The following is a 226,191-nucleotide window of genomic DNA, read 5'->3' on the forward strand; positions in this document are numbered from 1 at the left end:
GTGCCTCGCTGTTCGCTGTCTGTACTGCGGCTAACTGGGATACGCCTCATACTTTCCCTAGGTTATATCGCCATAATGTGATAGATCCTTCTTGAGGTTGCACGCTCACACCGCTAACCTTGGGTTATGCGGTTCTGATGTGTCCCTCGAATGCTTCTTCCATTCTGTCTCCCTCGCGACTGCTCTGGTATACTTTCTCATAAGTATGTTTTTGGTCATCTTCGAATTGAAAGGGAATGTTAGGTTACTTACCATAACCCTGGTTCCCTGAAAGAGAAGACGACCAACAAACCTTGTGAGGTCGCATCGGTCGCTCTCACGGTTTCATTGCAAAAAGAGAAATGGCTTCTGTGGGTTGACTATTTTGATCCCTTGGTAGGCCGGACTGAGGACGTCACCCCAGGAAGGGGCCTATCAGCAGCTCTGATATAAAGAGCTCAGTAATACCTACCAATAGGCAGGCATATCCCATAAGTATGTTGTTGGTCGTCTTCTCTTTCAGGGAACCAGGGTTATGGTAAGTAACCTAACGTTCTACTGAACTTGGTAATGTATGTAAGTGTTGTTTTAAGTATGTACATTGTTGCCAGTAAAGTCTGGTTGGCTTCACTTGTATTATGTCTAGTAAGATGCATGCTAGAAGACTAATGTCAAAAATGCCAAAATCTTCAAAAGGTTTCTGGTGGCATGTTTATAAAAATTTTAAAGTGTTGGCCATGAAGCATTTGAAGTTTTGGATGGACTGCATGAGTAGCATACGTAGATACATTTTCTTGTAAACTGAATACGATTTTTTTCTTTCAAATAAATCTACCAGCATCCAACAGTGTATTTATTGTATGGTACCCACATGTTGCTAAATATTGATTTACTTGGCTGGACATTAAACAGATTTGAACAAATACTTTAATACGAATATATACTGCAGCAAAAATCTGCTAATATCTTCTATTGTAAACATTTGTTTATTCCTACAAACATATATATTTTTCGTAATTGTGCAATAAAAAATAAAGCTGTATAGATATGGAAGATTACAATTCAATTGGTAAGGGCTGTTTACACCTAGCTCTCATAGGACGGGCCCAAATCTCCCTAACTGATTTACCGCTGTTATTACTGCCACATTTTAATCAGTGCTTTTTATCATTTTTGTTTTTGAAGTTATGGTTGTATCTATTTTTTGCTAATATGAACAAAAAGTACAATAAATAAGAATCTAGCATTAGAGTTTTGGATAAGATGCTGTATGCAACACTAATCAGGTACACACTGGAACAGCATGTGTAATTTATGCATCGCTACTAAAGTCAGAATTGTTTTTTACAGCTTCTAGGAAATTAATGTGCCCCAAAATCTGTTGGTGCAGTGTACGCCACACATACAGCATATTGATATTTTTTCATAAGGTTTTCCCATTTGTCCTGTTCTTTCCCTGAGTAATTTTAACTCAAATCAAGCAGCATTGTCTGCCACTGTGGGATATAATGTAGGACATCAACAGACCAGTTTAAGACACACAACTTAGCCTAAGGCCTGTTATCTTACAAATAACCAGTGGTTTAGGCTTCCAGTTATATTATTTAGACAACCCTGTTGTTATCCTTCATGGAGATCATCTAGTGTAATGTTAATACTTAGGGCACACTGGCAAAACATTTGTTATGGGTTTGAGAGATTGACGATAGTCCCTTTCTGCCATCTGAAGAACAAGAGTTTAAAAACAGCTCATTGTGGTTGTACATAACTGTTACGTGTACATTATAGTGAGACATAAGAAGACATATTTGAACAATAAACTGTGTTTTCATAATTTTATGTCATAGGCCAATAAAAATATTTGGAAGCATGTGTTTCTTATTTGGTACGATATTAAATATCTTGGCACTCCAGCATTTAAAGGCTTTAATCCAAAGAAAGGTTTATGTGAAATGCTAATTTTCTTTTCTTAACATAGCATTTAAAGTGTTTTGTTTAAATTTACAATCTAGGCATAACTGTATTTGCAGACAAGACAATCTTTATTGAACAGAAATCACATTAAGCAGATGTCTGCTTTATATATATATTAAAAAAAAAAAAAAACAACATCTCACTGACATACTTTCTCCCTTTGGAAAATTAATAGGAGGCTGGTCCAGTGGTTAAAGAAAAGGGCTTGTAACTAGAAGGTTCCCAGTTCAAATCATGGCTCAGCCACTCACTTATTGTATGACCCTGAGCAATTCACTTAACCTCCTTGTGCTCTGTCTTTTGGGTGAGACGTTGTTGTAAGTGACTCTGCATCTGATGCATAGTTCACACAACCTAGTCTCTGTAAGTCGCCTTGGATAAAGGCGTCTGCTAAATAAACAAATTATAAGAAGAAACACATGGAATGCTAGTGGAAGCAGCACTGTATTGGAAATTGTGTCATTGACAAAAGTCAAGCAGCCTCAGCTCTGATTTGTATTACCCTTTTATAAAGGTACTACAGACATACTGTATAAATGATCTAATTTATTAAATACGACCACTTTGGAATGTCTTGGACTTCAGCTGAAGTTATACCTCTTCAGTATTTCTGGGGCTCATTAAGTCTGTGTCATTAATCAAAGATGCCATCCACGGATTACTTTTAGCTCTCTAATTGCTATTTGTTTTTCCTTAGTGAGTACAATGCAATGCAGGTGCTGAAGTCCATGAGTGAGATAAACAGATCAGTGATGGATGCAGGCTAATGACATTAGCAGCAAGATCTGTTCGCCATATTGGCTCAAGTGCTTGTAAAAAGAAACCGTTTGCTAGCAAGACTATTCTTTCCGCTTCGTTAACATTGAGAAATGTTCATTAAACATACAAAATTAAGCATTAGAATACAACATGCAGCAATTGATCCCATCTGGCCCTGCTTATTAAAAATATAGAACTGGGGCATGTTTGATACAGTTTACATTTTACAATTTACTGCTTGTAGTACATATTTTTCTTAGCTCAGGGACGTAATTTTAGGAATATAATGTGTACCTACAGAAGGTACAGCTCATTTATGAAAGTTGTGCTTTAAGTTTCCCGGTATTAAGTGTAGTATAATTAGGGCTTCTGATTTTCGGTTTTAACCGATAAAACCCGATAAAACACCCCCGATACAAAAAAAACTGAAATCGGTGGATAGCCAATAAACACTGGAAAACACCAGAAAAACTGTGGAAATGGTTCACGTAGACTTTACCCTTTTCCCATTAAAAAATAACACCTACTACAAAAAAATAATAATAAATAAATTTCCAAGTGCTGCTGGGCAATGTCCTGCCTTCCTGAAGTATCTATCATTGATTTGTTCTGAATACTTTAAACCCGCCCCAACTACTGAGTGACAGCACATCCCTGCATTTCTATTGGAGACTCCACTTGCAAGATTTAAAATGAGATTACAATCAGGAATGGAGGCTTGTTAGTGGGATTTTAAACTGTATTACAGTTAAGATACAGAGGATTTAAAACAGAATTGTAGATGCCTACACACAAAAAACACAGAACAATATGCCCGTAACCATAGGAATGTCGTTGTGGAAGAGAGCAAAGGAAAGAAGATACAACTTAAGTGTGCAAGTACTGTCGAGAATATAATGCCCTTTGACCAGTATCAAGATTTAGGGTTGGATATTCAAAAGAGATATGATTTTTTCCCCTCAATTCTGCCTTGATAAAAGCTGAGCCTGTGGAGGAATATTGTGAATAATTATGTAAGTCTACAAGTGTGAAATTCAAAAATACATTTTCTACAAATCACAATGTTGGGGAAAATTGTTTTGACTTCATTTAACTAATTTGCAAACAAGTTAAAATACTATTCAAATACTGTTTACTCCTATCAAGAGGGAGTTTAACTGAAGTTTAGTTACTGTATGTATGTAGGCTATAGTTGCTAAGTAACAGTGTATAGTTGTTAAAACATTTCACATAGTTATGTTTTGTTTTTTACTTTTTGTCAGCTATTATTATAAACTCTTCTTCAGTAAAGTTGTCCTCTATGATTTTGAACAGTCTGAGCCATTCTGTATGCAAATACACCTCCATCAGTTGGGTAGAGTCAGAATTGAGATTCATTTAAATGTATTAATTTCCACAGCCTTGTGATATTAGCAATTTCCCCACATCTCTTTTCAAGTTCTTGTGAATCTATGCAAGATATTTGCAATGCAAGCAGAGTTGCATGAAAGTTGTACACATTTGCAAACACTTTGAATATTTGACTCTTAGTCCTCATTACAATTTTACCAACCTTGTGATATTCATATATTTTAATTTTCTGAAAAAATGAAAACTTCTGTAAATGATATCAAGGTATTTATTAAATATGATCTGTCAAGGTTTATGAAATCGTGTGGCATTGCCTCAACAAGAGGTAGACCTTGGTGGTGACTACAAAATACCCAAAATGATGCTCTACTGTAAGTTACTGGGCAAAACGATCTGCATATTTGTACTGTAACATTTTTGAAAAACCAAATAAAAATGGTGTATTAATCCATTGCACTGAAAATAAAAATATATTGTAGAGGAACCATAGTTTTTTTTTTTGTTTTTTTTTTACTTTTATTGGGGTCAACAGTGTCTGCTTCTGTATAAGCATAGAGCACCCGTCATATGGCTAGATATGATTTTCCTGATTTCATGATAACAGTATAGCAGACTGTCTGGACATTAGATTTATTTTTACTAAAACTATATATTTTTTTAGGTGAGCATTAAACATCTGAAGTTAGTGGTCTGTACTTTTTATGCTACAGTCAAGACATTGGCAGTTGTCACTGGTAAATCTTTTATTGCATGATGGTATAATGCAAGCAGAGCCGCTTTGTTTATTAAAGTAAATCTTGCAGGATTGAAAGCATAAAAACAGGATTTACTCATGTTTTAATTGGCCCTGGTATATAGATTCACACTTGATAAAAGTATGCTTCTACAGTATATTGACATATGAAAAGGTTCAGAAACACATTGGTTTTAAAAGTAGTGTTTATGTTTGCATTTTATAGTTATTTTTTTGCAAAAAGTATGTTAAAATCTGGCCCCTCTGTCATGCACTTGCTTATGGCATGAAGATGCACTATGTCATGCAGATGTGCTGAACTCAACAAGAAAAGACCTGGACACTATGTTGTATCCCCACCTGTGCCTATTCGCCAGCTTTTTATATTGTTTTTACTTATTTTTTTTGCCAAAAACATATTTATGAAATATGATCCAAAAGCTACTGTCTACCAGACAACAAACTTTTATAACACAGAATAGTTTCTTTCAGAATGCCGTTTCAATAAATGTAGAAGTATATACATGCTCAGCACTCCCGGTATACAATCTCTGCTGCATTACATTGTTAGATTGTTAGATTAACAGTTTGTTAAAGTTCAGTTCTAAGTGTGCATGACAAGACAGTAGCATACAAGCTATTGTGATCGTTTTGGTAACATTCTACTGGTACAGTAGCAGTCATTTTTGCTTTGTAATATGTTATGTGAATGTCCATCCTAAATCCTGGAGAAAAATACAACTTTGAACCATTCTTTCTTTAGCAAAGGAAGCCATATGCCAATGTTATGATTACAATATTTGCCTGGCATTTAAGCAGACATATACTTTAATGTCTGCAAAAAAATAATAAAAATAATAATAATAATAATAATAATAATAATAATAATAATAATAATAATAATAATAATAATAATAATAATAATAATAATAATAATAATAATACAATAAAAAGTAAAACAACAGTACACTCATATGTGCTGAACAAAATATTCCACTACCCATGTCTGCTGGTCTTGGCACCAACAGCAAATCCAAATGAGAATATCAGCATATATTCTGTGTGCTTTTGAAGGCATGGATTCCCATAACAACTTTCTTGTTGAAAGGCATCAAAAGAGGAGGAGTGGGTGATAAGTACTGTACCACACAACTGTCTAACCAGTTTTCAAGCCGTTTTAGCTCAAGAATCAAAGGAATTGATTAAGCTGACTCACCACAAAACAGGGTGGTCCCTCCCAGGCAGGTTTAGGCATGCTTAGAGACAAAGTGGAGATGCTCCCGTTGCCTCTGCTTGTGCTATCATGGCTGTGTGGATACATCTATATGACTTAATTCTCCAGTGCAGTGTATACTGTACAATAAATTAAATACAGTGCTCCCTCTTTAAATGCAATCATTTATAGATAATGGTTGTAAAGTGGAAGTGTTATGATTTCCGCAAATTGCGAGTTGCATTCTCATTATAAAATATAATGTCACTGACTGTAACATTATTATTATTATTATTATTATTTATTTCTTAGCAGACGCCCTTATCCAGGGCGACTTACAATTGTTACAAGATATCACTTTTTTTTTTTTTACATACAATTACCTATTTATACAGTTGAGTTTTTTACTGGTGCAATCTAGGTAAAGTACCTTGCTCAAGGGTACAACAGCAGTGTCCCCCACTGGGGATTGAACCCACAACCCTCCGGTCCAGAGTCCAGAGCCCTAAACACTATTCCACACTGCAGAAAGAAAAAAAAGTACTAAGCTGGGTTTGGCTGTTCAAGGAAGTGATATGGCCACTGTCAGACCCTACCTCTTAGACAAAGCTGGAGTTAGCTAGGGGTAGGCATCTGGTGTGAGGCCCCTGAGCTAGTCTAATCACTGATCTGCACAGCGTCTTCTGTTTTAAGCAATGATATCAAATTTAAAATGTTCAAAAGCTAACCCTCAGGATGAGCTTATCGTTTTCTTTTTATTCAGAATGCCTGATTAAGGGGTCCCCGAATGGCTCCCCTCGTAAAAGCACTGCCACACGGCGTGCAGGGTGAGTCGTACAACCAGAGATCTCAAGTTCGAATCCTGGTTGTGCGATGCAGCCGGTCCTCGCTGGGGATTCCGTGGGGGCGCCGCATTGGCTTTGGCGCTCCCGGGGTTGGGGAGGTGGGATCCAGCTTAGACTGTTTCTCTTCATCGTTCTGCAGCGACCCCTGCAGGCCAGGTGCCGAGTGAGCTTGGGGGTGGAGATTTTCTGGGCTGGTCTTTGTCCTTCCGAGGCCGGTAGCTTGCAGACATCCACTCTCAAGATCCTGGGTGTAAAAAGACGCCGATTGGCCTATGGGATCGGAGGATGCCCACTGAGCCTTGGGTCCCTGAGCTGTGTGGGGAATCGCCAAGGTGAAGGAGAAATAATAACAATAATAATAATAATTGGACATTCCAAATTGGGAGAAAATCAGGGGTAAAATAATTGGATATTGTAAATTTAATAAAAAATAAATAAATAAATAAATAAAAAAATAATGTCTGGTTAATTCAAGACAAATGTCCCTGTTCTTTACAGCCCTGTCTCTGGGAACTTTGGAATCAACTGAACTTTCTACCTTGAAATGTGTTCATCAAGAAAAAAAATAAAATAATTAAAAGTTGATAGAATATTCAACAGAACTATAACTTAAGCACTTTGAAACAGTATACTGTACACAGTGATTCTCATTCTGTTGGTAAATGCATTCGTGTTTACATTTAAAACAGTCATACAAGATGGTAATAGGTGCAGTCTAAAGCTTACCAAAATGGTCAGCAGCAGTCTAAAGCTTACAAAAGATGATGATAACAATGATTGGACAGTGCTGGTGTTACTCAGCTTTCAAACCCTAATTCACACTGAGTGCAGTAAGGGCAGGGCCTCCAGTAGATAACATGAATGCTGCAGTTCAGAGAGATTTTAGATATGAAAAACCAGCAGATATGATGTTCATCATGATGTGATCTTTCAGACCTTTTTGCTTCCCTAAAACCACTTTAAAAGAAGCTCTATCCTTTTATGTCTAGACAACAGAAATAATTTTGTTATTTGTCATGAGATCCCAGAGCCTAAAAATGTTTTACCCAACATACGTTTTCATTTTCTGCATAATTCATCATTGCTGACATGTGGTTATGCTTAATTGTAGGATTGAGTTGTTTTGTTGTTGCTATTCTATATACATTCTTAGTCCAGCTGTGTTTGGTGTTATAAACAATCTTTAGTGGATTTGATAGAAAGACAATTTGAAGCTGTTTACCTTCTCACATTAACATCTGCAGTCATATAATGCCATTTCCTTCATCTTTTTATTGTATATTATTATATTTCAAATAAAAGGTAATTTTTGGTCTGTACACCTTAAAGGAGTCAAACTGCACTTCATCAATTAACATGTTACCAACAGTGGATTATAAACTACTTAATTGCAAATTGCTTAAAAAAGTTTAATAGACGTCACTTAAAATCAGAAGGGGCAAGGGCTTTTAATTGATTTAATTATATATGTTCTTGTGGCAGCGTGCCCCACCCCTGTGCGTATCTTTGTGCTGCATGTTGTCTGTTATATGTGGTTATAGTGGTGCACGGGATATAAATGGGTCTGTGTAGCACGAGTGATTTCAATATATATAGTTGTATTTAGGCACAGGGGTTGCACAATCACTTCACGTGCAGATAAAGTATGTAATAGTATGTGAGCACAGGGATGTGCTGGGATTCAAGTGAATAATTAATTAGTAATTGAATCCCGGCACAACTGTAAGCACGAGTCACTCACTCGGGGTTGGGTGTTCGGTGAGTGGAAAACGAGAGAGAGAAAGAGAGATTAAAATCATATAAACAATAACAATTGCTATCCGTGTTGACATAGATCAGCACGATACGTGTTGTTTGTTTAGTGTTTGTCCACTGTCTATTTTGTCTGTCTATTTATTTTGGTCGAAGTGACGTTTGTTTTGTGTATAAGTGTTTAGTTTTGTTCAAACCTTTTATTTTATGTGTGTTAATAAAACATTGAGCGCCTCAGCATCTCGCCCGCAGTTGCTGTGTGTTTTGGCTTCATTTCCTTGCCTGACATCATCCCTACAGCCAGCCTTTTCATAGTTCTTCAGTCAGACTTTCTAACTTTATTTGTTTATTTATTTATTTATTGATCATGTTTCCAAAATGATCGATACAGCATTATAAACCAGTTGTCAAACGAAAGACTTGCATGAGTTCTGTTTAAGAATTATTTTTTTGTGTGCTTTGTCTGCGCTGGCTGAAGTAGACTTTGACACAGGTGTTCCATCGCAGGGCAGTCTGGAAAAAAACATAAACTAGTTCTATTCTTGGAAATATATTTTACACACTTCCTCCAGACACAGCAGGGAGAAGCAATTTCTAGTTTGACTCTTACAAAGGTCATGTATCTTTACAAAAGTTGAGGTTGAATACTACACATGAAGCAATCCCACATAAAAAGAAAAGTGTTGTGTGGAAACTAATATCACAATCTAGGTCCTATGAGAAACAGCCTCATGTCCTCTGATGTAACGGAGCTGGAAACACAATGAATTAGTTTATATGTGAGTTTATATATAGTATGTAATCCTGTTAGATACTGTACTGCAGCATTAGTGGAAAAATAATGAAACCTTGTGCTTTAGTATATATATTTATTAGATACTGTAAACTGAAATCACTGTTCATGTTGTGTTCAGAAAAAAGGTAAAATAAGCTTGGTTTCAAATCTACACAAAATGTATCCAAAATCATTGGTAGAACCTACAAACATTATGGGGTAGGTGTCCTAAAGTGTTGCGCCTGGCGCAATAGTCGCAAACCAGTTGCAAATGAGCCAGAAGTTTTGGGTGAAATGTACTAAACAAGTGTAATGCTATTAGCGACTTTTTAGGGAATGCTTTGTGGCAGCAGTTTCTGTTTGCAGTTCAAGCGTAGATGAATATGTAATTATGGGCATTCCTGCATAAATTTGCAAAAAGGGGCAGAGAGGAGGCAATTGTGACACTTACAATTGCATCACTTTGTTAATAACTTTTGAAAGCATGTTTTAAACAGTCGCAATTGTTGCTGGCATTTCCCAGTCCGCTTTTTCTTGTGCGTTTCCAGCTGTGCTCAATGCATTTTTGAGGCAAACAGCCAAATAGCTATTTTTTCCCTAAAAGCAGGGTGTACTTACAAGTCTTGAAAAGCCTTGTCAATACCTTTTAGAATTTTGAATGCTTGAATCAGATCAGTTCAAGACTGAATAGATTCAATTCTTTTAGCCTGTCTGCATACGACATGCCTTTTAAACCCGGAATAATTCTGGTCGCTCTTCTTTGCACTCTTTCTAGAGCAGCAATATCCTTTTCGTAACAAGGTGACCAGAACTGAACACAATATTCTAGATGAGGTCTTACTAATGCATTATAAAGTTTTAACATTACTTCCCTTGATTTAAATTCAACACTTTTCACAATATATCCGAGCATCTTGTTGGCCTTTTTATAGCTTCCCCACATTGTCTAGATGAAGACATTTCTGAGTCAACATAAACTCCTAGATCTTTTTCATAGATTCCTTCTTCAATTTCAGTATCTCCCATATGATATTTATAATGCACATTTTTATTGCCTGCGTGCAGTACCTTACACTTTTCTCTATTAAATGTCATTTGCCGTGTGTCTGCCCAGTTCTGAATGCTGTCTAGATCATTTTGGATGACCTTTGCTGTTGCAACAGTGTTTGTCACTCCTCCTATTTTGTGTTATCTGCAAATTTAACAAATTTGCTTACTATACCAGAATCTAAATCATTAATGTAGATAAGGAATAGCAAAGGACCTAATACTGATCCCTGTGGTACACCACTGGTTACCACGCTCCATTTTGAGGTTTCTCCTCAAATCAGTACTTTCTGTTTTCTACATGTTAACCACTCCCTATTCCATGTGCATGCATTTCCTTGAATCCCTACTGCATTCAGTTTGAGGATTAATCTTTTATGCGGGACTTTGTCAAAAGTTTTCTGGAAATCTAAATAAACCATGTCATATGCTTTGCAATTATCCATTGTCGATGTTGCATCCTCAAAAAAATCAAGCAGGTTAGTTAGACATGATCTCCCTTTCCTAAAACCATGCTGACATATGTCTCCCAGGATACTGTTACCATATAGGTAATTTTCCATTTTGGATCTTATTAGTGTCCGTAAATTTATATATAATAGAAGTCAGGCTTATTGGTCTGTAGTTACCTGGTTCGGTTTTGTCTCCCTTTTTGTGGATCGGTATTACGTTTGCAATTCTCCAGTCTGTTGGTACAACCCCTGTGTCAAGAGACTGTTGCATGATCTTGGTTAGCGGTTTGTACAGATTTATATTTTTGTTCCTAGTGTAATGTGTAGCCTACCCAAAACCTACCCAAAACACATTAGTGTTATTTCAGTGCAATGATTTACAAATGTATTTGTGTGTGATTTTATTGTATTTTTTTAAACCTGTCACCTAATGTCAGTTAAACATATCTGGTTTAGTGAGGATATAAAACAGTATTAAAATAGGTAAAATGAAGACGGAACAGAATGTATTGTACAAATGACATTTACATTTAACAAAAAACAATGTTATTTTGATTCTTGTTATCCTCAAGGCACCCTCTGCTGCAGCAAACCACAACTCAACCCCCAATATTTATTTGAACAATATTGCACGACTCTCGCAATGTATAATGCTAGAGATCTCGCTAAGAAGACTCAATAAATATTTAAATTAGTATATTGCGGCTCTTTTCATTAACATATTTTCTCTTAGTACATACGACAAAATGTATACTTTGCTAAGTGTCGCAATGAAAATGAAAATTATGGTATGTTTGCGCTGCAACTGGCCCATCTTAGTACACCTACCCCTATATGTAATAGTCTTCATAAAAGTTTGCTTTGACCACTAACAAATGCTCAAAACATAATTCATAGTAGGTGTTCTCCTAGGATACATCTCTTAAACAATTCAACGATCTTGGCTTAGAGCGCAGGATTTGTTTTGTGCTACTCATATAGTATCTTAAATCTCCTTGACAGCCTTCAACTTTCAGTCTTTACATCTCCCAAACTACATGCTGTGATGCTTAAAGTATGAACCAATTGTTTAGTAATAGCTCTAACAGAAATCATATCTATTAAACTGGAAAGTACATTGTTTTATATTTAGATTGGGGTGGATTATGTGTTTTAAAAATGTGTCTGAAACAACCTAGCTCTAGAGCAACCTCTGTAGACAGTTAATATTCTTAAAACAATAACTGCGTCCTATTATAATGTGCAAAACCGTTTTCAATATCGCTGTCTGAAAACGATGGTGGATTTACACGTTACAACAAGCCAAACACAGACCACATTCCAGACTGTTCAAAGTTCATAAATCGTGCTTGTTCAACATGAGCGAATGACTCAATACTGGGAATCTCTGCTTAGAAAGATGGTATTTATTAAGCATGCAACAAAATAAGTTTGAAAATCACACAAAACAGTTACACAATTAATATCACATTAAAAGCTTTACAATGAGAACTACAGTTTTAAACAACAATTTACCAAAGAAATATTAGTACATACTGACACTACAACCAGGGATCGCACAATACCTGGATAGATATTTAAGAGTATTGTTATCTAGCCTGGACAGCTGTCAAGTTTCAGATTTCTGTTACCATGTGTTTCTCTGAGTGTCAGGGTCCTTGACCTCGATGAATAACTACTGAGAGCTGAAGGCTCCAGGTGCAGTCTTGTAGTTTCCTTGTTTCTTTGAATCCGGAGATCAAGAGGGGCAAGGAGATCAGAAGGGCAAAGAGCTAATGTTTACAGTTGGCTTTTATACTTTTCAAACAAAGATTGTTTGAATTTTTTTGCCGCATTCTACTATTGGCTAGTTTGTGCCTGAATGGGTTTACAACCTTGATTGATAGCCCCCCCTCCCCCCCTTCCTCTTGTCTGATTAGTTCATTATCATAATCTGGAAAGGGGAAACTTTTAAAACATGCATAACTTTTGCTAAATCATTCTGATTTTATTCTGAATTCCTGTTATTTTTACCGTAAGAAATTACATTTCTTTAGACACCAAATATGCCGGGTTTCAAGTCTGAAATCTCAAGTTCAACAACTCAGCTTTTCTAGACTTGGGGGCTGATGACTTCCAAGTACCAGATGTTCTCTGTTGAGTTAATGTTGTAGAAATTGTTTTTTATTAACCTCTCTTTCCACTGACTGTGCAGCACTTCTGGCCACAATCCCTGTGGTTTATAATAATTGTTTACTTTTTAATCTTATTACCAATAAGGATATTTCATATCCCCAATATATTTGAATCATAGAGACTAATGTAATTGATCTAGTTAAGTACAAAATCTTATGGAAAAAATCTCCTCCAGTTATCTCCTGAGAGACAACAGCAGGAAAGGGCTCTTCCTGCTGTATTTTCCATGAGTTAGGACATGGGGTGCACTGATTCTATAACAATTAACTTAAACCAAACTGTATGTCTGCCAGCCTTTTATGTTCTTAGATTTCTCCAGTTTCAAGACTAATCTCTCCATATAGAACTAGTGTGTGTGTCTAATATATATATATATATATATATATATATATATATATATATATATATATATATATATAATGTTAAGTAAACCCTACTTGTTACAGGGAATGTTACATTTTAATTAAAAAGAGAAAAATACCCATCCCCCTTTTATACTCCACTTACAAACAAGTATACGCCATGGGAACTATAGTTGTATTGTGATGTAATGAGAAGATGAAAAATTAGCACATTAAGAAGGATTCTTTGAGACGACTATAATCTTTTAAGAAAGCATTTATAAGGGAAGAAAACCAGGTGTTAGAAATGAGCCATTGTTGTCTGAGGAACTGAGCACAGATTGTACACCAAGGTTGAAGAGAGTAATTGGGAACACATGAAACATTTTACCACCTGAAGCCTATTATATACAGTCTATTATATACATTATATACAAGCCTATTATATACATTTCAATACTGTAGAAATGATAAGTTGTCGCAATAGAGATGTAAACAGTGACATTTTTTTAAAAATCCTATGAGGATTTTAATTATCCATCTAAAGAGTACAGGAAAATACATTCTAGAACATGTCTCAACAGAGGTTTAGGCTAAAAGCCATTTTCACTGAAGCATATCATGCTTTCTCTGAAAGCATTTGGGTAGAAAAAAGACAGCTATCTTTCAACAGCTGGGGAAACTCCAATTTGAACTCTATTAGGAATACTTAATACAGTGTTCTAAACTCTGTATTGTTCATGATTGCAACATTGCTTAAATCACTGCAAGAGTGATTTATGATTGTGTATGGTAAATCATAGAACATTTCCAAATCAGAAATACAGCTGTTTAAAGCTCACCATGCCTCCTTTGCTTTAACCACAATTGTAATTAACTTTTGCAAAAAAAGAGAAAAGGGAAAAATAATGACCCAGTTAGACCTTGATCATCAGTCATTGCACTAGTAGCTGAGCTTGTCTTGTGAGTAAATTCCTTTGTTCTACCCTGGCCATCACCAAGGAGAAAATGAAAGTCTGGACAAGAACATCCCTATGCCAAAGCACTACTTCATTTCAAAGAGAACTAGATGTCAGGGTAAACCTATTAGACTATGCAAGCCTAAACACGAATTGTAGGATATGCTTACAGCAAAGAAACAACACATTTTAAACAAAAATATAATGATAATTAAAGGTTGTATCCATTATTAATTGTCTAAACTCATCTGTAAAGGTGTTGTATCATTAACAATACAGTACTATAAAATGTTGACTACATTAGAAGTCAGACTGTCACTTTCTATGTACATGTACTTTAAAGACAGCTACAGTAGTAAAATGCATTAAACAGTAAGATCAAGGAGTGTCAGGCTAGGGTGCATCAAGAGAGCATATCTGTAACTTGAATCAACGCAACATTTATTTTAAAACCATTATACCTTAAAAAACATTTTAAGGTATAATGTGCTGACAAATGAGATTAAAGTTTAAGGGTCAAATCTTAAATATATCCACATATGATTCATCCAGTAATACAGCACATAGTGTTGTTGCATTCGTTATATAAGTCTAACACAGTGTCTTATTTATGCATGGCACAGTTAGGGGTTATATTCATGTGTACATGATTAGAGGAAAGTGAAGTGCAATGAGCCACAATAAATTAAGAGCCACAAGTTACTGCCTTGTTTAGAATGCCTTAGAATGATACCTACTTAATCCAGCTTGCAGCTACTGTCAGGTAGAGCTCTTTTAGGCAATCACAATAGTAACTCAATCAGTACTGTAGCCAATACCACCAAAGCAAGTCTTGCTGCAGACTATATATTATATAGTCTGTTAAAAAAAAATCTGACTTTGGATCTAAGGAGACATGCATATGACTCATTTATTTTCCAGACTGAACTGCATAGTTATCAAATGTGCTTTAGTTCATTCTGTGAAGACTTTGTAACCTGTAGTTTAGGCTATAATAGCAGTAATCAGAATTTCCTATGAAATACAATACCAGTATTAAACTAAACTAACACAATAGGGATTTCAATATTCTGAGGGAACTTAAGCAATTTTGTCCCCTTTCTCCCCTTAAATCATATAAGCATTTTAGGAAAAACTCTAAAGTATTGGTACATCTAGTTAAAAAAACACTTTTACAATATTTACAAGACATACATTTTCCAAACACTGGTTATTTATTACTATTTGCTGTTCTTAATAGTAGTATGGCCTTTAACTGTGCATTTAATCTTTTCAATACTGATTCACGGGGCGTGAGCTGGGGTGAAGGATAAGGCAGAAGAAGCAGCAAGGAGCAGTTAGGAGGACAGAAAGTGGTCAATGACTGAGGGCGACGATGCCGACACATCCCAGGGGCAGAGGACCCAGCAACCGAAACGGGATAGAAAAGATGGTCGCTGACTGAGGGCGACAATGCCGACACATCCCAGGGGCAGAGGACCCAGCAACCGAAAACACATATGAGAGACAAAGCATAGAGGTTAGTATAGGACTCAGCACGAGTGACCACATCCTGAAAGAGAGGCAGAATAGAACAGAACCTCAAGTGAGGTAAGATAAGCGCAGGAGCTGCGTCAGAACAGAGTTTGGCCGGGGGTCCGCTCTGACTCACATGGTGAGAACCTCCCTGAAGGTAAGGGAGGCGGATGCCTAGCTCTGAGGTCGGGGAAGTGAGATTCACTTGCCCCCCAAAGGATGGACCCCCGGCACCTCACAAAAACTCCTGCACCGTGAGACAAACAAATGACAGCACATGCCAACGCATAACATAAACAAAAGACCAGAACGACAAACAGGACAAACAGAGGGAGATTAGTAATCTGTTAGTAGGATGTGACTATGTGTATACCTGCCCCATCTCTGGCTTCATCTAACTCACCTTAATACTCTAAGTCCAATATCCACCGCATTCAGCAGATCTCTGCTCTCTGCAGCAGACCACCACACTCTACCAATGGCTGTCCACCGTTCACTATTACAGATCACTGCTTCAGCAGATCTCTGCACTGTTCAGCAGATCCCGTCCTCTTCTGTTAATTGCTCCTCACTACAGCAGATCTCTGCTTCTTCTTCAGATCTACTCACTATTATAGCATGCAAAGATGCTTTAGTTTACAGTCTAAATCTGTACCTGCACTACTCCAGATCTTCCAACGCTTCCCATTTCCTTCAATACGCAGATCGTGGAAGCATTCCGCAGTCAAGGCTAATGCTAATCCCCATCTAATCAAAAACAAATAAATAAATAAATAAATAAATATGAGGTGCTTGACTTTCTCAGCAATCTATTCATATGTCAACACATCCTCTCAAATAAAACGAAACATTAGACAGAAAAGGTGCAGGTGATCAGGGCTTAAATAGAAAATAGATGCTAATTAACAGGAGATTAGAAGATTAGAGGCCCCCAGCTCCACGCCCCCTGAACCACGCAGGCTAACATTTAAATACAGGTTGATTAATGATATGCTGTGGCATTTATTGGTTGGCCAGACATCACTGTGGAATCCTGGGTTACCCTTGAAAAAGAATGTCCTAGTATCTAAGATGCAATGTTGACTGATACTGTAAATCATTCTTACCTTTATAGAAGCAGTGTTAATGTAATGGTAAAATATTATCAATATAATTTAAAGAAAATACTGCTATTTAAAGCTCTTTTCAAACCTTATTAGTTATCTTAACTAGTATTAATGCAATTTTAATTTAATCTGAGGGCAGCAGTGTGGAGTAGTGGTTAGGGCTCTGGACTGGAGGGACGTGGGTTCAATCCCAGGTGGGGGACACTGAAGCTGTACCCTTGAGCAAGGTACTTTACCTAGATTGCTCCAGTAAAAACCCAACTGTATAAATGGGTAATTGTATGTAAAAATAATGTGTAAAAAAATAATGTAATTGTATGTAAAAAATAATGTGATATCTTGTAACAATTGTAAGTTGCCCTGGATAAAGGTGTCTGCTAAGAAATAAATAATAATAATAAAAAATAATAATAATAATGATTGTATGCAGCTAATTATCTTAATAATGGATGCTTCTGATGCCCACATCCTGCTTCCAGTTTACTGACAACCCTCTTATTATACTTGTGAGATCTGGCTGTATTTCATTACAGGGTTGTCTGTGTGGAGATGTACTCTAAGTATCCGTAGTAGTAGTTTAATAGTACTTATATCGGTTGTGGGACTCGGGAGAATGCTGGATAATGTAGTTTTTTGTTTCCATTCTACAACATAGATGAGCAATTAGGATTAATTGCACAAAAGTAGAGGTAACTCATTGGGAAATGCCTTCCCAATGAAAGATCAGTCTCCTTTCCTTTTAAACAAATTGAGTTTTAGTATTCCAAGTCATCACTTTCCCTTCTGTGAAAAGACAGACAAAATAAGCTACACCATATTTCTGTTTAATGACGATAGCTGTTACATTTGTACAGCTCAGCTGGCTCCTACTCTCATATTTATACACGGGCCAGAGCCTTTTTTTCAAAGTATAAACATGTCTGGACTCATGTTTATGCAGGACTCAGTTACTTTCAACCCCCTTCTCACTAAACATTGGCCATCAGGCAGCAATAGAACAGATTTTTCAAACCCACGGTTGTTACATTACGTGGTACATTCATTCGGTCATAGAGAGTAGAATTACTTTAACCATATACTAGCTTTATTTTATTGATTAAATGTTATCTGTGGAAAATTTAAGATTAGTCAAAAAATGTTGTTCACAAAATGTCTGAAAGTATTACCTCACAACTGGCAATATATAGACACAAATAAATTAAGTTAAACGTTAGAGATTTCTTACATACCTTTCTGAACTCCTCTTAAACATTTTTGAAAGCTTTATCGTACGTCATTAATATTTTTCATTTACCTAGTAGGCTTAGAAGCCTGCATTGCATTAAAGGAAGCTTTAAATGTTGTAGGCTACAATTGTAACTATGAAATAAGCCTTGAGATGCAGGAAATTCAGATTGGGTGGTCCTTGTTTTGAGGGGCACCTGGCCAGAAATAAAATCTGTGGTAGTGTACATAAAAAAAAGATAACACAGGATCACATACATCTAGTAAGATATACACCAGTGTATTTTAATTCTGTTTTGCACAATGAGCAAAAATGGAAATATAACAGCAGGGCTACCTGTATATAATTGCATTACGTATACTTGGCCTCTTTCATTGTTCAGAGACTGGGTTGAGCCACAGCTGGATTCTTATTGGAGTATTTTAACACACTGGTGAATCCTTTTTGGATGTTTTAATAAAATCCAGGGGTGGATCAAATCAACCCATTTGGTTTTACAGTATAAAAGGTCACCTTATAATAAGGTAGCACAGTATGTATGGTATGAAGTAAAAAAAAAAAAACACAATGTATTAACATGAAAATATGAGAAATATACAATATAAATGTTTATGTCAAACACTGATTATTTAACTCCAATTAGCAAACAAAAAAAGAAGTTTGACTAATATTTTGGATATGCTGTACAATATACCAAATTTAAATGCATAGCAACACATACAAATTACACTAATAAATCTTTCACATATAAGTCTGATTTATTAAACTTGTCAAACATGTCTTTGCCTAATAGGAAATGTATGCAAACAAGGTCCTTATTAATAACAACGTAGAGCAAGCTAAGGATATGTGCTGGGGATCTGGGATTGGGATTGGGAAGTGCCACGCAAGCAGTGCTCAAAGCAGCTGGTCAATAAAAAAATTATTGTGGCATTTCAAAACAATATATAAGGGACACAAAGTGTACTCATTTCTACTCTCCTGTGATTTGCAAATTTTGGGTTAAAGACAAGATATTTGAATGGTGGGCATTTGTTATGTTCAGAGAATGTGAGCAGAGCAGTGACATAATTCCGCTCACTACTCATAATATACTTCGCTCTTCCATTCCTTCTGCTCCACTGCTTGTGATTCGTGCGTCAGACAACATAGGCACACTCTGCTCCACTCACATTGTATTCAATATATATAAATGACAGTGCATCATTTTAGTTTGCCTATGTTATGTTTATTTGTTTACAATACATTTTGTTTTTCTTGATGATAATGATAAAGTGGAAAGCATTGCAAATGAGGAAGCAGAAGTTTCTTCAGCTTGCGAAAATACCCAAACAGACAAAACTAATGCATACAGCTGGCACCTATTACAAGGTGTGTCTGTTCCTGCTGCCTCTCCTCTTGCAGTTAGCCAGTCCCCAAATGTTTCTGCTACTCAATCTGTTGTCCCTGAACAAGTAATTCAGTCTTTTAAAGATACTGCTGGTTTGCTGGCAGCCAATAAATTTGGTAAGTATCCTGGGAGACAGTCAGCATGGTTTTAGGAAAGGGAAATCGTGTCTAACTAACCTGCTTGATTTTTTTGAGGATGCAACATCAACAATGGATAGTTGCAAAGCATATGACATGGTTTATTTAGATTTCCAGAAAGCTTTTGACAAAGTCCTGTATAAAAGATTAATTCTCAAACTGAATGCAGTAGGGATTCAAGGAGATGCATGCACATGTAGAAAACAGAAAGTACTGATTTGAGGAGAAACCTCAAAAAGTAGCGAGGTAACCAGTGGAGTACCACAGGGATCAGAATTAGGTCCTCTGCTATTCCTAATCTACATTAATGACTTAGATTCTGGTATAGTAAGCAAACTTTTTAAATGTGCAGACAACACAAAATTAGGAAGAGTGGCAAACACTGTTGCAGCAGCAAAGGTCATTCAAAATGACCTAGACAGCATTCAGAACTGGGCAGACACATGGCAAATTACATTTAATCGAGAAAAGTGTAAGGTACTGCATGCAGGCAATAAAAATGTGCATTATAAATAGCATATGGGAGATAGTGAAATTGAAGAAGGGAACTATGAAAAAGACCTAGGAGTTTATGTTGACTCATGTTGAAATGTCTTCATCAAGACAATGTGGGGAAGCTATAAAAAAGGCCAACAAGATGCTTGGATATATTGTGAAAAGTGTTGAATTTAAATCAAGGGAAGTAATGTTAAAACTTTACAATGCATTAGTAAGACCTCATCTAGAATATTGTGTCCAGTTCTGGTCACCTCGTTACAAAAAGGAGTGCAAAGAAGAGCAACCAGAATTATCCCGGATTTAAAAGGCATGTCGTATGCAGACAAGCTAAAAGAATTGAATCTATTTAGTCTTGTACAAAGAAGACTACACTACATTAGCTTCCAGAAACAATGGAAAGATCTCCATTTTGGTGAGATACAAAAAACACTGTTCAGAAGCCTTTATATTAATTGAACACCTCCTGACCAAGTGAATACACTCGACTAAAATTAGGAGAAAAAAATAAAATTTGGATGATGAGAATCACACGTGGCAATTAAAAAAGGGGCGTGTATGTATGTAAATTAAGCATTCGAGATATCTATTCAGGCGCATTCTCCTAGTGGAATTTAAAACGGGAACTGGAGAATCCTTAGAATGATGTTGAATACACAAATTTGCCTTCTTGAGAATAGCAAATAGGAGAATATGTTTGAAAATCGCATAATTTCTCCTCGAATATCCCTCTCGAATGTTTGAGAATAGAGCCCATTGTGGTCAGTGAATATTGTTAAAAGTTGATATTACTAGAGCCCTTTTAAATGAAGTTTTATTTACAAATGATACAGTACCAACTGTCCAAGAAAACTGTACATGTATTCCGTAGGGACGGAAAAAGTCTGAGTCATACAGATGTTAACTTTTCCAACCCCTTGGTCAACAGACCCTTACATGGAGGAGTTTCCAATTAAAGGGGAGGTTTTAGGCAGGAAATCCATGAAGTCTGTGTATAAATCATATGATTTAATCATTAAACAAGCCTTGGGAAATGGATTGTTTGGGAAATTGGCTCATAAGTGAATATTCCAGAAGCAATGTTTCATTTTAATTTACCAAAAATATAAATTCAATGTTTACATTCTTCTTTTATATGTTACAAACTATATATATTGTATAGATACAAATTGTGTGTATATATATATTGTAATGATTCTTGCGTCTATTTTTGTAGAATGACTGGTGGAACAACGAATCCCTTTCTGGGCTGGGTTCACGCCAAAATAATAAACTCTTCTCTTCACTTTTCTTCACAAATGTCCTTTCACTCTCACTCACTCTGCTGTCTTCTTTTCTCTCAGACACTCTTGTTCTATTTCTCTTCCACTCCACAGACACACTCCTGGGTTCTTACTGCTTCACAGTTAAGGACCTCACTTTCAGCCTCTCTCTGTCCCTCAGTCTCACAGCAACCACTCGTCGAAGTCTGTGAGTGTTCTCCTCCTCGAGGCTTGTCACCCCGTCACCCCCCCCCCCCCCCACACTTATAGCCTAAGGGGCCGCCCCACATACACACACACACCATATGCATGCTAACGGCGTGCCCTGTACCCTTACAATACACATAACACTAAACAAGACATGACAAACAAACAAGACAAACATATTAGTAATGAATATACAACAGTGTTCTGTCATGTTTTAATGAAAAGGTCTTTTTATGGAATTCTGGATATTCTGGTGTCACATTTGAGATAGAGCTGAGCCATACTCAGAATGGCAAAATTGACATCATGTGAATGAATTAGAAGTGCATGGTGCCCAATGTGTAAGACACTGATTCAGTTGCCAAAACATAACAAAATACAGTTTCAATTTAACAGTTTAACAAGTGACTGCAAGCTACACTGATGTTATAATTTAAACAATGCAACAATTGTAATACCTCTTGTTTTAGTTAATTACACTGTATGATTTTTTTTGTAAAACAGTTTTGGAAAAGACACAATAAATACGTGTCAGTTTCTCTTTAAAAAAAAAATGAAAAACAGATTTACTTACTGAAGCCACTTTCATGCTTGGAGGACAACTTATTGATTTAACTAGGGGAGCACACTGATCTTTATATATTGCAATAATGGCTTTAACATTTGCATGTCATTTTGGGAGAATTATAAGGTCTGGGTTATTCATTACACATTTGTTAGTATGATGTTAAACAATATTGTCAAGATATGAAAAAAGAAAGGAAAAAAAGGGAACCACTATTGGAATAGATAATCAGTGGCTTAACAAATTATTTCAATTTCAGCTTTACTCCCGAAAGTTTTAAGGAATGCCTGCTTTGTACTTAAATTAAATCAATTTAATGGTGTCAGTTTTTTCAACATTTACAATTTGCAGAAGTGCGCATTTAAATAGAATCTATACTCAAATCTGTACTGCATGTGCCATAAACCAGTTTGTCAGATGCAAGTTTAAAACCTTTAGGCTTATGATATATTTTCTTCCCCCTCCTCATTCAACTCCTACACCATTTTGTTTGGATTCCGTTATCGTCAGCATTTCATCATCCAAGACTACTATCTCGAAGGTGTTAACAATACTACTGGTCTCGCCCCCAGGTGACGTGCTGTTTTACCTGATCCATTTTCTTTCTTTAACATGCATCCAAATCACGATGACATCAAGCAACTCATTCTACCACTCAACACAACCGTTTCTTCAGTCACTGATCACCTGGATGCATTTGAAAATTGGATAACTTGCCTTGAACTATCATTCCCCCCGTCCTTGTCCCCCTGCACCAGCCACATGCATCACTTCTGCCATTCATGTTGCACCCACCCTATGGCCAAGCTGCCAGTCTTCACCCTGCTACTGCTTCCAGATCTGCCTCCTCCTCTACTGGCACTCTTTCCACTGCTATGGCGCAACATTATTGAAGGTTCCCCATTTCAGACACTAGTTCGTTCATTCATTTGTTCAACTGCCTGTTCCCCAGTTCAGCGATCTGTTATTCAATTAAATTCATCCCTGCACAATCTCCTCACTTCCACCCAAGACTACATGACTGCTGCCCTTGTTACTTCCACCCTCTCCTCTGCGACCGGCTAGTCTGCTTTCAACATGACCCCCCTTCAACCGGTACTGCATTCTGCATTATTTGTCCATGAAAACAAAATCTATTCCTTCTGTATAGGTGCAGCAACCTCAGCAGCCAAAGTCAGTGTCAACCAGCCCCTCATAAAAGGTGCAGTTTTATATTCGTTCCTCTCTCTGTGATATTTCTTTTGCCCAACAGAGTTTTGCCAGTAAGCCCGGAGTGGGGCCCATCCCTCTGCCAGGACCAGCAGAGATTTCCTCCCACAAGGGGATTTATTCTTTCCACTGAGCAGTGAGATTAGTCTTTAGTTCCCCATCAGAGTAATGTAAATATGTAACCTCTATTGGCCATGAGCCATAGGAAGACCCTGTCCTCTTTTCTAAGTCACAAATACTATAAGACAACATAAATAATAATCACGCAGTTAGGGGAATGTGGGGAATGACAGTGGGTTGAAAATACAGGCCTCTTTTTCATGTAAGAAAATGGACTTTAACTTTTCAGTTTTTCTCTGAAATTGGGGGTGGTGGTCTAAAATAAAAAGTGAGACACAGATTTAGGTAGCTCACACCAGTGCCTCTGGGGTAAAAGGGAATACAGACGAATGAAGCATAATGGAACCTGCAGTGGGCGTTCCTAGAAGCATTTATTTCTGATTAACATGATACAGGCCTGCAATTAGGGATTTCAAAGTTTGTATTTTAAGTGCAGCAAGAACATTTCTATGAACTTTTTGGCATGTTAAGCATCTATTAGTCATAATGAACAGTAGGTAGGATGTTTGTACATGTGTTCTGTACCAGATTCTGATTCATTTTATTAAACAGTTAACTTTCTGCTTAGTGTATGCTTCTTTCGTGTGCTAGGATACATATATTTTGTGGACTGGGAGGTACAATGTTGCCCCACCCATGGAAAAAAAAATTTTTTGCCAAAAAACCAAAGTTAATTACTTTGAAAAGAAATGTCACATACTGTGCTAGCAGACATAAAAAGTACAAACCCAGCCACCCCCCTTCCAATGGTGTAATATAGTAATATTTTATTAACACTTAATATCTGCTTAATAGATTATGTAAAGCGTAATACAGTTATAAATCAAGTAAGTTATAAACTGCAGTATAAATCTTTATTTATAGTATTTATTTATTTAGAAATACCTAAATAATCATATTTTAATATCTGGTTAAAAATTGGTCTGTGTAATTAAAATGTACATTTTTCAAGGTGTTTATATTAATATTAGTTAGCTTTAATATAATAGTATTTAGCATTTGACCACAAAACCTTCTTGGATTTTTTTTTTTTTTTTTGTCTACTGAGCTAGTAAAACTCTATTGGTTCTTGCCAGCTGTATGATCTGAAGCTAATCATTTCAAATCCTTATATAAGATCAAGCTCCAGACATCCCAAATGCCAAGATGAATGTCACTGAGCATCAGATAATTTGCTGTGTGTGTGTTCTATTGGACATCTGTCAGTCAGAATGCAGCCTCTCTTTGGCAAGCTTAAAAAAGTATTGTTCCTTTTACATCCAGCTTCAAAGATTAATGACTAGCTTCTCTGCAGTGTAATGTTGTTTTAAACTCTAGATAAACCTTCCCAATCATGGTTAATGTACATAATAGTAATATTTAAAAAAAGTCTTGTGAAGTTCATTATGGGAAAAAAGGGTGTTGCTAACAATAACTGTGTGAAATTAAGCACATGAAAAGAGTCTGAATTAGTTAATTAATATAGAACAAATTGCACAGCAGTGGGTTGGTGTAATTTTAAGACTTGCTAGCATGTCTGTAGCATAAACCAGTCCCTTTGTTTCAGTCTATTTCCAAATGTAATGCACATTGTAAGTATTTTTATCTGGCACCATTCATCTCTGGCTCTGTGCCACCATTATTTTATTTTGTCCCCTCTTTTTCCAAATCATCAAAACACAATTAGTGCTTTCAGATAGGCTTTTATTGTCTTTCATATGAAACACTAGATTCTCTTTTAACCAACTTTTACTGAAGGCTCAGTATTCAGAACACACAGCGACTGCATTGATCAAAAGATAGCAGAGGCTTCAGCTGAATTCTTGCTATCATAAAAAAAATTCACCCGACATCAGCCCTCCGTTCATGAGACAATTTCTAGTAGTTTACATAAAAATATAGTACAGAATAATCTAGATTAAAACTGAATTCAAAGAAGAAAAAAGCCCTAAAATGATTTGAAACTACATCCATTTAAAACTGTATTTCAGTACCCAATCTAGTAAGATCCCAACTCTCCAGTGAACTGACCAGTGCTATTTATAGATAACTGAGTCCTATCCATTAGACAGCTGAAGAAAACCAGACTTCATTCTATTCCCTGAGTAAACCCATGAAGTACAGGGATGTCCCTCCCACTTTTCTTCTGGGCAGAGGCAATCATATATACCTGAACAAACTCAAAATACGTTATGTGCCCTAAATATAATGCTATCATTAGTTACTGAGTGCATTGCATTGGCCTGCCACTCCACAGGTTGGGAGACAGAAACTGGCAAGAACTGTTTCAACATACCATGCTACATAGGCCCCTACAGGCCAGGTGCCCTGAGTGATAATTTCACTTTAACTGGGACTGTGCTGGTCTAATTACATCAGCACACCTAGTACAATTGCCTTTCTCATATATGAATAGTGAAAACAATCCACCATATTATTTTATTTTTTATACAATGAAAATACTTTTTTTTTTCTTTCAGTGGCACCAAAGTTTTGCCTGTTACTAAAATGAAAAAAAAAAAAAAATCCTTATGGAATCCTGTTTGTTTTAGTATGTTTAGTCTGGTATTTTTTTCACTAAATATACACCCCCTTTAAAAGGCATAATTTCACATCTTGGGTGCAACAGTTCCATCCAAATGTTGAGGTTTTTAATATATCTGAGCAATAGATTCCTAGTCACCCAGAACTGTACAGTGGCTTCACAAAAGAAAATCAATGTCACTCTCAGATGCAGTTTTAGTGGTATTAAAGCATGTGTGGGGACAGCGTCTTACAGAACAAAAACAGTTAACGGTTATGTTTCAGCTGATGTGAATAGAGGATTTCATTAAATGCCCAAGCATAATTTGAGAATGCTATAGCACTCCTTCTTTGTTTTGGAGCAGCCGAGATAATGCATTTATGAAATTGCCTTAGTAAGGCTTAAACTTAGGGTTTTTGTGTAGTTAAATAAATAAACCAACAACCTTTGAGAATATGATACTAGTCATATCCTCAAGTCACCATGATTGATAAAAACACAATGACATTTTGCTGCATAGATTACAACCTAAAGTAGCTAAAAGGGTGGTCTGATAGAATTTCTGAATAACCAGCAGGAAGAACCAGTGCTTTAAATTGAAAACATATGCAGGCGATTGCATTTACTCCAGTTTTTATTTCAAATGTAAGCTTTATTGCTTGTGAAAACTGACATTTTATAGATAAACAAACAGCCATTTCACACACTGCACTCCAGCATTATTAGAAAATGGTAACTGAGTACAGTAAAACTGAACTCTAAAATTAAATGCTGGGTGGGAGGGAAGACACATAGGAAGTCAGTGGCTAAACAGGGATTTCAACAGAACCACATCAACTGAAGTACACTAAGGAAACTAAACATGAACAAACAGGAAACATTTACAACAAGGAACACAAAGGAAACATTGTCTTTCTTTTTTATTCAGATTGTGTGTGTAATTAAAGTTTTGTCGAATTCTCACATAATGGTTTGTTATTCAAAAGCTTCATGACATATTCATGGGACTTTATAAAGCATTGCAATGAGAGTGAGAGGTGAAAATGTTTATATATTTTTAAATTTTTAAAGCACACTTCACAGAATGAAAGATCTGTGTAATGTTTCTGTGTTGCTGCTTTCGGTTAAGAAATCCAGAATAAGTCACAGATGGTTTGTATCAAAGGAAAGGTCACTGAATTTACTTAAAAAATGCAATGGGCAGGTTTGAGAAGGCCTGACAAACCAAATAAGGAATGCTTTCATCTCGCTGCATGACTGCAGAAGTGTCACAGCTGAATTGGAAACATTTGTTTGCTGCAGTCTGGAACCATATAAGACAAACTGGATACATTCCCTATTCTGTATATGCTGTTGGTAGTATTGTATTGTCCAGCAGCAGAAAATCACGTTTTATCTGGTAAAATAAAAGAAGACATTTGGACCCCTACCATAACCAGCTGTAGAAAACCTGGTTTAACATTAAGAGGTTTCTAATTAAGAGTTTCCATTCATATGGTTGAATTAGTCCTGTTGTTTGTGCTGAGAGAGGCTGCATCTTGTGCCCAGATGTCAAAATGTTTAGTTTCAGGCAATATATTAGCATAGTTAATAAAAGCTGAAGTATTCTATCGATGTAAACTATTACCTCACCCAGCCTTAGGTCTGATTACATGTTTAATATACCTCAATTTAGAACATTTTGAATGACACAGGGCTGTCATTTTTTGAAATAGTAAAACCTGGGCTAATGGTGAGTGATTGAAGTTTCTTTTTTATTATTATTTTTTTTTATTTTTATTTGAACACATTTGTATTACATTTTTTCAGAGAATACAAAAAAGTAACATGGTTAAATACAACAAGAAATCAGGTGGGGGGGGGGGGTCTAAAAAAACATAATTGCGATTAGTGTGCATGTTCATTATTTCCGTATTTACTATTGCAACTGTATTCATTATCGAGCGAAATAGTGAGCATATTATGGCACATTAAATGGCTCACATTATAAATAATAGAGTGGTTAAATAAAACACTGGACCAGACAAGGTATTATAAGTTAAAATAACCTCCTCCACTAGAATTTCTAACTCCTCTGCATGCAGTTTTAGTTTGTGTTGCCTCTGCTAGTCCCCTGCGGAGAGCTGTGTCTGTTGATCGCTCATTTTCGGTCAATGTAAGCCACCTCCGCCTTTCACAATAAGCCACTGACCAAAAGATGCGCCTGGACTGCTGGGGCTTTTTATATCACGATGGTCACAGGTAAGTCTTGGACATTATCGTGCACATTACATTATCGCTTTTAATATTATAAGGCCCTTAGTATCAAATAGGAACAGAAAAGGAAGGGAATATAAAAACCTACAAATGATAAAACCACTGGATCAAGCATGCTTTAGATACTAAAAAAAAAAGTATTATTCAATGAGAAGTCCAATACTGCCCTCTATCCTTTAATTATTGACATCACATCAAATTATCATTTAGTTTAAGTATCCATCTATTAAACATCTATAAAGGTATTATTAAAGATGTTTTGCAATTATTGAAAAGGGAAAACAGGTAACTACAATTAAATGTCATGATAAATCACTAGTCTAAAGCATTAAAGCACTTACAATGTTATGTATATCCCTTAGTAAAATGTGCCTATAATTCTACAGTATATTGCTATGTTATTATCATTAATAACTCTCTGTATTGATTATGGCATCTGTTATAACACATAGATGTGTTATTTACTGTTTACAATGGATCCTTACAACTAAATACTGTATTAACATAATTTGATAGCAATTAATAAATGTACACTTATAGTGCACCAAGAAAAGTGGAGGGACCTTAACACTGCATAATGTTCTTTGTAATTGCTTGATGTCTCACCTGGCTACACTGAAAACATCTCTTTTACCCTTTCCATTCATCAGCAGCCTTTTTCATGGGATATAGTCAGTTTAAACAAATATATAAACTTTAAAAATGCTGGAGTTTTTTGTTTTTTTTTAGCACAAATAGACAAAGACGCAATTGAAATAATGTAAAACTGTGTGACACAATGCTGACATGAGAAGATCAAGAACTGTAGATAACAACTGAGCATGCCAGAATTTACTTGCCGAGGGCTAGATAATAAATATGCCACTGAAGGGTGTTGATAATAAACACATGTTTAGGCTTGAAAAGAGTCATTTTTCACTCAAAGGGTAAATTGTTAAAGTGTGATTATTCTTAACTATTGTCTTTAAGCAACCTATTTTAATTATCTTGGTTGAACTAAATAGTATAGACTTTAAACTCTTAAATCTACTGTAACATGGACCTTTTAATCACTGTATTGTCTTTTTTTATTGCATAAAGGGATGTTATATAGAGAGTTGACCCCAATCAACCCTGGTTGGAAAAACAAGACAATATAAAATAAGATAGCCTGTAGACAATTTTCAGTGGGTGACAATTAGGGCAGTAGGAAACTGTTACATTACTAAGGGAGCAGCATATCTCCTATCACCTTACATTATAAATCTATTATTGATTGTGTTGCAACCCCCTCTTAAGGGAAAGAACAAATGACAAATTCATTTGTAGGAAGAAGGAATCGTTTGGGCAGCACTTACCAACATTAGCTTGGAAACCTTAATGCAAAGAAATTGTATATATCTATAAGTACTATGTAATATGTTTGCAGCAGCTACTAAGAATTTTGTAAAACAGGTTGGGGACACAGGGAGGCTGATTTCAGTCCCCAGCCTGAGCGAAGCTGACAGGTATCAACCGCTGAGTCTGGTCACAAAGAAAAAGAAGTCCCATTTTTGGAAGAAAACTAAATACGCCTCCACTCCTTTCTCTCTGAAGGATATACTTGTAGGAGAGAAGGAGATCTCAGCAGGTAATCAGTTTATTAATGTCTAGTACATCAGTTCTGACAATAAGTGTAGTTAAAAAAATGTCATAAGTGATCGATTTTTTTTATTGCCATTTAGCAATAAAACTCACAGCCTTTGTTTGTATGAAGCCAAAGGAAAGCTATTATGAAACATTGTTTTTAAATGAATCCTCAAAACTGCAGCAGTTTTTACAAGGGTGAAAGATAGATAGATACAAAAGGGCATCCCAGCTAAAAAACCATATCAAGACAACCATAAAACACTGGTATTTTGGTAAACATTCACATGCATGAAATCGGATATAGGCTTGAATATTTTTTGAATTATTATTATTATTATTATTATTATTTCCAAACAGGTGTTTCCTCGTACCAGTTACTAAACTATGAAGACAAATCTGACGTCTCCTTGAATGGTAGATTGGGAAACCACATTATCAATGATGTAGGCTTCAACATTGCTGGATCTGACACTGTAGCTGTTAAAGCCTCATTTGGAATAGTAACGAAGCATGAGGTAGAAGTTCCAACATTGCTTAGAGAGCTCAGTTCAAGGTAAACAGTATCTGTCTCCTTTCAATCTTTACAATCTTATTATTTATTTTTTGTTGGCTTTATTGTATGCTAAATCTTTTGAACACCATGTATTCTTATATGTTGTAATGAAAAGAGTGTAAGGTTATTTTTTTTTTTTTTACAGACTTGGCTAGTTTAGTGAAATTCAAATATCTGGCTCAACATTATAAATATCATACACAACCCCCCAACTTTCCATATGTTTCCTACAAAACATGTTTGACTTACAAAGCTCATCAAAAATGAAAGCCCTTAGTTTCCTCTCATAGGTATATTGGTTATATAATAAGAGATTGTATAATATCCTCAGACAGCAGTATACGTGTGTGTACTGTATGTGCTTGTGTGTGGCGCTCTCTGCTGGCTCAGGCAGTGTAGTCCACTTCTTTGGCTGTATTTGAAACCTTTTCTTGCCACCTATACAATGCTTTATATAGAGATGAACTTCCATATCAACGTGATATTATTTTAATAATTGTATTGATGTATATCCTTTAAATAATATAATATAATATAATATCTACTCTTTTTACATTGTGTAAAATGATACCCGCAGGGGCTGAAATCTCTGGCAACAAGAGACAGTGGTATACTGTATGTCACATTTTACATTTTTCATATACAATCAACACTCACATATCCAAAAAATTTTGACTTCAATGACAGTTAAAAGAGTGTGACGCATATCTGATTATTTGATTTTTGTCCGTTCCAACCCTTGTCGGTCTTTCAGGAAACACAAAAAAGATACAATGTCAAAAATACATAGCTGAAAGGACAGTGTTTTAAAATAAGTAGGCTTCCATTTAGATGTACTGTAGTTGGTTTTGTTGGCACAGTACTATATTTTCAACTGAAGTATTTTAATTCAGAACGATAGGATTCTGAAAATATCACTTGCCAAAAGAGACGACTGTGGACATGTGGGCTGTAATATAGTGCGTACTTTTAGATGCAGTATGTATTGTAGCAGTATGTAAAATTTCCCATTAATGACCCAAAAGAAAAATGAAATTTAAATGTTACCCATGCACAGAACTGAGTAAAACGGAAAAGACAATACAATTTTACAAAAGATTTTAAAAAAAAAACTCAGTTTCCAGAATTAAAACAGTATCCAAAGTCAGTATTCAAAATTGCAGAATATAGTGCTCGATAATGCCCTAATGTCACAGTAATGTCACAGATCACTTGCAAATGAAAATACACAAAAGCAACTAAAGATCACAGATTAAAAAAAAAAAGCATCACAGTATCTAAAACTGTTGATTGGCTGTTTTACATTACAGTAGCTGGTCTAGGTCACTTTGTTTTTGCTGTATTTTTGTCGGGTGAAACTGGAGGAAGACTGGTTTGCGCATGTGAGAAAAATAAATAAAATGCGGGCTGTGGTGGATAATCAAATAAATTGTAACACTGAAGAGATGGGCTTTGTATCAGAAAACTAGTGACAGAGTTGGAAATCGTGTGTGACGGGTAAGTACATTAATTTATTACAAATATAATGAGGATTGATTTTATTCTCAATACAAGGACGGTAAAACGTGACTGACGTGTATCTGAGTGCTGACTGTATCCTCAAAACAGCTTATCTAATTGTAATGAAACTTGGTAAAACATTGCTTAGTTACTGACATAAATCTGCTGTTAATCTTTGGCTTGTTTTACAGAAAAGTAGACCTTGATCACTGTCTAATTCGCCAGTCAAAGGAGAGTGGACGAGCAGTGCTGTGTGTCGTTATGGAAAGTATCCGAACAACACGTCAGTGTTCCCTCACTGTACACGCAGGCATGCAGAGGAAAACCATGAGGGTAATCACACATCTACTGTAATAATCAGAGCTATGAAAGCTACTTCCATTCTGCCAAGTTACAGATTGCAGACTTTCTAACCCAAATGACTCCAACAGATGTGTCTCGTTTCTTTTACTTTTGTCCACTTGGGATAGTGATAAATTTAAGATAAATATCCAACTTTTTAATGTTCACAATAAATGTACAATAAGAATTAAAATGACAGTATGTTAACACAGTTTAAAAAGTCACTTGGCCACATTGTGCTGCTGATGTGAAAATGAATCAAGAGTTATCCCCTTTGTGTAAAAATGAATCAAGAGTTATCCCCTTTGTGTAAAAATGAATCAAGAGTTATCCCCTTTGTGTAAAACTTTTGACAATGGCATTTCTTTACACACAGCTCCAGCCCTCATTTTTTTGTGTTGTTTGTTTTATTTGATTTCAGTTTCAGATTGATGACGTTCGGAATCACAAGGGTCGTGACAAAGCCATTGTTATTCCAGCTCACACAACAATTGCATTTAGTATATTTGAAGTTTTTGTGCGACTGGATGGTCGCTTTGGTAGGTAACTGTTCTGTTGTCACTTAAATGTACAAAGAGTACGAGTACTGTGAAGGATTTATGTTTTTATGTAATCTACTTTAAAAAAAAAGACCTCAAAGAAATTTTGGGTAAAGCATCTCATTATATACACAGTTTATATAATAGTAATGGATGAATCCATAAACAGTAGCATTTATAGTTTTTTTTTTGTTACTGGGGTGAAGAGATGTGCGTCACCTCAGAGTCCGCAGGTGGATTTGAAAAAGAACAAATCAGACAGCAGTTAGGAGGGTTCCTGGGACGATTTTCAGTGGGCAGACTGAGAAGATTTTTGTCTGGAATTATTTACGGAAACCCTTTCAGAGCAGGTTTGTTTGATTTATTCAGTTATGTAAACAGAGACGCCTAACATATAAATACATTTTGCGTTCAACAATAAATTAAAAGTCACTCACCTACCGTACATATTAGAAAATTCTGATTTTAATATTCTTGGTATGCAAGTGGCCCAATTGAATTGTCCCAGCATTGGAAATATTTGTTGCTGTCACTGCATAGATCATAAACATTTGTCGTAATCAAGATTATGCCATAAAATTAAATATTGTAGTATCCTTATAAAAAATGTGTAATGCTTTCATGAAATTATGACACACGTAGTGGTGCAGTAAAAATGTAGAGAATATTACTTTGAAGTCAAGCTTTTATTCAAATTCATATTTCTATTATCTGTTTCTATTCAGATGACAGAACATTTGATGAAATTACAAATTCTGACATATATATGGAGGACCTAGTTGCAGACTATTATGAAAAGGCAACAAGCATGACTGATGTTTCCACCAGCTACCTTAGAGAAGGCTCTCACACACGGATTAACCTGCTTAATAACAATATACCCAAAGGACCTTGTGCCCTCTGTGGGATGGGACATTTAAGAAGAGAAACTGTGTATGGATGCCTTGAGTGTTCTTTCAATGGACATAAATATGTAAGGCTTCATGTTGTGCCTTGTTTTGACCTCTGGCATAAAAGACTAAGGTAAAACAAATGCATATGTGCCTAACTAACAAGCTTACAGTGTGGTGCCACATTATTCAGAAACAAGATTAGCACAGTCATTGAAAAAAAGGTTCAACGCACTTGTATGCAGATTAGATGTGTTTATACAATAACTGCAGTTTCTAAATATTTATCTTAACGTGTTGGTCAATCAGTCTATATTTAGTGGGACCAATTCACAAAGCTGTAAGGACCATTTGAAGGGCTTTTATTTAATTAAGGACTGTTCTTTAAAAGCCCATTATTATTAATTAAATCTATTTTGCAAGTCACTAAACATTGATTAACTGTTTTAAAGAAGGTAAGACATGTATTCTCAATCATTTAAAAAAACTGTTTAACTTAAGAAATGGTTTATAAACATTGAAAAAAAATGAATAGGCTCCACTATAAAACACAAGGTAGGTTTTACTGTATGTACCATGACACGGTTTTACTAAATTGTACTACTTATTTTGCAATGCTTTTTTTAAAACTGAACACTATTAAGCTAAATAGACTGTCATCAAAAACAGGTAACGTGATAATAACTTGAGAATGATTAATAATTCAGTTGAAGAATTAAAAATGAAGGAGAGTATCAGGTTGAAGCTACATGAAGAATTAGCAGTCTATGGTTTCACATGCTTGTGAGCAGTGTGGGTTATGTAAGAAAGGACTGTAATTTGATTACTATGTGCACTAATTCAGTTTCATAAAAATATAAATGGGAGCAATATTTTTTATTTGCTAGTGGTTTGGTGCTAGAATAATGTTTTTATGTTTTATGACTTTCTGTAAGATATTAAATGTAAGACAATCTGTATTGTCTCTGTGTCCTTTTTAAATAATATTAAACCCAATAAGGACCACATTAGAAATGACTGAATTAATAATACAATTGTTTTAAATACATAAATATGGAGTTGGACTGCAACATACAACTAGAACATTTCTGTTCAAATTGTAAATGGAGTTTAAGACTATTTTTAGCCTATGAATAAAAGTAGGTCCACATAACAGAGGTACCAAGACTCACCCATGTGCCACTACAAAACAAGTAAAAAAAATGAACACACACATGTGCAAAGTCTGTGTGCAAAATGGTGTCTACATGCAAAGGAGATGCTTACAATTGTAGTGTGTATGCAGTCCTTTAAATGGGTCAAGTTAATCAAAATGTGGAAATTACTTATATTGTACCTATAAATAATCCCAATCTAGGCACTAAATAGCTGCTGGAACATTAGTGCCTAAACTAAACAAATAAGCAGCCAATAGAGATCTTGTATATGCTTGCTCGGTTGTTCAGTCTACATTGATCCAGCATAACAAATGTAATATAAAGCTTGTACATTAACATTAGGTTTCCCGTCAACAATGGCAACCACTCTGTAAAAAAGCTTTTCTTTCTAAATGATGCAAGCAAATTCCAGTCAGCTATTTCCAAGTGGTATTTATTTGACAATATACTGTCTGGCACAGATAATGACCCTATACTTGACCATATCAAATACTTTCTTACCACATATTATATATATATATATATATATATATATATATATATATATATATATATATATATATATATATATATATTACTTTTAAAACAAGTACAGGCAGATTAGTTGAAATCAGTGTAGCTGAAATTAATAAAATTGAAACCAATAAGCGGAATACTAAAAAAGTAACCGCTTGGGCTGTTCAGCACAAACAAAAAACAATATGGACTGGAAAACTGCATCTAAGAATGAATTAAACACATTTTTAAGAAGTTTCTTTGATGAAGTGAGAACATCAGCTGGCACACAGTATTCAGTTAGCAGCTACACAAGCTTGCGAGCTGGCCTGAATCATTTTTTTTATTTTAATTTGAGTATTTTAATTGATTGTCAGAACCTATATTCAACAGATATAATTATAACAACTTATCAGGGAAATACATATGTCTGTACTTCAGGAAAAATGAACTTATTACCAAGTTGTTTATTGTTTTTCACTGTTTCAGCCAATCTCTTTTCCCCCCTATTTTCAGGACAAGCCACCAGGTGGGTTTGCAAGAGAGTGGGTGATCAAAAAAGACAAATGAAGTAGCTGTTTCACAAAAAAGGGAATTTTGAATTCTGTTGAAGAAATACACATTAGCGTAGAACAGTTTGTGTGGAAAAAGAAACCCAAAACATTCTTTAATAAAAGTTTGTTATTAGGGTCAACAAAAAAAATGTAACGTAAACAATATTATTTTAAATTAGTGAAAAAAGAAAGCAGAATTACCTCACCCCACTGGCAGGTATTTTTGTGTAGAAATGTATTTGTTTTTCATGTATCTTTTTTTGTTTATTAGAAGAAACGAGTACAAGGATGGAAATAAAGTTTATCTGCCTAGGGGGCAAGATATGATGATAATAGTTTTAGTTTTGCCCCAGATGAAGTAGGTGCAGTTTACAGGAAAGGCATCTTGAAGAATGGCTGGAGGTTATAAGACAATAGTGTTGTTGTTGAATAATCACTTTAAATCTCTAGCAGCACAAAACAAGACCAGTTACCACCACCCATCTCCCCTAAAATACCTTTCCCTAGTTTTCCAAATCCTAGTGAAGGAGGCACAGTCACTTTTCTTTTTTTTCTCCAGGACACATGTCCATCATTCCTATGTCCAGTCCTTTTATTACTTGGCACAACACCAAGTCTCATGGGCTGCGAGAGAGAGAGAGAGAGAGAGAGAGAGAGAGAGAGAGAGAGGAGAGAGAGAGAGTAAATACAAATGTAACATAATTTAAATCAGAATCGATGTGTCTGTTCAAAGAAAGTAGTCTATGACGTAGTCAAAGAAGGTAAGGCTAGGCCAGCCCTGATGTATTAAATACAAAGTTACAGTGTTGAAAGATGGAAGACTTCAATCACGAATGTATTGGATTCGACCCATTTATAGAACACATTAAACAGAGCAAAAAGGTAACATGTTATGCACTGTGGAGACAATGTACCGATAACGGATGCAACATCAATTCTGCTACAGACAGTACTTTAAAACAGTACCGTTCTAAACTGTGTTTAAAATAGCGTCAAACTCAGTCACAGTTCATGTACAGGCTACGTTATTATCGTCACAATTTACTCACACCCAACGTTATAGTAACAATAACTAACCATCTCTTTACCTGCAGTAAATCTAGAAACCCATCATAATGCGCATTCAGCATACCCCCTGTTTGTTCTTCTTCATGCATTCTTCTGGCATGTGCACAACTTCAATTTTGATTTCTTCTTGTGCAACTGAAAAATCTACAAAAAAGCTGTATGCCTGCAAATACAAAAGAAACATGGCAATAAACACCATTGTGCCCGATCACTGTGTACTTTTTCACAAATTCACGTGAACGTATGGCAGTGTTTGAAAGACTGGTGACTCTGCCAGCCACGCCCACGCCTCTTCCAATTACACGTAAAGACGAATGTGAAAATCTTCTGCTGGAAGTGAGCAATCCGAGTCATGTTAGAACTTCAGAATAAAGATGTTGTATAGTTTACAGCGTTCACTGAAATATGTTATGAGCGTGCGAGAAAGAAAGAAAGAAAAAACACTTCAGAATAGGCTGTGAATGTAGTAATAGCTTGCGAAATGTGCTTGACTGCACACTCTGACTACCTCAGATATAAAGATACACGGCTTCAGTCAAACCGACATTTTTCAAATATGGTCTCATATTCACGTTCGCATTGTTTTTTTTCTGTGGATACTAAAACATGTCACCACAGAGCAGTTTAACTTGGCACAAGGTGGATGCAACACGATTTCACACTACCACACCACCACAAAGGGTGATCACTGATGTAGCAGATACTTTCTTTTTGCAAGTGTTAAATAGATACTACCATCGTCGATATCATATATTTCCATATATGAAGGAAGCTTCAATTGTATTATTATTATTATTATTTTGTGTGTGTTTGTTTTTGTCCCTCAAAGCAGTAGCCCAAGGCGAGACAGCTGAATTTAAAGGCAATGTATGTTTAACACTGTCTCTTTAAACAGAAGGACCCATCCTTCTTTTTTGATTGGTCAGTTTGCTGTCAATCACAAAGTTTCCCCGTTAGGTTTAATCCAGGAAGTAAACTGAATGTCAGGGTCAATCTGAAAAAACAGGAACCTGACGATGGAGTCTTATCTGAGTGTGTTCATTATATAGTTCAGCAACATACGAAATAAGAAAATGAGTGATACGATACTCCTATACGTTATTATAAACATCTTGCCTTTATCCAAAATGCCTGATCCATCTGGCTAGAGATTTATTGATTGCGATCTAAAAATTCTAAGCCTCTGAGGAAGAGGGGTCAAACCTGTTTTGCAAACAGCATTTTTATGAATTATGGAAGGAGTATTGTACAAGTGGACAAACTACATTACCGGTAAATATTATTATTATTATTATTATTATTATTATTATTATTATTATTATTATTATTATTATTATATGAACGTGCATTATTTAATACATTAAATATTTTCCAACAACGAGTAACATAAAAAAAAAAATAGCATTCAACTAATATAATTCACTTGTATTGACAAGATTGTTGAAACCTTGGCCACATTTGGCCAAATTTTTGTTATTTTAGTACTCGTCGTGAATATTCATATATTTTTTAATACTATATTTTTGAATACCCCTGTTTTAGGAGTGTGCAGTGTGTATAAGACACCAAAATTAATATTTTAATAAGGATTAATAATTTCTCAGTTGTGAGGTTTGCAGTGCAAAGATACTTTTTGTAAATTGATTTTGATGACTGACTTGAGCTGTTGTTTACATGATGAGCTTTTGATCTCTTTCCAGGTTGGCAGCCACGCTGGTTTGTGCTGGATAATGGAATACTTTCGTATTATGATTCTGAAGATGATGTTTGCAAAGGCAGTAAAGGGAGTATCAAGATGTCTGTGTGTGAAATTAAAGGTGCAGTACTTTTTGTACAGTATGTGTTCGCTTGTCACTTCAGTATGATCAGGTGGGAAACGTTTAGATAACAATCACTATTTCGATGCTGCAGAACAGGGTCTTTCCATGCCAGATTGACCAAAAATCAAAGTTCTTGTAGAATGCCATTCCATTCCTGCCAGGGGTGTTGGCACATGTAGGCAATGTTTAATTTTACACTCCAGCTCATCCAACACATGTTCCATTAAACCTCGACCACACCTGAGCGATTAGTTGCGCAACCCAATTGCTGCCGAAATTGCGCAACTCAGTTGTGAGCAATTGCTTTGTCCACATTTGAGCAATTACTTGTGCAACAAGGTTCCCACGTCTACAACGAGGAAGAGCTGGCTGTTATTATTTTTTCAACTGTTGTTATTTTAAATGCCATATTCCCTAAAGAAAAAACAACGTATGCTTCTTTATGACAGGATATGCAAGTTGTGCAGTCAGCATTATAAGAACCAATCAGAGTTCGCGAATTGCCACGTGATCGCCTATGTCTACAGAAGTCACTCAGGAGATTGCTTGGAAAGTAGAGCCCAGGTCTACTTTAAGCAACTGTTTGCGCAACTGCTTGCAACTATTTGCAGGGACGTCCACATATAAGCGACTTGGTTGCAAGCAACTAAGTTGCGCAACTGATCGCTCAGGAGTGGACCCAGCATTAGATTGTGATTTGAAGACAATGCGGTCAATGGCACGGTCCTTGAAACTCTTACAAGCAATATTGGTACAGTGAATATTCACATTGTAATTTTAAACCATACCTCATGGTTTAAACAAAAATGTATGACTTAGGAGGTGATTTGCAGATAAGCATGGAAAATGTCAGTATAGCTTTCACTGCTACTCTTGTATCTTACATGGATAACAAAAATTAGCTTTTCACGTTATGATATGCCTAATGGTTTAAACAAAGTTCATTTAAATTGTAAACAAAGCAAGAAATGTAGGCCTTTTCAGTGGTTACATAACATTTCTTAGAAGTCTTGGCTGATCCACTGGTCTAATTGAATTGGAATTGCTGAATCTTTTTTTTTTTTTTTTTGACAAAAGTCCACAAATTCTGTTGTATTGACATTGTTGTGCATAAGCTGGTGCTGTGTGCTGGCAAAGCAGAACAAGAGTAAATGTGCAAAAAAGGAGGATGTTTGTTTACTTGTACAGTAGATGTAACACACATGGAAAAAAGCACAACAGATTTGCCTTAAAGGCCAGCCATACACCAGTTCATGAAACACTTCCAGAATGGTAAGGTAAGTTTCAATATTTAGTTTACATGCTGTAGCTTATTGTGCAGTTGAAATAACACATCAAATGAAAATACAAATGCACTTTTCTTTGGTGTCTTTAAATTAGTTCACCCAGCAGACAATTCCAGAATGGAGCTGATTATTCCTGGGGAACAGCACTTCTACGTGAAAGCGGTCAATGCTGCTGAAAGACAGAGGTGGCTTGTGGCCCTAGGAAGTTCAAAAGCATGTTTGACTGACACCAGAACAAAAAAAGAAAAAGGTTTGTGTAAGACTGGTTTTATAGTTTAGAAATTAAACAAACCCTACTGATGTAAGGCTATATATAGGAATTCTCAGTTTGTACCTGCTACCAATTAAAAGCCACGCTGCATCGTGGAACATTGTTTTAGTGGAAACAGTTGTGTCTTGTCCAGGTTTCTGTGATTTAGACCACAGGTACAACACCTTGCACGCATCTTCGGGCTGGGTCCATCATGGCTCACTTGCGACTAATGGTGTGGGACAGCCATGGTGTTGAGAGACAAACTGGTTGCAGGGACACCCAATATCCTTCTGTTTTCACATGATTGTTTCTGAATAGTTGCAGAGGTCTAGTCAGTGGATCACATCAATGTACATACATTGCAGACTAGGGAACTGTAATTTTCCTGCATTCTCTAGCTTGTTGGCTAGACAGTGTCTAATGCAGTCTGAAGTCAGTACTGTGGCTCTAATGCTGAGCTAAAAGTTTAGTATAATAATTTCATTCCTCTCAGTTGCTATATCAATATGGTGTTGTTCATGCCGCAAAAACTATCCATCCATCCATCTATCTATCTATCTATCTATCTATATATCTATCTATCTATCTACACTATGTGTGTGTGTACTGTATGTATTCTTCACTAACTAGCCATTCATTTGTATGTTTTTTTTTTGTCTTTTAAGAAATTAAGGAAACCACTGAGTCTCTGAAAACGAAGATGTCTGAACTGCGATTATACTGTGATTTGTTGATGCAGCAGGTCCACACGATACAGGAATCGGTAAATCAGGAGGCAAACCACACATCGCCCAGCACTGAGGTTTGGTACAGTCTTAATATAATACTTGTATTTAACTACTGTATTTCAGTAGTTTAGTGCCCACAAATATAGAACAACATAAACCATGAAGCACTATATGGTTGTTTTCAGAGATCTTAAGTTTTCATTAATTGTTTTAAGAAGCATGCAGGGTTCTATACAATTCAGTGCAAAATATATATTATATTAATTTTACGTGAACAACAAAAGAAAACATATGGTTGTGTAGATTAGTGAGGCTGGGGTTTATAGGGGTAAATAAAACCAATCTTCAAATGAAGACATTTAGCCATTTTTATTGAGTCAAGCTATGTAATGTATACCCAGGGCTCAGAAGCCCATTAAAAAATATACCTTGTGAAAGTATTATTAGTCGGATGTTATGTGTTACTTTGATCAGGGTTCTTTGACCCAAATGTTGACAAAGATACAGTTGCACCTTTAAATGTCTGATGCTGCACATGTATTGTAAAAAGCTGATTGTATGGAGTAGACAATACATTATGAAGGTGATACTGTACCTGTACCTAGATGTATTGCTATGCTCCCTTATCTTGTGAAGTGTCCCATTTGTATTTGTACTGTTGCAGGCCTATTTATTAGTTTTAACCTGAAAATAAATTAATGGAGTTTCCAGAAGGTAGCACAGTTTAGCCATATTCACCAGTGCAAGTAGCATTTTTTTTTTTTTTGGATTCAGTATATATAAAATCCTTGTTCTGATTTGAATTATGTAATTAAGAGACTAACAGCATTCTAGAAAAGCCTTTTCAATATCAAATGTTACTTATTTAATTAATCAAAACAACCTTTAATTAACCAAATTAAGGCTTTGTGAGAAGGATATTATTTATCTATATCTAGGGCTTCTGTTTTTCTGTGTTTATTAATTTCATTTTTCTGTGTTTATTTTTTAGCTATTTTTGAGTTTTATGTACATACCCTGAAATGTTTTTTTTTCCCAGGGCTTTTGTTTTTTATATACTGTAAGAGATTATTGTTTTCAGTTACTGGGTGTTTTTTACTGGCACAATATGGAAAGCAACTTGACAGTACTTGCACACTAGTAACCTCTTTCATTTGCTGTCTTCCACAACAAAATCCTTATGGTCATGCATATTCTTCTGAGGGATTTTGTGCGTTTAGGCATTTTTTTAAAATTTCGCCACAATTTGTAATTCTGTTTTAAATTCCACAAGCTTGTACAATCCTCCCTATCTAACTTTAATATAGCATTAAATCCAGCAAGCAAGAATAATGCTCTGTATTTAATTGTAATCTTGTTTTAAATCTCACAAGCATGTACGATCCTTCCTGTCTGCAGAGTCTCCAATAGAAATATAGGAATTTGCTGCCACTCAGTAGTTGGGGTGGGTTTAAAGCATTGAGAACGAATCAATGCTAGATACAAGTCAGGAAGGAGGGACATTACATAACTAACTGCACTGAGAAAGGGGTGAAGTCAATGTGATTTGAGTAACCATTTCCAGTGTTTTTTGGATAGACATTGATTTCATTTTGTATCAGGGGGTCTTGTATCATTATTTATCAGTTAAAACCGAAAATCAAAAGCCCTATCTATATCAGATGAGATTTTAGTTTCTAAATCATTTTTCTTCCATCTTTTGTACTTTTCTGTAGAACATGAATGAAGCCTCCTCTCTACTGAGTGCCACCTGCAATACTTTTATTACAACACTTGAAGAGTGCATGATGATAGCAAATGCCAAGTTCAAGCCAGAAATGTTCAAGTTATCTCATCCTGATTCTGTTGTCTCTCCAGTTTCACCATCCCCTGTACAAATGGTTCAGGTACAGCACAAATCTTTTTATTTTTATATATATATAAACAAGCTTACAGTAGGATTGGAATTCTGTATTTGTGCACATTTATCTTTTTGTCTTTAAAAAACATTTACATTGCTTATTTCTTTTCTTTTCTAGATGAAACGCTCTGTGAGCCATCCTGGTAGCTACAGTTTTGAAAGGTATATTATAAATGATACATTTTCAGGGACCGGAAAGTTCTGCCTCATTCAACAGTGGCCACTTTTATTCCAGCTAAGGGTTACAGTGAAAGTTATAGAGAAATGCCATACCTAATATTATCTTAGAAATGAATTAATTACCGTGTAAATATATATTTTTTTAAATGATTAATCTTTTACTTGAGAAACAAAAAATGTAGTAGTGTATTAATTAGTTGCTTCAGTTGTTTTCTGTGATCTCTTTCTTCTTTTGTAAGTAGGACAAGCCACTCACCAAAGGAATCAATATCTTCACTTCAGCGATTATCGCAGAGACGAACCAGGACTTATTCTGACACGGAATCACACAGTGATAGCTGCACTGAAGATGCGGACAGTATGTTAACCTTACCTTCAGAATGGGTTTTATTGTCATTTGTAACAGTACATATTGCTGTGGATGTGGAGGGCTTTCTTCTTCTGTGTTATAGTGATAACCAGGGATCCTAGTTTTTTTGCAATAAAAAACCCCTGAAATTCAACCTTGACCTCTGTACACCAATAGCAGGTTTACGGAACAAGTATAAATGTAAATTTAAAGCAAAATTGCCTGTGTTGATGATTTATATATGATAAGTTTATTGATTTGGTAATCAAACACATAAAAGCCTTTAGGATCCCTGGTGATACATTGATAGAATGTACAGTAACTCATGTTAGAGGGTACGCTGTTGGTGTTCTAGAGTGGACATGTATTCTCCTTGATCAAGCATCAACCTTCTTTAGAATGTCTGATAGGGCTACATTTACTGTTTAACATTAGAACCGCCGTGGTTATACTCATACCTAAAACCGCCGCCGGCAGTCATTATGACGGTTACATTTTAAACAACATCAATGTTAAAATGAAAGACAAACTTTTGGAATACAACTCAGTTTTATTCAAGCATATCATATCAAACATCTGCACAGCCAAAACGCTGTATTTAAATGAACAATTAAACATAAAAGGGGTTATTTTCAAACTTGCCACATATAAGGCACTTCTTCAAAAAATGAAAAACTATAATAAAATAAATATTTCAAAAGAAACTAGTGTGTAAACAGGTATACTGTATGTACATACACAACTAAAAACTAAAGTAATTTTTAATTTTAAACGAAAGTAACATATGTTTTCTCTTGCATGTGTGTCACTCAGTGCAGCACTGAATCCAGGTTGAGCTGCTGCTGCCTGCTGCTTTGCAGTTTTCTGCCGAAGCGCTGTGGCTAGCTTCAAGATGAAACCTCTCCTACTGATATTTTACCGGTGCATTACTTGTACAAAATGAAGGAATTGATGGTTGCCATGTCCAGTAGAGATAACAACAGGCTTGTTATAAAAATAAAATAGAATATTGTAGGATATATTCAAAATAAGAACATGTATTGTAAAAGGCAGTCAAAATGACTGCTTTCTAGGTGGGTGGGATTATAACTTCCTTGTTTTCGTGATCCTGCCTTTCAAATGCCGTCAGGGTATTTGATACACGTATTTTAGAAAAGTCATAAACGGACAACCGCATAACTTTCAGACACGCAGAGTAATTTAAATTTGAAAATCTCAAAACCGTCAAAATGACTGCTGTGGCGGTTCTAATTCCAGTTAATCAAATACTGTTTTTTTTTTTTTTTTTTTTTTAAGGTGCTTTCACTGAAGTTCACAAGCTGGTCTTCAGTTCTAGTTCCCTTCCATAGATACAGTTTATGGAATCTAAGCTAGATCAGCCAAAGTGTTTTGATAAGCAACAGCCAGTGCAATGTAGTAATCTGCCACTGTGCAAACAAACGTCCTTTAGTTTTGCTGGCACTAGATGGTGCTTTCTCTTACTGATATATAAACACGTTTGCTGATCTAGCCTACATTACATGTCTATGGCAGACAACTGGAACGGGAGAACAGCTGAACTTGTAGTCGGAGCACCTTAACAAACACAGTATTTGAGTAATTGCAAGAAGAACGATTCAAATATTTATTTAAGTTTACTCTTTAAGAGAAAAATCAACTGTCGGTGTGTCTAAATAAGCTGTTGAGGGTAATGTTAAATACAAATTTACAAATGCCTTTTTCCCATTTTTTAAAGGGACTGCACAGTGTTCAAATAACTTTGTCAATGGAGATTTTGCACCAACGACTATCCCAGAGGAAACCAGCACTGCTCCAAGGAAAATATCAGTCACTCCTGTTCCAATGCTATCATCCTGAAACTAATGGGAACCTTTCATGAACTTTTTACTCACAAACTGCTATGCAATCTCAGCTGGCATTGCAGTACTTGCATAATGGGAAGTACTGTATTATTTCACTTCGAAGAATTTCTTTGCACTTTAAAAGAGTAATGTAAAAGCGTAAACTTGCAGACTAATTGGTTTTGAGTTTTTTAGAAAATCACCCAATTAACATGAGGGAACGTAAATGTGAATTTCTACAATGGTATTATGTGTTCAGTCAAGAGGACACACGTGCAGATCCTGTGTTTTGGAAAATAACATTGATAAAAAGGTTTGATAAATGTGCCAAGGACCAATAAATAATAACACGGTAAGGTTATTTTATTTGGTTGTTAGTTTTTATTTATTTATTGTGAGGAGAGTGCTCTAAATATTATAATGACCTTTGCAAGTGAGGCCTTAAAGCATTCTTATTTAGAAAAGTTTTTTTTTTTTTTTTTTTTTTTTTTTTTAAGTTCCAGTGCAATAATGTTGTTACTGTGTTAATCGCCATAATTCACAAAATTACATTTTAAAATTCTAATGTGTCACTACTGTCAACCAGCTGGAAAGGACAGGATGTTTTGTTAATACCATACACTGCTGTGTTTTCGTATTGGAATGTAGCATGGTGCACTAGTTTGGTAATGTATTGTCATACACATCTAAAGGAAGGATGTTTCCAGTGTTAAGAAAATAAATACATATAAAACATTGTAATACTGTACATTAGATTTCAATTTTCATCATTCATTAAAACTTTTATTTAACAGGGTTGTACAGTATTTTCTCTACATTTCTGCCTGGATATCCCATACTAAAGCAGACACATAAACAATAGAACAGAAATTTCAACAACGCTGGTTACTGTACGTTGTGCAGCAACTCAACAACAAATGGACTCCCTCTTTTATTTTGCCTTAATTCAAGTGTAACAGAACAAAAGGAATCAAACTCAAGCTTAGATGCAAAAAGGTGCTAAATTAGCTTTTTTTTACTTTTAATTGCACAAATTCAGAAAGAAAAAATAAACTTTACCATGTAAAAGTCTGTCAAATGAGAAGCCCTGTTAGCTATTACTTTTCTTTTTTATAGTACTAGGAACATGTTTACAGTATTTCAATTATTTCACATTAGTTACATGTATACTGAACATCTAACCTTTTTTTTTTTTAAAAGCAGAGTGTACTTTATAAGCCATTCAGTTTTCCCAGGACTGATAAACTTGTGAATCTGTATGCAATTAAGTCATGCTTAAAATGTGTTTTGATAATGATTATTTTAGCTGAATATGTTGATGAAGTACTTCTTGAGTGTTTGTATATAAACAGTATACATTTTTGTTTTTATCTACCAAAGTTTATAGATAATATATTTAAACATACAGTAAGAGTAATGCTCAGCTTTCATTTGGATGACTTGTAGAAAAAGAAAACTAAGGCCCAGTTACATTGAATTGGTATTTGTTGGTTGAAACAGTTGGTGCCAATCAATTGGGTTAGTAATGACAAGTACATTGTAGTTAAGGTTGTATATAAAAATACACTGACTTTCATACTTGTATGAATAATTATGTTGAAATGCTTTATTTAAGGTATTATTTCCTTTTTGCTCCAAGGTTAAAGAAGGCTAATCAGTATATTTTGTCAGCAACTTCTGTGAAAGCAAAACCATGTTACTTTTTTTAACCAAATAAAAAAAAAAAGCCAAGGATTCAGACCCACCAATTATTTTGATGGAAACACAATCTTAGAGATCTTACAGTAGATGGACTATCTGGTCAGGTTTTATAAGAAATGTATACGTTTTTGCTTCTGACTCTGGTAACAGTTAACTTGTTAGAAGCTCAGACACTTATTCCCAGTTGTGAAATAAAAAGTAATAAAAAAAAGAACAACAGAGATCAGAATTGATTTTTATTATTATAGTTATTATTGTTATTATTATTTAAAATTGTAATACATTAGTACATTTTATTTCAGCAGTAACATAGTCAATCAGGGAATGCAAAATAATACCTTACAATTTCAAATTTTAATATGCAAGTGCTTGATAGGATGCTGGCATGCATATTATGTTTAAGGAAAATGCCAAATGCTGTTAAATTGTATATTTATTACACATTAGACTTATGTAGCCTTTTTAGATAAATATTTTGGTGAGTTTCTGCAAATGTCATGGCAAAAAATACATAAGAACAGGTAAAAGAGAATGCCTAGAATATCACCTTTATTAACCATTATTATTAAAATTATAAATTATAGTTTAAGCAATACATTTTGCTTGTTTTCGTCCTAAACTAAAACCTTCTCATGACTGGCTGTAGTGTTAACTTTGCATATAATGTAGCGTTATGTATGTGGAGTGCTAACAGGAAAAATGTAGGTAGGGTAAGTACTGTATAAATTGAATTTGAAACAATTACCTGCGAAATTTGTTTTAAGTCAAATGTAGTCTTTATAAAATAATTATTAAATCAATATTTAAATATTAAGAAATCAACTGAAAGCTGCTCTGGGATTTCACAATACTAGCTACAGCGTATGTTAAAGCAATTTGTAGAGTAAAATGTCCTTATTCTACTTGCATTAGAGTAATTGGAGGTTCTGCAGAATAAGGAGTGACTTATCAGCATTTTAAACTGAAGGAGATTTAAAAGCCTTCCACTTATTGATGAAAATCGATGCCCCTTTTTAACTTAAATTACAAATGCTATTTATTACCACTCAGACCTTTTAAAGTAGCAAATTGAAAATCTTCCAAAGAGTTAGCAAATTAAATTGGTAGCTTTGGTTTAAGTATCATGCTGAACCTTTATTTAAAAATGCACAAAAAGCAAGATCTGTTTTTTAAATCATGGAAGCCAGATACAGAAAATGTGCATGTAAGATGTGAGGCCTATAATGGACAAATAACCATGTTAAGAAATATAATACACTACATTTATTGATTAGTTTGCGATACACAATACACAACAAGCTAATTTGTTTGCATGAGGCAAATTGTGACTTAAGATTTTTATACCTAATGAAGTGGTTATCTGCAACATATAAAACATGCTAACATCCATCAATTGTGTATTTTTCATTACCGATTTCCGATGCTTGGTATATCCATAATAATACAATCATGGTAACAATACTTTCATATAACATGTCTTGGTTTTCTGTCAGTCCTTAAAAAACCGGCAATCTGTTGAATCAATATAACAATATCTGTCACACTTCAAGTTCCCATAGGATCTGTAAAAAAGCATATATTGCTTTAGCAGGACAAGACGGCCTAAGGATTGTAAAATGACAACTTACACAGAAGAATGGAGATAGTTTAGTACTCCGTGTTTTCAACTAAACTGTGACTAGGTGTTTTATGTGTCACTACAATAACAAGATAAAAATAAAATTTAAAAAATCATATGCCATTGGTATCATTAATACAAAACTACACATGAATAGTGAAATAGCTATGATGGACAAAGGCTAAGGGCTGCCCTAAGGGTTGAAGATTTGTTTTGCAGACAATGGAATACTTCAACCTTCTATTTAATTAAACCATCTGTTCTATACGCACAAAGCTGCACTAAGACTGGGGCATTATGGCTTTTTTTTTTGACTGGAAGAAAACCATGCATTAGCAGAAACATTTAGAATATGAAATGACTATCTACCATTGCATATATCACTGGAACGTAAATATTAGTATCAAAGAAATACATCTAGTGATTCTTGTGCAATTGTGTATGGAACTTAAAAAGTTTACATACCCTGGCAAGTAAGATGCACATGTTTGCTGGCCAAAATCACGAAGGTCGCATTGTTCTACCCCTATGTGCCTGTGGCCATCCCCACAAAAAGCCTTCTGACAGTCTGAAAAGGAACCCAAAAGCAAGCAATTTTAAACAATATCAATGACATTTTTTGTTCAGGTTTGTTTTAATAACAGCGAATATTAAGCAAATATATTTACTTTCAATGTTTATAATTGTCAATAAATTCATCTTCCAGTATTCTGTGATGATAAATTAATTAGTATGTTAACATATTTCTTTGGAAAAGGTTCTTTTGGATTTAGATCCATACATTTGCTTTTGTGATTGGATTCCTATGGTAATTGGCATACATGGGGTAGTAATTAAAGCTCCAGGGGGTTGCTCCAAAAATGAAGTCTCTTGAATAACAAAGCATTTTAACATCCATCCAACTGGTGCACATGCCTAAAACACACTTCAATGAAAAGGACATATTTTATACACTAAACAGAGTTAAATGGCAGAAAAAGTATAAACAGATTTTGCTGCCGACAAACCAAGACAGGAAGTTCAGATTTTCTTATAAAATGTCACTCACTGATGCAGTTGTCAGATACTTCCTGATTCCCATCATCACACTGTTCTCCATTTTCTGATTGAAGTATACCATCACCACAATACCTCAATGAATCTGTCTTAGCAGACTTCAACAGAAAATAAAACAATAATTACTATGTATTTCATTGAAAATCAGAAACATCACTTTAAAAATAAGTATAGCCTAATTTCCATCACAAGTTTCCATCTAAAATACAATAAGGAATCTTAATTTGCTATGGTGGACAGCAGAACAGTTGGAAACACAATTTTAAAAAGCTTAGACAGTTCTGTTGCATTGTGCTACTAAACACATATTTACATACCTGCACCACTATCCATCCTGTGTTATTATAGATATAGAGAATGCGAGTATCCCTTCTCAAAACCATCACATTTTCAGTTTTCAGCTGAGACAGCTCCTCCTCATTGTTTACAATAAAAATCTAAGATTGTTAGAAAAATACAAGCTGATAACTTAATTATAAAATTCACACACATCCTAAAAAAACATATTTTTGAAGGTGGTCTTTCCGTGTCAGGACATAAATCATAAATCTTTTAAGTTTTTGATTAGAAATGTATTTCTCCAAACATATTGTGACAAGCCAGGGGTCTGACAATAGATGGTAGCACTTGGCACTCCTATTAAAGTCTATACTCTGTGGTTCTAGTGTGGATTAGCATTATGGTAAAGGACCAAAGTTAAAGTAATAATAATACATCTTTCAATGTGATGTTAATTTTGATTATCATTATTTTTGGCCAAAATATATTTTATACCTTAAAAAAGTCTTTAATATTACAAAAAGTTTGCAGAAGCAATACTCACTGCTGGAATTTCAGTAAAATGTGATTGTTGTAAATTTGTTTTTAGATGTTCACAATGACATTTCGCTGTTGGACCAAGAATGCCTTTGTCCCCTTTTGGTCCAGGGACTATATGAACTACAAAATTGAAAATGGGAGGGGGAAGAGAGAAAGCATTAATACTATCTATATATATACACACACATACACATACACATTTTTTTGTCACAAGATATACTGGCAATGGCAAAATATTGAATTAAACTAAGATGACTTACATCTGGTGTTAATCAAGGTCTGTGAAACTAGACAGGAAGCATTAATTGCTCCACAAACAAAAGAGAATGCAGTTGTAAAATACATGCAAGTTACTTGGTCCTGGAAGTCCCGGTGGTCCTGTTATTCCTCGTACACCCGGAGCTCCCACTGTTCCAGAATTTCCTGTGGGTCCAGTGTCACCTTTGATTGCCTAGATTTGTATGGATTTTGTGCAGAAAAAAAAAAAAAAACATTATTAATATGTATTTTTGTGTGAATTAGTGGCTTAGTGGCCTTGTTTTCTTTTTTGGATCTTGAAAATAGTCTTCTTGGAAGAAAATCATTTACCATTCTTCTAACCAAGTACAAATAGCAAACCCACCCAGAGCATCCAGTTAGGTGCATAACTGAAATGACTACTTGAAACATCAGAAATATATTACACCACTTTAGTACAGATAACATAAAAAGACCTCTATGATTATTAAGTCCTGATACATTATGCGCACAGGTAGGGTATTTTAAGTAACTTACTGGTAATCCTCTCTTTCCAGGTATTCCTCTTGGGCCTTCTTGTCCTGCTAAACCATCTGCTCCTATGGGACCTCTATCACCCTAGAGTCAATGCAGAAAATGTCATTTTAAAACAATTGCATGAACATACTTCTGAATCAAGTAACAAACAAGTTAAAACCTGAGGACTTAAACCCTCTGTAAAAAAACAAAACAAAACAAAAAAACTACTTAATAGTCTGTTCTTGTTATATCAATTGAATATTTTTGATTTCCTGTTGTGTTTATGAACTTTTTTTGGTTTTTAGAAATATCCAATACCAACTAGTATTGGTTGCCATTAGTGTCCTGAACTATAAAGTAATACAATTCAATATGTTTTATCCAATATACAGTACTTGCTACCAATATACTTTCCCATCAAACAATTACCCAATAAATACAACAAAAATCTGCAAAACTTCTGAAAATAAAATAACATACCACATACAATATACCGGTAAACATCTTAAGTTTATCATTTAGTTTGTACATTCCTAGACTGAAGTATCTTGTATAATTGGATCTATAAAAGTACTAGGAAAAATAATTTTAATTAAAAGAAAATGTGGAATTAGAATTTTAGGAAGGTGATTTTAAAATGAGGGTAAAGAAAATATCAAGGTTTTGTCTTTGGATGATATTTAATGTACACATGTATTTTATTTTTTTACCTTCCAACCAACAGGTCCTGGAAATCCTATGGAACCCTATAATTTAACAAAATGTCTTATTATGTAGCACTGTATTTCTGAATAAATGTTTAAAAATATCAATTACTGCACAAGGGTTAATTTACCTTTTCACCGTGGGGTCCTTGGTTACCCATTTCTCCTTGTTCACCCTTTAAAATTGGTATTATTCAGTTACTTTTCTTAGTCATGGAATAGAGAGAACCAGTAAGCAATGCAATGCAATACAATGAAATAATAAAATTAGGTTCAAAACTTACATTACTGCCCTTAAGTCCGCGTTGACCCTGCTGTATAAAACATATATGTCCAGCTGTCATTTTTGGACTACTATATTACAAATGTACTGTACATTAAAGTAATAGCTAATCAGACCTACCTTCAGTCCAGGCTGTCCTCTTGTCCCTGGTAAACCCACCCATCCTCTTTCACCCTTATCACCCTTTATAGATAAAAAAAAGTCAATTTGTTTACTTAAATGATAATAAAGTTATGTTAACACATATAGTAGTCAAAGTTTATGAGGGAGTTTATTCTTCATAAAAATTCTTAAACCACATAGCACATCAAAATTTCATATGGGGATATCAAGGTCCACTGCTAGATAATTAAAAGACGTGTTGGTATTTATTAAATGCATTACATAAATATTAAATAGTAATGACCTTTTCTCCTTGAGGCCCCAGTGGACCAGGTAGTCCTGGGAGACCAGGTAAACCCATAGGACCAGGAAGACCCTGCAGAGGAAATGATTGCCACACTACTACCAAAATGAGTAAAATCAGAGGTATGCTGAAAGAATATGAAATGCATCCTACCGTGCTGCCTCTTATTCCCCTGTTTCCCTGGAAACCAAGCAAGAACATATTTATATTATTACATTACCCTGGTTTTATATTTCACATATCGTACCGGTAATAAATTGTAGATTGAAAAGTATTGATACCTTTTCACCTTTCGGTACAGGAATTTCATGAGATACTGGATCGACCTGGAAAGATAAGTGCACCTAAAATGTAATATTTAATATCATACCCATAAACTCCAATGTACAAATAACTACAACTAAATATTCCAGTCTGGCTCTGGTAATGTATTTAATAGAGAACAATACACAAAATATCATACTTTCGAAGTACTATATTTATTCCAAACATAGAAAACTACTAATACAATAGAGTACAAGCCCTCCCAAATGAAGATATACCTGACAAAGACGGGTAGGTTCTTTCCCCAAGGGGGACCCATATCAACATGGGATCGATAACTGTGCAGGGCCCATTAAAGAAAGAAATATCTAGATAGCTAATATCAGTGTTTACTGCAGCAGAGTTCAAATCTCCTTCTCCATAGTCAAATGAGTAGCCATGGTGCAATTTTAATCTTTACAGGATTAGGATGGTTACACACTACATAGAGAGTGGAATTGCCTATTCTGGGCAGAATAAAAAAAATATGTGTTGGTCGTAGTATATATACACACATAAGAAATGTATGAATATAAAAGCCAATTTAAAAGTGTTGTAATGTTACTGTGGGGCCAGCTGTAGCAATTGTTTCTTCACATCCAAGAAGATGAGGATACATTGGCAAGGAGGGCAGGCTCAGCAGAGTCTCTTGATGTTGTTCTTCAATGGGTTTCTGTAGGAAAACACAAACAAGTACCTAAACAGCTTACCACAAATGTTTAGGGGATATTCCCTATGCTGGCATGAACTGAAGGCTAAACTTAATAAATACCTATCTATTCAGAGAATCTGGTAGTAGCCAACACGCTCTGCCAATTGCTTTACAAATGAATTTAATTAATTGCTGCTAAGCAGTAGCCTAAGGTATTATAGATTTTAGAATATTAGGTTAAAATATGTATTTCTTACTCTAACTAATAAAAAGTACTCAATACATTAAGAATATGGCAAACAACTATATAAAAATAAAACAAAGCTACACAAATCATTACCATCATTATCCACGCCAGTTTCACGGGAGGAAAAGGTGGTGGGGGAGGTGGGAGAGCCCCTGTGCTGCAGTAAGGCATTTCAGTTACATTACCTACATCAAAAGGAGATGCTATATACAAAATAATCAGCATATAATTAGGATTAATGTGAACTCTTAATGCAGATAGATTTGAAATCAGGTTTGTCAGCTTTTTATTATTATTATTATTATTATTATTATTATTATTATTATTATTATTATTATTATTATTATTATTATTATTATTAATAAAATACAGAAACTAATAGCAACTCTAAAATATATGGTAGTGTATTACATTCATTGTGGTACTGAACCAGCACTGGTATTTTACATGATTATCTACTGCAGGCAGCCTTTCTAACCTATTTTTAGATCCAGGTCCAACTATTTAAAAAATAAATGTATTGTCAAACATTAACTAAAGAATTTGTCTAAGATTAATGTAGCTTAATGCAAGTTAGCACCCTTCAGATCTATACTATAAACATTACATACTAAAATATTTTTATAAAATGTTGCAAACACTGTACTATAACATTTCAGGGAATAAAATACATTAACAAGAACCCTATACTGTACATTGTTCCGTTGTATTTGTTAAATCTCTATGCAAGAGAACATTTACATCCACAAAGACACAAACTAAATATATTGCAAATCACTGTAGATATAAAAACATACCATACCCGATGTCAGGGAAAAGGCATCTGAAAGTTTGATTTGAGTCAGGACATAGCCCAGGAACAGCTGAGACATTACTGTTAAAAATCCTGGCGACATGTTCTTACAGACAAATGAGTGGAATTTTCCCAGTCCAAAACACAGTGCAGGTCTGAATGGAAACAATCAACGAAACCAGTTAGTTGTTATGCAGTATTCTACTTGTAACTTCTTTCAGCATTTCAATAATTATTGAAAAAATGTTTTTATTTCGCTCTCATTTATAGACATACCTGTTGTAGCTTGTAGCTTCTTTGACGATGCTCTTATACTGGAACTCAGAACTGCAAGCTTGCAGGGAAGGAAGTATCCACTCATCATCATATTAGAGTGTGCAACTCAAGCATTTTGTAGCAAAATACAGCATGTGCCAAAAACAGCTTTTCTTGTGTTATTCTCTGTAGACAATTTAAACTGTTATTGTTAATCTCTGGCAGCTGTGCCGACCAAAAATGGTTAATGATTCTCATCTCCAACTAACATTTATCAAGGCATCCTCAGGAGTCAGATTCTCTCTGCATCACCATAAATAATAATCCTCGTCATTTGCAGTCTGAAAATATGTTGATGTTCTATCAATTTAAATGTCATTTCTGTACACTGTGATGTATGGAAGATCAAAGTAATATTAAGTTCTACAGCTACATGTTTGGATTCAGTTGCATTGGTTAGGGTGCACTCCAAAGAGGGAACAGGAACACAATAGTCACTTTCTTTTTTAAATAAGCATAATCCCTTCTTAAGTAAGGTGATACCCTTCAATTAGCCGCTGAAGCCAACAAGAGAGGGCAGTGGAGGATTTTAAGAATCTCTTTTGATGACGAAAAATCTTTTTGATGAGTTGCGATCTCCTTGTACCAGTTCAGATTTTAATAAAATATAAATACTGTATTGTATCCGAAGAAAATATAGTACAGGTGTCTTGACAATATCGAAACATCCATCAGATTGCATCTATGCCAAAATCAAATGTTGACTTTGGGGGATAACAACATTTATGTGTATTAGAATTTCAAGGTCAATATGTTGTAAACAGGGCAGACTGTGAAGGCCTTATTCCCAGTGTTGAGGAAGAAAGGACTGAATTGTTTAATTGAACCAACTAAACTTCCAGATAGGTCCTAAAGTAGTTCCTTATTCCATTATATCTTTTTAAACCTTAAATTATTTACCCACCACTACTCAAAAGTCGTTTGTGGCTCTTTTAATACTTTTGGAGGTTTGGGGTCTTATTCCCAGTGGGTCCTTAATCAATTTGTTGATCTGGTCCTCTATGATAAATTAAAATAATTAAAAGATGTTACAAGACCAGGGACTGTCGAATGACAATAATTAAAGGTGGCATAGATTGTACAGGTAATTGTGAGCAATTTTTCTGAAAACTAAATCCGATTTTTTGAAAAATGGCACTCATTCTTTGGTTGCATCGAACAGTTAATTAATTCAGATATGTTTTTTTGTAAACTGTATTTACATCAGTTTTGACATCTGAATTACAGGAAAAAAAACTAGCAAAACTCTTGTGTGCATGTCACAGTGAATGATTATCACATCTAATTAAAAATCCCTGAGTCGGGAGCTTGAAAGAATTTGAAAATCTGCCACCGCCACCATCTGTTAATATCTCATAACCCTTTTTCAGCTCAGGTTTTATACAATAAATAAGAACTGTTGTGTCAGTTATTTTATAAGGTTGAGGCCACAACAATGTTAAAGCCTCAAAATAAAACATTGTAGGTACAGTATAGGAGGCTGTGTGGTCCAGTGGTTAAAGAAAATGGCTTGTAACCAGGAGGTCCCTGATTCAAATCCCACCTCAGCCACTGACTCATTGTGTGACCCTGAGCAAGTCACTTAACCTCCTTGTGCCCTGTCTTTCAGGTGAGATGCTATTGTAAGTGACTCTGCAGCTGATGCATAGTTCACACACCCTAGTCTCTGTAAGTCTCCTTGGATAAAGGCATCTGCTAAATAAACAAATAATAATAACAGTAGTGACTTCATCTTTGTGTGCTTATATAAACCATGCAAATGTGTTGGTAACCTAATATGGCTGCCATATTAAGGTCATGTGATATTTTAAGTTTCTACTGTATTGAGACAGTTATTGTCTTAAATCTTGGTACAGAGCTGTTGTTTTTGCATTTCTTAGTTCTATTACCAGTCCAGTAAAATGTAACATTTTTACTGCCACATTATTTTAACCTCCAGCCATGTCAATGATACAGACCCCTTGAATTCAGTCTTTACAGCTGATGCACTGCTAGGCGCAAAGTGATTTGCGGGCGCAAAACCCCCATAATGTTGCCTTAAATCGTGTTTAGCCGTAAGGACTCTCAGCTCCTCAGAAAACAGTTATTTTATTTTCCGTGCACCAAGAGGACTTTGCTGTCATTCATCTGACATATTTTTTTTTGGTGCTCCACAAATGTCATACAGCGTCTACTGCTCTCTGTACTCCTAATTCTGCAAGTGCGGCCACTAAATAAACCGATGTGCTCATTCACACCACATTATCATAATTGCAGATCATTATTTGTGCGTATTGAGTAATTTGCATTGCTCTTAAGCTTACCTCTACTACTCAGTTTTTTTTTCTGTAAGATACATTATGACAAAATCTAATAAGCAACAGCAGCACAACAAGTCAAACATGCCATTTGTATAATTTATTAATTAGCAGTAACTTTTGCAGTAAGTGTGTGGTAGAGATACAATGTCTTTTATTGTACTGTACATATAGCAATCTGTCTCTACAGGCTGAGATATGGTACATACATAACCCATGCTGTAAAGTATTAAAATATTTGAGGGATCACAACTATCTGTTATAACAGATAAGGTTCCCATATTTGGTTCCAGGAAAGTTCTAGTCATCTATGGCAGAAACTTATTCTGAAAAACTCATTACTGTTCACAATTTTTTTCCATCCTTACAACAAAACAAATAGAATAGCTACATGCTGAAATGAACCAACCAATGTATCTAGAGCAAACCATTTGAATTATATATGTATATGTTTTGTTATTAATGAATTACAATATTAGGGTTTGTTCTGTTTGGCATATGGGTATCCAGTTGGTCATGTTTTGTTATAGCTTAAGCGGTAGGAAAGACCATTGTTCTTGCCTACCGCTCTCTTCACCACACTGCCCCCTCCTACCTCCTACCACCCCCTCTTGCCCTCTCCACTCCTCCTCTACTGGTCAACAGGTCATGTCTTCCCTCCACTCTCCATCCTGCTGTGCCCACTCCATCTCTTCTCTAGCCACTCTGGTGAAACCAGCTACTGGAGAACTTCAGGACTGCTCTGTCTCTCACTGCCTTCCACCACCACCTCAAGATCCACCTGTTAAACTGTACTTGTAGATCTCTTGATCCACCCCTCCTACTATGCACTGGACTTGCCTGACCTAACACCATGTTACTGGATCCTCAGCTGATGCACTATTGCATTACTAATATGTCATTGTAGATGTAACTTGTTGTAATCCTAACTTGTTGCACATTGTATTTTAGTAACATTATTGCACTTATTGTAAACTATACTGTACTTAAATATTAATCTTGCATTGTAACCCTGTATTTCCCTGTGACACCTGTAAGTCGCCTTGGATCAAGGTGCCTGCCAAATGAATAATAATATATATAAGAAGAAGAAGAAGAAGAAGAAGAAGAAGAAGAAGAAGAAGAAGAAGAAGAAGAAGAAAGGAGTCATTTTGATGTGCAGAAAACATGCTTTATTTCAATCAAAAACATAATAAATCTCAAGGAGGTTCTAAATAAATGCTATATAAATTAAATTAAAACAAATCAAAGTCCAAGGCGTATCTTTAACATATTTTTCTTTAAACACAGCAGATGTTTTATAACTGTGGTTCTCTTGTTTCTTGGTTGCTCTTAAAATAGACCATGCTAAAATAAAATTGTATCACACAAACACACACACACTACACTTCTGTGAACCTCCAAGAGGTGGCACTGCTTCTGCAAAGAAGCACTTGAACAGCTTTCAGGTTTGAGGGTATGGCCAGGTGATGTTACTTTAAAGCAAATCCAAGCGGTCCCATGCCAGAAACAGTGCACATACATTTTACTTAGTGTACAAAGTGCAGGCCGCTTGCACTTTGCACAATAGAGCAATAATGATAATGTCTCTTTAAAACAGTAGTATGACGTAGTCAGTTTGACTACAAGGCGTTTTGGTGCTGCTTACAGGAGGGTACATGTAAACAGCACTTAAGGTCTTATAGTCATGTTCAATGTATATAATATTATTGCACTTATAGAGATGTAGTGCATGACATCATTTCTTCGGATAAGGTATTCTTCAACAGGGAGCCTCTCTACCTGTTGAGGTATTCTTAGACTTCAACATTACGTTGAGGCACAAAGTTTCATTCCAGGTTTTCCAGGGTAGTCGTTTCGTCCGAAACTTTCTCCTGTCAACCAGTAAGTTTCATTGGTTGCAGTTTAAAATGTCACAAATAATAAGGTATAAAGCTTCCATAACCGGTAGTTTCGGCTATATACATTATATACATGTCAAATTATTCAATATGGCACGTTCTATAACAAATTTAGACATTGTCTAGTTTGGCATAAATTAGTGTCAAGTTAGGTATAAAAATAGTTCATATTTACAATGTTAAGTCAATATTAATTAAATAATAAATAGGTAAGGCACTTAAATAGGGTGACAATAGACATGTTCTCATTTTTACAATGATCGAATGCTAATATTCACAGTTGCACTGTCGGAACCAAGCTCATTTGACAGTTTTAGAATGTACTGCCCAGCGTCGTTTTCCTTGACGTTTGTGATGATGAGTGTGGTAAGATCTTCCGTAGTTTCAATGTGGAATCTGCCACTCTTGTCTTTGCTTGAAAGGGTCTTGCCACCACGGGACCATTCAATATCTGGAACTGGTTCCCCAGAGAAAGCACAGGCCACTGTAAGAACCTTTCCTTTCTCTATGCTGATGTCTTCCGGGAGAGCTTCAATTCTTGGTGCCGCTCCTGTTTTGAAAAAAAAAATGATATGGGAAAGAAACCTCAACGTGAATACAAAATTCTAAACAAGCTCTTGATTTTGAAAAATACCACACGTTCATACTGTACCAGCCATTTCATTTCTCACCTTTAACACCATGTTTAATCATTCTGCTAGTAGACCCTTGTATTTGTGACAGACTTGACATTCCCATGGTACTGCTGGAACTCATTGCTACAACGGACTCTTTCATGGAGGACATGCTACTTGCAGACATGCTTGCAAATTTAACTTCACTCATGCTGGAACTGCTGAAGGAGGACTCCTGCATAGAGGCAGCCATCTGGACTGACTTGGAAGAGAAATGTTCTTGCATGCTTGCAGCAGCACTTTTCTCCAAAAGTAATTGTTTGATAGGTTCTTCAACCAGGGCTGTGAGAACATAGCAAACACAGGAACATGACAGTGACATTACAGTAGATGGTGAAGCAGTCTGATTGTATAGAACTCCAAGCATTAAACACAAAACTATTTTATATAACACATTATCCAAAAATTATCATTATTGAATTTATATATATATATTAATTAATGCATTTAATGTAATATTAGCATTTTGTGTCTAAATTCCAGTCCACTTATTTGTCATTCCATACATACTGTATGTTCTTAAGTAGCAGGTGTGTGTAAAAAAGCAAAGCTACAGGATAACAGTAGATATTTTAGCCCCAGGCTTGCCTATTCTTGTCTCCTATATAGCAGTGTTTTACTTGTGTAGCCCTGCAGCATTGAGAATAGGAATGTCAAGCCAATTCCAATGGGATGGATGACAAATTAGCAAGTGGGCATAAAAAAGCACCTTAGTATTCACAAATGTATGTTCCAAGACTATTGTGTAAATTACCCTATTTTACATTTAAATGTGAGACTAAATATCTAATGCATATCTGGGTCTTTATAAATAAATGTTTGGAATCTGTATTTTTTTACTTTGGTAATCTCATAAATGTATGTAGAATATACCATATCAAAGTTATTAATGGGGTGTCAATAAGGATGAAAATGCTACCACTTCATCAGTTAAAATAAATTACAAGTGCTATAGCCAAATAAACAATCCTTCATATTATACTGTCCACATATTAGTACAATGACGATAATGTTAATGCTCTTGGCCTTAAGTGCTTTGGTTTGTTTTATACTGATGTGAGCACAAGTTTCTTTTAAAAGAACATTTGAAACTTGAATAACATTGCAGTAAACACAATTAAATATCAAATGCAGTGTAACACAATAAAAATAACAGTAACTTACCAAGTACATTTAAGGATGCTGTGGCAGAGCACTGTCCATACATATTTTTGGCTTTGACCGTGTACTTTCCACTGTCTGCAACTGCTGCATTATGAATTTCCAATGTAAACACATTTTTAGAACGGCTCAATTTCATATTGGAGGACATAGATATCTAAAACGAAAATAAATATGTTTGTGTTAGCTTGAAATTATGTGTTTACATTTAAAATCTGCCAAACCAGTGCAGGAATACTTACTGTCATGTTGTCTTTAAGCCACTCTACTTCAGGAGAAGGCTCTCCAGTAACTTCACATGTAATGATCACATTTTGTCCCACGTTGACATTCTGGGACTTTGGTTGCACAATAAAAGAAGGTGCATCTGAACGTTTCTGAGTGACTGTTATATCAAAATGACACTTGACAAGTCCATGTTCTGTTTTAGCCTCACAAGTAAGACTTCCTCCTTCTTTGTGGCTAACCTTCTTGATAGTTAAAGTCTGATCATCCCCAGACACACCGTATCTGTATTGCTCTGAGTTAGTTAACTCAACTCCATTTAGGACCCATTTTATATTGGATGCTCCTGAAATGTTGGCTTTCAGTATAACCTTTTGACCCTCAGACACGGTCATCTGGGAGCGAGACACCTTTGTTTCTGTGTAAGCTGTTTTGACTTCTTCATAAACAATTTCCTTTTTAACAATTTGTTCTGTAACTTCCATTTTTTCATGAGAAACTGCCACTGATTTGGATTTGGTGGCAACTTTGAGTGATTCCGTAGTTGCCTCTGAAGCTGAAAAACAGAAAGTAATAAAGTGTATTACCACTTTTGCTTCAATTTAACTAATAATAATAATAATATTAATAACAACTACAATTATGACTACTGTTACAAATACTGAAACTATGACTACAACAACAACGACTATTACAACAACCACAACCACAACGACTACGACTACTACTACTACTACTACTACTACTACTAATAATAATAATAATAATAGTCATAATCATAATAATAATAATAATCATAATAATAATAATAATAATAATAATATAGGCCTAACAGACAACAAAAATAACAAATCAATATAACATGCCACATACCTTGGATTGTCACTTTACAACTTGTGGATACAGATCCTGCAGAATTGGTGGCAGTGCATTTGTACACTCCACTGTCAGATACCTCTGATTTTGAGATTTTCAGGTGTACTGATCCTTGCTCTTCAAAAAGTTCATACTTCCCACCTTGAGAAAGAGTCTAAAAAAGGGACATGGAAAAATGTTTTAAAAATAAACCTTTCCAACAATCACAACCAATATTTGTTATGAACGCAATCAGATTAATAAAATAGTTCTAAAATCTCACCTTTCCATCCTTGAACCACAGAATAGTTGGTTTAGGTTCCCCTGTAACTCTCACTGTCAGCTTCACAGTTGCATCAGCAGATACTGCCACGTCACTGAGACCAGTTGTGAAAACTGGTTTTGATTTAGTTGTCAGAACTTCTGTTTTCTTAGTTGTTGCTTTTGTCTCCATAAATGATGTCACTTTAGCATAAATACTTTTGAAAACTTGACCAACAAATGAGAAAGATGTTCTGGTGACACCTGCTTCTCCAATAATTTCACAAGCATATTCTCCCTGATCAGCCCCAGTAACACCACGGATGCTGAGATTGTAAGTGCCATCAGCAGAATAATTAAACTGGTGGTGACTGCTCTCCATTAGTTTCTTGCCATCCTTGTACCATACTACTTCTTTTACATTCAAGACTGAGCTTTCAGCTACACATGTCATCTTTACTTTATCCTCAGATGCTTCAGCCTTCAGTTGCTGGACGATCTTGGGAGGAGTTGTTGCTGGCAATTCAACTCTCTCTGCGGAAGGTGTCCTGACAGTTGGTGGAGATTTAACTCTTCGAGGAGTAGTAACTGGTTCAGGTGATTTCACTCTTTTGGGAGACTTGATTGCTTCTGGAGATTTTACACGGGCTTCTGGAGATTTTACACGGGGCTCTGGAGACTTAACTGTGGGTGGTGATGTGATCACTTTCTCTTTAGCTAAAGCTCTGCGAATGACTAGAACAAACTGGGCTTCTTGTTTTCCTTCAGAGTTTTCTACCACCACGGTGTAGTTGCCTTCATCAGATGATTCAACAGACAAAATTTCAAAGGTAGACTTGTACTGTGTTGTTGTCACCTGGTGGCGACTGGAAGATACAATAGTTTTTTTAGCATGCATCCAAGTCACACTGGGGGCTGGCTCTCCATCAATGTCACAAGCAAATCTGGCAGATTCTCCTTCTGAGACTGTAACAGACTGGGGTAGAGTAAGGATTCTGGGTGGAAGGGTTGTCTTTACTTTTTCCTGAACAGCTTTTTCTTCTACCATTTTGACTTCTGAAGTTTTAGCTTTCTTTTCATCAGAAGCATACTTTTCATACATAACAGATTCTTTTGCTTCAGTCACTTTTGTTTTGGTCTCTTTCACCTCTGTGGTTGTCTCAGAAGATGAAGTTCTCTTCATTGAGGATACATGGTAAAGATCTGTCTTTGTCATTTCTGGAACACGTGGTTCAGGAGGTTCCTCATCCTTGCGACGAGATAAATAGGTGGAATATTCCCCCTCTGATACATCTAATGTTGCATAATCAGAAGCTTCTCCCTTGTAATTTGAACACACAACACGATATGTTCCACTGTCTTCTTTCTGGCAGTTCAGAACCTCTAGAGTCAAAACCCCGCTAGTGTTGGTGAAGCGTATCTTGTTGCTTTCTTCAATCTCTTGGCCATTATGGTACCATTTAACTTCAGCTGTTGGTTTGGCCTGAGCATTTAATGTAAATCTGGTGTTCTGGCCACATGGCACACGGTGAGAACGCATTCTGAGAGTAATGCGAGGGGCATGGTCAAGGCTGAAAGGCTGTTGACTCACAACTTCGTATTTCCTTTCACTTTTCAAAGCTGCTTTTCTTGACTCATATCTGGAGAAGATGTCGAATCTTGCAGTTCTCTCAAACCTGGAGACAGATCTTTCACTAGATACAGGACTGGGAGAACGTGGACGTGTTCTTTCAGGAGTGGGTGATCTTCTTTCTGGTGTTTCTACTTGAGATACAGGAGCTGGACGTGGACGGGGCCTTATCAATTCAGATACAGGGCGCATCAATTCAATGTATGTGGGTGAAAGTGACCGCCTTCTCCTTAGTAAACGTGAAACAGATGTGGACTCTGTGCTTACCTTTTCAGTCACTTTCAAGCCTTCTGCTTTAACTTCCAGAACGTCCCTCTCCCTTCTAGAGACCCTTGTTTTTTCTTCATGTTCCATGTGTTTCATTTCACTTTTGTACATGGCAAGTCTTTGAGTTGTAGCAACAGGACGGAGTAGTTCTTCATCTTCCTTGTCTTCAAATACTCTCTGCTTTTGTCTTGGAGGTCTGTATGTAGCCGTATCATATCGCTGACGGAGATCAGAATAGCTTGGGCCAGCTTCATGCTTGGATGGTATGCGATATGTTGTGTATTTGTGGACCCCTTCTTCTTCCTCATCGGTATCCAAGGTCACAGGGGCCCTTGCTGATGGATGGCGGAGAGCAGACAACTCAAAGCGTACAGGACTGCGGCTTGGTGGTGATGCAGAAAAGCCTAATTCCAGTTCCTCTTCCAGGCGCAATCTTTCTTCTTCAGTTCTTTTCATTGACAAGTAATCATCAACTGGAAGCAGGAGCTCTTCATCTGAAAGATCTCCAAGAGACCTTCTTCTTGGTCTATAATAAGCTTCATACTCAGGAGATGGTGTGCGGTGACGAGATGGTCTTACAGTTTCTAGGTCATCTTTTGATTCCGTAGGGATGCGCCACTTAGGCTTGTATTGGTCAGTGAATCGTGGCAGAGGCATAACATAGAATTGCTCCCATCTAGAAAGCCTGATACGTTTTGGTCGTTTCTGAACAATCTTCTCTAATGGTTCTGGCATTTCATATTGGTCACGTAGTTTCTTGTACCATCTCATGTCTGATAAGGGTACAAAGTGTTTAATCTGTTTATCTTCTTCAAGAGCTGTTGGTGCATGCACACGAGGCTCCGGAATATCATATGGCATACGCATCCTCTTTTCTTCTGTTCTCTTTTTCTTTTCTTCTTTTGAGACTTCAAACTCACCCTGTACATTCTTGGTGCTCACAGCTGGCTTATATAGAATTGCTGCTTCTCTCAAAGCCTGTTGTGCTACAGGTGTTAGTGGCACAGCCTCAACACCAGAAAGGAGTTCAGCCAATCTTAATGTCTTGTCAATTTGCTTCTGAACATGTACTTCTCTTTCTTCTTTGCTTTTGTATTCTCGTTTGGTATAGGTCACACGTTCAACCTTCAGCGTTGACTGGCAGCTTGCAGATCCTGCTGAATTGGTAGCAATGACTCTGTAAGTACCAGAATCTTCAGGAAGAGAATCTCGAATGTGTAAGACATAGTAATCTAGACCTTCATGAATAACCTCAATTTGAGGACCAAATGCCAAGGGAACGCCATCCTTCTCCCATTTTAAAGAAGGAGCAGGTGTTCCAGACACTCTTAATTCAAAGCGAACACTCTGGCCTTCTTTGCATTCTAAATTTGCTAGCAAACGTTTAAACATTGGTCTCATTGTGTTATCAGCTGGGACAGGGTGAGGTGTTACAGTCAGTCTAGCCTTACAGCTGTCTTCCCCAAATTTGTTACGAGCCACAACAGTGTAATCTGTATCATCCTCTGGTTGTACATTGTGAATGATAAGCTGATAAAGACCCTTATCAGTTGTAAAGGTATATTTCTTATCATCTTCACCAGGCTTGATCTTCTGACCAGACTTCAGCCAAGTTACATGAGGCTCTGGGTGTACTGTTATGGTTACTCCAAATCGTACATCATCACCAACATATGCAGAGCTGTTGTATAATGGCAGAGTAAACTCTGGTGGTCTCTCTAGCAGTCTAGAAGTATCCACCCTGCGTTTCACTTTCTTCACAGTGCGTCCCTTGAAGTATTCATGGTATTCTCTCACACCCTCAACAAACAGCTCTGCATATGAGCTAGCTTCTCCATAGTCATTAAAAACTTTGCATCTGTAGGTGCCATCATCTGATCTGTGTATGTCTTTAACATATATGATGGCTACTCCATCCTGGTAGCTTATCTCGTACTTGTCACTGCTTTCCAGCTGTCTTACACCACAGTACCATGTTACTTCAGTTGACTCATCATAGTTCTCAATCCTGCACACATATTTGGCATGTCCTCCCTCTTCAGAAGTTGCATGCATAATCTGGCTTGAAACTGGGCCAATTTCAATGGGTGCAACCTTTACTTTAGCTACTGTTACACCTCTCTGACTTCTGATTGCACCACCAGAAGCGATGCGGGCTGCAGAGACAACAACATTCCATTCCTTTTTAACTAAGCTCTGATAGTACCTTCTATGTCTCAGAGTCTTGATGGATTTGGTACTAATCTTCTCTGTCTTCTGTTTCAACCAGGGATGTTCAAGGGCCTCAGCAGCTGTCATACGATTTTTCCGCTCTTTAACAAATAAGCGGTCAATAAAGTCGAGTGCTTCAAGATTCACATCGTTAAAGGCTTCATCATCGAAACTGTACTCAGCATTATTGATACTTTCAATCATCTGTTGGTTAGTTTCAGCGGCAAATGGATTAAGGCCACTCAGAAGCACATAAACCAGAGAACCTACTGACCACATATCAGTGACTGTGCTGACCATATCATGTAGATGGATCTCAGGTGCGCAATATTCAGGTGCAGTGAACTGAATTCTCAGGTTTTCTCCAGGTTTCAAATATTTAGCCTGGCCAACATCAATTATCTTTACTGACCGGCTCTTTCTTGTGGTGTAAACAATATTTTCGGGCCTAATGTCAAAGTGACCATAACTTTTGCTATGCAAGAACTCAAGTGCTTCACAGACTTGCCGGGTATAATTTATAATTTCTTTTTCACTGAGCTCAAAGTTTAGAGTACTAAGGCGCTCAAATATGTCTACTCCTGAAATGAACTCAAAGATCATAACTAATTCTTCAAGGCTGTCAAAAGACTCGTGCAGATACAGGAAATTCTTGTGGCGAACAATATTAAGTGTTGCAATTTCCTTCTTAATCAAAGCCTGATCAGCACCCTTTACTTTGACAAATTTGGCCATGTGGGTCTTCTTTGAACTGATTTCAACACAACGATGAACAATGCCAAACTGTCCACGTCCCAGTTCCTCAGCAATCATGTAGTTCTTATGCAGTTCTTTTGTGGCGGAGTGATGTGCTTTGCCTGAAGAGATTTCTCTGGTTTCATCAACTTCTTCATCATAGTTAAGCATTCTTGTCTTATCTTCCTTTGTGACAACAGGTTCAGTTGGATCAGATGGCTGGCTCTGACCAAACTTGTTTTCAGCAATTACACGGAACTGGTAGCTTGTCTTGCCAAAAAGATTGATGACAGTGTAGCGAGTTTCGCGTGCCTGGGCAACACGGAGCCATCTCTCTGCAGTGGTGGCACACTTCTCAATAATGTAGTTGGTGACTTTGCTTCCACCATCATTAGCTGGGGCACACCAAGTCAGGCAGACTGAATCCCTTGATATATCACTAGCCGTAATGCCTTTTGGTGGATCAGGTACATCAGCAACATCCAATTCAACTGTCTGCTGATCAATGCCAAACCTGTTCTTGGCACATACGATGTAGAAACCAGCATCTTTCCTAGCTACTCCATTAGGGAATACCAGGGATGTAAATGATCTTGTCACAATAACTTGGTAGTACCCATTATTGTCAATAAGATCTTGTCCCTTCTGCCATGTAATTACTGGGTCAGGTCTTCCACTGAAAGGAATCTTAATGCTAACCACTTCACCACGGAGAGCGTGGACTGCTCCCATGCCTTCCAGATGTTTAGGCAAGTGAATCTTTGCAGGAACTGCAAAAAAAGAATGCAAAGAAAAACATATTATACAGTAGATTATACTAAAAATAATAAGAGTAATGAGCATACTTCTTTTTAAATGAATATATACAAGCCAGAAAAAGTAGTCTACTTACCTTCAACATCCAAGGATACAGTGGCTGAAATGGATCCTCCTTGGTTAGTGGCTCTGACCTGGTACACAGTAGAGTCATCTGCAGTAACTGCAGTAATAACAAGTTGGTAATAACCTCCCTTGAACTCTTGGATTTTGATCTTTGTACCATCAGGCAAAATCTCTTTGCCCTGCTTGAACCATTTGACAACAGGTTTAGGAAATCCAGTGATCTTGCAAACGAAAGTGGCATTGCTCTTGTATTTCACATTAAGGTTTCTCAGCTCGTCTTTGAACTGTGGTGCACGGATTACTACATCTGATTTGGGAATTACAGGTTCAGATACTTCACTCCAATCACTCTCACCACCAAGGTTTTCACATTTTACACGGAATTCATATTCTAATCCTTCAATAAGGCCTTTGACGGTATATACGGTTTCATGGATTTCATCAGTTGTCACAGCAATCCATTTGTTCTGTTTCTTTTCACGTTTCTCAAGATAGTAGCTTCTGATTTTGGCACCACCATCACTGACAGGGGGCTTCCAAGACACAACACATGAGTCTTTTGTTACACCGGTTGATATAGGTTGGGCTGGGACTCCAGGTTTTTCTATGAAATAAGATTATAACAAACAATTATAGTTGACCATTTTTAATCTCTGTGTATATAAATATACATGTTTTTTTATTCTCTTGGAAAAATACTTACCAAATGGACTCTTAATGATGACAATAGAAGGAATTTCCAATATTTCACTGGTACCATACTGGTTCTGAGCAGAAACACGGAAGTAATATCCAGCATTTTCTGAAAGGTTCACAATTCTACAAGATGTGCCAGAGATAGACGATGAAACCAGATGCCACTCTTCACCTTCCTTTGCTTCACGCTTCTCCACAATGTAGTTGGTAATTGTTGCTCCACCATCATCTGCTGGTGGTTTCCAGCTGATTACTACAGAGTTCTTCAGCAGTGCATCAACAACAATTGGTCCTTCTGGAATAGCTGGTTTATCTGAAAAAACAAACAAACAGTAATACATGTAATGTCTATAAATACAATTTACAGAGGAATATCTGTAAATCTCTCTTTTTTTAATCTATGTATGCAAAAATAATTACCTTGTATTTCAACACGAAGCACAGTGTCAACTGATCCTAAGATGTTGCTGAGCTGCACTTTGTATCTTCCAGCATGAGTCTTACGCTGTACATTTCTGATGACAAGGTGAGTATAGTTCTCAGTATTTTCAATAGTAACATTTTCAGACTCTTTTAGAGGTTTCTTGCCATGGAACCATAAGATAGATGGTACTGGGCGTCCGATATACACAACATGGAGGCGAAGGCTTGTTCCAGTACCAACACAATATGTGTCCTTCAGCGGGAATCCAGAATGGAACTGTGGGGGGGCCTGTAGGAACAGTTTTCCACTGGTTTCAGTTTCACCAGCATCATTGATAGCTCTGCAAGTGTACAAGCCTTCATCTTCCTGTTCTTCTGTTGACACAGTCAGTGAATGATTGCGTCCATCAGAACTCATCTTGTATTTGCGACTCTGTACCAGTTCTTTGCCATATCTAAACCACTTAATTTCAGGAAGAGGTCTGCCAATAATCTGGCATGTAAGTTGGGCTGGGTCGCCCAGTTTAGTTGTGACCTCTTGCATTTCTTGTCTGATACTGGGAGCTTCTCCAACTGTAAAAATAACAAGATAAATATTGTATTCAAAGAGAAACATCAGAATATAAAACTGTCTAAAAATTAAATAAAATTAATGTAAAAATTACACCTACTGGATAATTTAGTCTTAATAGCCACTGCGGTTCTGCGTGGCCTGCTGATACCAGTCTCGTTCTCAGCAAGAATTCTGAATTCATATTCTGTAGCCTCTTGGAGACCACCCATGGTAAACTGTCTGTCCTTCTGCCTCTCCTTGTTGCATTTCTTCCAAGCACTGTCTCCTGACTGGCGATATTCTATCCAGTATCCAATTATCTCCTTGCCACCATCACACTCTGGACGCACCCAATGTATTGTGATGCTGTCCTTCGTAACGGAAATGATGTCAATTTCTCCTGGTTGACTTGGTTTATCTAAAATAAATAAATAGAGAAGATAATTAACTTTCAGTTCCAAAATATGGAATCAGGCTCAATAGCTTGCATTTATGTAAAAAAAAAAAAAAAACTTACCAAATGGATCCTTGCATACAGTTGGATCAGATGATGGACCTGGCTCACTCAGACCAATATCATTTTGGGCAATGACGCGGAACTTATATTCTGCATCAGGTACAAGTCCTGTCACAGTATACATGGTGGTAGTGATGTGAGTCTTGTTGTGCCTAACCCATTTATCCATAGAAATCTCTTTACGGTCAATGTAATAGCCAGTGACACGGGAACCACCATCATCCTTAGGCCTGGACCATGACAGACTGACGGAGCTCTTAGTAACATCCAAGATTTCTGGTGGGTTGCTTGGAGGCTCTGGTGGACCTGTTATAAACAAGAAGCAAGTTAAATGTAATTAACCACTTTAAACACTAAAGTATGATTTAAACAGTTTAATTTACCATTACAGGAAATACTTACAGAGAGGTGTTTTTGGTATGACTGATTCCTCTGACTTCAAGGATGTGCTTATGCCAAATTGGTTTTCAGCAGTGGCCTTGAAGTGGTATTCTACGTTCTCCTTCAGGCCCTTGACAACAAGAGAAGTCTCCTTCACTCTTGAGTCAACAGTGTACCATGCTGCCTTGGGAACTTCACGTCTCTCTATGATGTATCCAAGAATATCAGAACCACCATCATCAGCAGGAGCTCTCCAGCTTACTCTTACAGAACGAGCCTGGATGTCATCAAATTCAAGTGGACCTTCAGGTGGATCAGGGCGTCCAATTACTTTAACCTTGATGTATACTACTTTCTTGCCACACTTGTTCTCCAGAACAAGGTCATAGGTACCAGAATCTTCTCTGACAGCATCCTTGATAACAAGCTCAGTACATGTTTCGGAAGTTGCAATCATAGCTCTATTGGTGGCATCACGGCCTTCCTTGGTCCACTTACAAACTGGATAAGGCTTGCCCTTAATAGGCACAGACAGCCTGATGACTCCACCTTGCCTGACAACAAGGCCTTCTTGATATATGGGATCCAGGTCAAAATCAGGATATTCTGAAAGGCACAAATACAGTTTCAATAAATCATATAATGGTTTTGCTAAATAATTAATAATAAAACAGATTAAACGTAAATATATAACAGATTTATATTTCAATGTTATGATCCCTTACCAAGCATTTCTGTAACTTTCACTGTTCCTGGCACATCAGCAGGTTCACCTGGTCCACCAGCATTGCATGCAATTAGACGGAACCGGTATTCAGCTCCCTGTGGCAAATGAGTCAGAGTGTATTCACAGATCTTGGTTGGAGTTGTGTTGCATTTCTTCCAGTCATACTGATCAACCTTTTGCATTTCAATCAGGTATCCAGAGACCTTTGAGCCTCCTTCCTCATCTGGTGGGTTCCAGGCCAAAGAGACTGATGTTCTTGTTGTATCAGTCACTCTTGGGTTCTGTGGTTTGCCAGGTGGCTCTGTGTTCAGCAAAAATAAAATAATACATTTATATATTTTCAACAATATTGAATGTAAAGCAATAAATCAGTTCTGTATCTACCTATATTTTAATATTTAAGAAAACAAAATCATACCAATTGGATCCATTGCAACTGCAGGATTAGATGATCGGCTGGGTTTACCAGTGCCTCGTGCATTGATGGCTGTCACTCTGTGTTCATATTCCAGGCCTTCAATCAGACCAGTAGATCTGTACCTTGTCATTGTCACAGCAACTTTGTTAGCACGCACCCATCTTTCGGCCCTGACTTCTTTACGTTCAATGATGTATCCAGTTACCTGGGAACCACCATCTTCCTCAGGTGGGTACCAGCTAACTGTCATGCCATCACGAGAAATATCAAATACCTCTGGTTTTCCAGGTGGGCCAGGTATACCTATTGGAAGACAGGATAATATTAAATTAAGATAGGGAAATATAGGGACTGACATTTAACTCAATAAACCTTAACAAACCAAATAGAAAACAAGAATGTATGCATTAAAGATGGAAATAACTTACTAATAATGCTCTTGCATTCCACAATCTCAGACTGCAAGAACGATCCGATTCCAAAGCGATTAGCAGCAGCAACACGGAAGCAGTATTCAGTGCCCTCGGTCAACCTGGTGTACTTGAATGTGGTTCTGGTCACAGATTCGGACACTGGCAGCCATCCTGGACGATGGGCATCACGCTGTTCAACAACATATCCACTGATTGTTGCGCCACCATCCTTCTCGGGTGGGTCCCAACTGATTGTCACAGATGTTGCATCTAATTCATCAATCCTGATAGGTCCAGTAGGTTCTCCTGGTTTGTCTATATTGTTAAGAAAACAAAGATCTCATAAGTATTTTACATGTGTACATTAGTTCACTTTGTTCAATAAGGTTTATCTAGTCCCACAATTTTAAGACCAGTACCTTACAACTTATGAGGATATATGGTGCTCCTTTGGTTATTCCTTATAGACTATGCAGTAATACAGTAATAAAATAACATTTTGTGGTTAGAAATTCTTACCAAGAATGATAACTTTGATGGTCTCCATGGTACATCCTGTGACATTTTTCACTTCAAGCATGTAGTCACCAGTGTCATCAATAGTGGTCTCACGCACAGTCAACTTAGTTAATTTACCAGTAGTCTCAATCTTGACACGGTCAATTTCTTTCATCCTAGAACCAGCAAAGTACCAAATAACAGCCGGAGGTGGGCGACCAGAAATTGGGATGCTAAGTTCAATAGGTCTGCCAGCTGGAACATTAACAGTCTTCTGAGGAATACCAGCCAGATCAATTTTGGGCATCACTACAAATAAATAAAAACAACAAAGTTTCTTTAATTATTACATACTCATTATCTCTTAAGCAATTTAAAATGTAAGAATGTAGCATTTTTAATACCTCTTTGTTCTTGCACAGTAACAGCTGTCACAATCTCTCTTGGTTCACTGACACCCTTGCTGTTTGTGGCTCTGACTCTGAACAGGTACTGTTCAAACTCATTAAGTGAAATGATGGTATGGTCCATGACTGATGGTTTAACATTGGCAACCTTCATCCACCTGTCTGTACCAGCCTTACAAGCTTCAATCACATAGCCGGTCAGTCTGCTGCCGCCATCATGAAGAGGTTTCTCCCAGGCCAATGTGACAGTAGATTTGGTCACATCCATCACCTCAAGTTTTTGTGGAATCATAGGAACTTCTGATACCAGAACTGCATCAGCTGTCTCACATGCCTCACCAACACCATAGATGTTTTCAGGCAATACTCTGAAGTAGTACATGGTTCCTTCTGTCAGTCCAGTTATTCTGTACAGCGTCTTGCCACACTTAGTTGTAATTGTCTTGAATGCTCTCATGGAAGCCTCACGTTTCTCAATGATATAGTTGTTGACAGGTGCTCCACCATCAACAGATGGAACATCCCATGTAATAATCACTGAATCTTTAGTAATGTCTTTAATCTTCACTGCTTCAGGTGGGCCAGGTGTATCTAAATAAATTAAAAGTATTTTGTTAAGTATCTTGCCTTTAACTTAATTGAAATGATTGCTTTTTAAATTAACTGTGCATAACAATAATAACTTACCATATACTTTGACAATAATTGTGGCTGCTTTCTTGCCAGATGCATTCTCAGCCTCAATTGTGTATTTACCGGCATCATAACGGTTTACTTTTTCAATTATGAGACGAGTGTAACTGTCAGTTGTGTCAATAAATCCACGACTGGCAAGGTCCACGCCTGGTTTGCTCCAGTTGATTATTGGGGCAGGTCTTCCGGTCACAGAGATCATCAGCCGTAGAGAACTACCAGCTCTCAAAGTGACAGTCTTCTTCAGGTCATCAGCAAGCTCAAGATCTGGTATTTCTGGAGGGAAGGAATGTTTTTTTTTATATTTCAAACTTAAGCACTTATTAAACAATACAATACAATTAGCTTAGTATCAAACCTGTAACTTACCAATTCTTTCTACTGGTTCAATTTCAGCGGATGATTCACTGAATTCACCAATTCCATTAACATTGACTGCTGCCACTCTAAACCAATACTTCTTGGCAGTTGTGAGATTAGTGACAGTGTACTCTGTATTCCTCACTGTGATTTTATCATGAGGTCTGTACCATTCGTCTGTTCCTTCTTCTTTTATTTCAAGAACATACCCAAGAACATCAACACCACCATCATACATAGGTCTTGTCCATGAAAGGCTTATGCTGTGTTTGGTTGTATCAGCAACTCTTGGAATTGAGGGAGCACCTGGAGTGTCTGTAAAAAAAAAAGAAAAATAATAACACACACAAAACTAATAAATAATTTATCCTAAATAAATTGATAAACTCTTGGATTGAAGTTATCAGAAACAAGTGACTTACATGTTGGATCCCTACAGGAGGCATATAGAGATGATTCACTTGGTTCACTATCACCAGCAGCATTAACAGCAGTTGCACGGAACTGGTAGTCACAACCTTCCAAAAGGCCAGTGATTTTAAGTCTTGTGTCATAGACTGTATAATCTTTGTTAACTCTTGTCCAGCGCACACTCTTCTTTTCACGCTTGTCTACAAGGTAGTTGCTTATTTCACTTCCGCCATCTGTTTCTGGCTTTAACCACTCAATGATAACGTGATCCTTTCCAGTGCTCACTATTTCGGGTGCTCCAGGGGCTGATGGTTTAGCTGGTAAACAAAAAAAAAATGTTAATAATGTGTCTAATATTTCAGACTTATAAATTACAAATGTTTTATGGCACATATATGACACTCACTGAATGAATTTCTAGCAATGATGGGTTCAGACTCAAGTGGCACACCAGATCCATACTTGTTGACACCTCTAACACGGAAGATATATTCGTTGTTCTTTATGAGTCTTGTAACAACACAAGACAGGGTCTTGCACTCAGCCTCTACTATAGCCCAATTCAGCCTGCTAGTCTCACGCCTTTCAATAATGTAGTGGGTAATTGTTGATCCTCCATCCTCAGATGGTATTTTCCAGGATACAGTGCATTTCTCTTCTGTTACTCTGCTTATGGTGATCTTATCATCACAAGGTCCAGGTGTATCTGAAGTGAAAGGTTTGTTTTAGGTAACATCAACAACTTAATGAAATGGTAAATTCTACATTTATAACAGATGTAATTGTTATATATGTGTTTCTAACACTCACCAAGAACTTTGACACAAACAGAGACCGTTTTTATTCCACTGGCGTTCTTCACTGTAAGTGTGTACTTTCCACTGTCATATCTGTCACAGAACTTGATAATAGCAATGGCACGCTTATTGGTGTACTGCACAGAAATCTTCTCACAGAGTTCCAGTTCCTTTTCTCCCTTAGACCAGAAGACTTTGGGATCAGGTTTGCCTCCAACAGCAGCATCAAGCACAAGATCTGATCCAGCTCGGATGGTGACAACTTCTCCAAGAAGTTTGCTGTCAAGCTCAGCCTTAGGAGGTGCTAAAGTTTTTTTAAACAAAATAAAAAGACAAGTTAGAAACAAAGTTTAAAAATAAAACCGTATGTAAAAATATAATTTTATTAAATATATGGTGGAAGTATCTTACTGTATTCAGCTTTGCAGGTGACCGGTCCTGTGGATTCTGATGGAATACTTAGAACTCCAGCTCCATTCTTTGCTATTACACGGAATTCATAAACTTCTCCTTCACCAAGAGCTGTCACAGTGAAGCAAGTATCTGTAACTGTGGTATAGTTACATTTTAGCCAGCGTCCCTCTCCAGTTTCACTGTATGGCTTGCGTTCCACAATGTACCCCACAATCTTGCTTCCACCATCAGAGAATGGCACAGTCCATTTAAGCGATACTGTGGATCTTGAGAGATCCGTGACCTCTACTTTCCCTGGTGGATCTTTTGACAGAAACAGATTTAAAACATATTTTAGTTAAAACTTAGGGAGGATTACATTTTATTTAAAAAAATACATTGAATGAATACTTACCAACTGGATTCTGAGCCATTATAGGTCTGGAAGCCTCACTGGCTTTACTCAAGCCAGCAGCATTCATTGCATATATTCTGAATTGGTACTCCAAGCCTTCTACAAGTGTGCTTGCTCTATAATGGCACTCAAAGCATGGTATGTTATTGTCCTTCACCCAGAGAATGGTATTCCGTTCCTTCCTCTCAATCCAGTAGCCTGTGACCTTGCTACCACCATCATGGTATGGCTCCTCCCAACGCATGGCCATAGCATTAGCACTGACAGAGTACACTTCAGGTCTTGTTGGTGGACTTGGCGGAACTATGGGATTTAAAAATGGATGATTATTTTTCATAAATGTTAAACATTTCATAAAAGTATATTTTTTATAAAGACCTTTTTTTTTTTACACTTACTGAATGGGTGCTCAGCCACAATTGGTGATGATTCAATAGGCTTGCTTACACCAAATCTGTTTTCAGAACACACTCGGAATGTGTACTCCATATACTTGGTGAGATGGGTGACTTTGATTTGTGTACGTTTAACGCTGGAATTAACAAGCTGCCAAGCTGTTGTACCAGATTCACGTTTTTCTACAATATAGTTGGTGATTTCTGTCCCACCATCATCTTCAGGTTCTTGCCATGTTAATACACAGGATTCTGATGTGATTGATGATATTTCAACAGGACCAGTGGCTGGGCCTGGTCTTCCAATAACATTGACAGTAACAGTGAATGTTCTGACACCTGCAACATTTTCAAGTATAAGATAATATTTTCCAGAGTCTCCTCTCATGCTTTCTTTGACAACCATTGTTGTTCTTTCTTTGGTTGTCTTGATGCTGACTCTGTCAGTTTCTTTCAGTTTCATCTCCTCTAGTTTCCATGTTACCTTGGGAACTGGACGTCCACTAATAGGAATATCAATTGTGAATGAGCTTCCAGCTTTGCAGGTAATAAGTTGGTTGGTGACTCCACTGAGATCTGCTGTAGGCTCAATCTGTGGTTCCTTAATGATGACAGATGAGAAGGAATCTCTTGGCTCACTGAAGCCAGCATCATTTCTAGCCTTGACTCGGAATTCATATTCAGTATTTTCTACCAAGCCTTCAACTATCAGAGTCAGAGACTTAGTCTGACCACCAACAACCCATTTATCTGAGCCCTTTTGTTTAATTTCAACAATATATCCTGTGATGCGACTGCCACCATCATGTTCAGGTTTCAGCCAGGCCAAAGTAGCAGTGGACTTGGAGGTGTCAATGACATCCAGTCTCTTAGGTGGAGCAGGTTCCTCAGTAGCAATAAGTGGGTCTGGCATTTCGCATGCCTCACCTGGGCCATACTCATTTTCTGCTATTACTCGGAAGAAATACGGTACACCTTCTGAAAGGTCTCCAACTCTGAGGATTTGGCGAGAACATTTACCACTGACCTCTTGCCAACTACGACGACTAGCCTCTCGTTTTTCCACAATGTAATGGTGAATGCGTGCTCCTCCATCATTAGCTGGGGCATCCCACATCAGAGTCACAGATCCCCTTGTCACATCCTTAAAGGTGATTGGTCCTGGTGGTCCAGGAGTATCCTGTACCTTTACAGTGAATGTAATGGATTTGCTACCACTGTTGTTTTCTAAAGTAAGGGTGTATTTCCCAGCATCATATCTGTTGCAATTCTCTATTGTAAGGGTACTATATGTTTCTGTTGTGTGAACATCAACCCGCAGACTAAGATCTGAATCTGCCTTGGTCCAAGTAGCCAAAGGAACAGGTCTGCCTTGGAATGCAATATGCAGACAAATAGTGCCACCTGATCTAACAATATGTGTCTGTTTAAAATTGGCATCAATGTCAATTTCAGGAGATGTGAGTCTGTCCACAGCTTTTACTGCATTAGGAATTACACAGGATTCACCTTTGCCTGCACCATTAATAGCAGCTACACGGAATTTATATTCTTCGCCAGGTTCTAATTCGCTTACAGTGAACTTAGTATTGATGCAAGTTTCAACGTTGACTTTGTGCCATTCTTCAAGGCTAGCCTTACACATCTCAATCACATATCCAATAATCGCCATTCCTCCATCAAAGACAGGCGTGGTCCATTCCAAGGATACTGATGTCTTTGTGGTATCACTGACTTTAACAACAGTAGGGGCACTTGGTGGACTGGTTGGCTCTCTACATTTTATTAATCTAGATGTACTGCTTGATGGTCCAACTCCAGCTTCATTTTCAGCCATGACACGGAATTCATACTCATTTCCTTCTGTCAGACCAGTTACTCTTAATCTAGTCTCAGTGATGGGCCTCTTGCTTGAAACTTTCACCCATCGCAAGCTCTTCTTTTCACGTCTTTCAAGGATGTAGTGTTTAATTTCATTTCCACCATCAGTTCTTGGTCTTGTCCAAGTGAGTGTAATACTGTCTCCTGTGACATGGGTGGAATCTGGGGTGCCAGGAGCATCTGGGACAGCTGATGAGACATATGTAATTAGTTTATTATGTATACCAAAATATATGTATTAAAACAATAAAGCATAACTAAAATGTCTAACTTACTGTATTGAATCTGTGCAATTATAGGCTCTGATTCCAGTGGTCTGCCAACACCAAACTTGTTAATTGGTGACACTCGGAACTGGTACTCATTGCCTTTAATCAGCTTGGTAGCAGTAAATGTGCAAGCTTCACATTTGTCATCAACAAGTGCCCATGAGATTCTGGTGGTTTCGCGTTTTTCAATCACATATTGGGTAACAGAAGCACAACCATCATTTTCAGGAGGATCCCACCACAGTGTGGCCTTTTCTCCAGTGATGTTGGTGAACCGCATTGGTCCACCAGGTGGTCCAGGAGTATCTGAAAAATATTATTAAAATATGTTATATTAATAATGTATTATTTAATATAATAAAAAAATGTAAAAAAAGAGTAAACCATAAATACCTTGTACTCTAACAGTAATGTCTTCTTTCTTGACTCCAGAAGCATTCTTAGCTTCAACACTATACACGCCACGGTGTTCTCGACCAGCATCTCTGATAAAGATACTGCTTGAACCAAGCACAGTGGTAATATCAATCATCATCTTCTTGTCAATTTCGTTTCCATCCTTGTACCAGGTCACCTGAGGTACTGGACGGCCGTAAATGAGAGCTTTAAGTCTAATCTTTTCTCCAGCCTTCACTGTAAGACCTTCAAAGTGTTGTGCTCCAAATTCAATTGTTGGCGGAACTGAAAAATAACACAATAACAAAAATGTAATTTCTATGAAGACACTTTTTTTCTTTTTTTTTAAATGATTCACATCACAGGTAATGCTTACCATTTTCATCTCTGGTCATGATGTAACCAGATGACTGAGAGGGTGGACTAACAGTTCCAACAGCATTTCTGGCAATTACTCGGAATTCAAATCGGTCACCGGAGGCAAGACCTGTGACTGTGTACTGGCATTCAGAAATATCAATAAAGTTGCATCTCAGCCAGCGTGCTTTTCCTTGACGTCTTTCTACACTGTAAGCAACAATCCTGCTTCCTCCATCACGTAGTGGTGGTTCCCACTTGAGTGTGACAGTCTCTCTGGTGACATCAATGTAGTCAGGAGTACCAGGTGGATCTAAAAACAGATACATACATATTAAATGTGCATATTGCAACACATGACAATTACAGAATGATTCAAACAACAAAAAAGTGCAATATGAAAAAAAAAATCTTACCAACTGGAGAAACAGCCACTTGGTATTTGCTTGTCTCACTAGAAGGACTTAGACCAGCATTGTTCTCAGCAAAGACCCGGTACTGGTATTCCAGTCCTTCAATAAGACCTGTAATTCTATATTCTCTTCCAGATATTGGTGTTTTATTTACTTTCTGCCACAGAATACTATTTCTTTCCTTCTTCTCAACATGGAATCCTGTAACTTCAGAACCTCCATCATACACTGGGGCATCCCATTGAATTGACATGCCATCACAAGTGACATTGTATACAAAAGGCTTTCCTGGTGGACCTGGTGGTCGGTACTGGTGTTTGGCAAATACATCTGGTGAAAGTAGGGCCTCACTTACTCCATATCTGTTTTCTGCACGTACTCTGAATTGATACTCTGTTCCTTTGATTAAGTTGGGAATCTTAAATGTTGTTCTGGACACACTAGAGCAAACCATCTTCCATGCTGTCTGTGACGTTTCTCGCTTTTCTACACTATAGCAGGTGATTTCTCCACCTCCATCCTCATCAGGAGTATCCCATGAAATAATAATACTTTCTGCTCTAATTTCATCAAATCGGATGGGTCCCTTTGGCTTAGATGGTGGACCAAGGGTTATAACAGTGACACTAAATGATTTTCTGCTGACAGCATTATCAAGGACTAAGGTGTATTTTCCACCGTTATCTTTTCTAACATTCTTAATGTTCAAAGAAACCTTGTTTTCAGTTCTCTTAAAGCGCACTTGTTCACTTTCTTTGAGAGGCAGGTTGTCTTTTAGCCACTGCACAGTTGGTCTTGGTTTACCCTTGTAAGGCAGTTCAATATGGACATTATGACCAATGCGTACACTGATTTGTCCTCCTGGGATATCTGATAGGTCAGCTTCAGGTTGAATGATGTGGTCCTTTACTGTAATTGGTCCAATCTGGGCATAATCACTCTGTCCCTTTTCATTCTTGGAAGACACTCGGAATTCCATTACTGAAAGTTCTTTAAGTTTAGTTGCTTCAAACTCACAGGTCTTGCTGACACCAGCAGGTGACCATTCCTGTTCATCTTTAAGTTTCTTTTCAATTACATACTCTGTGATGATACTTCCACCATCATAATCAGGCTTGTTCCACTGTAATATGACTGAAGTCTTAGTAGAGTCCTTCATTGAAAGATCCTTTATGGGACCAGGTATCTCAGTAGCTTTAACTGGTTCTGCTGTCTCACATGGCTCGCCTAATCCATTTTCATTTTCAGCCAATACACGGAAGAAGAAAGAGGTCTTCTCAGAGAGGCCAGTAATTTTGAATGTGGTTTGAGAGCATTTAGTTGTCACACCAGAATATGCTCTCTTGGTAGCATCTCTCTTTTCAATAACATAGTTGCTAATTTGAGCACCGCCATTGACAAGAGGAGGTTCCCATACAAGAGTAACATTGCCACGAGTAACATGTTTGACCTGCAATTTTTGGCAGGCACCTGGTGTGTCAAGCACTTTAACATTGACAAATGATGATTTAGGTTCACCAACACCATTTTCAATGATAAGAACATATTTTCCACTATCATTACGAGTAACCTGTGGGATTGTAAGCATTGTGGATGACTCAGTATTGTGGATATTGTATCTTGGATCAATGCCAATGTTCTTCTCTCCCTTTCTCCAAGTGACATTTGGTGCAGGTCGTCCCTTAAATGGAATCATGATCTCCACATCTTCACCTGCTTTAGCTGTGAACTGAGTTCTGACTGCAATATCAAGATCAATCTCTGGTTCCTCTGTAAAAATGAAATGAGAAGAATGGATTACATTTTGTCATTGTACATACAAAAAGTATGTGTAAATAATTGAATCACCTATATTGTAAATACGTACCAAGGATATCCTTAGCTTGAACAGGTTCTGTCATTTCAATTGGATCTCCACTTCCAGCACAGTTGACAGCAGACACAGAGAAGTAGTAGTTCACCCCAGGTTTCAGGTGAGATACAACATACTCTGTAGTTCTCACTTCACCCTTTGAACTGACCACAGTCCAATCTTCTTCTTCACCCTCTCTCTTTTTAACTACATAGCTGGAAACCTCACTGCCTCCATCATACACAGGCTTAACCCATGCAAGAGTTATAGATGATTTAGTTGTGTCAACAACTTTAAGCTTGGTTGGTTCACCTGGTGGGTCTGAAAGGAGAAAAATTATACCATGTTAAAAAATACATATTAGAATAACAGAATATAATGTTAAAAAAACTGTTATACATTATTCATACCAATTGGATTAGCAGCTTTGTAGAAATCAGATACATCAGAGAATGGGCCTTCTCCAGCTGCATTGAGAGCACTGACACGGTACTGGTATTCGTTTCCTTCTGTCAAGGCTGATACTTTCTGTCTAGTGTCACGGATAGGTTCTTTCAGGACCTTGAACCATCGCAAGCTCTTCTTCTCACGTTTTTCCAGGATATATCCAGATATGTCACTGCCACCATCTACAGTAGGCCTGTTCCAGGTCACAGTCATTGTTGACTTGGTAATCATCGTAACTTCAGGCATGCTAGGTTGTCCGGGAGTTACTAAAGTAAAGAGAAACAAAGCAAAATAGTAAAACAATAGTAAAACAAACACACACACACACACACATATATATATATATATATATATATATATTTATAAATCTTACCAAATGCATTCTTAGCAACAACAGGCTCAGATTCCAATGCATCTCCAACGCCATATTTGTTTACACCTCTAACTCTGAAGATGTATTCATTGCCTCTGATAAGCTTCTGCACAGAGACAAGACACTGTTCCTGTTTGTCTGATATGAGTGTCCAGACCACTCTGCTCGTCTCACGTTTTTCCACTATATAATGTGTTACCGAAGCACCAGCTTCATCAGCTGGAGGATCCCAAATGAAAGTTATTTTCTCTGCAGTGACTCTCTTGAACTGAACAGGTCCACCTGGAGGTCCGGGTTTATCTGATTAAAAATAAAATAAAACAAAACACAAGATATAATTTTCCTAACAATTGATTTTATACAGGAGCTAAATGTTTGCTTCATGTTGGTTAATTATGCTCAATTGAGTTTATTTTCCAGCAGAAAATAGAATAAAATAAAATAGTTATTCTTCACAAAACATACCTAGAATTTGTACTCTGATGGTTGCTGATGTAGAACCCATTGCATTCTTAAGTCTGAGTTCATAGCTTCCACTATTGGTACGTGCAGCGTCCTTAATAATAACACAAGCGTAATCTGTTGTATTTTCAATTGATACTTGAGCGCTTGTCTCCACCTCTTTGCCATTTTTGTACCATTCAACTGTTGGCAAAGGTTTGCCAGAAATTCCAACTTTAATCCTGACAGCTGAACCAGCCTTGAATTTCACAGTATCTACATATTCTGGAGGCAAGTCAATTTCAGGAGCACCTAAAACAAACAAATACAAATATAAATATATTATTCAAATAAATATTTTCAAAGAAAACTAATAATTAATACAATTAATTTCAAAGAAATAAAACTCACCATAAGTGTCTACACATGTGGCTGGACCAGCAATTAATGATGGATTGCTTACAGAGCCTATGGCATTCTTTGCAAAAACTCTGAATTCATATTTTTCATCCTGTGTCAAGCCTGAGACAGTGAATTGCGTTTCCATGACATTGGTGAAGCTACCCTTTGTCCACCTTCCATTGGGCATGTCTCGCTTCTCAACTATGTACCCAGTGATCTTGCTTCCACCGTCATAAGCAGGTTTCTGCCATGCAAGGCTGATTGAGTTCTTTGTGATATCAGTCACACGCACATTTCCTGGTGGTTCTGAAACACAAAATTATTTGTTTTTCAAAAAACCCATTTGTGAATTACAGTAATAAGGCAAACAATAAGAAAAACAGAAAACAAATAAATACTTACCACAAGCATCAATTGCAAGTACTGGGTCAGAAGTATGGCTAACCTTGCCAATACCAGCAGCATTCTCTGCCATTACTCTGAACTCATAGATAAGTCCACCACTAACATTGCTGACTTTGAAGTGGGTTGTACGGATAACTGTCTTGTTAGCTTTCTGCCACAGAATGCTGTTTCTGTCTTTCATCTGTAAATGGTATCCAAATACAGCGTTTCCTCCATCAGAGACGGGTTCATGCCAGCAAACAGTGATGTTCTCTCTTGTGACCATTGTTACCCATGGTGTAGATGGTGGTCCCGGAATTGCTAAAATGAAACAACAGTAAAAAAAAAAATATTTGCAAAAATAATATACTGATTTCATGCACCAATGACAGATAATATTTTTTGATTTGTTTTAGAAAAATGTGTTTTGGTAAGAATATTATTACTTGGACCCTATTTGGTAGAAAGCACAAAAGTAAAAGAAACTTAGTTTCAGAAGCTTAGTTTCAGGAAGAAGCGATTACATTACTGTTTTGAGTAGCTTCTACAAGTTTTATACCGGTAAAAGTATCTTATTACTTTCTGGAAATGTGCCTTTGCATTTGCTTCTAAATAGTGTACCTGTGTAAAATAAAAAGAAGTTGCACAAATAATTAACTTACTGTATGGAAGTTTGACAGTAACGCATTGAGAATCAATATGATCACTGATGCCAAATCGGTTCTCAGCCTTGATACGGAACTGGTACTCTTCTCCTGTTGTCAGCTTCATAATCTTGATCATGTTTCTAGCAACTGCGGCAGATACTTCTGACCAAGCAGCAGTGCTTGTTTCACGTTTAAGTACAATATAGTTAGTAACTTGACTTCCACCATCATAAACAGGTGGTTGCCAACTTAACGTTACACTGTCCTCTGTGACGTCACTTATAGCAACAGGACCAACTGGAGGTCCGGGTCTATCTAGGACTACAATATTAACAAAGGTCTTAGTTGTTCCACTTGAGTTGGCGGCAGTAATGTCATATCTTCCAGCATCAGCAGCAACGCTCTCTTTGAGGTTAATGATGAGGCTATCTGCAGTTGTCTCTGTGTTAAATCTCATTGTTGACTTCACTGAAACATTGTCCCTGGAGAGTGATATCTTTGGTAGAGGTTTGCCAGAAAGTGGAATTTCAAATTTAAGGTTTGATCCTACTCTGACATAGACTGTATTGTGAGGGAAGTTCTTCAGATCAAATTCAGGAGATTCTGGAATTAGACAAATAAACACAAACAAATGTGTGTGAGTGCATGAATAAAGCAAACACGTGCAGTCTCAAACATAGTCAAAATGAATAAAATGTTACTTAAAAATATCTGCTACAAGTTAAACCTTTGATTTTGGGAAACATAACAATAGTCACTGAAATTATGATGGCAAGATGTTAATCTTATGCAGTGTAGGGTTATTTTTTTTTAATAATGTAGCACTAAAACAATTTTTTTAAATGTATGTGATAACTTACCAAGTTGATCTTTTACTGTAACAGGGAAAAGCATTTCTTTGGGCTCACTGAGACCAGCCTGGTTTTCAGCACAGACTCTGAAGAAATATTCAACATTCTCCTTAAGGCCACGAACAACATGGTGGGTCATTTTTACAACTGCACACTTAACCCATTTCTGTTGGCCTTTCTCAAGGGCATCTATCAGGTAACTAGTGATTCTGCTGCCCCCATCATGTTCTGGCTTACTCCAAGAAAGTGAAACACTCTCCTTAGTAACATCAGTAACTCCAAGCCTCTCAGGTGGACTTGGTTTTTCTGAAAGGAATAATGAACACTTATTAGAAATCAGTGTCTGAAACAATTTTCTTTAAAAAGTGATTTATATGTAACAACACACATTGAAAATGAATATTTACCTGTGATCTTAACACCTTCCTTGCTCTCAGAAGATAATCCAATTCCAAACTCATTCTCTCCAGAAACTCTGAAGTAGTAAATAGCTCCCTCCTGGAGATCCGGTACTTTGTAGGTCAATCGGTGGCAGTTGTTTGTGACAGATACCCATGCCTTCTTGCTGGCTTCACGTTTTTCCACATGATAGTTCTTGACAGGAGCACCACCTTCATTTTCTGGAACATCCCATGATATGACTGCAGATTCCTTAGTGATGTCTTTAACTGCTATGTGAGCAGGTGGACCAGGAGAATCCAGGACCTTGACAACTAGTGTCAAAGTACAAGTTCCAGTAATATTTTGTAGAGTTATGCAGTACTTTCCAGAATCATTTCTGTTTGCTTTCTCTAGAGTTAATGATGTGCAACTGTCAGTTGTGTCAATACATGCTCTTACTCTTAAATCTACATCTTCCTTGTTCCATATTACATTAGGCACTGGTTTTCCTTTATAAGGTACAGTGAGTGTAAATGAGCTGCCAGCTTTGACAATTAAAGTCTTGCGCATTTCATTGTCAACATCAAAGGCAGGTTCTTCTTCTCTCTCTTTTGCAACCTGGGGTTCAGAGGCTGTACTTGGATCACTAAGTCCAACTTTGTTGACTGATCTTACTGCAAAGACATATTCAGCTCCAGAAGTGAGTCCAACAATAGTAAACTCTGTGCCTCTAAGGTTTTGAACAGCTGTTGTCCATTCCTCATCTTCAGTTTTCTTGTACTCAACATTATATCCAGTGACAGGGGCTCCACCATCAAACAATGGTTTTGTCCAGCCAATAGAAATAGTGGTCTTTGTGGAATCTACTATCTTAGGTTTGGATGGTGGTGATGGCAGGAAAACTGGGTCTTCTGCTTTAGTCAGTGGAGATGCTTCACTTGGGGCACTTAAACCGGCAGCATTCTCTGCATGTACACGGTATTCATATTCACATCCTTCACGGAGGTTAGATGCTTTAACTCTAAGATCATACACAGGTTTTTTGTTCACACGTACCCATCGCAGACCAGACTTTTCACGTCTTTCAATTATATAGCCAGAGATTTCACTACCACCATCACTAACTGGTCGAGCCCAGCAGATTGTCATAGCTTCACTGGTAACACTGGTGATCTCCACATTTGTGGGTGCACTTGCAACTGTAAATGGATCTAAAGCTTTAACAGCATCACTCTCTAGTGGTTCGCCAACTCCATATTTGTTCACACCCATAATTCTGAAAACGTATTCATTGCCTTTAAGTAGTTTAGTAACTTTGCAAGATGTTGTTTTCACATCTCCTTCCACCACGGTCCAGGCAAGACGGCTTGTTTCACGTTTCTCTACCACATAATGATCAATTTCAGCACCTCCATTTTCTTGTGGTGGCCCCCAAGACAGATGGCATTTCTCAGCTGTAAGTCCTGATACCTGTACTGGTCCAGCTGATGGGCCAGGTCTGTCGAGCACCTTGCAGTTTACAGCCATTGATCTTGTTCCTGCCACATTCTGCAAAGTCAGGACATACTGCCCAGAGTCTCGTCTGATACAGTCTTTGATAGTGATTGCAGTACTTTTGTCTGTTGAGGCAATTTCAACTCTAGCCTTTATTTCTATCTCCTTGCCATCCTTTGACCATGAAATTACTGGCAGAGGACGACCAGCAACATCAGCATTAATCTTTAAAATTTCTCCAGCCTTCACTACCACCACATCTCTGAATTTGACATCCATCATAATTCGAGGGGGATCAACATCATCCTTAACAGTGACTGGGCCAGTGCATTCAGATGGCTCACTGAACAATCCTGCTGCATTCTTTGCAATAACATGGAAATCATACCGTTGATCTTCTGTAAGACCTGTTATATCAAAGTAGTTTTCTTGGATGTTGGTGAAATTGCACTTCAGCCAGCGACCATCTGGCAGTTCCCTGCGTTCAATAATATAACCTGTGACTTTGGCTCCACCATCATATTCTGGATTAGCCCAAGACAGTGATACAGAAGTTCTAGTAATGTTAGTAATTTCAGGTTGACCAGGAGGATCACATGGATCTCTTGCAGCAACAGGTTCACATGCTTTGCCACATTTACCAATTCCAGAAATATTTTCTGCATATATACGGTATTCATACAGCAGGCCTTCTTCAATACCTGTTACTTTCATTTGAGTGTCAGTAATAAGACCTCTATTTATCTTGGTCCAAAGAATACTACTTCTTTCTTTGCTTTCAATGTGATATCCAAGTATTTGACTGCCTCCATCGTTAACTGGTTCATTCCATTCAACAACCATGAAAGATTTAGTAGCATGTGAAACACGGGGTGTTCCAGGAGGACCAGGTGGTTTAAACGGATATTGTGCAACAATTGCAGAGGAGTCTCTGTAATGGCTCTTTCCATAGCGGTTTTCAGCATAAACACGGAACTGATATTCAGAACCTGTTGTCAGTCGTGAAACTTTAATTGATGTTCTGGCAACTGTGGCAGACACAATTTGCCATTGTGTTGTTGTAGTATCCCTCTTTTCAACAATGTAGTTGTTAATTTGGCAACCACCATCATACTCTGGTGGGTCCCATGAAATTGATATACTGTCAGAACTAACATCATCCAGACGGATTGGACCAGGTGGACCAGGTTTGTCAAGTACAATAATTCCAATTTCAGCTGAATTCGTACCAGCAGTGTTAGCCACACTAACCTCATACTTTCCAACATCTTCTTTTGTTGCTTCCTTGATTACAATGACAGTTGATGTTTTGGATGTCTGAATATTTACTCTTGTTGTCTGTTTCAGGGGTAGACCATCTTTCTTCCATGACACAGTAGGCAGGGGTCTACCTCTGAATGGTACATCAATCTTAAGGTCATCTCCTGCTTTCACACTGAAAGTGCTGAAAAGAAGTTCCAAACTAGGTTCGATCTGAATGTCCTTTGCAACCACAGGTACCCCCAGTTGTTTTGGGTCACTCTTTCCTTTCTCATTCACAGCAATAATTCTAAAGGAGTATTCTTCACCCATGGTAAGGCCTGATACGGTTGCCTCCAGTGCCTTCACTTGAGAACACATGGTCCACTTTTCACTACCTTTAGTTTGCATTTCAACAACATAACTTGAAATTTTGCTGCCACCATCATGATCTGGCTTCTCCCAGGAGATGGTTACACTGTTGCGTGTTACATCTACAAGAGTTACTTTGCCAGGAGGTAAAGGAGCTTCTGACACTTTAATAGGATCTGTTGTTTGTGCTGGTAGGCCAACACCATGTTCATTTACAGCCAATACACGGAAATAGTAAATACCTCCTTCTTGGAGTTGATCGACTTTGAATGTATTCTTGATGCAGTTGTTAGTAACAGTAGTATATGCCTTTCTTGTAGATTCACGCTTTTCAACAATGTAGTTAGTAATCTTTGCCCCACCATCAATTAGAGGGGGCTCCCATGTCAGTGTAACTGAATCTTTCTTTATTTCCTTAATGTTGAAATTTACAGGAGTACTTGGAGAATCAAGCACCCTGACGTTGACAAAGGCTGATTTAGTGCCACTGTTGTTCTCCAGTGTCAAAATATATTTGCCACTGTCAAATCTGTTGACATTGTCAATGACAAGCATGGTGTAGGAACCTGTGACTTCAATTTGTGCACGTTCAGTTAGAGTCCCTTCTGCCTTTTGCCATTTAACTTCAGGTTCGGGTCTACCTCTAATGGCAACAAACAAGCGCAAAGTGCCGCTAGCACGTACAGATACCATCTTTCTAAGATCTGCATCCAGTTCAATCTCGGGTGGCTCAACCTTTTCAGCTGCAACTACAGATCCAGCAATGTCAGCAGGTTCACCAACTCCTTCTATGTTAATAGCACAGATGCGGAAATTGTATTCAGTGTTTTCTTTAAGTTTTGTGACAGAAAAGTGTGTTGCTTGTACACCAGTTGGAGGGGTGCATGTGATCCATTCATCAGTGCTGGCTTCTTTCATCTCTACAAGGTATCCCCTTGTTTCCGCACCACCATCATAGATAGGTTTGCTCCAAGAAAGGGACACAGTTGTGCTAGAGGTATCTGTTACTTTTGGATTGCTTGGTGGGCCTGGAGGATATGTGGCATCACACGCTCTGTAGAATACTGATGGATCACTTGGTTCTCCTATACCAGCAGCATTTTCAGCAGCAACACGGAATTCATAAAAGTGTCCTTCAGTGAGACCAGTTGCTCTAAATCGCAGATCACTCAACCTCTTTCTATTGCATTTTGTCCATCTAATGCCATCTTTGTCACGTTTCTCAAGAACATAACCATCAATTTCAGCTCCCCCATTGTCATCAGGACGGGCCCATGTTACAACCATGGAATCTTTTGTGATGGCAGTAACTTCAGGAACTGATGGTTTTCCTGGTGGCTTGAATGGATTACGTGCTAGAACAGGTTCAGATTCTAATGGCTCACCAATGCCATATTTGTTAACTGCCATGACTCTGAAAATATATTCATTGCCAGTCAGAAGTTTGGTCACTTTGTGGCTGATTGCTTGAATATTAGAGACAACCTGTGTCCAGGATAGTCTACTGGTTTCTCTCTTCTCAATATTATAGTGAGATATGTTAGCACCACCATCTTGTGAGGGCGGGCTCCAAGACAAGTAGCATTTCTCAGCAGTGACACCTGTAACTCTCAATGGACCATCAGGAGGACCAGGTCTGTCAAGAACTTTGACTGTTATTGGTATTACTTTTGTACCACCAACATTGCTGAGGTTGAGTACATAGTGTCCTCCGTCTATTCTAATGCAGTCCTTTACTGTAAGAGATGTTCTTTGGATAGTTGTTTTAGTTTCCATTCTTGCAGTAACTTTGTCAATTTCTTTTCCATCTTTTAACCATGTGATGTCAGGCACTGGTTTGCCATGGATGTCAGCGTCAAGGGTGAATGTGTCACCTGCATTAACAACAATTACATCTTTATATTTTGGATCCATTGAAACTCTTGGGGATTCAATTTCATCTCTAGCTGTAATTGGTCCAGTGCTTTCAGAGGGTTCACTGAAAATACCAGCTGCATTCCTTGCAATAACTCTAAATTCATATCTTTGGTCTTCAACTAAGCCTGTGATGGTAAATTCAGTCTCAATTACATTTGTGAAACTTGCTTTCATCCACCGACCTTCTGGCAACTCTTTCTTTTCTACAAAATATCCAGTGACTTTACTGCCACCGTCATACTGAGGCTTTGTCCATTGAAGAGTCACATAGTTTCTGGTGATAACAATAGCTTCAGGGCAGCCAGGTGGATCACATGGATCACGGGCTACAAAGCATTCTGAAACTTTGCTGCATTTACCAATGCCTACAATGTTTTCAGCATATACTCTATATTCATATTCGATGCCTTCTTCGAGGTTGTTTGTCTTGAAGCGAGTGTCTTGAAGAAGAGTCTTGTTCAGCTTAGTCCACAGAATACTGTTTCTTTCTTTGCGCTCCAGATGGTAACCTATAACTGCACTGCCACCATCATTGACTGGCTCATGCCACTCAATAACCATGTAATCTTTTGTAAGTGATGTAACAAACGGAGTGCCAGGTGGTCCGGGTTGCTTGTAAGGATACTGCACAACAACTGATGGAGAATCCAAAGAGGAACTCTTTCCATATCTGTTTTCAGCATATATCCTAAATTGGTATTCTGAACCTGTCTTAAGTTTAGTTACTTTGATAGTTGTCCTTGCTATTGTTGCTGATACAATCTGCCATGCAGTTGTGGTTGTGTCTCGTTTTTCAACAATGTAATTGTTTATCTGACAGCCTCCAGTATATTGGGGGGGATCCCATGATAAAATAACATAGTTTGAACTTACTTCATCAATTCGTACTGGGCCTACAGCAGGACCAGGCTTATCAAGAATAATAATTGTAACTTCTTCTGTGGCTGTGCCTGCACTGTTGGTAGCTGTGACAGTATACTTGCCAAGGTCATCTCTGTGGCTCTCTTTAATTTTAAGGACAGTTGATGTTGGTGTAGTTTCAACATTTACTCTTGTTGTTTGTTTAAGTGCTTGTCCATCCTTTGTCCAAGCAATCTTGGGTCTTGGACGCCCAATTACGGGTATTTCTACCTTAAGATCTTCTCCGGACTGAACACTGTATGTATTGAACATAAGTTTGAAACTGGGTTCAATTGTCAGGTCCTTAGCTATGACTGGAACAGCCAGTGGTCTTGGGTCACTCTTTCCTTTCTCATTGTAAGCAATCACACGGAAGAGATACTCTTGACCAGAACTTAGGCCAGAAACAACACCATCACATGTTTTGGTTTGGGTCGCTACTCCCCACTTGTCAGACCCTTTAGGCTGCATTTCTATCAAGTATCCCAAAATCCTGCTACCTCCATCGTGGTCTGGTTTTTCCCATGCAAGAGAGGCACTTGTCTGAGTGATATCAGTAAGTGTAACTTTTCCTGGTGACAATGGTGGCTCAGATGCCTTTACTGAATCAGCAGTTTCAGCAGGTAGTCCAACACCAAATTCATTCTCTGCCATAACTCTAAAGTAATAAATAGATCCTTCAATTATATTTTCAATTTTAAAGCTAGTTTTGGTACATTTTGAAGTAACATTGGAATAAGCCTTTCTTGTTGATTCACGCTTATCAATCACATAGTTCTTGATCTTTGCTCCTCCATCAATCAAAGGTGGCTCCCATACTAGAGTAACTGCATCTTTCTTTACATCTTTCACTACAAGGTTCTGAGGTGCTCCAGGGGTATCTAGTACTTTGACAGAAACAAATGCAGACTTAGCACCACTGCTATTTTCCAATTTAAGTGTGTATTTGCCAGCATCATTTCTATCACAACTGTCTATTGAAAGCTGGGTATAGTTAATACCCTTTTCTATTTGTGTTTTCTCTGACAGATCACCTTCATCCTTGGACCAATTGATCTCAGGAGCTGGTCTTCCTTTGAAAGGTATAAGGATCTTCACAGTACTTCCAGAACGTACAACTATACCCTTTCTTAACTCTGCATCCAGATGGATTTCAGGTTCTTCAAGTTTATCTTCGGGTTTAATTGTTTCAGGTATTTCTGCAGGCTCACCAACACCTAACTTATTGACAGCACATACTTGAATCTTATACTCCTGATGTTCAACAAGTTTTGTGATTTCAAAACGATTGACAAGCAGGCCAGCTGGTGGTGTGCACATGGTCCATTCTTCTTCATCAGCTTTGCAGATTTCAACAATATATCCCTGGATGTCACTGCCACCATCATAAATTGGTTTGCCCCATGCAAGTGTAATAGAGTTCTTGGTGATATCCACAATGTGTGCATTTGTTGGTGCGCCTGGTTTGTATATTGGATCACAAGCTTTAAAGTAAGTGGAAGGCTGACTTGGTACACCAACTCCAGCAGCATTTTCTGCTGATAGTCTGAATTCATACTCATGGTCTTCTGTGAGTCCTGTCACTCTAAAGCGCAAGTCCGTAAGCCTGCGCTTGTTGCATTTTGTCCATCTGATTCCAGCCCTGTCTCTCTTCTCTACAATATATCCTATAATTTCACTGCCACCATCACTATCTGGTCTAGTCCAACACACGGTCATAGAGTCCCTTGCAATATTGGCTATTTCTAAACCCTTTGGTGCTCCAGGAGGTACGAATGGGTTCTTCATCATAACTGGTGCAGATTCTAAAGGTTCACCTACACCAAATTTGTTAACTGCCATAATACGGAAGATATATTCATTACCTTCCAGGAGTTTTGTTACCTTCAACATAGTAGCCACTGCATCTGAAGCCACAACAGTCCAAGCAAGACGACTAGTTTCTCTCTTCTCAATAATGTAGTGTGAGATGTCACTGCCACCATCATGCTGTGGAGGTGCCCATGACAGAGAGCATTTTTCAGCAGTCACACCAGTAATGTTAATAACTCCGTCAGGTGGTCCTGGCCTGTCCAACACTTTCACATGAATAGGAACAGATTTTGTGCCAGCTACATTGGTTAGCTGCAAATTGTATTGTCCACCATCAATTCTAATAGCATCTTTAATGATAATCAATGCTTTGAAGTCTGAGTTTTTAATTTCACATCTTGCTGTATCTTCAAGTTCCTTATCTCCCTTGAACCACTGGATTTCAGGTAATGGTTTTCCATGTACATCAGCTTCAAGCTTGAATGTATCTCCAGCATTGACAACAATTGCTGCACTGTATTTTGGATCCATTGAGTATCGTGGAGGCTCAACCTCATCCTTGGCAGTTATTGGACCGGTGTTCTCTGATGACTTGCTCATAGTTCCTGCAGCATTTTTAGCAAAAACTCTGAAGTCATACTTAGAATCTTCAGTAAGACCTGTAACAGTGAATTGGGTCTCCATAACATTGGTAAAGCTGGCTTTCATCCATCGACCTTCTGGAAGGTCACGTTTCTCAACAAAATAGCCAGTTATGACACTGCCACCATCATACTCTGGCTTTGTCCATTGAAGAGTGACTGAATTCCTTGTAACAATTATGGCTTCTGGGCAACCAGGTGGATCACATGGGTCACGTGCCACATAACATTCAGATACCTTGCTAGATTTGCCAATGCCAACAATATTTTCTGCATAGACTCTGAATTCATATTCAATGCCTTCTTCCAGAGGACTGGTCTTAACCCGTGTATCTTGAATAATAGTTTTATTTATCTTTGTCCAGAGGATACTGTTTCTTTCTTTTCGTTCTAAATGGTAACCAACAATACTGCTGCCTCCATCATTAATTGGTTCATGCCATTGCACAATCATGCTGTCTTTTGTGGCTGCTGTAACGAATGGTGTACCAGGTGGACCAGGCTCCTTGTATGGATACTGGGCAACCACAGATTCAGAATCTAAAGCAAAGCTTTGTCCATATCTGTTTTCAGCAAAGATTCTAAACTGATACTCTGCTCCAGTCTTGAGTCTCAAAACTTTGAGTGTTGTCCTTGCAACTGTTGCTGAAACGATTTCCCAATTTGTGGTAGTTGTATCTCTCTTTTGAACAATATAGTTTGAAATCTGGCAGCCACCAGTGTATTTTGGTGGTTCCCATGAAAGTGTGATACTTTCAGCACTAACTTCATCAAATTTAACAGGGCCAGTTGGTGGCCCAGGTTTGTCAAGTGTTATCACTTCAATTGATGCAACTTTTTGTCCAACAACATTAGACACAGTGATGCCATATATACCACCGTCATCCCTGGTGGTTTCTTTAATATTAAGTACTGTATGGTGTGCTGTATCAGTAACATTAACTCTTGTGGTCTGCTTAAGGGTTTGACCATCCTTTGTCCAAGAAATTGTTGGTTTTGGTCGCCCAGCAATAGGAATTTCTACTTTCAGGTCCTGACCAACTTGTACACTATAATTGCTGAATAAAGGTTTTACATCTGGCTCGATAACTAAATCTTTAGCAACCACTGGAACTGCAAGAGATCTTGGGTCACTCTTGCCTTTCTCATTCACAGCTATAACCCTGAACATATATTCCTCTCCTTGAGCTAAGCTGGAAATAACAGTTTCGAGTGTTTTAACATGTGCACAAGGAGACCATGTCTCTTTGCCCTTGGCCTGCATTTCCACAACATATTGAATGATTCTGCTGCCACCGTCATGTTCAGGTTTCTCCCAGGCAAGAGAGACAGTGTTTCGTGAGACATCAACAACAGTTATTTTGCCTGGAGGCTGTGGCACCTCAGATATTTTCAGTGGGTCAACAGTTTCTGCAGGTAAACCAATACCATGTTCATTTTCAGCAGATACTCTAAAATAATAATTACATCCTTCCTGGAGTTGGTCAATCTTCCATGAGGTTTTGTGGCAGTTGGTCACAACTGCAGAATACGCTTTTCTTGTGCTTTCACGTTTTTCTATGATATAGTTCTTTATCTTAGCCCCACCATCCAACAGAGGTGGCTCCCATGTTAAAGTTACTGATTCTTTGGTAATCTCTTTAACTTTCATGTTGACTGGTGCACTTGGTGTATCAAGTACTCTAACACTGATGAAAGCAGACTTTGTTCCACTTATATTTTCTACTGACAAAGTATATTTACCACTGTCAAATCTGTTCACATTGTCAATTACAAGGGAGGTGTAGCTACTTGTGCTATCAATCTGAGCTGTTTCCCTGATTTCACCATCAGCTTTTCCCCATTTTACTTCTGGAGCAGGTCGTCCTTTGATAGGAATAAACAATCTCAAGGAACCTCCAGCTCTAACACTGACAATCTTTCTGAGTTCAGGGTCAAGATCAAGGTCTGGTGCTTCCAGTTTTTCTTCCACAAGGACAGCTCCAGAAATATCTGCATGTTCTCCAACACCTGCCTTGTTTACAGCACAGACTCTGAACTTGTACTCCTTCTTCTCCTGTAGCTTGTCAGCTTCAATCCATGTTTTATTAACACCTGTGGGTGGAGTGCACATTGTCCATTCATCAGAGGTTGCTTCACATTTCTCTATAATGTATCCCTGAATTTCACAGCCACCATCATAAATTGGTTTGCTCCATGAAAGGAATACGGATGACCTGGTGATATCAGTCACTTTAGGATTATTAGGTGGTCCTGGTTTGAAAATAGGATCACATGCCTTATAGAAAACTGAGGAAGAACTTGGCACACCAACTCCAGCAGCATTTTCAGCTGAGACCCTGAATTCATAATTGTGATTTTCAAGAAGTCCAGTTACTCTAAAGCGCAGTTCATTACATACACGTTTATTGCATCTTGTCCATCTGATGCCTTCTTTGTCTCGTTTTTCTACAACATAACCTGAAATCTCGCTGCCTCCATTATTTGCAGGTCTTTCCCATACAACTACCATTGAGTCCTTTGTAATTGTTGTAACTTCAACAGATTTAGGTGCATCTGGAACCACAAATGGGTTTTTAGCTATCACTGCATCAGATTCAAGTGGTTCTCCAACTCCATATTTGTTTACAGCCATGACACGGAAAATATATTCATTTCCTTCCAGAAGTTTTGTAACTTTTAGACCAAGAGTCTGTACTTTAGACTCAACCACTGTCCACACTAATCTGCTTGTTTCCCTTCTTTCAACAATGTAGTGGGATATATCACTGCCTCCATCCTGCGTTGGTGGTTTCCATGAAATTGAACATTTCTCACATGTTACTCCAGAAATTCCAACAGGTCCTTCTGGTGGGCCAGGCCTATCCAACACTTTGACATTGACTGCAACTGATCTTTCACCTGCAACATTCTTTAATAAGAGTGTGTACTGGCCTCCATCAACACGTATAGCTTCCTTGACACTAAGGGTTGTGGCAAAATCTGTGCTTTTGATTTCCAGACGAGCTGTATTTTTTTGTTCTTGGTCTCCTTTTAGCCATTGGATGGTGGGGATTGGTTTTCCATGAACATCTGCATCAATCTTGAAATTGTCCCCAGCATTCACAACTATAGTTTCTCTGTATTTAGGATCCATGCTTATACGAGGTGGATCCACTTCATCTCTAGCAGTGATGGGTCCAGTGCTTTCAGATGGCTCACTAAAAACACTTGCTGCATTTCTTGCTATTACTTGGAACTCATACCTTTGTTCTTCAACTAAGCCAGTCACTACAAACTGTGTTTCAACAACATTGGTAAAGCTGGCCTTCATCCAGCGACCATCAGGTAACTCTTTCTTTTCAACAATGTACCCAGTGATTTTGCTGCCACCATCATATTCAGGCTTTGTCCAATGTAGTGTAACAGAGTTTCTGGTGACTATTACTGCTTCTGGGCGACCTGGTGGATCACAAGGATCTCTTGCAACATAACATTCAGATAGTTTGCTTGATTTCCCAGTGCCCACAATATTTTCAGCATATACTCTGTATTCATATTCGATTCCCTCTTCAAGGTTACTGGTCTTAAACCTGGTGTCCAGTATCAGTGTCTTGTTAAGCTTAACCCAAAGAATACTGTTTCTTTCCTTGCGTTCCAAGTGGTAACCAATAATCCTGCTGCCACCATCAATAACAGGTTCATTCCACTGCACCACCATGCTATCCTTTGTAATTGCAGTTACAAAAGGTGTACCAGGAGGACCAGGGAGTTTGAATGGATATTGAGCTACCAAGGATTCTGAAATGAGGAAAGCGCTCTTGCCATATCTGTTCTCGGCTGCAATTCTGAACTGGTACTCACAGCCAGTCTTCAATCGGCTTGCTTTAATAGTTGTCCTGGCAACAGTAGCGGATACAATCTGCCAAACAGTTGTAGAAGTATCTCTCTTTTCCACAATGTAGTTGTTGATAGTGCAGCCACCACTATATTCTGGGGGTTGCCATGTAAGAGTAATACTGTCAGCAGTGACTTCATCTATTTTAACAGGGCCAGTTGGTGGGCCAGGTTTATCTAGTACAACAATGCTTATGTTTTCTGTTGCTTCACCAGCAGTATTTGCAAGTGTGACTTTATACTGGCCAACATCATCTCTGCAGGCTTCTTTAATAACTAGTTGTGTACGATTTTCTGTGATTTCTGCATTCACTCTTGTGGTTTGTTTCAGAGCAAGATTATCCTTATGCCAGGTAACATTTGCTTTAGGTCGAGCAACAAATGGTACATCTACCTTGAGGTCATCACCTGCCAGAACACTGAATGTGGTGAACAAGAGCTTGAATGCTGGAACTATGACCAGGTCCTTTGCAACTACAGGAACACCAAGCTGGCGAGGATCACTTACACCTTTATCATTCTTTGCTGATACACGGAACACATACTCTTCACCTTGTGTCAGTCCTGGTACAACAACTTCAGTGACTTTTACTGTTGAACATGTCGTCCATTTTTCACTGCCTTTGCTCTGCATTTCTACAATGTATCCAATGATTCTGCTACCCCCATCATGTTCTGGCTTCTCCCATGAGAGACTAACACTGTTCTTGGTGACATCTTGGAGAGTGACTTTTCCTGGAGGAAGTGGTCTTTCAGATACTTTAACTGAGTCTGAAGTCTCAACAGGAAGACCAATTCCATATTCATTTTCAGCAAGAATTCTGAAATAGTAATTGCATCCTTCTTGCAACTGGTCTATTTTCCAGCTTGTCTTGTGGCAGTTGGCCATAACTGTGGAGTATGCTTTTCTTGTTGATTCACGCTTTTCCACAATATAGTTCTTAATCTTAGAACCGCCATCAATGAGAGGGGGGTCCCAAGTGAGTGAAACAGACACTTTTGTAATTTCCTTTATCTTGAGGTTTTGTGGCGCTCCAGGAGAATCCAGAACTCTAACATTCACAAAGGCTGTCTTGCTGCCTGAGCTGTTTTCAACAGTTAGCATATATTTACCACTATCAAACCTATTGACATTTTCAATTACCAGTAAACTGTATGATGATGTATTCTCAATCAATGCTCTGTCAAGAGGTTCCCCACTCTCTCTTGCCCATTTAACCTCTGGGGCCGGTCTTCCTTTAATTGGCACAAAAAGTCTTAATGTACAACAGGCTCTGATACTGACAACTTTGCGAAGCTCAGCATCTAGGTCAATTTCAGGAACAAGCATTCTATCCTCAGCTTTTGGTGATCCAGGAACAAGAGCAGACTCTCCAATGCCTTCAGAATTCATAGCAGAAATATGGATTTTATATTCTTGATTTTCCATCAGGTTTGTGATTGTGAAGGATGTCGCTTTAAGTCCATCTTGTGGAGTTACAATTGTCCATTCATCCTCTTCAGGTAGACATGTTTCAACCATATATCCTGTTATCTCAGAGCCACCATCATATACTGGTTTGTTCCAGGCAATTGTGATTGATGATTTGCTGGTGTCTAACACTCGAGGATTACCCGGAGGACCAGGTTTAAATATTGTGTCAGATGCTTTGTAGAAAGTACTAGCTTGGCTTGGTGCACTTAAACCAGCAGCATTTTCAGCTGAAATTCTAAATTCATATTCATGTCCTTCAGTTAGGCCAGAAACCTTGTATCTCAAGTCTGTGACAATTCTTTTGTTGCATTTAACCCAACGCAGACCGGCCTTATCTCTTCTTTCTATGACATAATTAGTAATTTCACTTCCTCCGTTTGATTCTGGATGTCCCCAGCAAACAACCATTGAATCTTTGGTGATGGCAGTAACTTCGGGTGTTTGAGGTGGATCTGGAGCTACATATGGGTTAGTTGCAATAGTAGGCTCAGACTCTAGTGGCTCCCCAACTCCATATTTGTTAACAGCCATCACTCTGAAAATATATTCATTTCCTTTAAGCAGCTTTGTCACCTTAAATCTGTTCACCTGCAGATCAGTTGCTACATTTGTCCATGCAAGTCTACTTGTTTCACGTTTTTCAATCACGTAATGGTCAATCTTTGCGCCTCCATCATCAGTTGGTGGCAACCAACATATCACACATTTCTCTGATGTGACATCCGAAACTGCTAATGGTCCATCAGGTGGACCTGGTCTATCAAGAACTTTAACGTTAAACACATGTTTTGCAAAACCACCAGGGTTACTGGCTGTTAGAGTGAATGCACCTCCATCTCTTCTTGTAGAGTCTTTGTGAATTAAAACAGTAGAAAAGTCTGATGTTCTAATTTCAAGTTTAGCAGTATCTTCAAGTTCCTTTCCTTCTTTAGTCCAAACCATTGTTGGTAATGGCTGACCTGCAACATCAGCTTCAAGTTTGAACATTTCTCCTGCCTTTAACAGTATAATATCTTTATACTTGGCATCAACCATGATTCTTGGTTCTTCAATGTCGTCTCTGCATGTTATGCTATCAGATGGTTCAGAGGGTTTACTGACAGAACCAGCAGCATTTCTAGCAAATACACGGAATTCATATGAAGCATCTTCAGTTAGCCCACTGACAGTGAAAGTTCTCTCCAGAATGTTGCTGAAGTTGGCCTTGAGCCAACGACCATTTGGAAGATCTTTCTTTTCAACTGTATATCCAGTTATCTTAAATCCTCCATCATACTCAGGTTTGGTCCACTGGAGTGTGACAGCATGTCTAGTTATATTGATTGGTAGTGGCTTGCCAGGTGGATCTACAGGATCAAGAGCAAATACTGGTTCAGATGGCTTGCTAGGTTTACCTTTGCCAGCCATGTTTTCAGCTGCAACACGGAATTCATATGCAATTCCATCAGTAAGTCCAGCTGATTTGAAAATATTTCCTACAACTAAAGCTTTGCTGACTGTCTGCCACAAGATGCTGTTCCTCTCTTTTCTTTCAACGTGGTATCCGAAAAGTGTACTTCCTCCATCACTAATTGGTTCATTCCAGCTAATTGTCATTGAATCTTTAGTGACTGTGATGACTTGTGGAGTACCTGGAGGTCCAGGCCTCTTAAATGGGTATGCAGCAACTACAGTCTCTGAGGTAATTGCTGGGCCAATACCATATCTGTTTTGGGCCTTGACACGGAACTGATACTCAACTCCAGTTGTAAGATGAGAAACTTTAAAGGTTGTACGTATAACTGTTGCAGCTAACTCTACCCATGATGTGCCAGAGGTTTCACGCATTTCTACAATGTAATTGCTAATTGGTACCCCTCCGTCATTATCTGGAGAATCCCACGATATTATAATGAAATCTGATGAAATTTCATCAAGTTTAATGGGCCCTTTAGGAGGTCCAGGAATATCATGTATCTGGACAGTAATAGTATCACTGACTTCCCCAAGTATGTTCTTTCCTATCAGCGTGAATTGTGCACTATCATTTCTTGTGCATTCATTAATATTCAGGATGGTTGAGGTTGCGGTATTTTCAACATTCATTCTCTGTGTTTGTTTGAAGTCTTGGTTGCCTTTCTTCCAGGTAACTGTTGGTTTTGGACGGCCCAAAACAGGTATCTCAACTTTGACATTATCTCCCGCTTTGGCAATAACTAATTTCTGGTAGATGCCACGCAGGTCAAATTCAGGAAGTGTTGTTTGTTCCTTAATAAGGACTGGCCTGCTTTCTCTGGGGTCACTTCTTCCAGCACTGTTGACTGCCATAATACGGAAGGTATATTCATCATTTTCATTTAGGTTTTTCACTACATAGTCCAGAGCCTTTACAGTAGCGACATGCAGCCACTGTTCTGCACCTTTCTTTTGAGCTTCAATTACATATCCAGTCACCTTGCTACCACCATCATGTACTGGTTTGGGCCATGCAAGACTAGCAGAAGTCTTGGTCACATCCATGATATTAAGACTTTCTGGAGAAGATGGAGCCTCAGATGCCCTAATTGGTTCTGGTGTTTCAGCTGGTTCACCAATGCCAAATTCATTTTCAGCCAACACTCTAAAATAGTATTCACATCCCTCTCCTAAGTTAGGAATTCTAAGGGAACACTTCTGGCACTTTGTTGTAATGGTTGAATATGCCTTTCGTGTTGATTCACGTTTTTCAACAATATAGTTGGTAACTCGTGATCCTCCATCAATTAGGGGTATATCCCACTGCATTGTGATACAGTCTTTAGTAACCTCTCTGGCCTTAAGATTGATTGGAGGTCCAGGTGAGTCCAAAACTTTAACGTTTACAAAACCACTCTTTTTGCCTGCTGCATTTTCAAGGACCATTGTGTATTTCCCAGCATCATGCCTAGTGCAGTCAGGAATAACCAACATAGTGTAAGATTCTGTGTTATCAATGCTTGCACGGCCTTTAAGCATAACATCTCCTTTCATCCAAGTGATTTCAGGTGTTGGACGGCCTTTAATTGGCACAAAAATGCGAATTGAACATCCAGCCCTGACAACAAGTGTTCTTCTAAGTTCAGCATCAAGTTCAAAATCAGGTACCTCCTCTCGTTCCCTTATTTCAATAACTTCTTCGATTTGAGCAGGTTCTCCAACCCCTTCAGCATTCACAGCACTAACTCTAAAGTGATACTTTCCTCCTGGCTGCAGGTTTGCAACAACAAATTCAGTAATCCTGAGAGCAGTGCCTGTTGTGTCTTTAACCCAGTCTTCATCGCCTTCTTTTTTATGCTCAACTATGTATCCGATGATATCCAGACCACCATCATAGTGAGGTTTGCCCCAATGCAGTGTTGCAGTGGTTTTGGTAGTATCAGTAACTCTTGGGTTAGAAGGTGGTCCAGGTACATCTACAATGATAACAGAATAAGGAATAAGTATGTACATATTAAAACTAAAATCTAAATCAATATATGTACATTAATGTAAACAGTTAAAATACTAAAAAAAAATTATGAACTGGTTTTAATTCAGACAACAGATATGGAATCCCCTGTCTGGCATGACTATAGAATAGTGCTGATAGTATGTTGTCCAGAACCCTTTCTCAAATAGCATATTTGACCACCTAAGAAAAATATAAACAAAAACAAAACAAAGCAATGTACTCACATGCCACATCCTTAGTCATTACGTGCTGTGATGCATCACTGGGTTCTCCAAGGCCTGCTTTATTTTCTGCTGTCACTCTGAATTCATACTCCACTCCCTCAGAAAGGCCTGACACTTTGTAGCGAAGATCTGAGATGGTTTTCTTTGTTGCTCTAACCCATCTCAATCCTTTCCTTTCCTTTCTTTCAACATAATATCCTGTGATGTCACTTCCACCATCGTCAGCTGGTCTCTTCCAGGAAATGGTAACTGTATTCTTAGAAACGTTATCAATTTCTGGTTTCCCAGGAGGTCCTGGGGGTCCTGGTTTAAAAAAAAAAAAGAAATTGTATTTAGAGTTTATATATTAAAACCCAATCATCAAAAAAAAAATCTTTAAATATAAAATGCTATTCAACATACCAAATCTATCCACCATTTTAACTGCATCAGACTGCACTGCGTCACCAACACCATACTGGTTCACAGCCGAGACACGGAAGATGTATTCATTGCCCTGGATAAGCTTTCTAGCAACAAATCGACAATCCATGATGTTTTCAGCAAGCAGTGTCCAGAGAAGACGGCTAGTTTCCCTCTTTTCTAGAACATAGGACTTGATTGCAGATCCTCCATCTTCACGAGGTGGTGTCCATGTTAGAGTAACCTTTTCAGAAGAGACATTGCTAGCTTCAATGGGTCCAGGGGGCCCAGGAACATCTAAAACTTTCACTTTCACATGCTCGTCTTTTGTGCCAAATGGATTACTCGCACTGATGGTATATTCTCCAGAATCCTTTCTTGTAGCGTACTTGACAGACAAAGTTGATGAAGTTGGAGTTGTTTCAATTGCAACAATGTCAGAAGGCTTAAAGTCCTTTCCACCTTTAGACCAAACTGATGTTGGAGGAGGCTTTCCAAGGATGCTAGTAGCAGTTATAACAATTGTGTCTCCTGCTCTGACTGTGAGTCCTTCCTTTACGGTTGCATCAATAACAATAGTTGGTGCCTCTGAAAAGAAAAAAAGAGAAACATTTTTAACACAAATCCTTAACAAAATGCACTGAAAAATGAAAAATTATGACAGAAGTAAATCAAATGTAAAAACTCAAATACCGTATTCATCTTTGCATACGATTGTGTCTGTTTGCTCAGAAGGAGGACTTATGGCACCAGCTGCATTCTTAGCTCTGATTCTGAATTCATATTTGCAGCCCTCAGTCAAATCTGTAACAGTATATGCACATTCTTGTACATTAACGTGGTTAGCTTTCATCCAGGCTTTGGAAGGCAGATCCCGCTTCTCAATAATATAACCTGTCAGTTTGTGTCCGCCATCATATTTGGGTTCTGTCCATATAAGAGTTACAGTGCTTCTTGTAACACTGATCACATCAGGTTTACCAGGAGGATCTATAAAAAAAAGAATGTTTGATTAAATGGAGGATTTTTATTTAATATAAAATGTACAGACAACTTAGACTAGACATCAGGGAGGCATGAAGATATTATACTTACCGATTGGATCAAGGGCTATTACTGGCTGAGATGGTAAGCTTGGCTTGCCCACACCTGCCATATTAATGGCCATAACTCGGAATTCATACTCGAGACCTTCAGTTAAACCACACACTCTGTAGTCCTTCATCCTCAATGGTGTCTTGCTCGCTCGTTTCCACAAAAGACTATTTCTTTCTTTGTATTCAACATGATAGCCTGAGAATTAAACATAAACAAATAGTATTGCTTTGTCCAGTCTAAATTAAAATAAAATAATAATAATAATTCAGAGTAACTCAGTTACCTGTTATTGGGGAGCCTCCCGTTTTTCTTGGGTCTGACCAAGCCAAAGATGCAGATTCATGTCTTACAGCAACAATTTCTGGGGGAGGTGGGGCATCAGGAACATCTAAGGGGGGGAATTCCAAATAAGATATATTTTAGAAAAAGCTCTAGCACAAAATAATATACATTATTTGGCATATAAAAAACACACACTTACTAAATGGATGCTGGGCCACAATAGTATCAGATTTGAGGCCTTCACTAACTCCATATTTGTTTTCCGCACTGACTCTGAAGAGATATTCATTTCCTTCATGGAGTCTTGTAACTCTGTAGGTAGTTTTCTGTACAGCAGATGCACATGTGACCCACTTGTTGGTTGTTGAATCCCTCTTCTCAAGGATATAATTGGAAATTTCTGAACCACCATCATCCTTTGGAGGGCCCCATTTTAAGGTCATTGCATCAGCTGTGACTTCATCAAACTTGATAGGGCCTGTTGGTATTCCGGGTTTCCCAACAACCTTCATAAAGATAGTAGATTCCTTTGTGCCTGCAGTGTTCTTCAAGGTAATTGTGTATTTTGCTGCATCATTTTTTTGACAGTCACGGACCAGAAGGGTGGTATTAACGGCAGAATATTCCACAGAGACTCGGCCAGTGTCAGTCAACACCAGATCTTCACCTTTCTTCCATGTAACAGATGGGACAGGCTTGCCACTGATCGGGATCTTAAGACGGAAGCTGCTTCCTTCTTTTGCAATGTAGCACAAATCTGGGAGGTCTCGTAAGTCAGCACTTGGAGGAACTGCAAAGACAGTAATGCAATTAATTTAAATGTATGATATTACAATTATCCGATTAAATTATCCAACCATTTTACTTTATATGAATGCAACAATAAAAAAAGTGTTAATCCAGTTGATTCTTACTAATATGATCTTTGGCGACAACATTAAGCTCTTGTGGTGAGCTGTATCCAGCATCATTCAGAGCTCTCACTCTGAATGAGTATTCATTTCCTTCTTCCAAATCTTTCAAGTTGTGCTGCATATTCTTGGACTTCATAATCTCTTTCCACTTGTCATCACCAATTGAAACTTCTAGAACATATGCAATAATGCGGCTTCCACCATCACTCATAGGTTTCTTCCAGGCCAATGTGCATGAATTCTTGGTAACAAGTAAAGTTTTGAAGTCTATTACTGGTCCAGGTTGTTCTGAAAAAAATTATATATATATATAACCAATCATAACTAACACATACACATATTTTGTAATAGGGTATATACTTTTATTCTCAGTCTGCCCAGTAACAGAAAGATGTGCTGTTTTAACCTACCTGAAGCTTTGACAGCATCATGGGTTTCACATGGCTCGCCAATGCCGTATTCATTTTCAGCCAAGACTCTGAAGAAATAGTATTTACTTTCTTCCAAGTTGTTGATTCTGAAGGATGTTTTTGGACAGTCTGTTGAAACTGTGGACCATGCCTTTCTCTCAGCATCACGCTTTTCTACAATATAGCTCTTTACTGGGCTGCCACCATCAATAAGAGGAGGATCCCAAGAGATAGCTGCATAGTCTTTTGATGTTTCTTTGACAATAATGTTAAGTGGAGGTCCAGGTGTATCTAAATAAAGTTAAATAGTAAAAACAAAAGAAAAAAATACACAATGGTAAAATCTAAATACACAAAATGTATGTTTTACAACTTGTAGAGAAGATACTTACCAAGAACTTTCACAACAACTGTGTATGTCTTCATGCCGCTACTATTCTCCAGTGTCAATATGTATTTGCCAGCATCATATCTGTTTACATTTTCACAGTACACTAAGGTGTCATATTCAGTTGTCTTGATTTCTAGTCCTTGTCTGTCTCTTATGTTCATGTTCATCTTAGCCCAAGTAACCTTTGGAGCAGGTCGACCCCTTACTGGCACATATAACCTCATTGTTACTCCAGCACGCAACACAAGGACTTTCCTAAGATCAGCATCCAGATCAGCTTCAGGAGCAACTGAAAAAAAAAGTTAATTAAAACTGTGTACTTTACAACATCAACAAAACACTTCTGACAAAATAGAATTTTACATAGTGCTTTTAAGAATACATACTTAGGATGTCCTTTGCGAAATGCTTATCAGGAACTTCACTTGGCTCACTGTAACCAATCTTGTTTACTGCAGTCACACGGAACTGGTATTCTGTATTGTCAGCAAGTCCAGTAACAGTGTAACGTGTTTCGTGAAGGTTCTTTGGTACATTGCAGCGTATCCAGTCTTGAGAATCTGCTCTTTTAATCTCAACCAGGTAGCCTAAAATAGGGCTGCCGCCATCGTATGCTGGTTTACTCCATGTAAGGCTAACTGTGCTGTTAGTTGTATCAAGCACCTTTGGGAAAGCTGGTGGGCCTGGAGGATCTACATGACAAAGATACAAAATGTATTAAAAAAAAAAAAAGACAAATGTACTGCTTTTGGAAAGATTAACTTTAATGTTGTTCCAGTTCAAAATGTGTTAAACTTTTTCTAAATGGAATTAAAATACATGAATACTTCAATACTATAGTTCAGAGTTGTTTCTTACTGGTTTGATAAGTGTTTTATTCTATTGGAGAACAAAACAAATAAAACTGTAGAGCAAACTTTAACTAGAGCAAAACCTTAGTAAAATAACCGTTGTGTTAAGTTAGCAAACCTATAGACCAGTATACTTACATTGAGGATCAAAAGCAGTGGCTCCCCTAGATACATCACTAGGTTTCCCTAGTCCAGCCTTGTTCATTGCAATGACTCTGTACTCATATTCGGCACCTTCCTGAAGTCCTGTTGCTTTGACTGTTCTTTCAATCACTGGCTTTCTGTTAACTTTACCCCAGTTAACAGCCTTTGTTTCACGCTTCTCCAGAATATATCCAAGGATAGTTGATCCACCATCATTTGCAGGTGTTTTCCAGCTGACAGTCATATGATCTTTTGTGATATTAGTAATAACTGGAGGCTCACAAGGGCCAGGAACATCTGAGAGAAAACAAATTAGACATATTTTAATATTCTAATAGTTAAATGTATAAAATTATTTTTAATGTAAAATAAAATTAAAGCAATGCTATCTTACCATATGGGTTCTTAGCAAACACAGCATTGGTCAAGATTGGGTCACCAACACCATACTTGTTTTCAGCACTGATACGGAACTGGTATTCATGTCCCTCAATAAGTTTCTCAACAGAACTGCTCGTAATCTGAACATTGGCTGTGACTTGAGCCCAGTTAGGTCTACTTGTCTCACGTTTATCAACAATGTAGTTAGTAATTTCAGAGCCGCCATCCGCAAGTGGTGGTTCCCAAGAAAGGTTGACACGATCTGAGTAGACATTGCTTATTCTGACAGAAGCTGGAGGACCAGGTTTGTCTAAAAGAAGAATATATACACAATTAATTTTCCTTTTAACATTTTTTTTTACTGTATAGATAAAACTAAAGTTATGGGTATTGTTTCACTATTCACTTACCAAGTACTTTCAGTTTCATGTTGGCTGATTTAGAACCACTTGCATTTTCAGCCAAAATGGTATATTCTCCAGACTCTTTCCTCAGTACGCTAAACAGTTCCAAGTGGCAAAGGTTTCTATTTGTGGTGATTTTAATGCCTTCAGCAGCTGTCACAACTTCCCCATCCTTTTTCCAAGTGATCTTTGGCATGGGCTTTCCGAAGACATTAGCCTCAAGGCAAACATTGGTTCCAGCCTTTACAGTAATCATAGTCTTCATAGAAACACCCAATTCAACCCTTGGTGGAACTGAAAATGGAGGGAAGAAAATACATAAACAATCATGATTTTTACAACTACATGCAGGAGTTTATTGTTTTAAAAAACAGAGGTACACTTACCATTTTCTGCCTGGATAGTAATTGGGTCAGACAGTTCGGATGGTCGGCTGATATTTATAGTGGTCTTGGCTATAATTCTGAACTGATATTGAGCTCCTTCTTCCAGTCCAGAAGCAGTATATTCTTCACGAGGTACATTTTGACTGCTTGTATTGCAACGTATCCATTTATCACCAGGGAGTTTGCATGCTTCAACATAATATCCAATGATTCTACTACCACCATCATGCTTTGGTCGGGTCCAGACAAGGGCTACTGTACTCTTAGTTACATCAAGGATTTCAGGTTTGCCTGGTGGATCTGCAACAAAACAATGAAGACATGTTTGGTTTTATTTCGATTTAACACCATATCTAACATGTATCAAGTGGAATATACAAAAGTAGTACAAACAAGCACATACCAACTGGTGTTCTTGCAGTGACAAACTCGGTTGGTTTGCTTGGTTTACTGGAACCAGCTCGGTTAAGGGCAGATATTCTGAAGGTATACTCAAGGCCTTCAATAAGACCAGCACATGGATATTCAACATTACGAACAACTGTGTCATTGGCCTTAACCCAGAGAAGGCTGTTTCTTTCTTTACGCTCAATGTAGTAACCAGTAATTGGGCTGCCACCATCACTTTCTGGTCTGTCCCAGGCCACGAAGATGCAGTCTTTATTGACCTTGTTGATGCGGGCATTTTTTGGTTCACTGGGTACCTCTGTAAGGAATACAAAAATCAATTAGTGTAAGGATGGGCCTTTATTTTTTTTCAAAGAGAACCAAGAATAAATATGTATTAAGAACTTACCAAATGGGAATTTTGCGATCATTCTATCAGATTGAATGGGATCTGAAATGCCAAATCGGTTTTCAGAACGAACACGGAAGATGTACTCCTTATTAGGGGTGAGTTTTCCAATTCTGCAGCTTGTCTTTGTAACAGATGAAACTACAGTGACCCAGTCACCTCTGCTTACATCACACTTCTCAATCACATAGTTAGTAATGTTGCTTCCACCATTTTCACGTGGTATGTGCCAAGACAGAGAGCATGCATCGGCATCAATGTCACTGATTGTAAATGGTGGCTCTGGAGGGCCAGGGATATCTGTAATGCAAAGCAATTATAGCACATTATTATTATGGTTATTGTTACAATTATCATTATTTATTTTTTTTATTACAAAAACAAAAAACATACCCATAATCACTACTCTGAGGATTTGAGAAACAGTGCCAGAGCTGTTTTCGGCTGAAAGACTGTAGTAACCGCTATCCTGCCTTGTGACATCCTTGATAATGAGTACGCAAGTATTCTGAGCCTTATGCACTGCCAGACGACTAGATGGGACCACATCATCATCTCCCTTCTTCCACTTGCAGAGTGGGGCAGGCTTTCCAGCTACATGAGCTTCAACTCTGAGTTTCTGTCCAGCTTTGGTGGAAACATGCTCAGGCATAATAATCTTAGGTGCCACTGAAAAAAGAACATATAAATATAAGTAAAGCAGAAAAAGAGTGAGAGAGGAATGGACATGGACAGAGAAAGAGAGAGAGAGACTTACTGAGTTGTTCCTTGATTTCAAACATTCCTTCTACTTCTCGTGGCAGACTGCTACCAACAGGGTTTCTTGCTGCCACTCTGAATTTATATTTTTTGCCTTCTTTCAGTCCAACAACAACAATGCTCAGATCTTTCACAACAGAGTATGGTGTCCAGCGTTCATCTGGTTGACCATCTTCTATGTAGTCAATTATATACCCGTCAATTTTAGCACCTCCATCCCGCAGTGGGCGCTCCCAGGCCACAGTTGCACTGTTCTTTGTAATATCCATGACATCAACTTTCTTTGGTGGGTCAGGTTCACCTTTAGTAGTAAACAAGTATATATTAGGAAATTGCAAATATTCTGTAATGGATATAATAATATTTTTAATTTTAGATTTAAGGCAAATAAAATAAACTTACTGATAGGATTTGTTGCAAGGATAGCACTTCCTGTGTCTTTAGGAACACCTGAGCCATACTCATTGACAGCTGTGACTCTGAAATAGTATTCATTGCCTGGCACTAGATTTGCCACACTAAAGCTGGTCTTCTTCAGGTCGGCAATAACAGTGGCCCAAGTCTTCCTGTCAGCCTCACGCTTTTCAAGGATATAGTGTGTCACTGAACTTCCACCATCGTTTTCAGGAGGTGACCAAGACAGTTTGCAAGACATCTTTGTAATATCAGCAACACCCAAATCTGCTACAGGTCCAGGAGTGTCTGTTGAATAAGCAATACACTCAGTTAAGTATAGAAGATTTTAGGACACTGTAGACATAAAATAATAAACCAAAAGTATAGGGCTGTCAATTAATCACACTCCTCTGTCTTGTCCCTTATAGCATACTGTAATTAATTTCCTGCAGCACCATTTTAATACACTCAGGTGCATGCCAGGATTGAATCAGTGTAGTCATCGTTTGAATATAAAATTAGTTACGGAACTGCATTATGTAGCAAAGCAATCAAACTGAAGGACTTGTGAATGGGAAGTGTATTTTTAAAAATCTTTGACAGTTCATTGGCTAGAAAGAGGGTTACTTGTATCTACTGTCAAAGTGAGTTCCAGCATCACAGAAGTGCATCTAGTCTGCTGTACCATCTGTGTGCTAAACATGCTTTCACTTCTCAAAATACACTTTCTAGTAGTTCTTCTGCAACAACAAAGGAAACCCATGAATCAAGCTAAGTACGATACTATACAAGTGCTTTTGCAAAGTCGATATAGCTACCGACTGCAGACCCGTTAACATTGTAGCTTTGTTTTATTTAAAAAAACATATTTATTTTAACCAATATTATTTACAATTATGGAGGATACAACCGTCACTCAGTGGATGTTTTGTTTGACTTAGGCAATTTCACGTTATTAATAAAAGAGAATTTTTAATTATTATTTATTTGAACGGCGATGAAAAACATCAGTTTATGAGTAAAGGAAATTGATAATTTTAAATGCAGTAAGGTGAGTAATAAACTGATTCCTTTGTGATTTAGCAGTTGGTTCAAACTATTTAACAACAAATGCTGGATTGTAAATACATATAAAACCATAAAGAGGGACCAACAAATAGGATCCAGAATCCAGAAATAGGAAAACAGGGTTAGGCTGGGTTGATTTGTGGATAATAATAATAATAATAATAATAATAATAATAATAATAATAATAATAATAATAATAATAATATAAACTTAAATGAGATAGATGCAGTAATTGTATCAATTAAATATGCGATTAAAACCAAGATTAATATAGATATTTTTTTTAAATCTCAAGATTAATCGTGATTAAATTTTTTAATCGCTTGACAGCCCTAATATATATATATATATATAAAAATAAATAAATCATACATACCAAGAACTTTAACATTAACAAAGACCGCTTTCTCTCCAGCTGGGCTAGTCAGCGTCAGGGAATATTTTCCTGAATCCTCACGTGTACTTTCAGGGATAACGAGGAAAGTCATTGTGTCAATCAGATCCACGTGACCCTTTCTGACAACATTGTCAATACCCATCCTCCTCCAGGACACTTTTGGTGCAGGCCTTCCTCTAATTGTGGCAAACAGTCTGATAGGACATCCAGCTCTAACAGTAAGAACCTTTCTGAGACTTGCATCCAAGTCAATTTCAGGTGCCTCTGTAAAATATAAATATATGTTTTAATGTTACAGGAAATTAATTTTAAACAGTTGAAAACTGTAGCAATTGAAAGGAAAACTTAATTTACCAAGTATCTCTCTTGGTGACACTGCTTCTTTCAAGTCTGCAGGACGGCCTAAGCCAACCTGATTCATTGCAGAAACTCGGAATTCATACTCCTGTTTCTCATCAAGGCTGGTGACAGTAAATTCAGTCAGGACAAGTTGTGCAGCTACGTTGCACCTCTTCCAACCCTCATCTGGTTTATCACTTGGTCCCTTCGGTCTCATTTCAACCACATATCCAATAATAGGAGCACCACCATCATATATTGGTTTAACCCATCCAAGTGTGACGGAAGTCTTTGTGCTGTCAACCACCTTCAACCCAGTGGGAGGACCAGGAGGTTCTGAAAAGAAAAGAAACAAATTAGCAAATACCTTTTAGGAAACATTATCTGTTTAGTTTTGAAATGTATCAAAATAGATACGTACCTATTGGGTCTTTTGCAGCCACAGATCTTGAAGGTATGCTTGGTTCTCCTAAGCCAACTTCATTTTCAGCTTTCACACGGAACTGATATTCATGACCTGGGATCAAATTAGTAACTTTCATACGTCTCTCTGGAATTGGACTTTTGGTAACTGGCACCCATCTAATTGCTCGTTTCTCCTTTCTTTCTAGAATGTATCCTGTAATGGATTTGCCACCATCATTTTCAGGTGGAGTCCATATGACTGTCATTTCGTCCTTGCTAATCTTTGTGACCTCTGGAGGATCTGGCTGGCCAGGCTTATTAAATTGTGTCTTGGCAACAATTGGCTTGCTCTCCATTGGTGGACCAGTGCCCATTTTGTTTTCAGCCCGCACCCTGAAGATATATTCATTACCTTCCACAAGATGAGTGACATGAGCGTAGTTTGTCATAACAGAAGCTGAATAAGTAGACCATACCATTCTCTTGCTCTCACATTTTTCCAAAATGTAGTTCTGAATTTCACAGCCACCATCATCCTCAGGAGGATCCCACATAACATTACATCTGTCACTTGAAATTCCAGTGATCTTCAAATCTCTGATGGGTCCTGGTTTATCAAGGACATTTACAGTGGCATAAGCTGTGAAGCTGCCAGCAGGGTTCGTTGCAGTTATTACATATTTCCCACTGTCACTTCGTCTGGATTTGGTCATAAGAAATTTAGAATATTCAGAAGCAGTTTCAATTTGAAGTCTAGGATTTTTGCTTATGTCAGCAACATCCTTGTCCTTTACCCATGTGACTTCAGGTTGAGGTTTTCCTCTGAGAGCAGCTTCAATTCGTATGGAATCACCTGCCTTCACAACCAATAGACCAGTCAGCTTCAGGTCTAGAACCGGTTTCTGTAACTCTTGTTTAACTACGATTTCACCTGTCCTAACCCAGTTGCTTTCTCCTCCCTCATTCTTTGTCTGCACTCTAAACTGGTAAGTTTGATTTTCAATACATCTATCAACCATGAAATGTGTCTCCTTGATGCTTCCTTTGTGAACTCTTTCCCATTCTTCAGCATCTTTGGGCTTCCTTTCTACATGGTAGGACAGGTTGGGACTACCACCATCATAATCAGGTTTTCTCCATTTAAGAAGAACAAATGTTTTTCCAGTATCAGCAATATGTAGATTTTCTGGTTCACCTGGTTTCTCAACAGGATCAATAGCCAGAATCGGTGTCTTGGTCTCAGTGGTTGGGCCAGTACCAACCTTGTTTTCAGCGCACACCCGGAAGAAATATTGATGGTGTTCCAAAAGTGGGGCTTTGATCAGGCGTCTGGTAACATCTGAAGAGATCATTGACCATCCTCTTTGGCTAGGTTCACGGCATTCCACAATATAGTTTGTAATCTCTGTGCCTCCATGATCTTCTGGATTTTCCCATGACACTACACAAGACTCTCTGGTTACATACGATGTCTTCAAATTCTGACATGGTCCAGGCCTGTCAAGAACATTTACTACAACAGCTGCTTGGGCCTGACCACTGCTGTTTTTAGCGACAATTGAATATTTACCATGGTCTGCTCTGGTAGCTTCCTTTAATATTAACTCAACCAAAGGATATTCATTATTCATTTCAGTGCGCTTGTCACTTGTCAAAACTTTGGCATCCTTAGACCAAGTAATATCTGGATCTGGTCTGCCCTTTACACGAGCTGTAACTGCAATCGTCTGTCCCACCCTGAAAGTCATTGAGTCACGGCAAGTGACATCAAGGTTGATCTCTGGAGGTTGGAGGATGTCCTTTGCAATAACAGATTCTGGAAGTTCTCTTGGTTCTCCTTCTCCATAAACATTAGCAGCTCTAACACGGAATCTATATTCTGTGCCTTCAATGAGTCCTGGTACCCTAAATGCACACTGCTTTATCAGGTCATCTTTGTTAATTCTATCCCACTGAACACTGGTTGATTTCTGGCACTCAATAATATATCCCAAGACAGGACTTCCTCCATCTCTATTAGGCTTTGTCCAAACCAAATCTGCTGATTGTTTGCTCCAGTCTTTAAGTTTAGGATTGATTGGAGGCCCAGGTGGTGTAATAGGACGAGATGCTCTAACTGGGTCAGAGACTGGAGAAGGTCTACCAATACCAGCCATGTTTTCAGCAAAGATTCTAAATTCATATGTATTGCCCTCAAAAAGTCCCTGAGCTCTGTATCTGAGATCCAGAACTGGTGTCTTGTTTACACGTATCCATTTTCCAGATATTTCTCTGCGTTCCACAATATAGCCACTGATTGGGCTACCGCCATCTGATTTTGGCATGGTCCAACTTACTGTTACAGCATTTTCTGTAATGTCAGAAGCCACTGGCTTACCAGGCGGTGCTGGAGGATCAAACATATGTTTGGCAACAGTTGGTTGAGACTCAAGTGGTTCACCAATACCAATCTTGTTCTCAGCACGGACACGCATAATATATTCACAGCCCTTCTGAAGACGCGGGATCTTAACTTTTGTACTTGTACTTCCAGAACTCACTACTCCCCATGTTTCCTTCTTGGATTCTCTCTTTTCAACAATGTAATTCATTACTGGACTTCCACCATCATCCTTTGGGGGGCGCCAGTTTATAACCATGTGCTCAGGTGTTATCTCAAGGATGTTAATGGGGCCAACTGGAGGACTGGGAACATCAAGGACAGTTAGATGCAAGGCAACTGTCTTACTGCCAGCAGGGTTAGCCACTGTGAGCAAATATTCACCAGTGTCTTTTCTTGTGCAATCTTTAATGTTAAGAACTGTTGAAAAGTTATCAGTATCAATTGAGTAATTGCCTTCAGTTTTGATTTCACTGCCATCCACAACCCACTTAGCAGTAGGAACAGGGATGCCTCTTATTATTGCAGGAAGTTTGATTTTGCTTCCAGCCTTTACAATAAGCCCTTCAATGAGTTTCACATCAACTTCAATAGTTGGAGGCACTGCAAATAAAAACAGAAAATATATTAAGAATAATTAATATTAATTCTTAAACTTTGGGAAATTACTAAAATGTTATAGACACACTGCAAAGTAAAAACAAAATCTACAATTTCTTACCAAGTTTTTCTTGGCACAGGACTGGCACTGTTGTGTCAGGACGGCTAAGACCAACAGCATTCTCTGCTTTCACACGGAATCTATATGTTTTTCCTTCTTCGAGTCCAGTAACGAGACATTCAGGAATGCTGACAGTCTTAAATGTAATCCAGTCTGTTGCGCCTTCTTCTTGGTACTCAACTAAAAATCCAGTGATATCACTGCCTCCAGTGCGATCAGGCCAATTCCACAGAAGAGAGACTTCAGTTTTATCAGCATCTACATGATGCAAGTTCTTTGGCGGACCAGGAGGGACTTGAAAAATAGAAAAGGGTAAATTGTATTTAGTATTAAAAAAATAGACATTACCAAGTATTTAAATGAGCAATTCTGGTAAGTAAACTGAAAATAATACTCACATAATGGATTAATAGCCTTAATGGGCTTGGAAGTTTCAACAAATTCACTTCTTCCAAACTGGTTTTCAGCTGCAACACGGAAGAGATACTGATTGCCTTCCATCAAGTATTTAGCCATTATACTGTGCTTCTTAGATGAGGAACACATTGGTATCCATTTGGCAGCTGCTACGTCTCGTTTCTCCACTACATAGTTAGAAATAACAGCTCCACCATTGTCCTCTGGCTCCTTCCAGGTAAGATAGCATGAATCAAATCTAATTTCAGAGACGGTTAGGTTCCTTGGCGGACCAGGTTTATCTGAAGGGATGAAAAACAAAACAGAAATTGAAAAATGCAACCTACATTTCAGAATAAACGACTATTCCTTAATACCATATTTTTTTTCAAATAACACACCTAATACTATCACATTGACTGCAACAGTCTTTGATCCAGCTTCATTTTCCACTGTCAGAGAAAATGATCCTCCATCAGGACGAACACAGTTGCGGATTTCAAGTTTGCTTCCCACAGGTGTCACCTCAATATCAGCTTTGTTGGGAACTTCTTTGTCATTTTTCTTCCATGTAACCTTGGGGAAAGGCACTCCCTTGATTCCAGCACTAAGTGTAATGGTGGTTCCTACCCTGGCAAGGTGTTCACGGGCCATGTTAGCATCAAGCAACAGCTCAGGACTTTCTAAAAAACAAAATACATATATATATACATTTAAAAAATGGTTTTACAAAAGCTGCTCATACATTAAATAAGTTAATTATCAGCACCACAGATGACATATTATAGTTACCAAGTCTATCCTTTGCTTGAACTGGTTCACGGACATAAGCCGGGTCAGATTCACCAGCTGCATTTACAGTCATAATCCTGAATCTGTAAATCTCGCCATCGGTGAGGTCTGTCACTTTAAATTTCGTGTCAGTACATGAATCAGGAGTGTGATTTGCCTTCTTCCACTCCTCTTCTCCGGGCTTTTGATACTCAATCAGATAGCCAAAGATCTTGCCCTTGCCATCATGGCGGGGGGGGTGCCAGGAAAGATCTACTGAATTCTTAGTTTTGTCTACAGCTTCTGGGTTGACAGGTGGGCCTGGTTTCACTGTAATCAAACAAACATTTTATTAAACAAAACCACGTTCAGAATTGGATATTAATATGAAACTAAAGTAATTGTTAATCTTTTATAACATACCAATTGGATCTTTAGCAAAGACGGGTTTGGATGGAGGACTTGGATCACCAATACCAACTTCATTCTCTGCCATAACTCGGAATTCATATTCACAGCCCTCCAGGAGGTCAGGCACTCTATACTGTGTATCTGGATAAATAAGTTCCCTTGAAGCACGAGCCCAACGAGTAGACATAGTCTCTTTCTTTTCAAGATGATAGTTGATAATGGGCTTTCCACCATCACGTGGTCTGTTCCATGACACCAGTGCAGAATCTTTGTTTACTTCTTTAACAACTGGCTGTTCAGGTGCCTCAGGAACTCCTGTTAGAAAAAAGAAAATCAGTATTTAAATGCATAGATGTAGGAGTTTATAAGTACTATATATATATAAAAATTACTGCTACATACTGAAGAGATCCTTAGCCTTCATTTCCTCAGAGTGCAGTGGGTCACTGATGCCATATGCATTTTCAGCACAGATCCTCATGATATATTCTCTTCCTTCTATTAGTTTAGGCACTTTACATGTTGTCTTTGTAGATGAAGAAGTGACAGGCATCCAAAGATCCCTGTTTGTATCTCTCTTCTCAATAATATAGTTAGTAATTTCACCGCCACCATTATCAAGTGGAGGATTCCATGAAATAACCATATGATCTCTATGAACTTCTTCAAAGGTGACAGGACCCTCTGGAGGCTGAGGACGATCTTTATTAAAAAGAAAAAGAAAAAAAAGGAATGTTACTGTCTTTAATTTCTATAACAATATATTTTAAAATATATTAGATGTAACTATCACTGACACTATTATCTGCTCTGTTATTGAATCGTATTTTGTCATATACTTGTACTTGCTAGAACTGAAGTGATTGTATTTTATCTTGCTCTTAATTTTATTAATACTTATACTGTGATTCTTGAAATGTATTTTTATTTACGACTGTAAGTCGCCCTGGATAAGGGCGTCTGCTAAGAAATAAATAACATATATATATATATATATATATATATATATATATATATATATATATATAAATGAATATTACTTTAAACTCACCAACAACAATTACATTGCAAATGCCTTTACGTGACCCAGTACTGTTTTCTACAAGTACACAGTATCGGCCACTGTGTTCCCGTTTACACTTCATTATACCAAGACACAGTGTAGTAGGAGTGGTCTTTATCTTTATGTGGTCATCTTCTTTAACCTCAGTGTCATCCTTTGACCAAATAACCTTTGGTGCTGGCTTTCCAGTGTAGCGCCCGGGAAGGCTGAAGGATTCACCAACACGTATTATGAACTTGTCACGGAAGTCAAGCTCTATAGTTGGTGGTGCTGAAAAATAAACATAAAATAAGTAAATACTGTTATCATGCTTTTTGACTAACACTCAAAAAAAAAATACTTGATGAATTTAATTCTTACCAAGTTGATCCTTGCATGTGATTGGTTTGGTGCAGAACGAAGGCTTGCCTTGACCAATGATGTTTACAGCACTTACACGATATTCAAATGTGTCACCTTCTTTCAGTCCTTCAACGGTGTATTTCCTGTCCATCAGCTTTTCCTTTGTGACTCTGTTGAATTTGTCTTTGCCAATAAGACGGCTCTCAAGAACATACATGGTAATGTCAGACCCACCATTATACTTTGGTGGCCTCCAGGTGAGGCTAACTGAGTCCTTGGTGACAGCTGTAACGTCAAGATCTTCAGGTCGCTCAGGTACAGCTAGAAAGAACAATTATACATTTTAATGTCTATGGATAATCATCAGTGTTACATTTCTATAATTATTCTTTTTTTGGTATCACTTATTTTAGGACAAAATAAAATTACATATGTTGATAAAATGCTTTCTTTTTAAACCTTTTTTTAATATTTTTACAAGATATAAGTTTAAATACTACACAATGTTTAAATAGAGCTTTAGCCACTTCCTGAGATTTTTTAGTAATCATACTTACAAATAGGTTGCTTGATCAGAAGTTCCTCTTGTGTCTCAACAAATGGTCCCATACCAATCATATTCTCAGCTGCAATTCTGAAGAAATATGTTTTTCCTTCAATCAGGCCCTGGACAACTGCATTTTGCCTGGTAACTGTGTATGACACTGCTGTCCAGCCTTTGCGATCTGCTTCCCGCTTCTCAATAATATAGTTGGAAACTGCAGATCCACCGTCATCCTCAGGAGAATACCAAGTTAAATTGCATGAGTCACTGGTAAGGTTCTCACTTCGGAAGGGTTTGCCAACTGGGCCAGGAACATCTATAATTTAAATGAAAATAATGTGTTTTATCTTTTCTTTTTTTTATACAGAAAACACTAAACATAAGAATAATTCCCTGTTCTTACCTAATACATCAACAAAAATGGTCTTCTTTCTTTCACCTCCTTCATTCTTGGCAGATAGAATGTATATGCCTTGGTCTTTTCTCTTGCATCTCTTAATTACAAGAGCAGAGCTGATTGATGTGGTTTCAACAGCAGCTTCTTCTGGCAAAGCACCATCCTCTCTGCTCCATGTGATCTGGGGAGCTGGCTTCCCTGATACATAGGCAAGTATGCGGATTACACCACCAGCATGAACAACAATCCTCTCCTTTACACTGGCATCCAAGTCCACCTCAGGAATAACTAAAAAACATAAGACAAACATACATTTATGACATTCGACACAAACATGGGAAAATGTTGGGGGTAAATAATTGCACATTTTCATGTCACATACTTGTTCTGTCTTTAACTTCAATTACATCCGAAACATCTCCTGGCTCTCCAACTCCCGCTGCATTTACTGCTCGTACTCTAAACCTGTACAGAGATTTTTCTTTGAGCCCTGGTACTACAAACTTGGTTCCTCTAACTTCTTTATCTTTGGCCTAAAATGGAAAACAAAACAATAACAATTATTTACATGTATGATAAGTTCATATTTGATCTATTATTATTTGTTTATTTAGCAGATGCCTTTATCCAAGGCGACTTACAGAGACTAGGGTGTGTAAACTATGCATCAGCTGCAGAGTCACTTACAATTACCCGAAAGACGGAGCACAAGAAGGTTAAGTGACTTGCTCAGGCTCATACAATGAGTCAGTGGCTGAGGTGGGATTTGAACCGGGGACCTCCCTTTGTTACAAGTCCTTTTCTTTAACCACTGGACCACACAGCCTCTAGTATTATAATTTCAAGAGAGCAGGGATAATGTTTGACACTTACTTTTTCCCATTCTTCCTTTCCTTCCTCTTTATATTCAACAAAGTATCCAATAATCTTAGATCCACCATCCTTTTGTGGTGGGACCCACTGCAATTCTACCGTTGACCTTGTATAATCAATCACTTTGGGAACTGGAGGTCCAGGTGGAGCTAAACAAAAAAAAAAAAGTATATTTATTTTAAAATGTGATGTTAAATACTATGACAATACCAATGTATCAAAGTAAAACCAAAGAAAAAAACAACAACTTACAAATAGGATCTCTGGCAAAGACTGGATCTGAGGGCAAACTTGCAGGACCAGTACCAGCAGCATTAATTGGTGTGACTCGGAATTGATATTCTGATCCTTCAATTAGACCAGTTACAACATGAGATACACCAAGAGGCATAATCCTAATAGGGTCACGGTTGACTCTGTTCCATCTCTTTCCCGTGGTCTCCTTGCGTTCCAGCCAATAGCCAGTAACTGGGGAGCCACCATCATATTCTGGTTCTTCCCAGCTTACAGTCATGGAGTCTAGGGTCACACTGCTAACAGTTGGTTTCTCACATTGACCAGGAACAGCTGTGTAGAACAAAGACATTCTCAGTTAGGTATATTGCAAACATGTACAATCAGTAACAACAATATTTCATATCACTATTAAATGGAAAATATTGTATGTGTTCTGTATATACTTACTGAAGAGATTTCTGGCTTTTTCAGGTTCACTGTCAAGAGGATCCCCAATGCCATATTTGTTTTGGGCCATGATGCGGAACACATAATCATGATCTTCCAACAGCTTTGGTACAGTGTATAAGCACTCTGTAGCTTCATTTGTAACATGCATCCAGGTTTTTCTATTTGCCTCACGTTTCTCAATCACATAGTTTTTAATCTTTGAACCACCATCATCTTTTGGAGGGAGCCAGGCCAGAGTCATCTTCTCAGCAGTAATTTCTTCAAACTTAATGGGTCCAACTGGTGGACCAGGGCGCCCTAATAGAAGATAATAAGAAGCAATGTGTAAGAGATTTGCAGAGAATGTTGCTAAAATAAATAAATAAATAAATAACACATAATAAAATAAGTGTAATTCATTAGAAATATATAATAATTACCAAGCACATTAAGTCTCATTTCTTTTAAGGCAGACCCAAGGTTATTGGTAGCTGTTATTGTATACAGAGCAGTATCCTTCCTGTTGGACTGATGGATTAGCAATGTGCAGCTTTCTTCGCTCAATATTTTGTTGACATGCTCATCATACTGCACTTCAGTCTTGTCGTCAGCCTTGTGGGGTGGCGCTTTGTGCCAGGTTATTGTTGGGAATGGACATCCCTTAATTTTGGCAACGATTTTAATATCTGTTCCTTGCTCAGCTTCCATAAATTCTTTAAGATCAATTTCTGGTGCACCTAAATTGAAAAGTAAAAATACAGTAATCAATTATGCTTTCAATTAAATGTCACTATCAGAAACCATAATCATTATACATCTATATAGTATTTATATTTTAGATTTTGTACTTACATGTCTGATCTTTAACTATGATAGGCCCAACTGTAGAAGATGGTCTGCTTGTACCAGCCTCGTTTACAGCCTTAACACGGAATTCATATTCTCCGCCTTCTTTAAGGTCTTCAACTTTGAAAGTGGTTTCTTCAACATCACGCCTGTTACACTGTTTCCAGGTCTCCTTCTCTTGTCCAGTTGAATCCCAACTGAGACGTTCCACAATGTAGTGTGTAACAGGGGCACCTCCATCATTCTTTGGTGCTTTCCATGTCAGAGTGACAGTGTTTTTAGTGATAAGATTAATCTTGAGTCTTGTTGGAGGCTCGGGAGGATCTGAAAAATAAATACAAAAATAAGGCATCCATCCATAATGTGTGGTGAAAATATAAATACACATACTGTAAAAAAAAAAAAAAAAAAAAAAAAAAAAAACACTTACGAATTGGATCCCTAGCCCTGGTCCTCTGAACGGTTGTTACAGGTGGACCTATGCCAAATCGATTTTCTGCTCGTACACGAAAGAAGTACTCTTGACCTTCAATGAGATCAGGCACAGTGAAGGAATTGCTTCCACACGATGCATTTACTTTAGTCCAGGCCTTTCCTTCAACAGTTTTCTTTTCAATGAAATAGCTCTTAATTCTGTCTCCACCATCATTATCGGGAAGTTTCCATGTAAGTCTGCACGTGCTCCTGGTGATATCGCCCACTTTAAGATCTTTAGGTGGTCCTGGTGCATCTGTAAACACAGAACTTTCCAGTTTAGTAATCCTTGTAAAAAGACGCATGGTTTAGATTAGATATCAATGGTAAATTGCAGTCTTACCAAGGACACAGACTCTGACGTTCACTGTCTTTTGTCCAGCCTTATTTTTGGCAGTGATAGTGTATCTGCCAGAGTGGCTTCGTTTCGCCTCGGGAATGGTCACTGTTGATGTATTAGTAGTACCTTCAATCTGAAAAAGACCGATTTAAAATATATTGCTTTATAGTTTACTCTAGAATTCAATCTATAAAAACGTGTCTGTTCAATCTATAAAATCTATGTATGTTCCATTTGATTAACTGAAGTTAAGAAACTGTATTTAATATGTTCAATACTTATTGAATTGCTATAATACCTGAGCATCTGCAGGGACATTGTGAACACCATCCTGGAATAGGAAAAAAAATGATTTGATCCATGAATATATAGATAGATAGATAGATAGATAGATAGATAGATAGATAGGTAGATAGATAGATAGATAGATAGATAGATAGATAGATATCTCAAAAGAGACAACTTCCCACATTCCGGTATGTTTAACATACCTTTGTCAAAGGAAAGTGTGTTTGAAAACAAACAGTGGGGGTACTTAAAGGCTTTTGATGCCATGGCAACTAAAGTCACTTATTTCTATTTAAATCTATTAATATGTGTGATGTAATTTACTACATAGTAACAATCTACTATTCCTTTCTATTTAAACTTTTTGGCATCATGGTATTAAGTCTATTTATCAATTTCTTCTGCACTGTACATTATCTATGTATTTATATATATATATTTTTTACCTTCATGTCCTTTATCGCCTCTCCTTCAAACTCCCAAGTCACTTTAGGCACAGGACGTCCTTTGATAATAGCAGGGATTTTAATAGTTGAACCTGCACGGCAGGACGACAGATCTTGTGCAATAATATCAAGAGTGATGTCTGGCTCCTCTGTAAGTGTAGAAGATGTGTTAGATTGCATTAGCTTAATGAATAAAGTGCTGGTTGGTAGATACATGACACAAAAATGGTAGAGCTCAAATGACTGTTACCTTGTATCTCTTTTACAACTATTTCAGAAGTCATAGGACTTGGATCAGATTCGCCTGCAGCATTGACCGCAACAATTCTGAACCTGTACTTCCTAAGCTCTTGCAGATTTGGTACAGTGATGTCACAGGTAGGATGCAACTTGTCAGGTTCATTCGCCCTTGTCCAGTCAGGAGTACCTTCCTCTTGATATTCAACAATGTAGCCTTTAATTGGACTACCACCGTCCTTTTCTGGTGCCTTCCATTTAAGAGAGACACTAGACTTGGTTTTGTCAGCAACTTCAGGGCACGATGGAGCTCCAGGGGCATCTGACAATTGTAAAGAATGACTTCAATATTAAACACATGTGAATTCTTCCTACTAATGCTAATTATGAATAGGTAGTTATTTTATGCTAATTCTAAATGCAGCAACCTATTTCTGCTTCTTATGCATAATGATTAGGGATGTGATTTTGTCACGGTAAAAATATGTAAAAATCACAGCACAGTCACGGCTAACAGTAGACAATTTCACAGAAAGATTTGAACTTAAATATATTTATTCATGTAATATACTGTCATATATTCAAAGGAAACATATTTTTTAATGTATTTAACATGCATTTAATCTGTTTTCTTTTAACACACACTTCTAGTCAAAAGTAAACATAGATTTTTCTATGTTTCTTTTTCTTTTAACAGTACCTTTTAAAAAACAGGAATATGCTTACCCTTTAATTTTAACATGCATACCTGTCTGGTGTAAAAAAAAAAACTGAACACTGAAATTTTGTTTTTTTAAATAAATGTTCTGGTTTGAGAATTTTACACAATCCTTTTCGTTGATGTTTATTTAAACACAGCTGCAGTTGTGGTATTACAAGATGTACATTAAAAGATCAAAGGATTGTTCTGCATTTACACTGTTGACAGGTTAAGCATCTCAGGGGAACGACTGCAAGAGCTGCAAATCGGGATTCATGCTTCTCCAGAACTGTTGAACGTCCTCCCTTTAGGTTTTACATTATCAAGTGTATGCAGAGGTATATTTTCTGCACAAAACACTTCGGTTAATTTCAAGTTTGTTTCTCCTTAAAGCTGTCCACTCTGCGGTCATGAAATTGTTTGGGATATTGCCCTGCCAGTTGCTTAGAACTTAATTTTGCAACTTTTTTTGTAGTTCTGTGTAAGTATTCACTTTTATTTGACGTTTACTAACCGCTTTAACTTTGCACTGAAACCAATTCAAAAGACATGAACTGCTCCTTTCCTATTTTCACGCTGACTGGAAACAAATGTCAAAATTCATGGGTTCCGTGACCACCATGACAAAATCACATCCCTAAATAACCATTTCCACTTTATAGAGGATATTACTGTAGGTATATTCTGGTCGTTCTATGTATTCAGCTAAACATTGTACTTTTCCTTTAGTTCATTTCAAGTTGACATTGTGTTTTTTTTTATTATTATTACATTTTTATTATTAGTCATTTCAAAGTATTTACTAAGTTTTATGCTCATAAATGTACCCAGAAACCCCAAACTGTATTGTAACAAATTTAGCTAAGATATACTCACAGATAGGATCAGCAGCTAAGACAGGATCAGATGGCTCGCTTGGAGGGCCAGTACCGGCAGCATTACTAGCCATAACCTTGAACTGGTACTCAACTCCTTCAATGAGGCGGAGAACATTGAATTCAAGTCCTTTAACTGCAGGTTTGGTGACAGGAGCCCTATTTACACGGGCCCAGTAAACTCCACCTATTTCTCTCTTCTCAAGCCAGTATCCTGTAATTGTGGCTCCACCATTGTCCAAAGGAGGCTCCCAAGTCACAAGCATTGAAGTTCTTGTGTGATCAATAACCTTTGGTTTGCCTGGAGGTCCAGGAAGGCCATAAGGATCCTTGATGACCACTTTGTCTGAATTGCAGTCATCACTGATTCCAAACTTGTTTTGCGCTCTAACCCTGAACTGGTAGTCACCATTTGTTGTTAAGTTCCACACCTTAAAGAAAAATACACATTATAATTAGTATTTGTAGTGGTAATAGTAGTAGTAGAAGTATTAGTAGTAAATCACATTTAATTTTTAAGTAATAATTTGATATGTTACCCCATATCTCCTGTCAATGATGCAGTTTGTTATTTCCTCCCATTCAGACTTCTTCTTACTTGCATCTCTCTTATCCACAATATAGTTAGTAATCTCACTGCCACCATTGTCCTCTGGGGCATCCCAGGTAAGATAACATGATTCAGCCTTGATGTCAGAAACAATGAGGTTTCGTGGTGGTGAAGGGATGTCTACAGAGAAACATAAAAGGAGTTTAATGCCTTTATAGATACCATTTTACCAGCAAAGTCAGAAACTCAAACAAATTGCAAAAATGTTTGCTGTTGAATCTTCTTACCTAGAACTTCTACTTTAACTGCCCGACTTGCTGATCCAAGGCGGTTTGACACAGTAATGTTGTAAAGGCCTTTGTCTTGTCTGACAGTTTCAGGAATGCTGAGTTTGGTATTCGCTTTTGTTCTTGATAACTCCTCTGTATCGATCTTGAGTGTTTCTGTTGATTTAGCTATAACAACTTCATCCTTGGACCACTCAATCTTAGGCATTGGGAGACCTGTGACTTCAGCAGGGATTTCAATAGGCTCTCCTTTCTTCACAGTAATTAAGTCAGCCTTGAAGTGCTTAAGCAAATGCACGGTTGGAGAAACTAAAAACAACAACAACAACAACAACATCTTAGATACAAATACTAGTTCAGTTATTCCATTATTGTATTAAACAAATGTATATATAAAAAAGAACAAACCTTCATCATCTTGAATTACTACATTCAGTGGAATTGAAGGTTCACTTTCTCCTATCTCGTTAACTGCTTTCACGCGGAATTCATACATGTTCAACTCCACAAGGTTATCAATGAAATAGGTTAAATCTCTGCAAATCTGAGGATTGACAACATCAAATTCAGTCATGTCATGTCGTTTTTTCTCAATAACGTAACCCCTAATTGGACTTCCACCATCACTACGTGGAGGTTTCCAGGCAAGAGTGATAGATTTCTTTGTCCTCTCGGTGTAGTGGAATTTCTCAGGTGAAGTTGGTGGACCTATAACAACATTTAAAAGAATATATATATTTTGACATGAAAATTACCTTTAAAATATGTTGATGCAATTGAACAAGATTGGTATTATTGCGTTACCTTGTGGATCAACTGCAGCTATAGGTCCAAGGTCAACTGGAGGACCACAGCCATATTTGTTCTTGGCAACAATGCGGAACATATACTCTTGTCCTTCAAGTAGACCCACAATATCACACTTAGATGAGGATGTTTCTATAGGTTGTCTCCATGTATGCATTTTAGCATCCTTTCTTTCAACAATAAATCCAGTGACATCACTTCCACCATCATCCTCAGGATCTGACCAGTTCAACAAAATCATTTTTCTTGTAACAATAACAGGTTTCAAGTCAAGTACTGGTCCAGGGACATCTAAAAAGAGAAACACAAACATATAATTATCAAATAAACAGATATGTAAATAATAATTGTAATCAATGAATACATCCTTTTAAGTCACTTACCCATTATGTCAACTCTTGTCCATGCAGCTTTTGTTCCACTTTTGTTTGTGGCAGTAATAATGTATTTCCCATGGTCTTTCCGAAGACTAGTCTTAATAGAAAACACACTTGAGGTTCCGACAGTTTCAATGACAGTGCGTTCTGCTTCAATTTCTCCTTCATCTTTGGTCCACTTGACCTCTGGTGGCGGTCGTCCAGTCACCAAAGCAGGAAGCTTCAGAGTTTCACCAGCTCTAATCTGGATACCATTTCTGACAGAGATGTCAAGTTCAACCATAGGAGGCTCTGTAAATACAAACACATGCAATACATGAGTTGTACAGTTATAATGAGTTGTATATATTGTTATATTTTTATTAGACTAGTAGGAAAGTCAGATTTAATTTTGTGATTAGTTACCTTGAGGATCTCTGACTGTTACAGTTTCTGTTTGACCTGGGGCACCCTCTCCAGCTGCATTAACAGCTGTGACACGGACTCTGTAGTCACCACCTTCTCTGACTCCCTGCACTGTGAATTTACGCTCTTTCGCAAGTCTTTCTGTGCAGCGAGACCAATCATTAGTGCCTGCCAGCACCTTATCAACATGATATCCAAGGATATCTCCACCTCCATTGTAAATTGGAGCTTCCCATTCCACTTCAATGGAAGATTCTGTCGTATCAACCACCCTTGGTGATGGTGGACCAGGTGGCACTAAGGAAAATTAAAGATGATATTTTTTGTCATAGACCATTTGTGACAATAACCATTTGTGACCTTAAAATTTGGATTTGCATTACAGCATACTTACAGATTGGGTCCTGGGCTGTCTTGGGATCTGATGGGATACTGAATTTTCCAGGTCCAGCTGCATTTTCTGCACACACTCTGAAGATATAGGTCAGTCCTTCCATTAGACCCTCTACCCTTACCTCTAATGCATTAAGGGGGTTCCTGTTACATCTAGCCCAGTGGCTACTATTAATTTCACGTTTCTCAACCCAGTAGCCTAAGATGGGACTGCCATTGTCCTTGGGTTCATTCCATGTAACAAGCATGGTATTACTGGTAATATCTTCAATTTCAGGCTTGTTGGGGGCCTCAGGTGGATCTTTAAAAAAATGAAAATGTGGTGTTAATCACAGAAAGAATACATTTACATCTAATATAAAATATAAATTTAATGTTGTGTATATATATATATATATATATATATATATATATATATATATATATATATATATATATATATATATATATATATATATATATATATTATTTTTTTTTTAATTGGAAAATAATTTACTTACTAAATGGATTCTTGGCAACAAGTGCCTGTGTAAGGCATGGAGGTCCTGGGCCAAATTTATTTTCAGCTGTTACACGGAAGATATATTCTTTTCCTTCAATAAGTTTGGTGACAGTATATTTGCATTGTCGGAGGGTTGAAGTCACAGTGACCCAGCCAATTTCAGCCTTTGAGTTATCCTTCTTTTCCAAGATATAGTTTAGGATCTCACTGCCACCATCATCTAAAGGAGGCTCCCACTTGCAGATAACAGAGTTCTTCCTGACATCTTCGAATACAAAGTTGACAGGAGGTCCAGGAGTATCTACAAAACAAGTAATAAAGCATAAAGTCTTAGTGCTCTAGGAATGTAAGCATGTTAAGAAAACAATGAAAGCAACACCGAAGTGAGACTGAAACACCTTACCAAGCACATTAACTTCACAGGTAGCTGAGGCAACACCATGATCATTTTCCACTTTGATCATAAATACTCCATGGTCAACCCTGATAGAATCACGAACCATAATACAGGACTCTCCTTTTTTACTGTTGTCAACTGTGAGACGTTCTGGCAGCGAAAGGTAGAATGGCTCTTCAACTTCGGGTTCACCTTTCTTCTTCCTAATCACTGGCTTATCTGGTCTCTTCTTTATTGATTCAGGTCTAATAACTTCATCATTTCTGAGCCATGTAATGGTTGGATAAGGCGATCCAGAAATGTTAGCATCAAGTCTAATTTCTAATCCTTTTCTAACGTTCAGGCCGGACTGCAGACTTCCACTGAGAAATACTTTTGGTGCATCTGTAATAATAAAATAATATTGAAAATAAGAAAGTAATATAAAAAAAGAACTAGAAGGATTCTGATGGTATTACATGCATGATAATGAGATAGAACTTACCAACAGGATCTGAAGCTTTAACTGGTGGTGAGCTACGAGAAGGATCACTAACACCAGCAGCATTTTCTGCACGCACACGGAACTGGTATTCCTTGCCTTCTTCCAGACCTTTTACCGTGTAGGACAGAACAGGCACAAGGAAGTCATTGCACCTTTCAAACTTTTCACCACCCTTCACCATCTTCTCTAGAACATATCCCATGATCTTGCAGCCTCCATCATACATAGGTGGCTTCCATGTTAGGGTCACTGACTGTGAAGTTGGGTCATGGGTTTCAACATCAATTGGTGGATCTGGGCGTTCTACAGGAAAGAGTATACATTTACATTTTAATGTTTATAAATGACTGATTTTAAAAAATATCCTCTGTTAACTGCACAAAGAAAAACACTTACGCTTTTGATCTTCTGCAATAACTGGATTGCGCAACTCATTATACTCTCCACCACCAATCTTGTTTACAGCTTTGACACGGAAGTAGTACTCTCCATTTGGTATCAGATCTTTCACAGGCCAGCTTAGCTTGTTTTCACCAGACATAACTGCCACATAAGTTCTCCTGCCAGATTCTCTGCGTTCAAGCACATAATGTAAAATGGGGCTGCCACCATCATTCTCTGGAGGATCCCATGAAATCTTGCATGAGTTTTTGGTAACTTCACTTGCACTGATATCCTTGCACTGACCAGGCAGTCCTGTAATTAACAAAGGTGTAATCCACTGTAAGTAAACATAGTTCAATTGACTTATCATGTTTAAAAAGTTTCACTACACTTTAATTTTGCAGTTTACCTATGACTTTAATGTTGATAGTTCCGGTTACTGATCCAAGCTTGTTCTCCAGGGTAATGGTATACAAACCAGCATCAGCATGAAGACAACTGGTTATTTCAAGGAATGCTGCCCTGTGATCAGACCTAACGATTACTCTATCATCATTTTTCAGTTCCTTGCCATCCTTGTGCCAAAACACAGTTGGAGTGGGCACTGCCCTGTAAGGGATTGGGAGACTCATTTTTTCACCCTCCACAACAACAATGTCCTGAGTTTGTACCTCAATAGTTGGATTGCCTGGTGAAATAAACACATAAATAAATAAATAAATACATAAATAAATAAATAATAAAAACATTATACTTTGATGCAAAATGAGAAAATCAGATTGAACAAATTCAAAAGGATGCTTACAGTCTGGGTCTTTGGCAAATACATTTTCTGAGATCTCGGAGGGATCACTGACACCAACAGCATTGACAGCTCTAACTCTGAAGACATACTCTTTGTCAGGAATGATGCCTTCTTCTGCTTTGTACTTTAGATCTTTTACTGGCCGGGAGTTTACTCTCATCCATTTTTCAGTTCCTGCTTCACAGAGTTCAATGTGGTACCCAATGATAGGACTGCCACCATTCTTCTCTGGTGCTTTCCAGGCAATTGAAATGTTGCTTCTGTTGGCATCAGTGACATGCAACTCCTGAGGAGGAGATGGAGGACCTAAAAAAAATAAAAAATAAAAATATATATATATATATCTATATATCATAAATTACCATAAAAGAGACAGGGCGTAGAGGGAGGCTTGAGATGGGAATAACAGAGTGAGAGCATATAATTTCTTACTTGTTGGATCTTCAATTGTAAGAATATCTGTGGGTTCAGAGGGGTGCCCAACGCCAGCTTCGTTTTCAGCACGGACTTGGAATTGCACCTCTGTGCCTTCAATGACATCGGTTACTCTGTACTCACAGTCAGGTCCTGATGTCTTCCCTGCTTTGACCCAACGAGTTCCAAGTTTCTCTTTCTTTTCTATGACATATCTGTGTTAAAAAAAGGAATACAGTAAGATCCACATAAGTCGAACTTGCATTATTCGAATTTCCGGATAACTCACAGAATCTTGTTTGCCCCATTCCCAAAGTATAACACAGTTATTACTTTTCTATGGGATAACTCGAATTCTAATACCTTGAATTTCCTGGTATCTCAAAGGAAAGTGGCATCCTCCAGTACAATTTTTTTGGATACTAACTGGAAGTTTCAGGTTCATAAGTCACTTAACATACCTGCTGCAGGCGAGTTGTTTGGGGTAAAGTGAAGCATTGTGATAACTTGTTGACCATGGAAGTTTGACGCATTGCACATGTACAAGATACTACAAGTAATTCACTGTTAGTGACTTTACTGAATGCACATTCATGTGCAGCTTTTGTCATCAGTGTGGCAGGAGAAAACTACAAATCTGTTCTATATCATTTGTTTATGCTTCTTATAAGATTGTCTGTTTACGTAACTAGACTAATACAACACTGAAGTCGTTTGCATTAATTATCGTTAATAATACTTAATTAGGTATTTGTTCCTATATAGCAGGAGTAAATTAAAAATATATACACCTTATCATCACAGATATAGGAACATTGGTAACTGCTGGTTAAAATAAAATATCTCAATTTTCTTCATTTCTGGATCAGATGGATAAAAAAGTCAAACTGCTAAATTCAGACTAACCAGACTCTACTGTATTTAGCTTGAGAAAATATGTGGTTTAAAGTTATCAGTAAACTATAAATGAGAAAATATAACAAATATTATATATAAAATATACTGTATACAAATGTATATTGTATATTTTGTAGAATTATAGTACCTTAGAATAGGTCTGCCACCATCATTCTTGGGAGCTTCCCATTTCAGATCAACATGTCTCTTTGTCACTTCCACCACTGCAAGCGCATAGGGAGGTCCAGGGGTAGCTAGAGAAAAAAAAATAAACACATTTAGAATCAAGTAATAAAAACTTTAATCATTTTTAATTATTGATAATAATAATAATAATAATAATAATAATAATAATAATAATAATAATAAAACAACTTACTAAATGTATCTTTGGCAAGGACTGAGTCTTCCAGTACACAGTATTCACTCTGGCCAACAGCATTCTCTGCGGCAACACAGAATACATATAACGAGCCTTCAGAGAGCGGAGTAACTGTGTACTTGGTGTCCTTGATTGTGGTGTCAACTGCCTGCCAGCCCTTGCGTCTGACATCTCTCTTCTCAACAATGTAATTTGTGATAGGAGAGCCACCATCCCTCTCTGGGGGTGCCCACTTCAGGTCAGCAGAGTTCTTTGTGATACTCACAACCTGAAGCCAGCGTGGAGGAGAGGGAGGATCTGTAAAATAAATAAATAAATGATGTCTTTGCTTTGAATCTGCTCTTCCTTTTTAAGTCCTCTAATTCACAGTATTCACTCTTGCCAACAGCATTATCTGTGGCAGTACAGAATACATATAACAAGCCTAAAAAAAACCCTGTCATAATAATAAATAATAAATAAGTGTACTTACACAATCTCTCTTTGCAAAGTACAGGATCACTGGGTTCGCTAGGCTCACTTTCACCAGCAATGTTCACAGCTTTGACTCGGAATGAGTATTCCTGTTTCTCCATTAGTCCTTTAAGGAAGTACTCAGTCATAGGAACTCCTTCAGCTACACGGACCCAGTCTTCTGTTCCACTCTTTAGCAGCTCAACAACATAAGACTCAATCTTGGCTCCTCCATCATGTTCTGGTTTGGTCCACTGTAAGAATGCAGATGTCTTTGCAACATCTTTTACAGATGGCTTTCCAGGAGCCCATGGAGGATCTGTTAAGATAAAGAGACGTTTTCAATAGGGGTAAATTAAATGTGTTTATTACATTATTTACATTACAACCCAGTACATTAAGGTCTGTTTGTTTTTTTACAACTGAAACTTGTGCTTGACCTAAGGTATGCCATACTGATAAGCGATTTCATAATATAGTTTGGTTTGCATAGTTTAAGCACTTACCAATAGGATTTTTAACTAAGATTTTGTCTGTTTCCAAGCTTGGTTTTCCTAGTCCAGCAAGGTTCTCAGCCAAGACACGGAATTTATACTTCTGCTTTGTTGGCAATCCTTTTACTCTGATAATTGGCAAAGATAAGAAATAATGTAAGATAAAAATGTTCACAGCAAACAAATTGCAGGATTCAAATAAAACATGCATATAGATCCCATTGCAAAATATTTTACCTGAATGTTGTGTCCTTGATAGGGAGCTTGTTACACCTAATCCATTTGTCACTTTCTGGGTCAAGTCTCTCAACCCAGTATCCAGTGATGGGGCTGCCACCATCTTCATCTGGTTCATACCATGTCAACGTCAAAGAGTCTTTAGCAATATCAGAAGGCTCAAGGCGTGTTGGTGCACCAGGTGTGTCTAACAAATAAATATATATGTTAGTGTCACTGACAGAAGTGACAAAATAAAAATGTTTATTTATTATGACACTTAGAACTGTAGCTTGTTGCTAAATATATAATTGACTTACCAAAGGAATATTTAGCAATTATTGGAGTATGCTGCTCAGGCACCCCAATGCCATACATATTTTCAGCACTGACTCTGAAGACATACTCCTTAAGGGGAACCAACTTAAGGGCCTTATATGAGGTTTCCTTGATAGTTGAGGAGAGTTTATGCCACACTTCACTCTCAACAGCCTTCCTTTCAATTATGTAGTTTGTGACTCTAGAACCACCATCATCTCTGGGAGGGTTCCATGTCAGGAAACAGGACTCATTGGTGATATCAGTGATATCAAATGCAGCTGGAGGACCAGGTTTATCTGTCCAGGTAATAAACAGACAGTATTAATTGTATTCACTCTAATAGGCAAAATTGTGTAAAATCAGGGGCCCCATGTTATAATAACAGACCAGGTGCCAGAATAATGAATTACCTAGAATGTTCACTTCAACGGTTGCTGTTGCACGACCACTGGTGTTCACAGCTTCAATGATGAAGGTAGCACTGTCATCCCTCTTTGTGTTGGAGATTTCCAAAGTTGAATGACCAGGTTTGGTCACAATTTGAATTCGGTCGTCAGATTTCAGAACAAGATCAGCCTTTGTCCAAGTGATTTTGGGGTCTGGTTTGCCAGTCACAGAAGCTGGCAGTTCAATCTTGCTCCCTGCTTTAGCAGTTAGACCAGCAAGCAGTTTAACATCCAGAAAAATTTCTGGAGCCTCTGTTGAAAAGAACAGAATATGTATGTTACTAATCTAGGGTACCACATAAACAAAATAAAAGCTGAAACTGTTTAGATTATATACCTTTGGGATCCACAGCTTGGATTTCATCTGTAGGTTTGCAAGGATTGCCAGCTCCTTGTCTATTCATAGCTTTTACACGGTATGCATACCATTCTCCCTCTTTCAGACCAGTGACTTGAAACCTGTACATTTTTCAAAGAAAATAGGATGACATTTTGCTTTGCAGTAAAACTTCAACTTCAACTTTCAACAATTTTGTATACAGATTAAAACTTTAAAAAAAATAACACAAAAACCACCAAAGGACTTACTTCATTTCTACAATCGGATCGCTACAGATTTCCCACTTATCAGAGCCACGCTGGCATTTTTCAACAAGATAGCCCTTGATTTTAGATCCGCCATCATATTTTGGTGGCTCCCATGAAAGAAAGATTCCACTAGCTGATTTGTCTCTCCATTTAAGATTTTCAGGGGGATCAGGCACAGCTAGAATAAAAAATGGTTTTATTAATCTATAAATCAAATGCTTTTAATTGTTTAAGTGAACACATATAGAATATTATTTTCATTATTTTCATTTCAAATGTTTGTACAGCTCAAAACTGAAATTAATTTAAATTAAGCAAAGTAAAACACTTACAGGCCGGGGATGATACATTAATAGGTTCATCAAGGTGTGCAGGTTCCCCTGGGCCACATTTGTTGCAGGCTGATACTCTAAATAGATAGTCTTTGCCTTCAACAACATCTGTGACAGTAAACTCCTGGTCATGTATACCACTAATAATCTGAAAAGAATGATTCATAAGTTAGACGCTTGGAGAAAATTAAGTTTTAGGCTTTACTTTTACAGTGTGATTTTTTGACAATTTTTAATGTTTTTTTTTTTACCTTGACCCAAGTCTTGCGATTTACTTCACGTTTTTCAATGAGGTATCCAGTCAACGGACTGCCACCATCATGTTCTGGTGCCTCCCACATCAAATGCACTGTTCTCCTAGTTACTTCAGACGCTTTGAATTCTCTTGGTGCACTTGGACATGCTAAAAAATGATGATGAATTTGTCAATTCAAAACCCAGCATTTTTATTTTTTAAACATCAAAACATTAATTCTTAAAACTTTGACATGTATATTCAGTATTACATACCAATAACGTTCACATTGATTTCTCCTGAAACAGATGTGACGGCGTTTTCCAAATGCACAGTATAGATGCCCTTGTCTGGACGTACACTAGGGGTGATGACCAGTTCTGTAAAAGTTTTAGTAGTATCCATCTTCACACGGTCCCCACTTTCCAAGTCTTTGCTTTCGACTGACCACTTTGCAGTTGGCAGGGGATAGCCAGTTATGGGAATGCGGATCTTGAGTGGCATTGGAACAATCACCTCTAGGCCATCTTTAAATGCACTTAAGTCCAAGGTAGGTGCAACTAAAAATGATTAAAAAAAAACATTTGTTGAGAAACAATGTATATGTAAACTTTGGAGATACCTGTAATTTTTAGCCTTTTCCAAAACGTATTTACCATGTGGATCATCTGCTGTCAGTGGTCCAAGTACATCAGCTGGATCAGACAGACCAGCAGCATTCTCTGCAGAAACTCTATAAAGGTAGTTAACTCCATTTTTCAGGCCAGTAACCTGTGAAAAGTACATGAAACATTAATAACAAGACTAAAAAAAATCTTCATGTGTACAAAATCTTTTCTCAGATTAAACACATTTCCTGATCCTACGCATTTTCTATATGGTCCTGACCAAATTTAGCACAAATTTTTTTGGAACCCATTTTGAGTTGCCATAGACACAGTTATTTTGAGTTGCCACAGTGGTCACTCATCAATGCCATTTCCAAGAAGCAGCGCAAAAAATGTGCATTATCCTTGCAGACAAAAGTGAAGGTGTTGAAAGTAGTGGATAGTACACCACCGTACAAGAAAAAGAAATATGTTGCTGCAAATTTCAACATTATGTCAATCATTCTGAAAACCCAGGAGACAATAATTCAGGCCTATGAACAGCAAACTGTGGAAGCAAGTCGTCAGCGTTTCCGATTTGCTAAATACCCTGATGTTGAGGACGCCTTACTTTTGTGGTTTAAAAATGCCTGTGATCAGAATGGGACATGCAGATTTCAAGAGACTTTAAGAGTTCACTACAACTGTATTTTCAGTAAACTGCCCATCACTTTTAAATGTATAATAGATTTCACTGTACTGTAATTGAAATTCAAATTCAGTGTTACTGCAACTTCAATAACAACTGGCAGTATGCATTTGACTGAGACTCCTCATAATAAGAATTAATATTAAGACATTTTGTTTTGCTGGTCCCATGGAATTCGTATTAATGAGAGTTGACTGTATATGAAACTTTGAAGTTATAGTATTTACCTTATATGAAAGATCAGGGCAAAGTCTTGCATTGCATCTCAGCCATTTTTCTGTTCCTTCTTCACAGCGTTCAATAATGTAACCTGTAATTTGACTTCCTCCATCACTCAAAGGAGTCTCCCATGTAAGCTGAACTGATGACTTGGTCTGGTCAGCATAGTTAAAGTTAAGTGGTGGGCTTGGTTTGTCTAAAATAAAGTAAGATAAGTTAATCAAATATATTCATAAAGACATATGTTGTATTCTGATCTTAGTATCATTTCCATGTTACAACCTATCATGAATAAAAGGTCTAAGAATCAAAGATTTCTAACATGGCCCTTGAAAATTAGTATTATTATTTTCAAATACTAACCAATTGGATCCATTATCTTGACAGGATTAGAAGCTAGACTTGGTTTGCCGATTCCAGCTTTGTTCTCAGCTTTTACACGGAAGATGTATTCTTTGTTCTCTACAACATCATTAATTGTTGCAATCAAGTCCTCTGGCTTCGTCACCATAGCCACATCCCACCTAACAGAAGTTCTGTCACGCAGTTCAATAATATAGGCTGTAATTTCAGATCCACCATCAAATTCTGGAGGTTCCCATGTAACAGTAGCACCAAATTTGCTGACATTTCCAACCATGACATTTAGTGGGGCATCAGGAACATCTGAAAGAGAAAAATTGCATTTTTTTTTTTTTGCATCTACTGTAAATATTAGGAAGTGTGTGTCATATATATCTTATAATACTTACCAAACTTGTTCTTGGCTTGGACAGGTTCATCAGTTACCACAGATTCTCCAGTGCCTACTCTGTTTCTTGCACTGACACGGAAGTAATACTCAACATCATTATGGAGTCCAGTCACTGTGAATTCAGGACAATCAGCATGATCAGTAGCCAGGGTCCAAGTCTTGCGTTTCACGTCACGCCTTTCAACAATATAGGCAATAATCTTGCTGCCACCATCGCTTTCAGGCTCTTCCCAAGCAAGACTTACTTCACCATCAGTAGTTTCAACAACATGCAAGTTCTTAACAGGCCCAGGAACATCTAGAAAGAAGTTAAACACAACAAATAGTATGTTACATGACTGTTTTCTTCTACTTATTTAAACTAATGTTAAAGACTAGATAGACTAATTATATCAGCTTACCGATAACATCCAAATTAATGAATGCTTCTGCTTTTCCATGTTTGTTCTGAATAACAATTTTGTATCGTCCCTTATCAGATTTTTTAGGATGTGACAATCTATAGATAGACATATCTGCTGATGTGTCAATGTTCTGTTTGGGCAAGCTGATGTCTCCAATGAACCATTCAGCTTCTGCCCTTGGGTAAGCATCATAGGGAACAGTCATTGTGAATGGCTTTCCAGCATCAGTTACAAGGTTCTGGTCAGTGGTCTTGATTGTTGGTACAGCTAAAAAATACAGAATCAATTATTCTTGAATCTGTTCAAATGTGATACAGAAAATAATAATACTGAACTTTACAACATCCATTTCAATAATATGTCACACTTACCTGCCAGTTCAAGCTTAGCGCTGGCATCCTTATCTTTGGCAATTACTCTGTATTGGCCTTGATCACGAGGCTTGATCTCACAGACCTGGAGTCTGTGTAGCTTGCCTTCGCTCATCATTTGGTATTTGTCACCTTGAACAACAATCATGTTGTTTCTAAGCCATTTCACTTCAACTCTGTCTTTGTTTAGTTCAGCCTCAAAGATCACATCTGATCCAGGGGCCTCAAATGCATCTTGAGGTGGTCTTACAATCTCAACTGGGGTTTCTGAAGAAAGAAAATTAAATTAAGTTAATAGTCATGTTATGCCCATGTGAAAATATTTTTTCTAAATATATATATATATATATATATATATATATATATATATATATATATATATATATATATATATATATATATATAACTTGCCTTCAACAAAAAGCCTTCCTCTGGTCCTTCTATCCTCCACACCACATGCATATTCACATTCATCATCTGGTCTACATTCTTTGATGATGAGTCTGCAAAATGTGCCATCTTTCTCAAACTGGTATCTTTAAAAAAAAAAAAAAGTTAGGTTAGGTTTAGCAATGTAATATTAATGTTAAAATTAAGATGGGGAAGGGGGTGACAGACATACCTAGGGCCTTCTCTGATTTCTCTTCCATTTCTGTACCATTTCACAGATGGCTTTTCTTTAGAGAGCTGACATGTTAAGACAGCATCTTCAAACTCAGTGACTGTCTGATCTTGCAACTGTCCAGTGAAATCAGTTGGTGCCTCTGTAATAATCATTTCAGCAGCAGATTTGTCCATTCCGGCAATGACAGTGTATTCACCTTCATCAGATAATTCACAATCTTTCACAATGAGTGTGTGTTTGTTCTTGTCTACTCTGTACATGACACGTTTGTCAAAGGTAATTTCCTTGTCATTCTTCATCCATTTCACAGTAATATTTGGACGATTAACTTTACAGGTGAAGCTGATAGTCTTTTTTTCTTGAGTTTCACAGTCTTCAAGGGGTTCAATAATCTTGATGTCTTCCTCTGTTGAAATTACATTGAAGTGTTAGTATACAGTACAATGCTGTAAAACTGTAGTTCTACTGTATTTTAAAACACAAATACTTAACAAATGATTAACAAAAATAAGATTTTACATTTACCTTGAACTGTTAAGTTGGCAGAACAGTTTGCTTGTTCGCCTCTGTGATTTGCCAATGTAATTGTGTAGTTGGATTGATCTTCCATTTGGGCATCTCGAATTCTAAGTGAGAAGACCAAGTCTTTCTGAACCATGATGTATTTTGCACTTTCAAAAATAGTTTCATCATTTTTCAGCCATTTGGCTTTGGCTCCTTCGGTATTGACTTCACAGTTAAAGACAATGTCTTGTCCTTCTTTAGCTTGCTGGTCTTTGATAGGTGTTATAATCCTGAGTTTTTCTGTAAAATAATAAATACAAAAATAAGCATGGTAGGAGCAATATAATTGTATTATCAACTGTATGTGAACAAATATATACTTTGCATTGGAGTTGGAATTAATGGCTATAAGGTCTATACACTATTATTATTATTATTATTATTATTATTATTATTATTATTATTATTATTATTATTATTATTATTATTATTTAATTGAATTGCATTAAAATAAGATTTCTGGCTATGTTGAGTAAACTGTTCTTAAAGATACTTACCAATGACGACAAGATCTGCTGAGGCTCTCGAAGAACCAATTGAAGCAGCGTATGATCCTTCATCACCAGGGATGCTACTTTTGACAACAAGAACTCTCCTTTTGCCATCTGAGATAACATCATATTTGTCACTACTTTCAAGCTCCTTGTCACCCTTAAACCATTTAACTTCATAGGTGTCCTTGGATACTGAGCAGACAAATTCAGCTTTGTCCCCTTCGAGTACTTCCATGTTCTGTGGTCGAGAAATAAATTCTGCTGCTAGTTCTGTAATAAAACCAAATTAAAGTGGATTAATATAGTCTTCAACTATTACATATTGAGATGGTATAGGCTTTATGTAAAACATTGTTTTAAGATCAATAATAATAAGGTAATTTCATTACATACCATTTACTGTGAGTGTTGCAGATGTTTTTGAGCTTGGCAGCCTGCAATTATATTCGCCTGCATCATCAACATGAATATCCTGAATAACCAAAATCCTCTTCTTGCCGTCAGCAATGTGCTCATATTTGCCACCTTCAGGCAGTTCTCTGTCACCCTTATACCACGCAACTTCTGCACTGGGTTTAGAGACTTCACAGATCAGTTTAATGCTATCTGTTTCAGTGCCTTCAACATTTGAAAGATTCTTTGTGAAGACAGTTTCTTCTTCTGCAAAGACAAAAGGATAAACAGAATTAATTAAACAGATACTTTCTAAATCAAAGAGATGAATTATGTAAAATGAATGGGTGATAATGTTCTGAAATAATCCTTACCTATGACAGTAAGCATGCCAGAGGTCTTAGATGTCCTGGCATCACATTCATATTCAGCTTCATCATCAAAGACAGATTTACTGATAATAAGAATGCGCTGGACTCCCTTGGAAATTATTTCATACTTTTTGCCTTTTCTGATCTCACTGCCATCCTTGAACCAGCGAACCTATTAAGAAATATGAAAATTAACCTTTTTTTAATTTTGAACCAGTCAATAAATGTGTTACACAGAGAGTAAAGCTTGATTTATTTGCAATCTATTTTGACATTATAAAAAAAAAGTACAAACCTTTGCGCTTTCACGAGAAACCTCACATTCGAATTTAGCAGATTCTTTTTCTTTCACTTCAACATCAGTAAGAGGCTTTGTAAACTCCACATGTGGAGCTGTCAAAAGAAATACAATTTCCATATTTGTGTAAAAACCATAAATAACAACAACAATGATTTCAGAATACTGCACCAAACCAAATTTTGAAATCACACATTTAAAATATACTTACGTTCAACATTCAGGAAAGCAGATGTCTTGAAGTCCTTTGCATCACAGGTATATGTTTTTGAATCATCAAGTGTACAGCCTTGGATGATAAGTTTTCTGACTCTTCCCTTAGCAATGAGTTCATATTTTTTAGTTTTGTGAATTTCTTGTCCATCTCTGAACCATCTGACCTCAGCTTTTTCTCTGGAAACTTCACACTCCAGGGTAGCAGTGGCTTCTTCTTCAACTGTTTGATCCTCCAGAGGTTTAGTAAATTCAACTGGTGGTTCTGTAAATAAAAAGAATAAGTTCATGAATATACATATTATTTATATAAATATTCTATTCATTTATTTTTTTCTTGCAGTGAGACATACTCTACATACTGTATATACATACTACATATAAACATAAGATGCTTTCTGCTTAGTGTTTATTTATTAGTTTTATAATTTATCTTAATTCTTTTAAGGTCTATTTACCTTTTACAATGAGTTTAGCTTGTGTTTTAAAGTCCTTAGCCGTCAGTTTAACTTCACCAGCCTCCTTCAACTGAACATCTCTGAGGGTAAATGTGTGAACTCTTCCTTCCGCACGTGTGACAACCTAATGAAAGGATGTTAAACTAACAATCAGCAACAGCATAATTTTAACAGAAATGTGTAAAAACATAAAAACATCTAACAGCCATGTAATTGAAGATTTACTAAGTGATGATGAAATTGCTGTTCTTAAGCCTGTCCAGAAGAAATGTGAAATAACAATTAGAAAGGGGGATATTTATGTGGAAGTGAATTTGTAATTATGAAAAAATTGTTCTGGCTGTGGTTTCGTTGATGAATCAGCAGTTTTCTGTGGATTTGTAGCGCAAACTGTGGATTAATTAATTAACAATATATCTGCCCCGCACCTCCTTCTCTCCAAAGCCACTTTCAGTTAGAAGATTTGTAGAATTAATCAATCAAAAGATCAAAGGGTGACGTCACAGAAATGTTTTTAAATAGTAAGAATTAATGCTAGTAGGCCTATCGCTGTTAACCAATCAGCAGAACAGTACTTGGTGGCAGAGGGTGAATAGGAAACATTTTTTTAAATTAGAAAAAGAGAAAGACACTTATTTGTTGTGAGATTACGGAAATTAATATACTGTATGTAATTTGCTGATTTAAAAAAAAACAAGCAAACAAAGAAGTTACTGAAAACAATCTGTACAGTACATTAGCAGTTTACAAATAGCCATTTCACAGTTATACACGCACATACAGTATATACACAAGTATCATAAAACACAGAATTAGATCCTGTGTCACTGTCTTCAACACATAGCTCTTTATTTGAGTGCATTCTGCCGTTTTTGGATATTTATTAATTTGGCTAAGATTTAATATTTGAGTTGTATGCTATTCTAAACCTGTATGCCTTCTCCCATGTAAGCAATTGAAGCAGTTAAAAATAACCCCATTGGAACGCTTGCAGGGCAGAACAGCTTACTATGTTATCTTAAACCCAGATCAATTGCCTGAAATGGAATTCTAATCCCCCGAGACCCTTATATGCAGAAAGAATGTAGCTGACCAATGACTAAAACAATAATATACTAAACTTAAACATATAAATAAATGATAATAAAAAATAAATAAACCACCTCAAATATAATTTTATTTTTTAATAGATCCACAACTACAATAATTCTAATTTTAAAAACATTATATAACATAACTAGTAAAGTATATAAAAAAGTTACTTGTTTAAAGCTATTACCTGTGTAAGGCCATTTCCTATTTCTAGTAATTATATTGCAATTGCTATAAATGTATTGCTTTCTCGTGGGCTGTTATAATAATAATAATAATAATAATAATAATAATAATAATAATAATAATAATAATAATAATAATAATAATAATAATAATAATAACTGAAGACTTACCCTGTCACTTGATTCCAATTTATTTTCTCCAAGGAACCATTCCACTTCAATTCCTTCATAGGAAAGTTCACAGTCGAAGGTAGCAGTTTCCCCAGCGGTAACTGTAACATCCTTTAGGGGCCTGAGTAGGCCAATTACGCGGGCTTTGGATTTAGGAGAAGACATGGTTAGTTACTCCCCTTGTGCCAAGAGTAGTGTTATTCCTCAATTGCAAATCTCCATTTCGCTGCCCCCCAAAAAGTCGGCTACTGCTCTGGAGCTTTTAAAACTCCCTGAGTGCAAGTGACTCAAGGAGCGAGGGTCTATTCAATGGTACTCTTCATTTGCATATTAACTTTCCTGAAGATTACAGCGGTCAGCAATACATTTGGAAGTCATCTGTTACCCTTCCAATTGCACATGTCTCATTCTAGATAAGGCATGCGACTTCCAAAATAGCCAGGGAACGTGATTGGGCAACATCAGTTGGCACACAAACTTGGCTATCTGTTGCTGTCAATCAACCTGTCAGCTCTTTCCAAAAATGACAGGCTGGCTGTTATCCAACCTTTCCCAAATATGCTGACATATCATTTGATTTCATAATACTTTGTTTCTTAACAGTTTTTTTTTTGTATTGATGCATTACACATTTAACAGCAGCATATAATTACACATTACTGTGGTTAATAATGTGCTTCCACAAGAAGGGGTTTTTAGTTAGCCTTTATATATTTCTCCTTACTGTACAAAACAGTTTAATATGACCTTTCCCCAAATGAGATTGTGCATATTAAAATGTTACAGTATCATTTATCAACTGATGCAAATGTTCTCAACGTAGGGCTTTACAGGCTTAAGCTCTTTTATTCGATTTGGATCTCTTCCTTTTTACTTTGCATTCACATTTTCAATATTCACATACTCCCTTTCATTTAAATTGTTTCAGACGTTATTTAAAAAAAAAATGCTGCTAATAATAATAATAATAATAATAATAATAATAATAATAATAATAATAATACTTTTTCCATAAAACATTTGATAGAACACATCCCTTGTTTTTCAGAAAATAATTACAATATACCTTTCACTCTCAGTTGAGCACTTGATTTAGCATTGGCTGCCTGGAAGTCAACAGCACCAGCTTGATCCATTTTCACATTATATAAGATAAGAACGTGCTTCGTGCCCTCCTCCTTAGTTTCACAATCCTTTAAGGAGAAATATGTAATACATTAGTGCCAAATTGCTGTGTAATAGTTATATGATTAATGTGCATGTCTTTACTAAATTATCTGTAAAAGTGCAAAAAAAAACTCCTGAAATGTTTGTCATTTGAAGACATTACAAACATATTCACATATTTTGATATTAGCTCAAATGAAGGGCTAAAAAAAGGGAAAAAAGCATTTATTCACCTATTATTTGTATTTATTCTGTAGAAAGTAACAAACTACATTTGAAGATAAATCCAGGAGCAAAATTCTTACTAATTAACACCAAACTGCAGTGGGATAAATGTAAGTAAGTTAAGCCCAATGACATAAATTAAAGCTTACAGGTGACTGGTGCAAAGCTTCTCCGTTAAGCTTCCAGTTCCCATGTACATCTTCTTCAGAAATTTCAGTCTCAAAGCGGGCAGATTCAGTTTCTGTAACCTCAACACTGTAGAGTGGTCGCACGATCTTAATGTCACGTTCTAGGGATAAAAAAATTAAGAAATTGAAAAGTGAAAATGTAGATTCAATAGCTATACTTTTTAAATGTTAAAAGACAGGTAAGTCAAGTGATTCATACCTTCAATGCTGAGTTTAGAAGTGGTCTTGTCAGAGCCACAATCACAAGTATATTCTCCAATGTCACTCTTCAGTGCTCTCTTGACAACCAAAATGCGTTTCTTGCCATCAGCTGTGATGTTAACATTCTTGGATGGAGTAATTTCTTTTCCACCTTTAAACCATTTTACTTCAGCAGTTGCCTTGCTGATCTCACACTGCAAAGTGACTTCATCTTTCTCTACTGCTGTGTAGTCTTGCAGCTTTTTAACAAAGTATGGCTCGCCCTCTGTAAAGGAAAGAAACCATTTAATTTAGTATGGTATAATAATATATTGTAAATAGTCCTGTTTAGACAGCTGCACCGATAAAAATAAAAACAAGACCATTTCAAACAAGACCATCAATAGGAAATAATGATTTACCCAGGACATTAAGCATGGCGTCCAAGCTTTTTCCCATAGCCTCCACCTTAATGAGTGATGTGTCATCAATTGATACCTCCTTAAATGCAAGGGTATGGACTTTGCCTTCATCTGTCATATGCACCACCTTGCTTGGAAGCAGGCGAGTGTCATTCTTGAACCAGGTAACCTGGATATTGTCATGAGAAAGTTCAACACTAAATTCTGCAGTCTCACGCTCTTTAACTGTGACATCCTTGATAGGTTTGACAAACTCAAGTCGGATTCCTAAAGAAAGGAAAAAATGATAATATTAACAAAACTTAAAGTCTGTTATAACTGTAAATCGTGTTATTATTAACATGTGTTAAATCTAACTAGCAGCATACCTTGGATGATTAATTTGCCTGAGGTTCGTTTGTCTTCAGCTTCAAACATGAACTTGGCTTCATCTTCATAGGCAACTGATTTAACTATAAGTGCATGTCTATTTCCTTCTGCAACTATTTCAAATTTATCATCAGCTGTTATGGCCTGAGTTCCTTTTAGCCAGCGGCTGGTCTTGGCTTCTCTTGAAATTTCACATTCAAACCTAGCTTCATCTTTTTCAAACACTTTAACATCGGCAAGTGGAGTGATGAAGGAAAGTGGAAGCTCTGTAAGGTAAATAAAACAAGAAAGAAATAAATTATATATATATATATATATATATATATATATATATATATATATATATATATACACATACATACATACATACATATATACATACATACATACATATATATATATATATATATATATATATATATATATATATATATATATATATATATATATATTTTAGCTCAAAGAGCCAGCTATATATATATATATATATATATATATATATATATATGAAGAGGTTCATGACTGAAACCAGTGGATGGAAGAACAGTTTTGAAGAAGGAAATAGAAAAGTACCTTTAACTTTAAGATTAGCTGCACACTTTGCATTAGCTGCCTGGAAGGAAACTTCACCAGACTGGGCAATCTTGCAGTTGTAAATTGTCAAGACATGCTTGGCACCATCCTCAACCATTTCAATATCCTGTGTTTGTTTAAAAAAAAAAAAAAGTTACATTAGTAAACAACAATATATAGGTAAATAGATAGGTAGACAGATAGTTATTGATATATATTTTTATTGAAAATACTTGTGAATCCCATACCGAGGAAGAAGACAAGACTTCTCCCTTCAATTTCCATTGAGAATGAACATCACTCTCAGAGATGACCACTTCAAAACGTGCTGTTTCTCCTGCAAAGAGCTCCACGCCATACAAGGGGCGCACCACCTTTATATCCCGAGCTGTAAAAAAAAAGTTATTAGATATAAATGCACATATAACAATACATGGCAAAAATGTTCATGTGTAGACAAGATAGGCCTCAACACTTACCCTCAATGTTTACATTTGACATCGTCTTATCGGTTCCGCAGTCACAGACATAATCTCCCTTATCTTTACTTTCCACTTTCTTGATGGATAAGAGTCTCCGTTTTCCTTCTGTCTTTATAGTAACCATCTTCGAAGCTTTGATCTCCTTTTCATCTTTAAACCATTTCACAGGGACATCTTTGCTGAGTTCACAGTCAAGAATGACCTCATCTTTCTCAACTGCAGTGTAATCCTGTAACTTCACAATGAAGTATGGATCTCGATCTGAAAACAATGTTTCAAAAACAGCCGTAAGTCTGAGATTTCAGATACATGTATGCATACATATTGTACAGATGTGGGCAAAAGTTTTGCATCACCTAGAATTTTAAGATTGAGACATAATTTAAAAAAAAACAAACAAAAAAAAAAACAACTATATGAACATAATGTCGATCTTTTATTTAACATCATGTGATCAAAGAAACTACAAAATGATACAGTAAAATTCTACAAGAAGCCAAAATAGTAATACAGTATTTCATGTTAGATTTCGAAATGTCACATTTTTTAATTTGTGTCGTTTTTCATTAAGTATATGAAAAACTGCAAAGCGGTATGTAATTCAATATGTTAACGTAACATTATTCAGCAGGTTTCATTTGACTTTATGAAGCAAAATTTGGCCACAGCTGTAGATACATACTGTACATACAAACAAATGTAAAATGTACATAAGTACATGAGTGATACATTATTCAAATGTGTTTTATTAATAAGTTTATTAATAAGTTCAGCAATTTTTTTAATTAACATAAATATAAAAAAGAAAATGTATTACCTAGAACAGTCAAGTTAGCCGTCGAAGAACATCTACTGGCATCTGCCTTAATCTGGCAGGTATCATCTAGAGTGACTTCTTTGATCTCTAAAACATGTTTCTTGCCATCAACAGAGGTAACGATCGTTCTGCTTGGATGAAGTTTAGTCTCATTTTTGAACCAAGAAACTTCGACATTCTCATGGGAGAGCTCAAATTCAAACCGAGCGGTTTCACCTTCCTTCACTGTTTGGTCCTTTAATGGTGTGATGAACTTCAATCGCATACCTATAATATATTTGTTTAGTTAGTTCAATTAGTACACCATCAAAGAATTAAGACACCCAACCGGTATCAGCAGTAGAAAAATACATGTGACATTAATGAACACATTGTTAACTCACTTGTTATTAAATATAAAAAGCTTCTTTTTTTTGTCAACAAATTAATAGTTATGACTAGGGCTGGGATTTAGTCACGGTGGTTGCGGGTGTCACAGATTCCGTGACTTTTACAAGATCCACGATTTTTGCTGATGTGCGTGACTTGCGGGGATGTCAGTAAATTGTGTTCCATTTTCTCTCTACCACAAGGGAAAACCAGTGTTCCATTAACCAGGGGTTTTCCAATTAATTATTAAGTAATTAATTATAGTTTTATCTTGAGGTTAATGTTTTTGATACGGTACTGTAAACATTTTAACGGCACACATAATTATGCTAAGGTGGGAAGTAAATAGTAACGTGATAAACATTTACAGTGCAGACTATTTTGTATTATTTATGATCACTTTTCCCAATAGAAAGCGAAAGATTCCTAAATACTACCTTTTAATTCTTTGCATCCAAGTTTTAAGAATTAAGCCTACTGTTTGGTTTTCTGTCTCAACAATTTGTCAGTCCCAGACTGTTGTGTAAAATTATATATTAAACGGGGGAAAAAGAAATGTGTTAACCAGATTATTCTGCCTTTTATTGCAACTGTGGTACCATTCAGTGAGCGAAAATTGTAAAGGGTACTTTAGCTGAAACCTCCTGACAGAAGGGGTACAGTTTCAAAAAAAGGTTGAAAAACCCTGCATAAAGCCAACAATCCTCTCAACATACAATATGCTGTACCAAATTAAAATGCGAAAAGAAAAATACAAAATAAACAATGACCTTGTACCACAACAGATGAAATCGGTGCGCACAGAGACATATTGTTTTTTAACTTTTTATTTTCACAAAGAGAGATAGACTGCAAGTCTTCTTTTATAATTACATTTTTGCTGTCCTGTTTTTTTTTTTTGAATCAAACTATGCTCTTCGATTAAAGTTATGTTAACAGTTCATAAATTCGGTATGTGTCTGTGTGTGTGTGCGTGCGTGTATGTACAATACTAACTGCCAGCATTCGCTGCGGGACATACATTGAATTTAATATTGTTCCACTTGTTGTTTAATTGTTGTACGGTTGCACTTAATTTAATGTACATGTCTCTTGTCAGCCCCACATCCTCTTTGTGTTATCCTCGTGTGTGTATTTCTTGCCCCCTAAGTGTGTTACACTTCCTTTCTGCTTACCCTTTCCCCTGTTTACATCTTTATTCGCTGCTTAGTTCAGCACTTATGCTACTGTTACTTAGTAGTCACCGTTGCAGAGCAAATAAAAAAGCAATAAATTGAAATTTCATTTGCTTGTCTCGTGGTTCTTTGCTTAACCTATGCATACCACGCGTCACAATATGCTTTTATTAAAGACAGTTCATTTTTTTTTAAATCCCTGTGACTTTATTCTCCCCGTTATTTGCCCCGTAATTTTGAACGCATTGACTGTGACTGCTCTGTGATTTACGTCCAAATTATCCGTGACAAACTCCTAGCCCTAGTTATGACATATTACAGTGAATAAAAATTGTGGCTTACATTTTATTTTACAGTGATTAATCATGTTAACTTGTTTACAAAATTACAGACTGTTACTGAACTAAAAGCGGTTTTATAATGTAGAGTTTACTTTGTTTATATATATACTGTATATATATATATATATATATATATATATATATATATATATATATATATATATATGCTATTATCATTGGGACTGTAATTAACATATTTAAACGATTTACCAATTAGACAGATTAGACTTTGTTTTATCAAAAACTACTTTGACATGAAGACATAATAACTTGCCTGTTACAATGAGTTTTGCTGTGGACTTCTTGCCATTTACTTCAATGGTGTATTCTCCTTCATCGTCAAAAGCAGCATTGTTGATGACCAATATATGCTTCTTTCCATCATCAATAATGTCAAATTTATCACTGGACTTTATGATATCTGTGCCTTTGGTCCACATGACCTTTTCAATATCTCTGTTAAGCAGGCATTCAAACTTCGCCTGTCTTTTCTCTGGCACAGTGACATCCTTTAGTGGCACAGAGAAGTCCAGTTCCACTTCTGCAAATTATGTTAAAACACTATTAAACTTGATTCACTTTGATTATGTTTTAAAAACCAAAAAAAAACTCTCAAGTTTTGTGTGAAAGGGTAGAAGCCCTGCTGCTGTAAATAGTTTGTAATGGTTGGCAGGGATGGAGTTAAATCTGTCCCTGCCAGCAATCACAGGTGTGCCCATTCCCCAATTGTGTAATTGGTGCTAATTGGGGAATGGCCCCATGTAGAAAAGGACCCAGAATTCCTTTGTTTGTTGATAGAATCTTTTTTATGTTTGTGTTTGTGCTTGTGCTTGTGCTTGTGCTTGTGCTTGTGCTTGTGTTTGTGCTTGTGTTTGTGCTTGTGCTTGTGCTTGTGCTTGTGCTGTGATTTCTGTATTGGTTGTCAATGCGGTACTGAAGGCAACCCAACCTACATGTAGTTATTCTTTTGTTTAAACCTTTTATTTTGGCCCTCGTACTGTATTTATTTGGTTCCTGTTTTTGTGTTTGGTTTTGGTAAATAAACACCCTTAAACTGCAGCTTTCTGTCTCTGGGTTTATTATCCAACTTACCCTTCACTTTCAACATGGCCGTAGTAATTGCATTTAATGCCTGGTAAACAACTTCCCCAGCTTGTTCAATTTTGACATTGTGTAGCGTGAGCTGACGTTTCTTACCCACTGACTTGATCTCACAGGTCTGAAAAAGAAGTATCATTTGTATTATTAAAATAGAGAATTGTAGATAGCAGACAATGCATTAAAATATTAAACACTTCCTGGATTTTTTTTTTTTTTTAAACAGTTAAAACTACATGTGGGATACATTTTGTGTAAATTACGGAAGCATTATTAGAATTGTGGAAATATATACTACAAATCAAGCTAAAAACTTACAGGTGATCGGTGCAAGACCTCCTCTTTTAGTTTCCATTCTCCGGGTACATCTTCCTCAGAAATTTCAGTTTCAAAGTTGGCAGTTTCTTTTTCATAAATTTCAATGCTTTCTAGAGGCTTCAAGATTTCTGCTTCACGTTCTAAATGAACAATAAAGAATGGTAAATCATTGTTTATCATAGCTGTGCATATTTGTGACTGGTTATGAAATCCTTTACTTACCTCCAAGAGTTAGTTTAGCTGCATATCTACGACCTTCAACCTCTACGGCATATTCTGCAACATCTTCTGGAGCAGCGTTCTTCACAAGGAGAGTAAGCTGTTTTCCATCCTTTAAGACTTCAGTCTTTTCAGTTGGAGTCATAGGGATCTCAGTGTCTCCCTTGAACCACTTCATGTTTGGCGTATCCTTATAAAGTTCACATTGAAACTTAGCCGTAGTTTTCGGTTTGACATGCTGGTCTCTCAGGGGTTTCACCAACCAATCTCGAATTACTTCTGTAAGGCAAATAGTTATATTATTGTATGAGAGTAAAATTAACATTGATATTTCAAAATCTCTTTCCTCTTTCACACACTACTAAGAAAACAAGATATTCTGAAGTCCATACCTATTACTTTGACAGTTGTTTGACATTTAATGTCTCCAGTCTCCACAGAATATACACCAGCATCTGAATCCTCAGCATCTGAGAGGGTGACAGCACGCTGCAGTCCAATGACATTCACTGCATACTTGCCAGCCTTTTCTTCAAGAGGTATACCATCCTTCTTCCAGATCACATCTCTGTCTTTACTCAGCTCAGCATGCAAGTACAGAGGCTGTCCTTTGATGACTGACATCTCTTCTTCAAGTGTCTTTGTGAAACGCACCGGCAGTTCTAAATACAAAACATAAATGCAATTTATTGTGTTCTACACCACCTATTCTAGAAATATATTTGTGTACTGTCTTCATGCCCCCATTAAAAAAAATGCTATGGATGTTGGAGCCACAGGTTAGATTTGAATATATAATTTCTTACACACTGACAAAAATAACACACATTTGTTATTGAATCATGAGTCTTTGGGGATCATTAAAACATTTTAGACTCATGTGACTTAAAGAGGATGCAGTAAAAAAAAATACCTTCGACAATGAGTTTTGCTGTGGAGGTCTTTTCTTTGTTGCCGATACGGGCTATGCATGTGTACTCGCCGGTATCTGAAAGCTGCACATCGATAATCGATAACTTCCTGTCTTTACCATCTGAAGTAAATTTGTGTTTAGGGCTTTCTCTCAAGTTGCTTCCATCTTTCATCCAAGAAGTGACTGCAGTTGAAGGCGAAATCTGACACTCAAAGACAGCGGCAGCGCCTATGGACTCTGCTTCTTCTAAAACAATATCTTTCAGTTCTTTGACAAACTTCAGTGGGACTGCCTTAAGCTGGAATCCAAAAGGTGACTCATCTGGAGGCTTGTCACCTCCAGCACCAGGTCTTAGTCCCCTCCTCTTATCTCCATCACCAGGCGAGGGAGTTTGTCTCGCTAAAATTTAGATTTGAACACGTTATCTTTTTTGGGGGTTTGATCGTACGCATGCTTGGAAGATGAGTTGGAATGATGCACTTATATGCAGGCTTTCAGTCGGAAAAAAATAGCCGGAGATGCGATTAGAGCAAAGAAAGCTGAATCAACGAGATTCCAACAAGATTTCAAGCAATGCAAAATGAGGAATGTTTCTTCTCTGAAACACCAACAATGCAGCATATCACATGCTTAAATAAATTTGGATGAACATGATATATTTCGTCCACTAGTTCTGACACGGAAAATGGCGGTATTCACAGATCTTTATAGAAAAGGATTTAAACCCATTTTCATAATAACGCTTACATTTTACTTTCATGGCACATACATGGTCAAGATCTTTTTCTACACAGACATAGAAAAAGATGCATCTACATGGGTTAATAGCTATGATTAGAGTTAATAAAAGTCTAAAAGTAGATGCAAGAAAAAAAAGGGCACATGCACATTCCAACGCATTACAACTACTGTGGGTGCTTAATTCTTAAATATGTTATAGGTACACCAATACATTAAAAAAAAAAAAAATTGTTTGTTTGTTTTTTTCGTATACACTCAAACAAACGTATGATTTATTTTCCAATTGAGTCCATGCAAATCAGTTGAATACTACTGTACTACTGTACATACAAATCTCAAAATCATGGCATACTTTCTAAAGGATGTGGAGCACATTTCATCCAGCTATAATCAGTGTAAAACAAATCTTGATTTTTATGTGTTTTGCATGCATAAGTTTGTGACTATTCATTTGTAAAGACTGTCCCTCTCACCTTTTGGTAACCCTCTACCCCTGCCAGCTTCCGCTTTGGGTGCTTTGCCATCTGTAGTAAGATAGTAACATTATTATCTGCTCATTGCAAAAGTTAATGTAATAAGAAAGCATTTTCAGCTGCACAATAAATATGATGTAAACATGATTTTTACTGAAAAAAATGATTATGGGGAGAAGAGTTTTAAGCACAGATTAATGAAATGAACCACTGTTAGATGTACTTCCACAATGTTGCATGAATATTAAAAAGGACTTTATATGTCCTTAGTTTTGTTAAAGATGGGAAAAAAGCAAGTTTTCTTGATGTTTGTGTACAGACAAGGTTTGGCAGACAGACATTTATGACAAGATGAACATCACTTTATTTCATGCGAACATTGTGAGGACAAAGGTAGACCAACAAATATTTCGAGATTATGGGGAAAAAAAACTTTTTTCCAAAGCACAGGATGTGAGGCGGTCAGTGATGGAGGTCTGCAACAGCCGTCTCACCTCGTCTTTCACCAGTCTTTCCTGGAGTCTCAACGGCTCCCTCTTCAGTTTCAGAAGGTTCTTCCCAGTCTTCAGATGAAACATATTCCTCACGTTCAGAAAGTTCTGACCCCCAGGTTTCATCCTCACCTTCCTCTTCTTCAGGTTCTTCTTCAAATACTTCTTCTTCCAAATGTGTTGGAATTTTCTTCAGTTGTATTGTTTCAGGTGACAGTTCTTCCATTGCTGGCACCTTCCCTTTCCCAACTTTAACTTGGGCTGTAGGGGTTTTTTCTTCCGGGGACTTGGTTTTCATAGGTGTTTTCTTGAGAAGAGGGGCCTTTTCCACAGGTTCTTTTACAGAAGGCTTTTCTTGAGGTTCTTTAGCAGCTTCTTTGCTTGGTTTTCGTTCTATAGGAATTGATTCACTAACCTTCAGCTTTCCATCAACTTTGGGGGAAGGAGTCTTCTTAAGTTGCACAAGTGGTTTGCTAAGCTCGACATGTTTAAGTGATACATCTGTATCTTTTTCTTCTGGTTCTTGTGGAAGTTTTCCAACCTTTTTCAGCTGCACATGTTTTTCCTCTTCCTTTGGACTTTTACCTTTGATTAGAGGCACACCCTTGACTGTTGGCTGTTCATCTATTGGAATGGTTGCTGGTTGCTCTTTTTCATTTTTATGGATTTTTTCTGGTTTCTTTAATGGCAAAACAGGTTCACGAGGTGCTTCTGCTTTTGGAACCTTGTCTGGTTTCTTCACGGTATCCGGTTCTTTTTCTTTTTCCTGTGTTGGGATTCTTTCCACTTTTTTCAATGCTATTTCTGGCTCTTTGGGTAATTCATCTTTAGGAACCCTCTCACCCTTTTTCAAGGTCAGTTGCTCCATTTCTTTTCTCTCCATTGGGAGTTCACCCTTTTTAATCTTTATACTTGGTTTTTCAGTTTCTACTGGCACGTCATCTTTTGGCTTCTTTTCAAAGGGTTTAAGTGTCACTACTTCTTTTTCTTTTTCCTGTGTTGGGATCCTTTCCACTTTTTTCAGTGTTGTACCTGGTTCTTTGGGTATTTCATCCTTAGGAATTCTCTCACCCTTTTTAATCTTTATACTTGGTTTTTCAGTTTCTACTGGCACGTCATCTTTTGGCTTCTTTTCAAAGGGTTTAAGTGTCACTACCTCTTTTTCCTTTTCCTGTGTAGGGATTTTTTCCACTTTTTTCAGTGCTGTACCTGGTTCTTTGGGTATTTCATCCTTAGGAATTCTCTCACCCTTTTTAATCTTTATACTTGGTTTTTCAGTTTCTACTGGCACGTCATCTTTTGGCTTCTTTTCAAAGGGTTTAAGTGTCACCACTTCTTTTTCTTTTTCCTGTGTTGGGATTCTTTCCACTTTTTTCAATGCTATTTCTGGCTCTTTGGGTAATTCATCTTTAGGAACCCTCTCACCCTTTTTCAAGGTCAGTTGCTCCATTTCTTTTCTCTCCATTGGGAGTTCACCCTTTTTAATCTTTATACTTGGTTTTTCAGTTTCTACTGGAACGTCATCTTTTGGCTTCTTTTCAAAGGGTTTAAGTGTCACTACCTCTTTTTCTTTTTCCTGTGTTGGGATCCTTTCCACTTTTTTCAGTGCTGTACCTGGTTCTTTGGGTATTTCATCCTTAGGAATTCTCTCACCCTTTTTAATCTTTATACTTGGTTTTTCAGCTTCTGCTGGGGCTTCATCTTTAGGAACCTTTCCAAATGGTTTAAGTGTCACCACTTCTTTTTCTTTTTCCTGTGTTGGGATTCTCTCCACTTTTTTCAATGCTATGACAGGCTCTTTGGGTTTTTCGTCTCTAGGGACCGTTCCATCCTTCCTGAGAACAGTTTTCTCTGCATCTTGTGTAACAGTAATTTTTTCAAACCTCTGAAGAGTTTTACCATGTTCTTCTGGCACTTCATGTTTAATACCTGATTCCAACTCTTGAGGAATCATACCAGCTTTCTTTAATGATAGTTCATAGCCTGCTTCCTCATGCGTTGTTGTTTTAGTGACTTTCTTAAGTGATATACCTGACTCAGTTGCAAGTTCCTCAGAAGAAATTTTGCTAATTTTCTTAAGTATTACAGTTTGTTCTTCCTCTTCCCACTCTTTTGATATCTTGGTTACTTTCTTTAAGGTTGGTATTTCTAGTTTCTCCTCTTCCTCAGTAGGGATTTTACCTTTTTGTTTAAGAATCTTTGGTGGTGCACTTGGTTTTTCTGAGGTGATAAAGGTTTCACATTACATTTAAAACATTTATTACAAACAGAAAAAAACATACACTAAACATAATAGGAACGCACATATAAACACAAAAACAGAACTAGTCCTTTCAGATTCCACATTCTCAGATCTCAAACACTGTTGCTTTCAGACCATCTAACAAATGATAAAATACATAGATACATGTAAACAGACAAAACAGACACAACAGGAACACATGTGTACCCTTTAAACAACAGTATGTTTAACAAAAATACAATTTGTACAAAGAACAATAAGAAAACACAAAGGAAAATAAGAAAACACAAAGAAAAAGACACCGCACATTGAGATTAAATGTGTTGATCACCATACCTTTTTTCGTATCTGCTCCTGGAGCTGTCACAGGGACCTTTTTCTCTTCTGGTTTGGAATCTACCGGAAAAAGTAACATTCAAGTTTGTATAGATACAGAAAGCAGCCTTAGCCTCGGGAAGTGTAACCACAACAAGAAAATATTTTATAATGGATATCTGGTATTTTTAGATGTAATGGATGAACACATTAGCAAAGAAGCGCATAAAAACTATGCTTTTGAAAACACTGGACAACACACAGAATAACACATTTTTTAGTTAGTACATGACAGGAAACTTTTATGGTCTAAATAAAGTACTTCCTTAAATAACCCATGAGACATAAGAAGAGTTGTTGGATATCACAATACTTACCATAATATGGATATCAAACATGTCTGTTAAATCAAGCAATGTGTAATACAGAAAATCATTCAGATCAGTATGTATTTTTATACATCATGATAAATAAGATTACGGATTAGCATTGATGGAATCATGAGTTGGATTGTCAAAATGGTTTATCCATCTACCTTTTACTGGTTTAACTACTGGTTTCTCCTCCTCTTTTTTGGCTGCAGGTTTTGAAACCTCAGGTTCTGGTACCTTCTTCATGGCAATTGTGGGCACTTTGAAAAAACATTTACCGTTTTCAGAATTTTGATAGTAAAACCTATATTCTACTGCTACAATTAAAAAAGAAATACTCTCTAAATGTGTGTAACTTATACAATATATAGAAACCTGTGTAATGGTTATTTTTCATTTTCATTTTCAGAAACATGTTGAGGTATAAATCCCACCATGCTTCATGTTTACATTTTAAAATATGTATTTGACACATCATATAATTTTCACTCTGCATACAGACGGCATATTTTAAGGTCTTCTGTACCTTTTTCTGGGGTAACATTATCCACTTTCAGTTGGGAGACAGCAACAAATTCTTCTACTTCAGCCACTTCAGGTACTTTAAAGACAGTATCATGTGTATTTATATTGCGCTCAAGAGGTTAGCAAAGAAGAATATGACTGTTTAAAGGACGACACTAAACAATGAATACAGAATAAAAGACATAAACATACAGGACAAACTTACATAAGACAAATGAAGATAAAAAAGTAAAGTTGTTTGTAAATGGGAATGGTAAAGACGAAAAAGGTATGAGTTGGTGAATTTGATGACAAATACCTTTCACTAGAGTGACTCCTTTTCTCGAAACACTGACTGAAGTAACTTCTTCAAAGACAGCTGTTTTGACATCTTCAGTAAATTGAAAAATATGTTTAAGTAAGTGTAAATTAATAAAACTAAAATAAAACTATATATATATATATATATATATATATATATATATATATATATATATATATATAATGTACTCTCCTAGTCTGATACATCTACTGTTATGACTAATTCACTTGTATGAATTTGCATGTACATATATTAACACCAAAGTTCATGCAGAGAAAAACCTGTATGAGACAATAATGTGAAATAACAAAAAAGACAATGACATATATATATATTTTTACTGCCAGCTGACCGCTGTACAGTAAGAGACACAACAGCAAGAAATAAAGAGATGATGTGCAGAAGATGTGTACCTTTCGTAATTATAATTTCTTCTTTTTCTGGAATATGTACTTGTATAATTTCTTCATATACTGTCTTCTTTTTCTCCTCAGGAACTTAAATAAATAAATAGACTTTCAGATTGTAGAATGGGTAACAACATCCCCTGAAGTATTTAAGATAACAAAGACATTCAACTTAAGAACTAACCAGAAGAACTCCACATTTAAAAAGAATGCTGTGCACATATATGAATACCTTTAGCTGGAGTTATTTTCTCTGCAGGGTATTCAATGGTTGGTTGTGTTGCTTCAGGAATGACTCTTCTAGCACCTTCAGGCACTTTAAAGAACATTTACATTTTAGGTTTTACTAAATGTAATAAGATTGTATATGTCTCAAGAATAACAGTTAAGACAAACACACAAGTCACATATACTGGTCTTAAGTGAGACACACTACAGCCATGACTTAACAAAGGACACAAACATTGAAGAAGCTCTCTACCTCTGGCTGGAGGCACCCTCTCTGTTTGGGAAGCAGATAAAGGTGTTGGAGTCGCTGGTATAGGTTTCTTAGCAGCTTCAGGCACTTTAAAGAACATTATTATAACTTTAAACTAAAATCAACATAGACATTAACTTAAAAGCAATAGACTGAACTTGACAGACACACATAAAGTACATGTTACACTGATCGACACACATACATACATACATGTTTAAAATTAGTTTAGAACGAAGCACATAGTGCAAGTAAAGACTGTCGATAAAGCAAGATAGGTCTTCCAAAATGTATTTTTTAGTACCTTTAGCAGGAGTTACTTTTGCTTGGACTGGAATAGGCACTGGTGCAGGTTCTTCTGGGATGATCTTCTTTTCTGGTTTAGGCACTATTAAGAATAGTATGTGGCATTCAGAACTCATTTGTAGTTGTAAAAGAAACAAGATAGAACACGGCATTCATTGATTCTCAATGAGTTTTGGTATTGAATTTCACACACACATACATGAAAAACAACACTGATAGGACAACACAAAGTACATGTTACCTTTTATTTAATATTTTGAAATTACATCACATACACAAGGAAAGCTATGTTTGTTTCTCGTGGCTGCATTTTGGAATTGCTCAAGAAATAACACATCCTGTAGCTGACAAGCTATAAAAAAGAATCAAATGATTCAGTGAAGACAAAATAAGCATAAGTTCTGAAGCATAGCAGAACATGTAAAGCTTTTTTAAGAGCTTATTTTTAGTACCTTTCACTGGAGCAACCTCCTCTTTCTTTGCAATAGCCACAGCAGGTGCAACTTGTTCAGTCTTCTTAGGAGCTTGTGGCACTTTAAAGAATATTTGAAATTTAGCTTAATTTACTACATAGTGCTAGTAAAGAATAACTGTACATAGATGTTGCTTTGACATACAACACATAGACATTACATGACTGTACGGTTGACAGAATTGAGTACTATCGTACTGCATGTTAACAAGATACAGTATACGAAGGGACACCCTATCAATACTTTGCACAGTGTAAAAAGACAAATAGGCAAGAAAGGTTATTGAATCATAGCCGAACATGTAAAGCTTTTCTAAGAGACATATTTCAAGTACCTTTCACTGGAGCAACCTCCTCTTTCTTTGGAGCAGCCACAACAGGTGCAACTTGTTCAGTCTTCTTCGGAGCTTCTGGCACTTTAAAGAATATTTCAAATGTAGCTTAGTTTACCATATAATGCTGGTAAAGAAATGCACTGATGCTGCTTGGACATACAACACTTATACATGACATGCCTGTAATGGCTGACAGAAATGTGTACCACCGTACACTTTAACATGATACAGTGTACAAAAGCGAGAAATGCATTCCATGGTATTAAACAGGTTGTGTGAAGTCGATTTAACCAAGAAAGTGTTTGCATCAGAAGACAACAAGTATTCTGTGTACTTTAAGTACCTTTCACTGGAGCAACCTCCTTTTTCTTTGGAACAGCCACAGCAGGTGCAACTTGTTCAGTCTCCTTAGGAGCTTCTGGCACTTTAAAGAATATTTCAAACTTAGCTTCATTTGCCACATAATGCTGGTTAAGAAATGCATGGACAAGCAGGACATACAACACACAGACATGACAAGACTTGGATGGTTAATAATGGTTGATTAGGTGAGGAAAATAGGTCGTGTTGCCTTCCTCAGAATTGAAATTGAAAGGGTGCACATGACGTAGAATTTTAACATTACATCTATAATGTGGCATATTTGACAATTACTGCTAAAGGTTTTTAGATGTAATTGTATTGTTGTAGGTTGCATAATAAATTTAAAATTAGTTAGTATTAACTACAAAATAAAATATAAGGGTATACAAAAAAATCACAGTAGATAGAAAAATGCTCAAATTAATGTTGGCACATCCCAGCGGATAGTCATCAGTGTATTGTGTGATATCTGCATTTGCAATTGAATTGTCTACAGTATGTCCAGTAACTTAAAAACCTAAATTTATCACTATATTCTCTTTCACTACATTTGTATTCTAGTGGGTACACTGGTAACATACAGTTTACATAATAAAAAAACACAAAAAAAGACAAACTAACAAAACGAAAAGAGAACATCAACATAAACATAGACATTGAAGATTATCAGCAATAATGCTGGAAGAATTTAAGAAGAGCTGTCAAAACATGTTGGTGGAATGGCAAGACAATAAAGAGCTGTTTGACGTTCACATAGGTCTTTGGGTATACCTTTGGCAGGAACCACTTCCTCACTTTTGGGGACACTGACTGGGGGCACCGGCTTTGTAAATTCAGGCACTTTAAAGACAGTTACAAAGAATTAGACAGAAATACAAAACACACAATAAAACAATGGACAGTTATAGAAATGCATTGATGCTGCATGGACTTACAGTACAGCACACACACATGAAATGACTCGGAAGGTTGGCAGCTGAGCACTATACCAAGTACATTACCAGGACATGACAACTAAGTTTCTTTAAATGCTTGTTTTTGGAATTGTTAAAAGAAATGTAATATGTACCGCATTCCTTTGAATTTAAGACGCCCTTGAATTTAAGATGCAGCCCAAATTCACCACCCTCAATTTGAGGAGAAAATCAGACACCAAATAAATATGTATTTACAAAGATATAACCTCAGTTACGCATGCATGGAGGCAGTGTGCGGTCGTCTGCTTTCACACAGAGCATTACAGTTATGAGCTGCTTCTCATTTCCTGTCATGATTAATTGTACCAGTTTTTCTCACTTTTTATGATTGGCATGTCAAAAAATTCAGGGGTCTGGTCAGCATTTCCGATCTGTCCAAGCCTAATAACAAAACACTGAAATTGTAAACGCTTCTCTTCAAATTCCTCAGGAAGCTGATGATGCTTTGGAAATGGCTTACATTCGAAGGATTACGGTAAGCATTTTATAGTTATGAAATAACACACTGTTGTAGCTGACAAAATGTAACATAGAATTCATTGGCTTTGTGTAGACAAACAAAGCACGGAGTGAAAGCTTTGTTTTAAGTACCTTTCACTGGAGCAACATCCTCTTTCTTTGGCGTCGCCACCACAGGTGCAACTTTTTCAGTCTTTTTGGCGGCTTCTGGCACTTTAAAAAATATTTTAAATTGAGCTTAATTTACTATATAGTGCTAGTAAAGAATTACTGTATATAGATGTTGCTTTGACATACAACACATAGACAGTACATGACTGTACGGTTGACAGAATTGAGTACTATCGTACTGCATGTTAACAAGATACAGTATACGAAGGGACACCCTATCAATACTTTGCACAGTGTAAAAAGACAAATAGGCAAGAAAAGTTATTGAATCAAAGCCGAACATGTAAAGCTTTTCTAAGAGACGTATTTCAAGTACCTTTCACTGGAGCAACCTCCTCTTTCTTTGGAGCAGCCACAACAGGTGCAACTTGTTCAGTCTTCTTTGGAGCTTCTGGCACTTTAAATAACATTTCAAATTTAGCTTAGTTTACCATAGTGCTGGTAAAGAAATGCTGCATGGACAAGCATGGGCATACAACACATAAACATGACGGGAAGACAGATGGTGTACTACTGTTCATTAATAAGATATCAACACTGTTTGTTACTAAAACGATTTAGTAAAGACAAATTAAAAAAGAAAAGCTTTTCTTAAAGCTGGGTTTCAGGTACCTTTCACTGGAGCAGCCTCCTCTTTTTTTGCAACAGCCACAGCAGGTGCAACTTGTTCAGTCTTCTTAGGAGCTTCTGGCACTTTAAAGAATATTTCAAATTTAGCTTAATTTGCCACATAGTGTTGGTAAAGAAATGCTACATGGACAAGCATGGACATACAACACATAAACATGACATGACCGTTCAGGATATGCATTGATGATGCACCAACATTAATTATGTAATGACTGGGATGGTCGACAATTAATAGATACGGTGTACCAAATAATATCACGTTGCTCTGCTTACATATATTTTATTTATTGCATTACAATAAATTAATTGGGTCACTTTTTTAACACAAATTTAAATAGTAAGTTATAAAGTGAACATGGTCAGATGGATTCAACACTATCCTTACATGCTGCATTAAAATGGAAAACGAAAGTGTCACTGTTAAATCAATATCCCATATAGGTGTAAATGAAGTCACACGACATACTAAAGCACATAAAGGTATGCTTTGCACTATTGTATAACTTATTATAGGACCTCTGCACATAGAATGGGTTCACCTACAGTCACTTCATTTACTCTCTGCAGAAACATATATAGTTTCTGTCGCTGTATTGTTATCCTAGTAGGTAAACATGTACACTTTTACGAACAACAAACATTTAAAAGTAAAAACAAACACAGCAAATATAACCAGCAAGATGCTGGCAGACATTAAGAAAGGGTTTTTATGAAACAGACTGTGCAAGATAAAGAATTGATGTGTTTGAAGCTCACACATCGCTTTGAATATACATTTGGTAGCAGCCATATCTTGGACATTTATTTGCAAAGAACTATAGACAGAAATATAAAGCAGAAAAGACAAGAAACAAAAACATAGACAGTATAGTTCACCATAACATATATATATATATATATATATATATATATATATATATATATATATATATATATATTGAAGTGAATATATAATATTTCATTTTTATTATTCAGGATAAGTAAGTTAATGAATGGAACTTTTTTTTTTACAAAACTTTCAGGAAGTATTAAGGTTCCTTAGCGCAGCAGACACACATATAAAACTCCTCTGAAGTAGTTACTGTAATTTGACTTTTAAAACGCTGTGAATATAGAAGCCTTCTGGCAACTTTCACGCGATTTGATTGGCTCTTGTAATGCTTACATTTGCATATCCCGATTAGCTATATATATATTGTTGTATTTTTGCTTTACTCTATTGAACACACAGGACTTGGTATAGACAACCAAAACATTAAGACAACCCCCCCCCCCCCCCCGACATATTTTACAATGGTAAACATTAAAAACATAAAACAAACAACAACTAATGACAGACAACATATACTGTATTATATGGCCCTATGTAAACATTTCTACTCATATGTGCTATATAGTGTATATCTATACCTTTAACAGGAGTGACCATTTCCTCTGGAGGAACTGGTTTTGGTTTTGGAGTTGGAGCTGGTTCAGGTTTTCCAGGTACAGTCTTCCTTGGCTCTTCAGGAACTTTAAAGTATATTATTGAAGATGTGATAAAAAAAAAAGTTCAAAGCAGCCAGAAAACATTCAACAGGTAGACATACACATGTTTTGAAAGAACAATTTTGTTTTAAAGAAGTTGACAATTCACAGTAACAAAGTTACACACAAACAGACATCGATAAGCTCATAGCCATTATCTCATGGCTGTATTTATAAATGCACATAAAGATATTATTAAATAAAATAAACCAAAACCAAGAAGGTACGACATAAATAGCAGACTCTTTTTTTTTTTTTTTAACACAAACAAACGTCAATACCTTTCACTGGTGCAACCTCTTTCCTTCCTGGAGTGATAGCAGATGGGACTTCAGGTGTAGCCTTATCTACAGGTCTAACCTTTTCTACAGGTGCAACCCTTGGTTCAGGTGCTACTTTGGCTGCAGGTGCTGGTTTCACTTCAGGTTTCACTTCAGGTTTCTTAACTTCTTCAGGCACTTTAAAGACATCATGGGTTTTTTAGACAACAACGGCCGTACAAGGATTTAATATGAAAATGATTAAGATGTTAATATGAACATGTACGTATAAAGTATACTGAATTTCGAACTTCCAGCACAATTAACAGGCACTAACAATGTCAGACACTGTTTTAGCACAGCAGACACACGTTTAAAACTACTCTCAAGTAGCACAAGAACTGTTTAAGCATTTAAAGATTTTTTTAGTAACTATCTAAAACACATATGCCAATCTGTAAAAAGCAGGCTTTGGTAATAGTACAAGAAAGCTAAAAAATAAAAATAAAAAATAAAAATAAAGATGTAAAGTAAGAAATCTAAAAGAGCATACAGACAGACAGACAGATATACATCAATAGACAGACAACAACTTTAAAGAACGATATATAAGACCTGGAACATATATTGACGTAAAACATGCATTATTCTACATGTGGTATTCTAAACACCACATTAGTCTGTACCTTTAGTAGGTGCAACCTGATCTTTAGCTGGAGTAACAGCAGGTTCAGATACAGGCTTCTTCAATTCTCCAGGTGCTTTGAAGAAAATATTGTTTTTTTAATGGTAAACATTATAATATATCAACAACAAAAAGGTTACAAAAACACACAGATTTTAATATGAAAGGTGTAAAACATATCAGACAATACAAGCAGATGAATTACTACATAAAGCTTCAAGACTGATTATGTTCACTGTGCCATATGTTGACTGACATGTTTTATGTGTGTAGAGAATACATATTTCAAAGCCTTCAATATACATTTACTATGAAGACTTTGAAAGCGACAGTGAAGGCATGAACAATTATTTCTATAATTTTGTTTTGATATTCTAATGCTGACTAGCAATGCAAGAATACATACTATTTGTCATGTTATATAGTGTAAGCTGTGATCCCTGTAGCTTGCAGACTTTTCAGAAGCAGTGGAAGTATATTACCTTTAAGCATTACGTATTCAAAAGTCAAATGCCGTGTTTGTGAGGGCAACATTCTCTGCAAGCACTAAGAAGTCAATAACTTTGCTCCAAGTGATATTCAACTCCAAGAAATATTGGCATGCTGATTCTAAGTCTGTGTATATGTCTTGGTGTATTTTGGCTCAACATAAATGTTGTTATATGCTGTATAAAATGGAATACAACAGAATAACTAGACACACACAAATGAGAAAAAAACTAGACCCACACAAATAAGAAATCCAACACGTATCAAACAAGAGTTTACATAGACTCTGGTGTTCTTAAGAACACAATATTTACTTAAGTACTGCAAATGTAGACCTAAAACACACATTGAAGACACTTGGCACAAACAAAACCAAAAAAATTGAAAGAGATGTGCAGATGTACACGATGTTAAATTGCCAAACACACAAGACAAACAGACAAGTCTTTGTACCAGTTGAGGCTGTACCTTTTGGTGCAACATGGTCTTTCTTTTCTGGTTTAACTTCTGGTGTAACCTCTGATACAGGCTTCTTGGCAACTTCAGGTACTTGAAAAATAGCATTGTATTTCAGTAAAGGACATACACTAATATTAGTATTTTAGAAAAGATGAACTGATGTGAATGCTATAAATAACACTAACACTGATTCATTGTAACAAAGACAAACAAGAGATTTGTAGATGCAACCTAGAAAATGTAGAATTAAAATCAAGAATTTAAAAAATGTAAATCTGATACACTGAACCCACTTGTATTTAAAATTGTAAATGTACCTTTAGCCTCGGCAGGCTTGTCTCTCTTTGGTACAGCAGCAGGTGTAATTTCTTCTGGCTTCTTTGAAGCTTCAGGAACTTCAAAGAGATGAATTTCAAATTAGAGAAAAGTTGCCAAAGTGATTGTGGTTTGTTCAAGCGCACATGCAGAAGCATGATGGTTTTTTTTTTTAAATGTATTTATTAATATTTAGGAAGACATAGAACTATACATGTCACAGAAATAAAAATGGAAAACTCCACTTTTATATCAACAAAAAGAGTTGCGTCTGTGTGATCTATTTAGAACACACTGACGGACAAAATAAAGATGGATTAAATTTTGGACAATAATCAGACATACAGTAACAATGCAACATCAATTTATGCTTTGATAAGCGCACATACAGTAAGAGTACAGAAGACAACTTGCTTGTGCTGAGACAAAGCCATTAGTTGCTTTATAGCAAAGAAGCAGCGCAAGCACACAGACAGGTGGGTAAGCAGCAAGTGGTAACACAAGAAAAGGTATGTATACATACAGCCGTGAGACACACGTGCTATAGCCTTTACAGATCTCTACCTTTTTCAGGAGTTGTGTATCTTCCTCCTACCACTGTTACACTGACTGTCTCATCTACAGGCACCCTTGAAACTTAAAGACATTACAGACAGTCTTAGATAAGGACACATTAAAATGCTTTACGGATTTGTGTGTGAAAGATAACATAAAACATAGATACAAAAATAAATGACAAATATTTAATAAATACAAAATAAATGTACAAAACAACATGTTATATCATTATTTTGGTGTAGAGAAGCTGATGATTTGTATTCCTGAATAGCTGAATTTGTTCATTTAGTATTTAACTAAATAGAAATGTACATTCAACACAAAAAATTACATTTAAGATTTACAAAAGTGATTCAAAGATTTACTTATATTAGCACAAACAAACCAACCACAGCTTTAATTTAAATAAATAAAGGAATGTACAATTGTTGTACTACATGTATTATGACACACATTTTTGTTTGTGTTTTAGTGTCATTTTTACAGATAAAATATGTATTGTCTACCTGCTGGTCCAGAAACTTCATCTCTTTTAATTATAGTAGCTTGTACAAATTCCTCTTCAATTATCCTTCTTTCAGTTTCTGGCACATTAAATGACAACAATTAACAGTAAGAATCACATATATATTCTTAATAAAAGCTAATTGATATTAGTGGAATTTCAAAGACAGACACAAAAACAATATCATTCAGGCGGTGGGAACTACCACAAATAGACATATTAAAGACATTCTGTTAAATCACAACGTTTAGTAAGATGATAATGAACTAGTATAAATCCTAATCAAAGAAATGAAACTGTTGTTAAATAAAACTGAAAGCTTATTAGTGGAAATTTGAAGAGTTTTGTGAAAGGTTAGTGATGGCAGAGATGAATACACATCAGATAATTAGGATGATCATTATGGCTAATACCTGTCCTTGTAATGATCTCTTCAGCAGCATACTCAATAACAGTAGAAGTTACATCTTATGAAACAGGAAATAGTATGCATCAATTTTAAAATCTATTGATTAATGTATAGAGATATGTTTTGTATTTTGCCTTTTACCCTTTTATTTAGCTTTCTCACCTTTGGTGATTACTGTAGATGGTACGTCTGGACCTTCTACTCCAGTATCAGGGACATCTAAAGATTATCAAAGTTTTGTATTTTTTAATATATGGAAATATCAATTATAATGTGTGCTTTAATATTTGAAGAGGTATTTATAACCTTGATAAGCAATTTTATTTTTTAACTCACCATATTGTTTTCCCAAAGCAATTTCTGAAAAAGAAATAAAGCAAGTGTTTTAGTTTAAAAATATGTGTTTAAGAAAAAGAAATAACACTGGAATGTGTTATAATATATTTCTGTACAAACCTTTGCTGGACAAGCAGAGTTCAGCAGTGCTTTTGGCCTCACCTATCGGCTCCAGTCGCGCAATTACAGAATAAACACCTAAAATATTGTAAATTAAGGTTATTTAATCTGCACTCGTTGTTCAAAAATAATCTGTTAACTGTTACTTTCTATAGCACATACCTTCGTCGTCAGCAGTTACACTGTGGATGGTCATAAAATGACAACGCTCTTCCTTTCTAAAGTTGTATTTTGAACTTTCTTTAAGCTCTGTAGAGTCTTTGTACCATGTAACAATCGCATCATCGAACGAAACCTCACACTCAAAGGTTGCAGATTGATGCTCATTGACAACAATGTCCCGGATGTTCTTGGTGAACTGGATTTGTTGAGCTGTAACAAATAAGGGAAGTCGAAACATTAGCTTACTTCATGCAAGCATCTTTACAAGGGTTTTAAAAAAAGAATAGTTTGATTGAGGGGTCCACTACAATCGGTTATGCAAGTCAAAATAGAAAAAGAGCGATGTAATAGTAGTAACTATAGAAATAAGTAGTGTGAGTCTAAAGAACAAACTGATGCCACCAGATTGTTCAAAAGTAAGAAAAAAAATCAAAAAAGTAAACCCAAACATGTTCAAAAATAATTTAAAATTGATGGACAAAATTGAAATAAAATACAAGAGTAAAAAAGAAAGAAAATCAAGATTCAAGAAGGCTGTGAAGAATATCCCTAAGGCATGAATGAAAAATGCAAAAGAAGAGAAGAAAATGTTCCAGAATGTTCAGCCATGGTAAACTGGTTAATGACTGTTAAAAATGAAGACAGGCACACATGGAAAAAGCGGTTAAAATGTAAAGACCCAACACTGTGGTATTTTTGCCGATGATGAGTTGTTAGACTTCCTAACTGCAGGCGATTATCACTTATCAATACAGACCTTCCACCCTAAAATCAGCAGTGGTCTCAAGGCACTCAAATCTGCAGGTAAAACGTCCTTGGTCTTCTGGTGTTAGGTCTTTAACATAAAGTTTCTGTACTTTATCAGTGACATCAACTGTGTATCTGTCATGTGTCTCTATCAGCTTTCCATTTTTTAACCACTCTGATTTTACATTAGATACTGAGAACTGGCAAGCCAGGGTACCCATCTGGCCTTCCTTACCAGCTAAGCTCTGGAGATGATGTTCCACTACAGGTTCTGTAAAACAACAAAACAAAAGTAGTTTAGTATTTTATCCAAGAGAAAGCTTGTATAGTACCAGTAATACAATATTTATGCACAACAAGCTGCTAAAAAACAACACTTACCTGCTACGGTTAATTTAGCACTTGAAATGTGTGGACCACAGACAATACGATAGTTTCCTTGATCCTGTGTCTCACAGTTATAAATTCTCAGCACATGGCGGTCACCTTCAATGCTTATGTCATACTTTTCATCGGTATCCAGTTTTGCAGTTCCTTTGTACCAGGAAAGCTTAATCTCAGGATAGTTGATCTTGATCTCACATTCAAATACTGCATCCTTATTTACTGTAACAGTCTGATCTTCAATGTCCTTGACCAGAGTGATTGGCTAAAAGCAAAAATAGTTGATTATTTCCTTCCACAACGTTAAATCAGTACAGGTTTTTGTTCAAAAGAATATTACTTTCCATACCTCAGTTTGTGTCATTCTTTGTTGTAGGAAAGAGACAAGTTCATCAAACTCCTGTTCTTCTCCAGCACTTCTTCCCTCCAGTTCCTGAAGCACAGATTTAAACTATTAATGGACTGACAACAAGCAAATACTGTGTAGCACATTTCCTCTGCAATGAAGATATTCAATAATGTTGTAATATTATTTACCAGTTGATGAGTTTCCTCTCCTTTCAACTTTTTGAGCTGCTCAAGTGCTTGCAGAAGACCACGATAATCTGTGATTCCATACATGCGAGCATATTTCTCATACTCTTTGGGGTCCACATTTCTCAACAGTTCTACAATATCAATGTCTTTGTCTTCCTCTTGTTCCTTTTGCTTGGAAGGCACCCTAAAGAAGGAAGAAGTAAATGTATATGTATTTAAATCACATGTCAGTAAAGCTTGTATGTTGATGTTTAGGACTGCAACTGTATGTTTGTCTTGATAATAATTCCTAACAATACTTTACACATACTTCTTCAGTTTGGCCCGGAAGTCGGCATCAACCGTTAGTTCTTTCTTTTCCTCGACCTCCAGGTTGGTACTGCATTCGATTTCACCAAACTTGTTTGTTGCAAGACACCTGTACTGTCCTGAGTCTGTTTTGGTCACTTCTTTGATTTCAAGTTTCGCCTCCTGACCCTTCTGCTCTACAACAATGCGTCCTCCATGGTTGATTTGTCTCCATTTGCCTTTCATCCATTTAACATTTGGAATTGGGTCACCACCAACTTTGGCAATAAAAGTAGCTACCCCCTCTGAAAATGAAACAGAGCCAAACATTGAGTAACAGTTCCTTCCAGCAACTGAAAAGATAATTATACTAAAAACACAAATAGAGAGATTTTAATATTATGTTATCTACACTTACTTTCTGTCACTTTGATACTCTTGGGTTCCTCAATGAAGAATAAGTTGTCTAATTTTGCTGGCTTTGCTGCTGCTGCTGGTGCAGGTGATGCTCCCACTGCTTTATCTAAATCAGAATGCAACTCAATATTTTAATACATATTATATGAATTATTGAACAGATAACATGATGTGTACCTTAGTTAAGAAGAAGGATGAAGTTACTCTATATTTAATAAGATGCAATATAAAAACCCAGTTTCTCAAGAAAGTTATGACATAGTGTAACATTAGATATCTAGGTCTTAGTTACATGAATTTAAAAGAAATAAGAAAAGCAGGTCCTTTTACAGAAGATATATGATGGTATACCATATTCCTTTGAATTTATAAATTTATAATTTATATTTACAAAGACGCAACCTCAATTGCACTTTTGTATCGTACAAAACTGACACAAAACAGTGTTGTTGTAGATTAACCACAGAGCTTGTTTATTGTGCTGCGCACTGAATAATACTTAAGATGGCATCTCAGTCATACACACACCACTCACTCACTTACGGCATCACACATCCTGGCAACAGCAAGCACCACACAACACTCCACGGCATCAGGCAACATGTAACCCAGCAACCACAACAGCACTGAACTGTTGCTTGGCATGTCAAAAAAATACTGGAGTCTGATCAGCATTTCCGATCTGTCCAAGCTGGTACTGTTTGTTAGAAATGCTGAAATTGTAAACATTTCTCTTGGAATTCCTCAGGAAGCTTGGTTTGTTTTTTTCTCAGCAGTAAGTCACATTTGTGCTACTTGTGTATTCCGGCAGATGCCTTTGTTGTCTTTTTCCAGCACTAAGCCACGTTGCTGTTTGGGTACTCGGGTCACGTCTTTTGTTGGCGATTTTAATACATGCATCATTATACTGTACTCGAATTTAAGATGCAGGCTATTTTTGAGAAGCAAAAAATTGTTAAAAAAGCGCGTCTTAAATTCAGAGGAATACGGCATATCTCTATCTTGTTTCATTCAGAAGATAAAGCAAAATTTTAAACAGATATACAAAATCAATGCACAAAATAAAGAAGCGGTGTCGAAGTGGTCGGGATAATGCTCAAAGCAAGCATAAGATGTAATTCAAAGAAAATAAGTTACAATGAAAAAAAGAGCGTTACACTATCATTGCAAGAAAGCAGTGCAAATTGGATAATATAAAGTAATCGCACTGTACCTTTTACGGTTACTTTTGCCTTGCAAGATTCACTTCCGGCCTCATTTGTGGCCTTACATACGTAGTCACCAGCATCAGTTTTAGCAACTGCATTTATTTCCAAAGCAGATGTACCATCGGTGAAAGTAATCTGGCACTTATCAGAAGGTTTAACTTCTTTCTTGTCCTTTTGCCATTGAATCTTGATAGGGTCGGATCCATGGACATGACAGCTTATCTGCAAGCTTTCACCTACATTAACTGTGACTGGTTTAAGAGGCAGATCAAAAACTGGAGGTCTTTTTAGTTCTGAAATTGGAAACAGCATAATGACTTAATGACACAAAAATGATAAGAAAAAATGAGCGTCAGATATTTTATGCATTCAGATTTTTTCTAAAGCACAGTGAAAATATTTTATGCTACTGAAATAGTAAATAAGACCTTAAGAAGACATTATTATAACACTATTAAACTAACCTTTAATAAGCACAGACACATTGCATGAGGTAGTGCCTGCTTCATTCGACACCTTGCAAGTGTAAGAACCAGTATCTGAGAGTCTAGCTTTCTTTAGGCACAGTTGTACAACATTGCTTTTAAATGACATGTCATAACTGTCAGAGAGTTGGATTTCTTGGTCATCTTTGAACCAGCTTATGTTCATTGGTTGGGAACCAGAAACACGACCTTCCAACTTAATGATTTTTCCTTCTGTGTCTTCAATTGATTCAGAAGGTTTCTTGGTGAAGGTAGGTGGCACTTTGCGTTCTGTAACAAACAAATAAACCAACACATTCAATTTATTCGCAAAAAATGTATTCGGGTTTCAAGATATTATTTTCTTTCTCTTTTTATGTAATGCATAAGAAAAAGTTCATAAAGAAAGATGTTCAAAATTTGAAAAATGCATCCCTACTAAGCAAGATCCAATATACAAGAATACTTTGAAAATGGTTTAGGGGGGGTTTAAAATGCATAAAAGAGAGTTTTAACTAAAGTAACAATATACTATTATAGAACTAGAATGAAGAAATTAAAACCAAGATAAAGAAGGGGTAGAACTTGCAAGAACCCAATACCTTTCACTGCAACTTGAGCTGTACAAGAGTCCTTCCCGATATCATTGCTGGCTTCACAAGAGTACTGCCCAGAGTCTCCCTTATCTGCTTTCAGAATGGTCAAGCGAGGTGTGTCATCAATGCAGGTGATCTTATAATTTCCTGCAGCTCTGATGTCCTTTTTATCCTTTGACCAAGTGACTTTGATGGGTAAAGATCCAGTCATATGGCACTCAAGTGCAAAACTGTCTCCCACAGTAACTTCCAGTGGCTCTAGCTTTTTGTCAAAGACAGGAGCAAACCTGGGTTCTAGAAGTTAAATGGAAAAGTAAAGGAAGACTTAGAAATAGGCAAAAGTCAACAGTGCTTTGGCTTATTCAAGAAAGATATCAAGATCAACCTGCTAAATTGAACCACACATTTTTTGTTATCAAATATATAACCCAACCAACCTTTAAGTGTAAGTTTGGCGCTACAAGAGGCACTTCCAACAACATTGGAAGCTACGCATGTGTATTCACCAGAGTGTTTCATTTCAGTTTGAGCAATCTCTAGGATGGCAGTGTTATCAATAAAGGACATTTTAATGTCATCTTCGTTGGCCAAAGATTCATCATCTTTAAGCCAAGACACTTCAATGGGAGATGACCCAGTTACACGACACTCAAATTTAACTGGAAGACCCTCAGTCTCCTGAAGACTCGTCATTTTTCTTGTAAAGATAGGTGGTGTTTTGACATCTGCAACAGAACAGTTAACCAATATAATAGTTAAAAATACAATATGAAGAAATTAGTTTGGTAAAATGATAAAAGGAAATGATAAGGACAAGAGTTTGAAGAAAGATGTTGATGAGGTGATCACCTTGCACATTCAATGAGGCTTTTGACGATGCAGCACCTATATGATTTTCCGCTTTGCAGATGTATTCTCCAATGTCATTTTTGCTAACTTTGCTCAGTTTCAGAGTAGCAAAGCTGTTAGTGAATTCCATTTTGCACATAGAAGTAGCTCGCAGTTTTGTATCTCCTTTATACCATGACACTTTAATTTCATGGGTTCCTGCTATTTGGCATTTCAAACATACTGCATCTCCAGCAGTCACATCCACTGGTTCCAAATGGTGGACAAAATAAGGTGGTTCTAAAGCACAAATAAATATTAATCAATTAACTGATATATTCAACCTCTTAGTAATTAATAATTCCCAAGGAGCATTGACATTAATGAAAACAAACCTAATATTGACAGGACTGCATGACAGGTATCACTTCCTGCTTCATTCACAACTTCACAAGTGTATTTTCCACCACAATCTTTGTTACTTTCGAAGACTTCTAGTATGCAGGAGTTTTCTGTTGTAGTTACATTGAATTTTTCTGAAGATGTAATTTCTGTACCATCCTTCTGCCACTTCACTGAAATATCTGGGGTACCAGAATATGTGCATTCAAGAAACAGGGGCTTCCCTAGTTCAATACTAGAATCCTTCAATTTCTTCTGGAATTTTGCTGGTTCTGGTAAAATAGTGCAAGGAGAAATTAGAACACATTTCTAGAATAACGAGCGTGGTGTTAAATATGACATCTCTATTTATATATATATATATATATATATATATATATATATATAGTGCTCTCTCGCTATAACGCGGGTCTCGGGGAACACAAAATATGAGCATTATAACCGAAGAGTCTTATAAATGGGGGAGGGGGACACATAACAATACACATCTGACTAAAATGCAAAATAAAATTGTGAAGCAAAAATGTAACTTTCCATGAATTAATATAAACTGTAAATAGCCTGGATAAACGGCGGTTGGGAGTTCAGTTCGAAGTGACAGACAAGCAAACCAAGTGTGAGAAGGAGAGTGGGTGGGGAGAGGGGAAGAGGGAATGGGCTCGCCCCAGGTTCGGCTGCCGGAGCGGGGCTGAAGCGAAGCTGAAACGTCTCGTCTCCCAGAGAAAGTTCCAGCTTTCTCTCGTGGCAAAAAAGTAAATACATTAGGAAAGATAACCACGTAATATGCCTAATATTTATTTAGTTATAAACAAATGCTGAATAAGATGTCTGTGTTATAAAGTGCCTGCACAGCTTTTCTTCAGTTCAGATACTATCAAAAGGGAGAGACATAAACGGACGTTAGACTGAGAAGTTGTTTATAGTTTGAACAACACCGGTACTGTATTTACTGTAGAAATAATGCATGAATCACTAGTATAGCGAATTGGGGAACATGCTGTAGGAGTGTTATATCGGAGGCGCCTTATAGTTTACATACCCCAATGGAAATTTATAATTTCTAGAAATTTCTTGAAAACAGACAATTTTAGGAAAAATCTTTTGTAGCAAAAGATTTGCTTTTGTGGATGAGGAAAAAAAGTTATTTATTTCAGCATTTAAAAAATATGCTAATTCAAAAGTATTCATACCCTTTAATGCTTTGATAGTATTATCTACAAGGTGCTTGACAGTTCAATATGATAATGCAGAACCTAATACTAGAAGGATACAGGAAGATTTTTGAGCATTTGAGTATCCCAATTTCAACTACTGTTTTTATTATCAAGAAGTACAAGACTCATGGTACTGTCACACCGCTCCCTCGGTCTGGAAGAAAGAAGGTTCTTCACCAAAAACAAGTAGAAGAATTGTGAGGAATGTTAATAACAATCTGGGATTGCCAATTTGTTTTCCATTGGGGTACGTAAACTTTTATATAGATAGATAGATAGATAGATAGATTATACTTAATTTAAAGAAAACATAATGACCAACCTTTCACAAATAGATTTGTTGTACAACTCTCTTTGCCAGCATCATTGGTGATTTGACATGTATATTCACCACTTTTTGATGTGTCTACTTTGAACAATTCCAGAGAGGCTGTTGTTCCTTGCAAAGTTATTGCACAGCTCCTCCCAGAAATTATTTCACTGCTACCTCTGAACCATTTCAATTTTAGTGGAGGGGTTCCACTTACAACTCCTGTAAAAATGATATTAGATCCAGGCAGAGCTTCTACTGGTTCAGGCTTCTTCACAAAAGATGGAGGTTCTAAACATAGAGAAGCAAAAGAAACCTATTTTTTGGTATATCGGATACACAATTTCAAGAGCTCAAACAAGATACAACAACAAAAACAAAGATGAGCAAAAGTAAGAAATAAGATTTAGAATTATGAGACCTAAGCCTCAACCTTGAACATGTACTGACCTTTTACAGTCAAAGAAGCACTGCATTCATCAGCTCCAGCTGTATTTTTTGCTGAACATCTGTACTTTCCAGCATCTGACAATTCAAGAGTATCAACTTTCAAAGCACATGTATTGTCAGTAAATGTGAGGTGATGCTTTTCTCCTTCAACAATCTCTTCCCCATCAAGGAACCAAGAAACAGATAATGGTGGAGAACCAGATACTCTACACTCCATTTGGATTGCTGCACCCAAGATTGCATTTGTATCCTTTAACTTTCTTGTGAATGAAGGAGGGATAACTTTATCTGTTGAATAAATTGTAATAAGTGTAAATTCCATATGTAAAACAGGCAGCCTGTACAATAATATGGAATAACGGTGTTAAAATACACAATAACAAACCTGAAACAGTGAGGGTTGTTGTACAGCTGTCGCTGCCAACATTATTCTTGACCTCAAATGTATATTGGCCTGTGTCACCTTTTTCTGTCGACAAAATTTTGAGGGCTGCCACATTTTTGGAAAGGGTCATTTTGTATTTCCTGCCAGAGACCATCTCATTACCATTCCTAAACCATTTCCCCTTAAGTTCAGGTGTACCAGATATGGTGCATTCTAAAGTCACTGGATCCCCTGCTGTTACACTTATTGGTTCTGGTTTCTCCAAAATTGCTGCTGGTTCTGTAAAGTAACATAGAACACATCTAGTTTATGAAATGTAAGAATAACAAAAAGAAGAACAAATCAATACTGGTAATATGTATTTAGGAAACTGAAAGAGTATTTTTGTACCCTTACTAACCTAGAACAGACAAAGAAGCCATGCATTCCTGCATTCCAGCATCATTTTTTATCTGGCAAATATATTTGCCAGAGTTAGCTGTGTCTGCATTGATGATATTTAGGGTGACAAGATTGTTTTCAAAGGAAATCCTGGTATTATCACTGTCTCTTATCACATCTTTGTCTTTGACCCATGACACAGTAATAGGCTGTGAACCTTTAATCGTTGCACCCAAAGTCACTTCTTCTCCAGTAACGGCTGTCACATTTGATAGTTTCTTCACAAACACTGGTGGCTCTGAACAATTTAAGAAGATTAATATAATTAGGATGAGTTTGCAACAGAAAAGGAAACTCTTAGCAAGATTTTACCATCAGTTTACAGTGGTACTAACCTTTGAGCTTAACCGTGCCAGTACAACTGTCACTTCCCACATTGTTTCCTGCCTTGCATTGATATTCACCAACGTCTGAACCTTCCAGATTTAAAATGTGGAGAGTAGCAAGACAGCCCTCGTGTGTGACCTTGTACTTTTTACTGTCTTTAATTTGCCGTTTGTCTTTATACCAGGTTATTTCAAAGGGCGGAGAGCCTGAAAGCTCACATTCAAGGCTCAAATCTTTGCCTTTTATACCCTCCACTGGTTCAGGGGCTTTGATGAAAGCAGGTGGGTCTACAAAATCAATAGGAATTATATGTTATTTTTTTTTTTTCAGAAACATTACTCGTCAGTTGATTATATAATAGATCATATTGGTATTAAATGTATATATTTTCTCTGAATGATGTTTTTCTATATTATTCCTTTCAGTATTATTTAGCTCTCTGTGGAGAAACGCAGTTGCTAAAGGTTCGTCCACAGCCATTATCAATTCCTATTAAGCTAAAAGTAACAGTACATGCTAGGTGGCCCAACTACAAAATCAAGTCACCAAGTGATGTGCATCTCTTTTCTAACCACTTTTCTAACAACTGAGACGCAAACTTCAGCCTTTGAATATGAAGGAAGAGCATGTCAGAAAGCTACTTTGTACAAAAGTTAATATAATCATTTGGGAAAAATGTAAATTAAGAGTCATCAGATACACTTCTGACCTTTTACTGTAACTGTAGTGCTGCAGCTGTCACTTCCTGCTTCATTCAGCGCCTCACAGATGTAGTCTCCACTGTCTTCAAGACTGATATTTTCAATCTCAAGAACGGCCAGGGAGTTTATGAAGGACATTCTGTATTTTTCACTTTCACTGATTTTACTGTCATTTTTGAACCAAGAGATTTGGATTTCTGGTGATCCAGTTACTTTGCATTCAAAGCGAGTCTGGTCTTTCGGTTTTACTACCTTTGAAGACTCCAACTTCTTAACAAACTTGGGGGGTTCTGAGAAACCAAGACATAAAGAAAGTAAGAACAAAGAAAGAGAATGCAATATACTGTGCAATTAAAGAAAGATTGTGCTGTGGAACAAGAAAAATATTTGTTTGATTAAACACATTCTTAACAGAAGAATTGCATTTATTACATAAGACACCTGCAATAAAAAGAATGGTGACATTAATGTTCAGAAACAGAGGACAGAAGAGTTAGTTGATGTATTTGAAAAAAAAAAATTCCAAACCTTTCACAAGCAACTCTGTTGTACAGCTTATTGTATCAGCATCATTGCTAACTTGGCAGGTATAAACTCCACTTTCGGAAACTCCAACAGAGTAAAGATCTAAATAGCATGATGACCCTTCGATTCCAGCAAAATATTTCGGGCCGGTTATGATTTCATTGCCATCTTTTAGCCATTTTACAACAAATGGAGGTGTTCCTTTTAAAGTACTTTTAAAATGCACAGTAGAACCAGGAAGAACTGTCTGGGCATCTGGTTTCACCACAAAACTTGGTGGTTCTAAAATGTGTTCAGAAAGAAAATATATGCATTAAGAGAACTATTATATAAATAGTCAATTCACATAAATGAGAAAAAAGTTAACTCTTCAATAAAGTTCCAGTAAAATTAAATATTTCTGACCTTTAACAATTAAGGTACCACCACATTCACTACTTCCTGCTTCATTCATTAGTTTGCAAGTGTATTTTCCAGCATCAGTCTTCTCTAACTGATCAATCTCCAGGGAAACAGTATTGTCTTGATAGGCAAGATTATATTTTGTTCTACCAGATATGATGCTGCCATCCTTATACCATTCCACACTCATTGGAAGAGAACCAGAAACTTTGCATTCCATGCGTAAACATGATCCTAAAACTTGTTGCATTTCTGACAACTTTTTGAGGAATGATGGAGCGATTACTTGTTCTGTACAATAAAGAAAATAAGAGGAATGATTTTATCTTCACAATATGTATCACTAACTTATATATTAAACAAATAAAATGTTCAAATATGTAAGGTACCAACCTAGAACAATCAAATTCACTTTGCAACTGCTGCTTCCAATGCCATTAGAGACCTCAAAGGCATATTCCCCACTGTCCTCATTTTTTACAGATTGAATCTTAAGGTTTGCCACATTTTTCATAAAACTCATTTTATACTGTCTGCTGGGCATGAGTTCCTTGTCATCCTTGAACCATTTTACTTTAAGTTCAGGTGTGCCAGCCACAATACTCTCCAAACTTACAGGATCACCTACAGTAACACTTACTGCCTTTGGCTTCTCTATGATTTTGGCAGGTTCTATGATTTAAAAAAAAACATAGTAAACATAAGTAAAATAAAGAAAACTGCTAGGAATAAAGCCCAGAACAAATACTTTTTTTTTAAAGAATCTGAAACAAACCTTGAACTAATAGTGTTGCAAAACACTTCTGCATTCCTGCATCGTTCATAACGTGGCATGTGTACTTCCCATTGTGAGAGGCTTCTGCTACACAAATGTTCAATGTCGCAACATTGTCTTCAAATTTAAATTCAATATTAGGGCCTTCTAATAACCAGTCTTCATCTTTCTGCCATCTTACAGATAAGGTAGGCGACCCAGTAACAGTGCACTGAAATGTAGCGGAACTTTCCAAAACAGTGGCAATATTTTCAATCTTCTTTAAAAATGATGGAGGTTCTAGTTTTGAATAAATAAATACATTAATGCATGAATGCATTCCAAAAAAGGTTTTTAAAAATAAAACGTTTATTATATAAAATTATCATAACATGACTGACCTTTCAAACTCAGTTTAGACCTGCATAAGCAGCTTCCCACATCATTTGCTACAGTACATTGGTATTCACCAACATCTAATGCACCACATTTGAGTATATGAAGGCAAATATGGCCATTCTCCTGTGTAATTGTATGCCTTTTACTGGTTCGGATTTCCTTAGCATCCTTATACCAGGTAACTTCAAATGGAGCTGTACCAGTAACTTCACAATCAAGCATAACATCAGAGGCTTTCACAACTTCAAAAGATGTCAGTTCCTTTTTAAACACTGGGGGTTCTGAAATTATGGAAATTAATGTTTTAGTTTTGATTAAAGCATTGGACATATGCTGTCAAAATCTGCTCATCTCTAAATACTGACCTTTCACTTTTACTTCAACACTGCAACTTTCGCTACCAGCTTCATTGTGTGCCTCACACACGTATACCCCACTATCTTCAACCTTAGCACCAGTTATTTCAAGGCTCACCAGAGAGTTATCAAAGGACATTTTATACTTGTCACTGGAGCTTATTTCATTGCCATCTTGGAACCAGGAGATTTTTATTTCAGGAGTGCCTACTACTTGGCACTTAAGAATTTTGTTCTGTCCTGGTTTTAGTATTGCTACATTCTCAGGCTTCTGAACAAATTTTGGAGGTACTAAAAAAAAAAAAAGACATCATGTAATTACCAAATTCACTTTCTTAAAATTAAGAAACAATGAACATTAATTTTAAAGCGAATTAAAAATATATAAACCTTTGACAAAAAGTGTTGATTTGCAAGCCTCTGATCCAACATCATTACTGATCTCACAACTGTAATCTCCTGAGTCAGAAACACTGACAGAAAATAACTCCAGCAAACTTGTTGTGTTGTCATTCCAAATGGAACAAGTGGCTCCTGATACAAGTTCTTTGTTGTCCTTAAACCATTTTATTGACAATGGAGGAGTGCCATTGACTAAAACTTTCAGCTGCACTCTAGATCCGGGTAAAACATCCTTCGATAAAGGCTTTTCTATTATGGTTGGAGGCTCTAAATTGAATCGGGGGGGAAAGATATAAAAAATATATATTTTAGATACTATATTTCTGGTTTAAAAAACAAAGCAATGAAAGGAAGGAAAATAGGCAAACCTTTTACAGTTAAGTGGCCAGAACACTGCTCACGTCCAGCTTTATTGGTTGCAACACAAATGTAGCTCCCACTGTCTGCACTATCAAGGCGAATAATTTCCAAAAGTGCTGTGTTTTCATATAATGTGGATTTATATTTTTCACTAGCCGTTATCTCTTTGTCATCCTTGTACCATGCCACACTCAGAGGAAGAGAGCCAGATACAAGGCATTCCAGATGGGCAAAAGACCCTTTGATGCTGTCCACTGGTTTCAATTTTCTTGTAAACGATGGTTTGATAATTTGATCTATCCAACATAAAACAAGGAATTTCAGACGAACCAATATTAATCTTAAATCTCTCACAAATGTATTAGATTTTTGTGCTCACAATGTTTTTTAATGTTTTTACTAACCTAAAACTGTGATGGATGTTGTACATGTGCTGCTGCCAACATCATTGGAAACCTCAAACATATATTCACCACCATCAACCTTTTCTGTCGAATGAATCTTTAGCGTGGAAACTTTATCTGTACTGTGGATCTTATACTTTTTGCCTGATGTCAGCTCTTTGCCAGCCTTGGACCATTTAGTCTTTAGTGCCTTGGTACCTGAAAACCTACATTCCAGAGTGGCTGGGTCACCAGCAGTAACACTAATAGACTCTGCCTTTTCAGTTATGTTTGCAGGTTCTGTGATAAACAGAAAACATTAAACATTTTAATGTTAAAATCATTACTCTCTCTCTCTCTCTCTCTCTCTCTCTCTCTCTCTCTCTCTCTCTCTATATATATATATATATATATATATATATATATATATATCTTTATTTGCATTTACTAAATCCACAAACATGTAAGTACAGTACTAAAATAGTACTACAGTGAGAAAAAAAAACAACCAACTGACCTTTAACTACCACAGAAGCAGAACACTTTTGCACTCCTGCATCATTCTTTGCCTGACAAGTATACTTTCCACTGTGCTGTGTATGCACACCTGTCATGTACAGGGTAGCAATTTTGTTATCACAACTCATTTTTATATGTTCCTCCTCTGTGACTTCATGATCATCCTTTATCCAAGACACAGTTATTGGCATTGAACCTTTAAGGGTACATTGCAGTGCAATATCACTCCCTACAATGGAGCTAACGTTTTCAACCTTCTGTACAAATGATGGGGGTTCTAGAGAAACAACGAATGCAAGAAATACATGAAATTAAAATAAATTTGGCATTTATCAGAGTATGCACAGAAAGACATATCCAAACTAGTTATATTATCTATATGCTACCAACCTTTTAATGTAACTTGGCAATCACAGGATGCATTTCCTACATCATTAGTAACTGTACATTGATATTTGCCAACCTCTGTGGAATCGCACTTCAGAATGTGAAGGTTGACTGTGCCATTCTGGCAGGTTATATTGTACTTTTTGCTACTTCTGATAGGTTTATTGTCTTTGTACCATGCCACATCAAATGGAGCTGAGCCAGACAGTTCACCTTCCAAAATAACATCAGAACCTTTTACAACTTCCCTGGATTCAACAGCCTTTATAAAAGCTGGGGGTTCTAAAATAGAAGAGTAGAATATTAATATATGGTATAAATTAGTTCAAAATATGCAAAAAGCTATAAGTTAAAGGATTGCTAGCTAACCTTTGACTCTAACCGTGCTGCTACATCTATCACTACCAGCTTCACTATGTGCTTCGCAGATGTAATCGCCACTGTCGTCGATGCTAGTATTGATAATCTCCAGGACTGCTACCGAATTTGTGAAGGACATTCTGTACTTATCACTGGCACTGATTTCACTCTCATTCTTGAGCCATTTAATTTTTATCTCAGGAGTGCCAGTTACTTTGCATTCCAGTTTAACTGAAGATCCATTCATTAACAGTTTTGAAGGGTCCGGTTTCTTCACAAATGATGGTGGCTCTATAAGATGGAAGAGCATTCATAAGAATTAAGGAAACCATACAAAAGATTATTTGTGAATTACAGAGAAAAAAGAAGAAGGAGAAGAAAAAGAAGAAGACGACGACAAAGAAAGCACCTTTTACAAACAAGATAGCGGTGCATGCCACCTTGCCAACATCATTGCTGACTTGGCAAGTGTAGTTGTCTGAATCAGAAGGTTTCACAGAATGAAGCTCCAGAAAACTTGATGATGTTTCTTTTTTGATAAAACATGCTCCACCTGTTGTTAATTCCTTATCCCCCTTAAACCACTTGATTGTCAGTGGGGCTGTTCCATTGAAAGAACTTCTTAAAATCACAGTGGAACCAGGTATCACTTCTTGTGAATCCAATTTGACAGAGAAGCATGGAGGCTCTACATTTGTATAAAAAGATAGTAGTAAAGAAAATTATTAGTTTTATTTAAAAAAAGATCTACTTACTATATATTCTTGGTTCAATAAAAAAATGAATACAGAAATTAAGGCTATATTTGAATGTAACAATGGAAAAGATAAGCTTTAAAATCTGCAGTATGTCTCAAACCTTTTACAATGACAGTTCCACTGCTTTCTTTGTTCCCTGCTGCATTTGCTGCTCGGCAAGTATAAATTCCAGCATCAGTCATTTCTAATTGACTTATTCCCAGTGATGCTGTGTTTTCCTGGAATGTCATTTGATATTTAACACCAGCTGATATCTCGTTTTCATCCTTGTACCAGGAAATGGTCATGGGCTGAGAACCAGAGACTTTACATTCCATGTTTACACTGGTACCTACAATGCCATCCACTTTCCTTACTGGTTTTATAAAAGATGGAGGAATAATCCGATCTGTTTGGATAACAAGAGTTTGTGACTTTATCAAATCTGCAATGCAATTAAAAAACAACTGAACATGAAATTGAAGATGTAAAGGTCAGTACTAACCCAGCACAGTAACAGAAGAAGCACATCTGTCATTTCCAACACTGTTTGACACTTCAACCATGTATTCACTGCTGTCCACTTTTTCTGTTGCATAAATCTTTAAACTGGCAACATTATCCTTAAAGCTTGTTTTGAATTTTCTGCTGGATACCATCTCTTTTCCATCTTTAAACCATTTGACTTTAAGTGATGGGCTACCTGCTACAGTGCATTCCAAAGTTGCTGGGTCCCCTGCTGTCACACTAATTGATGCCGTTTTTTCTACTATTCTGGCCGGTTCTATAAAGAGATTCAATCATTTTCATTGAGAATAAAACATATATGATGTATATGTATATGCGTATCTACTAATGCATCTATTAACTTGTACTAACCTTTTACTGATACAGTTGCTTCACATTTTTGAAGCCCTGCTTCATTCTCAGCTTGACATGTGTATTTCCCACTATGACTAATCTGAACAGTCATTATTTCCAGGATGGCAACATCATTTTCAAAAGCCGTAGTGATATAATCATCATTTTTCACTATCTCATTATCCTTCAACCACTTAATGGAAATAGGCGCTGAGCCTCTCACAGTAGACTGCATCTTAACAGGACTTCCCAACATTGCAGTAACATTTTCAATCTTCTTAACAAATGAGGGGGCTTCTAGATTTAAAGAATAAACGTCTTTAATACAAGACACTTCATACAAACAAATGTAAATCTACACTCAAATTTAAAATTCTTCTTCTTGTGAAGACGGACAGTGTAATGTATTTTACTAACCTTTCAACTTTACAGTTGAGCTGCATGAACTCTTGCCCACATCATTTGTTACAAAACATTGGTAATCGCCAGCATCTGCTGTTTCAAATGAAGTAATTTCCAAAGAGGTAATAGAATCTTGATTGATAATGTTGTGTTTTTTACCAATTTTAATTGGCTTTCTATCTTTGAACCATTTCACTTCAAATGGAGCTGTACCAGCAATTTCACATTCAAGTGCAGTATTGGTGCCCTTCATTACTTCTACTGGTTTTAGTTCTTTGCTGAAATATGGTGGTTCTACAAAAAAATATTAATTGCAACAGTTTTAAACCTCCTTGGATACCAACATTTACATGAAAGGTTTAAATTCAAGTAATACATGATTTAAAACAACAGACCTTTTACGGTTATCTTGGCACTGCAGCTCTCACAGCCAGATTCATTTAGTACTTCACATGTGTAGTTTCCACTGTCCTCCACACTAACTTCAAAAAATTCTATGACTGCCAAAGCATCTACAAATGTGATTTTGTATTTGTCACTGGTACTTAGTTCCTTGTCATTCTTAAACCAGGTAACATGCAGTTCAGGTGAGCCTTTAACAGAGCACTGTAGACGGGCTGCCACACCCTTTTTCCACACAATCTTGGACTCCAGTTTCTTAAGAAATGATGGGGGTTCTAGAGAGAGTATTTTAAAAAGTGACAATAGCATATTTGACAGCAGACAAAATATTAGAAAATGATCAGAAGGATGCATAAACCAAGTAACAGTTTTCTATTAAGAGCTGGAAATCCAAAAAGAAAGATTAGTCCATAAACCAATAAACTATACAAATAAACCGGAAAGAAAGAAAAGACATTCTTAGAAACCTTACTTTAAAAGACGTGGCTGCAGCAACAGCCTTTGTGATTAAACCAGTTGATTTTCCCGAATTTCATTGTTGTTAGTACTCAGAAATATTAAGAGAGAATTATCTTGAGGGCCATGCTTACCTCTCACTGTTACAGAGGCAGAGCAGGTGCTACTTCCAGCGTCATTTGATGCAGTGCAGACATAGTTTCCTGAATCTTTGAGTTTGGCATTTGGAATTTCAAGAACTGCTACCTTTTCTTCAAATGTAATTTTATAATCCATACTGAGATGGAGTTTTTTACCATCTCTGCTCCAAGTTATACATACTCCTGTGTCTTCATCCACCTGGCATTCAAGCCGAATGATGTGGCCAACAGCCACTGGTAAGGGCTCAAGTTTCTTCACAAACTGTGGTTTATCAATAACTCTTAGCTCAGCACTACAGATGTCGGTTCCAAATGCATTTGTTGCCTTGCAACTGTAGATGCCCTTGTTATCAAGCTGAAGACTAGGAATCTCAAGAATATTCTTTTTCTTGTCAGTTGAGATTTTGTAGTTTCCGTCTGAAGAAATGTCAAGACCGGCTTTCTGCCATACAATATTCATTGGTGGTGAGCCAGTCACTGCACATTGAAATCTTGCAGGTTTCCCCACGTATAAAGTCATTGGCTCTGGTCTAGTTACAAAGACCGGAGGAAAAACTTCTAAAAAAATAAAAAGCCAAATTATTCCTTTTTTCTTTTTTTAAGACTCAAAAGATATAGCGGGCATATGATCAGCCCAATGTACAAAGAACATACACCAAGAACGCAAGAAAGCAAGAGAAAACTATTGCAAACTTACTTTAATATGGTACTTTATCACAGCAGAAAAAAAAATAAAAGTATGTCTTAAATCAAGAAATTTCCTTTCATTATAAACCAAGTAAACAGAAAGGGTACCCTGATGCTACACAAATACAAAAAGGTAGTGCTTACCTGATCTGTTGCCATCAATGTTTGTACAAAACAAAATAGATTTGGGGTGTTTTGAATAAAAACACATTGTAATACCACAGAATTCAGTAGGATAAATAAAGCAGTCACTTAAATGATTTCTATGAAACAAAAGATAATTCACTTACCAGTCACAGTTATCGATGCTGCACAGCTGTCACTGCCTTGCTGGTTTGAAGCTTTACAGGTGTATTCACCACTGTCTGATACTTGGGGTTTTGGAATTTCCAAAGTAGAGGTGTAGTTTTTGCTAACAATCTTGTACTTGTCACTCTCTCGAACTTCATTCCCAGCCTTGAACCACTTAAATGACACATTTGGAGCGACTTCAGTCTCACACTCAAACTTTGCAGGGTTGCCAACAGTGACCTCCAAGGACTGAATTTTCTTCTTGAAGACTGGAGCAGCTAAATTTTGGGGGAAGGAAAAAAAATCATGAGTGTCTTAGCAAAACTGATGAGTAAACTGTTGTTTAAGGTAATGTTAAACAATAAAGTGATCAACTGGAACAAAGACGATGAGTGCAAAAGCAGTCCAGGGAGTGACTGTGAAAAGAAATGGCTGCTGTAAAAGGTTAAAAGGAAAGAAACCATCTCCATTTTAGAAAATGGAGATTCAGTGAATAATGAAAAATTACTGCGATATGATGCCCAGAGACATGCATATCCGTGTAGTTTCTTGCAGACATTTTGTGCAAAATGGTGAAGAAATGATATGGAAGAACAAATAATGTGCAATGACTGAGTGCCCTTTTTAAATACACAGTGAATACAGAAGTGAATCAGTGGAAAAGAAAACCAACAGTGAAGTGGATATGGGGAAGAACGTTACTGAAATCGCACTTATGAACAAAGTTAATGATTAGATTGGATAAGTAAAATAAAAGTCTTAAAGGCTACATAGATAATACAGCATGCAATCTCACTAAAATTAATCAAGATAATTAAGAATAAATAATCTGTCAAATATTCAGATAAATATATTAAGTCAAATAAAGAAGTAAAGAGTAGAGTAGAAAATTTAAAGAAAAAGATAAGAAATTATGTGGGTTGTTAATGATATTTTAATAGTTATGTCTAATGTAATCTTTTAAATATTAATTTTAAAATGCAGTTAGTGATTAAAATTGAGTGTGAAGTAAAAATTATGTAATATTAATATCCCCATAATCCAACCTCTTAATACAACTGTGAGTTTCGATGATGTAGTGGTCTTTCCAGCTTCATTCACTGCCTCACAGATATACTCTCCTTCGTGCTTCTCCTTGACTGCTTTGTTGATTACTAGTGTGTAAGTATCGTGGTCCTTTAAACATTTGAACTCTTTGCCTGAAGTAACCTGTTTACCATTGAAAAGCCAGTTTACCTTTTTAACACTTGTTATAATTACACTAAGACTTACTTTGCTATCTTTCTCTGCAGCAACATCTTCTAGTCCCTGACTAATGACGGGATAACCCTTGGTAGAAGGTTCTGAAGATATTGTCATTTCTTCTTTTAAAATTTCTTCGCTTCTCTCTTTTTTTACAAGGATGTTTACTGTCTGTTCAACAGGAATTGATGTTGAAGGTACTTCTGTGGTAATGACTGCAGCTCCAACATCTTTCTGATGAGTTTTCATTGTCGCTGTTTTAACTTGCTGCACAGATACCATCTCCTGAATATCCCTTTTTGATTCTGTGGTTACTTTAATCATCTGTGCTTGTGAACTTTTTGAAAAAGAATCAGTTGACTCCTTCAGCAGAGTAACACCTTGTGTCATTACTGTTTGGACTGAGGGTTTGTCTTGGGTCTTAAGATCAGCTGACTGGTTGTTTGGTTTTGCAATGTCTGAGGCACACTCTGCAATGCCAACAGTTTCCACAAGTGGTGTCATCATTTCTTTGGAAGGTGCACTGCTGACACGTAACCTTTGGGGCCTGTCAATTTGTATGGTGCCTGGCTGTTCTGAAGACAGGACATGCTGCTCCTGATGAACAATTGAATGAAAGGCTGCTTGAAGTTCACTTTTCAAATTGGCAGTCTGGGGATACTGTCCTTCAAAAGCTAAGGTTATTTCCATAGGTGGGGAACTACTAGTTGTAATAAGATAGGTAAACATGGTATATTTGGGTTCTTTGCGTACCTTTAGTTCTGTTACCTCAATATCCTCTAAGCGTTCTAAAACCTCTGCCAAAAGCGAAGGCTGTTCACCAGCTATGGCAGATTCAAGTGCATTTTTTAATTGAGTTCTAATGCTCAAAGTGAAAGCTTTGGGCGTTTGAAGAACAAAAGTAAGTTCTTTTGGAAGGGTTTTACTTTCTAGGATCTCATGTGCCTGGAATGCCTCTTTTGGTTGCCTTTGTATCTTAAGATCTGTTGCATCTGACCTGGTTATGTCTTCAGAATGCTCTCCAATAATGACCTGTGTTTCCTCCATCAATAACGGAAGCCTCACAGATTGCCCTTCTTGAATCCGGACTGCAAAGTCTTCTTCTGCTGCCTCTAAAATAACTGTACTTTCTGTGGAAACTGCTTTCTCTTCTATGTGAACAGGCTCAGAGAGGATTTTAGGTTCATACTTGGTCTGACAAGTAACTTTCTCTGTTCCTTTAAAGGTATCAGTATGGCCCTCCTCCAAAGTCTGACTTTCTGCTACGGTTGTTAACTGCATGATATTCCAATGATCTTCTTTTTTAACTAAAGCACGCTGATGTTTTACCTCACAAGTAAATGGACTTTCTTTTGGCAGTTGAACCGACTCTGTAATTACTTGAAGACAAGTCTGTGGAAGAGGCTCGCTTTTACACTCTGAATGAATACCTGTCACTGACACATCAAGGTCTGTGGAATAATCTGCTGCAAGTTCCCTTTTCTCTTCTGCAATTACTGCCTGCCTACGGGCTTTCTCTTGTTTCTGTACTGCTACTCTGGGTTCAGGCTTTTCGAAGGGAAGTATACCTTCCTTTGGGAGCATACATTCTGTTTGTACAGACTGCAGATGTAAAGCAGCGGAGAGCTCTTTTGTTGACTGAATTGAAACTGCACTTTGTTTGGAAGAAAATTGTGAAGTAACTTCATAAGTGATAGATTTTTGCTCATCTGAAATTAGTGAATAAAGCAAAGTGGGGCTTTTTCTAACTTCAGCTTGCTCCTCAGGGGGCACCTCAAAATTAAAAGTGGCTTCACTGGGCAATGTGTCTTGCTCACTTATGACCTGCAAATGCAAAAGCTGTTCACCTACTTTTTGTGATTGTACTGACACTGCACTATCTAGCCCAGCAATCTTCTCAGTACGTTCAGCTGTGAGCTGTTGTTTCTCTTCAGCAATTAAAGCTGATTTTAAAAGTGCACCCTTAGTTGCTGATATCTGCAGCTCATTTGGTCTTTGCACTTGAAAAGTCTGCTCTTTTGGTAGGGATTTTGGTGTTTCAGTGACAGGCCTTAGCAGTGGTTTTGACAATTCCTTTACTACTTTTGCTTCCATGGCAGCATCAAGAGTTATTAGCTCACTGGTATGGGCCTCATTAAATTCCTGCTTCACAGTTGCTACAGCTGTGTGCACTATTTTAACACCTTCATTCACCATGCTAACATTTTCTAACTCTGGCTTTTGAATAACAAACATTGCCTCTTTTGGCAGTTGCATCTTACCTTCTACGTGGTGACTATATACAATATGTTGTGGTTCAGGTTTTGGCACTGCAAGTTCAGACCCTGTCTCCAGAGTTTCTGTTGTCACACTAGTTAAAGATAATACTTCCTCGGCAACTACTGACATAAGTTTTGAGGGTCTTTCTTTGGTTAGTTCAATCTCAATCACCTCTGGGCTTTGTATTCGCTCATAGTGCTGCTCTCTAAAGCCATGGCTTTCCTGAACAGAAGTTGCGAATGCTGCAGTGTGCAGTTCCCTCAGCATTGGAACAAAAGACTCTGGTACAGCTTCACCAGTGGAGACTGTGACCCTCTCTTCAACCTCATGAGATTGTTGTATAGCTGCCTGATGGGTGGGAACATGTTCTCTGTGCAACGTGGCTGCAGAGACTGCTACTTCCCTTAATGAGTCTACTTGTTCACTACTTATAGCTTGTCTTTCCTCAGTGCCTATAGTGTACACCATCTGGTGTCCATCTTGGAGTTCGGCCCTTGCCTCACCTGGTAAATTTACCATATATAAACGGGATTCTGTAGCTTGTTCTCCAGCTGATACTTTATATCCCTTTTTCTTTTGAACAACTTTGTGTTCCTTGTGCCGAGAAACAGCAAATGTATCTTTACACACAAGCAACTCAGCACTGGAGGTGGCTTCCCCAAACTGGTTGAATGCTCTACAAGTATAAAGACCACCATCATCTTGTTGAACTCCATTGACATTTAAGTGACCAGATCCGTCAAGATTGTGTACAATGCTGAAGTAGATGCTTGGTTGAACTTGGTAACTTCCCTTAAACCACTGCACCTCGGGCATTGGGTCCCCTATCACTTTATATTCAAATGTAACTTGACTTCCTTCTGTGCATTGCACAGGTTGTAGTTCTTTTATGAAGCAAGGAGGACGTCTGGTCACATTATGCATCATTTCCATTTGAACTTTGTGTTCCTCTTCAGATAAAAAAGACTCTTTGATGACCTTCTTTTCTACTAAATTCAAAGTTGGTGGCCTTGCTGAAGGCTTTTTAAATCCTCCCATAGCTTCCTTTGGCCTCACCTGTAAAAATGTACTGCAAAAGCACTGACCAAGAATATTACTTGCAGAGCAAGAATACTCACCTATATCTTCGAGTTTGACATGTGGAATAATCATGATATACTCCTCATTTTCTTGAACAAACTTATAATCTGCTGAAGGAGTCAACTTTATTCCATTATGAAACCACTGAATTCTGGGTTTGGGAATGCCAGTAACTGTGATAGAAAACCTAGCTACCTCTCCTACACTAATCTCAGCATGGGCTAGTTGCTTAATAAAAACTGGTACTTTTGGCTTTTCATTTTTCTTTTCAATTGTGCTGGAATAAAGCTTAGGTTCTGGCATGAGTTCAAATGTTTTGCCTTTGTCAGATAACTGAAGGCCACTGCTGTAGGTTTCTTGTTTCTCTTCACCAGTTGTCGTGAGAGCCAAGCTAGAAAATTCTGCACAGAAAATAATAAAGTCAAAGGTTTACTAAATACATTCATATGGTGCCTTTTAATAAACTAAATGGAGGTATACAGTGAAGAACATCTGAAAGTATGCAATGAAGCATCTCCAACTTATAAAACATTCTGTAAAAAAAAGATGGTTTTAGAATTTTAAAAAAGACAAATGCAAAGCTGTCATTTTCTTCTTCGATCTTACTTTATTTAATTATACAACCTTGTAAATTACAAACCAAACACAGCACAGAAACTATAAGAGCAAACACATGTGAACAACAAAAAAAAATTATATTAACTATATAACATTTTATTTTATGCCTTCATTTCTTTTCCAGATAAAAATTTAGTTTGCACATTTTTTTTGTAAATGTAAATTAAACCTGTTATGTTAACTCAACACTTGTTATTTGTTACTAGTTTTGCAAAAAAATTGTGCAAATTGCAATTTGGTGTAAATACTCTGATAACTCAGGCATGCTGTATCATGACTTTTGTTGTATAATGTAATGTATACCTTCCAGACAGAGATCCAAATTAAATATTGATAAAAAAAAATATCATTTAAACTGAAAAGCTTACATTATATAAATGATTTGACTGACTGGGTTAATTACCAACTGCAGTTTAGATAAAGCATTTTAAATAGCTAAACAGAAATATGTCAAATAGTAGACTATACAGCAGCAGAATACTACTGTAAGCAAATCAGTATATCCTTTATACCTGTACAGGGAATGGATAAAGGCTGTGACCAAAGGAGTTTTACCATACCATATACTTTACACCTACAAGTTTCACCTTTACTTTGAATTTTCTACATTATTTAGAAAATATGAAATGGCTGCATTCAGAAAAGAAAGTCACTATAATAGACCTGTATAGCACTGAAAAGACCATAATTACTGATTGTATTATTATTATTATTATTATTATTATTATTATTACTATTATTATTTGTAACTACAAAATATCTGTTTTAACTCCCCCAAAAATTGTCCATATCACACTAAAATCACAACAAAATAAATAAATAAATACATCATAATCTGTATAGTAACTTACACTTAAGATTCAGACACTTGTACGCAATTATATAAAATGAATTATTAAGCATGCATTTAGTACTGAGGCATAATAAACAATAAGCTTTCATTAGATCTATTTCATGTTTCACCATTTACCCATTTACAAGAACAATGTAAAGAAGATAAGACCGCATACAATTGGTTGCAAAATTACACTGTTGAAAATAAACTGTTAAAATTCAGTTTCAGGTCAATGTACTACTGTATGTTTCAATTGAGCAAATTAACACAAGAACTGTTTGGATAAATGTAATAGTTGCAAGTGCTGGCAGTTCCAGAGATACAGAACCCGCTTTATGGTTTAAGCAAAAGTTACCAAATCAAAAGTGTAGTAATGCATTTTCTTTTCAACACTGCTATATGTTTGATTTTAGTCAAGTGATATACTAATAACAGGCTTAAACTGTTTAAAAAACTTTCAACAAGCCAACTGTTTCAGTAGACCCTGCTCTGTTTGAAGCTATACATTTAAACTCACCAGCATCACTTTTGGTAACGTTTCTAATTATCAAGTTGAAGCTGCCAGACTTTTTTTCTTGAATAATATACCTGCCTTTTTTAATTAATTTACCATCCTTGTACCACTCAGCACTAGGCTTTGGGGTACCACTTATTAAACACTGAAGCACCAGTGAAGTCCCTACAGCTGCAGTTAGGTTTGTCAGGGGAAATAAACATTTTGGAGGTGTTTCTGTGACCTGAAACAGGAAGCTACAAGTGTCAGATTCTTTAGCTTTAAACTCAATCATGTCTTCCCTGGAAGGTTCAGCAAACACATCAAAATTAATATTGACACATTTCTCCCCCTGCTCCTCATGTTCATTGTCTGTCATGGCTATAAGCCTTACAGCTTTTTGGGAATCATCAGTTTCATGTTCAAACTCAAACTCCAGTTCTATTTCTGAGGTCTGATTGCCTTGCGCCACTGAATTGCCCATAATCAAATCAAACTTCTGAGGCTGGTATCTGGCACTCCCTAATGATATTGCAGTTACTTCTCTCCCTCTTCCCTTTGCAAAAAACAACTCTGAGTTAGATACACCAAGAGATGCTCTACATGTTGTTTCTCCTACTTGATTTACTGCTTTGCACATGTAGATGCCATTATCATAACTGCATACATTATGAATCCTAAGAATATGATTGTCATTCTCTGATGAATAAACATATTTCCTACCATCTTGTGGGATACGAACAGTATCTTTGAACCATGTCACACTAGGAGGAGGAATTCCTGTCACTGAGCACTCAAAGACAACATCAGTATTTTCTGTGGTCTCTACGTCAAATATTGGGTTGATAAACCGAGGTGGCATTTCTGTCACCTCAAAGGCAATTTGCAGGTCCTCACTTTCTTGTGTTACAAAGTCTATGCTGTTTTCCTCAAAAAGACTTGGAAGAACATCAAGAGAGATGATCATATTTTTATTGTCAGGGGTAAATTCTGGGATTGTGATTATTTTGACCTGTTTCTCAAATTCCTTTACGTCATTCTCATCCAGTTCTACTTCCAATAAAATTTCTTGGGGAGAAGGAGATCTTGATGTTGTGTCATCTTCTACATCAAACTCTATCACATGTTGATGAGTTACTGCAGGGGGCATTGGCATCAATCTTGTATCCTGCGATATAACCTCCACTTGCCCTAAACTTTTTGCTTCCCCTATAGTGTTAACTGCTTCGCAAATATACTCTCCTTCATCAGCCTTGCATATATTTTGGATTTGCAAAATACACACATCACCTTCTCTTTCCATTTTCACCCTCTGTTCTGTATTTAACAGAATTTTATTTTTATACCATTTTACCTCTGGAGTAGGAATTCCAGTCACCTCAGCAAAAAATGTCAGCATGCCCATTTTGCAAACTCTTTTCCTTGATAATGGTTTAATAAAAGCTGGTGGAATGCCCTGAATTTTGGGTTCCATTTCCTGAGGTGATCCAAATGCTCCTGAACTATGTCCTTCTGTAACTGAGCTTTCTTCTTCCAAGCTAAATGTGAGCGGCGTTGTTTCAATTCCCTCATCTTCTGGTGATCGGAATATCTTTGGTGGTGAAAACAACCTGTCAGGCATGGCACCAGAAGAGTTTTTTTTACCCTCAACAGGTGAGAACAGGTATTGGGGAGGTGTTACATACCCTTCAGGAGTTCCACAAGGTGTATGGAAAGATTCAGGTGACTTTTTAGATTGAAAATTGTCTGCTGAGGAAGATGGAGTGTAAAATCGTTCAGGCTCTGCAATTTCATCACTACATGTACTGCTAATTTCAATTGACATTTCAGATTCTGGAGACAGGGAACGTCCCCATTCAGGCTGCTGGTTATAGTAGTCATAGACAGCACTAAATGTTACCTCTTCAACTTCAAGTGAACTTATCCCAGCCTCTTGCTTAACAGTTTCCGCCACATTTTCCTGCATTTGTACAGGACTCTTCTGCTGTACCACTGATATAAGATAGTCTGTTAGGGAAAAGGCAGTTTCATCACTTTTTTGTGATGCTTCACTTGTTGGTTTTGACATCTTTGCACAAACAGCTCCATGTAATTTAGAGTCTTCTACCATTTTACTTTTGCTTTCCCATCCTTGAACCTTAACTTCTTCTACAACATTCTCCTTCACATACTTTGCCAATTCAGTGCTTATGCTGGGTCCCTGCCATTCTAATTCTTTAACTTCCTGTGTACTTGATAACTGACCTGTCCTGCCACTATATGAAAGAAGGTAAGATGAATTTTCTTTTTCTGGTGTCTTTGACACTGCGTCTGTTGACAATACATTTTGCTCTGGCATTATTGTTTCAGTTAAAGAGACACTGGAAAAAACAGAAGATTCAGGTTTAACTTCCAAAACTGTTGAACTGGCTGGAAGTTGATGTTCCTTCTTCATCCTTTTACCAAGGGTAGAACATGAAACGGTGTTATGGTGATGTACAACACTGTGTGTAAGGGAATGTTCTAGTGGACTGGACTTACTTTCAGGTATTCCAGTTTTATTTTGGACTCTTCCTCTTTCATATTCACCTTCATCTGGGAGACCCACAAAATGTCTTGCAGGAGTTTTAGTAAAATTTTCCGATACAGTTTCTTTTTTACACCAAATAGGCATTATTGCCTCAGGTTTTACTAGTTTGGGCATATTATATTCTTCTGTGTTTTCCTTCACAGTGGTTTCAACTTCACTCAAACTCGCAAGTGAAATAAAATGACTCTCTGTGGTGTCCGGTGTGTCAGTGGATCCTGTTTCCCTTAGTTGGTGCACAAAGCTTAGTGGAGCAGTATTTAATGCATCACTTGGAACCCATTGCCTTAGCTGATGAATGCGTGGAACAGGCTCGACTGGAAGATTCGTTGCAACTGTTCCTTTAATGTGCATTGGGACCGTGTGTCTATGTTGATGGATAAAGCTACGTTGCTCAAGCTCTCCTGGAAGTTCTGACATGTGTTTTTCATTTTTATCAACTGGAACAGTTTCTCCAAACTGGTGGATTGATCTACATGGAACAGAATGTATTGGAATGCTCTGTGCAACCCTTTCCCTTACACAGGCTGTGGTGGAGTCGCCGAATGGGAAGATGGAGCCATGTGGAACAGACTCTATTGGCAGATCTGATAAACTAGTGTCCTTTGTTTCTATTGGAACTCCTTCCCTTACGTATTGCATATACCTACGTGGAACAGACTCTTCTTGATAATCAGAAACAGCAGATTCTGTCTTTTCAACACAACCTACTTCCCTTACATTGTAGATTGACCTACTAGGAACACACTCTTCTGGAAAATACAATTCAGGACATTCTTGAATTCTTTCCCTTAAATTAACCTTTATCTTAGGTTCAGTTGGAGTTTCAAACATACGTTTTATTTTTGAAACTCTGGTTACCGCATCCGATGACGTCAAACCACATCCAGTTATTTCTGTTACATTGGCTGAGTCCACTTCCTTTGAATGTAGTGTAATTCTGCGTTGGGATGGTTCTTCTGGTGGACAATGGGATTGTTCTCTTGATTCATCTTGTTCCCTTCTTACATTTCTATATTTTCTGAATCCAGAAATTGGTTTCTTGATGCCAAGAGGTTCAAGAGGGTTTATATAGTCTGAGATTATATTTTCTCCAGTTTTTTCATCGGTTTTTCTCCGGTTTCTTGAATGTGACATAGATACAAATTCCTGTACATTTCCCTTTTCTTCTACCTGTGACTTGTCCTGTATACCGACCATATATTTTGGTACACGTGGTGTGTCAAAAGAACTTTCTGTTTTATTTGTTTGATGTTCACTAACATCTGTTGCATTATCCCTACGATAAGTAAAACTGTGCTTTGTCGGTTCAACATTGAGATTAGCTGCACTTTCCACCTCTCCAGTTTTGTTGTTAGCAATACACCTGTAGTTGCCTGAATCCAAATGGGAGACATTATTAATATATAATCTATACATTCCTCCTTCTTGTTCAAATCTGTATTTGCTGTTACTGCTACTTAAGCATCTGTTGTTGTGAATCCACGTTGCTGTTGGTTCTGGGTCTCCAGATATAAGACATTCAAACATTACTGTTGCTCCTTCTATACAACTTGTGCTCCTCATTTCTTGTATTACCTGTGGGGGTTCAGAAGCAACATCAAAAAAAAATGTAAATTTGTGCTTGGTTGTTTGTGCAAGTTTATCTTGGGGTGAGCCATCTGAGATTCTCTCAATTGGTTCAAATAATTCTTTAATATCGTCATCTTGCTCGGGAACTGGTGTAGGTGCAGTTATCATAATCTCAAGAGGAGCTGAAAGGAGAGATGAGTCTGAATGTCCCAGTCTTGGCAAGACTGCTTGGGGGACCTGTAAAGTTGATCTGAAATCTTCCTCTGGGTCTATGTAGGACTCTAGTTCTTCTTCTATCATTCTATCAAGTTGCTCTTCAGTCATCTCTGCTGTCTCAGTTACTTGAACCTCACAGGTGGTAACTGTTTTTTTGTTTATCAAACCCTTTTCTTTAACCTTTAGAGAAGCTGAAGTCGTAGCAGTTCCATACTGGTTAAATATTACACAAGTATACACTCCTTGATGTTCGTTGCTAGTAAAACCAATAGTCAGGGTAGACTGGGCATCTGTTGTGTGTATAGCATAATCTTGGTTTCGTGGTATTGGTCTGTCATCTTTATACCAAGTAACTGTTGGCTGAGGATGTCCTTGGAATAGACACTCAAATGTACATACTTCTCCTCTGGCAGCTTCTAATGACACCATTTTCTTATCAAATAATGGAGAGCATGGTTGCCACTTTTTCGTAAAATAATTGACTTCCTTTTCTGGTTTTGTCATGGCTAGCTCAATCGATGTTTCACTTTCTTTTGCATGCAACTCATATTCAGCTCTGTCAACCTGTGTTAGTTCAGTTGTAATTAATTTTTCTTCAATTAAATCATCCTCCATCCCTAAAACGTCCTCTTTATATTGCTGTGCCATTTCTGCCATTTCTTCAGTCTCAGTCAAATCAAATACCATTTCATCACCTTTCTGGTCTTCTGGTATATCTTGCTGGTAGTTAATCATGTTCTGTGACAACTGGATCAAAGACTTCTCTGTCTGTAATGTGCTATCACCGCCCTTCTTATTTACAGTTTCCATCTCATGATCCATCTCAAGTTCAGTTTTCAATTCTTCATTATTATCTGGGAATCCTTTCCTTAGAAATTGCTCTTTTAGTGTCTTGATTGTTTCTGATCTAGAAGCTTCTTGAAATGAAGTTACCTCATGTGGCGCTTCTGTTTCATCCTCTTGCATACCAAGGCCTAGGATTCTTTCCATCCTAATCTGAAACTCAGAGGAATTCTTATTAACACTTGATTCAGTCTGATCTGTTGTTTTTCCATGTACATCAGACACAGATGAAAGCTTGATTCTTAGGCGCCCCACAAAGTCTGTGTAACTTGACTCACTCCCAACAGATTCAAGATCAAATTCAGATGATGATCGTGAAGAAAGAGAAAGTCTCTTCTCTCTGACAGCTCGACGTAAAAGATGCAGCTTCACTTTTACATCCTCTTCAAGAAGACTTTCAGTGTCACTGTGCCTCTCTGACAAATGAGGAGAGCCTCGTTCTGATGCACTATCACATAACAGAAGGTCCTGCTTTTTGGATGGAGATGAAGTTCTAAAATACATAGTACGCATCAGACCCCGTTTTGGAGATGGTTCCCTCGAAGGTCCTTTCATGGTATATTTCTTATCAAAAGGAGATCCCACACACCTAAGGTCTATCCTTAACTTTGCTTCCCTCCTTTTCTCAACCATAGAATCTATACTTTCATGAGTTTTCTCTGACCGCCTAACAAAACTTAAATAGTTTGCATTTTGTTCCTCAGCCAGCGATACCAGCAATGAAGCAGTTGATTCTGCTGAACCTTCACTGTTAATAGCAAACACCCTGTAACTCCCTGAATCTTTTTCCTGTACATTCTCAATTTCTAAAGTTGAATTATGAATGTGCATAGTACTTTCAGTTTTAATTACCCGACGAGTCTCTTTAGGAATTGGCCTGTTGTTATGCAACCATGAGATTTTTGGGGGTGGGCAGGCAATCAGCTTACATCGGAAAGCTACTGGCGCTCCCTCCATGACAGATTTGAATTTCAGCTTTTTAGTAAAAGAAGGCCGTATGCTCTCAGACCACGAACTTATGGAAGATGTTCTACTTGAACAACGATTGGCAGAAACCAATCCATGATCTAAATAGTCTTCAGTGTCTGAAAAAGCACCTCTTCTGTTTTCCAAATATTCTGTCCCATCACTGAAGAACAATTCTAGAAAACAAGAGAAAAGAGTTTTTATTTTTTTTTTATTAAATAAGAAAACATTTTATTTAATGAAAAATTGAAAAAATATTTGAAATGCAATATTAATGAAAAAGTAAATGCATGCAAGAGATCACAAGACCATAAATAAAAATTCACTCACCATATTTGTTCGAATAAACGCAAGACCTGGTTCTTTTTTAAAGATTCTGACACGAGTATCGCTCGTTGTTTTGTTCCTTCTTCAAACTGTGGAAACTTCTTCATAAAAAAGCATAAATGTTTTCAAAATAAAATGTGTTTTGGGAATTTTCTCCTCTGATTTTGGAGTGTCTGTCTGGTAAAATACTCTTACCTGACTTGCAGACAGCTGAATAAACGCCCTTTCTGATCCTTTTGATTAGAGGGTAAATTGTTCAGGTATTTGAGTGAAAGAAACCAATGAATTGCCAATAGACAATTACAAATATTATCATAAGAAATGGTATGAGAAGGCGTTTATTCGAACTAATATAATTGCTAGATTTCACAGTGTTATGTAAAAAGCAAGCAACATTAACCACATACCACTATCTGCAAGCCAGTCTTAGACATGTGTGCAAGAAGAATGAATACCAGATGCATGGAAAATAAGAAGCAATAAAAAGATTTGGCTAGTCCCATATCTTTTAAAGATGCGTTTCCTAGAAGCTGGAAACTTTAAAGGAAACACATCCCAAACCTTTAAATCTGATTTTTTTAAAAATATAAATAAGTTGTCATTACGTCATGCTCTAATATAGGCATGTACTGATGCAAGATCCCACTATTCCAAAACTGCTGCAAAGCAACATATTAGTCAAACAAAACCTATGATAGAAATTTAAATAATAAAAGATCTGAAATAAAAATCAGTACAAAAACAAAACATTTAAGATATAAAACAAAGCTTTTCTTAAACAAGTAATGATGTTGCATGCATGCAGCTTATACTTCTGGTATGTCTCCCCAAAACATTTTAGATTTATAAAAAATGATCTTACCTTTTACTTCCAACTCGATTTTACGTTCAATCTCCTCTTGAATTACTTTCTTTATGTCTGTGAATAAAAGAAGAAAAGACTGTAAGCATTCATTCTGTAAAAATGTTTTATTTCTTATACCACAGTGAATGTGATGTCCCATTTCGCATGTATCTTTTGGGTAAAGGCATCTGCTAAGAAATAAATAACAATAACAATAATCTTTTCAAAAGAATTTACCAATGGGATAAAAAGGTACATGCTCCAAACCTATAAGCTTGTTTCAAACCAAAAATATGTACAGTTATATTTGTGTATATGAATATTTATTTTTTAAGATTTATTTTTAATCCACAGTCTTCTGCAACCTTTGCTGTACTTCCAGAACATGCCTTATCATGCCTAAATACTGTATGGTAAAATGTTTTTTCATCCAAAAATGAATCCGATGAGAATTTGGAACTGGGGTGCAAATGTGAAATGAATGATGAATTTGCATTCGGAAGGACCAAAACATGCAGTTGCCAACCTGTCACCCTGAGATGTGTGCTGCACGAAGCTTCTCCTGCCGAATTGACTACTTTGCATGTGAATGCGCCAGCTTGACTGGGGCCAACTTTCTTTAAATTTAAACTGCACAGAGAGCCATCATGTTTCAAGTAACGTAATGCAGACTCTTCAACAATCAACTGATTGTAAAGCCAAATCACGCAAGGCGCAGGTACACCCTTAATAACACAAAAGAGCGAAATATCATCTCCTTCTTTAACAAAAGTTTCTGGGGCCAGTTTTTCTAGGAATTCTGGAATGGTGGCACCAGTTTCTGGTAACTCCTCAAAGGGTACAACATCTGGATAGTAGTCTCTGCTTCTCTGCCTTTGTGTTCCACTTGATCTTTGGGTTGACGATGGTGGAGGTCTTGAAGATTTCTCTGAGAGCTTCTGTTGGCCTTGGTCAGTGGGAATTACATGGGGCTCTCTGTCAGTTTTAGAACGTTTAGTGTCTGAATCAGAGGAAATTTTGGTTTCTGCTTTGGGTTTTGCTTCTTTAGCTGGGTAAGAATAAAGTTAGGAAAATTATTATAGATTAAAAGCTTCAGCAATTATGTTTTAGCTGTAAATATTATGATATATTATTAGAGGGTTAGTGGGATGTATGGAAATGCTGTTAAGGCTGATGTTTAAAGCTCTCTAAGTTTATATTAAAATGTTAAATATTAAAATAACTAGTGCTATAAGTTATTGTATAAGTTAAAGCCAAGCTAAGATTTAAAAGCTGAAAGCATGACGCAATGAAAGGATGATATGAAATAATCCAACGTGGTAACAAAAAACTCATAACCACCTTCCACTGTAAGCTGAGCAGACGTTCTATCTTCCCCATATTTATTTTTTACTGCACATCTGTACCGACCCTGGTCACCCAACTGGACATTGAGGATGGAAAGAGACAGAACACCTCCACTTTGAGAGCATTTCACTCTGTCAGATTCCTTCAGTGTCTTGCCGTTATGATCCCAGACTATCTCAGTATAGGGCTGACCATCAAAAGAGCAGATGAACTGGGCCATCGCGCCTGTATTCACCCTAAGATCACAGAGTTTTTGGAGCATTGTAGGACCCCTGTTGGCAATGGAATCTGAGTGTTTCACAATAGTCACTTCTTGTTGGGCCTCCATCCTTTTCACAGATGTAGTCTTCTTCACAGTGGACCTTTCAGAAACACTTTCAAAGACTTGACAACTGTATTCATAGGAGGGCTCCTCGACAGATCTGAACTCTTCTGAATAAGTTTCAGTTTGCTTTGTGACCACTGGAGATTGAACACGAGCCTCTGATATGGTCTGAGAGGTGACTGTTTCCTTTATGGCTTTTCCAGTACTTGATATGCTTTGCCTATCTATGGTTTTCACTGTATGAGTAATAAAAGACAGGATATTAAGCACTGCTCAATAGTTAAAGATAAGGGTAAAGTTGCTAAGGTTGCACTATACATGCCAAATGGATCAGTCAACAGATGAGGTATTTTCAATGCATGATCTATGATATGAGTGAAAAATAAATGATGGATGAAGATATATTTTTTCATGGCACGATGTTGAGCATCTTCTTGACAGAACCACGAAAAGAGTATGAAATGGAGTTATACGATGAAGAACAAAACATTGCACAGCAGTGGTGATATTAACCCTAAACCACATGCTTACTATAAATAAGACATTTATTTTATTACAGAATTAAAAACAAACAAAAACAAATCTTGAGACATTACTTAAATTATGTTAAACTGTGAAATGAGTGAAAAAAATAATCCGGTAAGTGATTTTTTTTTAAATGTCCAGTGATGTTTTAGGGTTAAAGATGGCATTTCGTTAGCACAGCACTTGATGATGACAAGACATTGAGTCAAAATATCCAGAGAATTAATATTGGTGAATTATTTGTGAGACACTAAAAACTACTTTCCGTCAAACAATAAATTGATTTTACCTTCTGCAGACACTTCAAGTGTAGCTGTGCAAGTTGCTTCTCCAGCACTATTGCACGCCTTGCAAGAGTACTGTCCAGCATGCTCAGTGTAAGCATCAACAATAATGAGTGTGGCTGTATTTGTTACTTCATCGAAATGAAACACCACATTTTTGGTTGGCTGTATTAATCGTTGATTGTGAAACCAACGGATTTCCGGTTTCGGCATGCCAGACACACGTGCATGAAATCTGGCCACTTCCCCATGGGGCACCATGCAGCTCGCAATAGGCTGAATGAAAGTAGGCCTTTGGCCAAGGGGTTCCTTCTTAACACTTGCAACACTTGTAGAAACATGCCATTGAGTCTTGGATGTAAATTCTTCTACTTTTTTAAGTCCTGAAAAGAATTATGCCACTATTCAATTGCATGGCATCAAACATCTTTATTTTTTATAATAAAATAAAAAATAATAATAATAACAATACTACTACTACTACTATTACTACTACTACTACTAATAATAATAATTCATGGAATTTGTAATCCTTTAGTTTCCAAAAATGTGAGCTTTCCTTCCCAAGATCACTTCTTATGTTAGCCAATCAATTTTGAAAATAAAACTCCTCAATCATCTATGACAATATCGCTGTCGTGTCTTTTAAGGAATACTGGTACATCCATTGCTCTAAGTGAGCATTCATTTCTACATATTTTCCATAGAAGCAAAAGCAGAATAAACAAAACACCTCCATGCACTAAGACGGTTGTTAAAACTGGACTGAGAAATCAGTCAGTATTTGTGCAGTCAGGATGTATTTTAGTTTCAGATGTCTCACTGCTTACTTGATGTCTTACATTCTTTCAAATAGTCAAATGTTTGTTATATCTGAAACATTTGTATGTTGCACGTAAAAAGTACGCAACATCCAGTTTTACCAGCATCTAAAACAGCCTCATGTTACATTAAAGTAACATGCATTACACAGTACATGCATTTACAAGAACAGTGATCCCCTTTCCTCATTTCCCTCAGACACTTGTATTGAAAACATACCTTCAGACTGCACTTCAACTGTTGAGGCATCTTGAATGGGAGCTATGGCAACAGGAGTAGCTCCTTTGTCAGGGGAAATAACCTCTGAAACTGAAAAGATGAAAAAAAAACACAATTCATTTGCTTGTTTACTTGCACACATTACAATTAAAAAAACAGTGTGTAGAGACAGTCAGACAGATAAATAAAAGATAGATATTTACCTTCAACATTGAGCGATGCTGAGGTGGTTGCAACACCATAATCGTTTTTGGCTTCACAAGTGTATGTGGCGGCATCTTCAGGAGAAACTTCAATAAGCAGAAGAGTATACTCTTCTCCATCATGTAGGAATTTGCATTTAAAGCCCGCAGAGAGCTTCTGGTCATTCTTATACCAGGAAACCTGAGGTTCAGGTTTGCCACGTACCACGGCACTGAAGCGTGCAGGTTTACCACAGTCGATTGTTAAGGGTTTCAGCTCTTGCACAATCTGTGGCGGCTCAGGAACTGAAATATAAAGCAAACGATCCCTTAGAAAGTTGATTCACTGCATATTAATTAAACAAGGCAATTAAGCAATGACCCCCATGTTACTGTCTAGTTTGAGAATGTATTCATATATATATATATATATATATATATATATATATATACTCAACAATAAATAGAAAATAGAAAATGAAATCTATTAAGACTGAACAGCTTTGCTAAATAATAATTCTTTTTTAAGTACTCACGGTTAACGTGAAGTGTCACCACACTTCTGTTTCTTCCAGCAACAAAGGTGTATTCACCAGCATCACTGCGTATGGTTTCTGTAATAGTCATACGATGAGTTTTTCGAATGACAAGATATTTGAACCTTTCCTGAACCTGGAAGTTAATTTCCACTCCATCCTTCAGCCAACGAGCCTCTGTATCGTCCTCATTGACTTCAAATTCAACTACAGCTCTCTGTCGTTCAAAAACCTATTACCAAAAAGAAAGAGAAAAAAAGTATTACATACACTATTGAACCTGCAAGGATTTGTGATTATTTTCCATTCCATTTGGTGAAAAAGTGAAATAATCTTACTATGATGTCTTTTTCGACAGGCTCTGATATCTTAATGTCACGACCTTCAACTGTAAGATGTGCAGTGCACATATTCCCGCCTGCTACAACTGAGTATTCCCCAGCATCAGACATGTGCACAGTGGAAATCATTAGACGATGTATAAATTTCTCTGTTGAAACTCTAAACCTGCAAAAAAAAAAGTTAAAATCAATTTTGAATTGTATTAGATTGAAACCTTCAGTTGAAATACAGCACTTTTAACTTTTACTACAGGCAATCCATATTTCTTTCTCCATTTAGAATATATCTGAAAAAAAAAAATATATATATATATATATTACCTTTCAGACAGCTCAAGTTCCTGGCCACCTTTCATCCACTGTACAGCGACATTAGGTTCTGAGACCTCGCATTCAAAGGTGGCTTTCTTCTTCTCAACAACTTTGATGTCCTTAATAGGTTTTCTAAATTCAATAAGACGGGCTAAAGAAAAGAAAGAAAAAAAAAGAATGAAAACAAATTCATTCAGTAAGACAACACTTTAAGAAACAATAAAATTATAAGTTTCAGTTACAAAGAGGCTAATATTTTTACCTTCCACATATAAAGTGGCAGACGTTACAGATGACCCAGCAACAAAAGTGTACTCTGCAGCATCCCCAAAGTGAACGTTGCGGATAGAGAGTGTGTGGTTCTGTTGTTTGGACTTGATTTGGCATCTGTCTGTTGATTTTATCTCAACACCATTTTTCAACCACTTGTAGGTGATACCTTCATAATTTACATTGACCTCAAAGGTTATGGTGTCTTTCTCTTGTGCATTGAGGTCTTTTAGCATTGAGGTAATTAGGATTGCTGAAAAAGGAAAGAAAATGGTTTGATTTGAATCTTTTCAGAAACTGTTTACAAAAAATGAATGAGTTATTCATTGGTTTAGGCTGAATGACTTACGATTCACTGTTAGTGTTGCGGAGACCTTGTCGTTTCCACAGATAAAAGTGTACTCTGCAGAATCTTCAGTGCTTGTGTTCATGATTACCAGCTGATGAACTTTGCCCTGAACTGATATTCTGAATTTCTCACTCATTTCAATCTCAACTCCATTTTGCAGCCACAGAGCAGGGACATTAAAGTGGGATACTTCACACTCAAAGGTTGCAACCTTTGTCTCAGGAATCTCAATGCTCTTCATAGTCTTTGTGATGCGCAAAGCTGAAAACAAAATATTGGTAAGGTAAATATCTTCTTGTGTAGCTCTGTGCATTTAATACAAATATACTTGGTAGACAAGAATATTTAAATGTAGTGACAAAAATACAGAAACAGGCACTATAGCCCAATTCAATAAAGCATTTTTTAATATATCCATAAACAGGCTGTGATGTCAAATTTCATTTCAAGTAATACTTTATCACTCCCTTTTGCCCCCTTTTATCCTGCTGCTTTGCATGTAATTGGTATATGAAAACAGATTGTTATATGAAAATAAACTTACCTTCAACACACAGTCTTGCTTTGCATTCCAGATGCCCCACAAGGGCTGTATATTCCCCAGCGTCCTCAGGGGTAACGTTTTGAATGATCAGTTTATGGGCTTTCCTTTCTGACATCATCTTAAATTTGTCACTTGCTTTAACTTCTACGTTATTGAACATCCATGTAACGGGCACATTGTCATGAGACAGGCTCAGTTCAAAGGAAGCTGTTGCATCTTCTAAAGAAGTGACATCTTTTGGCTTCTTAACAATCTTAATAGCTAAAAGAGGCAAAATAAAGAAAGAAATGTTAAAGACAAAAAAGCAATGTGCCACAATCTATTCTTTCTTGATCTGTTTCATTGTGTAATGTATAACTTACTCTCTACATGTAGCCTGGCATTGGCTGCCAGTTTTCCCAGTTTAAAACTGTAGACAGACTCATCTTGTGTGGTGCTGTTTTTAATCTTCAGAGTGTGTACAGTGCCAACAACGCTTATGTCATACTTGTCACTTGATTGAAGTTCAATCCCGTTTTTAATCCACTGAGAACCTTTGACATTGGGATGGGTGAGTTCCAAACTGAAAACAGCTTCCTGAGTTTCTGTCACAGTCTGATTCTTTAGAGTCTTCTTAATTTTGACAGCTGATAAATAGAAAGCATGAGTTATATATACAGTAATACTAACTTTGATTAAAATAAAAGTTATTCAGTGTGGTTTCTTTTACACTAAAAAGAGACCACACTAATTTCACATAGATACCTTTGTAATATATATATATATATATATATATATATATATATATATATATATATATATATATATATATATATATATATATATATATATGTATATATGTAGTATAATAAATGAAAACTTTTCCTGTGCCATACCTTCAATTTTTAGTTTAGCTGATGTCTTCGAGGTTGCAACCTGGTAGGCGTATTCACCAACATCACCTGGTTTGCTTATCTCAATAATGAGACGTCTTTTTGCTCTGTCTGCTTCACTTCTTATTATATCACTAAACTCAAGTGGTTTGCCATCCTTCAACCACTTGCCATCTGAATCAGGGTTAGCCACCTCACATTCAAAAACAGCAGACTGGGATTCAGCTACAGTGACATCCTCCAGTGGTTTGCTAATGGCACCACCTAGAGGGGTAAATAGGTAATTACATAATAATTATCTACACAGCCAAGTTTTTATGATCAGTTTCAGTTGGAAATATCAGATTACCTCAATGTTATTGAACTAACACACATTAAACAACAGCCAACTGACCGGGAAGTTTAATGTACATGCAATATGAAATGATATGTAATTTACAAGTATACAAACTTATTGTATGAAAGGTTTGATTACAAAAAGTGTAATAATAATATTAACACAGTAGAATAATATACCCAATGTTGCTTGTAGGTGCAGCCAATACAGAACAATTACATGAACTTTTTCACGCTTTCATATAAAAGTTTACCTGATACTGTAAGTTTTGCAGTCGATGTTTGTTCACCAGCTGAAAATGTGTATTCTCCTTCCTCGTCTTTCATTGTGTTGTTAACAGTCAATGTGTAATGTTTGCCCTTTGACTCAATCTTGTATTTGGGACCAGCTTTGAGCGGGCTGTTCTTAAGCATCCATATTGCATCAATGCCAGGATGAGACAGCTCCGCATTAAAGGTAACATTTTGAGTTTCTGTGCATACCTGGTCTTCCAGCCCTTTAATAATCTGAATTCCTTTAAAAGATAATAATAACATAAATTATTTTAAAGAACTTATTATAGACAAAAAAATATAAAAATCATGATTTTTTTTTTTTTTTAAACTCACTTTCAATTGTCATAGTGCAGCGTGATTCAACTTTGCCAATCACCAGTTTGTATTGGCCTTCATCGGAGGCAAAAGCTCTGGTGAATGATAGACGTTGCTTTGCTCCTTTAGCTACAGATTGGACTCTGTCGTTTGGTGTTATCTGCTGGTCATTCAGGAACCATTTAACTGAAGATATATCTGGAGCTGAGACTTTGGCTTCAAGAACTGCCTTTGTTCCCTCAACAGCAGTTACATCCTTCAAAGGGATCACAAAATCGATACCTGAAGACAAAAACAGTGCAACGTCATTCCAGAAATTCAGTTCCACTTTGGAAAATGGAAAATAAATAAAAAGAGCTCTGACTTACTCTGAATAGTCAGTCGTCCTGATGTTGAAAGGTCATGTCCAGTCACTACAAAGGAGTAGACACCAGCATCTCCCCTGGTTGCATCCTCAATCAACAGCATGTGAGACTGTTTGTCAATCACAATGTGCACACGTTCACTTGGCTGGATTGGTTGACCAGTCCTCATCCATGTGCCTTCTACATTTTCTTGAGTGAACTTAACTTCGAGTTGGACAATATCACCTTCACAGACAGTTTTGTCAGCAAGACCTTGCATCATTGTGACAGGGCGTACTGAAAATAAAATCCAAAAATATGTCAAATCTCTTGCATGACAATTTAAAATGGCAGCACATTCTTAATTCTTCCGTGAATAATGTACCAGTACTATCATATAAGTGGTAATAACTTACACTTCATCTTCAGCGTGGAAGTTGTCTTTATGTCACCAACTACAAAGCTGTACTGTCCCTGGTCTTCTTTTGTAACATCTTTCACAGTAAGGCTGTGACGACCACGGCGAGAAGCAATTACATATTTGCTGCTTGCTTTAATTTCAACATCCCCACAGTACCACGTCCCTTTGGCATCTTCCCGGGTAATAAGACATTCAAATTCCCCTGAGTAGGATTCAGGTACTTCAATATTCTCCAGTTTCTTGATCATTTCAAGTGCAGCGCCTATAAAACAAAGATAATTTTGTCACCACTGATCACAACAGGCTATAAGAGCAGTGAAAAGATAAAGGAATGAGATAGACCAGCATACATTTTAATTACAGAACACTAAAGACGGATGGCTGAATTTATAATTGTTTTTATTGGGACAAAATTGTTTTGTTTACCTTCAACAATAAGACTGGCAGAAGTCTTCACATATTCATCTTCTACTAGGGCACAGGAATACTCTGCAGAATCTCCCATATCAATGCTCAAAACCGAAAGAAAATGGACCTTTCTGTCAGAGTGCATCCTGTATTTGTCCCCAGAGAAAATCTCCACATTGTTTTTCATCCATTTAACTTTGACAAATGGCTCAGATGTTTCACACTCAAAAGTTGCCATGGTGTCTTTCTCTTTGGAATTGACATCTTTCAACTCTTCAATGAAGGTAATCACTAGTTTTGCTGTAAATTTAAAAAAGTAAATTGCAATTACCAACACATCACTCTAAATATCTATTTTGACCTAAATTAATAAATAATAAAATATATTGTAAAAATCTTTATTACATTGTATGTTACTTGTAATACATATACAGATATTGTGCATACAGCTATGGTTTGGAGACATTTTTCCTTACCTTGTACAAGCAAGAATGCATGGCTTGAAGTTTCTCCAGCAATGTTGATGGCTTTAACCATGATGCTGGCAGAGTCTTCAGCCGTCACATCTCTAATTACTAATTCACAAACATTATCTTCAGGCCAGAACCAGTAGACACGTTCAGTTTTCTCAAGTTGTACACCGTTCTTGAACCATTGGCACTCAGGTTCAGGTTTTCCTATCACTCTAGCACGGAAATGAGCCTCATCTGCTTGAGAAACTGTCTGACTCTGGATACGTTCCAGGATTTTGGGAGCCTCCATGCTTGGTGACAGCTCAACCCTGACTGGCCTGATAGTTGGGATGGTCACTGTGCCCTCTGGAAGAGGTTCTTTCTTTTCTTCCTCAGGTATTGCTTTGGTCCTGTGAAGAAGTTCTTCCTTCCTCTTCCTCAGCATGTCTTCATAGGATTCATCTTTTCTCCGGGACTTCAGCTCTACAGCTGTGATAGCTTCATAGTATCCTTCTTCCTGCCTGCGTTTAAATTTACTACGGAGCTCTTCTGTTTCCTCTGTTTCTTTTTCATGAGTAACTCTTTCAGTTTTCCTAAGTTTTACAACTTCTTTACTCTGTGGGGCTTCAGGTGGTCTTTCTACTTTTACTACTTCAAATGACACCCTTCCATGCTCTGCTTGTGAGCCTTCAACTTTTGGTTCAGGTGCACGACGTAGAACAGACCTGAAGTCTTCTCTTTGTTGAGTCTCGAGCTTCACAGTGTGCTCCACAACACCCTCTGGGTTTTCTGCTGTCACTTTGACTTCACCTGAATCATATGATTTGCAATCAACAATTTCTAGGTAATAGATGCCATCATAGCGAAGCCTAAAACGCTTGCTTTTACGTATAAGCTGTCCATTGAGGTACCAGTTGACCTTTGGCTGAGGATACCCTGTGACTCGGCAGCGGTATCTTGCAGTCTCACCTTCAAGTACCCTTGCAGAATCAGGTAACAAGACTATTTCAGGCTTTGACTTTTCTGAAATTTCGTCTGTGACTCCTACAAGTACACCTTCGTGAGCAATTCTTTCAAGCTCTTCAATCCGTTGCATTCCTTTCTTGCCTTCTGGCAACTGAGTCTCTTCAACAAGACTCTTTTCATCTTTGACAATCAGGGTTGCTGAAGTCTGATCAACTCCATACTTGTTAGTTGCTCTGCAGGTGATTACACCACTATCTCTAGAATATGCCACTTCATAGTCAAGACTGCAGTAGCCAAACTCATTAATCATACGGAGCCTGTTGGCTGCTTCTAAAGGCTTGCCATCATGCAGCCATTCAACCACCATTGTTGGGTCTCCAATGGGAGTCAGTCTGCATTCAAAGTGTGCGGGTCCAAAACGCTTCATCCTCACAGAAGTAAGCTTCTTTTTGAAGTGTGGCTTCTGCTGCTTTTCCTTGTCATATAAGTCACCCTCTTCCCATTGCTCCTGTCCGTAACGCATATGAAGAGGCTCCAGCTCAGGTGCTGCTATCTCTTTGGCTTTGTATGTTCCCTTTGGAATAATTAATCTCCTTTCTGGTTCAGGTTCTGCAAATTCTACTTCCACATTGACTTTGCATCTTGTTGTGTCACGGCCAGCCCTGTTGATGGCTGTTGCTGTGTACCATGCAGTGTCAGCATTAGTTGCTGATGGTATTTTAAAGGATGCTTCTCCTTTATTGCCTTCAATTCTAATATAAAGAAGAAGAAAAAAACATCACCAAATCATACAGTATTACTTTAAATATTTAATATTACTTCTGTTTGCCTTTGGCTACTTAGGGTAAGCATATTAATTGCATAGTAAGATACTTACTTGATGTTTGGATATTTGTGTGGAGAGATGATATCACTGTTTTTCAGCCACACAATGTCAGGATTTGGGTTTCCAATAGCTTTGACAGCCATCTCAACTAAAGTGCCTTCTTTAACACTCAGGTTCTTCAGCTTTTCCACAAACTGGGGCCTCACTAGGTTTTCCTTAGCTGTAATTATAATAATAAAAGAGAGGTCAGTAAACAAACTTCCATGTGAAGTAACAGGAATACTGTACAAGTGTGATTTCATGAGGTGTGTACACTACCTTCCACAGTAAGGGTCATGGAAATAGATGTCTTGCCAGCTCTGTTCTGAGCAACTACAGTCCATTCCCCAGAGTCATGAGGCATGGCGGGCACAATGATCATTGACTGTGTACCATCTTCCTTCACCACAATTTTATGGGTGTAATCATTAATCACTTGTTGGCCTGCAAAGTGGAACACAGAATTAGGGTTATATAACACATGAGTTCAATTGTAAGGCTCAAATAAAGTAGTCTTCATGTCTTGTATTAATAATATTAATAATAGTTAAGTAGAGGATTCTCACCATTATGGAACCAGTAGGTCTCAGGCATAGGTCTGCCAACAACTTTCAAGTCAAATCGTGCAGTTTGACCCTCAGCACACTTAAAGGATGAGGGTTTCATGACAAAGACGGGTTTGTACAGTCTCTCCAGCTGACCCTCGTCTGTTTCATCCAGTCTGCGTGCTGGAGAACGGCCTGGAGAGCGGCCTGGAGAGCGGCCTGGAGAGCGGCTAGGAGATCGTGGGGAGACAGAGCTAAAAGGGAACAACCACAACAAAATAATAAGAATCAGCACCAATAGCAATAACAGTGATACTAATACCACTACAATTAGAACGATAATAATAATAATAATAATAATAATAATAATAATAATAATAATAATAATAATAATAATAATAACCAAAACATCAAACAAATAAATAAAAATATGAAAAATTAAATGAAATGTACCGGATTCTCTTGATTGCTTCGGGTTCAGCAAAGTATAGCTGAGCTCCAGCTGGAGCAGTGGGCTCCACATACAGCTTTCCAGAACAAATTGAGTTTCCTTTTACATTACAGCCAAACGCAGTGTAAATGCCTTCATCTTCTGGCAGCACGACTGGTAAGCGCAGACTGGCTCTGCCATCCTGCAGAACCTCCATTTGATAACGACCCCCTTGTTTGATGCGTTTGCCATCTTTGAACCACGCGATCTTTAACAGAAAGAGACATCATTCCAGGCATATGTTATTTCTGAGCTTAGAAATGTTTTTTCAATATCTGTTTTGTTTGTTTAAATATGTCGCAGTGATAAGAACTGTAATCATACCTTTGGAAGCGGATGTCCAGATACTTTGCAGTGGAAAGTGACGCCCATTCCTTCCAGGATTCTATAGCTTTTCAATGCGATTTCAATGCCTGGTTCAGTCCTCTCATGTTCAGGGACATCCACCATCATTTCTTCCCCATCTTCTGTGACAAGCTCCTCATAAGTAATCGTGATAATTCTGTATTCAATCTCTCTGATAAGTCTTTCTTCAAATGCAGAAATCTGATATTCCTATAAGTGTGGGAAAATAAAAGGATTTTGAATGAGAACCTTTAGTCCAGTGAGGCCATGTCAAACTCATGGTGCATAGTTGCATGTTTTCTCTTCCTTTTTTTGTTATTTATGATTTTTTTGAATTTTTAAAAAATAATTTATGAATCAAAACTTTAATGTATTGTATGGATTTTAGAGTTGGATTTGTTCCGTTGAGTAGTTAACATTATCATTTAAAATGACCAACTACTTCAACATATACTTGATAAACTTTTAAAAAATAAAAAATACATGATTTATAATCAATAAATTGATTTTTTTCCTTGCCTGCTCCTGTATGAATCTTTTCATCATGACAGTCTGCTTAGCCATTTTCTTCTGGAGAAGAACTTGTTCTTGTTCGTATTCACTCAAGGTAATAGCTGGTGCAACTTCTGCCTCTTTAGGCTCTTGCACAATTGTTATCACTTGAGTCTGCAAAGTCATTTGATACTGCTTCATGTAAGCATCATATTCATCTGCAATACAAGAGTAAAAGACCATCAATAACCAAGAATCATGAGCCTCATGATACCTATATAAGTCCTCTTATATTAAAGACATGTTTAATGATACTGTAAATACGTATTGTTATATATAACAGAAATAGCTGTCAGTGGATCTGTGAACTGCAAGGCATATTTTTGTAACAAATTCAATCAGATGTCGCTTATAGAACTGACCTTCGTCTAATAGGTTAGCTGAGGCAGTCATTTCTCCAAGCTGATTACGGGCAACAATTGAATATTCCCCTGCATCATCAGCAAATGTCATAGAGATCTCCAGTTTGCATTCTCCAGTTTCCTTGTTGTATGCCACTCTGTATCTAAAAGGATAAAAAAAGGACCAAATAAATGCTTATAACCTACCACAACTTAATCTCAAAGTCACAGATATGTGTGTACTAACATATTAAATATATTATTACTATATTCTAAGTACCTGTATCCAGTAGTCAGAGGCACTCCAGCCTTTTTCCAGTAAATGTGTGGTTTGGGGATTCCTCCAATCTGACAGTCAAATACAACACTACCTCCTTCAACTAGTTTCTGTACGGTAGGTTTCCTTACAAAGAAAGGAGCAACACCTGCCCCAGATTCAACAGACTCTGCAGCACCACTGATCTCTGACATGGTCTCTTCTTTTGATTCAGAAAAACTGAAAATAAATACATACAAAATAATTAAGTTAATGCATTATATGGAACTAAAAACACTGCTGTCAGCATCAAAAGTCTGAACTGTATTTAAATTACCGTTTCTCTTCGGTGACAATGTGCTGCTCAGAAACAGAGACAGCAGAGACGACTTCTCTGCTCTCAATTTCTTCTGAAACTGAAATTAAAAAGTAATATTCAATGGAAATGAGCTTTATATAATGTATGTTGTTATTAATATACCTAGAAATCAAAATATGTTCATTGATTTTACATTGGACTCTCATTTTCTAAGCTTTTAAGAAACAAAAATACTTTTTGGATACTATTTAGTACAGGATCCCATTTTAGTAACAATATATTATGATTGTTGGTGTGTTTTTGCTAAGGTAGTTCCATTGCATATGTGTTATGCTTCATTATTTACCTTGGACGAGCAGGTAACTGGATGTGCTAATTGTTCCAGCTTCACTGGTAGCAGTGCAAGTAAAGCGACCACTGTCTTCTGCAAAGGCTTCACGAATGACAAGCCGTGCAAATCCAGATTCATAGGTAATTTGGAAGTCAATTGAACTCTCAATTCTGTAGTCCTCTCTGAACCACATCACAGCAGGGGTTGGGTGTCCAGAGATTTGGCACTCTAGAGTTACAGATTCTCCCTCCATGACAGTCACATTTTTCAATCCCTAAAAAATAAAAGATAAACCCATGTATTATTTTTTTTACTAATCCTATAGAAATGTTGTTATTGCAAATGTAGAAATGAAGCTACAAAAGGCAACCTACAATGAAACTACTAAAAGCAGAAGAAATACTTACAGCAACTAAGGTTGGCGGAGTGACAGCTACCTCAGCAACTGTGGGTACTCTTGCTGCCTCATGCATCTGAAAAAAAAGTAAAGATGTATTTCTTTAATATTACAGGCAGTTTATTATATGGTCTTAAATGGATTTGGGAAAAGCCATGAATCGAGTGAGGCAATGGGGAAGATCATCCAGTAGCGGTCGCTGGTTGGGGTCTAACATGTTAGGTGTTTAAAACAGCACAAAAATGTCTGGAGCATAGTAGGGAGGGAAAGTTGATTATAGAGCTGAAATGGATAAAAAAAAATTTAAAAAAAAACCTTGCCAAGGAGAAAAGTTGTGAGTGGGTAAGATGCAGGGTATCAAAAAGAGTTAGGTGATTGACAACACACTTCTTTACAAACCTCTTTGTCCCACTCTTCAAAAATTTGGTATTTGTCTTCTTTTTCCACAGCACCTAAATAGGATGTGCCTATTTCTTTGAGCAAGTGAGTGTCGTAATGCATCTGATATGTTTCAGAGGTCTCTTTGAATGGAGGCAGAGGTGAGATCACCTGCTCTGTCATCATTCTGGTCTCCACAGTCTTATGGGTGGGGGGTTTCACCGGCCTGGTGATCTTTTGAGCAGCAGTAGCAGCTAATTCTTTCTGCAAAGTAGCAATAGCACATCCTGCTATTGAAACCTGACCAATCCAAGAAGAATCATGTTAAAATGTGGCCCCCAAAAAAATTACAATTTGGTTTTGCTGAACAAAGCAGGGAGATGGGTGGGGTTGATTAGTGAACCAAGTTAGATGTGAATCGGGAAGTGCCGTAGAAGCAGGATGATGAGGTATAGTAACAATGTGATCATTAGTAAGTAAGAAAAAACGTACACATATTTCACTTGATTTCTGTAAGGCTTATATAGGGAGTGTTAATGTGATAGCGTTAATAAACTGACAGCTTATTTAGCAGGTGATGGATAAGGTATTGCACAGCAGGGTACTGGACAATTGTTAGATTTATCAGTGAGGTTTTAAACTTGTACTTTAAAATAAACAGGTTGCAAGTCAGGCAAGCAGGAACCTATACTTGAAACTCTTTGACATATGCCTAAAACAGCCGGGCTATATAACACCTGCGACTTCAACGAAACAGGAGTCTCTGCAGTTGTGTTCATCAATCTTCTTTAACTTTAGGAAGACAGACATCTGGCTGTCGACCTATGTTCACTTTCTTAATTAAGAAACTATGTTTATCATGATATAGTTTATTTAATTTTACTTTAGTTGGTTTACTTTAGTTGTTTTTCACAGTGTGGTATTTGTGAAACCTTTCTCAGCTGTTTCTAAAGAAGAACACTCTCTAACCATCTTAAAACAGCAGTATTTAACAAAACATTTTTTTTGTATTGTTTTTATTAATCAACATATTTTATTTTAACTACTCTAATATTGCACTGCTTGCCTGATATAACCCAGTCTTACCTCATATGTATGTTCTGGTTTAGGAACAGTAACTTTTGCTACTGTAAAATGAGGAACAGGGGTTGTGGAAAGTGATGTGTCCGTGTGGACAGTAGTTTCCTTCCTTCTTTCAATCTACAGCAACCAACAAAGTAATGTTTGAGTGATGTCAACCATACAGAAAGATAAACTTAGAAATGTAATATTATTGAGTAAGTCTGGGTGTGGCTGGAATCTAACCTGAGAAATGCTTCTGTCAGCTTTATCAGCAGCGATAATTTGAATTTCAGATGGGACCCGCACAGCCTCGGTTTTGACGTGTTTGGAAACAATTTGTTGCTCTATGGTTTGTTTAGACAGGGCCTGGTGTTTGTATTCATACTCCATACTGGAATCTTCAGCACGTGCTTCTTCTGTTCGTACAGGCCCTTTTGTGCGTGCCTGATCCACAGCAGCAAGAACTTTAGCCACTGCTCCGGCTTTTTTGTCACCCTCAGCCTAGAGACAACAACCAGCAAGTTTATCAAGCGCACAGATTGCAATCATCCATGGCATTTATACACCAATGCAAACTTAATACACCAAGCTCATAAATTCTACCATGTCAGTAGAAAAAGGACACCTTTTAGAACTATGTTAGAAAGTGTAAAAACAAGCTCTCACTCTACATACAGGGAAAACTCACAACACTGTAATCCAGTCCCTTCAACAGGACTACATTTACATGCATTAGTTTACTCTACCCGGGATGTGATGGCAATAAAATGAGAGGAGTGTCTGGTTAATCTTAACGGGTCACAGGTAAGGTGAATGTGAACAGGTCAGGAATAAAATGGTATAGTTGTGACTGTGATACGTCATTGTAAGCTACCTGATCCTGAATTGACTGTACATGTATGGTAGCCAGTGTTTCCTTTGTGGTCCTTTCTGTGAAACCGGCAACTGGCTCTCGCACTCTAGCCAGGTCAACAGCTGCTATTACAGTAGCCACTGCTGTGGTTTTTTCAATGTCTTGTTTTATCTGAGTTGACCACAGTAAGAAATAAAAATGATATTAGGCTGGTTCCATGTTTGCCAAACTGGCAGTCTGCAATCACATTGAATATATATATATATATATATATATATATATATATATATATATATAAATATATATATATGAAGCACAGTTTTGTATCACAATATTTTTTTTATAAAACATGTATAATGTGATTTTTTTTTATAAATACTATTTCATTTAATGCAGTTTTGGGTTTATGGTGGATTTTCCAATGATGTATCTTTTAGGAGGAAAAAAAAGACATTAAAATTAAAATAATGATTCTAAATGTCACCCTCACACAAGAAAAACATAATTCTAAATCAACCATAATACAATAACAGTCATTTATATAAACTATACTGGCAACAATTTTAAATCAACAATAAAGATTACTGGTATACATTTTATGATTATGAAGTGATGAAAATAAGATGTGTACTAGATGTGTAAAATGAAGTGACATATACCAGAATATGCAAAATACCTGGCTTTGTATTGTCAATATCTGCTCTACTTGTGTTGCAGCTGCTTCAGTAGTGCTTGTCACTTTAGCCACACCTGTGGAGAAGTCATGAACCACAGGGGCTACTGCAGTTTCTCTGTCTGTCTCATGTTTTATCTATATTTATTTAAAACAAATTAAAAAACAAAGTTAAATGCCATAAAAAATGCCACGTTGAAGAAAAAAAAGGTAATGGAAAAATAAAGAGAAATTATGAAAAGAAAAGTTGTACAGTGCAACAAGGTGATATTGATTATCTAAAAAAAATAATAGATGTGCGCATGAAGCGGGATGAAAGTAATTTGATAGCAGTGATTTGACTAAGCTACCTGTTCCTGAACTGGCTTTTTGTACACTGTGGACAGGGTTGTTTCTGAACTGGTCCGCTCTACAGAACTTGGAGCTGGATCTTGTACTTGAGCGTGGTCAACAGCAGCTAGCACAGTGGCTACCACAGCTGTTTTTTCAGTCTCATGCTGCTTGTACAGTACATTAGTTAGATTAGAAACCATTTATATGCATAGAAACACAAATCATGCTCCATGATGTTCACAAACCATACTGTATATAAAAGTTTACACTCAAATAAAAAGGATCCCATTTTGAAACAAAATTTCCAGCTGTACAAAAATAAATCATTTGGGGACTCAAAATTGAATGCAATTTTGAATTTTTGAAGTGTCATTTTACAATACTTTACACATATTTAAAAATACCAGTGATGAAATATGCAGCATTATAGCCGAAACACAAATCTGGCAGACCTTTGTGATTACAACCATCTTTTCAGAATCAGGCTCCATGATTATTCCAAATGAATGCTGTCAGTTTATAAAGAACTAAGAAGCATACTTGTAACGGCTTTGAACTTATTTTGGGCGCCAGGTAAGCTGTAGCCCGACCGAAAATAAGATAATAAGAATAAAAAAAGAAACAAACAAGAAAAATATCAATTTGAAAGATTTCGACAAAGTCGTTACCAGGACACAGATCCTGAAGCTAAAATAAAATCAAAAGCTTCTGAGCTGAACCCTGTGCAACCAGCCTACCAATACATCACTGGGAAATAACAGAGGACCAGAAAGGGTACTATAAGTAGCTTTCCTTACCTCTCCTGCTCCAGTAAAAGCAACAGCAGCTCCGGAAACTGTCACTTGTTTCTGAGTTTCATGTCGTCCTTCCCAGTGTCCCTCCATGTGCATCTGGGTGGCTGCAGTAGTCATTCTGGTTTCTCTATAGCTTGCCTCTGATACATAATTCTCCTGCTTCCAAGGTGGGAGGACATCTGAGGCGACAACTGTGGTTGTGGTTTTTCGAGTCACCAGTGGAGATTTTACTGGTCTAATTGGTGATGAAGAGGAGAATCTTCCAGATGGAGACACAGATCTTTGGAAGAACAATCACATTGAAAAAGATTAGTTGGTAGGTAAATGTAGTTATTAAGAGGGATACAAATTAGGTGGAAAACTTTAATTAGTATAAATGGAAAAGTATCCACTGAGCTTTACCTGACAGGGGATGGGGCAGGTCCTCTAACGTGCCTCACAGGAGAAGGTGACTGACGGCGTGCTGTTGAAACCTTGGCAACTGCAGATGGTGGAGTCGGGGATTTTGAGGTTGGTTTTGGTGGCACACGTGGGGGTGTCTTGTGTGGCAGTTGGTGGATAACTGTAGATCCATCCACAGCCATTTCCATTGTCGCTGTGGTTCTAGCCTCGAAGTGGGTTTCCATTTTCTGTACATTAAATGAAGGGGGGGGGGGGGGGTAATACATGTATTCACAGAGCATGAAAAACTAAATATAGGAAGCTAAATAAAATCAGATCTGTTCAGCAAGGATGGTGACATCTGGTGTGTAGCACTAGGGCACAATAGGAAGTAGTCCAGTAGTTACCAAATGTTAATATAGAGGGATCCACCAATGCATCTTCCTGTGGGAGGGTTTCTTACATGCCTGTCCTGTTACCAGTCTCCTATAACCACTCCCTGTTAGAAACTGTTCTTTGCTTCCCCTGGTATCCCAGAGAAAGATTACATATTTCCTAAATACTTTTGATACTACAGTCTCCTTAACCACCCTTGACCCCTACCCTTACTTAAACTTTAATCACTGCGTACATTAGCATTAAAAACATGCTTTACCTTTTCAACTCTTGTCTGGCGAGTCTGGGAAATCTGAGCAGTAGATACAATAGTCTTTGTCTTTTTAGCAGGGACTGCTTCTTCTTGGCCTTAGGTAAATAAATAATAAAAACGAGTAATACTGTAATAAGTATAAACTCATCCTGACATGTCTTAAGAAAAACAACATGTATCAATATTGTTTATATTATCTATATCCGATTCACTTTGGTTAAAGCATACAATAATTTAGAAAATACAAAAGGAGCATAAATGACTGGATAGAATGTACTGATACCTTGAACAAGCAGTTCGGCTGTAGATGTAGCACGTCCACTGCTGTTGGAGGCGTTTACGGAGTAAGTTCCAGAATCTTCGGGGAAGGCTTCGGCAATCATTAAACTGTATACCTCTCCTTCTTGTACAATCTGAAAATCAGGGGAGCTCTGGATCTCTGCTCCCTCCCTGTAGAACTTCACCACAGGTGTAGGGATTCCAGTCACACGTACATCCAGTCTGACTTGGCTTCCTTGTCTCACAGTCATGCTCTGTAGTCTCTGTATAAAGTTTGGTGGCGCTGTTTCTGCTGCAATGTGGAGAAAGGGAATCTAGTCAATAAATGGAACTTTCAGCTGGTGACAGCTGGCTTGAGTCTTATAAGAATTAGGACTGTGGTTTAAAGACTTACACCACCAAAGATCCTAATAGTAATAACGTGTAGATAAACATTTAACACTAAATTTGTTTTCATAGTAAATCTATATACAGTATTCTGGCCTAAATAAAGTTTTCCAACCACATTGTTTTTCAACCACATAATACCTTAAAAGATTATAGTGTGGTTGACAACAAGAAGTTAGGTCAAGATTTGCTGGAATTATAGAAATACCCACCAGGTGGTGCTACAGAAGTATAATCCTATTCAAATCAAAGGGAAACAGTAACATCAAATGGGGACTTGATGTAACCCATAATTAGGGCTTCTAGGCATTAACAGGCAGGTGAAATAAAAACTGTTTTATACCAATATACAAATTTACACATAACATTCCACATGTATTTTTCATATAATTACCTGTCACAAGCAATTCAGCTGTGCTAGTGGCTTGTCCAGCTCCATTGGTGGCTCGTACAGAAAATCTTCCACTGTGTGCGGCTGTCACAGCGGGGATCATCAATCGAGCGCGGCCTTCGCTGAATGAGATCTGCACGCCGGGCAGAGCGGCAGTGGAAAGAACCTGGCCATCACGAAACCAGCTCACCTCAGGAACTGGGGAACCTGGAGAAACAAGAGCGATGAATCAGAAACTAACAGAACTAACATTTCATAAAATATTTAATGTAAGTAACTCTTACAAGTACAGCATCATGATGCCATGCAAATGGAAAAAAGGTTTAGATAGTTGGAATAATGAAAATATAGACAACTGCCATCTACCATCTACAGTAAAAGCATAGCAAAGTGTAATAAAGCATATTGAAAGCATGTTAAAGCATGGGTAAACATTTTAAGGCCCAGAGTGGTATGGTAAAGCATATTAAAAAACATGGCAAGCAATGGTAAACTATGGTAAATGCATAGTATAATCTTTGGAAAAACATGGGAAAACTGCAAAATAATTGTGCAAAAATACCATTGTAAACTTTTATAAGAAAATAATAATTGTTATTGGTCATAATATATCACCATTGATTATATATACTGTACATGCTTATGGGCATACAGTTGTTATATACCCTAGACATCTCACTATGTTTAAAAATATTTACTGAATTGATATACTTGTTTTAAATGCCTGACATAATATGCATTTTTTTTTTAAATGATACAAGGTATACATGAAAAAAAGTGAGAACTTACCACTAACTTGAGCCTCAAAGGTTGCAGCACTACCCTCAAGTGCTACAACGCTTTGCAGAGGCTGTATAAACGTGGGTGCTTGTGTCGACATTGTTTTAGGCACCCTGAAAAAAAAATTAAAAAGACTTAAATCACCGCTATACGTATTTTACAGGATAAATCAACTAGAGGTGTCATGGTTCTGTTTTATCTTCATATATGATGAGGTATAAAATATGAGTTAAAAACTGTTAATCTATTTTGTTTTTGAACACATGGTGCTCACTAGCATGTAAGATCTTGGAAGTTTTGAACTATGCTTTCCTTAAACAGCGCTGACACCAGGGGTGGTGGGGCAAAAAGATAAAATGTAAAGATCTTTTAAATACATTTTATATAAATACATATTAAAAACTATAAATTATAGATGTACCTTACCGAATGTTTACGAATTACTTAAAGTTTATAGAGCAGATTATAAAGTGTTACTGTATATTTTAGTGCTTTATTTTTTTTGTTATTATTTTTAATCTAGAATTCAGGCAGACAAAAAACCATTACAATGTAAAGTATATAAATACCAAAATGTGTTACAACATTTATATACTATGTGTTAATTAATTCTTTGATCCATAACACAATAAAAAGTATATAAATATATTTTATTCAGTAAGTCTTCTTGTTAACGATGTTAAAAGCTATGTGACAAAAATGGAAGCTTCCAAAAATAGCCTGTCCCTCTTTGATTGACAGTGGACATGTGGCACATATCTGAAGGTACAACTGATAGCTCAGCTGCTGATTCCCTTAAAAAGACATTACTGCTGATCTGGTATACCACAAGCATGCTATCAGAGCTATTCTTGGCTTTTCTCAATTTGTCTGACTGCATAATAACCTTGAAGTATAAAAAAATAACAAACATTTCCAATTGATAGTACATTTAACGAAATAAATAACACATCAAGCTGAATTACCCTATATTCGACTTGTTTTCCTGTTGTTGAATCATAAAATTAAACATCTATGAAGTTATTAACTGTGAATACTTTAATAGATACATGTTATGCTAAGGTATATATTCTTCACAAATCCATCAAATGTAATAATGCAATAATTTAATAATCGTTGCATAGTTTAATAGCATTCTTAAAATAAGGGTTACTTACCTGCTTTCACAAGCGTGCCTAGAAATAATGGGACTGTGCCCAGAAATTTAAAATCTTCAAAAAAGGTTTTCTTATCCAGCAATATTTTCAAAATATCCAATGTGAGAACGGTTGAGCCTCGGAAAATAAAAACAAAACTACACACTGTTGAAGAGTGTAGTTTTGCTTTCCTCTGCAATCCCTACACCCGAGGCAAGGCTGGGAATGCTCTAACTGCTCAGAAGTGCAAACATAGTTGTTTTACTTTATATACCCTAGGTCTGCTGACAAGTAAGCGCATCATTTCACAGCCACACCTGATTGGCTGTCGCTGCAAGGCATCATGGGATCAAGGAACCATTTCATGCAACTTCACACCTGTCACTCTCTTTGATTTTATGCAGGCGGTGCTAATTTCGTTAGGACAGCCCACAAGGATATTAGCACATGTAAAATGTAAAGTTCCAAGCAGCTGCAAAAATGTCATCTTTAACCAAAGGCTCCACCTCTATGTTAAACATTCTTACTAACAGCCAAAAAGAGAAAAGGGGCTCTGTACAAAGCACATCCCCCAAGAAACAAGAGATCTACCAACTGTATTTGCCAATCACCAATTCATGTGAATAAACTCTTCCAAATGCATGTTATCTGTATTCTACCCCATTGCTTTTGTTTTACAGTAATTAAATGCTGTCTTGTGTAAAAACTGATGGAACTCCAAATGCTGCATTGTACCATTTTGATTATTCCACCACATCAATGTAGGCCACATTTAGTCAGTAACAGTCTATGCGTTTTGTTACATTCCATTCTTACATAAACACCACTTACATCACCCTATTTAAATGGCTGACTTTACAAAACCTTTATGAAACTGTACAGATGAAAAAAAATGTAATAAGCATAAGCCTAATTTTGGTTCCAACAGGTAAATATACTACTGCAGAAATGCTTAATATGCAAATATTTTAATATAAGGACAACACTTTTCCATTTCTGTGTAACCACTTATTTTTTACCTAAATGTGAGGTACGCTCTTATAAATAATAATCAAACAACATATAACCAAGCTATATTAAAAGCACTAGAAAACAATGAACAAATAGTAAAGTTAAAACAAATTATTACAATGCAGGGCTATACCAACACTTACTTATCTTGTCAACAACAGGTGTCTGGTAATTCTGACTACAAGGAATAGTCACATACATATTTTTTATATTTATTTTTTGGGTGTCTTTTTTAACAATAAATATTAACATTATTTAATTACTCTTGACTTATAACTCATGAGTTAAAACTTTGTAAATAGGACCCAATGTAACAGATTTAACATCCCATGTAGATTGAAAAGCATTGACACATAATGAAAACTTCCTAAATAAATTGAATGCATAAGGTTTTCGCCATGCTTTCTGGGCTTACACAACAACAATACAACATGAACTTTAAAAACAAAGACATTTTGGCTTACTTTTGAAACAGAATTCCAGCCGACGTTTGACCTCCTACACAGCATGTTTCTTCCACCTGCACATTTAAAAGCAAATGCTGATTCACTCCTCTGTGATCTTCTGCCCTCGGACTAAAAGTACTGAGTATTTCTGATCTTTTCGTGTTTTCTAAAATATGAAAGAACACACAAAACCTCATAGCATGTTCATACTTTACAAATAAATAGTATACAGATTATGAAAAAAATTCACAAGCACAATGTATGATCAGCATCATGCTCTTCAATCCTGTGTCTGTGGGCAGGAACAGCATTCTTAATAATTTACAATATGTTTTCTCATATGCCTGAACCTCTTACATGCCTTCTGGATGTTCATGTGAACATGATGTTTGTTTGGATTTCAGTGGACTAATCCTGAATAAGCAACTTTTAATAAATAATAAAGAAATAAAGCTAAGTGTAATCACCAAACATCTAAGAATTATAATGTATGCATGATACACATTTAATGTAATGAGCTAGGAAGTTGAGATAAAGCTGTACATTTATCGCTCTTTTAGATTGTTTAGTTTTCCAGGTTTTAAATAACCTTGGGGGAATATTTATCCTTAAAAAAACAACAATATGTGAAAAAGGACACCACCAAAAGTCTTATGCTTAGACGGGCTTAATATGCTAATACCTGCTGCACAGCAGGGGCATCATTTTGGGTAGGGCACAGGGGGCAATTGCCTAACCATGTACATAATGTGCCTTCACTTCTCAAAACAAAAATCACCAGCCGCCACTGTTTTCATACACATTGTTTTTTC

At 37.0% G+C, this 226,191-nt stretch overlaps 4 protein-coding genes across 4 annotated transcripts; 2 read left to right on the forward strand and 2 right to left on the reverse strand.

Annotated features, from left to right (window-relative positions):
* The first annotated feature begins 29,636 nt into the window (after positions 1-29,636).
* On the forward strand, positions 29,637-34,719 carry pjvk (pejvakin). Its single transcript, XM_059032689.1, has 6 exons — positions 29,637-29,953; positions 30,310-30,505; positions 32,197-32,338; positions 32,769-32,886; positions 33,093-33,236; positions 33,612-34,719. The coding sequence occupies exons 1-6, from the start codon at positions 29,743-29,745 to the stop codon at positions 33,911-33,913; spliced, it is 1,113 nt and encodes a 370-aa protein (XP_058888672.1). The 5' UTR covers positions 29,637-29,742; the 3' UTR covers positions 33,914-34,719.
* A 3,301-nt stretch (positions 34,720-38,020) lies between these two features.
* Positions 38,021-46,609, forward strand: LOC117427028 (pleckstrin homology domain-containing family A member 3-like). Its single transcript, XM_034045371.3, has 8 exons — positions 38,021-38,322; positions 38,751-38,867; positions 40,251-40,406; positions 41,075-41,211; positions 42,853-43,023; positions 43,156-43,199; positions 43,460-43,575; positions 45,302-46,609. The coding sequence occupies exons 1-8, from the start codon at positions 38,283-38,285 to the stop codon at positions 45,421-45,423; spliced, it is 903 nt and encodes a 300-aa protein (XP_033901262.3). The 5' UTR covers positions 38,021-38,282; the 3' UTR covers positions 45,424-46,609.
* Positions 46,610-47,029: 420 nt separating this feature from the next.
* LOC117427027 (acetylcholinesterase collagenic tail peptide-like) lies at positions 47,030-55,080 on the reverse strand. Its single transcript, XM_034045370.3, has 18 exons — positions 55,022-55,080; positions 54,755-54,900; positions 54,046-54,155; positions 53,619-53,726; positions 53,032-53,076; positions 52,904-52,930; positions 52,751-52,822; positions 52,465-52,527; positions 52,346-52,375; positions 52,193-52,237; positions 52,068-52,103; positions 51,376-51,456; positions 50,956-51,052; positions 50,606-50,721; positions 50,100-50,219; positions 49,775-49,880; positions 49,192-49,294; positions 47,030-48,670 (listed from the first exon to the last, which is right to left on the reverse strand). The coding sequence occupies exons 2-18, from the start codon at positions 54,846-54,848 to the stop codon at positions 48,598-48,600; spliced, it is 1,326 nt and encodes a 441-aa protein (XP_033901261.3). The 5' UTR covers positions 54,849-54,900; positions 55,022-55,080; the 3' UTR covers positions 47,030-48,597.
* A 3,426-nt stretch (positions 55,081-58,506) lies between these two features.
* On the reverse strand, positions 58,507-224,151 carry LOC117406791 (titin-like). The gene is made up of 248 exons (XM_059033620.1): positions 223,944-224,151; positions 222,796-222,899; positions 222,010-222,213; positions 221,233-221,520; positions 220,956-221,044; positions 220,322-220,548; positions 219,923-220,199; positions 217,510-217,767; positions 217,291-217,404; positions 216,226-216,504; positions 215,837-215,902; positions 215,445-215,703; positions 215,117-215,195; positions 214,804-215,019; positions 214,545-214,687; positions 214,150-214,340; positions 213,610-213,840; positions 213,249-213,493; positions 212,817-213,049; positions 212,530-212,694; positions 212,263-212,431; positions 210,444-212,137; positions 209,986-210,267; positions 209,555-209,821; positions 209,163-209,435; positions 208,813-209,076; positions 208,458-208,718; positions 207,871-208,131; positions 207,358-207,621; positions 206,996-207,256; positions 206,452-206,712; positions 206,095-206,355; positions 205,842-205,983; positions 205,518-205,686; positions 205,180-205,411; positions 204,665-204,949; positions 204,462-204,551; positions 203,426-203,803; positions 202,281-202,847; positions 201,466-201,987; positions 200,958-201,014; positions 188,125-192,060; positions 187,078-187,356; positions 186,095-186,658; positions 185,498-185,779; positions 185,118-185,396; positions 184,719-184,997; positions 184,345-184,623; positions 183,961-184,248; positions 183,512-183,790; positions 183,112-183,393; positions 182,746-183,024; positions 182,354-182,632; positions 181,858-182,136; positions 181,462-181,749; positions 181,082-181,360; positions 180,701-180,982; positions 180,338-180,616; positions 179,958-180,236; positions 179,576-179,854; positions 179,186-179,473; positions 178,784-179,062; positions 178,264-178,545; positions 177,563-177,841; positions 177,187-177,465; positions 176,787-177,065; positions 176,402-176,689; positions 175,964-176,242; positions 174,421-174,699; positions 174,047-174,325; positions 173,635-173,922; positions 173,204-173,491; positions 172,602-172,892; positions 172,143-172,430; positions 170,931-171,035; positions 170,535-170,817; positions 170,225-170,408; positions 170,037-170,120; positions 169,685-169,952; positions 169,314-169,574; positions 168,557-168,766; positions 168,395-168,472; positions 168,275-168,298; positions 168,101-168,157; positions 167,943-167,996; positions 167,531-167,608; positions 167,031-167,102; positions 166,469-166,546; positions 166,161-166,241; positions 165,205-165,279; positions 164,540-164,716; positions 164,142-164,243; positions 162,714-162,794; positions 162,418-162,498; positions 162,063-162,143; positions 161,266-161,334; positions 160,475-160,555; positions 160,132-160,212; positions 159,777-159,857; positions 159,323-159,406; positions 159,022-159,105; positions 158,773-158,856; positions 158,547-158,630; positions 158,131-158,202; positions 157,834-157,908; positions 157,472-157,567; positions 156,958-157,017; positions 154,383-156,599; positions 153,889-153,939; positions 152,675-153,073; positions 152,154-152,423; positions 151,765-152,040; positions 151,543-151,682; positions 151,219-151,345; positions 150,401-150,667; positions 148,242-148,508; positions 147,422-147,685; positions 147,191-147,330; positions 146,943-147,069; positions 146,369-146,635; positions 146,001-146,267; positions 145,598-145,864; positions 145,360-145,499; positions 144,885-145,011; positions 143,819-143,961; positions 142,371-142,494; positions 141,911-142,177; positions 141,697-141,794; positions 141,405-141,573; positions 141,031-141,297; positions 140,641-140,907; positions 140,105-140,383; positions 139,577-139,985; positions 139,366-139,490; positions 138,955-139,221; positions 138,581-138,850; positions 138,178-138,477; positions 137,789-138,091; positions 137,434-137,621; positions 136,567-136,681; positions 136,186-136,470; positions 135,927-136,078; positions 135,676-135,823; positions 135,344-135,521; positions 135,093-135,214; positions 134,720-135,007; positions 134,309-134,605; positions 134,010-134,196; positions 133,785-133,900; positions 133,298-133,597; positions 132,823-133,122; positions 132,592-132,697; positions 131,565-131,761; positions 131,133-131,438; positions 130,737-131,015; positions 130,340-130,639; positions 129,944-130,246; positions 129,466-129,843; positions 129,061-129,363; positions 128,562-128,861; positions 128,168-128,464; positions 127,769-128,053; positions 127,383-127,676; positions 126,987-127,286; positions 126,579-126,887; positions 126,281-126,471; positions 125,743-126,172; positions 124,180-124,488; positions 123,930-124,078; positions 123,494-123,526; positions 123,199-123,328; positions 122,812-123,111; positions 122,388-122,705; positions 121,976-122,272; positions 121,554-121,853; positions 121,122-121,436; positions 120,870-121,018; positions 120,379-120,529; positions 120,003-120,284; positions 119,613-119,915; positions 119,074-119,376; positions 118,702-118,983; positions 118,053-118,352; positions 117,663-117,965; positions 117,261-117,569; positions 116,870-117,151; positions 116,471-116,770; positions 116,073-116,366; positions 112,988-115,954; positions 112,582-112,902; positions 112,207-112,491; positions 110,768-111,067; positions 110,364-110,666; positions 110,000-110,275; positions 109,607-109,906; positions 109,214-109,516; positions 108,811-109,110; positions 108,431-108,718; positions 108,034-108,330; positions 107,634-107,936; positions 107,031-107,336; positions 106,646-106,933; positions 106,254-106,544; positions 105,844-106,131; positions 105,129-105,719; positions 104,931-105,035; positions 104,645-104,842; positions 104,243-104,539; positions 103,550-104,137; positions 103,148-103,450; positions 85,777-102,885; positions 85,379-85,675; positions 84,534-85,121; positions 83,890-84,192; positions 83,497-83,793; positions 83,110-83,397; positions 82,645-82,944; positions 82,235-82,537; positions 81,840-82,145; positions 79,976-81,742; positions 79,579-79,872; positions 79,200-79,487; positions 78,813-79,112; positions 76,660-78,726; positions 76,262-76,564; positions 75,865-76,170; positions 75,467-75,757; positions 75,063-75,362; positions 74,668-74,973; positions 74,255-74,560; positions 73,880-74,161; positions 73,190-73,783; positions 72,807-73,094; positions 72,303-72,602; positions 71,875-72,177; positions 71,455-71,757; positions 70,751-71,335; positions 70,349-70,654; positions 69,950-70,249; positions 69,276-69,851; positions 68,863-69,168; positions 68,170-68,763; positions 62,457-68,047; positions 62,192-62,348; positions 61,336-61,874; positions 61,097-61,250; positions 59,930-60,214; positions 58,507-59,808 (listed from the first exon to the last, which is right to left on the reverse strand). Exons 2-248 carry the CDS (start codon positions 222,884-222,886, stop codon positions 59,510-59,512), a joined length of 96,459 nt encoding a protein of 32,152 aa, XP_058889603.1. The 5' UTR covers positions 222,887-222,899; positions 223,944-224,151; the 3' UTR covers positions 58,507-59,509.
* Between the last annotated feature and the right edge of the window lie 2,040 nt (positions 224,152-226,191).

Source organism: Acipenser ruthenus, chromosome 11 (genome assembly GCF_902713425.1).
Source record: "Acipenser ruthenus chromosome 11, fAciRut3.2 maternal haplotype, whole genome shotgun sequence".
In the NCBI taxonomy this organism is placed as follows: Eukaryota; Metazoa; Chordata; class Actinopteri; order Acipenseriformes; family Acipenseridae; genus Acipenser; species Acipenser ruthenus.

Coding starts and splice junctions, on each gene's coding strand:
- LOC117427028 (XM_034045371.3), top strand. CDS start 38,283: ATGGAAGGAGTATTGTACAAGTGGACAAACTACATTACCG. Junction 38,868..40,250: donor GTCTGTGTGTGAAATTAAAG/GTGCAGTACTTT, acceptor TCTTTAAATTAG/TTCACCCAGCAGACAATTCC. Junction 41,212..42,852: donor ACACATCGCCCAGCACTGAG/GTTTGGTACAGT, acceptor ACTTTTCTGTAG/AACATGAATGAAGCCTCCTC.
- LOC117406791 (XM_059033620.1), bottom strand. CDS start 222,886: ATGTCGACACAAGCACCCACGTTTATACAGCCTCTGCAAAGCGTTGTA. Junction 214,688..214,803: donor CCTCTGACTACTGGATACAG/GTACTTAGAATA, acceptor TTATCCTTTTAG/ATACAGAGTGGCATACAACA. Junction 108,331..108,430: donor CATGAAACTGAAAGTACTTG/GTAAGTGAATAG, acceptor TTCTTCTTTTAG/ACAAACCTGGTCCTCCAGCT.
- pjvk (XM_059032689.1), top strand. CDS start 29,743: ATGTTTGCAGCAGCTACTAAGAATTTTGTAAAACAGGTTGGGGACACA. Junction 32,339..32,768: donor TGCAGAGGAAAACCATGAGG/GTAATCACACAT, acceptor ATTTGATTTCAG/TTTCAGATTGATGACGTTCG. Junction 32,887..33,092: donor GCGACTGGATGGTCGCTTTG/GTAGGTAACTGT, acceptor ACTGGGGTGAAG/AGATGTGCGTCACCTCAGAG.
- LOC117427027 (XM_034045370.3), bottom strand. CDS start 54,848: ATGTCGCCAGGATTTTTAACAGTAATGTCTCAGCTGTTCCTGGGCTAT. Junction 52,528..52,750: donor TGGGGCCTCAAGGAGAAAAG/GTCATTACTATT, acceptor TTATCTATAAAG/GGTGATAAGGGTGAAAGAGG. Junction 52,238..52,345: donor GCGGACTTAAGGGCAGTAAT/GTAAGTTTTGAA, acceptor CCAATTTTAAAG/GGTGAACAAGGAGAAATGGG.